We start from the raw sequence: 283,745 nt of genomic DNA on the forward strand, positions 1-283,745 counted from the left end.
GTAGCATTTTTCATTAAGATAATGCGCCATTTCACAAGGCCAGGGATGTGATGGGGTGGTTCGAGGAACACAGTGGCGAGATCCAGTTGATGTGCTGATACCCTAACACGCCACATCAGTGGCGAGATCCAGTTGATATGCTGATCACCCAACTCGCCACATCTGGGATGTGACTGAACATGGCGTTGAGCTCATCGCCCCCTTTCCCCGGAATTTACGGGAATTAGGTGACTTGTGCGTGCAGAAGTGTTACCAACTCCCTCCAGCGACCTACCAGGGCCTCATTGCTTCCATGCCAAGACGCGTCGCCGCTGTTATCCATGTCAAAAGTGGACATACCGACTATTAAGTACCTGGTCATAATGTTCTGGCTGCTCAGTATATATACATCTACATGACTACTCTGCAATTCACATTTAAGTGCTTGGCAGAGGGTTCATCGAACCACAATCATACTATCTCTCTACTATTCCACTCCCGAACAGCGAGCGGGAAAAACGAACACCTAAACCTTTCTGTTCGAGCTCTGATTTCTCTTATTTTATTTTGATGATCATTCCTACCTATGTAGGTTGGGCTCAACAAAATATTTTCGCATTCGGAAGAGAAAGTTGGTGACTGAAATTTCGTAAAAAGGTCTCGCCGCGACGAAAAACGTCTATGCTGTAATGACTTCCATCCCAACTCGTGTATCATATCTGCCACACTCTCTCCCCTATAACGCGATAATACAAAACGAGCTGCCCTTTTTTGCACCCTTTCGATGTCCTCCGTCAATCCCACCTGGTAAGGATCTCACACCGCGCAGCGATATTCTAACAGAGGACGAACGAGTGTAGTGTAAGCTGTCTCTTTAGTGGACTTGTTGCATCTGCTAAGTGTCCTGCCAATGAAACGCAACCTTTGGCTCGCCTTCCCGACAATGTTATCTATGTGGTCCTTCCAACTGAAGTTTTTCGTAATTTTAACACCCAGGTACTTAGTTGAATTGACAGCCTTGAGAATTGTACTATTTATCGAGTAATCGAATTCCAACGGATTTCTTTTGGAACTCATGTGGATCATCTCACACTTTTCGTTATTTAGCGTCAACTGCCACCTGACACACCATACAGCAATCTTTCCTAAATCGCTTTGCAGCTGATACTGGTCTTCGGATGACCTTACTAGACGGTAAATTACAGCATCATCTGCGAACAGTCTAAGAGAACTGCTCAGATTGTCACCCAGGTCATTTATATAGATCAGGAACAGTAGAGGCCCCAGGACGCTTCCCTGCGGAACACCTGATATCACTTCAGTTTTACTCGATGATTTGCCGTCTATTACTATGAACTGCGACCTTCCTGACAGGAAATCACGAATCCAGTCGCACAACTGAGACGATACCCTATAGCTCCGCAGCTTGATTAGAAGTCGCTTGTGAGGAACGGTGTGCTACGGTCGCAGGTTCGAATCCTGCCTCGGGCATGGATGTGTGTGATGTCCTTAGGTTAGTTAGGTTTAAGTAGTTCTAAGTTCTAGGGGACTAATGACCACAGCAGTTGAGTCCCATAGTGCTCAGAGCCATTTGAACCATTTTTTTTGAGGAACGGTGTCAAAAGCTTTCCGGAAATCTAGAAATACGGAATCAACTTGAGATCCCCTGTCGATAGCGGCCAGGGGTAATGCGCTAATCTAGACATTATGTGACCACAAGAATCCGGACACATGACTGAAAATCACTTAGAAGTACGTGGCGCCCTCTATAGGTAATGCTGGAATTCTATATCATGTTGGTCCACCGTTAGCCTTGATGACAGCTTCCTCTCTAGCACGCATACGTTCAATGAGGTGCTGGAAAGTTTCTTGGGAAATGGCAGCCCATTCTTCACGGAGTGCTGCACTGAGGAGAGATATGGATGCCGGTCAGTGAGTCCTGGCACGAAGTCGGCGTTCCAAAACATCCCAAAGGTGTTCTATAGGATTCAGGTCAGGACCCTGTGCAAGCCAGTCCACTACAGGCATGTTATTGTCGTGTAATCACTCCGCCAGAGGCCGTGCATTATGAACAGGTGCTCGATCGTGTTGAAAGATGCAGTCGCCATCCCCGAATTGCTCTTCAACAGTGGGAAGTAAGAAGGTGCTTAAAACATCAGTGTAGGCCTGCGCTGTCAGTGCCGCGCAAAACAATAAGGGTTGCAAGCCCCCTCCATGAAAAACACGACCACATCGTAACACCTTCGTCTCCAAATTTTACTGTTGGCACTACACACGCTGGCAGATGACGTTCATCAGACGTTCGCATACCCACACCCAGCCATCGGATCGCCATTGTGTACCGTGCTTCGTCACTCCATACAACGTTTTTCCACTGTTCAATCGTCCGGTGTATACGCCCCTTACACCAAGCGAGGCATCGTTTGGCATTTACTGGCCTGATATGAGCAGCCGCTCGACCATGAAATCCAATTTTCTCACCTCCCGACTAACTGTCTTAGCACTTGCAGTGGATCCTGGTGCAGTTTGGAATTCCTGTGTGATGGTTTGGATAGATGTCTACCTATTACACAAAATGACCCTCTTCAACTGTCGCCACCCTCTGTCAGTCAACAGACGATGTCGGCCTGTACGCTTTTGTGCTGTACGTGTCCCTGCACGTTTCCACTTCACTATCACTTCGGAAACAGTGGACCTAGGGATGTTTAGGAGTGTGGAAATCTCGCGTACAGACGTATGACACAAGTGACACCCAATCACTTGACCACGTTCAAAGTCCGTGAGTTCTGCGAAGCGCCCCATTCTGCTCTCTCACGATGGCTAATGACTGCTCAGGTCGCTGATAAGGACTATCTGGCAGTAGGTGGCAGCACAATGCTCCGAATATGAAAAACGTATTTCTTTGGGCTGTACAGAAATGTATTTACAGTTTCAATTACGAACAGTCATCAGGCAGCTGTATAATGGAATGAAGACAACGAAAATTTGTTCTGGACCGAGTCTCGAATCAGGAACTCCAGATTTACACGTGCGTTCACCTTAACCACTTTGGCTATCCTTGTTCGTCTCACGGCTAGACCCAAACTTCAATACGTCGTCAATCCTGCGTCACAATATCTATTCTTGCCCACACATTAAGACAGTAATTCCCGCGCAGAGGGAGGAAATTTTAATTAAAAGTCGCTGCCTCGTATCGACGGATAAATACGATATTGCAGTGCCTGTTTTGTTAAGAAGCGCTATGCAATTTTGCTTCGGACACGCATGCATATCCGAAGGACCTGGCACTGCAGTAGCTACAGCTTCGGTCCGGCACAGATTTGCATTGTCGTCGTTCCACTACATGGTTGATGGTTCTTCGTATTCGGAACTGTGAGTACATTTCATTTTTGTAATTGATGACAGCTGGAGTCGCTGCAGTGCCTGTTCCTTCCGACGTGCGTCCATATCCGAAGGGACATTACAACATACTTCTTAACAGTCTTAAAAGCTTGGAAGTGTGTTGCAGGGTAGGTTGTGCTGAGAAATAATTGACAGGAAAAATTATATCGTTGAGCCGTTAATTATCATTGAAGTTAGCAAGTCAAGGGGCAATGCGAGCAAATTCAAGTGGGTTGCCAGATCCAGTGGCGCTAAACGTGATCTCCGTTTGATTTGCTAAAACGAAACAAGCTTTTATATGAAACTCGCAGAATACGCGTAGCATTGTAAGAATGTAGATTGCTTAACACTGATACAACAACTGAGCTACACAAGCACGACTCACGAGTCGTCCTCACAGCTTGGTACAGCACTTGTCCGCGAAAGGCAAAGGTCCCGAGTTCGAGTCTCGGTCCGGTACACAGTTTTAATCTGCCAGGAAGTTTCAGTAGCTAAAATAGGTTGATAAAGCCATTCGTCGTCGTAGCTGGATATTCGAAGGCTACAGCTAGTTGATTGCTGCAGGTGTTTCGTCTGCTAAGTGTTTCCATGTACTCATGAATTTTCTTTTCGGGAAGTCATGCAAAGTGTGGTCCAGTGTTGTTATGATTTACCGCATTTGCTTTTCTTGTGTTTTACACAGTACACTTTTTCGCACACCACTGTTTTCTGATTATTTTTATGCTTCTGCGTGTGTATTGTGGTTTGTATTTTGTAGTGTTGCCAACATAACATTGCACACTGCATCACACACCACACTACTGTACACTTATGACCACTCATCATGGCTTCTCCCTCCTCCACCTAAAAAAGTCCATCACTGTTCCTTCACTAATTTTACACAGTATACAAATACATAGCAACAAAATTAAATAGAATTACACATCTACAATTAATTTAAATAGAAAATAAATATAAAGTTGAGGTGAAAGGCAAACTAATGACAATGTCATGTTGGCAGTACTACAAAATACAAACGGCAATACATACTCAGAAGTATAAAAATAGTCAGAAAACTGTGGTGTGCGAAAAAGTGTGTTGTCCAAAAAATAAGAAATGCATAGTTCAGGAGAAAACTGAAAATTAGACTACAAGTATCAATGTTTAACGAAGAAAACCACCAAAGATGTGCGAGCAGACATTTCCCGATGTAGGCAGGGCATCAAGCGTCAGTCACCATATGTAAAAAGCAACATGTTGTTAAAGAATTGTTTTTCGGTCTTAAAAACAAATCAAATTGTAAATATCTTTAATTACAGATCTCTGGTACGGCTTTACCTGAATCAAGCGAAAGGCGTCTTGTGGATGAATAAACGCGCATTTTGTTGTAGTTGCTATTAAGAATATACGTTTCTGGATGGATTGAGTTTTGTCCATCCACATGTTATTGCTCTTTGTCGTCGGGGATTTGGTGGAGTCATATTGGCGAGTACTGACAGCTGAGGTAATGGGTGCGTGTTTAAGAGTTCCCGTCGCGATCTTTAGTGCGTCGCTTGGATCTGTACCTATGTTATTGACATGGTTACTTCTACTCCAAACGGGAGAACAGTATTCGGCGACAGGATGCAGCTGTCTACGAAAACTACCAAAATTGAAATTTGGATGTTTGAAAAAGACCTAATACCCAGTCGGCCTCTCCCATCAGCATTCCACCTCTGAAGAGTGCTAGGTATGGGTCTGACGGGTACGTATGCAGCATTGGCAATTCGCAATCTTCACTTAGGAGTCGCATCGTGTATTCTCGCAAATCTGTACGTGCACAGACTACATACCCTCTTTTTTGTTCGTTTCAGTGTTTGAAAGACCACCTATCTTACTTTATGTGCATCCATGTTAGCCACATCCATAAGTCCGGTCCTTCGTACGTTTTGGAATGTCGAGTATGGAATGTCGAGTCATATAACAATTTATATTTTCATTTTATCTGCGATGCTTCCGCTCTTTAAATTTGAAGACCTATGCTTTTGATGTTGGCCCTGCTCTGCGAGAGAATTTCCGACAGCCTGAGAATTGAGATGTTCAAGAAATATACTTTTTAACGCGATTTAACCACTGTTATTCGACTTTTAAGGACTCACATTTTATGTGGGCCCATGTTGTTTTCTCTTAAGAATTTTAGTATAAGTTGGTTTCTTAATGCTAACAATATGAAAGGCATCATTACCCTGTGATGACAAAAACCATGGAATGCCTCCTAATATCGGCACCGACCTTGTTTTGCCCAGTGGCATAGAGTTAAGTCGTTAGAAGTCTCCTGCAGAAATATTGAGCCACGCTGCCTCTCATAGTCGTCCATAACTGCTAAACTGTTGCTCGTGCAGAATTTTCTGCACGAACTGATGTTTCGATTATGTCCCTTATATTTTTGATGCGATTCACATCGGGTGATCTGGGTGGCCAAATAATTCGTTCGAATTGTCCAGTTGTTGTTGTTGTTGTGGTTTTCAGTCCAGAGACTGGTTTGATGCAGCTCTCCATGCTACTCTATCCTCTGCAAACTTGTTCATCTCCAAGTAACTACTGCAACCTACGTCCTTCTGAATCTGCTTAGTGTATTCATCACTTGATCTCTCTCTACGACTTTTTCCCTCCACGCTGTCCCCCAATACTAAATTGCCTCAGAACATGTTCTACCAACCGATTCCTTCTTCTGGTCAGGTTATGCCACAAATTCCTCTTCTCCCCAATTCCATTCAGTTCCTCCTCTTTAGTTACATTATCTACCCGTCTAATCTTCAGTATCTACCCGTCTAATCTTCAGCATTCTTCTGTAGCACCACATTTCGAAAGCTTCTGTTCTCTTCTTGTCTAAACTATTTCTCGTCCATGTTTCACTTCCTTACATGGCTGCACTCCATACAAATACTTTCAGGAAAGAATTCCTGAAACTTAAATCTATACTTGATGCTAAAAGATTTCTCTTCTTCAGAAACGCTTTCCCAGCAATAGCTAGTCCACATTTTATATCCTCTCTACATCGACCATCTTAAGTTATTTTGCTCCCCAAATAGCAAACCTCATCTACTATTTTAAGTATCTCATTACCTAATCTTATTCCCTCAGCATTACCTCATTTAATTCGACTACATTCCATTATCCGTGTTTTGCTTTTGTTGATGTTCATCTTATATCCTCCTTTCAAAACACTGTCCATTCCGTTCAACTGCTCTTTCAAGTCCTTTCCTGTCTCTGATAGAACTACAATGTCATCGGCAAACCTCAAAGTTTTTATTTCTTCTCCATAGACTTTAATTCCTAATCCCGATTTTTCTTTTGTTTCCTTTAATGCTTGCCAAATATACAGATTGAATAACATCGGGGACAGGCTACAACCCTGTCTCACTCCCTTCCCAACGACTCCTTTCCTTGCCCCTTGTCTGTTACAACTGCCGTCTGGTTTCTGTACAAATTGTCAATAACATTTCGCTCCCTCTATTTGACCCCTGCCACCTTCAGAATATGACAGAGAGTATTCCAGTCAACATTCTCAAAAGCTTTCTCTATGTCTACAAATGCTACAACGTAGGTTTGCCTTTCCTTATCCTGTTTTCCAAGATAAGTCGTAGGGTCAGTATTGCCTCACGTGTTGCAGCATGTCTATTGAATCCAAACTGATCTTCCCCGAGGTCGGCTTCTACCAGTTTTTCCATTCATCTGTAAAGAATTCGTGTTAGTGTTCTGCAGCCGTGTCTTATTAAACTGATAATTCGGCAGTTTTCACATCTGTCAACACTTGCTTTATTTGGGATTGGAATTATTATACTTTTCTTCAGGTCTGAGGGCATTTCGTCTGTCTCATCCATCTTGCTCACCAGATGGTAGAGTTTTATCAGGGCTGGCTCAAGTCTGTCAGTAGTTCTAATGGACTGTTGTCTACTCCTGAGTCCTGGTTTCCACTTGGGTCTTTCAATGCTCTGTCAAATTCTTCAAGCAGTATCATATTCACATTTCATCTTCATCTATGTCCTCTTCCATTTCCATAATATTTCCCTTAAGCACAGTGCTCTTGTATAGATCCTCTACATATTCCTGCCACCTTTCTGCTTTCCCTTCTTTGCTTAGAACTGGTTTCCTATCTGAGCTCTTGGAATTTTTCAAAATATGACATCTTGTAAACAACTCATACTAGAATCCTGCAACAAACATCACTGACATTATAATTTACCACACTTTTAGTTCGTATTGTTTCATTTAAAGAAGTGTGTATATGCACAAAAATATGCTTTCTAAGTATTACTTCAAGTTATTTATTGGCTAAAAATAAGAGCTCCTGACTACTAATCCATTCTGTGAAAACTCCATATCAATAGCACTCTGATCCTTCCAAAATATCTGAGGTGCAAGTTTTATGCAATTCACCCTGTATATTCTTAAGCTTCGGTTACGCGATTAATCAGTCTAATCTAAAAGCTGTAAATTCAACTAAGTACCTAGGTATTACAATTACGAACAATTGAAATTGGAAGGAACATACAGAAAACGTTGTGGGGAAGGCTAACCAAAGACTGCGTTTTATTGGCAGGACACTTAGAAAATGAGCTCTGCAGGCAGTATTTATCTTACCCCTAGTGATAAATACTTCTAAATCTTTACATTTGTCCTCTACTCATTCCTGCTTAGCTATTTTGCATTTCCTGTCGATCTCGTTTTTCAGACGTTTGTATTCCTTTTTACCTGCTTCACTTACTGCATTTTTATGTGTTCTCCTATGGTCAATTAAATTCAATATCTCTTCTATTACCCTAGGATTTCTACTAGCCCTCGTCTTTTTACCTACTTGATCCTCTGTTGCCTTCACTATTTCATCTCTCAAAGCTATCCTAGCTTATCAATCGTTCCCTAACGCTCTCTCTGAAACTCTCTACAACCTCTGGTCTTTCATTTCATCGAGATGCCATACCTTAAATTCCCACATTTTGCAGTTTCTTCACTTTTAATCTAGAGTTCATAACCAATAGATTGTGGTCAGAGTCGACATCTGCGTCTGGAATATCTTACAGTTTAAAATCTGGTTTCTAAAACTCAGTCTTACCATTATAGAAATTTCTTAAGCCTTCCAGTGTCTCCAGGCCTCTTCCACATACACAGCCTTCTTTCATGATTCTTAAACGAAGTGTTAGCTATGATTAAGTTATGCTCTGTGCAAAATTCTAACAGTTGGGATCCGCTTTCATTCCTTATCCCCTTTCCATATTCACCTTTAACTTTTCCTCCTCTTCATTTTCCTACTACAGAATTACAATCCCTACGACTATTAAATTTTCGTCTCCCTTCAATACCTGACTAATTTCTTTTATGTCATCTTACATTTCTTCAATCTCTTCGTCATCTGGGGAGCTAGTTTGGATATGAACTTTTACTACTGCGGTAGGCATGGGCTTCGTGTCTATATTGGCTACAATAATGTGTTCACTGTGGTGTTCGTAGAAGCGTACCCGCACCCCTACCTTTTTTTATTCATTATTAAACTTACTCCTGCATTACCTCTGTTTCATTTTGTATTTATAACCTTGTATTCACATGAACAGAATTTTCTTCAAACCAATCGCGAGCAATTGCAGCCGGGAGTCATGGCGCATTGTTATCCATAAAAATTCCATCGTTGTTTCGGAATATGAAGCCCCCGAATGGCTGAAAATGGCGTCCAAGTTGCCGATTCAGTCGATTGACTTGGACTAGAGTACCCAGTCCATTCCACATAAACACAGCCCATACAATTACGGAGTCGATGCCAATATGCACGGTGCGTTTTGGACAACCTGTGTCTATGGTTCCGTGGAGTATTGGCCTCATTCGAATCCTACCATTAGCTCTTACCATCCGAAATCTAACCAGGGCGTGGTTTTAAGTAGTGTAGGGTCCAATCGATATGGTCACGAGCCCAGGAGAGGCGCAGCAGGCGATGTCGCGCAAAGGCACTAGCCTCGGCTTTATGCTGGTATACCACATTAACGCCTGATTTCGCTGCACTGTCCTAACGGATATGATCGTCGTACGTCCCGCATCGATTGCTGTGATTATTTCCCGTGGTGTTGGTTGTCTGGTAGCACTGAAAACTGTATGGTAACGCTGCTGCTCTCGGTCGGTAAGTGCCATCGACCACTACGTTGACTGTGATGAGAGGTAGTGCCTGAAATGTGGTACTCTTGGTTCACTTTTGGCACTGTGGTTCTCGAAATACTGAATTCCAATGTAATGTCCCATGCGTCTAGCACCAACTACCGTTCCACATTAATGGGGATTTTCGGCTTGTTATACGCGGTAGGTTACACTAACTAGACATCGCGAGAGCGTTACAAATCTCACGGAAAGTTTGAAGTGGGACACACTTGCAGATAGAGAACGCGCTAAACGGAAGAGGCTGCTCATTAAATCCCGAAATCCGATCTTCGCCGAGGATGAAGAGTATACAGGGTGGTCCATAGATAGTGACCGGGCCAAATATCTCACGAAATAAGCATCAAACGAAAAAACTACGAAGAACGAAACTCGTCTAGCTTGAAGGGGGAAACCAGATGGAGCTGTGGTTGGCCCGCTAGACGGCACTGCCATAGGTCAAACGGATATCAACTGCGTTTTTTTAAATAGGGACCACCATTTTTATTACATATTGGTGTAGTACGTAAAGAAATATGAATGTTTTAGTTGGACCACTTTTTTCGCTTTGTGACAGATTGCGCTGTAATAGTCACAAACGTATAAGTACGTGGTATCACGTAACATTCCGTCAGTGCGGACGGTATTTGCTTCGTGATACATTACCCGTGTTAAAATGGACCGTTTACCAATAGCGGAGAAGGTCGATATCGTGTTGATGTATGGCTATTGTGATCAAAATGCCCAACGTGCGTGTGCTATGTATGCTGCTCGGTATCCTGGACGACACCATCCAGGTGTCCGGACCGTTCGCCGGATAATTACGCTATTTAAGGAAACAAGAAATGTTCAGCCACATGTGAAACGTCAGCCACGACCTGCAACAAATGATGATTCCCTAGTAAGTGTTTCAGCTGCTGTTGCGGCTAATCCGCACATCAGTAGCAGGCAAAGTGAACGAGAATCGGGAATCTCAAAAATGTCGGTGCTGAGAATGCTACATCAACATCGATTGCACCTGTACTGAATTTCTATGCAGCAGGAATTGCATGGCGACGACTTTGAACGTCGTGTACAGTTCTGACACTGGGCACAAGAGAAATTACGGGACGATGACAGATTTTTTGCACGCGTTCTATTTAGCGACGAAGCGTCATTCACCAACAGCGGTAACGTAAACCGGCATAATATGCACTACTGGGCAACGTAAAATTCACGATGGCTGCGACAAGTGGAACATCAGCGACCTTGGCGGGTTAATGTACGGTGCGACATTATGGGAGAAAGGATAATTGGCCCTCATTTTGTCGATGGCAATGTAAATGGCGCAATGTATGCTGATTTCCTACGTAATGTTCTACAGATGTTACTACAAGATGTTTCACTGGATGGCAGAATGGCGATGAACTTCCAACATGGTGGATGTCCGGCACATAGTTCACGTGTTGCTGAAGCGGTATTGAGTAGCGTATGCTATGACAGGTGGATTGGTCGTCGAAGCACCATGGCCCGTACTTTTACCAGATCTGACGTCCCTGGTTTTCTTTCTGTGGGGAAAGTTGAAGGATATTTGCCGTCTTGATCCACCGACAACGCCTGACGACATGCGTCAGCGCATTGTCAATGCATGTGCAAACATTACAGAAGGCGAACAACTCACTGTTGAGAGGACTGTCATATTGCCAAATGCATTGAGGTTGACGGACATCAATTTGAGCATTTATTGCATTAATGTGGTATTTACAGGTATTCACCCTGTAACAGCATGTGTTCTCAGAAACAATAATTTCACAAAGGTACATGTATCACATTGGAACAATCGAAATAAAATGTTCAAACGTACCTATGTTCTGTCTTTTAATTTAAAAGACCTACCCGTTAATAACTGTTCGTCTAAAATAGTGAGCCATATGTTTGTGACTATTACCGCGGCATCTATCACAAAGCGAAAAAAGTGCTCCAACTAAAACATTTATATTTCTTTACGTACTACACAAATATGTCATAAAAATGGGGGTTCCTATTTAAAAACATGCAGTTGATATCCGTTTGACCTATGGCAGCGCCATCTAGCGGGCCAACCATATCGCCATCTGGTTTCCCCCTTCAAACTAGACAAGTTTCGTTCTTTGTAGTTTTTTCGTTTGACGATTATTTTTTGAGATATTTGGCCCGGTCACGATCAATGGACCACCCTGTATATTATTAGCACCAACTTTCAAATCGAGCAAAGATAAGGGAAACTAGAGGTCGTAGTGAGGCTTTCAGATTTTTCCCTCACGCGATCCGCGAGTGGAACATTCGGGCGGGGGGAATATGGCCTTGGCGCAAACTGTGCCCGCCGCCACCGCTTGGTGGCTAGTGGAGTATGTATTTCGATATGTAGCAAGCCTGTTAATTCCGACGTGCGGCCATAATCGTCGGAAACCTTTTGACATGAATTTCCTAAGTGTAAATGACAGCTCGGCCGATGAACTTATCTTTACCGCCATCTATGTATGTGCATATCACTGTCGCATGGCTTTTGTCATCTCTGTGTTTTACACTACTGGCCATCAAAATTGCTACACCACGAAGGTGACGTGCTACAGACGCGAAATTTAACCGACAGGAAGAAGATGCTGTGATATGCAAATTATTAGCTTTTCAGAGCATTCACACAAGGGGGGCGCCGGTGGCGACACCTACAACGTGCTGACATGAGGAACGTTTCGAACCGACTTCTTACACAAACAGCAGCTGACCAGCGTTGCCTGGTGAAACGTTGTTGTATTGCCTCGTGGAAGGAGGAGATCGGATTGTAGCTTATCGCAATTGCGGTTCATCGTATCGCGACATTGCTGCTCGCGTTGCTCGAGATCCAATGACTGTTAGCAGAATATGGAATCCGTGGGTTGAGGAGGCTAATAAGGAACGCCGTGCTGGATGCCAACGGCCTCGTATCACTAGCAGTCGAGATGACAGGCATCTTATCCGCATGGCTGTAACGGATCGTGCAGCCACGTCTCTATCCCTGAGTCAACAGATGGGGACGTTTGCAAGATAACCATAAGCACGAACAGTTCGACGACGTTTGCAGCAGGATGGGCTATCAGCTCGGAGACCACGGCTGCGGTTACCCCTGACGCCGCATCAGAGACACGAGCGCCTGCGATGGTGTACTCAACGACGAAAAAGTGTGCACGAATGGCAAAAACGTCATTTTTCTCATGAATCCAGGTTCTGTTTACAGCATCATGATGGTGGCATCCGTGTTTGGCGACATCGCGGTGAACGCACATTGGAATCATGTATTCGTCATCGCCATACTAGCGTATCACACGGCCTGATGGTATGGGGTGCTATTGGTTACACGTCTTTCGCATTGACGGCACTTTGAACAGTGGACGTTACATTTCACATGTGTTACGACCCGTGGCTCTACCCTTCATTCGATCCCTGCGAAACCCTACATTTCATCAGGATAATGCAGATCCTGTAAGGGCATTCCGGATACAGAAAATATTCGACTGCTCCCCTGGCCAGCACATTCTTCAGATGTCTCACCAATTGAAAACGTCTGGTCAATGGTGGCTGAGCAACTGGCTGGTCACAATACGCCAGTCACTACTGTTGATGAATTGCGGTATCGTGTTGAAGCTGCATGGGCAGCTGTACCTGTACACGCCATCCAAGCTCTGTTTGACTCAATGCCCAAGCGTATCAAGGCCGTTATTACAGGCCAGGGGCGGTTGTTCTGGGTGCTGATTTCTCAGGATCTATGCACCCACATTGCGTGAAAATGTAATCACATGTCTGTTCTAGTATAATATATTTGTCCCGTGAATACCTGTTTATCATCTGCATTTCATCTTGGTGTAGCAATTTTAATGGCCAGTAGTCTGTTTATAACTTTAGAGACGCACCTGAATGGAGTCCAGAAACCGGGTTGTGCTGTAGTTTGTAAAATTAAAAAAAAAAAAAAAGATTAGAACTGTTGCGGATCGTATTACTGATAAAGGTCTTCCGAGTACAACTCCGGTGCCTTAAACACTGTGGCGCTTCTGTCTGAGGAAGCGGATCTGAAATGAGTGACTGTTCTATCAGTGGGTCATTAAACTCTTAAACGTACTTATACAAGTAAATAATCCTCTAATGCACTGGCTACATATGCCTGCGTGTGTGTCCAGTGGGTGGGTTTCTTTCAGCAACACTGTGGACAATAGGCAGTAACTCAGAGGCTCGGACCTCCGGAGCGGCCGGACGTCCCCGGCAGCCGCTGGGTAGAGTGTCGCATCGCGACCTACTGGCGGGGGAGTCGTGGGCGGTACTGCGGCGCGCGCGCGTGCTACCTTAACACGCTAATGTCCGCCCACGCCTGCAGGGGCGGCGTCTCGGTTTCTGGGCACGCGGCGTCTCGGCCGAGGGAGGCCTCAGGCGGCACTAGTCCTCCGGGCTCTGCACGCGACACACGGCGATGGCGCTCCCCAAGAACGGACGGCTCCTGCTGGCAGCCTGCCTCGTCGCTGCAGCCGCAGCCGCCGCCTACGGCGACCACGGTGAGTCGCCGAACACTTCCCCACACGAACGTTGCCGACCACTTTGTTGATAACTGATTGTGATGCAGAATTATGAAACATTAGTGTCCTCACGGTTTAAATAATATTAGTCAAATCTGCTCCTCAGCTGGTGCATAACTTTGTATCGTATTTGTTTTTCATATTGGTATTCCGGTTCCAGTGGTTGTGTTTCATCTACATCTACATCCATACTCCGCAAGCCGGAGGGTACCTTGAGTACCTCTATCGGTCCTCCCTTCTGTTCCAGTTTCGTATTGTTCGTGGAAAGAAAGATTGTCGGTATGCCTCTGTGTGGGCTCTAATCTCTCTGACTTTATCCTCACGGTCTCTTCGCGAGGTATACGTAGGAGGGAGAAATATACTGTTTGCCTCCTCGGTGAATGTATGTTCTCGAAACTTCAACAAAAGTCCGAACCGAGCTACTGAGCGTCTCCTGCAGAGTCTTCCACTGTAGTTTATCTATCATCTCCGTAACGCTTTCGCGATTACTGAAATGAAATGATCGTATGGCATTGTTGGCAGGGAGGTCCCATGCGGGGAAGTTCGGCAGTCGCATTGCAAGTCCTTTTTAGTTGACGCCACTTCAGCGACTTGCGAGTCAATGACGATTAAATGATGATGAAAGTCACAGAACACCCAGTCATCACGAGACAGAGAAAATCCCCGACCCCGCCGGGAATCGGCCCGGGAGGCCGTGCGCGGGAAGCGAGAACGCTACGTCGCGATTACTAAATGATCCTGTAACGAAGCGCGCTACTCTCCGTTGGATCTTCTCTACCTCTTCTATCAACCCTATCTGCTACGGATCCCACACTGCTGAGCAGTATTCAAGCAGTGGGCGAACAAGCGAACTGTAACCTACGTCCTTTGTTTTCGGATTGCATTTCCTTAGGATTCTTCCAATGAATCACAGTCTGGCATCTGCTTTACCGACGATCAACTATATATGATCATTCCATTTTAGATCACTCCTAATGCCTACTCCCAGATAATTTATGGAATTAACTGCCTCCAGTTGCTGACCTGCTATATTGTAGCTAAATGATAAAGGATCTTTCTTTCTATGTATTCGCAGCACATTACACTTTGAAATGTCTCCTTACAAAAATTATAAATGACTATGCTTAAACAGGCACACAATATTTTTAGCGCAACGCAATCTGACTTTTAATAATCCTACAAAAGAATGGCCCTGGCTAACAATAACCTATAACTTTCATGAACCACTTACCTCACAAAAATCTTCGTTACTCGAACTACTGCATTACAGCAAGCGCCAATACTGCATGAAAGAGTCTAACTACTGAAGGCACTGACTACTGATAGGCATAGTTAGCAAATGAAAGATTTTGATAGAGAACAAACAATGTCTTTACCTTAATAGTGGACACCCAATCTTGCAATTTTACTGTCCCTGATGGACACACGTCCAGATCATCCGCTTTCAAAAGTCCGCCATCTCTCTCCCCACATCCGCCACTGCTGGCAGCTCACCTCCAACTGCGCAACGCTACGCGCCAACAGCCAACTGCCCAACACTACAATAGAGAATATTTCAACAATGCCAACCAGTCACAGCCTGCGCAAGCACAGTGATTTTCATACAGAGAGTTAGGTGACGATACCAACATAAAAACCGAAACAGCCTACTTACAACTTGTCTACATTGAGATTCAGTTGCCATTCCCTGCACCATGCGTCAATTCGCTGCAGATCCTCCTGCATTTCAGTACAATTTTCCATTGTTACAACCTCTCGATATACCACAGCATCATCCGCAAAAAGCCTCAGTGTACTTCCGATGTCATCGACAAGGTCATTTATGTGTATTGTGAATAGCGACGGTCGTACGACACTACCCTGCGGCACACCTGAAATCACTCTTACTTCGGAAGACTTCTCTGCGTTCTGTTATATAGGAGCTCCTCAGTCCAATCACACAATTGGTCTGATAGTCGATATGCTCTTACTTTGTTCATTAAAGGACTGTTGGGAACTGTATCGAACGTACCGATTGTTGTTGTTTATTTGTAGTTCACAGTTGATGTTTGAGTTCACACATTGCCATTTTGTCATTAGGGGATAGCGAGTGAGGCTGTGGACACTTTAAAATGGAATTCCAAGAGGAGCAATCGGAACAATTCCTACATATTTTCACTTCAAAAGACGGCTGACAGCATCGGAAACGGGCAGAAAAATTTGTGCCGTCTGTGAGGATAATGTCATTGGACAGAGCGGGGCCAGAAAATGGTTTTATCGTTTTAAGAGGGGTCGTTTTCACGTTAGTGACCCTTCAAGTTCAGGAAGCCCTCCGGGACTTGATAAATATCGTTTGAACGCATTAATCCACAATGATCCGTGTCAATGTACTCGAGAATTGGCAGATGTGATGTACTGTGAACATTTCTCCATAGCGCGACTTTGCATCAAATGCGGAAGGATCAAAAATGGAGTGTACGGGTAATGGTTCAAAAATGGTTCAAATGGCTCTGAGCACTATGGGACTCAACTGCTGTGGTCATTAGTCCCCTAGACCTTAGAACTACTTAAACCTAACTAACCTAAGGACATCACACACATCCATGCCCGAGGCAGGATTCGAACCTGCGACCGTAGCAGTCACACGGTTCCGGACTGCGCGCCTAGAACCATGAGACCACCGCGGCCGGCTGTACGGGTAATGCATGCTGTCTAAGCCAAAATAACACAAACCAACGGGTAGCCATGTATGCATCTCTGCTTGCTCGTCATCAAATCGCTCGTTAACAACCCCACTATTCCTATCCTGTAGCGTTACTCGTAGCGAGAAATTGCCTCTTTATTCTAACATAAGGAAAAGAAAGGAATGGTTGAGCCCAAACAACGCAGCAATACGCCGTGCAAAGACCTGCGCGCTTCCATAAAAGATATGTTATGCATCTGGTGGAACGGCGACGGCGTGGTGTATTACGAATTGCTTTCCCTAGGTGTAACCGCCACTGCTGATATTTACTGTCAACAACTGAAACATCATGCAATCGCGGCCCAAGAACAACGACCAGGAAGTCTTCGTGAAGTGATGCTACCCCACGATAACGCCCGCCCGCATTATGCTACTCGGACAAAAAACACAAGACAGTAGTTGACTTGGGAAATCATTCCGCACCCACCTTATTCACCTCATCTTGCATCCTCAGATTTTCATCTTTTCCGCTCACTGTCGAAGTACCTTCAACGAACTTCCTTTCCTGATGAAAGAGCTTTCCGAACATGACCTGACGAGTTCTTTGCCTCAAAACCACTTGGTTTCTACAGTGGCTGAACCGAAAAGTTACCCCAACGTTATGACAGTCTTGCAAATAGTAAAGGAGAATATACTATTGGTGACTGACGTCTCTGTTATTTGTATCTGTTGTAGTTAACTTAGGGAAAAATCGCTACGAACTTATGCACCAACGTAATGCTTGAAGAAATTCGTGCTACCATCATAAACTGCTGACCCTGAAATATGCTTTATTGATCAATAGCTTCGGTACGAAGCATAATTTTTAAATGACGTGAAGTTGCTTTACAATAAAACATTTTGATAATATAGGTAAACGTATAAAATGTCCTGATCTTGAAAATTAACATAAAGTTTCCTATCAGACAGGTCTCATTTCCTAGCAAGTGTTGGAAACTCACGTAGTAAAACAGAAGTAACATCTGACGTTCCCCAAGGAAGTGTTGTAGGCCCTCTGCAGTTCCTAATTCAAACAAACGTTTTGGGAGGCAGTTTGAGCACTGTTCTTATATTGTTTGCAGATGACGTCGTACACAGTCATCAGAAGACGAAAACCAATTGGAAAATGATTTTGATAAAATATCTGTATGGTGCGAAAAGTGACAATTGACTCTAAGCAACAAAAAGTGTGAGGTCATCAGCATGAGTACTGAAAGCACTCTTTAAATTTCGGTTACACGATGAAAAACACAATTTAGAGGCTGTCAGCTGAACCAAAAAATGGTTAAAATGGCTATGAGCGCTGTGGGACTTAACTTCTGAGGTCATCAGTCCCCTAGAAATTAGAACTACTTTAACCTAACTAACCTAAGGACATCACACACATCCATGTCCGAGGCAGGATTCGAACCTGCGACCGTAGCGGTCGCGCGGTTCCAGACTGAAGCTCCTAGAACCACTTGGCCACACCGACCGGCTGAACCAGATACGTAGGGATTACAATTACGAACAATGTGAAGTGGAACGATCTCGTTGATAATGCCGTGGGGAAGGTGAACCAAAGACTGTGTTTTATTGGTAGAACACCGAAAAGATGTACTAAAGAAATTGCCTACATTAAGCTTGTCCGTCCTCCTCTGGAGTACTGCTGCGCGGTATGGGATCCTCATCAAATAGGATTGACGCTGGACATCGAGAAAGTTTAACGAAGGCCATCTCGTTTTGTATTATCACATAGAAGGGGGCAACGACTCACGATTAAGAGAAGCGTGTTGTGGTGGCATTGAGTAAAACAAAGGCGTTTCTAGTTGCGGCGAGATATCTTTACTAAATTTCAATCACCAACTGTCAGTACGAATGCGAAAATATGTTGCTGGCTGCCACCTACATGGGAAAAAATGATCACTGTAATCAAATGAGATACATCGGAGCTGGCACGGAAAGTCTGATGTGTCAATTTCCCTCACGTCCTGTTCGAGAGAGGGACTGTGGAGAAATAGTGTGAATGTGGCTGGACGAACACTCTGTCATGCGCTTACGTGTGGATCGCTGAGTTTTCACTTAGACGTACACACAGAAACCCATCTGCTGTCATATGCTTCCCACACCACATATCGACATAAGTCTGTCACACGACGTACATCAATAGATCTGACTTTTGCAAATGGGGCTTCCGCTGTCGAGCAGACAAAAACGTCCCATACAAGTGAACAATTATCTTGGCGAGGAAAACAGACAGCAGAAGCCCTGTTTGTAAGCATTATTGGCTAGTATTAGAAGCACTGATGTTCGTCGTACAACGTGACAGACCTGTGTTGATGTGTGACGTGGAGAGCATATCTACATCTACACATACATCTACACATACATCTACGCGGATGCTCCGCAAATGGCACTTAAATCCCTGGCAGAGAGTTCATCGAACTCTGTATTTGACTTTTCAAACAGCGCACGGAAAAAACGAACATCTATATCTTTCCTTGCGAGCTCTGATTTCCCGCCGGCCGGGGTGGCCGAGCGGTTCTAGGCGCTGCAGTCTGGAACCGCGTGACCGCTACGATCGCAGGCTCGAATGCTGCCTCGGGCATGGATGTGTGTGATTTCCTTACGTTAGGCAGGTTTAAGTAGTTCTAAGTTCTAGGGGACTGATGACCTCAGAAGTTAAGTCCCAAAGTGCTCAGAGCCATTTGAACCATTCTGATTTCCCCTATTTTAATACGATTATCGCTTCTCCCTATGTAGGTCGGCGTCAACAAAATATTTTCGCATTTGGTGGAGAATGTTGGTAATTACAATTTTCTTCCACTAAAAAAATTATAGCAAAATCTATAAAGTAGCCAATGTGATAGGCGGAATATATATTTCATGTTTCATTAAACATATTGTCCGCCCCCGGAAGCTGAGTGGTCAGCGTGACAGAAAGTCAATCCTAAGGGCTCGGGTTCGATTCCCGGCGGGGTCGGAGATTTTCACAGCGACTGGGTGTTTTGTTGTCCTAATCATCATCGTTTCATCCTCAACGACGCACAAGTCGCTGAAGTGGCGTCAAATCGAAAGACTTGCGCCTGACGAACGGTCTACCCGACGGGAGGCCCTAATCACAGGACATCTTTTATTAATAATATTTTATTTACATTGTCTTCCTCATAAAAAATCCTTAAAGTGCTTCGCGTATGTTACTGCAGACGTCAGAAAATTAGATGTACTGTACCTCACGAAGCAGCAAATGTGCAAAGTTTTGGAATAACGCTACGAAAAGCTAAGCTGCAGTTCGGTGCTAAGGGCGCTGCATCCAGCGCTTCACGCTTACGAATAAATTCAGGCACTAGCTCGTTCTTTTCCCATCTCAGTTGGCTTACTTCGTCAAAAACAGTGGCCTCGCCACGAAAAAATTACTTTTATGGATATCAAAGTTTTGCATCGTGGCTCTAACTGTATACTGTTGTATCCTGTGTGCCAATTATTACCGCCAAAAAACAAAAACGCGGTGTTCATTGGCTATACTCGATAACTCGTATTCTCTTTCGTTCCCTCTAGTGTAAACGCTTGTTCGCAGATACAAGCGAGTGATATAGTGAGCACTAGAGAATCATCTGCCAATGTTTGTTTGTACGGGTTCGCTTCCATTCGCCCCGGCGTTCGAAGGATTGCAGCTGTCATGTTGTCATTCGACGCTGTTACGCAATTCGGTTGCGCTCCCACCGAGGATTTATGGATTGCCCAAAATTCACAAAGAAAATGTACCGTTAAGGGCGATACTAAGTGCCATTGGTTCGCCCACCTACTCGTTAGCCAAGTTTTTGACTACGCTGTTAAAACCACATGTGGGCCGTTCGGGCTCTTATATAAAGAATTCCACACATTTCATCAGCAGATTGAATGGGAGAATGGTCCAGCCGGAGGACATACTGATCAGCTTCGATGTGGTATCGCTGTATACCATGGTTCCGCTTAATGATGCCTCTGAGCACTATAGGACTCAACTTCTGAGGTCATCACTCCCCTAGAACTTAGAACTAGTTAAACCTAACTAACCTAAGGACATGACACACTTCCATGCCCGTGGCAGGATTCGAACCTGCGACCGTTGCAGTCTCGTGGTTCCAGACCGCAGCGCCCAGAACCGCACGGTCGCTTCGGCCGGCTACTTAATGATGTATTGGAACAGCTGGATCGAATTTTTCCTGCCGATATTTCAGAACTGTTTAAGTGTTGTTTGACGACCACATACTTCAACTGGAATGAACAGTTTTATGAGCAAACGGATGGCGTGGCTATGGGAAGCCCCCTAAGCCCCGTATTTGCAAACTTCTTTATGAGGAAATTCGAAGAACAGGCCTTAGGTACTGCCAGCAAAAAACCAAATGTACGGTTCCGATACGTGGATGAGACGTTTGTGCTGTGGAGGCATGGCAGAGAGGAACTAAGCCGGTTACACGAACATCTGAACACTATAAACTCGAGAATTCAGCTTACAATGGAGGAGGAGGTAGACGGCAAATTACATTTCCTCGATGTGCTGGTTTTTAGACACGAAAATGGTAGTTTGGGCTACTCATTATACCGCAAAACGTGCACACGGACCGTTATTTGCACCGGGAATCGAACCACCACCCACAACAGAAGCGGGGTGTTATCAAGACGTTAGCGGACAGAGCTAGAAATATTTGTGAACCAGAGTTGCTCGACGCGGAGATGGAACATCCCCACAATGCACTAATGAAGAACGGATGTTCGTCCGTCGAATTAAAACGTGCGTTGAGACAGCCACGCAGAAATCAAAGTGACGTACAGGCTACTGCAAAATCTAAGGTTTTCCTACCGTTTGTTAAAAATCAAACGGAAAGAATACGGAGGATCTTGACGAAGCGGAATATTACCGTAATTTACAAGCTCACCAGGAAGATACAGGAATACCTTAAGCCTGCCAAGGACGCTCGCAAACCATTGGAAAAAGCTGGAGTGTATAGGATCCCATGCGACTGTGGAGATGTCTATGTGGGTACCACTAAAAGAACTGTTTCAAAACGTTTGGAAGAGCACAAGGGCAATTGTAGAAGAGGAGAAACGGAACTATCAGCTGTTGCGGAGCATGATTTCCAGCCAGGGAACCACCATATTCGTTTCGAGGAGACGCAAGTACTAGCTGCCACAAGCGGATATTACGAAAGGCTTTACAAGGAGGCAATCGAAATCGCTAAACACCCTAATAATTTCAATCGAAAGGAGGAGGGCGTGAAATTAAACAGTATATGTATGCCGATGTTAAAGAAGATGTGTACCACCCGTCCACTGCTGGGTGATGGCAACGGCGATCGACGGCAGCGGACAGCGGCCAATTGCACTGACGTTTTCAAAACACGTGACGTCACACCGCGGCGCGGGAGCGCGCGGACACGGAATTTAGCGGCAGTCAGTAGAGAGCCAGCGGGTGTGTTGGACCCCCCCCCCCCCCCCCCCCTGAAGATGTCTCCCGCAGACGGGGACGAAAGGTTGGGAATTGAGACAAAATTCATCAACCGACCACGGCATAACAGCCCGGATAATCATAATGGACATTCGGCGTTGTACACTGCACGAGTTGCGGAGACCCTTCAAAAGTAAGACGACGTCACTCCGCGCTACTCACGAATGATATCTTCTCATACGCAGCCTGAGTAGTAGTAAGTAATAAAATTCCTTGTGGCTCAACGGGCTGGTTCCAGTCTTTCGATTGGACGCTGCTTCGCTTACGCCACTAATCCTATCTGGGAGAGGGGACCTACAGTTTACCGTTGAATCCGAACTATATGTCGTCCCTGTCGAATCTTCACATCACTGAGACGTGAAGACGAGGTTAAAGATAGACTCAAAAATTTCAGTGTCTAATCAGGACTTTAACAAGCGACCTTTTTATTTCCGGGCACGATCCTCGCCACAAGATGCGCAAATAATACAACACTACCAGGAAAAATCTCCGTTGTTCCACCAGGAAACGATCCCGCGATATCTCAGTTTTCATGTATGCTCTTTCCCGGTTCTTTTTCTTCCCAGCTCTCCGAATAGCACGCCCTCTCCAAAAATGCTTTCCATGTCTAGCTTCTTACATTAATGTCTGCAATGGTTTTCTTCCTTTTACTTCTCTTCTTTTTCTTTTTTAATCTTGACTCTTGAAATTAAATTCAACCAGCTTAAAAGGGAAAAAAAGAAAAAGAAGACCTTCTTCAGGATAAGACCATTAGCACTCCAAGAGCATCGACGGCCATCGTTGAATTAATACTTGCATTTCCCGCCAGTGCAAACCAAGAGAAATGATTAAAAACTTTCGGAACCACTCAATGAATTTTTTCCCAGGCTGTTGTAGCGTAATCCAATGTCGGTGTTGCAAATAAAAAGTCCAATGTATCCAAAGTGGCTATAGTGATCGAGTAGTGAGTAAAATGAGACACGTACCAAGTAGACTACCGGTATGAGATTTTCACTCTGCAGCGGAGTGTGCGCTGATATGAAACTTCCTGGCAGATTAAAACTGTGCGCCCGACCGAGACTCGAACTCGGGACCCGAGTTCGAGTCTCGGTCGGGCACACAGTTTTAATCTGCCAAGAAGTTTTATACTACCGGTGTTTTGTCCATAAGAACATGTACCAGTTCGGCTGAAAAATGACTTTCATGTTTCCAATGGTAGGGCTCGTTCTGGTTATTAAAGCCAGTCCTCTCTTGTCCACGACCACATTCCATTTTGATCTAACCAAATGAATTTATGAGCGAGCGTGTCCTGTAACGGAGACTTCCCGCGGAGATGGTCTGGGGTTAGAATGACATTCTGTTACTTTTCGCTAGTGGGAATCTTCCCATAGATTACATCCAACCAAGTGGATTTAAAGTCTGATGGTAGGAATTGTGATGACCATTTCGTTATATTCTGAGGGTAACTACTGTGAAGCGAGTGTACTGATAGAATGCTTGTTGGTATGAAAACGCCGTGGAACGGTGGAGGCGTTCCTCCCCATTAGACAACCCACCCTACGTCTGGTGACTGACCGATGTGTATCTCAGCGGTTTGACGACAACATGTGCTCTCGTATTAGTAAGTGACACCTGACGCAACCCTCCGCCCTCTCGCATCTAATCCCCACAGCCACGAGCGCACAGTGCGTTGCATGGCTTCTTCACGGATTAGAGGATGTAATGTGAGAGCACAGACCGAAAATTGGAGGCGCTGGAATCCGCTCTCAGGGGGAGGAGGAAGGGAAAATCGTAACGGATGACGAGCTGTGGGACAGACTTCAACTCTCTACTGCGTCTTCCGCACAACCACGGGGATAGTAACTACTCACGAAGGTCCGGTGTCGGCTGTAATTATCGTATTGCAGCAAAACGTTGTAGACATTGTAATGCGTTATTCGGAACCGATGTACGCTGGAAAAAAATGGGTTCCTATTTTGCCCACTAGATGCAAATCTGGCGCTGTGTAGCATCTCGTCGACGTCTCCGGCGAACAAAATTAACGAATCGTATAAGTGGCAGTTAGTAATACAATTAACCTTATGTCTTTCTCACTTCATCAGGTTACCGACCATTCAGAAAACTGTTGCATTCAGCGACTGTTATATTGACTTGTAAATTATAGATTGCAGCGATTAGTCGTCCTTTTTAAATTTTATTGGCAGATCTAGATTTCAGCTAGAAGCTAGCCATTCTCAATGATATCACTATTATTTTCGCTCAATGCATGTAACGCCTGTTGGTTGGGCTACATCCACAGTTCATTGAATATGTATTCATTGAGAATGGCTAGCTTCAAGCTGAAATCTAGATCTGCCAATAAAATTAAAAAGGACGACTGATCGCTGCAATCTGTAATTTACAAGCCCTTCTCACTTGTTTGACATTCTTTGCCTACATCTTTGTTTCTAATCCACTACACATGGAAACATTTCTGTATGACTTTCTTGAATTAAGAAAATGGTTCAAATGGCTCTGAGCACTATGGGACTCAACATCTTAGGTCATAAGTCCCCTAGAGCTTAGAACTACTTAAACGTAACTAACCTAAGGACATCACACACATCCATGACCGAGGCAGGATTCGAACCTGCGACCGTAGCAGTTGTGCGGTTCCAGACTGAAGCACCTAGAACCGCTCGGCCACTACGGCCCACACGATAATTAGAGGTCACATTGGATCTCTGTGAGTAACTTCACTTAACTTATAACCACTCGTTACTATGCTTTGTTCATTCTGAGGTGAACCATAATTTGAAAAAGAAAAGAAAAAAAGAAAACACTTGGCGATGGTTATCGGTCACAGTGCACATCTACCGCGTGTTGTGATGACATTGCAAGTAGACTCATCTTATGCATAGGGTTGGCAAAATGGAACTGGCCCGCAAAATATTTGTAAGACTGACGCAGAAGGGCCGGCCGCCGCGGTCTCGCGGTTCTAGGCGCGCAGTTCGGAACCGTGCGACTGCTACGGTCGCAGGTTCGAATCCTGCCTCGGGCATGGATGTGTGTGATGTCCTTAGGTTAGTTAGGTTTAAGTAGTTCTAAGTTCTAGGGGACTGATGACCACAGCAGTTGAGTCCCATAGTGCTCAGAGCCATCTGACGCAGAAGGCACACTAATGTATAGGAGAGCTAACCGTAACGGAAAATGCTGAAGACCGTAGGACCGATGCATCAATAAAAAATAAAATAATAAAATAAAATAAATGGCTCTGAGCACTATGGGACTTAACTTCTGAGGTCAACAGTCCCCTAGAACTTAGAACTACTTAAACCTAACTAACCTAAGGACATCATACACATCCAACCGAGGCAGGATTCGAACCTGGGACCGTAGCAGTCGCGCGGTTCCAGACTGTAGCGTCTAGAACCGCTTTTTTTGCATTTTACTGCGGAATTTCATGCTTCCAACTATTCAGAGGTGAGGTCTTAAGTTTCGTTTGCCCAGGTGCGATTTCGGTCAGCCACTCCGGCCGGCGATCCATCAATAGGTTACTGTTACACGTCTGTGCTTGCACATCTCACGCGTGCTCTACCCTGAGAACACCGCTGTCGCATTACATTTACCGAGTGGCGGTATTACACGTTTTTCGTGATCAGCCGAATGCAACCCGAAACGGTGCACATGATACAACAGGACGTGTTCATTGTCGAGTGTTATGCGAAGCACATTTCGTTGGGAAGGTGTACAGAAGCGTCGGTGCAAATGTATAAGACTGGAAGTGTTTTCGCAAAATTTCCAGAAAAATCTGCAATGTAAAACCTAGTGGCAAAATGGCACGATACGGGCTCTGTGAGACACAAAAATCTGTAAGTACACGGACGAAAAAAAAAAAAGAAATCCCAACTCCGAGAAGGATTGTACGAGATAAACGATAGTTAGTAGGAGTGTTTCTACATCTGAAAGGTGAAGTTTAATCAGATTTCGCGCCAGTCGCAAAAGATTGGCTCTAATAGCCCTACTATGAGGATGCAAATCAGGTTCGCTTTAAATACACGCTGTAACTGTCGTGAGCGTTCGTTAGTTTTGATACTGGACGTAATGAGTTGGTGTTAGTTAAGAATGCCTATAAGGCGGCAAAGACGCGGTTATCAACACCTCACTGATTTGAACGACGTCGTGTAACAGGTCTACGAGAAGCTGGATGTTTCTTCTGTGTAGCTGCAAAGAGACTTGGCAGTAACGTAGCCACTGTATATGATTCCTGGCTACGGTGGTAAATGGTTCAAATGGTTCTAAGCCATCTGAGGTCATCAGTTCTTTAGACTTAGAACTACTTAAAGCTAACTAACGTAAGGACATCACACCTAAAATACTCTACGGAGTGTCGACATGTTGCCTTGGCCTGCTCGATCACCAGATCTGTCTCGAATCGAGCACATCTGGAATATCATCCGACGACAACTTCAGCGTCAACCACAAACAGTGTTAACTGTCCCTGTATTGACCAAGTGCAACAGTCTACCTATTGACATCCAGTACCTGTACAACATAATGCTTGCACGTTTGTATTCTTGCATTCAACATTGTAGCGGTTATATCCATTATTAATTTACCAGCATTCCATAATGGCAATGGCTTTTCTCGCGCTTACAACGCGCTTGCTATGTTTATCACGTAAACATGTTACCTACACAAATGTATCCCCTAAATTTCATTACTCTTCATTAATTATCTCTTGGTGTTGGGATTTTATCACCATCACTGTATCTGAAAACACTTCGAACCCAGAAAACATACCTAGAATGGAGGAAAACCCAGAACATAATCCGATAAAATTTCAGTGCCTTTTATCTGTGCGAGTGGAAAGTAAGAAACGTTATGAAAAATAACTTGCACCTGTATAGTTACAAATTTACTATTGTGCATGAGTTAAAGCGTCTATACGAGTTTTCGCGTGTTCAGTTCTCCTCGCGGTTTCTAAGCGAAGTGGAATCAGGACTTTTGGATCCAAAGTTTTTCATTTTTTATTCAAGGACTGGTTCAATCTGTGAGCGTACGTGAACTCACAGAACAAGCACCATTGTGCACCATAAAATCCCCAAGCGTACTTCGGAGAGCCACTACATGATTCCAAATTTGGAATTTGGAGCGCCCTGTCTGTATCCGAATAACCCGTTTCTTTCACCAAACTTTTAATGCTAACTGATATGTCCAGAAACTGTTTAATCCATATATAGTTCAGCTCACCGAAGATGAACGACTGTATGGATATTTTCATCAATACGGGGCAACAGCACACGCCGTCTTGACAACCTTGTTACGAGTGCGCGAGATGCTCGTTGAGGGGAGGATGATCAACAGAGACAGTGCAATCTCTTGGCCACCTCATTAAGAAAGGTCGAATTGTGAATAATTTCCCGCCAGTTTCGTTTCGAACTGGACGCAAGACTGAAGAGTTTGCAACATTGATAGGTGCAAACCGTTCCCAGTCGGTAGACGACCCCGCAGCAGCATAAGAGGTATCTGCTACAAAATTCTGACTGATGACCTGGACATGTCGCGTGTTACGCTGCGCAGTGTGCATCCTGACGCAAGACTAGTGTGGTGATCGCATGACGAGTTGTGAAAACCTGATCAGTAGTGCTGACGATGATCACACGTTTCTAACCGGATCAAAACTGGAGACGAAACAGGGTTTATCCGGGCTATCTCCAAAACAGGTTGTATCCGTACGATCCCCAACTGAAGTGACACGCCATCACCGGGAAAACTCCAGAACCGCCACGGCAGAGAAAAAACCGCGACAAGACAGGTCAAAAGGCAAGGTGGCGCGTGGCGCTCGAGCTGCTTTTTGATTCAGAAGGAATTGTTCACATGGAATTCATCAAAGATGACGCAAAGGTAAACAAATTCCGTTACAATGAGATCTCGGCCCTTTATGTAATTCATTTCGTCGTTTGCGTCTTTAGCCATGGTACGGAAACACTTGGCTGTTGCTACACGACAACTCCCCTGCACATCAGTCTGCTCTTGTCCAAGAGCAGCTTGCAAGCCCACAGGTCACCGTTTTGTCACATCCTCCGTGCTCATCTGATCTCGCACCATGCCACTTTTGTCTCTTTCCTCCCATGTACGCACTACTACGTAGGCGCAGTTTTCATTTGGTTGATGAGGTCATGACTGTCACAAGAGAAGCCGTGTGGAGCTTTCCTGCCAACATAATTCATTAATGTTTCCTGTAGTTATACAGACGTTGGTAGACCTGCATAGCAGCTAACAGCGATTATTTCGAGGGAGGATATTGATCTGTTTAAGAGTACGCCGTGGCTGCCATGGCATTCAGGCCAGAACCCATGTTATGTGGCATCTTGTGAGAGATCCAGATTCTTGTGGATGCCTACTGTCCAGGCGTCAGTCTCAAAATGTAATGAAAATAGTATGAGTATTCTTGGGCTCTTTCCGAACCTAGTTTTACATCCGTCGATTTCGTCCCGTTAAGAGAGACAATTTGTTTTCTATCTGGTAGGACGCCCTGAAACCAGTCAAAAATATTGTCCGATAGTCTGTAAACTCATATTTTGTTCGTTAAGACAATGTCTTCCAAAATTCAAGGAACGCGGATACCTATCTGTACTGCGCTCTACACCTCATGAACGAACAAAAGCGAACTTAGTTTGGATTGCTAGTCGCAAAATGTGACAAGCCCGACATGAAACCTGATACTGAAAGTGCTTCTCAGTTACAGCTAAAATGGTAGTTTTTTTAAAAAATTATATTATAATTAGCGAGAAAGTCTTAGAATCTGTACACTGGATGTTTATGAACTAGATTCTTTTTATACGCATCGTATCTGGTGGCCTGCAAATATTGTTCTCTATATTGTTTAAAGAATAGCGTCTGGAAACAACCAAAATTCCTATGATGTGTATTTATTTCCGCACAACCATCTTCGGTCAAGCGACTATGTCCGAGTCACGGATACCATTACATTAGGATAAAGGGACATAATTATTATCAGTTGCAGCATCTGTCACTTACATGTGCGTCCATTCATTTATCAGTATCCGGTTTTTTTTTTTTTTTTTTTTTTTTTTTAGTCAGTCCACTGCATTGTTCCACATACTGTGTGACCAAAGCTGTATCACAGTCCCCATTATTGTAATAGAAGAATGAATAAGATAGTGGACAATACAACTTTCTTAACGATTTCACTACCAATCTTTTCGGAGTGAAAGATATTATCTGCCATAGTCAGAGGTAAAATGTTCCCTCCATGACGGGCAGGTGTAGGGCACACAGGGTTATTTATAAGCTCCTCTGGAATTTCAATAAATGACTGCACAAAAGCCTCACGACAAATGACACACATCAGTGGAGAGAGCATCTCTCTATGTTTTTAGGTCACATTACAATTAGGCACCGATTGTGACGAGGCTGACGTCAATACGTGCGTGCAATTCATTGGCACGAATTACCCAGAAAAGCGCAACTGCAGCCCGCTTCGCAACTCTGTTCACTGGGTTTTTATCTGCAGGCACGTTCGGTACTCTCCATTCACATTAAACCTGAGACACGTTAAACCTGAATAACCACTGTTTACAGCGCGGAGCCCTAGGAGATATGCAGGAACAGAGTCAATGACGTTCTGGAAGACACCGACAGGGATGTGGGACGGTGATGACTTCAGTGCCGTCGCCAGCTGCGCTACATTTCTCGCTTGAGGATCCATGGCGAGAACAACCTGATCGAGGTGGTCCCACAGATTCTCTATTACGTTTAAATCCGGGGAGTTTGGCGGTCAGGGGAGTACACCAAACTCATCATGGTACTCTGTGAACCACCAACGTACCTTGCAAGCTCTGTGATACGTTGCATTGTCCTGCTGGTAGATGCCATCGTGCCGAGGAAAAGCAAACGGTAGACGTGGTTCCCAAGAATAGATGCATACTTATGTTAATCCGTTGTGCCTTCAACAATGCTGAAGTCACCCAGGGAATACTACGAAACCTTTCACCAGAGCACAATGGTCCATAATCCAACGTGGACTCTTCAGCCTTGTTGCAGGGCATTTCTTTCAGACATTTCATGCTTTAGACGGCAATGGCCATCCGTCCGATGGAGCGTACAACGTGACTTATCTGAAAAGGCCACCTGTCCACACTCAGTGGACGTCTATTTGCGATAATGAATTGCACACTCCAGCCTTGGTCGCCAATGAACAGCAGTCAGCAAGTTTGCAGGAACCAGGCACCTGCTGCTGAGGCCCATATCTAGCAATGTTCCCTGAACGGTCGTTGAGGAGATACTGTTGGTAGCCCCTTGGTTTATCTGGGCGGTCGGTTGCTCTACAGTTGCACGTTTATTCGGCCGGATACATCCCCGCAGCCATCGTTCACCCCTGTTATCTATGGCCTGTGGTATGCCTCAGTTGCCTCGGTGACAGTTCTGGAAAGCGCAATTTTGGCATGAACGGTATACCTTAACCACGGCGGCACGCGAACAGTTTACAGACTTCTCCGTTTCTGGAATGCTTTTACCCTTGGCCAAAAGCGAAAGATCACGTCCTTTGGACGTCAGGTAAACCGCTTCGTTTCCGCTTTATGACAACGAATGCACTGTTTCCCACGTCCCCCCCTCTCCCCTCCCCCAACGTGCTTGATATAACCTAAATGCTAGTGCTGCCACCTGCCGTCTATGACTGGTTACTGCACGTTGACGTCGAACACAGGCGGTAGTCACAGTAATGAAGCTTCCTGGCAGATTAAAACTGTATATCGGACCGAGACTCGAACTCGGGACCTTTGCCTTTCGCGGGCAAGTGCTCTACCAACTGTCCTACCCAAGCACGACTCACGCCCTGTCTCCACAGCTTTACTTCTGCCAGTACCTAGTCTCCTACCTTCCAAACTTTACAGAAGCTCTCCTGCGAACCTTGCAGAACTAGCACTCCTGAAAGAAAGGATATTACGGAGACATGGCTTAGCCACAGCCTGGGGGATGTTTCCAGAATGAGAGTTTCACTCTGCAGCGGAGTGTGCGCTGATATGAAACTTCCTGGTACACAGTCTCGGTCCGGCACACAGTTTTAATCTGCCAGGAAGTTTCATATCAGCGCACACTCCGTTGCAGAGTCGAAATCTCATTCTGGAGTCACAGTAATGTGACTGGACAACGTTTTTCAGTGCGACAATAGAGATGGATGATTTGTCTACATGTTCTAATGTGCCTGCCCTTTAGTAGAAACTACGGCACGCCATGTATTACAAACCAAACCTTGGGGAGATTTTCTGTCCACTGAAACGCGTCATATTTGTTCTTACTGATAACACCGTATGTGTCCCACGGGTAACAGGGGCAGTCAAACGAAAACGAAAAAATCTGAGAAAGAAATTCAGCAGTTTATTATTTCAAAAGTAATCCTCATAATTGTTAGTCCACTTATCCCACTGTGAGAGAAGATGGTCAATGGCTTCATGGAAAAACGTTTTGGCCACGAATGTCTTTCTTCAGGGATCCAAAAATATGGAAATAGCATGAGAAGAAATTACTGTATGGAGCATGTGTAAAGGCATCTCAGCAAAACTTGTATAGCGTAGTAGAAACAACCTAGCAACCATTTGCCCGCCAGCGTGTTACCAACTTATTTTCCAATATGCTGCAGAAGTTTCGCGTGGAAGCCCTTACACATACCTCATACGGTCTCCCAATGCGGATTTCATATTTTTTGAGGCATGAAGAAAAATAATAGTGGCTGACGATTCGCTTCGGTTGAAGAGGTGCACGCTTGGGTACAATGACGGTTTCGCAGCAACCACAAACAATTATCTTTGAATGCACTGACCATCTTCTCTCACAGTCGGTTAAATATATTGTCAGTCACGGTGATTAGTTTTGACACAGCAAACAGCTGACCTACGTTTTTCTTATCTATATCGTTTTCATTTGACACCCCTTATAATTTGTCGTACGACCTACACTATGTGATCAAAAGTATACGCACACCTCGTTGAAAATTACTTACAAGTTCGTGGCACCCTCCATCGGTAATGCTGGAATTCAATACGGTGTTCGCCCACCCTTTGCCTTGCTGACAGCTTCCACTCTCTAAGGCATACGTTCAATCAGGTGCTGGAAGGTTTCTTGGGGAATGGCAGCCCATTCTTCACAGAGTGCTGCACTGAGAAGAGGCATCGATGTCGGTCGGTGAGGCCTGGCACGAAGTCGGAGTTCCTAAACATGCCAAAGGTATTCTATAAGATTTAGGTTAGGACTCTGTGCAGGCCAATCCATTATTGTCGTGTAACCACTCCACCACAGGCCGTCCATTATTAATAGGTGCTCGACCGTGTTGAAAGATGCAATCGCCATCTCCGAATTGCTCTTCAACAATGGGAAGCAAGAAGGTGCTTAAAACATCAATGATGGCCTGTGCTGTGATAGTGCCACGCAAAACAATAAAGGGTGAAAGCCCCCTCTATGATAAACACGACCACACCACAACACCACCGCCTCCGAATTTTATGTTGGCACTACACACGCTGACAGATGACGTTAACCGGACATTGGCCATACCCACACCCTGCCATCGGATCGCCACATTATGTACCGTGATTCGCCACTCCACACAACGTTTTTCCACTGTTCAATCGTTCTATGCTTACATTCCTTACACCAAGCGAGGCGTCGTTTGGCATTTACCGGCTTGATGTAAGGCTTATGAGCACCCGCTCAATCATGAAATCCAAGTTTTCCCGCCTCCTGCCTAACTGTCATACTACTTGCAATGGATCCTGATGCAGTTTGTAATTCCAGTGTGATGGTCTGGACAGATGTCTGCCTATTACGCATTACGACCCCCTTCAACTGTCGACGATCTCTGTCAGTCAACAGACGAGGTTGGCGTGTACGCTTTTGTCTTGCACGTATCCCTTCACGTTTTCACTTCACTGTCACATCGGAAACAGTGGACATACGAATGTTTAGGAGTGTGGAAATCTCGCGTAGAGACGTATGACACAAGTGACACCCAATCACCTGACCACGTTCGAAGTCCGTGAGTTCCGCGGAGCGCCCCATTCTGCTCTAAATGGTTAAAATGGGTCTGGGCACTATGGGACTTAACATCTGAGGGCATCATTCCCCTAGATCTTAGAACTACTTAAACCTAACTAACCTAAGGCCATCACACACGTCCATGCCCGAGGCAGGATTCGAACCTGCGGCCGTAGCGGTCGTGCGGTTCCAGACTGAAGCACCTAGAACCGCTCGACCACACTGGCCGGCCATTCTGCTCTCTCACAATGTCTACTGACTACTAAGATGGCTGATATGGAGTACATGGCAGTAAGTGGCAGGACAATGCACCTAATATGAAAATGTATGTCACAGTGTTAATAAATAAATAAACATGTAATTCCATTTATGAACTATACACTACTCGCCATTAAAATTACTATACTGCGAAGATGACGTGCTACAGACGCGAAATTTAACCGACAGGACGAAGATATGCAAATGATTAGCTTTTCAGAGCATTCACACATGGTTGGGGCGGGTGGCGACACCTACAACGTGCTGATATGAGGAAAGTTTCCTATCGATTTCTCATACACAAACAGCAGTTAACCGGCGTTGCCTGGTGAAACGTTGTTGTGATGCCTCTTGTAAGGAGGAGAAATGCGTACCATCACCTTTCCGACTTTGATAAACGTCGGATTGTAGCCTATCGCGATTGGGGTTTATCGTATCGCGACATTGATGCTCGCGTTGGTCGAGATCCAATGATTGTTAGCAGAATATGGAATCGGTGGGTTCAGGAGGGTAATACGGAACGCCGTGCTGGATCCCAACGGCCTCGTATCACTAGCAGTCGAGATGACAGGCATCTTTTATCCGCACTGCTGTAGCGGTTCGTGCAGCCCCGTCTCGATCCCTGAGTCAACAGATGGGGACGTTTGCAAGACAACAACCGACTGCACGAACAGTTCGACGACGATTGCAGCAGCATGGACTATCAGCTCGGAGACCATGGCTGCGGTTACACGTGACGCTGCATCACAGACAAGAGCGCCTGCGATGATGTACTCAATGACGAACCTGGGTGGACGAATGGCAAAAAGTCGTTTTTCGGATGAATCCAGGTTCTGTTTACAGCATCATGATGGTCGCATCCGTGTTTTGCGACATCGCGGTGAACACACATTGGAAGCGTTTATTCGTCATCGCCATACTGGCGTATCACCTGGCGTGATGGAATGAGTGAGATTGGTTTTACGTTTCGGTCACCTCTTGTTCGCATTGACGGCACTTTGAACAGTGGACGTTACATTTCATATGTGTTACGACCCGTGGCTCTATCCTTCATTCGATCCCTGTGAAACTCTACATTTCAGCAGGATAATGCACGACCGCATGTTGCAGGTCCTGTACGGGCCTTTTTGGATACGGAAAATGTTCGACTGCTGCCCTGGCCAGCACATTCTCCAGATGTCTAACCAACTAAAAACGTCTGGTCAATGGTGGCCGAGCTACTGGCTCGTCCTACCTGTACACGCCATCCAAGCTCTGTTTGACTCAATGCCCAGGCGTATCAAGGCCGTTATTACGGCCAGAGGTGGTTGTTCTGGGTACTGATTTCTCAGTAATCACATGTCAGTTCTACTATAATATATTTGTCCATCAAATACCCGTTTATCATCTGCATTTCTTCTTGGTGTACCAATTTTAATGGCCAGTGGTGTATTATCAGAAAAGGATTTGGACTATACTTATTTTCACAATATTTGACATTTCGGTAGATCACTACATGCAAATTCGAGAGTTCCCTGTGAAAGTCACATCGATCCTCGTAGTTACGATAAGCGTGAAACAGTTTTTGCATGAAGTAATTTAACATTGTTCTAATTTCCCTCTTCCCCTTAGCACACCTTACGCACTTTCTTCTTGTTTCACTTTCAGTTGGCAGATGGTTTCGAACAATCACCATAGATTTTCTACGCCCTGCGGCGTCTAGCACCTCTCTGTCTTTTGACAATAGTGTCTTTTTTTCCCAATGCAAACATATACTCTGGAAGTGGGTAAGAAAAATTAATGTTTATTGCGAGACGTCTCGGGAGCAGAGGGTTAACAATGAAACTTGAAACCTTTAGGTGCAGTCTGTAATAATACAAATGCTGCAAAACTTCAGCTGGCTTCCCATTACCAGTGGGACACTACATTATAGTATCAACATGCACCAAATTCCCACTAGTTCTCCGATAACCTATCGTGTGACACATGAGCCCCAATGTCGGTGAAATGGTTCATCTCATGCAACTGCATGGATGATCTGAAGTTGTAGACAAAAAAATCCACATTAAAACAACTTTTCGTGATTTCGTGATCGTGTTCTTTAAGTATACTAAAGTTGTGCAGTACCGCTTACAAAAAACTGTTTCCCCAGTATTGTGCTTTTGTTGACATTAGCACTATTACGCCTGTAGTAGTGTACGTAACTATAGAAAACGTAAACCAATGTGGACTGGCGATGATCTAAGTCTCGGTTCTTGCGGCTGCGAGGTCGCTGCGTACTTTTCTTGATGCTGCACAGAAATTCTCGCTATGTGTAACCGTATGTAGAGTCGCTACAGGTGGAGGTCTCTCCAGCAAGTGCGTCAGAGCAGCTGCGTTATCAACCTCAGAAACGCGACTGTTTGCTGCCCTCGCCCGCAAGCCGCGCAACACCGCGGTAGCTTACGGCACAGATTTATGGCCCACCTCGAGATAAGAGCTTCGCCTGTACGTAGCCTTTTCTCTCCACAAGCGCAACAAACGCCTCGGGAACACTTGCGAAATGTAGCGGTTGCGTGGATGCATTTCACAGCCGCGTGGATTACCTTTTGTGTTAGTTTAGTATCTGCAGTCCCAGGAACAATGTTGAAAACGAACGTCTATGCGAAGGAAGAAGCAAGGACGTAATTGTGCGTTCGCGAACTATCGTTTCCAGAGCGTCTACAAAGCTCCACCTGTGCGGAATAGGTTCCCAGATACCTAAGTGGCTAGAGGACTTCAAGAAATGTAACCCAGTACGTTATGTTGGACGGTGAGTGTTCGTCGGAGACAAAGGTGTCGTCAGGAGTGCCCAGGAAAGAGTGATAGGACAGCTCATGTTCCCTGTATACATAAACGACTTGACGATTTCAGTGTACAGCAGTCGGCCAATGTTTGCTGATGACACCAGTCTTTTGGGCTCTCCTGTGACCAGGGGTCAGTGGAATGCACCTTGCAGGTCTCCAGGCGAATAAATCATGTCTGTTCAGTCGTCTGTAGACTGTGTGTCTGAAGACAACTGTTCCAGTGGCTGCGGTAAGGTTCCGAGCAAGGCTACCTGCAGTATTCCGAGGCCGTCTGCGGGCACTGATATCTGTCTTCTTGTGGTGTTGTACATTGTGGACGTCCCGTAATGTAGCGCCTGGACACGTCTCCTGTCTGCTGGAATCGTTGCCATAATCTTGAGATTACACTTTGTGGTACACGGAGCGCCCGTGCTACGACTTGCTGTGTTTGACCAGCCTCCAGTCGCCCTAGTATTGTACTCCTCATAACGTCATCAATATGTGTTCTTGGAGCCATTTTCAACACGCAGTCACGTCTGAAAACGTGTGCACACTTAATCGCTGGCATGCACCAGCACACCTCTGGTTATGTGGACTGCTGTCAGCGCCACCGTGCAACGACCGCTGGTCAAATGCACCGCATGGTCATACCCCGAGGTGATTTAAACCCGAAAGTTGTTTCACCATGTACCAGAATTATCCTTAATTTATGAGCATTAGTGTAAATGTAGATACTGTAGCAGAGTCGAATATACACTGATCAGCGAGAACATTATGACCTCCTATCTAACGGACAGTTTGTCCACCTTAGGCACTTCATGGCAAAGAAGCAATGAGACCTTGGTAGGCCGTTGGAGGGACTTGGCACCACATCTGCACACACAAGTCACCTAATTCCCGTAAATTCTGGGAAGGGGGACGATGAGCTCTGACGTCACGTTCAATCACACCCCATATATGTCTGATAGCGTTCAGACGTGGCGAGGTGGGCGGCCAGCACATCAACTGGACCCCGCCATTGTGTTCCTCCGACCAGTCCATTACACTCCTGGCCTTGTGATACGGCGCATTATCTTGTCGCAAAATACAACTGCCGTCGGGAAACATGATCGTCGTGAAAGGGTGTACGTAGTCTGCAATAAGTGTGCTGCACTCCTTGGCCGTCATGGTTTCTTGCACGAGCTCCACTTGACCCACGGATGCCCATGTTAATGTTCACGAGAGCGTAATGGAGCCTCCGCCACCAGTTTCCGTCCCTGAGTACAGTTGTTAAGGAGCTGTTCCCCTGGAAGAGGACGGATTCGCGCCCTCCCATCGGCATGATGAAGAAGGTTTCGGGATTTATCAGACCATGCAATCTCTGCCACTGCGCCAACATCCATTGCCGATGTCGTGGATCGTTGGCTGCGGAGGCCCATCCCTTTAGAAGTGTTCCGTGCACTTTGTGTTCAGACAAACTTATACTCTGCCCAGCATTAAAGTCTGTTGTTACTTCCCCCTTAGTTAACCGCTTGTCCTATTTTATCAGACCGGCCAGCGTAGGACGTCCGACATCTGAAATGACTTGCTGTTTCCAATATGCTCGTGCCTAGCCTTCGGGCCACCACAATCCGCCCTCAGCTAGACACAAACAGATCGCGGGCCTTTCCCATTCTACACACGAACAACACACTCACTGACACTATCTGCACGGAGGGTGTGTCTCACCAGCAGTCATTCCTCGACAGCTGACGCTGCTGTCGGCTGGACGGGTTTGCATAGATAGTAGGTCGGTAGGCGTAACGTTCTGGCTGATCAGTGTACAGCTGTTGCTTACAGTCGTCAGTTCAAGTTGCCACCGTAGTTACTGTGCTGACGTCACATACACCTCGAATAAAAAGAGTCTCGGAAGTATTTGGACGGCCTGTGTACGGGCGTAGTAGCTGCGGAAACGTGCAATAAGGATAAAGTGCTAGAGTCTTCGGAGACTATTTTCAAAGTACAGAGAGATTCACCTCCCAACATGATTACACCAGTACGGCCACAAAGAAAGTTTCGCGAATTGGCTGAGAACTTGCAGTAACCTAGGTACGGCAGTAGGTTATTTAAGAATCATTTACTTATTTTCGTTATTATTTTCTTTAACAGGAATAAAGAGAAAGACGTGTTACAGTGGTAAGACACTTGAATACCATATGTGCAGGGGACAGTTCAAATCCCCGTCCGGTCATTCGGATTCAGGGTACCGTGATTTCCCAAAATCGTCAAACTGGCCGACTTGGAGCAGCTCATAATTGAAAATAATATTTTAAGACAAGTCAGTCATGGAGATATTAGAAGTAGCTTCATTAGTATGAAGTGTAGGACCAAACCAATTCGATAAAGACATTACGTTATGCTTGTATTTTATGGATGATTATTTATGATAACATTTTATTTGAATTAATTATAGGTAAATTTTATTGGGTTGGTACTTTCCTTCTATTAAACTGCATTTTCCTAATAAACATATTTGCTTATTGTTATTACATGTTTCTTTATTTAAGTGAAATGCTGTTATTTCCATAGATGTGAAACTAAACTTTTTATTCTTTCTGTTTCAAAAAATGTGGTTGCTCGTAGCAATGTTAATACACTATCTCGAACACCTTAATGACAACAAGTCTTCTCTTTTTCTAATATTATCAACTCATTAAATCAGTATAGTGAAATTTTGTACAATTACATAGTAAACCTTAAACGCTATGCTATAAACTTTTAGTTCGAAAATTGCTCCAGAATGTTATTTTTGCGAGTTACCACAAAATTTACCCTCATAGCGCACATGCAACGTGTTCAACCGAGTGGTCTGTATAGCCTAAATACGGTCCTGCTATCCTCTCGATGTTTTCTAATCTGTTGGAGTCCAGGAAAGATCTTCCTTCACCAATCCGCATCCTTCTGCCTGATCAAGTGTCTCTTGCACCACCATTTCATTTTTTTTTTTTTTGGAATCATAATTCTTACATCTTTTACGTCAGTCTGTCCCGTTTCCATATCTGTTCAAATGTTCAAATGTGTGTGTGAATTCCTAAGGAACCAAACTGCTTCGGTCATCGGTCCCTAGGCTTACACACTGCTTAAACTAACGTATGCTAAGAACAACACACACACACATTCCCGAGCGAGGACTCGAACCTCCGGCGGGAGGGGCCGCGCAGTCCGTGACAGGACGCCTCAAAACGCGCGACCACTCCACGCGACCGTTTCCATATATTTCTTTATCTCTCTCTCCTAGTACTTTCCAAAATACACGTAGCTGAACAAGGCTGAATTATTGAATGGTTTTCGTATTAAAAGAACATGCCTCACGCCACGAGTCACAGAAGTTATAACACTCATTGACTAAAAACTTTTCAAACCCTTCAGAATCTCAGTTTTGTGAACCCCAGAGAGTTTACTAAGTGCGCTCCAGGACATTTTTTACTATTTAGTTTACTTCTTTTGTTCTTCACTCAATAGTTGTTTCAAATGACCTAATTACAAAATGTTTAGCATTTATTTTATGAGTTAAGATTATTTTCTGTTCGATATGTGAGTCACACAAGTCTTGTAGTAACAGGTTTCACAGATTAATTTGTCCTGCTGCGTTAATACCTCCCATTGCGCGTTAAAGTTTATCCTCACTATTGACAATTTCATCATAAAATCATGGGTAATATCTGCTTCATTAAATCGTAGACTCTACCTGTTCTCCCACTTTAAGGATCAGAAAGCTTGCTCAAGAATGGCTGAGAGTAATTATTGTTGATAAAGAATCTTCCTGAATGACTCCTTTTTCTGAATTTCACACTATCCAAATAATATCAAATGCAAGATCACTTCAGACACGGGTGGAAATTACTCCTAGGGACGACACATGCAAATGGGAAATTCAGTTGTTGTAAGTTGCCTCAACAAAGGGCGGATTGTTACGGCCCGGCGCCTGAGTACGAGCATCTTGAGAACGATGAAGCTGGTCGGCCGCTCGCGAGCGACTGTAGTGAGCAGTAGTGGAAAGTGTTTGAAGGACTGTGAAACAACCGGCATGTAACAGAGCCTGGGGCGTCCACGCCGCAGGTCTGAAGGCTGAGGGTTGCCCTCTCTGTAATGCAGGGTATCCAGCGATCTGTGGCAGATCCGACGACGCAGTACAGTGCTGTGCGAACACAAGTGTTTCCGATTACACAGTTCAGCGCACATTGTTGAACAGAAGACGGCATCCATATGTTCCCCTGCTGACCCAACAACCGTGTGATTTACGACCGCAGTGAGTACGAGAATATCGTGAATGGACCGTGGATCAATGGAAACGTGTCGCCTGGTCGGACGATCACGTGCCTTGTTACGCCAGATGGATGGTGATGCGGGATACGCCGTCATCCTGACGAATGGTTGTTCGAAACAGCGCGTCACGGACGCAGGTCGATGGGGCTAGTACTACTATGCCACGCGAAATAGTCATCTGGTCTACCGTGGGACTGGCTATAGTAACCGAAGACACCATGGCAGCTGCGAACTACTTTGAACATTATTGCGGACCACATTTATCCATTCCCTAGTGTCGACGGCACCTTCCAGCAGCATAACTCTCCAGATCACAAGGCCAGGATCGTGCAATAGTAGTTTGAGGACCATGACACTTAACTCAGTTTGATGACTTGGCAATAAGATGCGCCTGATCGTAACCTGATGTAACACATCTGAGATTCTATCCGAAGACACCATGACAGCTGCGAACTACTCTTGAACACAGCCCGCGTCTCGTGGTCGTGCGGTAGCGTTCTCGCTTCCACGCCCGGGTTCCCGGGTTCGGTTCCCGGCGGGGTCAGGGTTTTCTCTGCCTCGTGATGGCTGGGTGTTGTGTGATGTCCTTAGGTTAGTTAGGTTTAAGTAGTTCTAAGTTCTATGGGACTGATCACCATAGATGTTAAGTCTCATAGTGCTCAGAGCCATTTCAACCAACTCTTGAACATTATAGCGGACCACATGTATCCCTTCCCTAGTGGCGATGGCACATTCCAACAGGATAACTCTCCAGATCACAAGGCCAGAATCGTGCAACAATAGTTTGAGAACCATGATACTTAAATCAGGTTGATGACTTGGCTACAAGATGCGCCTGATCTTAACCCGATGTAACACATCTGGGATTATATCAGAAGACACCACGACAGCTGCGAACTACTCTGAACATTATTGCGGACCACATGTATCCCTTCCCTAGTGGCGATGGCACATTCCAACAGGATAACTCTCCAAATCACAAGGCCAGAATCGTGCAACAATAGTTTGAGGAGCATGACACTGAAATCACGTTGATGACTTGGCTATAGAATGCACCTGATCTTAACCTTATGTGACACATCTGGGATTCTATCTCTTCCAATGAACTATCGTCTAGTAATTGATGACGTTGCTGAAACATCTAGTACCACACACCGCTGGAAAACTACAACGGACTTGTCGAATCCACACAACACAGTATCGCTACAGTACTGTGTCCCATAGGTGAACCAGTACGCTATTTAGTATGTGGGCAGCGTTCGGCAGACGCGAAGTAAATGAAATTTATTCTATTTTCGAGTCACTGTTCAATTCGCGACCATTTCGCAGTTTGTGAAAAGTATTTTCGTCCAGTACAGCACGTACTGATAGCATCTGACCAACAATCGCTACATCAAAGAGATAAGTCTGAAGTAGTGGTCGTACTCTAGGCAGCTCCACGTGCCATAGTTCAGCCGGACAGAAAACGGTATTCTTCCAAGAACAACGAGTATCTCATCTTCGCTTGCCTGAATAGTTGCCTGCCATCCCACCCATCGAAAACGTTCGTCATCGTATTTGTCATGATGTTGAAGTTAGCACTATTGATGCTTTCTACTCTCGCATTCAGTACAATTAGAGACAGATTCCTGGGGTGACATCGAGACCGTCTTTAATTCCATGCTTTGTCGTTTAGCCAATGGGAATAAGGTTCTAACTCGGGTCACGAAACGTACCCGGATGACATCACTGGTAGAGCAGGGAAACCAGTTTGAATCCCGGCCAGTCATACAGTTTCAACATTCACGTTCTATCAGCGCACAGTATGAGGATACGAGAGTGTGCAGAAAAGTAATGCCCCCGAGTATTTTATGTGTAGACTCTTAAATCTTTTTAAATGAAACAAACTTTATTAACATTCTGCAAATTTACTCTCCATGTTTATATATTTATTTCTCAACATAGTCACCCTGACTATGAACACATTTCTTGCCGCGCGGGGTAGCCGCGTGGTCAATTGCACCTTGCCACGGTTCGCAAGACTGCCCCCGTTGGAGGTTCAAGTCATGGCATGGGTGTGTATGTTGTCCTTAGCGTAAGTTAGTTTAAATCAGATTAAGTAGTGTGTAAGCCTAGGGACCGATGACGTCAGGAGTTTGGTCCCATAGCAATGTACCACAAATTTCCAAATTTTCCAACACATTTCTTCTAACGAGAGACCAGTTTGTTGATACCGTCACTGTAAATTGTTTCACTTTGTTGACAGAGCCACAATATCACTTCTGCTTGTACCACTTCATCACTATCAAACTGAAGTCCTCGAAGGCGTTTATTAGGGCTCGGAAAGATATGAAAATTTGATGAAGCCAAGTCGGAACTGTACGGAGGATGATCGAAGAAAGTGGACACAAGGTTCAAAAATGGTTCAAATGGCTCTGAGCAATATGGGACTCAACATCTTAGGTCATCAGTCGCCTAGAACTTAGAACTACTTAAACCTAACTAACCTAAGAACATCACACACATCCATGCCCGAGGCAGGATTCGAACCTGCGACCGTAGCAGTTCCGCGGTTCCGGACTGCAGCTCCAGAACCGCGCGGCCACCGCGGCCGGCTGAACCCAAGGCGTAGGATTGATTCAGATGTCGCAGCGTTCGGTGAAGTCCGCCATCGTCATGCTGAACAAGAAGGTGCTGTATGCGCGGACGAACTTTTCGAATTCGAGCTTTCAGTTTTCTAAGGGTCTCGCAGTACACCGACATTACCACGTTACACACCGCAGTGTTATATGATACAGTTCACAGCCGTCTAGTGGAAGAAGGTTGCAACTTGAACAATTGTAAATTTGTATCGTACTGTTTGTAATGGAACTTCTATAAGCCGATGTCCTTACTCATTGGAATTGAACTTTCCTTTTTGCCTGATAGTATTGTCACAGCTCATGAAATTTTTATTTATGTGTACTACCACAAAACAAGGTGACTCGTATACTGAAGCGCCAAAGAAACTGGCATAGGCATGCGTATTCAGTGATATGTATACAGGCAGGATACGGCGCTGTGGTTGGCATACCGCGAACACCATCGTTCGTTCTCAAGTGGACAAATGTTTATACAGTATCAGTTTTCTTAACTTCAAATAAAATAAAATTGACCATTCGCGTTCCATGAAGAAAGTATATGTTTTGTTTAAATTAATGTTTCAAAGATATTAGGGCACTCTTGTACATCCTGTCGTTAGTAGGTACGTCCTAGAAGTCTAAATCCGTCCCACATTCGTCAGTTATCGGTGGCGACGGTAAATAATCCTCCACTGTTATCCTGGATAGGTTTCTAAAGGAAGTAATTTACAGTTTGGTCTTCTCCAATCTGTTAAACTGCGTCAAGAGAATAACTGTATTGCGAGTGTAACCCTGATGAATGCTGCTACAGCGTGATGTACTTATCTGTTATAATACATGAGCGTGAAATGAAAAGGAAGACGAGGCATAAACCTGGTGGCGGCACGTAATGATTAATGCCCCATCCGAAGATGGTGTCACAATAAACATTGTTACACGCCTTTACTCCACGCAAATCTTTTGATACTCGCTCCCGGCCAAATCCCTGAGAGGAAGACAAATGCTGTATTAGGAAATTATTAAAAATGAGCTGCGTAGCTCACAGCGCAGTATGGATATATTATTGAGCAGATCTGACGGATTGCTAGTGGCCCGGTTTGTCTCCGTGGCTGGTGGCAGATCACAGAAAATTCGAAATTGTGGGATGGTCTGAAGACAGATTTATGTAGTACGCGATGTCCAGGAAATAAGGAAGAATTTGAATTTTGCCCCATTTTGTCATATGACGGTTTGCAGCCTTTTTTTCATGTTTGCCATCTGCGATCCTTGCCATTAGTAGCCTGATAGCTTTTACGTTGTGAGCATTCTTGTTTGATGTTTCTTTTCGTCATGGAGCAGATGACAATCTGAGCAACGTTACCAAGCGATAAAAAGTTATTACAAAAACAGTGTCCATGGCAACCGTTCATGCATTACGTTGACACTCGGAGGTAATGCTGCTCCAACCGAAACATCAGTTGGGAAGTTTATCGGGAAATTTGAGGCCATTGGTGCCGTTTCAGACGTTAAGAAAACAGGACGACCGAGTTCGGTTGAATACAAGAAAACATTGCTGCCGTGCGTGACAATGTGACCGTCAACCCCAGAAAATCGGCTCGCCGACGAGCTCAACAATTGAATTTATCACCAAGTTCACTGCATGAAATCCTTTCAAAAAAATTTGAAAAGGCATGCGCATAAGAATCAACTTACACAATAGTTGAAACCTGCAGATCATGGAGAGAGACATTGATTTGCTAAGCAGGTCTTGGCTCGACAAAAGGAGAGCGAGAACTTCACAAAAAAAAAAAAAAAAAGAAAATGAGGGGCGCCGGAACAAAACCCTATATATCCACTTTTGCTGTATTCGCGTGTTTGAGATGTAAGGGGGGAGATACTGGAGTAATAATACATGCTGCCACAAAATAATTTTCAGCACAACGCGACGTCAAGTGTTTTATGGTGTGTTTCTTCTTTTTGTAGCTTGTGGAGCCATTTAGAGATCACTATTTGTTACTTTCTGTATTTACAGCAAATGCAGATTTGTCGGTTTTTGTTCCGGCGCTCCTCCAATAATTTTCGCAGATTAGGCGCACTTCCACCTCAGTGGGTACGTCAATAAGCTGAACTGCAGAATTTGGGGTGACTGAAATCCGCGAGTGACTGTGGAAGGTAAGGTGTACCCACAACTCACGACTGTGTGGTGTGGGTTCTGGGAACGAGGAGTGACCGGCCCGAACTTTTTTTGGAAATGGTGAGGGAGCTGCCGTCATTGTGAACGGCGAACGTCAGCGAAACATGCTTTCTCACTGGTTTTTCACTCTTATTGATGGAATTGTCACTTTTTGGTTTCAGCAAGATGGCGGGACATGTCACACATCCCCTGAAGCGATTGCTCTGCTGAATGAAAAGTTTCCTAAAAAAAATCTCTCTTCGCGTGACGACCTGGAATGGCCTGCCAGATCATGCGATCTTACGCCTTGTGGCTCTTTTTTTGTGGGGGATTTCCGAAATCAAAAGTGTACGTGAACAAACCACTAGCAATAAACCAATTGAAGGTTGGGATTAAAAGAGTTATTAAAGGCATCCCACCAGATGTTTGGAACCGCGACATCGAGAACATCAATGAACCAATTGCTCATTGCCGCGCGGCCTTCGTAGTCATGTGGAAGATATAATTTTCCATACATAAATGGGAGAATTTACTTAATGTGTTCGTAAAAAAAAAGTATATTGTCAATAAATTTTGTTTGTTCTATAGCACTTTAATATTCGTCCCTAGTTCCCGGACACCCTCTACTGTAATAGTAACTGTAGTTTTCAATTTGGTTTGAACGTAAATAGAATGAGATTTTCTCTCTGCAGCGGAGTGTGTGCTGATACGAAACTTCCTGGCACATTAAAACTGTGTGCCGGACCGTGACTCGAACTCGGGACCTTTGACTTTCGTGGGCAAGCGCTCTACCAACTTCTTTTTTTTCGTTCGTTGTTGATCGTTGTGTTTGGTTGTTGCGGACGTCATATGACATCCGTTAAAGTTGATCCTTCCACTTAATTTTTTTTTTATTACAGAGGCCAACCAGCTCTCTGACCGCACACGCTGAGCTATCGTGCCGGCTTTTTTTTTATTGTTTGTTGAATTTGTTCGGGGCGGACGTCCTATGAGACCCGTTCAGGTTCTTTGTTGACCCGTTCTCTCAGTTTTTTAGTACAGAGGGTAGCTAACCCTCTGACCGAGCACGCTGAGCTACCTTGCCGGCATCCCGCGAAAGGCAAAGGTCCCGAGTTCGAGTCTGGTTTGAACGTGTTTCTTCTATCATACTGCTTCTTTTTGCTCCAAGCTGATCAAGACCTTACTGGGTTTCTTAGTTAATTGTTTTTCGAGTGCGAGAATAGAATGCGCTACATTATCAGGGTGATAATGCCGTTAACATTTTCCCTGAAGAACTGTAAAACTGCTAAAGAACGCAGTGGTGCTATACGCGGTTGGAGTTTCTGCAGTAACTCTGTAATTTCTTCAGGACAGTTAGACAGCTGTGCCCCGCTGTAGACGCCAAAGCGTTTCGCAATTTGTTGTCACGCTGTCGCCAACAGGCGAGCGTCGTTCCCGCAAGCGTGCCGAGTGTTTTGAGGAGTGTGTGGGGCGGTCGTTACTCCTGATGCAACGGTTATGCGGCAGCAGGGCTGCCCGTGCTGCGAGAGCGACGACCCCGCTACGAGTCGTATTCACTAGAGCTGAAACTGCTGCCGCTGCATATCGCACCGCCATTGTGGAAGTCGCTGCTCTCTTTAAGGATCTGTAGGCTGCCGCAGCACGCCGGGGAATACGACTTTGTACTTGTTAGTCACTGAATACGATTTTAATAATATACACTGAGCTGACAAAAGTCATGGGATCGCAATTGCACATGGTCAAATGTGTGTGAAATCTTATGGGACTTAACTGCTAAGGTCATCAGTCCCTAAGCTTACACACTACTTAACCTAGATTACCCTAAGGAGAAACACACACACCCATGCCCGACGGAGGACTCGCACCTCCGCCGGGACCAGTCGCACAGTGCAATTGCACATATACAGATGGCGGTAGTATCGCATACTCAAGGTTTACAAGGGCAGTGACTCACGTCATTCATGTGAAAAGGTTTTGCGACATGACTATGGCCGCAAGACGGAAATTAACTGGGTGTGAACGTGGAATGTACGTTGGAGATAGAAGCACATGACATTCCATCTCGGAAATCGTTACGAGATTCAATATTTCGAGATCTACAGCGTCAAGAGCTTGCTAGAATACCGAATTTCCGGCTTTACCTCTCAGCATCCACAATTCAAAGGGCAACGGCCTTCTCTTAACGACCGAGAACGCGTTAGTGTAAAGTTGTCAGGGCTAACAGGCAAGTAACACTGTGTGAAATAATCGCAGAAATCAATGTGGGACGTACGACGAACGCATAAGGTAGGACAATGCGGCAAAATGTGGCGTTAATGGGCTATTGCAGCAGAATACCGACGCGATTGCCTTTGCGAACAGCAAACGACATCGCCTGCAGCGCCTCTCCTGGGCTCGTGACCACATCGGTTGGACTGTAGACAACTGGAAAACCGTGGCCTGGTCACGTGAGTCCCGATTTCAGTTGGTAAGAGCTAATGATAGGGTTCGAATGTGGCGTAGTCCTCACGAAGCCATGCACCCAACTTGTCAACAAGGCACTGTCATTCTGTTGGTGACTCGATAATGGTGTGGAGTGTATTTACATGAGTGGACTGGGTCATCTGGTCCAACTGAACCCGTCATTGTCCGGAAATTTATGTTGCGCTACTTGGAGACCATTTAGAGGCATTAACGAGCTTAATTTTTCCAAACAACGATGGAGTTTTAATGGATGCCAATGCGCCATGTGACCGAGCCACAATTGTTCGCGACTGATTTGAAGAACATTCTGGGCAATTCGAGCGAATGATATGGCAACTCATCGACCATTTACGAGACTTAATCGAGAGGCCAGTTCGTGCACAGACTCCTGCACCAGCAACACTTTCGCAATTAGGGACGGCTGTGGAGGCAGTATAGCTAAGTGTTTTTGTAGGGGACTTCCAACGACTTGTTGAGTCTATGCCACGTCGAGTTGCTGAACTATGCCGGCCAATTTATTTATTTAGCGTATGGCGCTACACACATGGTTTACACTCATTACATTATGAAATTACATGATAAAATACACAATAAAATACATAAGTGAAGGATACATATTCAGATAAAATATAATACATAAACACAATAAAAAGTAACATCATGGCAGATATTTTGCGTTACACAAGTCTTCAAATTCTGACGTCCAAATTGGCGATCCATTCGAGGCATGGCGATGTGGCGTTGAAGAAGTCAGCCCGACTACCCTGGTGGGCTCTTAATTCACAATCCTGGGCGATGTGCTGTATTGTTGGATTAGGTGCCCCACAGTCACAGCTAGGGCTGGGAAGCTTTCCACACTTGTGTAGATTGTGTGCACATAGTCCATGTCCTGTTCGCATTCTGTTTAGGCTTTTCCATAGCTGTCGTGCAAGTTCAAAGCCCTTAGGTTTCTGTGATGGACAGATAAGTTCACGGTTGTCAGGGGAGGCACTATCACTCCAGCTCTCGTGCCATTTAGTATCCATGCTGAAGTTGGCAGCTGACAGTTGTTGGGCCAGTCTTAATGGGGGATTTCTGGAGCGGAGTCGCGTTCTTTCCGAAGTTGGGACATCTTTATGGATAGGAAGTAGGGGGTTATTCATTATTTTTGTGTGTTCCTTCATCAGGGCTTCCTGTCTTCGCAGGGAGGGTGGAGCTGTATGACTAAGTGTTGAGAGCCAATATAGTGGGGTAGTCTTATGGTTCTCATAGCAGCGTTGAGCTGGGTGTCCGCCTTGTTTACATGCTTGCTGGTTAACCACGCTGGTGCACAGTACTCGGCTGCAGAGTACGCTAAGGCGAGTGCAGAAGTCCGTAGTGTGTCTGCTGCTGCTCCCCAGTTAGTGCTGCAGAGCCTCTGAATCACTAAATGCCGGCCAAAACGAGGCCTGACACGATATTAGGAAGTATCCCGCGATTTTTGCACCTCAGTGTACAGGGTGTTCCAGAAGTGGTGCGACAAGCTTCTAGCAGCTTATCACAAGGATTGACAACTGCATAGCAACCCATGACAGCTAACGTCAGGGGTAAGTGATAAAAGCAGTTGAAGACTGGAGGCGTGAGAATGATTTATTTGACACATTTACTGGACGTAATGAGTACAGATGATGTACGACATGAATACAGCTCTAATGTTACAAAAGATGCTCGAAGCTTTGAGCATCAGACGGCACGCATGCCTGACACCGACGGAGCATTGACTGACGAACATGCTCGAACTGACGGAGGGTTTCCTTGACAGTAGCAGCTGTGCGGACGATTCTTGCAATTGGGACCATTTCAGACTCCACAGGATCGCGATACATGAGAGATTTCATGACTCCAACTCCACACAAAAAGAGATCAAAGGTCTATAAATATGGTGAGCATGGGGCCAGGGAACCGGTCCACCACGCCCAGTCCATCGATGTGGGGATGACTTGTTCAATCAAACCCCTCCTAACAGCCAGATCAAAGTGAGCAGGCACCCCATCATGTTGGAACCACACCCTGCGCCTCACATTTGCTGGAAAATCTTCAAGCAAGCTGGGAAGAACCTGTTCAATACGGTCTGCTAGTTCGCCGCGGTCAAGCAGAATGGTAAAAGGTACGGCCCGGCTAAGCAGTCGTCGACCAAACACGCTCATACATTAACTGTGAAGCAGTGTTGTGTTGCAGACCCTGGGGGTGCTCTGCTGCTGCTTGTCTGGATTTTGCGTGTGTTCGCCCCTGTCAAACAACTTACACAGAAACTGGGAGTGGAAATGTATGCAAGAATGGATACATGGATTTAAATGTCCCCCTGTCACCCCTAATTAATCTGTGGTGGTAGTGTTGACGATAAATCACATCTATTTTTAATTCCAAACATGAACCATAACGAGCACTTAGGGGGTTCAATGATATCAGACAATTACACAGAAATAAAATAAAGCAAAGGATGAATTCAGGATCAAATTACTGAAAGTATAAGCTCTACTGAATCAATAAATTTATTATCAACTTCAGACCAATGCTGAATAAATGAACCATTTACAAATTACCCTCCTAGCCGGAGCTGGTAGTGAAATGTGTCAAAATCGGTACAAAACGCGACCCTTATAAATTGGCTGACCGACTGACATCGACACAAAACGAAAAATAAGAAGAATCACTACACCCCAAAGTATCGTGAAACCTCAGTGGAAACAGAAGTTGCACGATCCAGCTATTTAACGCTACTCCTAACGTAGGCCGAAGCGGGAGCCATCTCACCGTACCACTGATACCGTGGCTGCGGTATCCGGTGGACGATGGCACGGCCATGGAACCGGGGTGTGGCGCCTCGGAAATTAAACTCCTACAATACTTGGACAACAGACTGCTGTCCGTAAACTTCTCAAATTGCGACAATCTTCCCATCAGCAAAGAGCTGACACGGCTCACGTCCTCTCAGAGCGAAAGCCCAAGATGGAAGACCTCGACAAACAGTCGAGCAAGTTGGCTCTTTGCCTCTGATTTCCCCACCAAAACTTTATCGAGCTAATCACATCCCTAGAAACGCTCAAAATACCCAGTTTCCCTGTACTGACCAATGTAGGGCCTGGGAATCGAACTATTTTCCACAATTCTTCCCTTTCTACCAAATTTCACGAGTAAACTCCTCCCAAGTCACCTGGGAAGATCCGCAGCTGCGGGCAACAACAATTTTTCCAGAATTTTTAATTCCTTAGGGACTCCTGGACTGCCCCACTTCAATTACTCGAAGGTGTAAAATTAGTGGAACGGAGGCGATAGGACGCCCAGCAAGCCAATGCTCTGTTTTGTAAACACTTGAGGTTACACACCTGGAGACGCGCTGTCAGGCTGCAGGCTGCTGGCTGACCACCGTCCCCAGTGCCTCGCTTTTAATGCATCGACGCGAAATCTGATAACTCCAAAATCGCATAATTCTCCTTGTATTACATAGCCAGCGTGCCGATGCATTTCCACAGACATCTCATACGCTGTAATCAAAAGTACTACTCCAACAAACAACTAATTATCTACAAAGCGATTGCCCCGCTGTCAAGTCGTTTTTATTGACCTAAAGTGATTGCAGCCACGTTAAATGGACTCGTGTAAGGGGCAAGACCGTTGCCACCTTACACTTGCACCCACAAAACCTCACTGTGACGATGGGATACGCTATCCCTAGTGAATGTGGCCTCGTCGGTGAACAACACAAAAGCCGGCAAATGCACATCTGCGCCACTTTGTTGCAGAAACAACTGTGCGAAGTGCACACGAGCGGGATGATCATCGGGGTGCAATAAATGATTCCTTTGGAGACGAAAGACTTGTAAGGACTCGGCGTTCAAAACACGCTGGTCACTGCTACGAGACATTCTTAACCCAGAGGAAACGGCACATATGCTGGTGCCTGGATTAATCTTCACGACATCCAACATACGTCCTTTCGTAACGACCTAACGCACCGATCGTGGCCTGTTATCACTAGCCCCGCACTTCTTAATGATCCGTACTCGCAAAATTTCGATGTGGACCTACAAATGAACTGTGTTGCGGCTGATGTCCATTGCAGTCAGCAATTCCGTACATTAAGTACATATCTTCAAGCTCACCGTTCGTATACCGTTCCGTGCTCCTCGTATGCTGGCTAACGATCGAATGAGGAAATCCTCACGTTCTCCTTCAGCACTTTCGTGTACAGCACCAGTTGGTGGCGTTCCTCTCCAATTCTCTCGTGTACAGCATGACCAAACAGCGTACGACGACGTTTGCGACCTTAGGGTGTGCCTCACCTCCCCAAGATATCTGTCGCAATATTTCTGGGACACCTTGTATTTTCATATAATCCTTACCTCTTACTTTGGAATAAAGAAAGCGAACACACTAAATACGCGTTTTCATTTAATTCACCATGTTATATGACCCTCAAGTCCGATACTTCACAAAGATCGACCGTTACGAAACACACTGCCTGACCAAGAAATGTGGAGCACTGAGAAGACATGGTCAGATGTACAAATCATCGGCGGGTGGGTAAATGATCAGAGTTGGAATCCTCCCTGACAGGTTAAATGATCACCGAAGTCCGTTAGTGTTGTTCATGTTTAGTGTTGTTATCAGGTGGTTTCACCTTGGTTTCGGCACATTTTGAAGACAGTCACCACAACAGTCCTGGAATACACAAAAAGTTACGGAGTTTCCGAAATGCTCATGCCGAGCCTCCGAGCCATCTCAGTCTACCGCAGTCAGACAGACCGCACGCCTTCCCCATTCTTTACACGGACAGAACTTTCAGCGATACCACGTGCAACGTGCGTGTGTGGATAGCGGTCCTTCCTCGTCTGGTGATGCTACTATTTCCTGGACGGCTTTATAGACTATTTGCGATTAAAATTGCTACACCACGAAGATGACGTGCTACGGACGCGACATGTAACCGATAGCAAGAAGATGCTGTGATATGCAAATGATTAGCGTTTCAGAGCATTCACACAAGGTTGGCGCAGGTGGCGACACCTACAACGTGCTGACATGAGGGGAGTTGCCAACCAATTTCTCATACACAACCAGCAGTTGACCCGCGTTGCCTGGTGAAACGTTGTTGTGATGCCTCGTGTAAGGAGGAAAAATGCGTACCATCACGTTTCCGACTTTGATAAAGGTCGGATTGTAGCCTAACGCGATTGCGGTTTATCGTATCGCGACATTGCTGCTCGCATTGGTCGAGATCCAGTGACTGTTAGCTGAAGATGGAATCGGTGGGTTCAGGAAGGTAATACGGAACGCCGTGCTGGTTCGCAACGGCCTCGTATCACTAGCAGTCGAGATGACAGGCATCTTATCTGCATGGCTGTAACGGATCGTGCAGCCACGTCTCGATTCCTGAGTCAACAGATGGGGACGTTTGCAAGACAACAACCATGTGCACGAACAGTTCGACGACGTTTGCAGCAGCATGGACTATCAGCTCGGAGACCATGGCTGCGGTTACTCTTGATGCTGCATCGCAGACAGGAGCGCCTCTGATGGTGTACTCGATGACGAACCTGGGTGCACGAATGGGAACACCTCATTGTTTCGGATGAATCCAGGTTCTGTTTACAGCATCATGATGGTCGCATCCGTGTTTGGCGACATCGCGGTGAACGCTCATTGGAAGCGTGTATTCGTCATCGCCATACTGGCGTATCACCCGGCGTGATGGTATGGGGTGCCATTGGTTACAGGTCTCGGTCACCTCTCGTTCGCATTGACGGCACTTTGAACAGTGGACGCTACATTTCAGATGTGTTATGACCCGTGCCTCTACCCTTAATTCGATCCCTGCGAAACCCTACATTTCAGCAGGATAATGCACGACCGCATTTTGAAGGTCCTGTACGGGCCTTTCTGGATACAGAAAATTTTCGACTGCTGCCCTGACCAGCACATTGCCCAGATCTCTCACCAATTGGAAACGTGTGGTAAGTACGCCAGTCACTACTATTGATGAGCTGTGGTATCGTGTTGACGCTGCATGAGCAGCTGTACCTGTACATGCCATCCAAGCTCTGTTTGACTCAATGCCCAGGCGTATCAAGGCCGTTATTACGGCCGGAGGTGGTTGTTCTGGGTACTGATTTCTCAGGATCTATGCACCCAAATTGCGTGAAAATGTTATCCCATGTCAGTTCTAGTATAATATATTTCTCAGGTTAATACCCGTTTATCATCTGCATTTTTTCTTGGTGTAGCAATTTTAATGGCCAGTAGTGTATGTATACTAGGTCGATGGTCTTAATGTACTGGGTGATCAGTGTGTATAGAGATACAAAGGCTTACAATTCCGACAGTATTCAATACAACACTATTCCGTCTATCTCGTGTCCTGACTACTGTGAAAGTCTGTAAATGTTATGAAATGGCAAACACACAAAATGGGCTCTGTGCATCCATGTCTGATCCTAAGTACACCCGCCGCTGGAGCTCCGGAGGGGGGATGCTTGCTTATCGTTGGCAACGGCGTAAACGTTCGAGGCAGTGCCCCCATACCGCGGTGGCGGCTGTAGGAAACGCGGCGGCGGCGGCGGCGCGTATTGTTAACTGCGGCCGTTTGGATGGCGGCCGATACCACAAAACCATGAATGTTCATGTGTGTGAAATCTAATGGGACGTAACTGCTAACGTCATCAGTCCCTAAGCTTACACACTACTTAACCTAAATTATCCTAAGGACAAACACACACACCAATGCCCGAAGGAGGATTCGAACCTCCGCCGGGACCAAAACCATGAATGACCTGCCCATTTTTCCAGTCGTTTGATACACTTGTTCTCCTCAACACGAGACCAGTTACAACACCAATGTAGTAAAATGTAAGCTTTCGCCACCGCAAATGTCACACTTATTAAAACCTTCCGAGGTATAAAATTTTACCAGTTAATTAAATAACGTAGTCGTCCAGCTGGAGGACGTATTAGTCAGTTTCGGTGTGGTAATGCATTTGTCCGGAGCGTAGCCTTATACGGAAGTGAATCGTGGACTTTAAGCTTCGGTCAAGAAGAGAATAGAAGCTTGTGATGTGTGGTGCTACAGAATACTGAAGGTTAGATGGGTACGTCGCATAACTAATGGGGGAGGATACTGAATAGAACTTGGGAGGAAAGAAATCTGAGGCATAACTTTATTAAAACAAGGGATCGCTTGATAGGACATATTCTGAGCCATCAAGGAATTGTCAGTTTAGTATTGGGGCGGTGTGTGAGAGAGTAAAAATTGCAGAACCAGGCTATAAGAGGACTACAGTTAACAACTTTAAATGGATGTAGGTCACAGTAATTACTTTGAGATGAAGAGGCTTGCGCAGGATGGAATAGTGTTTAAAGTTGCAGTAAACTACGGATGTTGACAAAATATCGATGTATCGATAAATCTATATTTTCTTCCACGAAATACCGATAAAACAGGATGTTCATAAATGAATATCGGGGTTTTTAACGCTTCATAATATTCATAACATTAAACTTACAGTTATAAATGATAGTTCAAATAAAAGAGCAACTCAGTGGTGTTTGGCACCAGTGAGCATCCGCAGCGCGCAATGTTCCCACCACAATTGGTTGAACTTCACTGTACCCAAGCGCTGGCTAGGCCGCAAGCGGCCCAGTGACAGGGTTTGATTTGCATGGCCTCCACGTTCACCCGACCTAACACCATGCGATTTTTTTTTCCCCGTGGGACTTCATCAAGGATCGTGTGTACGTGCCTACGCTGCCAGCAGACCTCCCTGAATTAAGAAACCGGACTGAAGGAGCTGTTGCTACAATCACTGAAGCCACACTCATCAACGTTTGGGAAGGTTCAAAATGGTTCAAATGGCTCTGAGAACTATGGAACTTAACTTCAGAGGTCATCAGTCCCCTAGAACTTAGAACTACTTAAAACTAACTAACCTAAGGACATCACATAATCCAAGCCCTAGACAGGATTCGAACCTGCGACCGTAGCGCGTTTGGGAAGAATTCGGCTATAGGCTTGATGTGTACCGTGTGACAAATGGTGCTCACATTGAACATTTATAAGATTCTTGGCAAAACCGTCTTTCATTTGACACATCATTTATAACTCTAAGTTTAACGTTATAAATATTATAAAGCGTTGAAACCCCGATATTCATGTATAAAAACCCCGTATATTGTTGATATCTTTCACACCGATTTATCTATATAGCAACGTCGAGAGGCGATATTTTTTATTTTATATTATATTTCTTGCAAATTTTCGGTAAATATTTGAAACTGTTCTATCCAACTGTAATAGAACTTAATTGCCCTTTCACTGCGTGAAAGAATCTTACTGCTTTTTGAGCTTTTATCACGTCCAATCTTCCTGCTTGACTGTATGAAGCAAGTATAGGTGGCTCAAAGAAGAAGTCCGATCGCACTAGGGAGAGGGGTGGGGGGGTGAATCGCAAAACAAGAATTTCGATGTGAAGAAATAACACATCGCCATTCTTCAAAAACAGTTGCTGAAAACGATGAACAAAAATCTAAATGACAAGATTGGTCTTTGCGGTCGGCGGTGGCATGTGGGGGGAAATGCTGACGTAATCGGCGCTCGGCGCTACCAACAGAAACTACAACGTTTAACTTCGCACTACAAGTGCTAGTTCCCTAGCTTTTACAGAAATGAAAAGAAAACGGGGAAATAGATATGAAGTGTTCCGGACAACCCCGATATGTGATGAAACCAATTTACGGACCAATTGGATACAAGCAGTTACCGTTTTTAACAAAGTGGTTATCGCGTAATGTGACGGTGCATCGATTTCCTTCCAGTTCTTGCTCTAAGGGGGATAGCTAGTTAATGTACAGAATATCTAATAATACATCAATATTTGAATATACAGCTCTAAAACCGGTAGTATATTTACAATGTGCAGCCGGTATTTTTATAGGCCGGTACGTCGATCTTTTCCCGTCGATATATCGACGTACCGACGCTTCTTTCGATACACTGAGGGCCAATATTGATATACTGCGCAGCTGATAATTTTATAGGTAGGTACGTCGATCCGTCAAGATATCTGTATTTCGATACTTTTTCTGTATTCTGAAGACCGATATTGATTTTTTTTAAAATATATCGGATTCCCGATATGTTTAAAAACATCAACAGTCCTACACCAAACCAGTCTTCGGACTGAAGACCACAACAACAACTTCCTTGTTTACCATGGTTCGGTTTAAGGAGGTGTTGGAACAATTTAATCAGATTTTTCCTGCCGATATTGCTGAGATAATTAAACTGCCTCACGACTGCGTACTTAAAATGGAATGACGAGTTTTACGGATGGACGGATGGCATGTTAACGGGAAGCCCCTAAAGCTCGTGATAGCAAATTTATTTATGGAAAAATAGAAACTGCCAATAAAAAAAGCGAATATATAGTTGGGTTACTGAGATGATCCGTTTGCGTTGTGCAGACGTGGCGGAGAGGAACTAGCTCACTTTTATCAAGATCTCAATGAGATTAATTCGAGATGTTATAAAAACGTTAGCGAGGAATATCTGTGTACCGGAGCTACTCGAAGCGAAACTGTAATATCGCACCAATGCGTTCCTGAATAATGGGTATTGGCCGGCTGACATAAAAAGAGCGTTAAGACAGCGATGAAAAAATCATAGTGATGTCTGCAAAATACAAGGTTTCCCTGCCATTCATTAGAATATTTCTAACAGCACAGGAAATATATTGACAGTACAGAATATAGCTGTAAGCTACGAAGTCACCCCTAAGATACAGGAACACCTAAAGTCGGACAAGGATGCTCGCAACCCCTCAACAAGCAGGAATTTACAGGATACCGTTGAGTTGGGAGAGGAGCGTGTGAAAAACGGCTAGAATAACACAAGGGCAGCTGCAGAAGGCAGAAACAGACAGATGAACCGTTGCGGAACGCGCCTTGAAGTCAGCAGATCACCGTGATGGATCTGAAGCACTAAGGTAGACGAAGTAAAGGAATTCTGCTACCTTGGAAGCAAAATAATACATGGCGAGCGAGACAAGGAGCACACAAAGACCAGACTAACACAGACACAAATGGTGCCAATGGCTCTGAGCACTATGGGACTTAACATCTATGGTCATCAGTCCCCTAGAACTTAGAACTACTTAAACCTAACTACCCTAAGGACATCACACAACACCCAGTCATCACGAGGCAGAGAAAATCCCTGACCCCGCCGGGAATCGAACCGGGAACCCGGGAGCGGGAAGCGAGAACGCTACCGCACGACCACGAGCTGCGGACTAACACAGACACAGAGACCTTTTACGGGCAAGAGAAGTCTGCTAGTATCAATCGAACGTCGTTCTAATCTGAGAAAGAAATTTGTGAGAATGTACCTTTGGAAACGATCATTTTATGACACAGAATCGTGGAGTCTATGAAAAACGGATCAGAAAAAAATCGAAGTGTTTCAGATGTGGTGCTGTTTGAGGAATGTTAATAATCTGGTAGACTGGTTCGAGAAGGAAAGCGGAGATCGGCCGCTTTATAGGTGAAGAAAGGAACATACGCAAAATGTTGACAAGAAGAAGGCTCCGGGTAATGGTAATTGTGTTAAGACCTTAGGGAATTATGTCATATGGAATAATGTTTTGGGGTAACTCATCTTTAAGAAATAAAATCATGTTTGCTCAATAACGGCTGTAAGAATAATACACTACGTGATCAAAACTATTCGGACATCTGGCTGAAAGTGACTTACATATTCGTGGCGCCCTCCATCGATAATGCTGGAATTCAATATGGTGTTGGCCCACCCTTAGCCTTGATAACAGCTTCCACTCTCGCAGGCATACATTCAGTGAGGTGCTGGAAGGCTTCTTGGGGAATGCCAGCCCATTCTTCACGGAGTGCTGCACTGAGGAGAGGTATCCATTTCGGTCGGTGAGGCCTGGCACGAAATCGGCGTTCCAAAACATCCCAAATGTGTTCTATAGGATTCAGGTCAGGGCTCTGTACAGGCCAGTCCATTACAGGGATGTTATTGTCGTGTAACCATTCCGATACAGGCCGTGCATTATCAACAGCTGCTCGATCGTGTTGAAAAATGCAGTAGCATCCCCGAATTGCTTTGTACCAGTGGGAAGCAAGAAGGTGCTTAAAACATCAATGTTGGCCTGTGCTCTGATGGTACCACGCTAAACAACAAAGAGTGCAAGCTCCCTCCATGAAAAACACGACCACAGCATAACATCGCTGCCTCCGGATTTTATTGTTGCCACTACACGCGCTGGCAGACGACTTTCACCGGGCATTCGCCATACCCACACCCTGCCGTCGGATTGCCACATTGTGTACCGTGATTTGTCATTCCACACGACGTTTCTCCACTGCTCAGTCGTCCAATATTTACGCTCCTTAAACCAAGCGAGGAGTCGTTTGGCATTTACCGGCGTTGTTCAAATGTTCAAATGTGTGTGAAATCTTATAAGGTCATCAGTCCCTAAGCTTTCACACTACTTAACCTAAGTTATCCTAAGGAAAAACACCCGCACCCATGCCCGAGGGAGGACTCGAACCGTGATGTGTGGGTTGTAAGCAGCCACTCGACCATGAAATCCCAGTTTTCTCACCTCCCTCCTAACTGTCATAGAAATTGCAGAGGGTCTTGATGCAGTTTGGAATTCCTGTGTGATGGTCTGGATAGACGTTTACCTATAACAAATGGTTCAAATGGCTCTGAGCACTATGGGACTTAACTTCTGAGGTCATCAGTCCCCTAGAACTTAGAACTACTTAAACCTAACTAACATCCATGCGCGAGGCAGGAATCGAACCTGCGACCGTAGCGGTCGCGCGGTTCCAGACTGTAGTTCCCAGAACCGCTCGGCTACCCCGGCCGGCCTACCTATAACACATTACGGCCTCTTCAACTGTCGGCGGTCTCTGTCAGTCAACAGACGAGGCTGGCCTGTACGCTTTTGTGCTGTACGTGTCCCTTCACGTTTCCACTTCACTATCACATCGGGAATAGTGGACATAGGGATGTTTAGGGAGTGTGGAAATCTCGCGTACAGACGTATGATACAAGTGACACCCAATCACGTGACCACGTTCGAAGTCCGTGATTTCCGCGGAGCGCCCCATTTTGCTCTCTCACGATGTCTAATGACTACTGAGGTCGCTGATACGGAGTACGTGGCAGTAGGTGGCATCATAATGCACCTAACATGAAAAACGTATGTTTTTGGGATGTCCGAATACTTTTGATCTCATAGTGTGTATAGTGCTCACCCACGATCATCTTGTTGACATCTGTTTAATAAGTTGGACCTTCTGACTACCAGTTCACAGTATATTTATTCCCTTATGAAGTTTATTGTAAAAAGTATACTACAGTTCAAAAGGAACAATGATGTACGTAATTACAATACCAGAAGTAAAAACGACATGCGATGTGAATGAAAAATGGCTCATTCCACATCATTACGATTTATCGTGCAAAATGATGCATTTGACATGAAAGTAAGTAATTAACCCCACATAAAGGTTGTCTTAAGTACAAAAATTGGTGCACAATGTTGTAGCAAAATTGTTTGATCACCTCCCCATTGACTGACAGATATCTAAGTAAAATTTGAAAACAAACTGAAAAAGTTTCTCCTTGATAACTCTCTCTGTTCTGCAGAAGAATTTCTGTTATAGTAATTTGTGAACAGTGGTGGATAGGAATTACTAACTCCGGTCTATATATTTTTAAAAAAACTTACAAATGTTCAGAATTTAGCCATATTTCCAAATCAATTTGCGATGTGAATGAAAAATGATTCGTTCCACATCATTACGAAACTAAGTGCCTTCCATGGCACTAGAGGGAGCTACACAGGATAAAAACTGCAGAGGAAGACAGAGGTTAAAGTACTCCAAACAAATAATTGAGGACGTAGGCAGCAAATATTACTCTGAGGTGAGGAGATTGGCACAAGAAAGGAACTCGTAGCGTGTCACATAGAACCAATCAGAAGACGAAAACCTGAAAAAAAGGCTCAGGTAATGGCAGACACAAGCGAATACTATGAAACACTATACAAAGCGACCAAGAGATTACTAAAACGCCCCAGTAATTTCAATCTGGAAGCGGAGGGTGTAAGACTAAATGTATCTACGTTCGGTGCTGAATATGATGTGTACTAGTCTTTCACCATTGGGTGATAGCTGTAGAAGACCACAGCAAGCGAACAACAGCCAATTGCGTTCGCGTTTTCAAAACGTGTGACGTCACGCCTCTGCAGGGCACCACACGGAAACGGAATTTTACTTCAGTCAGTAGCGAGCTACGATGTCATCCTAAAAAACGTACAACGCCTGCCAACTTGACAATTTCTTCCGCAGAAGGGGATGAAAGGCTGGGTTTCAACAAAATTTCATCCGGTCGCGGTGCAATATCCCAGAATATTGTAAAAACTGTAATACCACTACGCCACACAGCCCGCTAGTCGATTTTGGGACACTCTTCTGCCAAGACGAGTACTAGCAAGCAAGAGATTGGTGGCCGGCAGACGGCGTGCTGGAGATGAATCACACGGGTCACACAGTGTCAGGGCAGGCAGGCAGGCTGGCTGGCTGCAAGTGCAGTCGGCCGGCGGAGGCAGCCGTGAGAGGACGGACGCAGCCGGCACTTGGGCCCAGCCAGCGCCGGCTGACCTGTGACCACTCCAACTGGCAGAGGTAACGCGCCAGCTGCCGCGCCGACGGCGGAAGCGCTTCGGCCCGTCAACACTTCTCGTCTCCTACTGCTACCACTACACAGCTACTCAACCTACCGACACCGGCCGGCATCTTTAACTCTTGACGTGATGACGTTGTGGCGTAGGACATCGCAAGTGTAGGAACGGAGACAGCACAGAACATTTGCAATATTTCAAAAAATGGTTCAAATGGCTCTGAGCACTATGGGACTTAACATCTGTGGTCATCAGTCCCCTAGAACTTAGAACTACTTAAACCTAACTAACCTAAGGACATCACACGCATCCATGCCCGAGTCAGCATTCGAACCTGCGACCGTAGCGGTCACGCGGTTTCAGACTGAAGCGCCAAGAACCGCACGGTCACACCGGCCGGCTGCAATGTTTCATTTGCATGTGTGTTAATATTTGCTGATCTGATGCGTCACCCGAGATCTAGGTTAAGATGCAAAATGATAGTGCGGTTGTGGTTTGGTGGGGCCAGCGTACATTACGCCATAAGAATTATTCAATCGTTTTCGCGCCTATTTCATGCGCACTGGATATCGACGAGCGTTTCATATCCGCTATTTTACGAGGCGTCTTTTTTAAGAAAGTATCGTTTTGAAATTAAAAAAAGACGTGCTAAGACATGTCAATAATTTCATTTTTATATGAAAGCCTGTACCTTAATCTACGCACTGACGCCGTTACAGTCTGATTCTTCCTTGTTTACGTTGTGTACTGAGTGTTTAAGATGCCCCCGATAATCATGAGTCCAGCCGAGTGTGAAGTACCGGCTGATATATGATTTCTTAGTGCTAAAGGCCTAAAAGCGATCGATATTCATCGTGAGATCTGTGCAGTTTACGGAGAAAACATTTTCAGTGATGGAATGGTAAGAAAGTGCGTGAGAGCATTTAAAGATAGCCGCACAAATGTCCTTGATGAACAACGGAGTGGGCGTCCTTCGGTCGTTAATGAAAGTTTGGTGCAGGAAGTGGACAATAAGGTGAGAGAAAACAGACGCTTTACGATTTCCTCCTTGCGGGATGACTTTCCTAATGTTTCTCGTATTTTGTATGGCATTGTGACCGAGCAGTTGAATTACCTAAATTTCTGCGCACGTTGGGTACCGAAAATGTTGACGTATGTGCACAAAATCAAACGTTTAGACAGTGCATTGACGTTCCTTGAGCGGTACCACAACGACGCTGGTGATTTCTTAAGCCAAACTGTTACGGGCGATGAAACATGGGTGGCCTACGTCATACCAGAATCAAAGCAACAGTCCATGGAAGTTGAGCAAGGGCATCGTTTTGCTGCAAGATAATGCCCGTCCGCATGTGGGGAATCAGACCAAAGATCTCATCACATCTTTTCGATGGGAAACTCTAGATCTTCCTCCGTACAGCCCCGATCTTGCGCCCAGTCACTACCATCTGTTCCCGCACTTGAAGAAACACCTGGGCTGTCAGCGTTTTCAAGACGATGACGGAGTCAAAACCGTGGTGATGCAGTGGTTAACAAGTCAGGCGGCAGACTTCTATGAGGAGGGTATTCAAAAACTGGTACAACGCTATGACAAGTGCCTCAATATTGACGGAAATTATGTAGAAAAGTAGATTAAGGTACAGGCTTTCGTATAAAAATAAAATTATTGAGATACCTTAGCACGTCTTTTTTTAATTTCAAAACGGTACTTACTTAAAAAACACGCCTCGTATGTTATGGCTCAAAGCAGACCTGTGGTATCGGTAGTTTAATGCTGTTCCGTTACTATAGTAAGCAGGTAAGTGTAGAAAGTGCTGCACGTGTAACTTGGGACAGGTGCTGAGAGCGAATGAACGGGTACTACCTATTTCTGCGCTCGTTCCATCGCTCGTTCGAAATACCAAAATACAATATGTGTATTGTACAGACCGTTCTGAGGAGAAAATATTGCATCAGCATTTCTTCTACACTCCTGGAAATTGAAATAAGAACACCGTGAATTCATTGTCCCAGGAAGGGGAAATTTTATTGACACATTCCTGGGGTCAGATACACCACATGATCACACTGACAGAACCACAGGCACATAGACACAGGCAACAGAGCATCCACAATGTCGGCACTAGTACAGTGTATATCCACATTTCGCAGCAATGCAGGCTGCTATTCTCCCATGGAGACGATCGTAGAGATGCTGGATGTAGTCCTGTGGAACGGCTTGCCATGCCATTTCCACCTGGCGCCTCAGTAGGACCAGCGTTCGTGCTGGACGTGCAGACCACGTGAGACGACGCTTCATCCAGTCCCAAACATGCTCAATGGGGGACAGATCCGGAGATCTTGCTGGCCAGGGTAGTTGACTTACACCTTCTAGAGCACGTTGGGTGGCACGGGATACATGCGGACGTGCATTGTCCTGTTGGAACAGCAAGTTCCCTTGCCGGTCTAGGAATGGTAGAACGATGGGTTCGATGACGGTTTGGATGTACCGTGCACTATTCAGTGTCCCCTCGACGATCACCAGAGGTGAACGGCCAGTGTAGGAGATCGCTCCCCACACCATGATGCCGGGTGTTGGCCCTGTGTGCCTCGGTCGTATGCAGTCCTGATTGTGGCGCTCACCTGCACGGCGCCAAACACGCATACGACCATCATTGGCACCAAGGCAGAAGCGACTCTCATCGCTGAAGACGACACGTCTCCATTCGTCCCTCGATTCACGCCTGTCGCGACACCACTGGAGGCGGGCTGCACGATGTTGGGGCGTGAGCGGAAGACAGCCTAACGATGTGCGGCACCGTAGCCCAGCTTCATGGAGACGGTTGCGAATGGTCCTCGCCGATACCCCAGGAGCAACAGTGTCCCTCATTTGCTGGGAAGTGGCGGTGCGGTCCCCTACGGCACTGCGTAGGATCCTACGGTCTTGGTGTGCATCCGTGCGTCGCTGCGGTCCGGTCCCAGGTCGACGGGCACGTGCACTTTCCGCCGACCACTGGCGACAACATCGATGTACTGTGGAGACCTCACGCCCCACGTGTTGAGCAATTCGGCGGTACGTCCACCCGGCCTCCCGCATGCCCACTATACGCCCTCGCTCAAAGTCCGTCAACTGCACATCCGGTTCACGTCCACGCTGTCGCGGCATGCTACCAGTGTTAAAGACTGCGATGGAGCTCCGTATGGCACGGCAAACTGGCTGACACTGACAGCGGCGGTGCACAATGTGTTCTTTTTTCCATTTCCAGGAGAGTATTTACCAATAATGCAAACATGCCTGCGTCTACACTGACGTACGTATTCCTCAAGCCGCCATATGGTACATGGCGGAGGATACAAGCTGTTAGCCATTCCTCTTCCTGTTCTACGGCGAATGGAGCGAAGGAAAAACGAAAATCTATATGCTTCTCTACGAGCTCTGATGCCTCTTATCTTGTCTTCAATACCTACATTTACATCTACATTACTACTCAGCAATTCACAATTAAGCGCCTGGAAGTAGGGTCATCGAACTAATTCAAGCTACTTTTCTACCATTTCGGGAAATTAGTCTTTGTTCTAGCATCCTGTACGTTGGGCAGTTCCTGCCAGTGGTATTACATGGTTTTCTTCCCCTTTTTGTGCATGGAATGCAGGTTGCGTTCTTATTGCAATTTTTTCTTGTGTGGTCCTCTGCCCCACACCTGGAGCAGGCCAGCTTCCTATCACAGTGTTTATGGACATGGTCCAGATCGCCACAGTTGTGGCAACGGGGGACTACTAAATGATCTCTGACATTGATTGCATGAACTAATTCAAGCTACATTTCTACCTTTCCACTCTCGAACAGCTCGCGCGAGAATGGAATCCATAAATCTTTCCCTGCTAGCTCTGATTATTCTTATTTTATTACAATGATCATTTCTCCCTATGTAGATGGGCGTCAACAAAATATTTTCACAGTCGGATGTGAAAGTCAGTGATTGAAATTTCTGTCTTATTAGCTTTAGTAGGAATTACGAGTAAAATTTTTAGACGTTCCCATATCAGCAATAATATTATCTAAACCTGCACAATTATTAGGTACCTTGTCAGTGAACACACGCTTCTCAGTTTTATTCAATGAAAAATATTTACATATTTTACCGTTCCTCAGTTTCATTTTTGTAAGCACTTCGCTATCAGCAAGATCTAACCACTTAATATTATTTGTGGTTGAATGCCAAGGACCCCAATAAATTTGAGGAGAGGGATTGTACCTCTGTGCTTCTTCATTAATAACAACCAAAAAATCACTAACAGCAACAGCCAATTCATGTAATGAATTTTCATGTCAGTCACTCATTACTTCTTTTTTATCCTTAATGTTTGATAAACCTATCACCGTTCTGTTTAATATCACTTTTAAATGATCCTGTTTGTTAATTAAGCTGAGTGGATTTCTTATTAATATTAGTCCACATTTTCAAACGTATATCCTAAAATTTTGTAACAATTCTGCTCGGTACTACACGATCATAAAACCTGTAGTAATTCATCCGAGCAACCAGGCCATGGTATGGACTCATTAAACCATGGGAAAGGCCACTCAGCATAGTTATTACCATTACCAGCACACACGTGCAACCTAATATAGAATGTAATAGCAACTATAAGAGCCTTCGTTGTAATGACTGCCACCCCCAACTCTCGTATGATATCCGTGACACTCTCTATACCCTTTCCCCTATTTTGCGATAGTACAGAACAGGCTACCATTCTTTGAACTCTACCCTACGGTAACCCTATTGATACGGAGCCCACACCGAGCAGCAGTACTCCAGAAGAGGGACGACAAGCGTGGTGTACGCACTATCAAAGTAGACCTATTGACGTTTCTAAGTGTTATGACAATAAACCGCAGTGTTTGGTTAGCTTTTTCTACAATATTATTTATGTGATTGCTCCAATTTAAGTTATTCGTAATTGTAATCCCTAAGTATTTAGTTGAATTTATAGCCTTTAGATTTGTGTGATTTATCCTTTTAATACTCATGTGGACGACTTCACAGTTTTCATTATTTAGAGTTAATTGATATTTGTAGTACCACACAGACATCAAGCGTTAATCATTTTGCAATTGATTTTTATCATCTGATTTCTTTACAAGACGGTAAATGACGGCATCATCGGCAAACAATCGAAGAGGGCTGCTAAGGTCGTCTCCTAAGTCGTTTATACAGATTAAGGACAACAGAGCGCCTGTAACACTTCCCTGGGGAACGCCAGATATCTCTTCTGTTTGACTCAACGATTTTCCGCCAATTAGTACAAACTGTGACCTTTCTGACACGAAACCATGAATGAAGTCGCACATCTGAGACGAAATTGCTAGGCACACAGTTTGGTTGGAAGTTCCTTGGGAGGAACGCTGTGAAAAACCTTCTGAAAATCTAGAAATATATTATCAACTTGAGGTCCTCTGTCGATACTACTCAGTAATTTTGAAAATAAAGACTTAGTTGTGTTTCACAAGTAACGATATTTTCTGAATCCGTGCTGTCTATCAATAAATCGTTTTCTTCGAGGTGATTCATAATTTTAGATCACAGTATACGTTTCAGTATCCTACAGCAAATTGATGTCAGTGATAGGGGCCTGTAATTCAGAAGATTACTCCGATTTACCTTGTTGGGTGCCGGTGTGACCTTTGCAATTTTCCATTCCTTGGGTACGGTTATCCCGTCAAACAAGCAATTGAATTTGATTGCTAAGCATGGCACTATTTATCAGCATACTCAGAAAGGGACCTAGCTGGTCTATAAACTGGACCAGAGGACTTGCCCTCTTTAAATGACTTAAGATGCATCGCTGCACCAAGGATATCTACTTCTAAGTTACTCGTGTGGGTGGTTTTTCGTGATTATAACTCTAGAACGTTTGCATTGTCTTCTTCAGTGAAGGAATTTCGAGAAATCGTGTTTAGTAACTCCACTTTAGTGGCACTTTCACCGATAATATTATCGCTGCTATCGCACAGTCAAGGTGCTGATTGTGTCTTACCGCTGGTGCACTACATATACAATATGGATTTTCTGCCAGATTTCGAGACAGAGTTTCGTTGTGGAAACTATTAAAATCATCTCTCATTGAAATCAGCGCTAAATTTCGAGCTTCAGTCATTAAGCGAGACGAACATTGGGTGTAGGAGAATCGTTCTACGTCTGGCGCAAATGAGAATTGTCTAAACTGTCTTAGTAATGCTTCGAGAAAAGAATGTCTTCACGCCTCCAGAGATGGCCATTTGTGTTTACGGACTATTTCCATAATAGTCTTTCTGGATCGAACGTTGTTGTTGTTGCGGTCTTCAGTCCTGAGACTGGTTTGATGCAGCTTTGCATGCTACTCTATCCCGTGCAAGCTTCTTCATGTCTCAGTAACTACTGCAGCATACATTCTTCTGAATCTGCTTAATGTATTCATCTCTTGGTCTCCCTCTACGATTTTTGCCCTCCACGCTTCCCTCCAGTAGCAAATTGGTGATCCCTTGATGCCTGAGAACATGTCCTACCAACCGATCCCTTCTTCTAGTCAAGTTGTGCCACATACTCCTCTTCTCCCCAATTCTATTCAATACCTCCCCATTAGTTATGTCATCTACCCATCTAATCTTCAGCATTCTTCTGTAGCACCACATTTCGAAAGCTTCTATTCTCTTCTTGTCCAAACTATTTATCGTCCATATTTCACTTCCATACATGGCTACACTCCATACAAATACTTTCAGAAACGACTTCCTGACACTTAACTCAATACTCAATGTTAACAAATTCTTCTTCTTCAGAAACGCTTTCCTTGACAGTGCCAGTCTGCATGTCACATCCTCTCTACTTCGACCATCATCAGTTACTTTGCTCCCCAAACAGCAAAACTCCTTTACTACTTTAAGTGTCTCATTTCCTAATCTAATTCCCTCAGCACCACCCAATTTAATTCGACTACATTCCATTATCCTTGTTTTGCTTTTGTTGATGTTCGTCTTATAGCCTCCTTTCAAGACACTGTCCATTCCGTTCAACTGCTCTTCCAAGTCCTTTGCTGTCTCTGACAGAATTACAGTGTCATCGGCAAACATCAAAGTTTTTATTTCTTCTCCATGGATTTTAATATCTACTCCGAATTTTTTCCTTTACTGCTTGCTCAATATACAGATTGAATAACATCGGGGAGAGGCTACAACCCTGTCTCACTCCCTTCCCAACCACTGCTTCCCTTTCATGTCCCTCGACTCTTATAACTGCCATCTGGTTTCTGTACAAATTGTAAATAGCCTTTCGCTCCCTGTATTTTCCCCCTGCCACCTTCAGAATTTGAAAAAGAGTATTCCAGTCAACGTTGTCAAAAGCTTTCTCTAAGTCTACAAATGCGAGAAACGTAGGTTTTCCTTTCCTTAATCTTTCTTCTAAGATAAGTCGTCGGGTCAGTATTGCCTCACGTGTTCCAACATTTCTACAGAATCCAAACTGATCTTCCCCGAGGTCAGCTTCTACCAGTTTTTCCATTCGTCTGTATAGAATTCGCGTTCGTATTTTGCAGCTGTGACTTATTAAACTGATAGTTCGGTAATTTTCACATCTGTCAACACATGCTTTCTTTGGGATTGGAATTATTATATTCTTCTTGAAGTCTGAGGGAATTTCGCCTGTTTCATACATCTTGTTCACCAGATGGTAGAGTCTTGTCAGGAATGGCTCTCCCAAGGCCGTCAGTAGTTCCAATGGAATGTTGTCTACTCCCGGGGCCTTGTTTCGACTTAGGTCTTTCAGTGCTCTGTCAAACTCTTCACGCAGTCTCATATCTCCCTTTTCATCTTCATCTACCTCCTGTTCCATTTCCACAATATTGTCCTCAAGAAAATCGCCCCTGTATAGACCCTCTATATACTCCTTCCACCTTTCTGCTTTCCCTTCTTTGCTGAGAACTGGGTTTCCATCTGAGCTCTTGATATTGATGCAGGTGGTTCTCTTTTCTCCAAAGGTCTCTTTAATTTTCCTGTAGGCAGTACCTATCTTACCCCTCGTGAGATAAGCCTCTACATCCTTACATTTGTCCTCTAGCCATCCCTGCTTAGCCATTTTGCACTTCCTGTAGATCTCATTTTTGAGACGTTTCTGTTCCTTTTTGCCTGCTTCACTTGCTGCATTCTTATATGTTCTCCTTTCATCAATTAAATTCAGTATCTCTTCTGTTACGCAAGGATTTCTACTAGCCCTCGTCTTTTTACCTACTTGATCCTCTGCTGCCTTCATTATTTCATTCCTCAAAGCTACCCATTCTTCTTCTACTGTATTTCTTTCTCCCATTCCTGTCAATTGTTTCCCTATGCTCCCCCTGAAACTGTACAACCTCTGGTTCTTTCAGTTTATCCAGCTCCCATCTCTTTAAATTCCCACCTTTTTGCAGTTTCTTCAGTTTTAATCTACAGTTCATAACCAATAGATTGTGGTCAGGGTCCACATTTGCCCCTGGAAATGTCTTACAATTTAAAATCTGGTTCCTAAATCTCTGGCGTACCATTATATAATCTATCTGAAACCTTTTAGTATCTCCAGGGTTCTTCCATGTATACAACCTTCTTCCATGGTTCTTGAACCAAGTGTTAGCTATGATTAAGTTATGCTCTGTGCAAAATTCTACCAGGCGGCTTCCTCTTTCATTTCTTAGCCCCAATCCATATTCACCTACTACGTTTCCTTCTCTTCCTTTTCCTACTACAGAATTCCAGTCACCCATGACTATGAAATTTTCGTCTCCCTTTACTACCTGAATATTTTCTTTTATCTCATCATACATTTCATCAATTTCCTCATCATCTGCAGAGCTTGTTGTCATAATAACTTGTACTACTGTAGTAGGCGTGGGCTTCGTGTCTATCTTGGCCACAATAATGCGTTCACTACGCTGTTTGTAGTAGCTTACCCGCACTCCTATTTATTCAGATAAAAAAAATCAACCAGCACGCCATTGGAACACTTAACTCTCTTTCTTTGATCTGACCTGGCGGGGTTTCCAAACACTCAGAAATGGTCGCACAAGTTCGCAGTTTCTGTTCTAGACGAACTGTGCTTTCCTAGGATTATCTCAGTAAAAACCGCCCCGGTAGCGTAGCGGCAGCGTTACCGCTTACCACACAGGAGGCCTGGGTTCGATCCCCAGCAGGGGTGTGGGTCGGCAAGTCGCCGATGTGGCTTCAATCTTGCAATGCGGGGGGCGAACTCTCCCGAATGGGGTCTCCGTGCCAGCAGTGCCATACGCTCATTTCCATTTTTTCAGGCGGTTTACTTGAACATGCTGACTGATCCTAGTGACCGGTTGCCGATCGTGTAGTCAAGCGATATCGGTTTCCCGGCGAATATGTTCAATATACGGCTCTCGCGTCTGCCACCGAATCTCATTTCGTAGATACAAGATTTCCTCTTTTTTGAAATGATAAACGGTTATGGAACCTATATATCAATCTGCCTCAGGAGTAATACTAATATTTTTGGTTTTCAAATAAAACTTTTTCTGAAAACGAGTTTGGTATGAACTTCTGTGGCTTCTGAAATACTGGTGTCATCTTTAAATGATATTGTTTCTGATGAAATGAGTTAACTTACAGAAACACATTACAAAACGATTATGAACAGATCGGAGAATAAATATTGGCCAATGTATTAATTCCTTATTGAAACTTTAACTGTTGTCATGTATTTGTTCCTGGTAAATGTTATATTTTCCCTGTAACCAAACTTATTCATCCGAATTTTTAGAAAAAACATTTTTGATTTTGTCAGTAAAAAAATTCCCATTAAAAAGATATATATTTGACTAAAACATGGGTATGTCATTCGAAATAATTAAAGAAAAACAACGCTACAAATTCCACGCAAAAGCTTATTATTTGTCCCAGCTTCTAACATGAAAATGCATGGAGGTTTACGACTTTCCCACCATTTGCACAAAGGCTCAGTTTACAGCAGCCTCTCTTGAGTGGCTTCCTCCACCCACTTTCCGCCAACTGGCCTTCCTCACGGTGAACTTCTGGCTGGCCCAGGTAATATGCTTCGCGAACCGGCACTCTTCTAACTGACCCTAAGTGGAAGGTGGACACAGCCACGATCAGAAGTCCTGCAGGTACGATCGACTGAGCGCTGCTTCCCAGAATCACTCACACAGCCCGGTCGGTGCCCTCAGTATTTGTGGCCCCCGTTTACCTCTCTCCCTGTTCTCCATCACCTCCACTACGGCCGTCGGCTACGCTTACATCTCATCTACATATATACTTCGCTAGCCACCAAGCGGTGTGTGGCGGGCACTATTCGCGCCAAAGTCATATTCCCCCCCCCCCCCCCCCCCCCCCCCCCCACCGTTCCACTCGGGGATCGCGCGAGGGATAAACGACTATCTGAACGCCTCAGTGCGAGCTCTAATGTACCTTATCTTTGAATGGTGATCGTTGCGTGATTTGAAAGTTGGTGGTAATAATACATGCTCTACATCCACGGCGAAGATCGTATTTTGGAATTTAATCAGGAAACCCTTCACTTTAGCGCGTCTTCTATCTGCAAGTGTGTCCCACTTCAAACTTTCTATGAGATTTGTAATGCTCTCGCGATCGCTATATGTACCAGTCACGAATCTTGCCGCTCTTCTTTGGACCTTCTCAATCTCTTGAATCAGACCCAACTGGTAAGGGACTCGTACAGACGAACAATACTCTGAGACGAACTAAGGTATTGTAAGCTATTTCCTCATTGAAGGACTGCATCGCTTCACGATTCTACCAATAAACCGCAATCTAGAGTTCACCTTACCCGTTATTTGTGTAATCTGATCGTTCCATTTGAGATCATTTCGAATAGTCACACTCAGATACTTCACGGATGTTACCACTTGCAAAGACGGAGCATTTATTTTGTAGTCGTACATTACTGGGGATTTTCGTTTTCTTATAAGCAGTAGGTTACACTTACTAATAATGAGAGATAACTGCCAGTCATTCCACCACGCATTTATTTTCTGCAAATCCTCATTGATTTGTTCTCAACTTTCGTGTGATACTATTTTCCTGTAGACTACAGCATCATCGTCAAACAGACCAATGCCGCTGTATATACCATCAACCAGGTCGTTTATGTAAATTGTAAAAAGCAGCGGACCTATTACGTTGCCCTGGGGCATACCTGATGTTACGCTCCTTTCTGTTGAAGTCTCCACATTCAGGACGACATACTGCTCTCTGTTTGTTAGAAAACTTTTTACCCAACGGGATAAGTCATCGGATAGACCGTAAGCCCGCACTTTTAGGAGCAAGCGACAGTGCGGAACAGAGTCGAACGCCTTGCGAAAGTCGAGGAATATGGCACCAACGTGGGAGCCGGAATCTAGAGCCTGTTGTATATCACGCACAAAGAGGGCCAGCTGTGTCTAGCATGACCGCTGTTTCCTAAAACTGTGCTGGTTTTTGCAGATGAGCTTCTCAGAGTCTAGAAAGGTCATTATGTTCCATGATTCTACAACAAATCGATGAAGTTCTCTATGGATTATACATACAGATATAAGAACATACTGCCCACAATTTCCTACTGTAAAAAAGTCATAAACCACACATACCAAATGTAGTACTGGGGAGCACTAAGATCTTGACCTGAAATATTTGACTGATGACGTTGTAAAGTGAGAGAGTGTTGTGCCGGCTCTCAAGCACTGACTATTTGTAACGCCTAAATAGTGGTATGATCCTCGATTAAAACATGATCTTTGAGCAGAAATTGAGGAGAAGGTGAGCAGAGAGACAGGGAGGAGGTGATGGACAGAGAGAGATGGATGGGAGAGAGATCGACAAAGATGGGGAGAGGACGAGATGGACAGAGCAAGGAGGAGAAGGAGATAGGTCCTATATCCAACTCCCATACATATTAGGAACGTGTGCTTTCTCTTTTCTTTCTTTCCCATTTAACCATACTGAGACACAGGACTATGCGAGGTCGGGAACAGCTGGTCTCTGGAATAAATTTTGTTGTAATCACATATTCCGTTCGCTTTACAATTTGCATAAACAGTAGTGTAGTTGGTTCATTCTTATTAAATTTTAAATCACTGTGCTATCTGGCAACATTTAAATGGACAGTATGTAGCTCAAAATGATTCAAATGGCTCTAAGCACTATCAGTTCCCTAGACTTAGAAGTACTTAAACCTAACTAACCTAAGGACATCACACACAAACATGCCCGAGGCAGGATTCGAACCTGCAACTGCAGCATCAGCACGGTTCCGGACTGAAGCACCTAGAACCGCTCGGCCACACGCCCGGCTCAGTATGTAGCCATAGTAACAAACATTCCATACATATGTAGACTGACTCACCCCAAACCATATCGATAAAATCGCTCGGTTGATCTACGGAACGTGCAACTAATCTACTAGCGTGATACGGTTTTCATGGTGACTATCTTTGTGTTTTATGAAGTTCTGCACTGATTAGCACTACAGTAGTGGAAATCAGTACAAAAACAGCGTTCCACGAAAGCAACAGTACAATGAGTGAATCACACGTGTAACGAATTTTCTTCGCAAGTAGTAGATACATATAAACCATAAACAATCATAACAGAATTACAAAGTTTCTTTCATAGCACGAGTAACAAAATAAGGCGTTAGCATTTCTTGGATGGAAACTGGTGTAGAGGCATTTACTGTCTGACCAACTTCTGTTGTTCCTAATTACCTCAGAAATTATTTTCGGGGTTGATTTTTTAGGATTTGTAGTTGTTTCAGTGAAGTTGTCACTCATTCTTTTCGTACCGCTCTTTTCAGCTTACATACGGCCTCAAATTGCTTTTCAATGCGATAAAAGCGCCTTGCAAGTATTCCACAAATGTTTTCCTCGGGGTTCAAATCCTGACTACGTGCAGGCCAGGGCAAATCAGATATCTCTATCTTCAAACCACTTTTCGGTTCCAGCGGAATCATACACTGATGCATTATCTTTTTGAAACATTAGACTTTCGTCCCCTAGGTCTTCACACACACTAATCAAGCATCTTAGTATACATATCGGTGTTCACTGTATAGTTCGGTCAAGCAATGCGTCATTTACGTTGAGCGCAGAAGTCTGCTCAAATCGTAACGCTTCCATCACCGAAATATCTCTTCATTCTTCTCTGCTGTTTTTTCTCAGATCATGCCTATAATAATGAAATACATCCTGCCAATCTCAATTTAACTTCCTCTCATCAGTGAAAATCACTTTATCCCATTCTGAAGTCCATAACATATATTTTTCAACAAACTCCAATCTACCCAGTTTATGTTTGGGTGTTAATGCTGATTTCTGCAATCGTTTCGTGAATGCAACATGTTTGTCATGTGACGAAATTTGTTGTAGACGCATGGCAGTTACTGGCAACCGTAAATCCTCAACAAGTTGAAAACAGTAACGGTTCCTGGCTTTGTGCGGAAGTAACCCTTCCTATGCCTTAAATAATGTTCTATTTTGCCCATATTTTCCGTTCTGTCTTCATCGAGAGCAAAATCTAACAAAATTATCAGTCGCTGTATTTGAATGGTTTGGCTTCTTGGCAGTTTGACGACTAGAGAGTCCCATTTCTCTGTATTCACCGATTTTTGCTTTTTCATCACGTGATAACTTTTCCGCGTTCCTTTGCCACAAACGTGGTTTATGTACACAACATTCACCGTCCCTAATGGTGTCTGTTCCCTGTCTACAATAGAGGAAAGTACACACACACTGACACCACACAGAGCTGACTGCCTTTATACCGAGTTCACCACCTACCACCTGAAATGCTTCGTTGCTGTCTTGTTACACTACAGGCCATTAAAATTGCTACACCACGAAGATGATGTGCCACATACGCGAAATTTAACCGACAGGAAGAAGATGCTGTGATATGATTAGCTTTTCAGAGCATTCACACAAGGTTGGCGACGGTGGCGCCACCTACAACGTGCTGACATGAGAAAAGTTTCCAACCGATTTCTCATGCACAAACAGAAGTTGATCGGCGTTGCCTAGTGAAATGTTCTTGTGATGCCTCGTGTAAGGAGGAGAAATGCGTACCATCACGTTTCCGACTTTGCTAAAAGTCGGATTGTAGCCTATCGTGATTGCGGTTTATCGTATCGCGACATTGCTGCTCGCGTTGGTCGAGATCCAATGACCGTTAGCAGAATATGGAATCGGTGGGTTCCGGAGGGTAATACGGAACGCCGTGCTGGATCCCAACGGCTTTGTATCACTAGCAGTCGAGATGACACGCATCTTATCCGCATGGCTGTAACGGATCGTGCAGCCACGTCTCGATCCCTGAGTCAACAGATGGGGACGTTTGCAAGACAACAACCATCTGCACGAACAGTTGGACGACGTTTGCAGCAGCATGGACTATCACCTCGGAGACCATGGCTGCGGTTACCCTTGACGCTGTATCACGGACAAGAGCGCCTGCGATGGTGTACTCAACGGCGAGAGTGGGTGCACGAATGGCAAAACGTCATTTTTTTCGGATGAATCCAGGTTCTGTTTACAGCATCACGATGGTCGCATCCGTGTTTGGCGACATCGCGGTGAACGCTCATCGCGGCATTCGTCATCGCCGTACTGGCGTATCATCCGGTGTGATGTTATGGGTTGCCATTGTTTACACGTCTTTGTCACCTCTTGTTCGTGTTGACGGCACTTTGAAAAGTGGACGTTACATTTCAGATTTGTTACGACCCGTGGTTCTACTCTTCATTTGATCCCTGCGAAACACTACATTTCCGCAGGATAACGCACGACCGCATGTTGCAGGTCCTGTACGGGCCTTTCTGGATACGGAAAATGTTCGACTGCTGCCCTGGGCAGCACATTCTCCAGATCTCTCACCAATTGAAAACGTCTGGTCAATGGTGGCAGAGCAACTGGCTCGTCACAATACGCTAGTCACTACTCTTGATAAACAGCGGTATCGTGTCGAAGCTGCATGGGCAGCTGTACCTGTACGCGCCATCCAAGCTCCTCCCAGGCGTATCAAGGCCGTTATTACGGCCAGAGGTAGTTGTTCTGGGTACTGATTTCTCAGGATCTATACACCCAAATTGCGTGAAAATGTAATCGCATGTCAGTTCTAGTATAATATATTTGTCCAATGAATACCCATTTATCATCAGTATTCTTCTTGGTGTAGCAATTTTAATGGCGAGTAGTGTATATGCTGCACTACTCACATCAAATCGGATACCATTTGACTATATTTGTCGATATAGTGAATTTTGTACTATTGCATACACGTTGTGTACAACTATTCCAACAAATAATGTTAATTTTTCTGCAAAATCCATGCCTTTACACTGAAATCTACTAATTTACACTCTGCACACTACACTGCTATATGCTACTGTATATACTAACGTCACACCCGTCACCGTATGTTGCAGAAGAGAAGCGGCTACGCTGCTACCACTGCTCGTCAGACCACTACCACCACAACTGCGATGACCCATTCAACAGCACCGGCATCGAGACCGTCGACTGCATGGAGCAGCTGCGCCGTAGGACAGACCCACGGGAGATTCCCGTCTGCAAGAAGATCAAACAGCGCAGTGAGTACCTCTGTACACCTCTGCAAGGCATCTAAACACGCACTGGACTCCACAGCTCAAGCCCGTCAATCTCGTGTTCGAGGAAGTACAGCTGAGTGCAGCGAAAAGGGAACGTTCGTACATCTTATAGTGCTGAAAAGTGTCAGCTTTCTATGAAATCTCCAAGGCATGTTTCTTCCTTCATTAATTAGCATTTTTTCTTATTCTTTAGCGGTACAGTACATAGAGGATACAAGCCTCCTTAAGAATTTCATTCATAGGATGGATATATAAGTTTGTAAATATTGTCGCAATTTTTTGAACTATTAAAATCATCTACAAAAAACCTCTGGTACCAGCATTCTTGAAAGGAGGATATAAGATGAACATCAACAAAAGCAAATCGAGGATAATGTAATGTAGTCGAATTAAATAGGGTGATGCTGCGGGAATTAGATTAGGAAATGAGACGCTTAAGGTAGTAAAGGATTTTTGCCATTTGGGGAGCAAAATAACTGATGATGGCAGAAGTAGAGAGGTTATAAAATGTAGACTGGCAATGGCAAGGAAAGAGTTTCTGAAGAAGAGAAATTTGTTAACATCGAGTATAGATTTAAGTGTCAGGAAGTCATTTCTGAAAGTATTTGTATGGAGTGTAGCCATGTATGGAAGTGAAACATGGACGATAAATAGTTTGGACAAGAAGAGAATAGAAACTTTCGAAATGTGGTGCTACAGAAGAATGCTGAAGATTAAATGGGTAGATCACATAACTAATGAGGAAGTACTGAATAGGATTGGGGAGAAGAGAAGTTTGTGGCGCAACGTGACCAGAAGAAGGGGTCGGTTGGTAGAAACGACAGCACTACCAATCCATTGACGTTTTATACCTTGTGTACATGATACTACGTCCATCTGTATATGTGCATATCGCTATCCCATGACGTCGTCGCCTCAGTGTAAGGGATCACCAATTTAGTACTGGAGGGAAGTGTGGAGGGTAAAAATCATAAAGGGAGACCAAGAGATGAATACACTAAGCAGATTCAGAAGGATGCAGGTTGCAGTAGGTACTGGGAGATGAAGAAGCTTGCACAGGATAGAGTAGCATGGAGAGCTGCATCAAAACAGTCTCAGGACTGAAGACCACTACAACCACCCTCATTAGCTGTTAAAAGTTTCTTTATTACAAGATCACACACGACCGGTTTCGCGATTATTTAATCACATCCTCAAAGGCATACCTCCAAGAAAAATATGATAAGAATTTGAAAGTATAATAATGAAAAAAAAGCAATCCAATTAAACCAGAAAGATAGGGAAACAAATATCGTGTAGCTGATGTAACATTGGGTCTCTGAAGATACGGGGTCTACCTACGTTCGGATGGCGTTCGAATTGTCAGAACCTCTTACACTGAGGCGACGACGTCATGGGATAGCGATATGCACATATACAGATGGACGTAGTATCATGTACACAAGGTATAAAACGTCAATGGATTGGTAGTGCTGTCGTTTGTACGCAGCTGACTCATGTGGAAAGGTTTCCGACGTCGTTATGGTCGCACGACGGCATTTAATAGACATTGAACGCAGAATGATAGTTGGAGCTAGACGCGTGGGACATTCTGCTCCGAAAATCGTTTGGGGAATTCAGTATTCCGAGATCCACAGTGCCAAGCCGAGAACATCAAATTTCAAGCATTACCCTTTCACCAAAGGACAATGTAGAGGCCGACAGCCTTCACTTAACGACCGAGAGCAGTGGCATTTGCGTAGAGGTGTTAGTGGAAACAGAGAGCAACATTGGTTGAAATAACTACAGAAATCAGTTTGGGACCTACGATAAACATATCCATTAGGAGAGTGCGGCGAAACTTGGCGTTAATGGGCTATGGCAGCAAAAGAACGACGCGAGCACCTTTCATAAAAGCACGACATGGTCTGCAGCGCCTCTCCTGGGCTCGTGACCATATCGGTTGGACCCTAATCGAATGGAAATCGCAGACTGGTTAGATGAGTCACGATTTCAGTTGGTCAGAGCTGATGGTATGGTTCTAGTGTGGTGCAGCCACGTACCCAAGTTGTCAACAAGGCGCTTTTCAAGCTGGTGGCGGCTCCATAAGGATGTGGGCTGTGTCTGCATGGAATAGCTTGGGTCCTCTGGATATTCAGCTACTTGCAGACCATTTGCAGCCCTTCATGGGCGTCATGTTCCCAAACAACGACGAAATTTTTTATGGATGAGAATGCGTCCATGCCATACACCTGCAGTGTCCGCGATTGTTGTGAAGAACATTCTGGACAATTCGAGCGAATGATGTGGCTACCAATATCGCACAACCCGCATCCCATGGAAAGTTTATGGTACATAATCGAGAGGTCAGTTCGTGCACAAAATCCTGCATCGGCAACACTGTCGCAATGATGGGCGGTTATAGAGGCAGCACACACATGTGTGTGAAATCTTATGGGATTTAACTGCTAAGGTCATCAGTCCCCTAAGCGTACACACTACTTAACCTAAATTATCCTAAGGACAAACACAAACACCCATGCCCGAGGAAGGACTCGAACCTCCGCCGGGACCAGCCGCACAGTCCATGACTGCAGCGCCTCAGACCGCTAGGCTAATCCTGCGCGGCTAGACAGGCTGCATGGCTCAATATATCTGCATGGTACTCCCAACGACTTGATGAGTCCAGGCTACGTCAAACTGCTGCACTACTCCAGGCAAGATGAGTTTCGAGACGGTATTAGGAGGTATGGTATGACTTTTGCCACCTCAGTGTACACCAGGGTGATCACAGAATAAAACATCAAAAATTTCAATGGCCAGCAGGCGCAGGCAGTATATATAACCACTGGGAGTCACGGGTATGGACCTAAAAAGGAGTTCAAATAATACCTCGGAAGAAACCTATGTCGAATGAACAGAAAAATATAAATACCCACTAGTGACGAAAAATATAAACACACTAGTGATGAAAAACGAGCAGATGATCGCAAAACTCACATGGTGGAGTCGTGACTATGTCCGAAGTAGGAAGCCAAGGTCACCAAAGAGCCCAACTGACACTCCAAGATGCTACTCCAGGCGGCTGTAAAATGCATGTGCGCAACAGAAAATACTGAACGCTAAAATGATGATTTGGCCCTGTCTGACTACCCCCTGAAGCAGATCTTAGGATCTCTTAATGCTCTTTAACATATAAATTACAACCTCAACATAAATGAACGATTAAGGCAACTAATACTACCAATTATTATACTTTTATTGTACATCAAAAAACAATCCTTTATATTACAAGGGTCTATATTTTCTGACTAAAATTGCTGATCAATTGCCTAACTCTGCCCCTTTTCATGGCCACGCGATCTAACATAAATAACGCCAAATTACTGACGTCATCTACGTACCAAACACTAGAAGACACTACTTTCAGGGATGACCTACGGTGGTGTGGAACCTCAGTGGGAATAAACTAGCGTGATCACAGCTATTTAGCTTTATAGCCCTAATAAGCCGAAGCAGTTAGCAATATCACCGTATTTACTGCGTCCGGGTCGTCGAAGTAATGGCTCTCGTACACGTCTGCGACGATGGAAGAACTACAGCCACAAAACAAAACTCTTTAAAACACTAGCACTAATACACTCTTATACTGTCTTCTCCTGTCAGTGTTCTATAGACTAGAAACGCAAACTCCCAGCCACAAGGACGGAGTTCAAATAACGTCTCAACGTAAGTATAGGCAAAAGAAGTGCTTTCAATCACTGAACGCTGCGTGCTCAACGACGGCTTCCAACCCAGATGTGAAGTCCAGACTCGTAACAGTATAGTGCCTACCGTTCTAACTATAAACCGTCCTGATATCAAAGACAGCAAGTCTGTCTGTACCAACAAAGCTGATACTGAGCGACTGTCACACACGGGCGCTCAAAAACGGAAAACCTCTTCCTCTCCTCCGCTGGCTTCCCAGCAAGACTCGGCTCCCCTCCCTCGTAATTGCAGAGGGAGAATCATCTTCACCAAACCACGGAATAATCTCCCTCTCTACAGGTTCTTCTGAACGTCGACCAATCATATTTTAGTCTTTTGTCGTCCAGCGGGGAAAGTTTGCTAGGAGATACCTATATTCATACAATGGTATGCTTCTGAGTAAAAAGCCTTAGAAATAACCCAGCCTGCGAGATTTTCGAGGTGGCGCTTCGTCGTTCCTCTCAGCTGCGTCCAAGATTTGCAGAGTTCCCGGTTCTCCTTCCGACCTAGCTATAATACCCGACAGCCGCCGCTGTATTGTGTTTCTGTGCCCAGGTGTCCAGACTGTCCGACTTGGCCCTTCCTGTGTCAGGGAGGACCAACACTCCTGTGTGGGCTTTTTCCACCCAGGGCTTGAGTTCTGCTGCCGTTTCATCTCCACTGGCGTTCCAACCAATCATTCATTACGCCGTTTTGATAATAAAGACACTCCGTCACCTTTCATGGAAAAGCGTTAACAATTATTTACAAGGTGTACGTGACAATGTCAGTCTTCTTTAAATATTCGTATATACATCTACATCTACATCGCCTGCCGGAGTGGCCGAGCGGTTCCAGTCGCTACAGTCTGGAACCGCGCAATCGCTACGGTCGCGGTTCGAATCCTACCTCGGGCAGCAGTTAAGTCGCATAGTGCTCAGAGCAATTTGAAATTTTACATCTACATCTACATGATTACTCTACAATTTACATTTAAGTGCTTGGCAGAGGGTTCATCGAACCACAATCACACTACCTCTCTACCATTCCACTCCCGAACAGCGCGGGAAAAACGAACACCTAAACCTTTCTGTTCGAGCTCTGATTTCTCTTATTTTATTTTGATGATCATTCCTACCTAAGTAGGTTGGATTCAACAAAATATTTTCGCCTTCTAGAAAGTTGGTGACTGGAATTTCGTAAATAGATCTCGCCGCAACGAAAAACGTCTTTGCTTTAATGACTTCCATCCCAACTCGCGTATCATATCTGCCACACTCTCTCCCCTATCACGAGCTGCCCTTTTTTGCACCCTTTCGATGTCCTCCGTCAATCCCACTTGGTAAGGATCCCACACCGCGCAGCAATATTCTAACAGAGGACGAACGAGTGTTGTGTAATCTGTCTGTTTAGTGGACTTGTTGCATCTTCTAAGTCTCCTGCCAATGAAATGCAACGTTTGTCTCGCCTTCCCCACAATATTATCTGTGTGGCCTTTCCAACTGAAGCTGTTCGTAATTTTAACACCCAGGTACTTAGTTGAATTGACTGCCTTGAGAATTGTACTATTTATCGAGTAATCGAATTCCAACGGATTTCTTTTGGAACTCATGTGGGTCACCTCACACTTTTCGTTATTTAGCGTCAACTACCACCTGCCACACCATACAGCAATCTTTTCTAAATCGCTTTGCAACTGATATTGGTCTTCGGATGACCTTACTAGACGGTCAATTACAGCATCATCTGCGAACAACCTAAGGGAACTGCTCAGATTGTCATCCAGGTCATTTATATAGATCAGGAACAGCAGAGGTCCCAGGACGCTTCGCTGGGGAACACCTGATATCGCTTCAGTTTTACTCGATGATTTGCGTCTATTACTACGAACTGCGACCTTCATGAAAGGAGAACACGAATCCAGTCGCACAACTGAGACGATACCCCATAGGCCCGCAGCTTGATTAGAAGTCGCTTGTGAGGAACGGTGTCAAAAGCTTTCCGGAAATCTAGAAATACGAAATCAACTTGAGATCCCCTGTCGATAGCGGCCATTACTTTGTGCGAATAAAGAGCTAGCTGCGTTGCACAAGAACGATGTTTTCTGAAACCGTGCTGATTACGTATCAATAGATCGCTCCCTTCGAGGTGATTCATAATGTTTGAATACAGTATATGCTCCAAAACACTACTGCAAACTGACGTCAATGATATAGGTCTCTAGTTCGATGGATTACTCCTACTACCCTTCTTAAACACTCGTGCGACCTGCGCAATTTTTCAATCTGTAGGTACAGATCTATCGGTGAGCGAGCGGTTGTATATGATTGCTAAGTAGGGATCAAGCGATTTGAGTTGCTTCGCAACCCCTAAGATATCTACTTCTAAGAAACTCATGCTAGCAGCTGTTCGTGTTTCAAATTCTGGATGTACAACCTAGATCACAGCAAAGAATGTAGATGAGTGCTTGTAAGGTGCCAAATTAGAGCCACTTTACAATTCAACATTATTGAAACTGCCGGCGCTTAGTATGCCCGTATGCCCATAGTACGGTACAAGTAATACAATTTAAACAGTTAGCGTTATTGATACTTCATAAAACTTTACATAACTCATTTAACAGGATAATTTCCCATTTACACCCTCTACTTTGCGTTGGACGCGGATTCGTGGTACGTTGATATTTAAATATTCCGTGGGCAAAGAAGATGTTATCCGTGCGCCATTGCCTGCACAGAACAGTGCAGTTGCTGTAATTGTGTACCCACATCGCTACAGTCACCGAAACACTTCGCTCGGCTCGCATTATTAGCGCCGCGCGATATAGCCGTGTGGTCTGGGGCGCCTCGCCATGGTTCGCGTGGCTCCCCCCGTCGGAGGTTCGAGTGATCCCTCGGGCATGGGTGTGTGCGTTGTCGTCAGTGTAAGTTAGTTTCAGTAGTGTGTAAGCCTAGGGACAGATGACCTTAGCAGTTTCGTGCCACAGGAACTTACCACAAATTTTCACATTATTAGCGCGCCGAAGGCACAGACGGTCGCGTGCATTACATCATAATCCAATAAAATGTATCTGAATAAACTGTATGTGAGCTTACTAGTAAGGGTCAATGCTGTCAATGTCACTCAAATCTGAATACAGACATGAATAAACGTTAATAAATGAAAAACACTTCTGTACCTCGCTCCACCTCTAACGTCATACATGAGCTAACATTTTCCTTTCTCAATTACGAAGTAAAGTTTGAGAGTGAATGCAACGGCTTCCAGTTTCAGAAACGTTAGAATACGTACCGGCACATTTTCTCTGGTGGTCCGACAGCTACTCGCAATTTCGTTTGTTCTTTGTGTAGTCGGAGTCAGCCCAAACAATTGCTGCTCGTCAAGTCTTTCAAGCGAAGCCCAGTGTCAACAGAAAGTGTTGGTTTGTATCCCATAACAAACAAAATTATTTTTAAGTCGGAAATTTACGTGCACATTCGACAGAGCTCTTCCAAATCAGTCTAGCCAGATATTACTTTGATCGACGTGTATTAACAGGGACAGTAAAACAAGAAGCATAAACTGCAGTCCACCAGTGACTCAGTAGTGCTGCATGCTTGGCGATAGCGGTCAGTGCGGGCCAGGACAGTGCTGTCGCTGCTGGAGTACTGGTTATTTCTCGTGTTTTCGTGTCCCTGCTAATGCGTATCGATAAAAAAAAAAATAGCGCACTGGACGAATCTAAGACCCCTTTACCGAATAAAAACAGACAAACGCCATCAGAACAGTCCTTGAAGGCCTAACGGTATCGCCGGCCGAAGTGGCCGAGCGGTTCTAGGCGCTTCAGTCTGGCTCCGCGCGACCGCTACGCTCGCAGGTTCGAATCCTGGCTCGGGCATGGATGCGTGTGATGTCGTTAGTTTTGTTAGGTTTAAGTAGTTCTAAGTTCTAGGGGACTGATGACCTCAGATATTAAGTCCCATAGTGCTCAGAGCAATTTTGAACTTAACGGTATCGAGTGCCCACAGCATCCGGCAGACCCATACGGGACCCATCCAAGTGTTAGCCAAGCCTGACAGCACGTAACTTTGGAGACGTGACGGGAACAGGTGTTCTTTTTTTGTTATGGTTTTAGCGCGCAAAACTGCTACCGTCATTAGCGCCCGGTCTGTGCTTAGGGAAAGGTAAAAAAAAAAATTTTTTAATGGAAATCAGCAGCAATGGGAACGAAACTCAAAATGAAGGGAAATTAAAAAAAACAGAAGGAAAGCTTCGAAAACCACTACAGAAGGGGGGTTGTTTTCCTCAAAAAGAGCTTCAAATGACCGACGTCATTTCACTGACACCAATAAACTCGAGAATGCGATCGGCTGAGCGATTGTCATCTGCTAAAATGGATGGATACATCAGGCGACAGCTGTAGACGAACGCGTAACGGAGTAAAATAGGGGCATTCAAGTAAAAGGTGTCTCACCGTTCACAGTTCAGAGCAATGGGGCCAAAGCGGGGGAGGATCGCCACTTAAAAGATGTCGATGGCTAAAAAGACAGTGTCCATTCCGGAGGCTAGTTAAAATTACCATTGCGGCAATGCCGTTGGCCCTCTATCGAAGCCGGCTGAAATGGCCGAGCGGTTCTAGGCGCTTCAGTCTGGAACCGCGCGACCGCTACAGTCGCAGGTTCCAATCCTGCGTCGAGCATGGATGCGTGTGAGGTTAGTTAGGTTTAAGTAGTTCTAAGTCTAGGGGACTGATGATCTCAGATGTTAAGTGCTTAGAGCCATTTGAACAATTTTTGAACCTGTATCGAATAGGCAAGTAAAATTCCACTTTGAACATCATTTTGTTTGTAACGGGAAACGTGCCTTACGACTCTTACGAGACACCCCTTATAGGCAATCGAATACATTTTTCATATGTGCGACTTCTCGATCACCCTATACATGAAATGCCTATGGAACAGTTAAAAACAGCATCAGAAATAAAAATATGTGTTTTGGGATATCTAAAGCAATGGTAGTAAGACTACATCAAAAGATCATGACAAGTTATAGAACACATGGTAGGTGTTAAACTACTAACTCAAGTGACTGATAGCGTCGAGTAATAAATAGCTATAAAGAGAACACACTGAAATAGCACAGAAAATACTGTAACATGTCATGCAAAACGAAACTAATTAATGTCTTGAATATAGCGGAAGTTCTCTCCAATTTTCATTTAAATGATACGCGACGACATCCAGTAGATGGATAGTTGAAACTTCCTGGTAGATTAAAACTGTGTGTTGGACCGAGACTCGAACTCGGGACCTTTGCCTTTCGCAGGTAAGTGCGCTACCATCTGAGCTACCCAAGCGCGACTCACGCCCATTCCTCCAGATTTACTTCTGCCAGTATCTCGTCTCGTATTTTCCAAACTTTACAGAAGCTCTCCTGCGAAACCTTGCAGAACTAGCACTCCTGAAACAAAGGATATTGCGGAGACATGGCTTAGCCATAGCCTAGGGAATGTTTCCAGAATAATATTTTCACTCTGCAGCGGAGTGTGCGCTGATATAAAACTTCCTGGCAGATTAAAACTGTCCAGCACAGAGTTTTAATCTGCCAGGAGTTTCATATCAGCGCGCACTCCGCTGCAGTGTGAAAATCTCAATCTGGAGATAGATAGTTCCTAGTATCGTGTGTGTGAAACTGTTCCCCTTAACAGCAACCAAATTCAGTTTGCTACATCTTTCTTGTTCTGTCTGTGCTTGCTACGCTTTTTGAGATCTGATTAAGCGACTAAGTTCAACAACAGCTCCTTTCATTGTGCTACGTTACTGTCCAGAAATGACTAATTCAGTATCAAGTTCTCTGACACGGCCAAGTGTCTCACACAATTAGGACGGAGGAACGTGCCGCTGCTATTACCCGCTAGTGAGTCAATTACCTCATTAGAGCTGGCAATCAGACCGCTCTTGCCCTCAGCTGGTGACCCTGGAGGCCTGCGGGGTCGCGAACGTGGGAGGCCCTTGGAGACGGCTACACCCACCTCACCAGTTGAGTTCCTCGGGTCCCTGCGTTAACCGGAGGTTTTCCAAATGGTACGCACCGAACGTGGCGGCACCGCAGTCAAGTTCTCGCATTCAGGCTGTTCCACTGCCGCTGCCTTCGAGGTGCACACCTTAAAAACCAATCTATGTCCGAATTAACCGTGAGAGAGGAGCAGTGCTAGGTTAAATGTTCACAACGCATTGATTTAACACTTAAGAAATATTCAGCCCTAGCCGTGAAACTTAAGTTGGGATATTCACAGTACTTTTATACAAGAACATAGATTGGCGATCAAATTATACTGGGCACAATAGTCCTGCCACTGTAGCCGTAACTGATAAACGCTGCATTTCGTTTCAATGATTGGTAGCTTGTAGCAGTGAGTATCATTTGTGCACGAAAGCGTTACACCACTGTGTACTCCCTGATATGACCACAACACGTCTTAACCATTCACTCTCGGAAGAGTCTCGGAACAGTGGCTAAAGGAAGTACTGTTTCATCAGGAGTCGAAAAACTGTATATGACGTCGGACTGATATTCTACGTCTACATCTACATCTACATTTATAGTCCGCAAGCCACCCAACGGCGTGTGGCGGAGGGCACTTTACGTGCCACTGTCATTACCTCCCTTTCCTGTTGCAGTCGCGTATGGTTCGCGGGAAGAACGATGTCTGAAAGCCTCCGTGCGCGCTCTAATCTCTCTAATTCTACGTTCGTGATCTCCACGGGAGGTATAAGTAGGGGGAAGCAGTATATTCGATACCTCATCCAGAAACGCACCCTCTCGAAACCTGACGAGCAAGCTACACCGCGATGCAGAGTTTGCCACTTGAGTTTGTTAAACATTTCCGTAACGCTATCACGGTTACCAAATAACCCTGTGACGAAACGCGCCGCTCTTCTTTGGATCTTCTCTATCTCCTTCGTCAACCCGATCTGGTACGGATCTCACACTGATGATCAATACTCAAGTATAGGTCGAACGAGTGTTTTGTAAGCCACCTCCTTTGTTGATGGACTACATTTTCTAAGGACTTCCCCAATGAATCTCAACCTGGCACCCGCCATACCAACAGTTAATTTTATATGATCATTCCACTTCAAATCGTTCTGTACGCATACTCCCAGATATTTTACAGAAGTAACTGCTACCAGTGTTTGTTCCGCTATCATATAATCATACAATAAAGGATCCTTCTTTCTGTGTATTCGGAATACATTACGTTTGTCTATGTTAAGGGTCAGTTGCCACTCCTTGCACCAAGTGCCTATCCGCTGCAGATCTTCCTGCATTTCGCTGCAATTTTCTAATGATGCAACTTCTCTGTATACTATAGCATCATCCGCGAAAAGCCGCATGGAACTTCCGACAAAATCTACTAGGTCATTTATATGTATTGTGAAAAGCAATGGTCCCATAACACTGCCCTGTTGCATGCCAGAGATTACTTTAACGTCTGTAGACGTCTCTCCATTAAGAACAACATGCTGTGTTCTGTTTGCTAAAAACTCTTCAATCCAGCCACACAGCTGGTCTGATATTCCGTAGGCTCTTACTTTGTTTATCAGGCGACAGTGAGGAACTGTATCGAACGCCTGCCGGAAGTCAAGGAAAATGGCATTTACCTGGAAGCATGTAACTAATATTTTCTGGGTCTCATGAACAAATAAAGCGAATTGTGTCTCACACGATCGCTGTTTCCGGAATCCATGTTGATTCCTACAGAGTAGATTCTGGGTTTCCAGAATCTATGTGATTAGTCTGCTATTCGCAATTAAGTGCCTGGCAGAGGGTTCAATGAACCATCTTCAAGCTGTCTCTCCACCGTTCCACTCTCGAACGGCGCGCGGGGAAATCGAGCACTTAAATTTTCGGTGCGAGCCCTGATTTCTCTTATTTTTTCGTGATAATCATTTCTCCATATGTCGGTGAGTGCCAACAGAATGTTTTCGCAATTGGAGGAGAAAACTGGTAATTGAAATTTCATGAGAAGATCCCGTCGCAACGAAAAACGCCTTTATTTTAATGATTGCCACACATAATTAAACATATACAGATCATGCAAACATATGTTCGATGTTGGATAAAGCGGTGGCAGTGATTGTAAGGGACGATTTCATTTCCTTTTCTGTACTCTGCCACAATAAACCTAGTGCACGCTGATGTAGTGATTTCTTTGGGAACACTTTCAAACTGTAACGTGTTACTGTTCGAGGGACAGAACATTCCGAGTGAAACACAAGTGTAACGGAACCTGCAGATAAGGGAGAAGGTATTCTGAAGAATGGCAAGTGGCCGACTCAGGTAAAGTGGCTGGGGCCGGAGGCATTGTGTGTGTGAAAGCGAAGGATCGCACAGTTTCTGCAGCCCTCACTAGGCACAGCCAATGACTCGATAACAATGTCAAATGAGATGGCACACACCTTGAAAAGGAGAGGTCGAGATGGGGAACTGTTTTCTTCATAGCCTGTGCCCTGTTAGAGAAAGGTGCAATGAAAGCGTTTGCTTTGCAATGTAGAATTCAGCACACATCTCTTGGCTCTACTGAAATACACGGAAAAAGTTCTCTTAAAAATTGTAGCTTGGAGTGGACAGCAAGCTGTTATCTGGAAACGAAGTTATTTTTTCGGAGAAGGAAGTCTGTCGCGACGGCACTGTTGTATAAAACATTCTTGGACTTCTTGTCGCGTCAGTTCAGGGTAAAAACCTCGAACTTTCGACGGTTTCCACCATCGTCATCGTCAGGAACAACTCTCAAAATCGCTGCTGTGGTGGCCTTATATAGCAAAAAGATGACTTCTGATTGGTCGGTCTGATTAGTCGGTAGTCAATGGTGTTAATATTTCAGATGTTTGATTTCGGAGTCCAAGTAATCTTCCTCAGAAAAGGTTTTTGTTCTGTGTACTGGCGTATTTATAGCCGCTCTTTTCTGTAGTCGAATTAAGTCGGGTGATACTGAGGGAATTAGATTAGGAAATGAGACACTTAAAGTAGTAAAGGAGTTTTGCTATTTGGGGAGCAAAATAACTGATGATGCTCGAAGTAGAGAGGATATCAAATGTAGACTGGCAATGGCAAGGAAAGCGTTTCTGAAAAAGAAAAATTTGTTAACATCGAGTATAGATTTAAGTGTCAGGAAGACTTTTCTGAAAGTATTTGTATGGAGTGTAGCCATGTATGGAAGTGAAAGGTGGACGATAAATAGTTTAGACAAGAACAGAATAGAAGCTTTCGAAATGTGGTGCTACAGAAGAATGCTGAAGATTAGATGGGTAGAGCACATAACTAATGAGGAGGTATTGAATAGAATTGAGGAGAAGAGGAGCTTGTGGCACAACTTGACTAGAAGAAGGGATCGATTGGTAGGACATGTTCTGAGACACCGAGGGGTCACCAATTTAGTATTGGAGGGCAGCGTGGAGGGTAAAAATTGTAGAGAGAGACCAAGAGAAGAATACACTAAGCAGATCCAGAAGGATGTAGGCTGCAATAGGTACTGGGATATGAAGAAGCTTGCACCGGATAGAGTAGCATAGAGAGCTGCATCAAACCAGTCTCAGGACTGAAGACCACAACAACAACAACTTTTCTGCACTGGGTGGTTAAAACTCTGGACGCTCAGATACAAATCAGTGTGAGTCGGCTTGCGGTACACTGAATGGCCGAGACGTTCATTCGACTTTCGTTGTACTAGAACATCTATAAACAGCAGCCTTCCCCTTTCCCTCGGCCGTTTTTAGTTGTTGTACAAGGAATGTCAAATGGACGTCTCGGTCACTGATTTGTATCTGAGCGTCCAGCGTTTCCACCACCCAGTACAGAAGAGAGTACCTATAAATACACTGGTACACAGAGCAAAAACCTTTCCTGACGAAGACTATTTGGATGTTTTGCGGAAGAGCGGCTAAGCGCCAAGTGATACCAAGTCAGCATTCATCAAGAAAAGGAAACGTGAAGGTACTGAACACTCACGTGATGACCTTCCTTCTGGGGCGCTACATTCGGCAAAATAGGCAAACAATCTTGGGAAGACGAGGTATCCGATGTTTTCGGGCCTTCTAACAAGATAAGTCAGATGTTACGCCCTCTTAAGGACAGTCTCGGCCTCAGGATTCCTACAATTTACAACTTCAGATGTGAATGCAGAAGCAATTACATCGCTCAGTCTATCAGAATCGATTCCGACCTCTGTGCAGGACATCAATGACATATTGAAAATCGTGAGCTGGAGAAATCTACAGCTGCTGAGCACAGCCTCACAAACAAACATAAAATACTATTTGATGAAACAAAAGTTCCGGCCCAGGCTCCCACACACTGAGATTCTATAATCAAAGAGGCTGTAGGAATAGTAATGTGTGGGAAGACTTTCAACTGTTCAAAAAAATGGCTCTGAGCACTATGGGACTTAACATCTGTGGTCATCAGTCCCCTAGAACTTAGAACTACTTAAACCTAGCTAACCTAAGGACATCACACACATCCATGCCCGAGGCAGGATTCGAACCTGCGACCGTAGCAGTCGCGCCGTTCCGGACTGAGCGCCTAGAACCGCGAGACCACCGCTGCCAGCACTTTCAACTGTGACGGCGGACGTAATCTTAGCGGTGCATGGAAGTGAGCTCTCGGTCCAGAGAAGAGCCAGAGATATTCGTCTCTATGTTTTGGCTACGCTGGGAGCGGTGGCGGCACCAGCGACGACGTTGTACCATCTGCGACAGCATGACGTAATTACCAATCAGAAGCCGTGTTTGGGCTGTACAAGGTCACCCCAACAGTCAGTTGCTCCTGACGGTGACGATGGTGGAAATCGTCGAAAGCTCGATGTTTTACCATGAATTGACGCGGGAAGAAGTCAGAGGACACTTTTTTCTCATTTTTCTTTTCCCACAACTAGAGCAAAAAGCACAAGCAACTAAAAAGACCATTGTTGACTGCGGGAAGAATAAATACTTCAGCATTTCTAATTACAGTGATTTCTAGCGATTCAGTTCGAGGGAACCGAGAAGGAAGAAGGTGCGGGCACACTATAACAGGACTGAGGATACGAATTGCCCTGGCACAAACACGAAAGCTAACCCACCTTACTTAATTATACGCAAGGATAAACGAGAATTTCAAATTCCATTTCGTGCCGATTTTGAGACGTCTGTGGTTTAATAAGCAAATTAGCTTTCTGACACGAGGAAAACAGCTCGTTGTTTGACATTCATCTATAATGGTTAGGAACATCTATAATGGTTAGGAATTCTTATCAAGTGTATTATTTCTTATATGTACTTGGAAAACAAATGTTTCAAGGTACCACGGTGACATACTCCACTTCTCAAACAATGCCTGTGTGTAAACAACTTTCAGTCTAATACACGACAACCAGAATAGTTCTTTTTTGGGATGATACCAGTATTGTAATCAATAGAAACGTACATATAGCAACAGAAGAAAGGTAAACAATGTTCTTAGAAGTATCATAGATGGTTTCTTGCGAATGTTCTCGCCCTCAGCTTTAAAAAGATGGTTCAAAATGGTTCAAATGTCTCTGAGCACTATGGGACTTAACATGCGAGGTCATCAGTCCCCTAGAACTTAGAACTACTTAAACCTAACTAACCTAGGGGACATCACACAACACCCAGTCATCACGAGGCAGAGAAAATCCCTGATCCCGCTGGGAATCGAACCCGGGAACCTGGGTTTAAAAAGATACAACATATTCAGTTCTGCAAATCTAGAGGTACTATACAAATGATCAGTGCAACACAGCGTGAGGAAATAATAGAGTGAAAAGTTCAAAATTCTTAGATGTTCCTATTGATGAGAATTAAAACTGAAAAAAGCTCATTTTGGAAGTCGCAAACAATATATTACAGTCACATTTACATTTCAGAATCATTGCAAATCTCGAAGAGAGAGAAATCACGAAGTTCACATGTTTTGCATATTTGCATTCAACAATTACATACGGAATAATGTTCTGCGGCAGCTCATATTTAAGAAAGAGACTCTTCATTGCTCAAAAATATGCTGTACGAGTAATGGTTGGTGCTCGCACACAGTCATCTTGTAGACATCCGTTTACGGAGTTAGACAAATTTTTTACTATTGCTTCACAGTACATTATTCCCTCATGCAGTTCGTTGTGAATAATTCACCACAGTTCAGAAGGAACAACGACATACATATTTACAATAACAGAAGAAAAAATAACATTCATTACGCCACATTAATGTTCGCTGTAGCACAAAAATGGATGAACAATGCTGCAACCAAACTTTTTGATTATTTCTTCAGTGACATAAAATGTCTGACGTACAGTGAAAGTAAAATTTGAAAACAAACTGAAAAAGTTTCTCCTTGACAACTCTTTCTACTCCGTAGAAAAATTTCTATTATTGAAATAAGTACAAAGTGGTGGAAAATAAAAAAAACTTTTAAATCATCACCATGTAGTCATATTTACAAATTAACTTGTGATGTGAATATAAAATGGCTCGTTCCACATCATTACGATTTACCGTACAAACGATCCATAGAACATGAAACTAAGTAACTAACTAGCTAACTAACTAACTATAGAAAACGGAGATCATTCGTCATGAAAACGTCGTACAAGGCTGTATAGTTTGTAACATTCCGATTTTGTTCCAGTTATAAAACCTATAAAATCGACGCAATTCCAATACAAACTGCCTGAGAACAACTTGCTAAACTGTTTGGATGGCTGGTTCGGAAAGTCAAATTACCCTGAATACAACAACATGTCCGAGATCTCTATGTTCATTAGATATATGTGCCACTGAGAATTTATATTATGCATCGGCAGAAAGGTGTAATCGACGGATTGGCAGAACTCAGATTGCTTACCTTGTGGTTACTGTCGTTGCTCTGTGTTCTTCATTTCACCGTTTTCTTAAGAGTTTGCTGACTGTGAGTCGACGGGATCATGTTGCTCGCCACTCGTCTCGCCTCAGACTGTTGCTAAGCAACGGCATAGGCTGCTGCCAGGATGCCTGCATTGTTGAGAATTGCGTCACATAGCCATACTTTTTGTTTAGTCTAAGAGCATATGCGGAAAATAATCGCCGCACAATTACGGAAACTGTCCAGCGATAATAGCAGGGGCGTAACTATTCTGGAACCACCGCGGCAATGCCAGCGACGACAAGGTGCTGCTGGAAAGGAAACAAATTGAAAAAAAAAAATGAACAGATGCGAGTAGGAGCTATGAGTCCTCTGTACAATTTACTTATGTATATTGGCAGTTCATTTATCCCGGTGTTCGAGAATATTGGCGATTTTTGCACGTGATCGACATTGATATTGTCAAGACATCATTCCCGGGAATGCCAAGACTTTCCTGAAAGTATTAATTTTAAGCATGATGTCGTATAACAAATAACAATTTTTGTTCCGTGTGGTATTTATAATTTCGGTTTTTTCCTTTACTTGTGTCTTACCAAATTTCATGACTCTAGGACAGCTGGAAGCACCCTATAGATTTTGATGGGTGAGTCTGCGAGTACCAAAATATGTGACATAAATGGCCGCATCTTGCACTGGCTTAGAAGCTAAAGTTTTTTACACCAACAAGTGCTCGTAAACCTTAGTAGGTACTGTGGTGTCACCGCCAGACACCACACTTGCTAGGTGGTAGCTTTTAAATCGGCCGCGGTACGTTAGTATACGTCGGACCCGCGTGTCGCCACTATCAGTGATTGCAGACCGAGCGCCGCCACAGGGCAGGTCTAGAGAGACTTCCTAGCACTCGCCCCAGTTATACAGCCGACTTTGCTAGCGATGGTTCACTGCTTACTTACGTTCTCATTTGCCGAGAAAATAGTTTAGCATAGCCTTCAGCTACGTCATTTGCTACGACCTAGCAAGGCGCCATTATCAGTTACTATTGATTTACACATTAGTTAAACTAACTTATGCTAAGAACAACACACACACACCCATGCCCGAGGGAGGACTCGAACCTCCGGCGGGAGGAGCCGCGCGATCCGTGACATGGCGCCTCTAACCACGCGGCTGAGGTACGGATCCCTAAAATTAAGGAAAACTGAAATGAACAGGAAAAGTGGCAAAATTTTACACTCAATCAGTCAAGAGGAGACTTTCGCTTTGCTAAAATAATGAAAGATTGTTCGGGAAATCACTCTGACGTAAAGATACTGGAACATACAAAACCTATAAAATCGACGCAATTCCAATACAAACTGCCTGAGGAAAGATCGATCTGCATAATGATACGGACATCACTTAATTGCTAAATTGAATATACATACTTAGGAAAGGAAAGGGGCTAATGTGAGCATGTGTTCGGGCAACACAGGAGTGGTGTATACAATGGTGTACAAAAAAGAATCATTTGTACCCAGCAAACCAGTGTGCACTGCATGGAAAAGAGTACTTGTCATTGTACAAGGGATAGTCACAAGGCTTCGGTTGTCCACTCTAAAAATATGAAGTTTTGTAATTAACAAACTACATTTACGTCTACATCAGTACTCCACAAGCTACCTGGCGAAGAGTACATGTGGCACCATCAACTGACCAACCCTCTTCTCTCTTCCACACGCAAATGGCGCATGGGAAGTAAGACAGCTGATAAGCCTCTGTATTGACTCTAATTTCTCGAATTTTCTCGTTGTAGTCATTTCCCGGAAAATAGTCTCTCGAAATTTCAATACGAAAGCATTCCGTGATACTCAACGCTTGTTTTGTAGCATCTGCCACTAGACTTCCTTGAGCATCGCTGTAACGCTCTGGCGCCGACAAAACGATCCAGTGATCCAGTGACTAAACGCGCCGCTCTTCGTTGGATCTCCTCAGTCTTTTCTATCAGTTCCACCTGATAAGTGTCCCGGATTGACGAACAATACTCAAGAATCGGTCGAAAAAGCGCCTTAAGCCACCTCTTTCGTCTATGAGTTGCATTTCCTTTAGAACAGATTCTTCCTATGAATCTCAGTCGGGCATCTGTTTTTCCTACTGTTTGTTTTATGTGATCATTCCACTTAAGGTCGCTCTGAACAGTTACTCCTAGATTTACGACATCAAGTCAATTATTATCCGAAAAGTAGTTATAAAATTTTATTGTAATCAAATAGGAAACTTACAAGAACATCATTTTTCGACATAGTCTCCTTGCGTTTCAACGCACTTGGTCCATCGTTGTACAACCTTCCTCATGCCCTCATAAAAGAAGGTTGTCGGTTGAGCTGCGAGCCAGGAATGAACCGTTTCTTTCACTACTTCGTCCGAGGCAAATCGATGGCCCCTTGTCCGCAGCTCGTGGTCGTGAGGTAGCGTTCTCGCTTCCCGCGCCCGGGTTCCCGAGTTCGATTCCCGGCGGGGTCAGGGATTTTCTCTGCCTCGTGATGACTGGGAGTTGTTTGCTGTCCTTAGCTAAGTTAGGTTTAAATAGCTCTAAGTTATAGGGGACTGATGACCATAGAAGTTAAGTCCCATAGTGCTCAGAGCCATTTGAACCATTTCTTTTTTTGATGGCCCCTTAACGCCTGTTTGAGTGGCCCAAACAAGTAATAGTCAGAGGGGGCAAGATCAGGACTATATGGAGAATGATTCAGTACTTTAAATTTGAGTTTCTGGAGTGTCTCAAATGGATCTGAGCACTATGGGGCTTAACATCTATGGTCATCAGTCCCCTAGAACTTAGAACTATTTAAACGTAACTAACCTAAGGACATCACACAACGCCCAGTCATCACGAGGCAGAGAAAATCCCTGACCCCGCCGGGAATCGAACCCGGGAACCCGGTTTCTGGAGCGTTTCAGCAGTTTAGGCAGCAGTATGCGGACAGGCATTGTCGTGTAACAACACAACACCTTTTGACAGCAGTCCTCGGCGTTTGCTTCGAATTGCAGGCTTTAGCCTGGCAGTAAGCATCTCACAGTAATGAACAGTGTTTATTGTTGTGCCCCTTTCCCCATAATGTTCCAGCGCTGGACACTTGCGTCCCAAAAAACCGTAAGCATCAGTTTTACTGTGGAGGGTTGGGTCTTGAACTTTTTCTTGCACAGGAAAATTTGGATGTTTCCATTCATTATTCTGCCGTTTACTCTCCAGCTCGTAATGATGGATCCATGTTCCGTCACCATTAATGACCCTGTAAAAGAAGTTGTCCCCTTCTTTACCATAGCGAACCAAATGTTTTTTGCAGACGTCCAAGCGCGTTTGTTTATGCAACTGTGTGAGTTGTTTTGGGACCCATCTTGCACAAACTGTATGAAACCCAAGTGTGTTGTGGATGATTTCATAGGCAGAACCGTGACTAATTTTCAGACGATGTGCCACTTCGTCAACAGTTAATCGTCTGTCTAAGAGCATCATTTCAAGTGAACGCTGAATGGTTTCTTCATTTGTGGCGGTAAACGGTCGTCCGCTCCTTCACTGTGCGTAACACTTGTGCGACCATTTCGGAATTTTTCAATCCATTCGTAGACTCTCCGTCGTGGCAAAACACTGTTCCCGTACTGTACCGATAGTCTTCGATGAATTTCGGGGCCTGATATGCCTTCCGACCACAAAAAACGAATCACTGAACGTTGCTCTTCTTTCGTGCAAATAGACAGCGGAGCAGCCATGATTAACAGCACGGCAGCGATAACGACACTAACCTAGCAGCTTGAAAATTGCAAAGATATAACAACAAATAAACAAAGCATGCGTCATCAACGTAAAACGACAATACTATCAAAATAAACAAAAATATAATTAAATTGCGGATAATAATTGACTTACCCTTGTATTACGCTACATACTTTTTCAGCAATTTGTCATCAAGAGCGTAGTTATACAGCAGTGGATTTCTTTTCACATGTATAGGCAATATGTTACGTATATTTACGTTCAGGGAGAACTACCAGAGTCTGCACCATTCATCAATCCTCTTTAGGTCATTCAACAAATCGATACTGTCTTCTGGCGTTGCTATTTTCTTATTGTCAACCGTACCATCTGCCAACATTCTTACAGAGCTTCCGACGCTTTTATCTAGATAATTTATATACAATATACACAGTAACGGTCCTAATAAACTACCGTGGAGGAATCGGGAAATTACCTTCACACCTGTCGATTTTGTTACTTTAAAGGACGACGTGTTGAGGTCTGTCTGCAAGCAAGTCTAGTATTCAGTCGCAAATCTGGTGCGATACTTGGAAAGGTCGTATATTTTTCGCTAAACGGCGGTGCGGGACGGTGTCCAATACCTTCTTGAAGTCAAGGAATACAGCACCAACCTGCGCTTCGTTGTCTGCAGCGTTACAGATCTCGAGGAGAAACGAAGCGACAGCTGAGTTCTTTTAATCTTTTTTTTTTCAGTTGTGTCTGCAGTCCAGCTACACGTTGCAGTCACGGCTGCCTGGCATAGTATTTAGCCAGACATTTTGCCCCAAAAGCCAAACTACTTATTTTAAATAAAAAATTGAGTCACTTGGACATTTTCAGTCGTTTCCTGCAGTCGTTTACAGCAGCTGTATGAAGATTATTTTTGAATAAAATAGTCTTAGTTGCGAAAATACAACTTCAAGGGAAAATATTATTAAATCAAAATAAAAAAGTCTCTGTAAACAGCCTTACAAATTGGCAATTACGGTAGCAAATAAGTGTTCAATCTTCTTAATTGCTGTCTTCTTCCTGAGATAATCTTACGTCAAAATAAACTAAGGGTCCTTCATTAAACAAAATGAATATTATCTATTCTTTAGGAATGGAAAATGAAATGATATTCAATAACTTTGGTTATTTCATATACAGTTATAAAGAAATAATGATAATCTCTGGTTAAGTATTAAAATTTCCCATTTGAAATCCCTCTATCAAGAACGTTTATTTTTCTTAGAAATTATTTCTTGGCACTGTAATTTTAAGTTAGATAACAGCATCAGCTTTGTGATTGTATCGTTTTGCAGTTTATTGCTTGCCTTTGTGCAATGGGCGTTTATGAAAGAGAACATTCTTTCCATGTTGGCATTATGGCCTGGAATTGCAAAGTAATATTGTGCCGATTTCAGCATTTCCGAATAAAATTCTTCATTATGCACGTACGGATCTCAACACGGGTTGGGCTTACGCGCGAAAGAGACGAGGCGGGGTGGTTTGCCATAGGCTGATCGTCAGATTCCACTTTACCTCGATCGGCCTGCAAAGAAAAACATAGAACACGGACAGAGGAATGGGACTGATTGGTAAATCAACGACTGGCGTTCAGTAAGTAAAGCAACACATTGTTTTTCTCGGCCAATTTCGTTCGAAAAAACGTGGAATATGTTGTGGGATCTCGTGGAATATTCCCGCTTCAGCCCCTATAGTTTCATGAAGTTCCGATAGGTAACCTTGAAAATGAAGTCTGTAACACGGTAGAGAGCTGGCATGAGGTTTCTTTTGGCGAGAAACCAGAGCATCGCATATATTCATAGGCTCTTACAGAATGCCTACGGAGACCTGGCAGTGAACAAAAGCACGGTGAATCGTTGGCCGAAGCGTCTGTCATCGTCGCAACAAGGTGGTGAACACTTTCCCGATCTCCCGCGGGCCGTCCACACACAGGTATGACTCCTGCAGTGTTATAACGTGCAGACATTCTCTCATTCGAGTTGATCGACGGATCACAATCAAACACGTCAGTGCTCGAGTGGACGTCTCTGTTGGTAGTGCTGACACACCCGCCCACCAGTTGGGAACTCAAAGTTGTGTGCCCACTGGGCCTTCACTGCCTTAACAGAAGACCATAGAGAGAAATGAGTTTTGTCCAATGAATGATCATGTCCGCGGCAAGTAGTTCGTGAATGATGAGGAAGTTACTGATGAAGCAAGGCGTTGGCTCCGATTTCGACCAGCAGAATGATACCATGCGAGTACACAGGCTCTTACCAGTAATGCGGAGTAAGGTCGGCGCATTCAACGGAAGTTATGTTGAAAAAGAGTTTTGTAACCAAAAGAGTAGGGAATAATATGGTGATTTGGAATCCTAAGTAATGTGTGTGAAATCTTATGGGACTTAACTGCTAAGGTCATCAGTCCCTAAGCTTACACACTACTGAACCTAAATTATCCTAAGGACAAACACACACATCCATGCCCGAGGGAGGACTCGAACCTCCGCCGGAACCAGCCCCACAGTCCATGACTGCAGCGCCCAAGACCACTCGGCTAATCCCGCGCGGCGATTTGGAATCCTGAATAAAGTCAGCCTACTTGCAGGAACAAAATGTGTTACTTTTTGAACGCCCCTCGTTTCTCCTCATACTATTGAACGCTCTTACGTCATTAACCTGCAACTGGCCTTAGTTGAACGTTGTGTACTCCATCGTTAAAAATTCTAACGAAATATGGAAAGGTCGGACTTATATATATTTGGCCCGACACGACAGTAAAAATCTTAAACACGTCTGGCTGAATCCGGACACCTGGTAACCATAGCTACAGTACCGTAGCACGCCATTGGAGCAGCCGAAACAAGACGGGGCAGCCCAGTTCCGTGGTATCAATGGGTTGTACCATTCCACTTTTGTTTCCCCTAATGGCGTGCTGTAGTACCGTGGGGCAAAGATTTCAACGTGTTCCTGGACTACATCCGTATTTCCTAACAAACTGTTAATTACGCAACTTTATATTTTTAGAAGAGATAATCGAAGCCTATAAAATACCGGCTGCACATTGTAAACATACTGCCGGTTTTAGAGCTTTATATTTAAGTATTGATTGATTATCAGGTATTCTGTATATCAACAAGCTAGCGGCCTCCTCATCCCAAGCAAGAATTGAAAGGAAAACGATGGACGTTCACGGTTGACGGTAACCACTTTGGTAGCAACGGTAATTGCATGTAAGTGGTATAAGAAGAGATGTCCGATGGGTCCATCTTTCGGTTTCGTCACATAGCGGATTTAAATGGAACACTTCATGTCGACTTCCCCATTTTTTTCGTTTCTGCCAACGCCATCGGCCTAGTAGCTGTAGTGTCAAAATTGTGTGACGAAGCTACACACTGGTGGATTATGTCAGCTTTTCTTCTCACACGTCTCCTCCCAGCCTATAGACCAATCTTGTAATATAGATTTTTGCTCATGATTTTCAGTAACAGTTTTCGAAGAATGCCGATTTGAAAAGAATAGCCCAGTGCTATTTCTTCATGTCGGAAGCATTGTTATTCCATTCCTTTCGCCAACCGCCGGTGGAATCGGACTTCCTTTTGTGCCACATATACTTGATTCACACAGTCAAACACAAAGACTGGACGTGATGAAAGCTCAAAATGTAGTAAGACCCCTTCACGCAGTGAAAGCAAGATTATGTTCTATTACAATTTCAAAAAAATAATTTCTAATATTTACCAAAAATAGTGAAAAAAGTATGAAATAAAATATCGACATTCGATGTTGCGGCTCTGATATCGATTTATCGATAGGGGACCGACTATCCCCAATATATACTGTTATTTTGGAGATAATATCGCTATTTTATCAACAGCGCTAATCCAGATCGAATGTCCACCCCAAAAAATGCTCCGAGGTCATCGTTATGCATTCGGACAACTGTTTCCTCGTATTACAATGAAGTAATCGTGTTAGCCACTCATTCGTTTCAGGTCTTCGTCGCATTACTGATATCAGTAAAACCACAAGTTTTCCTTTCTCGGACAAGTTTTCCTGTTCGGCGGGGAAAAACGGTGGCACGTGTGTGTGAAGTCACTGTTAATAGGGGGCAAAATATTCCCAACATGGATGAAACGAACGTGCAGATAATCCGTAGGCGGTCGAGAGAAGCGCTCATTGGCCACAGGAAAGCTGCCCGCGGTAAAAAGAGAAAGAAGCGAGGAAGTCGAGGGGCGGCATACCTGCATACAAATGAACGCGTTGATACCCAAAGATACGCGCTGGCGAGCCGACACGCCCTGCGTTACTCAAGGCATTGGAATGAAGGTTGGCTGCCGTATGCCATGACCAGCATATCGATACTCCAAGACCAATGTCCAGCTGTAGACTTCGATTACACTTGTTAAAGGACGAACATCAGAGACAACACACAGAATTTATATTAGCCATTGATGGCACAGCACCAGCTATTGTTAGCTGTTACAAAATAGTTTTATTTGCAGTAACAGTAGCAAAAATGGTTGACATTAGGACCAACTGTTGAAGTTTTGGACGATTGTGAACGTAAATAAAGCTGTCTTGAAATATACAGGAATTACGTGAAGCGTGGAGTGAAAGAATTGTACAAGGTACAACCCATGGTAAGTTAGATATATACCGATTCTGTGTGGGCACGGAATGATGAGCTTGAAGATGTAAAGCTTTCGAGTACAACGTACACTCTAAGACAAAAAGACAATTACGGACCACGAAGGAGCTATGCAGCAAATTGGTCACAAACTGACCTTCATACAGGCGTCGAAGGAAGATGTTGTTGTTGTTGTGGTCTTCAGTCCTGAGACTGGTTTTATGCAGCTGTCCATGCTACCCTATCCTGTGCAAGCTTCTTCTTCTCCCAGTACCTACTGCAGCCAACATCCTTCTCAATCTGCTTAGTGTATTCATCTCTTGGTCTCCCTCTACGATTTTTACCCTCCACGCTGCCCTCCAGTACTAAATTTGTGATCCCTCGATGCCTTAGAATATGCCCTACCAACCGATCCCTTCTTCTAGTCAAGTTGTGCCACAAACTCCTCTTCTCCCCAATTCTATTCCACACCTCCTCATTAGTTATGTGATCTACCCGTCTAATCTTCAGCATTCTTCTGTAGCACCACATTTCGAAAGCTTCTATTCTCTTCTTGCCCAAACTATTTATCGTCCATGTTTCACTTCCATACATGGCTACACTCCATACAAATACTTTCAGAAACGACTTCCCGACACTTAACTCAATACTCGATGTCAACAAATTTCTGTTCTTCAGAAACGCTTTCCTTGCCATTGCCAGTCTACTTTTGATATCCTCTCTACTTCGACCATCATCAGTTATTTTGCTCCCCAAATAGCAAAACTCCCTTACTACTTTAAGAGTCTCACTTCCTAATCTAATTCCGTCAGCATCACCCGATTTAATTCGACTACATACCATTGTTCTCGTTTTGATTTTGTTGATGTTCATCTTATATCCTCCTTTAAAGACACTGTCCATTCCGTTAAACTGCTCTTCCAGGTCCTTTTCTGTCTCTGACAGAATTACAATGTCATCGGCAAACCTCAAAGTTTTTATTTCTTCTCCATGGATTTTAATATCCACTCCGAATTTTTATTTTGTTTTCTTTACTGCTTCCTCAATATACAGATTGAATAACATCGGGGAGAGGCTACAACCCTGTCTGACACCCTTCCCAACCACTGCTTCCCTTTCATGCCCCTCGACTCTTACAACTGTCGTCTGGTTTCTGTACAAATTGTAAATAGCCTTTCGCTCACTGTGTTTTACCCCTGCCACCTTAGAATTTGAAAGAGAGTATTGCAGTCAACATTATCAAAAGCTTTCTCTAAGTCTACAAATCCTAGAAACGTAGGTTTCCCTTTCCTTAATCTTTCTTCTAAGATCAGTCGTACGGTCAGTATTGCCTCACGTGTTCCAATATTTCTACGGAATCCAAACTGATCTTCCCCGAGGTCGGCTTCTACCAGTTTTTCCATTCGTCTGTAAAGAATTCGTGTTAGTATTTTGCAGCTGTGACTTATTAAACTTATAGTTCGGCAATTTTCACATCTGTCAACACCTGCTTTCTTTGAGATTGGAATTATTATATTCTCTTGAAGTCTGAGGGTATCTCGCCTGTCTCAGGAAGATACAAAATTGTAAATTTTGGCGACCGATTGATGAACGTGTGAGCGCCGCAGCACAATATCACCGCGCAGCTGTCAAAGACAGTAAACAGGTGGCATATCGACAGCAGAGCATAAAGTCTTTGCGAATTTGTTTGCGTATACTCAGTTGGACAGTAACTGTGCCTAATAGACAGGCGCGTCAATAATAAATACATGCAGGTGCCAGCATTTGCAAGTGGACGAGTACTTGGGTTCAAAGAAGTCGCTTGGAGTAATCTGCGAATCTCTCGATTTTTGAGTAGGAGCGATGCCACGATTCGACGATGCTCCCAGGAACAAGTGAACCATGGCCGAACACAGTTGTCAAGGATGAATCGGTAGACCTAGAGAAACGACAGAACGAGAGTACCGATCAGTTGGCAGAAGGCATTAAAAGCTCCGAATTCATCATTATCACCGACCCGTAGTGTAACTGGTGCTTTAGTGACCACAAGGACAATTAATAGGAGGCTCACAGAAAAGGGGTTGTGCTCAAGTCAGCCCTCGCAACGACTACAATGGATATCTGTACACAAACAAGTCCGTCTGCAGTGGTGTCCGGCACATTCAGCCTGGGACCTCATGAATGGAGTAAAAGTGTCTTGAGTGACGAGTCCCTCTTCGAACTGAACCTTGATGACCAGGACTTCTTTGGTTGTCATCCGTGGCACCCTTCGGCCGGTATTACACTATCAAATTTCTTAGTCAAAGATTTGATCAAAGATGTGATCAAATATTCCGTCAAATATGTTTGACAAAGATCTTTGACATAGCGCTAGAAGGGGTATTATACTGTCGTCATATTTTTCGTCAAAGTTCAAGATGGCTGACAACACAATATTCCCTTAAGAGCTGCTACATTTGCAGAAGACAGGCTCACTGTAGCACTCCGATTCCTTGCTACAGGAGAGGGTTAGGTTAGGTTATGTTAGGTCAGGTTAGGTCAGGTCTCCAATATTCGTAATCTATTTTTGTATTCAGCGTGCCTCACGTTGTAAGGCGCCTCATCAGCTTCATACATCTCTGTTAATGTTGTGGTTGTCAGCACACACCAATTGTATTTCCTGGCGATGTTTATAAAAACACTACAGACGACAGAATGCAGCGATGCTAGCGCTCCATGTAGTAACATGTGACATTGAGTGAACAGAAGACAAGCGATTTCTTTGATCAAATATACGGCGAGGGCCTAGATTTGATCAAATATTGGACAACATTTGACAAAGTTCCTATTACACCATCAAATATCTTTGACAAAGATGTTGGACAAAGATATTTGACAAAGAAATTTGATAGTGTAGTACCGGCCTTACAGCACAGCAGTATGTTGACGATATTCTACGCCCCGTTTTGTTGCCTTTCATGGCAAACCATCCTGGGCTTTCACTTTAGCAAGATAATGCCCGCCCGCATATGGAGAGAGTTTCTACTGCTTGTCCTCGGCTCGCCAATATCTTTCTTAGCCAGCAAGGTCGAAGGATGTCTCCCCAACTGACAACATTTGGAACATTATGGGCATGGGATTTTAACGATCTAACGCGCAAATTGGGCGGGGTTTGGCACGATATCCCAATTATTCTGTCAATCAATGCCAAGGCGAATAAGCACTTACATAAGGGCCAGAGATGGACCAACGCGTCATTGACTTGCTCCATTTGTGAACCTCTTTCTCTTGAATAAATCACCCAATTTCTTCTGAAATTGTAATTATCCGTCTGTACATGTTCATCACGTCTACATACATACTCCGCAATCCACCATACGGTGCGTGACGGAGGGTACCTCGTACCACAACTAGCATCTTCTGTCCCTGTTCCACTCCCAAACAGAACGAGGGAAAAATGACTGCCTATATGCCTCTGTGCGAGCCCTAACCTCTCTTATCTTATCTTTGTGGTCTATCCGCGAAATGTAAGTTGGCGGCAGTAAAATGTACTGCAGTCAGCCTCTAATTATGGTTCTCTAAATTTCCTCAGTAGCGACTCACAAAAAGAACGCCTCCTTTCGTCTAGAGACTCCCACCCGAGTTCCTGAAGCATTTCCGAAACACTCGCGTGTTGAGCAAACCTACCAGTAACAAATCTAGCAGCCCGCCTCTGAATTGCTTCAATGTCCTCCCTCAATCCGACCTGATAGGGATCCCAAACGCTCGAACAGTACTCAAGAATAGGTCGTATTAGTGTTTTAAAAGCGGTCTCCTTCACAGATGAACCACATCTTCCCAAAATTCTACCAACGAACAGAAGACGACTATCCCCCTTCCCCACAACTGCCATTACATGCTTGTCCCACTTCATATCGCTCTGCAATGTTACGCCCAAATATTTAATCGACGTGACTGTGTCAAGCGCTACACTACTACTGGAGTATTCAAACATTACAGGATTCTTTTTCCTATTCATCTGCATTGATTTACTTTTATCTATATTTAGAGTTACCTGCCATTCTTTACACCAATCACAAATTCTGTCCAAGTCATCTTGTATCCTCCTACAGTCACTCAAGGACGACACCTTCCCGTACACCACGGCATCATCAGCATACAGTCGCACATTGCTATCCACCCTATCCAAACGATCATTTATGTAGATAGGAAACAACAGCGGACCTACCACACTTCCCTGGGGCACTCCAGATGATACCCTCACCTCCGATGAACACTAACCATATTCCAGTTTCCGTTCTATTTGGGTAATTTCTTCGTGGTGCGTCGTTTTTTTCGTCTTGACGTTTATTTCGTGAATTTTCAATTCCCTTTTTTTGGTAGGACGAGCATACAAGTTAGCTGAGTATTGAGAAAATAGATAAGAAGAATATGGAGTGGAAATTTTCTGAATTAGTCTCTTACTGGTCGAAGCACAGACGTTGAGGAAGTTTCAGTACCGGGGAACGCCAAAGTTGGCTGGCGGGGATATTAATCAAGTACAGGGGTTGGAAAGAAATATGGAAACACCGTGAGACATGCATGCATGAGCATTAAAGCTAATGCTAACCATGCCTGCACACTGAGCTATTGTATTTGATCACGAACGGCACCTGAGCAGTGTCCTCACCATTTTCACAGCAAGTATCACTCGTGGTCACAACAGTGTTCTAAGTAGTCGTGAGTGCATCATGTCTGAGCTAAGTTAATTCGAATGTGAGGATATTGTTAGTGCTACCGAAACTAAGGTAGCCGAAGTGTTTGGTATTTTAAGAGGCACCGTAAAATTTGGAAATTTGTGGTAAGGTCTTATGGGACCAAACTGCAGACGTCATCGGTCCCTAACCTTACACACTACATAATCTAACTTAAACGAACTTTCGCTAAGGACAACACTCACTCCCATGCCCGAGGGAGGACTCCAACCTCTGACGGAGGGAGGCGCGTGAAACGTTACAAGGCGCCCTAGATCGCTCGGCTACCCCAAGTGGCAAGACGCACCGTGTGAGCGTGTGGATTCTGTTCTGTCATCCTGCACAAAGGATTAATCTGAGATGTACCCTTTACCCTGTGGCTCCTGCAAGATGCAATTTCCACCCCCACACTACTATAGAAGTCAGACAGACGCTCCTAACGTTCTAAAGAGAAATGCCTGAAAAACTTTCAGCAATAAATATCTTCTGGAGTCGTCCGCTGTAAGGAAATGACACAAAAATTCACGTAACTAGTGGAATACTTGGGTACTGGAGTAGTGCTAATTAGTGTAAGAAAAACATGAAACTAACGAAAATTATTATTTATTTTGCAAAAGTTCTGAGAAATCTCAATGGCACTTTTAGTTATGAACTGAACAAGTTATTTCCGGGTTCTTTTCGGAATGTGAAGTTACCTCTTAAGGATAGGATTCGCTAATGAAATTTCTATACAAAGTTTAAGATTTTTATTGACTTGGCAGAATGGCTGAGAGCCACGCCTACTCAGCTTGCATAATTATCCGTTAGAATGTTGCTAGGTACAGCCGAGGCGTGAGAAATGCAGTGAATTGTACTATGGGGCTCGCAATAGCTCTATCGCACAATACCATAAGCTGCGATGACTGCTGTCTGCGCTGCTCGCTGCTGACAAGTAAGATAACTCTCGTTCTATCTGGATTGACCTTCACCAATCAAACTCTCCTTACGCCTTGGTGAAGTCAAGAGCTCCTATTCGCCCGTAGTCTAACTACTGGAGTGGTACACCGGTCAGATAACGAGTCCACCGCGTTGCCACTCAAAAATTGCAGGCGTTTAACTATATCTCTGTCCATTCACACCGCACAATAAGTGTGGCGGCCAACACAGTGAACAATGCTTAATCGCAAGGATTAAATATACAGTCGCACTTCGATTTGCTCTCGACAGAGGTGCTCTCCCAGTGAAATACTAAGGAGAGACTTGTTTCTCGGTCCAAGGGCGACAACGGAACGGCGCCTCTCCACGCCAGACGTGAAGGGGTATATCGTTCGGTCTCTTCCATTACTCCTTCAGTTCAAGGCGTCAGAAATATCATCTGCCAATCAGCATTGCTCTTCTAAAATGGGAGAATGACGTTTCGTTTAAGGCAACCAATCAGGAAATCTGTAGTATCGGCGTTTGGCGTTTGCTGTCTCCCTGTGAAAATCTCTGAAACTGCATTCTGTGTGTAAAGAATGCGTAGGTTGGATGCTCCCACACAATGTAGCGGAATTTGCTTTTAATCCGAACATGGGGTCGTTCCTCCTTTCCCTCGAGCAAACGCTGTCCGCTCCACGGGCGGCCACTGGCCGACATAGATAGCTCCCTGTGAAAATCTCTGAAGGGACCGGCATCCTGGCATGCGGTGTTTGCCTCTCCCAAACTAAAAGCTTTTGTAACCGTCGTGTCTTGAACGTGTGTGTGTACGCCAGCCTCGAGTATTTCACCCACGGTGCACTTGTTATTTGCATATCGTTTACATGAATTCATACAACATTGACTTTATCTTATCGAGTTGGGGTTCGAATGAAGCGTCTTGATGTGCGGAATATGATTGTGAGGGCGGAATATGTAAGCAATGAAGGTCAGGAGACCACGACGTCTTACAACCGTATCGAAGGTATATATCGCCTACAGGGAAAGCGAAAGAACACTACCTCCTAACACGGACGAAAGAGTATGTTGAGTGATACGGTCATTGAAGACGATTTTGACAAAAAATTAGAAGGCAACAGCAGCAAAACTCATTGCAGAACTGGATGCCACACTCGAAAACCCTGTCAGCAACCAAAACAACATCAAGGGGTCTCCATGAGATGGAAACTGCAGGACGAGCTGGAATGCCAAACGCACACATCAGTTATGTAAATGCCCGTAAGAGGAAAACGTGGAACTGGAGTCATAAATGGTGGACTGTGGACCTCGGGCTTGGATGTGTGTGATTTCCTTAGGTTAGCTAGGTTTAAGTAGATCTACGTTCTATGGGACTGATGACCTCAGCAGTTAAGTCTCATAGTGCTCAGAGCCATTTGAACCATTTTGAACCATACAGGACCTGTATTTATCGTTTCCGAGATGACTGGAAAGCGTTTTTAATGCAAACCGTTTTCCTACATCGTACTAGTCATGGTCACTTGATCCATTTATGGTGTTTCCATATATTTGTCCACCATCTGTAGATCGAAGATCCAACTGGGTTTATAAGTGTTGCAGTATTGGCCTTGAAAAAAGCTGAACTTTCTTGACGTAATCATGAATTGGTACAAGGATGGAAAATCAAAATTAACCAGACTTTATGAAAGCCAAGTCTGTTGTGGTTGATTTCGTAGGCAGAACCGTGACTAATTTGCAGACGATGTGCCACTGCGTCAATAGTTAATCGTCTGTCTAACAGAATCATTTCCCGTGAACGCTCAATGGTTTCTTTATTTGTGGCGGTAAACGGTCTTCCGTCTCCTTCATCGTGCGTAACACTCGTGCGACCATTTCGGAATTTTTCAATCCATTCGTAGACACTCCAATGGTTTCGGTCCCTGATACGCCTTCCGACCACAAAAAAAAAACCCGAATCACTGAACATTGCTCTTCTTCGGTGCAAATACACAGCGGAGCAGCCCTGTTTAACAGCACGGTAGCAGTAGCGAAACTAACCTAGCAGCTTGCAAATTGCAAAGATTTAACAACAAACAAGCAAAGAATGCGTCATCAACGTAAAACGACAGTACTACCAAACTAATCTAAAATATAACTAAATTGCGGATAATAATTGACTTACCCTCATATTACGTTACATACTGTTTTCAGCAATTTGTCATCAGTAGTGTAGTTAGGCAGCAGTGGATTTCTTTTCCTATGTATAGGCAATATGTTACATTTATTTACGTTTAGGGACAACTTCCAGAGCCTGCACCATTCATCAATCCCCTTTAGGTCATTCAGCCCAGAGCCTGCACCATTCATCAATCCTCTTTAGGTCATTCAGCAAATCGATAGTGTACTTTCAAATTAAGCAAGAAACCATAAATTTTCTACCGGTATAGTAATTTGAAAATAATTACTCGTTTTTTTAGTCCTTCGGTTACAAAAGAGGCTTACGGTTTTACAAAAAAAGTTGTTGTATATAGGCGTAGGTGCGTAACGTAAAGGTAGTAGAAACGAAGTCCTTGTCCTATGACAAGGGCATGTGGGCGTGGCCTGTTGGTGCGCCAGCTACATTCTTCACAGGGCAACAACTCTAAAATAGAATCACTAGTGGCAACACAAGAATACAACAACAGTAATTTATTAAAAGGACATACGTCACCAAATAGACAATGTCCTTCTACTTGTTGAGAATGTGTGGCACTGATGAACCTAATCTAGCCTAACACAGTAGATTTCTGACTAACTGTTGTTGAGAAAGCTCACGTTCAGCCTCTCAGTAGATAAGCACTTTAACTAAACAAACAAACAAACACCGGCCGAACGCCCTGAAGGCCAACGGCACCGACCGGCCGCCGTGTCAGCCTCACCCCTTAGGCGTCACCGGATGCGGATACGGAGGGCCATTTGGTCAGCACACAGGTCTCTCGGCCGTAAGTCAGTTTTCATGTCTGGTGCCGCTACTTCCCAGTCAGGTAGCTCCTCAGTTTGCCTCACAAGGGCTGTGTGCACCGCGCTTGCCAACAGCACTCGGCAGACCCAGATGCTGACCCATCCAAGTGTTAGCCGAGACCGACAGCATTTACACTTCGGCGATCTGACGGGAACCGGTGTTACCACTGCGACGAGACTGTTAGCAAGCAATTTGACTACCACTTAAATAATGTATCATACTGCAGGTACAGTCCAACGACTAGACTGGTCTCCACTGCAGATAACTTGCATGGAACTGAGGAGAACTGCAGCACTGACTGCTGCAGCTGCTGGGTAATAGCTGAATGATGACTGTCCGAGAACTACTGGACTTGGCCTGTACTGCAGGAACTGGAACTGGGCGAGAACTGCCGATGGTTGGAACTGTTAGAGCTGGAACTGTCCGAGGACTGTCAGTGACTGGAGCTGTTGGAAGTGGACTGTCCAAAAACTGCCGATGACTGGTACTGCTGGAACTTTCCGAGAACTGTCGATGATTGCAACTGTTGCAACTCGAACTGGACCTGGGCAGCTGTTGGCGTGCAATCGCTGAAAGCGTGTGCTCAGCATACGAATGTCATTATGTGAACCATTTAGTGGTTGGATCAAATACTTTCAGGTTTCAGCGTTCCCTGTTCTGGTAGACGTAACTATTCCTCGTACGTGCGCCATCTAGGGGGTGACTGACCCCACTAAATATAAGTCGTCATGCTGTTACTGGCTTGAGTTTAGCCCTCTCTGAATATATAGGTGTGTAGAGCGTCTGGCAGAGACACAGCAAAAATAACAGAGTCGTAGAATAATTTTACTTATTCTGTGCATGATCTATCTGCTTCTTAATGTTGATATATAACCAGCAAGTATTTATCTTGTGGTTCACATTTCCAGTGCAGTAGACACCTGATAATGTCGCTTCTGTGTCGTTTTCGATCAGGCCTGTGGCGAGGCTACAAGTGCACTGAGGGCACAGCACCAGTAGGGAGTGTCCACTCGAGTGAACTGTATAGATTTTCAGCCTCAGCACTCAGTGAAAACGACAAAGAAGCGACATATCACCTGTCCACTGCAGTGGGCAAGTGCACAAGGTTATGTTACACCTTTAAAGAAAAGCAGTTTTCCAACAAAGAGATATGAATCTGAAGTACGGCCATGGCAACACGTATGAAAAAGGCTATACTCACAGTAAGAAAAGGATGTTGCATACCACAGCGATCACCAGCCGATACACTACAAACACGTTTATTAAGGGCCTTTTAGGTGATCCGATCACATGTAACAGCATAAAAACAGAAATGAGATGGTCTCTAGACAAAGATTCGTTTTCGCCCAATTAATTCATTATGTACATATACCAAGACGTTTCGAATTAAAGACACAGCCCTTCGCTAGCGGACCAGTACGATTTTAACAGCACGAGTAAGATTCCTAGCTTCAGCACAATACAAACTACGTTACAAGAAACCTTGAAAACCGAGCGAGGTGGCGCAGTGGTTAGACACTGGACTCGCATTCGGGAGGACGACGGTTCAATCCCGCGTCCGGCCATCCTGATTTAGGTTTTCCGTGATTTCCCTAAATCGCTCCAGGCAAATGCCGGGATGGTTCCCTTCAAAGGGCACGGCCGACTTCCTTCCCCGTCCTTCCCTAATCTGATGAGACCGATGACCTGGCTGTCTGGTCTCCTTCCCCAAAAACAACCAACCAACAACCAAACCTTGAAAATTCTAAGTTAAATTAGAAGTCTGGCAAGTATAGGCCAGATTGATTCTGTGTGTTGAAACCAGACATTTAAAAAGAGAAAATTGTGGAGTTCAATAACGAAGAGTATGACTGAGGGTCGAAGGCTATCACATCTCAGACAAAGGTAAAAAAAAAAGTCATAGATGACTAAAGAAGGTTCACAGATTACCGATGAAAGAAGGAAATTCAGGAATGCAAATGATGAAATGGGAAGACTGTCGTAAATACCGCTAAAAATGAGTTCAACAGAACGTTAAAATAAGTAAGACCTAGTTTATAAAAGAAATATGTGACGACAGTAAACTCACTGCACAGAGAACGAAACTCAACTCCTGGAAATTCAACTACGTGTAAAAATTAAATTTTGGGCGTGTACTTTTAGCATACTCAGACGGTGGTTCCTCCAGCTGATAAAGGTAATGTCACTGTTTTCTCGTCACTGTTGTTTCGTGACGACTACCGTGATAAAATGTATCGCTTATTGACCGGCAGCATATATGAGAAGTTCGGTAGAGATCCTACTGACCAAGTTTTATGAAGGATAGCTGCGCTTCTAAATGATTCATTGAGACTGAACAGTTCTGATTTATTAGATGGCTTTGACGTTGTTTCCTACTCACCCCGTTCAAAAAAATGGTTCAAATGGCTCTGAGCACTATGCGACTTAACTTCTGAGGTCATCAGTCGCCTTGAACTTAGAACTACTTAAACCTAACTAACCTAAGGACATCACACACGTCCATGCCCGAGGCAGGATTCGAACCTGCGACCGTAGCAGTTCACCCCTTTCAGAATCTTTATCTCTTATTGTCAGCAGTTCTGATAAAGAGGTTTCAGAATCGTTCATACACGTTTATGGATGCCCACATGAATGTTCCCCAGAGCATAATGGAGGCGCCGCCAGCTTGTCTCCCTCCGACAGTACATTTCTCAAGGAGTTGCTCTTCTGGAGGAAGACGGATTCGCGCCCTCCCTTTGGCATGACGAAGAAATTATCGTAATTCGTCATACCATGCAACGCTCTGCCATTGCGCCAGCGTTCAGTGCCCATTTCAGCTGTAGTTGCCGATGTCGTGGTGATGCAACGCTCTGCCATTGCGCCAGCGTTCAGTGCCCATTTCAGCCGTAGTTTCCGATGTCGTGGTAATAACATTGGCAAATTCATGGGTCGTCAGCTGCTGAGGCCCATCTCTAGCAGTGTTCGGTTCACTGTGTATTCAGACACACTTATACTCGGCCACAGTTGGCAGCCTGTCCAGTTTTACCAGTCTGACCAGCCCACGACGTCCGTCATGATGGGTGGCCGCCAACCCCATGACCTCTGGATGTGGTTTCACCTTGGTTTCGCCACGTGTTGAAGACACTCACCACAGTACTCCTCGAACACCTGACAAGTTCTGCAGTTTCCGAAAAGCTTTAGGCGAGCCTCCTTGCCATCAAAGATGTGCGCTTCGTCAAAATCAGATCACGCGCCTTCCCCATTCTACACACAGACAGCTCGCTCAATAATACTTCATGCACCGTGCGTACGTCTGACTAGCAGTCATTCCTCGCAAGGTAACGCTGCTATCGCCTGTACGGGTTTATATCGATAGTAGGTCTGTGGTCATAGTGTTCTGGCTGATCAGAGAGCATTTAAATGCAAATTCTGCCACCATCGTTATCAGCTTATGAGTGTTTTCAGAACTTCCATTGACAGAGTACACAGCATTGCTGACGAAAGCAGCCTGCACGACAACATTTTAAACCTAAAGGGAGTTCTTGTAAAAAGTAGATACTCTCCACAATTGATACGTAAGGCGCTGTGAATGAAGCCTAACGTGGACGTAAAAACAAGTGGTGGTGGTTAGTGTTTAACGTCCCGTCGACAACGAGGTCATTAGAGACGGAGCGCAAGCTCGGATTAGGGAAGGATTAGGAAGGAAATCGGCAGAGCCCTTTCGAAGGAACCATTCCGGGATTTGCCTGAAACGATTTAGGGAAATCACGGAAAACCTAAATCAGGATGGCCGGAGACGGGATTGAACCGTCGTCCTCCCGAATGCGAGTCCAGTGTGCTAACCACTGCGCGACCTCGCTCGGTACGTAAAAACAAGGCAGGAGGCATAGGATGGTTTAGATCCGTGGCTTTCCTACCATATGTGAAGATCCTGTTGACAAAAATAGGACGGCTCTTCACCAAGCACAAAGTTAAAGTGATCTTTCGCTCTCCTCCAAAGACAGTAGCATAGTTGGGTTCCGTCAAAGACGACATGATACTCTGCCAAGGGTACAGTTTGCAAGATTCCATACAAGTGTGCAGTGGCGTACCGTGCGTCTCGTGCACCAGGACAATTTAAATAATATAACCCCCCAAAACTGTTACAAATCCAAATTTTAAAAGTAATTATGATCTACACCTACAATCGTAATAAAATTATTTCTCTAAAGTCATTATTGTTTACCAGAAACTGTAGTAGTCTATCGGTATCAAAATAAGTATAAAAGATAGGGAAGCAAGTAACTTAATTACTAAGCTTAATAATTCTAAAGTTGTCCGTGTAAAAATGTTCTCTTCGAGGGTGAACTTCTTTAAATAAAGAAATGTGACATCTAATACTATATACTTCAGTAATCATGACTGAGGCATTCATATCGGAATACTTTCCACATAAATGCAATATTTCGAACAATGAATCCATCTTTTTCTGCATCTAATAGAAATTGAATCTGAAAGGAGGCAAGAAGGTCATGAAGTATATTTACTTGTAATGTACGTTGCTTTCAGTTATGATGATAGCTCATCTACAGCCTCAAGCTCTTCCCAACGAGTTTTCTGAATTTAATTGAAGCCGTAGCCGATACTTTCTCACCAGATATTTTCTTTCGTCTTCCGATTTTTCTTCCTGTTGAAATGTCAGATATATAGCTTATCTACATGACTCTCTCAGATCGTTTTGTGACTAGAGGACCATGACTCCCTCAGAAAACAGTCAGTGCTTTCAGCTTTTACACACTGATCAAGTCGAAGCAGTCTTTCTTGTAGGAAAAGAATGTACAAAAAGTTAATGTCATAATTTATATTAACAAAAACTGCTTTCATCTCCTTGGGTTTCTGGAGTTTCTTCTCATCACTCCTCAAGAGTTCAAAAGTTTCTCTTAGGCTTTTAATGTGATCAGGAAGCACATGTACAGATTCATCCTTTGAACTCCATCTTGATTATAGGACCACTTCACATTAACTGGAACATGTTGTTTAACAACATCTCATCTACGTCTAGACCGTGAGAAAAATGTGATCATGTTTTGCATAGTGCCACAACATCACCGATTTTGTTCCAACAGTAGCTGCAGATGCTCCAACAAGATTGAGTAAAACACCGCGGAACCTGTACCTGTACACGCCTTCCAAACTCTGACTCAATGCCCAGGCCTATCAAGGCCGTTATTACGGGCAGAGGTGATTCCGGGAACTGATTTCTCAATATCTGTGTACCTAAATTGTGTGACTATGTAATCACATGCCAGTTCTAGTATAATATAGTTGTCCAATGAATACCCGTTTATCATCTGGATTTCTTCTTTGTATAGCAATTTTAATGGCCAGCAGTGTATTCAGCGACTCGAGCGTGTTTATTCGCCTTTTACGTCATGTATTAACATCAGATCAGCTTTTCACGACGTAGCTTTTACAGACCGTTGAGACAAATGTCAAACATATTCCGATGGACATGTCCGAAAGAGCAGACACCAAGCACTCATATAAATGATTCGCCTAGGTGGGCAATGGACCCACCTCCTTCCGTGCGGATGTACACCGACGTCCGTCCTCCTGCAGCAATCTCAGAGTAGGGAGCACGGAGGAAATATGGACAGGAACTGCGGATAGATGGCGTTCAGTGCGAGCACGGGTCAGCCGTGAGGCGTGACGAGATAGTCCGAACTGTGTCCCGAGTGGTGCAGTAGTTAATGCATCTGCCCAGTAGGCAGGAGATCCCGGGTTCGAAGCACTATTCGGTACACATTTTCACTCATTGCCGGTGACTCCCCGTAATGTCCCGATGCAGGTGACATCAGTAATCTCTCCCCTTTCCTTTTTCCCCCCTCCACCTACAATTTACACACCTTCAGACGAGTTGCATAGTATGTTTCAGTCAGGAAGTTAATAACAGACTGAATAGCATAGCACCTATACAGGTTAATCACGTAACAGACTCGAACAAGTGGTGCGCAGTGCTCATACGAGGCAGATGCACATTTCCCGCTATAGTTTTACGAATTATAAACCTGTTGATTTCAAAAATGTTGCAAATGGCTCTGAGCACTATGCGACTTAACTTCTGAGGTCACCAGTCGCCTAGAACTTAGAACTAATTAAACCTAACTAACCTAAGGACATCACACACATCCATGCCCGAAGCAGGATTCGAACCTGCGACGGTAGCGGTCGCTCGGTTCCAGACTGTAGCGCCTAGAACCGTACGGCCACTCCGGCCGGCATGTTAATTTTATGATTACTGTTATTATTTACTAATTTTGACTAAAGTACGAAGTTTTATAAATCTGAGAATTAGAATTACAGAGAAATGCTAGCAAGTGACAGATTTTGTCGTAAATTATTTTTCAAACAAATTATTTTTGGAAAAAGAATACTGTCTTTTCCAAAACTGAGAAAATGAGGTTCCAGTATAGGTACGCCAAGGGCAACACATATAAGTTTCACTAGTGTAGAAATTTTGGGTACTACATGCTTTGTAGGTATCATAAATTTATCATAAATATCTTCAACATTTCGAGGCCCTGTCAGTAACTGTACAAATTTTAATATTAATTTCAATAATCAACAGCCTCAGTTGCACTATTTACCTAGAATTTACATAGGTTTCAGTCGGGATAATCCAACCTTCTTCAGAATAACAGTAACTACCGTATGTCCATAGTGGACGTCGTCAAGCTAAAACTACAAATCCATAAATTATCGTCAGACTGTAATACTTATCTCGAACTGCCTAGGCCCCACTTCGCGACTGCGAACTGGAGTTCCATTACAGCACTCGTGGGTGCCACATAGCGGTCGCGAAGTGGGGCCGATGCAGTAGGGATGAGTCTTAGAGTCTGACGATAATTTATGAATTTGTAGTTTTATCTTGACGATGTCTACTATGGATAAACGGTAGTTACTGTTCTTCTGAAGAAGGTTGGGTTATTCCGACTGAAACATAAGTAAATTCTAGGTAAACGGTGCAACTGAGGCTGTTGATTATTACAATTTAAAAAAATTAATAATGTTATCATATTTTTAAATAAAATGTTTTTAATAAAACTAACTACAGTATTACAATCGGGATACTGATAAATCCCAAATAATAAATTTTTATGTCAAACAGCTTTAATAAAATTTCGACAGTTTCTGAAACATACTGATTAAAAATTACGTACTTAATAGATAAAAGAATTATGAAGTGTTACTTGGATCTTTTAGTTGCCTCTTTCGTTTTCAATTACTTCCTTTATTTTAAAATATATGATGTAATTTGGAAACCGTATTACCACTTATTGTCGGCCGGAGTGGCCGTGCGGTTCTAGAGCTACATTCTGGAACCGAGCGACCGCTACGGTCGCAGGTTCGAATCCTGCCTCGGGCATGGATGTGTGTGATGTCCTTAGGTTAGTTAGATTTAATTAGTTCTAAGTTCTAGGCGACTGATGACCTCAGAAGTTAAGTCGCATGGTGCTCAGAGCCATTTGAACCATTTTACCATTTATGAATCATACCGGCTGAGCTTAACTATAGCTCATTATTTCATTGGTTACAACACATCCTGAATAAATTAATCGACTACTACAGTAATATTACTTCACCCACCCTCTTCCCCTCCCCCCTCCCCCCTCCCCCCTCCCCCCTCCCACCTCCCACCTCCCCCCCTCCCCCCGGGCCCCGGTTAAATAATTTCAAATAATTTCACTTCGTAATAATAAGTTGCCTAAATGCGGGTGCTCGAAAATTAGTTGGAGTGACCGGTGTCAGCAGAGGCACAGACACAGGAGTAAACACTGTGGAGCGGGAACGTGTCGGAGTTGCTCACAGAGGTGGCGGCCGCTGAAACCGTTATGACGACTCGGAATTCTACCTGCTCATCACACCTCAGAGCATATTAGGAGAGCGGCAGTGGGGCAAAGGGTTGGGAGCACCGTAATGGTCGACAGAAGGGATGACGCGCCTGCTCATCATCTCGCATTCCAAGTCTTGCCTGCCGATGTAGCGTGGCCATTCCAGCGAGGCAGTTACACTAAAGCTCTAACATTAGTAAATATCTTGTTGTTGTTGTTGTTGTGACCTTCAGTTAAAACACTGGTTTGATACAGTCCAGTACGTTATCCTGTGTAGAACCTCTCCATGTCTGCGTTACTCCTGCAACTTCAGCGCACTTGAGCCTGCATACTGTATTCAATACTTCGTTTTCAACAACTTTTACCCCACCTCACACTTACCCCCTTAGCAGATAGACAGTTTCATGACGCTTCAGGATGTGTCCTGTCAAATGGTCCTTTCTTTTAGTCAAACTTTGTTACAAATTTCCTTTTTTCTCCCATACTATACAATGTCTCCTCATTAGTTATTCGATCTATCCACCTAACTCTCAATATTCTTCTATAATACCACATTTTAAAACCTTCTCTTCTTCCCTGAGCTGTTTACTGCGAATATTTCACTTCCGAATAAGGCTATATTCTCCACTTACATTTATATTCGATGTTAACAAATTTCCTATTGCAGGAACGATTTCCTTGCTATTGCCTGTATGCGCTTTATATCCTCTATACTTCGGCCATCGTCTGTTATTTTGCAGCCCAAATAGCAAAACCTTCGGTGTCTCATTTCCTAATCTAATAATATCGGCATCCCCTGATTTAATTCGACTAAATTCCATTACAATTGTTTCACTATTATTGGTATTTAAACTACTGGCCATTAAAATTGCTACACCACGAAGATGACGTGCTACAGACGCGAAATCTAACGGACATCAAGATGATGATATGCAAACGATTAGCTTTTCAGAGCATTCACACAAGGTTGGCGCCGGTGGCGACACATACAACGTGCTGACATGACGAAAGTTTCCAATTGATTTCTCATACACAAACAGCAGTTGACCGGCGTTGCCTGGTGAAATGTTGTTGTGATGCCTCGTGTAAGGAGAAGAAATGCGTACCATCACGTTTCCGACTTTGAGAAAGGTCGGATTGTAGGCTATCGCGATTGTGGTTTATCGTATCGCGACATTGCTGCGATGACGAATACACGCTTCCAATGTGCGTTCACCGCGATGTCGCCAGACACAGATGCGACCATCATGATGCTGTAAACAGAAACTGGATTCATCCGAAAAAAATGACTTTTTGCCATTTGTGCACCCAGGTTCGTCTTTGAGTACACCGTCGCAAGCGCTGCTGTCTGTGATGCAGCGTCATGGGTAACCGCAGCCGTGGCCTCCGAGCTGATAGTCCATGCTGCTGCAAACGTCGTCGATGGTTCTTGTCTTGCAAACGTCCCCTTCTGTTCACTCAGGGATCCAGACGTGGCTGCACGATCCGTTACAGCCATGCGGATAAGATGCCTGTCATGTCGACTGCTAGTGATACGAGGCCGTTGGGATCCATCACGGCCGGCCGCGGTGGTCTCGCGGTTCTAGGCGCGCAGTCCGACTGCTACGGTCGCAGGTTCTAATCCTGCCTCGGGCATGGATGTGTGTGATGTCCTTAGGTTAGTTAGGTTTAAGTAGTTCTAAGTTCTAGGGGTCTAATGACCGCAGCAGTTGAGTCCCATAGTGCTCAGAGCCATTTGAACTATTTTTTTTTATCCATCATGGCGTTCCGTATTACCCTCCTGAATCCACCGGTTCCATATTCTGCTAACAGCCATTGGATCTCGACCAACGCGAGCAGCAATGTCGCGATACGATAAACGGCAATCGGCTACAATCCGACCTTTATCAAAGTCGGAAACGTGATGGTACTAACTGCGGTTAGTGTATGAGAAATCGGGTGGAAACTTTCCTCATGTCAGCACGTTGTAGGTGTCGCCACAGGCGCCAACCTTGTGTGAATGCTCTGAAAAGCTAATCATTTGCATATCACAGCATCCTCTTCCTGTCGGTCAAATTTCGCGTCTGTAGCACGTCATCTTCGTGGTGTAGCAATTGTAATGGCCAGTAGTGTATTTCGCGGCGAGGAAACCAGCTGACACACACTTTTGAGTTCCCCAGCTGGTGCACCAATGTGTAAGCGCTACCAACAGCGACATCCAGTTGAGCAGCGAGGTCTTTGTTTGTGATCCGTCGATCTCCTCGAATGAGAGTGTCCGCACGTTCCAGCACTGCATGAGTCAAAGCTGTGTGCGACCGTCTGGCACGCGGGATATCGGACAGCTTTGCGCGAAACGACTCACCGTGCTTTTGTTCTTTGCCAGATCCCCGACGGCACTGCTATGGTGTTCCGCCAAAAGAAACTCAATGGCATTTCTCTGCCTGGAACGCACCTCTGTTACAGAGACCACTTTGAAGGCTACACATAGCGTCGCCACGTATTGGAACTTCATGAAACTATGGCGGCTGAAGTGGGAATATTCCATTAAGTCCCACAACTAATTCCATATTTTTTTCAACCGAAATTGGCCAAGAAAACAAATGTGTTGGACTACTTAGTGAGCGCCCCTCGTAGAAGGAACTAAGAAACGACGGAAAACACAAAAATTGACGCTATTCGTACTGATTGACGCTAAAATGAAGATGTTTATAATCTCCAGAAAAGATCCGTAGAAAATTATGAGAACCGATTTCCGGGAAGCCGTCTAAGACTTCCCCCGCAGCCCATCATAAAATCGCACCTGTAATTTAGTAGCGGGACATTGTGTTTCAAGTATAGCGAGGAAGCCAGCTTGCCAGATCCACCTGCCGCCACTGAGTCCTTTTCTGTGTCGCAGACGCTTCCGGTAGCTTCCCGTGAAGAATGGAGAGGGAGGGAGGGGACACTCGGCATTGAGAGTCAGAGGCGACGTGCGTGAAATACCCTACCTCTGCGGCTATGGGTCCTTTGTCTGGCTCCCCACACCGAACTGAATGCAGTGCTATTCTAGATAGTGTTTCGGTTGGTTTACGTTGTTCTTCCTTCAAAACTCTCTTTTGCCTGCTAGACTCAACGTTCACGATAAACTGATGAGCACATTGATACACTAGTCGCCTTCTGTTTTCTCCTGTATCGTTCCTTCTATTTCGAAATAAACATATCCTTCATATTTCAACGCATTTTCCGTTTAATGTTTGTATATTTACTTATTAGTCATAAATTAATAACATTTTAATATTTCTGTTGTATGAATGTGTAATACGGAAGAAGACTGTGTAACTTCTTGAATGCATGAATATCTGTCAACGGGATAGAGTTTACCTTTCAAGTTTTGAATTTTCACTCTCGTCGTAATCGGAAAGGGGAATTTGCCGCAAATTGCAGCTCTCTTCTGCTCCGTGCCACCCATGTTCCTACGTGGTTGATTGGTTCATTTGGGGGACGGGACCGAACAGAAAGCTCATCGATCCCTTTGAAGTAGGGAAGGATGGGAAGGAAAGACGGCCGTGCCCTTTAAAAGGAACGATCCCGGCATTTGCCTGAAGCGATTTAGGAAAATCAAGGAAGACGCAAATCAAGATGGGTGGACGCAGTTTTGAATCGTCGTCCTCCCGAATGCGAGTTCAGTGCGCTAAGTATTGCGCCACCTCGCTCGGTAATGTTGCTAGACTCCAGCGTTCTCTGAAACGTTCTGTATTTGTACAGCTTCGCTATAGACAGACGTGACTACGGGGGAGGTGTAATAGTAGACTCTGATGATCCTCGAATGCTAGCATCAGATTGGGGGAAAATTACTGATAAAATTAAAACATTTCCGATGAAAGGGGACCTATTCCGATGGAACTGCTGGACTGTGTGCAGGCTCGAAGCGGCAGTCATTCGTGAAAGCAGTCGACTGTCAATGCGCATACATGTGAGCACTTAAACATTCCAGTAAGGTTCGTTGCGAATGAAAAATAGATGACCTCTTCATGAACTTTTATTTATTTAATGGTATTGCAGCGTTTAATAACATTTAATTACACTTAAACTGACATTTATACGCCTTAGCGCTTAAATAAACTCCTATTTTTAAACAATATCGCATTGGCGACTCTTCGACAACAAGTAAGTTTCCGCATATGCTTCCATGTCTATTTTCGCCATCGGCTGAAGACAAAAGTTACAATTCCCGTTCTACCTCTTCTCCTTGTTCCAATAACTTCTCAGAATTCTCCACATTGCAGAGAGCTTCTTTCTCGCAGTTGATAATGTCTGTTGTCAGTTACGCTAGTATCGTGATCGTTCTCTATGGTCGTTTATCTACTATTCTTACAAAAATTATTTAATAAAACTGACACAGTAATATTTCACGACAGTAGCACTTCTCATTGTCAACATAGAGATGTGTTATTACCTCCGGTAAAGGCTTCTCGCAAACAACTTTCCTCGTCTGTTCCGCAAAGGTAGACTATCATAACTTAGTCTGTAGAGAATTTGCCCGCGACAGGCAAGAGACCCAAGCTTGAGTCACGATCCGCCAGGAAGTTGCGGATCATGCAGAATGAAAATTAATCCTGCACACAACTAGGGGTGGACAAAAATGTGGAAACACCAAATACACGGCACATCATCATGTCTAATATGGCATAGGTAAACCGTTGGCAATCAAAACAGCTTCCAGTTGTTTCGGAATGGATAAATAATACATCTGCGCAGTTTTCAAGGTAATCTTATACCATTCTTCCTGGAAAATTGTGGAAAGGTCAGGCAATGACGGTGAAGGTGCATAGCAATCACGTACCATTCTCTCCGAAGTAGAACACTCTGGCGACGTGGCAAGGGAAAAAGGCGCCAATTCATACTCGTACTCACAATAACAATCCGGGATGATGCGAGCTGTGTAAGCAGGGACCCTGTCGTCTCGGAACTCAGTATCAATATTTGGGAACAAACACTGTACCATGGGATGGACCGGATCAGCGAAAATGGCCACACAGCCTTTGGCCATAATGCGACCTTGCATGGTATCCACGCGGCCCGCGGAATAGCACGATATAACTGCCCAAATAGTAACAGAACTACCGGCGTGTTTCACTGTTGGTACGCAAAATCGCCAACGGTTGGGAAGAGCGCGCAACAAGACTCATCCGACCAAATGACTTTCTTCCATTGCTCCGTAGCCCAGGTTTTGTGACTGCTGCATCGCATTACCAGTTGTGAGCAATTGCATCACTGATGAGTGGTTTTGAAATTCCAGTTCGGTCTGCAAGTCCCTGCTTATGGAGCTTCTTTTTTGTTGTTTTGGTGCTGAGAGTGTGAGATAGTTTCGGAGTGATTTTTGCAGCTGTCGTCCTCTTGTTTTTCGTCACAACCGTCTTCAGTGACAGACTGACGCGGTCGCTCAACACCAAGTTTCGTCCGGGTGATATTTTTCCTTTTCCGCTGTATGCGGTATAAATATTCGATTCGGTGCCTTCTGAAACAACAAACATATCGGCAATCTATTGTGGTTGGCAGGAGAGCCAACACCGTATTGCTAAAGGAGGCCGAAATGCACGCGTTTTAGCTCACGCAGGCTGGCGTGAGGTCTGGAACATGACAAGGGAATTAGAATTGAGACAAACGGACGTAGCTGGTGGAATACTTAACTTTAATCCATTAATGACGAACGTCGCTTTTGACATTACATGATTCACAGTATCAATAGCAACAGATAATGGCGCCTTGCTAGGTCGTAGCAAATAACGTAGCTGAAGGCTATGCTAACTATCGTCTCGGCAAATGAGAGCGTAGAAGTAAGTGAACCATCGCTAGCAAAGTCGGCTGTACAACTGGGGCGAGTGCTAGGAAGTCTCTCTAGACCTGCCGTGTGGCGGCGCTCGGTCTGCAATCACTGATAGTGGCGACACGCGGGTCTGACGTATACTAACGGACCGCGGCCGATTTAAAGGCTACCACATAGCAAGTGTGGTGTCTGGCGGTGACACCACACAATCTTTGGTTACAGGAACACCAACCACACGAGCACCAATAATTTGCCAACCTTCGAATTCACTTAGGTCCTACATAATGCACTCACAACTACACGAAGCACCAGTCTGATCACGATTTACACTTGCAACGAACTTACTGAGAACCTTTCACAGGTGCTGTTCGCGAACAAATACAATAGCGCAACCTGCAGACTTACCATCTGTATTTACATTCAAGCATGCATTTTTCGCGATCTTTCCATATTTTTGTGCAACTCGTATATAGTAGCCGTCACACATACGTTCACTGGTAGGACACTGGGAAAATGGCGTCAGGCTACAAACTAAACCAGTGTGACCCGTTCAAGGATAATTCTGAAATGTGTGCCACCCGTACCAACTAGGAGTAACAGGTGATATGATACATATACATAGATGGGCAAAGATGCTCGTAATTTTGTTCAACCCATGTAAGAGCTTCATGGAGAAACTGAAAGAACTGCACTGGAACACGTTTCGAGACAAACGCCATTTCGAGAAAGTCTACTTATAAACTCGAGAAGCAGTATGAGGTGAGGAGTTGCTTGCGTATCGGTTCCGTAGTGCCCTCGAAGACGAGACAAGATTAGACTATATATTGAGCGCACAGAGCTATTTAAATAATCATTCTTACAGCGCACCAAACGTGAGTGGACCGGTGAAAGGCCCTCGTAGATACCACGCATCATGGGAACTGAGAAATGCGATACAGTTTACTGTCAGGAGTACTCGTTAAGACCCCTTTACACCAGCGTGAAAGTAAACGGACACAAACGAACGCGCATACGCAAACAATTCTCCAGCGTCCACTACCATTCGCTTGTATCTGTGAACAAGTATTTACACCAGAGGGTGCAGAAGAAATATGAGGTAACATTGATGATTGGGTTGTTTTGGGGGACCATACCAGACAGCGAGGTCATCGCTCTTGTCGGATTAGGGAAGGAAGTTGGCAGTGCCCTTTCAAAGGAACCATCCCGACATTTTCCTGGAGCGATTTAGGGAAATCACGGAAAACCAAAATCAGGATGGCCGGACGCAGGATTGAACCGTCGTCCACCCAAATGCGAGTCCAGTGTGCTAACCACTCCGCCATATGAGGTAGCCAATGGGGGCTGTGTTAGAGACTTTTAGCGCCAGTAATCGGCACACACAATCCAACACTTTATAGTTAGTAACACGATGCAAAACAATGATATTCAGAGATGCTTAGTCTGCATGGCGAGCGCAGTGTTTTTGACGAAGCAAGAAAAATGGCGTAGAAAGGAAGAATTTAGATACCTCAGTATATATGTATACGTGAAATGCCTAAAGCTGGTGCACGTAACCCTGAAATGGAGCTCTGCTCTCCTTAGCATTGATCCAAGATTTTGCATTTACGTCGCTTGACACTTTTCACTGGCTTCCCACTACAACTGAGCAAAGAAAAATAAAAACAGAATATTAACTACCGACGACCAACGTAACTTGAATACAGCACTCTTTGTATCAGCAGCGTTAGTGATTTGATTCGCGTTCCAATAGCTGCTGTATCTCAATTTCTGAATTCTGCAGCGACGCCGGCCGCGGTGGTCTAGCGGTTCTAGGCGCTCAGTCTGGAACCGCGCGACTGCTACGGTCGCAGGTGCGAATCCTGCCTCGGGCGTGGATGTGTGTGATGTCCTTAGGTTAGTTACGTTTAAGTAGTTCTAAGTTCTAGTGGACTGATGACCACAGATGTTAAGTCCCATAGCGCTCAGAGCCATTTTGCAGCGACATATGCGAAGCACTTAAAGTATTTTATTAAATTACGCATAAGGAAGAAAGCGTCAATAAAATATAAATAATTAAATGGAAATGTTTCACTGATGAGCCAAAGAAACTGGTACACCTGCCTAATATCGTGTAGGGCCCCTGTGGGCACGCAGAAGTGCCGCAACACGACGTGGCATGGAGTCGACTAATGTCTAAGGTTGTGTTCGAGGTAAGTGACACCATGAATCCTGCAGGGCTGTCCATAAGTCCTTAAGAGTACGTGCGGTTGGAGATCTCTTCCGAACAGCACGTTGCAAGGCATCACAGATATGCTCAGTATTGTTAATGTCTGGGGGGGGGGGGGGGGGGTTCGGTGGCTAGCGGAAGTGTTTAAACTCAGAATAGTGTTCCTGGAGCCACTCTGTAGCAGTTCTGGACGTGTTTGGTGTCGGAATGCACAATGGACATTAATGCATGCAGGTGATCAGACAGAATGCTTACGCACGTATCATTGTCAGAGTCATACCTAGACATCAGCAGTCCCATATCACTCCAGCTGCACACGCCCCACATCATCCATGGAGCCATGAGGTTGTCTCCATGCCTGTACACGTCCATTCGCTGAATACAATTTTAAACGAGACACGTCCGACCAGGCCACATGTTTCCAGTCATCTACAGTCCAATGTCGGTGTTGACGGGCCCAGGCGAGGCATAAAGCCTCGTTTCGTGCAGTCATCAATGGTTCACGTGTGAACCTTCGGTTCCGAAAGCCCATATCGATAATGTTTCGTTGAATGGTTCGCACGCTGACACTTGCTGATGTCCCAGCACTGAAATCTGCAGCAATTTGCCGAAGGATTGCATTCCTGTCACGTTGAACGATTCTCTTCAGTCGCCGTTGATCCCTTTCTTGCAGGATCTTTTCAGGCCGCAGCGATCTCGGATATTTGATGTTTTAGGTAGTTCCTGATATCCACGTACAATCGTGAAACGATTGCATGGAAAACTCCCCCTTCATCGCTTCTTGGAGATGCTGTGTCCCATCGCTCGATCGCCAACTATTACACACGTTCAAACTCACTTAAATCTTGATAACCTTTTATTGTAGCAAAAGTAACCGATGTAACAACTGCGCCAGACACTTCTCTTATACAGGTGTTGCCGACCGCAGTGCTATATTCTGTCTGTTTACATTTCTATTTGAACACGCATGCCCATACAAGTTTCTTTGGCGCTTCCGTGTATATAAGGCTTGTCACAAAGGCTACTTGATAAAATCCGCCTTATAGTGTGTCAGTGAGCACAAAGGGTGATCCCGCGTAAACCGTTTTTATTTATAACAATGGTTTTCTAATATTACAGTGATACATCAGATACGTAGTTACACACACATGAACATAAGCAAAGAGAATGATCAGATGTTTCTTGGGTTCCGTACCTAAACTGGGAAATCGGCCAACTGGAGCATGGGGACTAATGAACACATCTCCAAGACCGCACTTGATAATTTCAACTCACGAAATTTGTGTTACAGGACACTGAAGATGCTTCACGAAAAATGAGCGAAACGCATATGGAAGTAAACAAACTGCCTTTCTGTTGGTTGCATAGACGGAATATAACTCCGTGAATCTTATTATCCTTCCGGATTTTAAGCAACAGATCCAACCTCAGAACGTCTGTTATTAAATTATTCGCTAGTGTCTCACTGCTAATATTATGTTTCAGTGCAAACATTACTATGTTGTGTTGCTGAGCTACAGAGCGGCGGTGTACAGCCACTGCCTATTGATGATAGCGAACCCCGCTCAAAGTTAATGACCGAACGTTGCCCACATTCTGACAGAACTTACTACAACGTCGCAATTGTTTGGATCAGAAGGGATGCACGACATCAGGAGTAGGAACAAGAACCCCGAGATTAACGTCGTACATCCTCTTCGGACCACGCAGCCCATAACAGCATCAACAAAAGGAGACAAGATAGCAGACGAAAGGCCTTCTGTACTGCTAGTATCGAAGTGGAGAGGAGGCGAACTTCCGTTGGCGACAGCCAATAGAATGCGAGCGAACGCAGTTGAATTCGAACCGAACATGACCGAATGCCGTTTGCTCGCGGACACCTAGTGCTTACACCAGATGGAATTCTCGTTCGTTGCTTCAAGTTGGCTTGTGTTCGCTTCGGTGTAAACAGGCCTTAGCTTTTATCCTCCCCTTCTTTGATACGTGGCGAACCAAGAACCCCGCGAGTTTCAAATATCTGTGTGGAAAGTGTTGACAATAGATCATCCGTAACATTTACATAATCTTTTAACGTAAGTCCTTATCCTACTTAAGTATCCAGTATGAAACACTGTACTGTGTGCGTTAAGTAGAATATACGAGTGTGTAGACGACAGAACAGCCCAGACGGTAGAGTCAGGGAGCGCTTTGTTCTGCTGTTGCTGCTAACGAGCGTGAACGGTGCTAACACGCATTAGGCGTCTAACGGGACGCGAGAAACCAAAGCGGATCTCCGCGGTGACTTTCTTGCCGGCGTCGCCAACACTTCGCTCCACGGCTCCTGAGACGCTGCTAAGAAACCTCACAGCTCCGTCGAAACATAATGTGAATCGTTTCCACACTTTCAAAACAGACACACGTGTTTCAGTTTGCGACTCACTTCGCTAATGAGATACTTGGTTAAATGCGGGCTGCTGCATTCTCCGTTGGTATTCTCATCCCGTTCACATTAAAATCACTTGCGAATTTCCGTTACCTCGTGTAGACGCGGGTGTTACAAAGATGAAATAACATTCACGACCGTAATAGCGTGTTTTTAAAGCAAATCTGATATTCATCCTCTTGGTGTCGCGATTTTTTTCCGTCAGTGTATTTTCTTCTAAGTCATATATTATCCTCCAACAATGGCAATCCCACAAGGAATTCTGCAGTTAAGGAGTTTGAAATACGACAGAGATGCTGCCAGATGTGGCTGAGATGGGTCCAGAATTGTATGTGGATAGCTCAAACAATAAGAGAATTCCTCACTAAACCTAAGGGTGAGCATTGGAGTCCAGGTCCGGCAGATATTTTCAATGATTCATACAATTCGGTGACCGTGTATTTACATTGTGCTGATCACCAAGATTGGATTAAAAAGTCGTCTTCAGATAATTCTCGCTAAACTGAAATGAGGAAAAGAAAGTTATAGAAGCCACGTTCTGGTTGACATTAGGTGAATATGTTAATAAAAACCATCACAGCTGTAGAGCTATCGTATTTAGCGCAGCGCGTTGTCATGTTCCCTGCAATTACTGTGGCTGTGTATGTGCCAGAAGGACAGCGAAGTGTGTCAGTGTGTTCATCTTCTTCCCGATGTGTCTTTTAGTGTTACGTATAGCGATCAGACATTGCTGGCCGCTGTAGCCGAGCGGTTCTAAGCGCTTCAGTCTGGAACTGCGTGACCTCTGCGGTCGCAGGTTCGAATCCTGTCTCGGACATGGATGTGTGTGATGTCCTTAGGTTGGTTAGGTTTAAGTAGTTCTAAGTTCTAGGGGACTGATGACCACAGATGTTAAGTCCCATAGTGCTCAGAGCCATTTGGTCCATTTTGATTACACATCCCTGAGTCATGACACCGGCACATACCTGCTGCTTTTGGACAAATTGTTACGAAGACTGTTGGTGAAGTGTCGGTCCCCTGAAAATGACCATTAACGACGAAGCCAATTCTCGCGTAATAAACGTATCTGAAATACACGTGGCTCGTCAAAGGCTACTCCGAAACACTGTAAGTTTTATTTTTTTGTTTTTTTATTTTTTATTTTATTTTATTTTTTTCGTGTGTGTCTGTCGACAACTCAACACTTCATTTTAGTGAGTGGTCTCCTTTAATCAAAAGTATTTTCAATCTACAAGAGCTTTCCTACAACGGGAAATGCATCTCTGGCGATTTGTTATTAATGTCTACATTATTCAGCTTTTGTGTACAAACTGGTTAAGATTGTAGCCTTGGATGTTTTGACGTGGTTTTATTTTAACAGCACGTGTGTCGGAGGTGGAATAGCTGTTAAGTTCCAGAGAGCACATCTATCACTCTCGTTCCATCTGACGATGATGGTTGAGTCTCCCGTTTAAGCAGAGTGCAGTAAAGTTCGTCCTTCGAGATAACCGAAAATGAGTATTCTATTATGTTGGTGTTCAAGTTTCTGTCTTGCATGCTGCTATTCCGGTTGCTATGTGTTTATCTATAGATCGTCATTGTTTGTAGTTCACTGTTGCTATTTGAGTTTAAGTATTCTCATTTTGTCATTGGGAAATAGTGAGCGGAGCTGCGCGCTCTAGAAAATAAGAGTGCCAAGTAGAGGAACCCGATCATTACCGAAACATTTACGCCGTGTATAGGATAGCGTTATTAGACAGAGCACAGCAAGAAAATGGTTTACCGTTTTAAGGACCGTTTTGACATAATGATTGTCCACGTCCAGGAAGACTTTCGGGGCTTGATAAAAGTCGTGTTAACACAGTAATCCTCAAGGATCAACGTCAGCGTACTCGAGAACAGACAGATTTGTTGAATTGTGATCATTCCACCATGTGCATGCAATGGGAAAGGTTAAAAATCTGGCGTATATGTACCGCATGCTCTAAGCCGAAATGAAAAAAAAATCTGCGAGTGGCCATATGTGCATCTTGCTTGTTGTTGTTGTGGTCTTCAGTCCAGAGACTGGTTTGACCCAGCTCTGCACGCTACTCTAACCTGTGCAAGCTTCTTCATCTCCCAGTACCTACTGCAACCTACATCCTTCTGAATCTGTTAAGTGTATTCATCTCTTGGTCTCCCTCTACGATTTTTACCCTCCGTGCTGCCCTCCAATGCGAAATTGGTGATCCCTTTATGCCTCAGAATATGTCCTACCAACCGATCCGTTCTTCTAGTCAAGTCGTGCCACAAATTTCTCTTCTCCCCAATTCTATTCAATACCTTCTTATTAGTTATGTGACCTACCCATCCAATCTTCAGCATCCTTCTGTAGCACCACATTTCGAAAGCTTCTATTCTCTTTTTGTCTAAACTATTTATCGTCCACGTTTCACTTCCATACATGGCTACACTCCATACAAATACTTTCAGAAATGACTTCCTGACACTTAAATCTTTACTCGATGTTAACAAATTTCTCTTCTTCAGAAACGCTTTCCTTGCCATTGCCAGTCTAGAGTTTATAACCTCTCTACTTCTACCATCATCAGTTATTTTGCTCCCCAAATAGCAAAACTCCTTTACTACTTTAAGCGTCTCATTTCCCAATCTAATTCCCGCAGCATCACCCTATTTAATTCGACTACATTACCTTATCCTCGTTTTGCTTTTGTTGATGTTCATCTTATATCCTCCTTTCAAGACACTGTCCATTCCGTTCAACTGCTCTTCCAGGTCCTTTGCTGTCTCTGACAGAATTACAATGTCTTCGGTGAACCTCAAAGTTTTTATTTCTTTTCCATGGATTTTAATACCTACTCCGAATTTTTCTTTTGCTTCCTTTACTGCTTGCTCAATATGCAAATTGAATAACATCTGGGATAGGCTACAATTCTGTCTCACTCCCTTCCCAACCACTGCTTCCCTTTCCTGCCATCTGGTTTCTGTACAAATTGTAAATAGCCTTTCGCTCCCTGTATTTTACCCCTGCCACCTTCAGAGTTTGAAAGAGAGTATTCCAGTCAACGTTGTCAAAAGCTTTCTCTAAGTCTACAAATGCTAGAAAAGTAGGTTTACCTTTCCTTAATCTATTTTCTAAGATAAGTCGTAGGGTCAATATTGCCTCCAAACTGGTCTTCCCCGAGGTCGGCTTCTACCAGTTTTACCATTCGTCCGTAAGAAATTCGTGTTAGTATTTTGCAGCCGTGGCTTATTAAACTGATAGTTCGGTAATTTTCACATCTGTCAACACCTGCTTTCTTTGGGATTGGAACAAGTCTGAGGGTATTTCGCCTGTCTCCTACATTCTGCATCTTGTTTGCTCGTCATCAATTGTCTCGTGTACAACACCGACCATTCCCATGCTGTATCGTTACTGGTGGTGAGACATGGTGCCTTTATACTAACGTAAATAAAAGAAAGGAATGGTTGAGCAGAAATTGTCCAAACAGAGACCTGCGCGCATCGACGAAAGATAATTTTATGGATCTGGTGGAGCAGCGGCGGTGTGGTGTGCTACAAATCGCTTCTCCGAGGTGTAACCATCACTGCTGAGATTTGTCAACAACTGAGACGTCTTGCAGATACAATCCACAAACAACGATCACGAAGATCGCATGGTTTGATGCCAGTCCGCAATCTGGTAGGTTGACAAAAAACATACAGGAGTAGGTTTGGGAAATCATTCCGCACCCGTCTTACCCACCTGATCTTATACCCTCAGATTTTCACTTTCTCCCCTCTCTGTCGAAGAACCTTCAAGGAACTTTTTCCGGATGAAAATGCGATCCTATCAGGACTTGACGAGTTTTTCGCCTCAAACAACGTGATTTCTACAGTCGCGGAATCTAAATGTTACCTCAGCGTTGGCAGACCGTTGTAAATAGTGAAGGAGAATATATTATTGATGAGTAAAGTTTGTGGAAACACAATACGAACTTATGGACCAACCTAATACGTTCCAGTGCAGTTCGCTTGTAGCGTTTAGATTCCTCTGGTTGAGGCGTAGGCTCGCAAGGGGACCCTCCATACTGTAAATCACGGATTTTGATGCGCTTCAAATATGTTGTAGAGGCACTTACACTGAGTACCTGGCTATCCGGTTTTTGGGCGACGGGCCTTGGTTTTTGATAAAATCGATTTTGAAGTTCATTGCTCACTTTTTATACACGTAACATTACATATATTCCGATCCAGTCAGCGTAGCGCAGCGGTAAAGGTTTATGGCTACCGCGTTGGAGGTACCGTGTTCCAATCCTACTAGTGTAATTTTTTTTCAAAATCGACTGAATTTTTCAGTTTTATTTCAAATAATATCAAAAAACAATGTAAGGTGTGCGAAATTATAAAGATATATTCAGTTATTAGTTTTTTTTCAAATATTCATTTCGGTTGTGGTGCGCAGTTGGAGTTCCAAATGTTCGTACAACGGTTGCTCCTTGTATTGCCTGAAATCGCCCATTATAGTCCCCTCTCCCGTGAATACCGTTAGCCGTAACGGGAACCCCAGTTCCTAGTCCATTGAGTATGCGAATTCCATTCCTTTACGTTCGCATCTAACTACAGCGTCTATTGCTCGCAAAACGTCTCTAGTGCCGTGTCTTAGAAAAATTGTGTGAAATGGAAGGACGAAATGTGTTTGCAGTAGTGCAGCCAGAAGAAGATACAAGTAGAGGAGTTGAATGAAGAATCAAAAGGCGAAATCACAAATGCCATTAAATACGCCGAAAATCTACTCCGCGATTTGAATGTCGTAACGAATACAGCCCCTTGCGTGATCTCTGCCAATTCCGTTGCAGTTGGCGATGAGATATATATCGCAATACAGGATCTCTTGGCCGAAAGACAGATCATTATTGATGATGAATTGATAGATTTCAACGAAGAAGATGAATTGGGAGAGTATGATGCGAACCATGAATGGAATGAAGGTTCGCAGGAGAGCTTCTGTAAAGTTTGGAAGGTAGGTCCCGAGTTCGAGTCTCGGTCGGGCACACAGTTTTAATCGGCCAGGAAGTTTAATAACTGAAAAAATTAATAACTGAATATATCTTCATAATTTCGCACACCTTACACTGTTTGTTGATATTCTTTGAAATAAAATTGAAAAATTCCGTCGACATTGAAAAAAAAAAAAAAAAATACACGAGCAGGTTCGAACACTGTACCTCCAGCGCGGTAGCTGTGATCCTTAACCGGTGCGCTGCGCTGACTTCCTCGGATTATATGTATTGTTAAGGGTATAAAAAGTGAGCAATTAACATCAAAATCGATTTTCTCAAAAACCAAGGCCCGTCGCTAAAAAAAAAAAAAAAAAAAAAAAAAAAAAACGGATAGCCAGGTACTTAGGGTAGGTGCCTCTACAACATATTTGAAGCGCATCAAAATCAGTGATTTACAGTATGCAAAAACACCTTGTCAGACAAGGTGTTTTTTCAAACTTACGACTGCCCATTTTCATAGCGGCTGGATTCCTACCGCTCGGCTTGCTGTAATCACATGTGTTATCGTTTGAGAACGAGCGAGAGCGTCTAACGACCGCGCGCCGGCACGCTGACACGCACGAAATACATTTCTAGAGCGGCCTAATTCAGGAGAGGTATGCGCCACTGGCTAGGAGTGACTGTAACGGGAAGGATTGCAGCCCACGTCAGCTTTTTCACTACCGCCTGAGTCAGCGGTCGCTGTCGCAATACGCCGAGGGCAGCGACACCCGTCAGTTGGAGAGCTGCTGATTACTGAGTCTTCACCAGGGCTGCTGAGGTAGGCGCCCTATTACCGGTGACTGGGCGCGCCGTTTCGTCACGGGCCACCACAGTGTCACTGACACCACTAGTTGAAGCAACAAAAGGGCTTAAGGAACGGCGGGGCAACATCTGTTTACCTCGCGCCTTTCGGCGCGTACTTCACTCGAAACACATAGCGAGCTGGTTAATGGTTCAGAGCTGGTCCTGTATTCCCCAAAAACAGGTCCCAGAGGTCAGATGAACGCCCGAGAACGAATGAATCGGGTATGGGTGTACACTCATAAGCCTTTAAATACGACACAGTAATTTTCGAGAACATATATCAGCAGTATGATAAAATATTTTAAAATTATAGGGGCGTTCATTAAGTAATGCAACAGATTTTTTTTTTTCATAGTAGGTTGGTTTTATTCATCACTCCAATACACCATATTATTCCCCATTCTTCTGACCACAAAGGCCTATTTTTCAACATAACCTCCGTTCAGTGCTACGGCCTTACGCCACCTCACTTGGATGGCCTGTATGCCAGCATGGTACTACTCTACCTCGTAGCCAGCGACTTTCTTCTTCAGTAAACTCGCCATTATCCAGTACTGCTTCCCGCCGAGTGCATCCTCCATTGGGCCAAACAGAGAGAAGTCGGAAGATGCAAGATCCGGGCTGTAGGCGGATGAGAAAGAACAGTCCATTGAAGTTTTGTGAGCTCCTCTCGGGTGCTCAGACTTCTACATCTACATCAATATCTACATTCGAACTCCGCAAGCCACCTCACTGTGTGTGGCGGAGGGTACTTTGAGTACCTCTATCGGTTCTCCCTTCTATTCCAGTCTCGTACTGTTCGTGGAAAGAAAGATTGTCGGTATGCCTCTGTGTGGGCTCTAATCTCTCTGATTTTATCCTCATGGTCTCTTCGCGAGGTATACGTAGGAGGGAGCAATATACTGTTTGACTCCTCGGTGAAGATATGTTCTCGAAACTTCAACAAAAGCCAGTACCGAGCTACTCAGCGTCTATCCTGCAGAGTCTTCCACTGGAGTTTATCTATCACTTCCGTAACGCTTTCGCGATTACTAAATGATCCTGTAACGAAGCGCGCTCCTCTCTGTTGCATCTTCTCTATCTCTTCTATCAATCCTATCTGGTACGGATCCCACATCGGTGAGCAGTATTCAAGCAGTGGGCGAACAAGCGTACTGTAATCTACTTCCTTTGTTTTCGGATTGCATTTCCTTAGGATTCATCCAATGAATCTCAGTCTGGCATCTGCTTTACCGACGATTAATTTTATATGGTCATTCCATTTTAAATTACTCCTAATGCCTACTCCCAGATAATTTATGGAGTTAACTGCAGCCGGCCGGAGTGGCCGTGCGGTTCTAGGCTCTACAGTCTGGAGCCGAGGGACCGCTACAGTCGCAGGTTCGAAGCCTGCCTCGGGCATGGATGTGTGTGATGTCCTTAGGTTAGTTAGGTTTAAATAGTTCTAAGTTCTAGGCGACTGATGACCTCAGAAGCTAAGTCGCATAGTGCTCAGAGCCATATGAACCATTTGAACTAACTGCTTCCAGTTGCTGACCTGCTCTAATGTAGCTAAATGACAAAGGATCTTTCTTTCAATGTATGCGCAGCACAATACACTTGTCCACATTGAGATTCAATCGCCATTCCCTGTACCATGTGTCAATTCGTTACATATCCGCCTGCATTTCAGTACAATTTTCCGTTGTTACAACCTCTCGATATACTACAGCATCATCCGCAAAAAGCCTCAGTGAACCTCCGATGTTATCCACTAGGCCATTTATGTGAATTGTGAATAGCGACGGTCCTACGACACTACCCTGCGGCACACCTGAAATCACTCTTACTTCGGAAGACTTCTCTCCATTGAGAATGACATGCTGCTTTCTGTTATCTAGGTACTCTTCAATTCAATTCTACACAATTGCTCTGATAGTCCATATTCTCTTACTTTGTTCATTAAACGCCTTGTGGAAGTCAAGAAACATCTACCCGGGAACCCGTGTCTATGGCCCTCTCTGCCTCGTAGACGAATCGCGCGAGCTGGGTTTCACACGTTCGTCTTTTTCTAAACCCATGCTGATTCCTACAGAGTAGATTTCTAGTCTCCAGAAAAGTCATTATAATCGAACATAATACGAGTTCCAAAATTCTGCAACTCATCGACGTTAGAGATATAGGTCTATAGTTCTGCACATCTGTTCGACGTCCCTTCCTGAAAACGGGGATGACCTGTACTCTTTTCCAATCCTTTGGAACGCAACGCTCTTCAAGAGACCTACGGTACACCGCAGCAAGGAGGGGGCAAGTTCCTTCCCGTACTCTGTGCAAAATCGAACAGGTATCCCATCAGGTCCCGCGGCGTTTCCTCTTTTGAGCGATTTTAATTGTTTCTCTATCCCTCTGTCGTCTATTTCGATATCTACCATTTTGTCATCTGAGCGACAATCTAGAGAAGGAACTACAGTGCAGTCTTCCTCTGTGAAACAGAGGCCTTGCGTTACCATGGAGAAGGAGAAGTTTGTTTGCATTTTTGTGGCGACTAACATGCTCAAGTCGTTCCGTCGTTCCGGCACGCAGGAGATCGGAGAGGTTTGCGCGGCCGTGTTGCGATGATGAGAGACGCCTCGCCCAACGACACACCGTGCTTTTGTTCATGACCAAGTTTCCGTAGGCATTCTGCAAGCGCCTTTGAATATCTCCGATGCTCTGGTTTTCCGCCAAAAGAAAATCAATAACAGCTCTCCGCTTGGAACGGTCCGCCGTTACAGACGCCATTTTGAAGGCTGTGTATAGCGTCGCCGCCTATCGCAACTTACTAAAACTATAGGGACTGAAGTTGCAATATTCAACCATGTCCCAAACAAACTCCGCATCTTTTTCAACGGAAATTCGCCGAGAGAGTAACGTGTTGCCCCTCGTAGAATTAAAAACCGTTCGACCGCAGTAGTACACTTCTTGTCAGTGGTAATTGCAGATGACGTTCGTTGATCCACGATACCTGATTCTTCACCGCCATCTCCTGCCACCATGGTCTAATATGGCCAGTGGATGGTCTCATTTTGTCCGAAACCGGTCACCGTTGCCAGTAAATATTTCATTGCGCTCAAGACTGTATTCAGTTCAATTTTAATATTAAATACGAGACATTAACTCTGTAGCTCAAGCGTCAAGCACAACAAACACGGTTGTCAATAACGTATGTTTGATACACATTTATAAAGCGTTTACATAACACTAGACGCAGGCGTATGGAGGTGAGGAAGGAAGATTGTAGTTAAAGATCAAATATGAGCATGAAAATTATGTTCACGAATTTCTCTTTTTCAGAAATGCTTTTCACTCTATTGCCAAACTGCATTTTATTTTTCTGTCTACTTCAGCCATCGTCACTTATTTTGCTGCACAAATAACAAAAAGCATCTACAACTTTCAATTTTCTCATTTGCTACTCTAATTCCCTCAGTATCGTCCATTTTAATTCGACTACATTCCACTATCCTTATGTTACTTTTATGGTATTCATCAAATATCCTCCTTTGAAGACACTATCCACGACGTTAAACTGATTTTCCAAGTCTTTTGCAGTGCCTGACAGAATTACAATGTGATCGGCAAAAATCGAAATTTTTGTTTCTCCTCCCATTCTCATAAATTATCTTGTACAAGAAAGCACGCTTCGTTTAATAATAACCAAGGGACCGGATTTTTACAACACTCGGACCTATGGCAAAGTTTTAAAAAAAGGTTCAAGTGTGTGTGAAATCTTATGGGACTTAACTGCTAAGGTCATCAGTCCTTAAACTTTCACACTACTTAACCAAAATTATCCTAAGGACAAACACACACACACATACTCGAGGGAGGACTCGAACCTCCGCCGGGACCAGCAGCAAAGTCCATGGCTGCAGCGCCTTAGACCGCTTTTTTTTTTTTTTCTTCTCTTTCAATCTCATTTTGTTCATTTCGTTCGTTGCATCTGCTCGGAGCGGATGTCGTAAGACATCCGTTTAAGTTCGTTGTTGATCGATTAACTCAGTTTTTTTTATTACAGAGAGCAGCTAACCCTCTGACTCAACACGATGAGCTACCGTGTCGGCTGCCGCAAAGTTTAAAGCAAACTTTATTCACGAATAACATACCTAGAGGCACTCGGACCCATGGTAAAGTTTAAAGCAAACTTAAATCTCGGATAACATACCAACGGTCTCACACGTGATTCTGAAAGACTGGTAATACTGCAATACGCGCAACGAGAGCCCCTATAAGCCCTTCTACACTTTTCCAAGCGTGAGTGAAACCACCCTCGCCTGCTCCCTGCCTTTGTCTCTTCAGCACCTAAGCTTTGGGCATTCCGGGAATCCCGACTGCACGGTGGAGATCCCTAACGGAACTCAGAGTGCTGTATTGCTCCGCTTCCTGGTAGCAGCTTGTTTTCGTTTGTCAGGTCTCCATTGTGAGAAACGTTGTTTCGCTTTTCGTGTCAGAGCCAATATCACCGAGTAGCTCTCGAGAAGTTGTCTGTCGCCGAGCCCGTAGGTGCACACTTCAACATGAGTTTCCTACTGGGAACACACTCCCACACGGGCGACATAGTAATACGCATCTCTGGTGTGGAGAAACAACTGAAAGATCTGAAAGCAAATAAATCATCAGGTCGGATGGAATCCAAATTCGTACAAGGAGAGTCTACGGCATCGGCCCCTTACCTAGCTTGCTTTCATTGTGAATCTCTCGTCCAGCAAAAAGTTCCAAGCAACTGGAAAAAAATCTCAGGTGACTCCAGTATATACGAGTAAGAAGGGCAAAAGAACCGACACGCGAAATTTCAGACCAATAGCTCTAACTTTGATTTGCTGCAGAATCCTTGAACATATTCTCAGTTCGAATATAATAAATTTTCTTGAGACCGAGAAGCTAACGTCCACGAATCAGCTTGGTTTTAGAAAGCACCTCACATGATACACTGCGGACTATGGATGAAGGGCAACACTCAGATTTCATACTTCTAGGTTTCCGGAAAACATCTGACACGGTACCCCATTGCAGGCTTAACGAAGGTACGAGCATAAGAAATAAGTTCACAGATATGTGAATGGTTCGAGGACTTCTTAAGTAGTAGAACGCAGTATATGTCCCTCGATGGCGAATGTTCATCGGAGACAAGGGTATCAACAGGAGTACCACAGGGAAGTGTGACAGGACCGCTGTTGTTCTCTGTATACATAAATGATTTGGCGGACAGGGTGGGCAGCTGTCTGCGGATGTTTGCTGATGATGCTGTGGTGTACAGCAAAATGTCGATGATGAGTGACTGTAGGAAGGTACAAGACGGTGTGATGAATGGCTGGTAGCTCTGAATGTGGAAAAACTTAATGGGGCACGAGCAGGACAAACAAACATCTAATGTTCGGTTACAGTATTACTAGTGTCCTGTTTGACACAGTCAAGTCGTTCAAATATGTAGGCGTAGCTTTGCAAAGCTATATGAAATGGAAGGAGCATGTGAGAACTGTGTTAGGGAAGGCGGGTTATAGACTTCGGTTTATTGGGAGAATTTTAAGAAAGAATGGTTCACCTGTAAAGGAGAACGCATGTAGGACGCTGCTGCGACCTATTCTTGAGTATTTCTCGAGTATCTGGTATCCGTATCAGGTAGGTTTGAAGAAAGACATCGAAGCAACACAGAGGCGGGCTGCAAGATTAGTTACCGGTAAGTTCGAACAACACGTTAGTGTTACGGAGATGCTTCGGGAACTCAAATGGGAATCCCTGAAGGGAAGGCGGCGTTCTTTTCGAGGAACACTGTTGACAAAATGTAGATAAGAGGCATTTGATGATGACTGCAACGATTCTACTGCCACCAGCATACATTGCGCATAACGACCACGAAGATAAGATTCGAGAAATTAGAGCTCATACGGAGGCATGCAGACAATCGTTTTTCCCTTATTCTGTTTGCGAGTGAAACAGGAAAGGAACTGAATAGTAGTGGTACAGGATACCCTCCGCCAAGCACCGTACGGTGGCTTATGGACAATCTATATACATGTACATCTCATCCTGCGTCCGTAGAGAAATCCTTCCACCGTTCCACACCGTTTTCTCCGGCACACCCACTTTGCAGGTGTTACTCATCGACAGAATGGACCAGGGTTTATCGGAATGTTCGTCACAAATTCCTGCAGCTAGACTTCAGATCCAATTGGTTGGATGTTATCTAAGGGGAGGTTACCACTGGACAGAAGTTAACATAGCAGTTGAAAATCAGGCCCCCTCAGTAGAAAGGGTCAGTTACAGGATAAACCTCGGACTTATATATATATGAAGATGGTATCTGTTATTTCAGACATGTCCGAAAGAACAGATATATTTTTAGTTAAGGCTCACCAGCCATTTGACAATCTTCTTCTGTGCAGATGCACAAACAGTGCCGGAACTCTTACGGGAACTGGCAAAAAGCCGCGAGTAATTTGTATAATTGGAAGGGTCACTATGAGTATAGCGCAGGACAATAAACTGAGAATGTGGGTCTCACGGGAGGCGTGCCAGAGATACGTTTCTGCATTTCCAGTATGAGATTTTCACTCTGCAGCAGAGTGTGCGCTGATATGGAACTTCCTGACAGATTAAAACTATGTGCTGGACCGAGACTCGAACTCGCGACCTTTGTCTTTCGCTGGTAAGTGCTCGACCATCTGAGCTACCCAAGCCCGACTCACACCCCGTCCTCACAGCTTTACCTCAGCCAGTACCTCGTCTCCTACTTTCCAAACTTCACAGAAGCTCTCCTGCGCCTAAGCCATGTCTCCACAATAATCCTTCTTTCCAGGAGTGCTAGTTCTGCAAGGTTCGCAGGAGAGCTTCTGTGAAGTTTGGAAAGTAGGAGACGATGCACTGGCGGAGGTAAAGCTGTGAGGACGGGGCGTGAGTCGTGCTTGGGTTGCTCAGATGGTAGAACACTTGCCCGAGAAAGGCAAAGGTCCTGAGTTCGAGTCTCCGTCCGGAACACAGTTTTAATCAGCCAGGAAGTTTCATAAGTTCCTGCAGTCGCACAATCCTCTGTGTCCTCGGTGGCTCAGATCTACAGAGCGTCTGCCATGTAAGCAGGAGTCCCGGTCGGGGCACACATTTTCAACTGTACCCGTTGCCTTACATCAACTCCTGTATGCAGCTAGGGGTATTCATTTCACTGTAATCAAGGACTTACATTCATTTGTTCAGATAAAAACGAGGAAGAAATTGCCGGGAATCGCCAGAACGAGTCGTGGCACCAGAGGGATTGGAACGCTTCTGCTAAGTGACATTTCTGCGGAGTGAAACTTGTATTGAGCCTAGGGCGTTTGTTGGGATATGCGGCTTTTCGCAGGTACAGGCGCACTAAGAAGTCTAGCAGTACAGCACAGCGTGATGTAGTCGACGAAACGTCTTCAGACGGAGAGAGGTAAATGAATGTAAATGCATGTCATTTGCCTGCGATGCCGCTCAACGATTATTCGCAGATTCTCTGATGGAGAATGCCGCGATGATTCCCTACAAGACCTGTGGCCTTTGCCATGGTCTTGTCAGTCTTCATTAGAGAGTATTTCAAAGATTTCAAGACACATTTAGTCACATTTCTGTCGTTTTCAAGAAAAACCACGAGGGCTAATCTCATCACGTCCGCAATTAAACTTCTTTACGAGACTGTCAGTGAGCATGATGGACATTACATTAATTTTCAGCGTTTACGTAATTTCCAGTTGTTGCGACGTTTTCTTCGTCACTGCAATTTCTAGGCTCAAAAGGTTCAAATGGCTCTGAGCACTATGGGACTTAACATCTGAGGTCATTAGTATCCTAGAACGTAGAACTACTTAAACCTAACTAACCTAAGGACATCACATACATCCATGCCCGAGGCAGGATTCGAACCTGCGACCGTCGCAGTCGCGCGGATCCGGACTGAAGCGCCTAGAACCACTCGGTCACCGGGCAGGCAATTTCTAGGCGTAGGGCACACATGTCAGAAATGATTTTAACTTGCCGTAAATTTTGAGTCTTTGTAAAGTTTTCACAGCAGTCTCATCAGTTCTAAATACTGACTTCTTTCTTCTTTTCCCAACAAAATTTAAAATCAATCGGTCAAACTGGAGGCCGTGGTACTCTGCGCTTTCTCGAAGGTTTTTTTTTCTAATCAGTACACTTTTGGATTAACTTTAGCTACTAATGTATTTGGTTTCATTCTTGAGAGACGTTATTAGTGGCTCCTTCCACTGCAATTGCACACATGTCTGGGCATATGCTCTTTATCGAACTTCTGGTCCAGAAATAGTCGTATAAGTTTTGAGGCTTTTGGTTTCAAGACGTGCTCTCCTGAATGGACAGCCAGCCGTAATTCAAGGTTCACAGGGGAAAATATTCTAGAGATGAACGTGTGCTTCTTCGTTTTCCTCATAGGTAGAAATCAGGCCGAAAAACTGAACTTCTTTCCACAAACGTCGATTAAACTAGAAAGTGAACCCATAACCTGTGTTTCAGGAAATAAACTTCTAGGTGATTGGACGATGGTAGTTTCGAAGTCCTCCACGAGAGAAGCAGGTTTCCAGCCAGACAAGTTGGTTTTAATAGTTAAATAAATGGATCATATGTATTTTGCTTTTTGTCCAGTAACTAAACGTAGACAGCTGGAAAAGTGTCTGTTTCCCAAGAACTTGTAAGATTGATGTGAAGTAGGAACAACTGTCCAAACCGCTTGTTTGGACTTCTCAACGTTCCATCCACAAAGAATTGTTCATACCTTGATAAAGATGATTTTTTTTCCTTTTCGCTGTCAGACACCAATATTCTACCGAGTGAGGTGGCGGAGTGCTTAGCACACTGGAGTCACTTTCGGGAGAACGGCGGTTCAAACCGAGTGCGGCCATCCTGGTTTAGGTTTCCGTGATTTCCCTAAATCGCTTCAGGTAAATGGCCGAGATGGTTCCTGTGAAAGGGCACGGCCTTTCGTTCGCTAATCTAATCCGATGGAACCGACCACCGGGCTGTTTTGTGGTTCTTCCCTCCCCCCGCCCCCCCCCCCCCTCGCCCCCTCTGATCAACACCAATAATCTCTCAGTCTTCTCTTGTCATTTGCAATAAAACGTTGCTGCCCTCGTTCAACAATAAAATATTTTCTTGAAAGAATATTCCTCTAGAACCGATCAGATCTTACATCTGTCCCAAGTATTTTCGGCTAATGCGATGCAGTTACTGTTCCGCACTTCTACTCATATGTGATGGTAACGATGTAGCCTCAATTGAAGCCCTCCATCTTCGACGTATATTGATGAAATTGTACTATCTATTTCCTTTGTATGCTTTTTTGCACTTGCAAATTGTTTTCTCACTTAATTTGCTGCTTCGTCTGGAACACAAACATAGCTACCTTTGCCTGAAACTGTGCTAATTTTAGTGGATAGTCTTCCTTTCTACTTATTCGCTATAATGTTTGTACAACGCCAGTAAGTTATGTCTTCTTTGGTCGTATAGTCCGCTATATATCGATCTCGTTGTAAATCAATGAAGACTTCCCTTTGGTGGTCTCGGCGAACGCCATGTACACAACACTTACAATTCGGAACACTACACTGGACTCGCATTCGGGAGGACGACGGTTCAATCCCGTCTCCGGCCATCCTGATTTAGGTTTTCCGTGATTTCCCTAAATCGTTTCAGGCAAATGCCGGGATGGTTCCATTGAAAGGGCACGGCCGATTTCCTTCCCAATCCTTCCCTAACCCGAGCTTGCGCTCCGTCTCTAATGACCTCGTTGTCGACGGGACGTTAAACACTAACCACCACCACCACGGAACACTGCTTGCCATTCAGAGATCTTCGTGCAGGGAGCGAAGGGCAGGCTGGTAACCTTTATTCTGGAACACACTGTTCCGTGGTCCGCTACCCGAAGTGTCTTGGTCTCCGTAGAAATGTCAACACATTCCATCTCTGTACGTGCCACTCTGTTCGAATGTCACAGTCTCACCACCATAGACGTGAACGTAGTTTTCCAAACGGATTGACTAATGTTCCCAGGGACGTAACATCGGTCCTATATTTGTGGTTCATTTTGTTCACGTCCGCCCCTGGTAGCTGAGTGGTCAGCGCGACGGAATGTCATACCTAACGACCCGGGTTCGATGCCCGGTTGGGTCAGAGATTTTCTCCGCTCAGGGACTGGGTGTTGTGTTGTCCTTATCATTATCATCATTTCATCCCCATCGACACGAAAGTCGCCGAAGGGGCGTCAACTCGAAAGACTTGCACCAGGCGACCGGTCTACCCGAAAGGAGGCCCTACCCACACGGTATTTCCATTTCGTTCACTAATCGATAACCACAGTCGCTCCGAACATACTGACCTTTCAGTCTTAGCAGCAACAGCAACATTACATCATGCGTCAGAGGTATGGTACAAAATACGTTGAGCGTTTCCAAAAGGTTTTTATCATCGCTCTAGGTTTGCAATGACGAATACAAGGTGGCATTCAACGAGAAGAGCTCCGAGAACTCTGTACTAATGGCCTAGCCCCACTGTCGAGAATTATTGTTATTTTTATTATTTTATTTTAACCTAAAGAACTGTAATTTCAAGAATCAAGATAAAAACAGGAAAACAAGAGAAGGAAAAAGAGAAAATTATGACAATAACGTGAGAAAATAAAGAAAGGGGCAGCGTAAAGAAAATGTAGTAGAGATCGCCAACACAGGTCCGTGTGATGGCGCACGACGCGGAGGGACACCGATTCGAATCCTGGTGGCAGATGAAGTTTAGACGGCAAGTATTTCGTCGGGAAGGGGAGGAGAGGTGGTTGCGTAAAGGTTCTTATCACTATCTTTTCGCCAATGTCCTGGATTAAATGCGAAATCTCTCCGCAGTGTCTCATGAAGTAAAGACATATGGCACTTGTTGGTGATCCGTCCGACGGATGGGGACATTAAGGGGCTATACACGCGTCCATCACCTTCGTCTACACTTCACAAGTGCAAATACGACACAGTTGTCACATACATGTAAGGGAAGAGGAAGAACAACACTCTTTCTGCTCAGTGGCTGAACCCACCACGTGGGGTATCCCAGTCAAGAATGTCATAAGGGGCTATACACGCGTCCATCACCTTCGTCTACACTTCACAAGTGCAAATACGACACAGTTGTCACATACATGTAAGGGAAGAGGAAGAACAACACTCTTTCTGCTCAGTGGCTGAACCCACCACGTGGGGTATCCCAGTCAAGAATGTCATAAGGGGCTATACACGCGTCCATCACCTTCGTCTACACTTCACAAGTGCAAATACGACACAGTTGTCACATACATGTAAGGGAAGAGGAAGAACAACACTCTTTCTGCTCAGTGGCTGAACCCACCACGTGGGGTATCCCAGTCAAGAATGTCATACATTTACATTTTGAGCGGACTGATACCAGCTGAAATCTGTTGGCAACAGTCTCATTTAGAGATTATTAGAGACCATCAGAGATACTATATTAGAGGGAAAATGCATCTGCGCCTATCTTTGAAGAAAAGAGGAGTGAAGTATGCAAACATAAAACTCTTTGGCGGACTACCCACGGAAATACAATATCTATCGGACTAGATTTAAACTATTTCTCCTTAACAATGCTTTCAGTACAGTAGAGAAGTTCTTAGATGAAAGTAACTAATGAATTAAAAACTTGAAGAGGCAAGCATGTAGCCATATAAACATATTTATAAGAAGTGTTCGAGTGACACTTTCCACATCAAAATGTTTGCAATGTAATTTTTTTAAATTTAGTATTTTATTTATCCTTGAAATGAGACATTTACCTTCTTCTGCTACTCTATGGATACCTCCACTCGAGACTGCAGACCTATGAAAAAGAACAAATGTACAAGCTAACAAGAAGCCCACCTTGCTCACTTCAGTAACGTATTCATTAGACAATGTGGCCAACTTTCAAGCAACAATGGGCCGTAACGACCCAGCCCAACATCTAAAAAGGGTAGGAGTATCTTCCACAAATTAATGAATTCAAATCACGTGCTTATATGCTCAGGTTTGGATGCAGTAGCAGGGAAGGAAGGCAGTATCTGCAAGTAACCCTCAAAACACCGTCTGAAGACCCAGTGGTACCGACCGGCCTTCATCCTCAGCCCTGAGGTGTCACCAGAGGCGAATACGGAGGGTCACGTGGTCAGCACATCACTCTCCCTGTCGTTGCGACTTCGTGACCTGTGCCGCTACCTCTGAGTCAAGTAGATCCTCAGTTGGCCTCACAAGGTTGAGTGCACCACGCTTGCCAACAGCACTCGGCAGACCCGGATGGTGACCCACCCAAGTGCTAGCCAAGACCGACAGCGCTTAACTTCGGTGATCCGATGGGAACCGGTGTTACCACTGCGGCAAGGCCGTTGGCAAATAACACTCATACGCCAAAAATAATGTGTTCTAACTTTTTGCAACCTTCTCTATGCTATTATTTACATCTACAAATTTTACTATACATTATAAATAACCTCTAACTTTTACTATTACTATTATTATTTTCAAAGTAATTAATGCACTCCGCCCCCAGGCCACAAGTGGCCCATCGGGACCATCCGACAGCCGTGTCATCCTTGGGTGAGGATGCGGATAGGAGGGGCGTGTGGTCAGCACACCGATCTCCCGGTCGTTATGACGGTTTTCTTTGATCGGAGCCGCTACTGTTCGGTCGAGTAGCTCCTCAATTGGCATCACGAGGCTGAGTGCACCCCGAAAAAAGGCAACAGCGCAAGGCGGCCTAGATGGTCACCCTTACAAGTGCTGGCCACGCCCGACAGCGCATAACTTCGGTGATCTCCCGGGAACCGGTGTATCCAAGGCCGTTGCCTTCAAAGTAATTATTTATAAAGTTATTTATAGTTTCGTGTTGATATACACTGAGATGTAAGATGTATTATGGATTCCCCTTCTTCTTTCTCTTGGCCTTTACTCCTTATCTTCATGGGGTCGATCGAATGTCCTTCCAGTCACCCTCTCCCCACCTACCCCCTTCCCTCCTCCCTCCCGGATAAAATATGTGTACGTACTCCACCTGTAGCGTTAGGCAGATGCTTTTTAAATGTTAGAGAATAATGGTGAGACATGGGTACTAGGGGGGTATGCACCTATTCGGACGTGGGAAACCGCCCAAAAAGCATATCCAGATTGGCCAATACACCGACGTTCGTCGTTAATACGCCGGGCAGATAAGATCTGGGGCCAGCGCCCCTCTCCGAATCCCGGAAGCGGCGTATTAACGCGCGTTGCTATCCGGTCAGTATAAATGTACGAGACGTGTTCGGAAAGTAAGGTCCGATTAGGCGCAAAATGGAAACCAGTGTGAAAATCCGATGGAACTGTGCACAGATGTGTTGGGCAGTGTCATTGTCTTTAGTGTGCCTGTCGATAGCTCTTTTCAGTTCACAGCGCAAAGTAATCCAGTAGAAATGCCTAAAACAGTAGTGTCTGCCGCCAACTACACTACTGGCCATTAAAATTGCTACACCAAGAAGAATTACAGATGATAAACGCGTATTCACTGGACAAATACATTATACTGGAACTCACATGTGATTACGTTTACACGCAATTTGGGTGCATAGATCCTGAGAAATCAGTACCCAGAACAACCACCTCTGGCCGTAATAACGGCCTTGATACGCCTGGGCATTGAGTCAAACAGAGCTTGGATGGCATGTACAGGTACAGTTGCCCATGCAGCTTCAACACGATACCACAGTTCATCAAGAGTAGTGACTGGCGTATTGTGACGAGCCAGTTGTTCGGCCACCATTGACCAGACGTTTTCAATTGGTGAGAGATCTGGACAATGTGCTGGCCAGGGCAGCAGTAGAACATTTTCTGTATCCAGAAAGGACCTGCAACATGCGGTCGTGCATTATCCTGCTGAAATGTAAGGTTTCGCAGGGATCGAATGAAGGTTAGAGCCACGGGTCGTAACACATCTGAAATGTAACGTCCACTGTTCAAAGTGCCGTCATTGCGAACAAGAGGTGACCGAGACGTGTAACCAATGGCACCTCATACCATCACGCCGGGTGATACGCCAGTATGACGGTGGCGAATATACGCTTCCAATGTGCATTCATCGCGATGTCTCCAACCGCGGATGCGACCATCATCAAGCTGTAAACAGAACCTGGATTCATCCGAAAAAATGACGTTTTATCATTCGTGCACCCAGGTTCGTCGTTGAGTACACCATCGCAGGCGCTCCTGTCTGTGATGCACCGTCCAGGGTAACCACGGCCATGGTCTCCGACCTGATAGTCTATGCTGCTGCAAACGTCGTCGAATTGTTCGTGCAGATGGTTGTTGTCTAACAAACGTCAACATCTGTTGACTCAGGGATCGAGACGTGGCAGCACGATCCTTTAAGCCATGCGGATAAGATGCCTGTCATCGCGACTGCAAGCGATACGAGGCCGTTGGGATCCAGCACGGCGTTCCGTATTACCCTCCTGAACCCACCGATTCCATATTCTGCAAACAGTGATTGGATCTCGACTAACGCGAGCAGCAATGTCGCGATACGATAAACCGCAATCGCTCTGAAAAGCTAATCATTTGAGTATCCCAGCAGGTTAAATTTAGCGTCTGCAGCACGTCATCTTCGTGGTGTAGCAATTTTAATGGCCAGTAGTGTATTTATTTATTTGGTGGGTGATTTCACCCGAAGCTATGCAGCCCACGTAATATAAACGTCATGCGTTTCTTTGTTCAAGACTATTTTCAGTCGCATTCTGAAGGGACAATGAACACGCCCCTGCAGCGTTTTCGATGTGAAGTGTTGTGACCACCCACAATACAGCCCTTAATTGGCTCCCTCCATTGTTCATCTCTGCTCACATGAACCGCTGGCTCCGACGACAACATTTTGCCACAAACAACGAAAGGCAGACCGGCGTAGAGAATTGGCGGAAAGCACAGGCGGATGCTTTCTGTGACGAGGGTACTGGAAAGTTAAAAACGCCACGACAGGTGTCTGAGACGGAGCAGCGACTATTTAGAGTGTTAGCTGCAAGCTGTGGCTAACTGTTGCGAATAAAAATTTTTTGACGTTCACTGTGGTTTTCATTTCACGACCGATCGGACCTTACTTTCCGAACAGCGCTCATACTATGCATCAATTACTAAAAGCGGATGTAACAACACCTCTTACTTATCCTGATATGGCATTTTTCATACTTCACATTATATCAATTATGACACATGTTTCATAGGAGGTATTGCACCTAGTAGCCGGCCGCGGTGGTCTAGCGGTTCTAGGCGCTCAGTCCGGAACCGCGCGACTGCTACGGTCGCAGGTTCGAATCCTGCCTCGGGCATGGATGTGTGTGATGTCCTTAGGTCGGTTAGGTTTAATTAGTTCTAAGTTCTAGGGGACTGATGACCACAGCAGTTAAGTCCCATAGTGTTCAGAGCCATTTGAACCATTTTTGAACACCTAGTATGGGATATTGTTGTTATTGTAGTAGTCTTCAGTCCCGAGACTGGTCTGATGCAGCTCTCCATGCTACAATATCTTGTGCAAGCTGCTTCATCTCCCACTACGTACTGCACCCTACATCCTTTTGAATCTGCTTAGTGTATTCATCTCTTGGTCTCCCTCTATAATTTTTACCCTCCTCGCTGCCCTCCAATATTAAATTGGTGATACCTTGATGCCTCAGAATATGTCCTGCCAACCGATCCCTTCTTCTAGTCAAGTTGTGCCACAAACTCCTCTTCTCTCCAATTCTGTTCAATACCTCCTCATTAGTTATGTGAGCTATCCATCTAATCTTCAGCATTCTTCTGAAGCACCACATTTCGAAAGCTTCTATTCTCTTCTTGTCTAAACTAGTTATCGTCCATGTTTCATTTCCGTACATGGCTACACCCCATATTAAATACTTTCATCAACGACTTCCTGACACTTAAATGTATACTCGATGTTAACAAATTTCTCTTCTTCTGAAACGTATTCCTTGGCATTGTCAATCTACATTTTATATCCTCTCTACTTCGACCATCATCAGTTATTTTGCTCCCCAAAAAGTAAAACTCCTTTACTACTTTAAGTGTCTCATTTCCTAATATAATTCCGTCAGCATCACCCGACTTAATTCGGCTACATTCCATTGTCCTCGTTTTGCTTTTGTAGATGTTCATCTTATATCCTCCTTTCAAGACACTGTCCATTCCGTTCAACTGCTCTTCCAAGTCCTTTGCTGTCTCTGACAGAATTACAATGTCATCGGCGAACCTTAAAGTTCTTATTTCTTCGCCATGGATTTTAATACCCACTCCAAATTTTTCTTTTGTTTCCTTTATTACTTGCTCAATGTACAGATTGAATGACATCGGGAATAGGCTACAGCCCTGTCTCACTCCCTTCCCAACCACTTCTTCCCTTTCGTGTCCCTCGACTCTTATAACTGCCATCTGGTTTCTGTACAAATTGTTAATAGCCTTTCGGTGCCTGTATGGGATATAAAAATCAGAAACAGCCACGTCAGCGAGAAAATTAAAAGAAGTAAAAATATGCAGTTTACATTTACTTGTGAGGAGCAGAAAAGTAATGATAAATTGCAGATAGGTTCATTCAGATTATGAGCCACATGAGAATTTGAAACTAAGCTGGTAGTACAAAACTAATGAAGAAAGGAAAAAAATAAATGGCGTTACTGTGTGGGAAACGAAAAGAGGGAGGAACTAAGCCAAGAAGCATACCGGAAAGAAGAAGCCAGCATTTATTTCGCTGGACAAGCGTGTTAATTTATAACAGGATAAGTTGCGAAATTAACAAGAGAAAATGCTTCAACTTTTTTGAATGCGACAGGGTATTCAGCTACCGGCATGCATAGAGCGCAGGGCGACTTATTCCAGAGGCGGACAGTAACAATGGGGAATGAGTTTGAAAATCTTTTTGTTTTATGGATAAGTACAATTAAGGTACTTGACAAGTCAGGCCTTATGTTTCAGTTATGATGATATGACCGATACTTTATCTGTGACACAATGTACTGGGGTAAGTGCACTATGAGGAGCTGAGGAAATAAATATTGACTATGTTAGCCCAGTTTCACATCTGGCCACAGTCATTCTAACAGGACCCTTGAAGCACTGACATGGTTTAATAGGCAATATTAGACGTAACGCACAAATACATACTTGGTTGTAATCACCTAGAATTTTCAGTACTCGTTCCTTGTTGAATTACACTGCAGCAGTAAAAGTCGGGTCCTACAGTCCAGGGCAGCGCCTTTGACTAATAATAACAATGATCGAGGTCAAAGGTTCGAACCTCACCGCCACTTAAATTTTCAATAAAAATCATCAGCAATAGAGGCCAAAGATTTCAGGTATAATTATTCCTCCCTGAGTCTGCCAATGGTGTTTCCATAGAAGGCGGTGGAATAGGCACAGGTTTAGGGCATCAACTTTCCCTTGGGACGGGAAACTGTCCCTAAAAGGCAAAAGAATAAATGTTGATAAACGGCATGAGGATGCCCAAGCAATGGAAACTACTGCATTAAAGACACATAATGTGTCTCTCCATTGGCAAAAGACTTAATCCCTCATTCGGATCTGTGGAAGGAGACTGCCAAGGGGGTGGTAATCATGAGAAACAGATTCGATAATCAGCGAAATGATAACATACTACAAGTCGAAAAACGGAATGTCAGAAGTTTGAAAGTGGTAAGGAAACTACAAAATCTGAAAAGGGACATGCAGAGGCTCAGTCTACATATAATGGGGGTCAGCGAAGTGAAATGGAAGATAACAGTTTCTGGACAGACGAATAAAGGGTAATACTCGTATCAATAGCACTCTAAAATGCTATAAAGCGAGTAGAATTCTTTGTGAATAACTTGGCCAGGGAATGAGTACTATGATGAGTATTATGAACAGTTCAGTTACAGGACACTTCTCATCATCATCGACGTACACCAACACCTGTTTTCGCTCTCGCCTGGAAAGGTGGCGACACGAGCCCGTCTGCAACGTGACACGGGAGATCATGTTCTCGGGTATAGAATTCGCGTCATCTACGTCACTTTTCAAGAAAAACTTGATTTCGAGAACTCCTCAGATCTCGGTTCTCGAATTGCTCAATCCTAATACCTGGCCCTGCTGCTGTTCAATAGCCCCTCTACGTCAAAAAATGTTTGCGTATGATATCCTCATGTCGTTAACTTGCCGGATCTGAAGGTAGACGGGCCAGGAGACCATTTTCATTTCAAGTACCCATGTTGTAGTACTGAAGTACATGACACATTCTTAGCTAGTAAAATCGGGTTCGAAGTGTAAAATTAGCTTAGTGTTATTTCAATTTCACTTACGTAAACTATCTAAATTTTACTGACCAATGCATTTCTTTTCATATGACTTAAATGCCCTGCTGCAGCACGGTAAAGAAAGAAGCCAACGAAAAAATCGTAACATTTTTTCTGTTTGTTTAAAAAACACCGACTGGAAAGTCGGGTACCAGCTGCCTCAATCTACCTGCCTCAGCACCTTTAAAATTTTTTTCCAAAAATTTTGGCATGTGAACATATCCGCTCTTTTTTATGCTGCAGCGGCAACGTGAAGGAGACGGAGAAGTAATAAATTTTGGAATAGAATGAGCGACGGAGACAGTGGCAGTGTGACAAAAGAGACCGACACTGTGGCAGCGGAACATAGTTGATAATGAAGGAACAGTGCTAGGAAAAGAGTGAAGGAGACAGTGCCAGGTGGGACCGGGGGGGGGGGGGGGGGGGAGGGGAAGGAATGAAGAGAGAGTGGAAGTGGGTGAGAGCCCATAGTACTGAGAGACAGACTGCATGAAAATGACAGTCAGGAAGAGCAAAATAGTTACAGTTAGAAGAGACAGCAGAAGTAGGAAAGAAGAATGAGATATTAGCAGCAAGAAGGAGACAGTGATTTTTAGAGGAGACTGTAGTAGTAGGACAGAACGAAGGGGACTGTGGCTGTGACGCACGAGATCCTAACAGAGAGAGACACAAATAATGGCAGTGAGTTGGTTTGAATGGGTATGTGGGAAAGGGCAAATGATAGTGAACAGATGTGAACGACTTAACAGCGATGGACTAGTGAGTGTTAGTGGAGTGAACAGATGTGAACGACTTAACAGCGATGGACTAGTGAGTGTGAGTGAGTTATAACTAGGGGAATTTGTGGGAGTTTGAGGTGAGTTACACGTTAAAAAAGTCGCGAATAAGTTCGCGTGCCAAAAATTTTGGGAAAACTTTTAAAGATACTGAGGAAGGTAGAATGAGAGAGCTGGGATCCCACTTTTCATTCAGTCTTTTCAATTAAGCGGAACATGTTCCCATTTTTTGTGCACCGCATTTTTCCGCTAGTTACATTTTTCTTCAAGTCTGGGTGTATTTCGCCTGTCTCATACATCTTGTACGCCATGTGGAATAGTTATGTCATCGCTGGGCCTTCAAAGGCTATCAGTACTTCTGACGGAATGTCGTCTACTCCAGGGGCCTTGTTTCGAATTAGGTCTTTCACCCCTCCGTCAATCTCTTCTTGCAGTATCATATCTCCTATCTCATCTTCGTTATCTTCCTCTTTTCTTTCTATAAAATGGCCTTTATTTCCCTCTTGTAGCCTTTCTATACGTTCTTTAAAACTCTTAGCTTCATATCAATAAATATTTTAAACCATATAATTTTATACATTTTTACCGAATGAGAAGTTTTCAACGTTACTGACTACACATGGCGTGTTCTTAGTTATGCTTACTTCACCGACGAAAATCCCTTTTTTACAACTGTGGTCTGACATTTAGAAGATTGTAATACATCTGAATGCCTAAATAATATCTCCACGCAAAAACCTCACATTCCCACAGATGTCATGTTGTCGTGGTCTTCAGTCCTGAGACTGGTTTGATGCCGCTCTCCATGCTGGCCTATCCCGTGCAAGATTCTTCATCTCCGAGTAACCACTGCAACCTACATCCTTCTGAATCTGCTTAGTGTATTCATCTCTTGGTCTCCCTCTACGATTTTTACCCTCCACTCTTCCCTCCAATTCTAAATTGGTGATCCCCTGCCTCAGAACGTGTCGTATCAAGCGATCCCTTCTTCTTGTCACGTTGTACCACAAATTCCTCTTCTCCCCGATTGTATTCGGTACCTCCTCATGAGTTATGTGATCTACCCATTTAATATTCAGCATTCTTCAGTAGCACCACATTTCGAAAGCTTCTGGTCTCTTCTTGCCTAAACTATTTATCGTCCATGTTTCACTTCCGTACATTGCTACACACCATACAAATACTTTCAGAAAAGACTTCTTGACAGTTAAATCTACACTCGATGTTAACACATTTCTCTTATTCAGAAACGCTTGTCTTGCCATAGCAAGTCTATATTTTATAGCCTCTGTAATTCGACGATCATCAGTTATTTTGCTTCCCAAATAGAAAAACTCATCTACTACTTTAAGTGTCTCATCACCTGATTTGTTTCGACTACATTCCATTATCACCGTTTTGCTTTTGTGATGTTCATCTTATATCCTCCTTTCAAGACACTGTTACGTTAAACTGCTCTTCCAGGTTCTTTGCTGTCTCTGACAGAATGAAAATATCGTCGGCAAACCTCATAGTTTTTATTTCTTCTCGATGGATTTTAATTCCTACTCAAATTTTTTCTTTTGTATCCTTTACTGTTTGCTCAATATACAGATTGAATAACATCGGGGATAGGATACAACCCTGTCTCACTCCCTTCTCAACCATTGCTTCCGTTTCGTGCCCCTCGACACCTATAACTGCCATCTGGTTTCTCTGCAAGTTCTAACTAGCCTCTCGCTGCTGGTGTTTTACCCCTGCCACCTTCAGAATTTGAAAGAGAGTATTCCAGAAGTGATTTCAGGTAGTGTTATAGGCCCTTTGCTGTTCCTTATCTGCTTAAACGATTTGGGAGACAATCTGAGCAGCCGTCTTTGGTTGTTTGCAGATGATGCTGTCGTTTATCGACTAATGAAGTCATCAGAAGATCAAAAGAAACTGCAAAGCGATTTAGAAAAAAATATCTGAATGGTGCGAAAAGTGGCATTGACCCTAAATAACGGAAAGTGTGAGGTCATCCACATGAGTGCTAAAAGGAACTCCTTAAACTTCGGTTACACGATAAATCAGTATAATCTAAAAGCCGTAAATTCAACTAAATACCTAGGTATTACAAATACGAACAAATGGCTCTGAGCACTATGGGACTTAACTTCTGAGGTCATCAGTCCCCTTGAACTACTTAAACCTAACTAACCTAAGGACATCACACACATCCATGCCCGAGGCAGGATTCGAACCTGTGACCGCAACGGACGCGCGGTTCCAGACTGTAGCGCCTAGAACCGCTCGGCCACCGCGGCCGGCTACGATTACTAACAACTTAAATTGGAAAGGACACATAGAAATCTTCGTGGGGAAGGCTAACCAAAGGCTGAGTTTTATTGGCAGGACACTTAGAAAATCTAACAGACCTACTAAGGACACTATCTACACTACGCTTGTCCGTCCTCTTTTAGAATACTGCTGCGCGGTGTGGGATCCTTGCGAGGGAGAACTGACGGAGTACATCGAAAAAGTTCAAAGAAAGGGAGCACGTTTTGTATTATCGCGAAATATGGGAGAGAGTGTCACAGAAATGATACAAGATTTGGTATGGAAATCATTGAAAGAAAGGTGTTTTTCGTTGCGACGGAATCTTGTCACGAAATTCCAATCACCAACTTTCTCCTCCGAATGGGAAATATTTTGTTGACACCGACCTACATAGGACGGAACGATCACCATGATAAAATAAGGGAAATTAGAGCTCGTACAGAAAGAAATACGTGTTCATTCTTTCCGCGCAATATACGAGATTGGAGTAGTAGACAATTGTGAAAGGTGGTTCGAGGAACCCTCTGCCAGGCACTTAAATGTGATTTGCAGAGTATCGATTTCGATGTAGATTTCATTAACTTCTCATGGTTGGGATTCACAGTCATGTAATATTTCTTAAAAGACATCATAGTCGCCGTTGACTGTATAAAATATTTATTTTTACTATTGCAATTTCGGCCTTTGGCCATTTTCAAGTAACAATGCAAAGTTACATTCTGTCAGAATATAAAACTGACGTCAAAATGCAGCCTTTTGACCGTGAGAGTCCCACAAGATCCGATGAGTACGACACTTATTACATCGTAATATGTTGTTAAACATATACTGAACTGTCGATGTTACCATCGATATAATAATCTATCACACATACGAGTTCAGGTGCACTGACAACATGTGGAGCCGCATGTTGTCAGTGCACCTGAACTCGTATGTGTGATAGATTATTATATCGATGGTAACATCGACAGTTCAGTATATGTTTAACAACATATTACGATGTAATAAGTGTCGTACTGATCGGATCTTGTGGAACTCGCACAGTCAAAAGGCTGCATTTTAACGACGACGATAGTTTTATATTCTGACAGAATGTAACTTTGCAGTGTTACTTGAAAATGGCCACTAGGCCGAAATTGCAATAGTAACAATAAATATTTCATACAGTCAACGGCGACTATGATGTCTTTTAAGAAAAAGTAGATGAAGATTGTCAAAAGCTTTCTCTAAGTCTACAAATGCTAAAACCGTAGGTTTGCTTTCCTTAACCTGTACTCTAAGGTAAGTCGTTGGGTCAATATTACCTCGCGTGTTCCAACGCTTCTACGAAATCCAAACTGGTCATGATACATTTGTAATTATAATACGTGTAATTGGATGATGACCTAGCCGCGCCACTTGGTGATGGTACCTCTTCCCAGGTTCAACAGGTGGATGTATATCAATCAAATGGATAAATAGTGCACTCGACAGAAAGAAATGGATGAGGCTCTTAGAGAAGCGTTTGGTCGATGAGGCCGTTGCCACATGAAAAGTAAAGTAAGACTCCCGCACGAGAATTCGTGCCCGCAATACAGGAGAAAGTGCGTGGCTCCCGGGATGTGACCACTGCGACGTTGACTATATGTCCCGTATGAATGGACCTGCAGGGAGAAGGGACGCTTTGGATACGAGAGGTGGTGAGTTTCCCGCCTACCCGTGCGGGCGCGTCAGGTGTGCTTCGGTGGCGGCGCCGGCCGTTATACCTGCGGCTGGCCTCGACTCAGGCTGCCGCCCCGCCGGTGGCGCGCTCTGTGGAAGGCCGGCTGGCCGAGGCGGTGCCTGGTTGCCTGGTTAGTTAGTTGTTACCTTGCCGGCTCGCGAGGCAGCGGCGGCGGCGGCGGCAGCAGCGGCGGTGTGAGGACCGGCACACCTGCTAACAACGCGGCACGGGCAACCATGCGCAGGTAAATTACCAGAACGGCTCTTCCTGCAACGCGCCGCTCCACCATTCAGGTGCGGGCTCCGTGACAGAGCGCGCGTCTGCTGGCTTTCTTTGTCTCGCGGCGAGTCAACTTCTTTTGCTAGCGGTAGCTGCGTGTTGCTTGCCGGCTCACCTGTACAGCCGTCCACTGCGAAACAAGTGCATGGCAGAGGGTATTTTGCAGAACTCCTTCGTATTAGGGCCTCACCATGTTACATTCGTGGGAAAAATGACTGCTTGGATGTCTCGTTGCGCTCTCTATGGGGTCACCACTTCTAACTTGGACCTCGTCCGGACGCTCTGAGAAGGGGTTATAGAAATGAAGTAAAAGAATATTTAATATAATTCCTATTTATTTAGAACACTGTTACACGAAACTTGTTGCGGCAGAATAAGTTGGTACAACAATTTTTTCGGAACATTTCACCTCTCGTAGCAAGTCTTTTTTCCCTTTTTACGTATGAAACTATGTAATTCAGACTATAGTTAAGCGGGCACTGTAAGAGTGATTCCGCAGTCCCTGACAGCAGTCGATTTCTTTCTTCAGCCCACTGGGCCGACATCAGCGAAAATATTCTTTCGACAGTGGCATTGTACGTGGGAATAGAAAACACTTGCCAAATTTTAGCAGTTGGAAATCGGGACAAAATGGGGTCTTGTCGGGATGTCGGGACGAAAAGGTCCATAACGGTGACGGTCCCGATATATCGGGACGGATGGCGACCCTACTACAGTATGTAATTAATCTAATCTTCGCGGTCCCTGTAAGCGCGACATGCAGGTGACTGTACTTTGCAAGTAGCCCTTCTCAGCCGTTTCAGGTTACGCAATACTTTCGTGACGCTCACCTCTGAGTCAAACAAACCTATGACTGTATCCACATCTACATCACGTGATTACTGTGCAAGTTACAATTAAGTGCCTAGCAGAGTGTTCACCGAAGCCTCTTCAAACTATTACTCTACCGTTCCACTCCGGAACAGTGCGTCGGAAAAAAAAACCACTTGAATCTTTCCGCGCGAGGTCTGATTTATCTTATGTTACTGTGCTGATCATTTCTTCCTTTGTAGGTGGGCGCCAACAAAATATTTTCACACTCTGAGGACACAGTTAGTGATTAAAATTTCATGAGAAACTCCTGCTGCTCAAAAAATGCCTTTGTTGTAATGACTGTTGCCCCAATTCGCGTATCATATCCGTGACTCTCACTCCCATATTTCGCGACGCAAAAAGAGCTGCCCTTCTTTGTATTTTTTCGATATCTTTCCTCAGTCCTCTCCGATTCAGATCTCACGCCGCGCAACAGCACTCCAGAAGAGCAGGACAAGAGTAGTGCAGCCACTCTCTTTAACATACCTGTGGAATTTTCTAAGATTGTACCAATAACTCGTAGAATTTTTTTCGCGTTCCCCACAGTGATATCTACGTCGTCGTTTCAAGTTAAGTTATTCGTAATTGTAATCCATAAATCTCAGCTGAATTCATGATCTTTAGATTTGTGTGATTTATCGTGTAACCGAAATCTAGCGGATTCCTTTTAGTACTCGAGTGCATTATTTCACATTTTTAATTATTTAGAGTCAATTACCATTTCTCGCACCATACAGATATCTTGTCTAAATCATTTTGCAAATGGTTTCGATCATCTGATGACTTTATATGGGGGTAAATGATAACATCATCTGAAAATAACTAAGAGTGCTGCTCAGATTGTCTCCTGAATCCCACACAGATCAGGACGAGCACAGGACCATTAACATTTTCTTAGCGAACACTGGATATTACTTCTGTTTTACTCGACGACTTTCCGTCAGTTACTACGAACTGTGGCCTTTCTTTCAGGAAATCGCGAATGCAGCCGCACAACTGAGACGATACTCCGTAGTCACGTAATTTCAATCACATGTCATTTGCAAAGAACTACTGCCCTTCTTTGTATACGTTCAATATCCCCGGTTACTCTTATCTTGTATATCTCTCACACATTTGAGCACTATTTTAGGCTGGTTCGCACGACTGTTTTATAACGGATCTCCTTTGCAGACTGCATTTTCGCAGCCCTCAACCCAAGAGCAGAAGGATGCCATCCGCTTTGCCTACGGCTGAACCTGTGTAGTCATTCCATTTCACATCTCGACAAATTGTTAAGCCAGATAGTTGTATAAGTTGAATGATTGCAGTTGTGACTAATTGGTGTTGTAGTAATAGAATTCTAGATTATTTTCCGTTATTGAAGTACGTAATTTTACATTTCAGAAAATTTAAAACAAGTTATCAGTATTTGCTGTATTTTTCAATTTTTTCAAGCTGTGGATATTTGCGGATTTTTTTCAGATAGTACTTCACTATAGACTCGTGAACATACATGAAAAGCCGGCCGAGGTGGCCGTGCGGTTTTAGGCGCTACAGTCTGGAACCGAGCGACCGTTACGGTCGCAGGTTCGAATCCTGCCTCGGACATGGATGTGTGTGATGTCCTTAGGTTAGTTAGGTTTAATTAGTTCTAAGTTCTAGACGACTGACGACCTCAGAAGTTAAGTCACATATTGCTCAGAACCAGCTATACACAAAAAGTTTGAGGTTATTATTAATATTTTCTGTTAGATCATTAATTTACACGAACAGTTAGGGTCCCGACACATTTTCCTGTGGCACATCTAACTCATCCCTTCTTCTGTTGATGACTATCCAACCTAGATAAGATCCCGATTGAGCCGATGTGACCATCCCATTTCATACACTCACAGACTGTTACACCCAGGTACTTGTATGAGTTAAGTGGCTCCCATGATGAGTCATTAATATCACTGTCATAAGATACGACGTTTTGATCATTTCTCACACAGTTTTACATTTCGGGTCTTTAAAGTAAGTGGTCAATTTCTTCAATATTTCAAAATATAGCCAAGATCTCAGGGGATACTGGTGCTGTGTTTTTTTTCGCTAATAACCTGTGGAACACACTATCGCTTGGTAAGATTTTCCGTCCGTTTGCTTTGTAGGCAATACTCCAACTCAGCAACTCAGCTCCCGCTGCAGTCTGGAAGGAATCTGCTATCCTGTTATACTGGCTGGATGAGCTTCATCAGATATCCATATCCACATTATTTGAATCATCGTAAACTGCTTGTTAGAGCGTGCCTTTTACTTTGAGATGCAGTGTGTTCCAGGAGGAATTGTGGACGTTGTTTTTGCGATAAAGATATTTCCTCTGCTGAAGGGCATTCGTAGATTCCTTTCTGCAAACTGGTGACAAAACTCCACACGTCTTCTTTGGAGCGTCTCTTCCTTTAATGCAGAAAGCTAGAGTTCCCAAATAGAAATCTATTTACCACGAATTTGTTACAAATCTGAACCCAGTAACTGGTCGAATGAAAGTTTTCTAAACTACCTCTGCCGATTCTTCCTACGAATATCAATTTTGTAGCTGCCTTCCCCAAAACAAGACATCTATCCGAAAGTTGTTCAAATGTGTGTGAAATCTTATGGGACTTAAATGCTAAGATCATCAGTCCCTCAGCTTACACACTACTTAACCTAAGTTATCCTAAGGATAAACACACACACCCGTGCCCGAGGGAGGACTCGAACCTCCGCCGGGGTGCTCCGAAAATATACATAAGTATTTGACACTTGTGACTGATAACACTGTTAGGTCATCGACTATGCTGTAAAACAATATCTGATAATTTTTGCTAAAGTTCGAACTACGCATTTTTTTTACTGATCCTTAGTGGCCGATTGTTCCATGTTCAAGCCTCCCTTGTTACTGAAGTGGTTTTTAGAGAGTGCTCAATAAACCGCTATACTCAGACGCCGGTGAATTATGAAAAAAATCTCGAAAATGTGCTCTGATAATGGAGTAATGATGCAAAACTTCTTCTAAATATAGGATACGTTACTTGGTATTACGTAAAGTTGTAGTAGACATTCAGGGAATGAAAATTACAGCCAGTCCGATCATACATGGAAGTATGAAATTCAAACGGCCACACATACTTTTTGTCCATAACGACCACCTAGGCAGGCCTATTCTACCTCTGTAACACTTAATAAAAATTAAACAACAGTTCCAGTTGTAAGACTGAGTTTTTGCCATCTTCGCTTTCGGTTAATGTTTACCTTCGTGGTTTCCACGACATGTTCTATGTACATGCAAAATGAACATCCAGCTCTTATTTGCACCTACTTAGCTATAATGTGCGTTCTTATATGCCAGGTTTGTACGTAGGTAGAATACACTGCGGGACACAGGTCGATAATTATTCACTATTGGCAACCTGTCTTGCCAATAAAGCTTCGTGGAAATGGAGCTGCTGTTTCATTCCTGTAATCACATGCATAATTGGATCGAGGACTTCTTTTATTGCAGAACGCCGCCGGTGGCCGTCAAGGAAGACTCATCGACAGAAATAAAACAAACAGACAGCATTCCGCAGTGACGATTAACAGCTCTGCTGTAGTCACGATATACAGGATTTAGTCCGCAATACCAGGAGATTGTTTGCGAAAGATTCTGTCATATTTTTAATACTATACGACATGAAAAATGTGGTGTTCAGGGGAGTTTATAGCTACCTTTAAACTCAAACAAATGTAAATTAATAAAAATCAGCAACAGAAAGTGTCTATTTTTATTAATTGCTTGCTAGTCTTCCTCGTATGTGAAGTCAAACCGAATGAAGAAACCGACGAAGTTGAAAGAACAAGTGCTAGACTTTTTACAAATGTATTGATTTGTATAACAGCGTTACATAAATGCACAATAAAGCGAAGTGGCGTAAATTTGTAGATTCGTGAAGGCCGGCTGTTAAACTTTCCAGAACTCGTATTCACGGAATATTCTATGTACTCCTCCTCCAAATGGATATACCAATCGCACAGATACTGCTAAAGTATGCGACCTTCGGGCCAAGAGTGTAGCCAGTGTCTGAGTTGGGAGGGAGGCTTTATTCATATTTATTTTCGCGGCAAATGACGAAATAACTCTGTTGTTTCACAAAAAATTGTTGTGGGTGCACTTGTGACCAGTCAGCACCCATTACCTGTTCCAACAAACTTATGTCTGTGTGGTGAGGCAGGTTGCGCGTCAGTTCGTATTCGTAAAATTCATTTTTGTCCTGCGCGCGCGCGTGTGTGTGCGTGTGTGTGTGTATGTGTGTGTGAAGGGGGGAGGGAGGGGAGGGAAATATGTCCTCCCCCTTGCTGAGTACGCCTACGACTCCAGCATCTATGGAATCGTTCTCGAATGGAGGGGGGAAAGCAGCACATTATACTCGAACGAGGTACTCGTTATCATTAAAAACACGATGGATTTACATTCATTGTGGAGAAAGTAAGTAACTAACTCTGGTTTATTCTGAGTTTTTTTTGCAGTACGACAGTACTTCCTCAAGACGAAGAGTGTATACTTTTATATCAGCTACTGTCATCTATGCAGAACGTTGCATCGATCAGATTTTTTTAAAAATTGTTATTTTTTAAAATCAGTACGTTACCAACGAGAGACATCCCATGAGCCTCTTGAGGAAAGAAGCGTATCTCGCAAATTCGAGAAATCAAGAACCCTGTTTCTCCTGGGGCATCTAAAAATACACCGCAATCCGCGATATGTAAACAGTTAGGGATATTGAACGCTTGATTACATTAATTACAGTATGATATCTTACATGTGAGGAGTTCTTTGCAGCCGCGAAAACAGTAACATGTTGGATTTCTTTGGGTTCCTGAAGAATTTACGGTTAAGTACTGCTTTCCCAATTCGGTCATTTTCTCTTGGGTTTCAAATAAAGTTACAGTTGGGATCATGTCAGTCCTTAGCGGTACAGCAGAGGATTCCTTTCCAGAAATACACTTGTCAGAACGATAACTGTTAAAAAGTTCGGTTCATAGCCACACCAACGGTAGAGTAAAGGAATACCTTACGAAGGAGTCCATTGATTGCAGCACGAAACTAAAAAGAATACCAGACTTACCATACTAACGAATCAGAGTTTAGTAAGACAGCTAAGACTGATCATCAAGTTTTTTTCTGAATCTAGCCTGCATATATACTGCACTGGTTTAATGCGGCCCGCCACAAGTTCCCCTCCCGTGCCAACCTCTTCATCTCAGAGCACCACTTGCAACCTACTTCCTCAATTATTTGCTGGATCTATTTCAATCTTTGTTTTCCTCTACGATTTTTACCCGCTCCAGCTCCCTCTAGTACCAATGAAGGAATAGCAAATTTTCTGGCACTGTTCCACAATTAGGCGCACTGCTCATAAACGACAGTAATATTAGCACAGTGGTGTTGTTTCCTTGAAAGACCGACATTTAGTTTTCTCCATCCAGCACATCACAATGATCTCGTGAACCAAGTGAAATACTGTATTTTTTACTTGACTGGGAAAGTATTAAATGAAAACGTTTCGAGAGTACCCACATATGAAATTCACAGCGATTTTTGCGTTGAGTCGTTAGCTTTTATATTATTATTATTCGACTAGTAGGTTACTTGTAAAAGGTCTAAGAGCTTGTCCTTTATTCGCGACTCCTTTTTGAACGTGTCGTTGTTTTACATAATATGGAGGAAACGTCGCCACAGTGAATGATTTGCCAGAAATTTAGGCAGTGTATCAAAGGGTAGGTGCCATTCACATTAACAATGCTGTGTCGCGTCTCTGTCCAACACAATGCGGAACACTGAACGCATCAGCGAATTTGTATAAAAGGTCAGCAATTTCCTGTTCGCCACAATCGCTCTGCCCGCAGTTAGCGGGAAGTGGAACACGACGCTGCAATCCCCATTCGGTGTCGACGACCGCGCCGCGACTCGACAGAAAGCGAGGGAAACGAACTGCAAGGTCGATTATTGCGTGCGAGAGTCGATTAGTAGCGCAAGCTATGGACTGCCGTTGCCACATCACACCAATCACTTACCGCATTTTTAATACTGTGTTTGCAACTGTTCGAAATCAGTCTGAAGTTAACTACAGGTATCCAAAACGGTGTGTAAGTACAGCCCAATCAAAAATCTGCTCGGTTTGTCCATGGCCAACGAACGCTGCGGTCAGCAGAGTAATTCTGTCATCTGCAGTAGGTAATGTCTCATGCTGTTTCGGAAAACGACAGTAATGTAAGACACGGTTATTACGAGGCTGTCCGCGCCGATAGCTGAGTGGTCAGCGCGCCGGTATGTCGTGCCAAGGGGCCCGGGTTCGATTCCCGGCTGGGTCGGAGATATTCTCCCCTAAGGCACTGGGTGAGGTGTTGTCCTCTTTATCATTTCATCATCATCAGCGGAAGGCAACGGGAAACCCCCACTGGAATCACTTTCCTAGACACTTGTGCGGTGGACTTGTCTGTTGAGGCTTCTCCCATGTTATGGCCTGCCGTAAGGCAGAACACAAAGTTTTTATTACAATGCTTTGCCATATTCTTCAATCTGTTGATACTTTGATACAGCTAGCGGCGGATCGGTACATGAAACCGCATAACTGTTATTCATTCGGTCTACTTTGCCCGCACTACGTATTTTTAACAGTAATTTATTAGAGGGTCAGCCGAAAAATCATGTCCCGTGCCCTGTCTGTGCGTATCTTGTTTCATAAGCTATTTAATTAGTCTCGTACATAAATTATTAGTACATTCAATTGTCAATATATTTGATACTAAGTATTCTTTTATAAGATTATGAGTCCTTAATCTCAAGTTCATTCAAATATCATCTTCTGTGTACCAGTCCCGTTTCAACGAAGCGAATAGGTTGACCTCGTAGTGTATTCATACAAACGTACGTACTGACAAGTTTAGACATTCTACACGCACTTGAGTGACCGAAACCGTCGTGTACTAGTGCCTTTGACTAAGGTTCCAAGCTACAGTAACTGTTGTTGCTGCTCCTTGTTCTATATAATCTGTGTTGTACGTCAAACAAGTATTTTTGAGATGGTGTTACTTCAAAAAATAGTTTAAAATCAACAGAATAGGGAGAAAGACTTCAAAAAAGTTTAACAAGACATCTACACGTTTTTAACTCATTTACACTTAATATAACCATGCACTTAAAGTTTATAACTCCCGGACGATGTGTCCGAGTGGTTCTAGGCTCTTCAGTCCGGAACCACGCCGCTGCTGCGGTCGCAGGTTAGAATCCTGCCTCGGGTATGGATGTGTCTGATGTCCTTAGGTTAGTTAGATTTAAGTAGTTCTAAGTCTAGGGGACTGATGACCTCAGATGTTAAGTCCCATAGAGCTTAGAGCCATTTGAACCATTTCAAAGTGTATAACACAAATAACATCAACGCGATAACAAATAAATGTACTTCAGTTTCAAGTAAGGTTCGCTTCATGATGACTGCGGAAAACAGTTTCACTTCATATCTACCGTTCCTCAGTCTGAAAATGAGGTTCTTCACATCCCGCCGACGTCGCGGTCTTCAGAGAAGCAGCATGAGCTCATTTTGGGGAGCGACGGGTAAGAAAATCGGCCGTATTCTTTCCTTAGGAGCTATTGTGGCTTCGGCGATCAAGGAAACTTTGTATCTGGATGAGAATTTGAGGTCCGCTTCTACTAAGAATGCTAATCCACTCTGCCCCGCGCACACGTCGCTCCATACGCGTCTGCAAGAGCTGTGAGGGAGGAGTGGGGGGGGGGGGGGGGGGTGTAAGAGAGGGCAGCACTTGCTCCTCCTGGAATGTCAGATACAAATCGTATACTCTGAAGAACACAGTCTTACTATGTCGTAGGTCTATGGGGTGCGACACAGAATAACAAGCTGTCATAGTCGTAATCAGAACCGAGCGAGGTGGCGCAGTGGTTAGCACCCTGGACTCGCATTCGGGAGGACGACGGTTCAATCCCGTCTCCGGCCATCCTGATTTAGGTTTTCAGTGATTTCCCTAAATCGCTTCAGGCATGTGCCGGATGGTTCCTTTGAAAGGGCACAGCCGAATTCCTTCCCCATCCTTCCCTCCCCCGAGCTTGCGCTCCGTCTCTAATGACCTCGCTGTCGACGGGACGTTAAACAGTAGTCTCGTTCTCCTCCTCCTCTCGTAATCAGAGGCATTTTTGTTAAAATCAACAGAAAATGATCTATGTTTCTGGCATCAGAAACGGCAATTTCACAGTGTTGCTCTCTCTTGTATAAATTTATGCAGATGTCGAAGCGTCGTAAGTCCATTATTTGTTGCAATCAGCAGGTAACACTTATTTACAAAATGGCATCAGTATATTCAAGTTTCACTATACGGCGGCACGTGGCTGCAGCATAGCTCAGGGTACTTGTAAGTAAACTTTCGCTACTTGAGAGGGACTTTGTGAAAGTTCAAATGGCTCTGAGCACTATGGGACTTAACATCTGAGCTCATCAGTCCCCTAGAACTTGTTGCTGTTGTTGTGGTCTTCAGTCCTGAGACTGGTTTGATGCAGCTGTTGTCCATGCTACTCTAGCCTGTGCAAGCTTCTTCATCTCCCAGTACCTACTGCAACCTACATCCTTCTGAATCTGCTTAGTGTATTCATCTCTTGGTCTCCCTCTACAATTTTTACCCTCCACGCTGCCCTCCAATACTAAATTGGTGATCCCTTGATGCCTCAGAACATGTCCTACCAACCGATCCCTTCTTCTGGTCAAGTTGTGCCACAAACTTCTCTTCTCCCCAATCCTATTCAATACTTCCTCATTAGTTATGTGATCTACCCATTTAATCTTCAGCATTCTTCTGTAGCACCACATTTCGAAAGTTTCTATTCTCTTCTTGTCCAAACTATTTATCGTCCATGTTTCACTTCCATACATGGCTACACTCCATACAAGTACTTTCAGAAACGACTTCCTGACACTTAAATCTATACTCGATGTTAACAAATTTCTCTTCTTCAGAAATGCTTTCCTTGCCATTGCCAGTCTACATTTTATATCCTCTCTACTGCGACCATCATCAGTTATTTTGCTCCCCAAATAGCAAAACTCCTTTACTACTTTAAGCGTCTCATTTCCTAATCTAATTCCTTCAGTATCACCCGACTTAATTCGACTACATTCCATTACCCTCGTTTTGCTTTTGTTGATGTTCATTTTATATCCTCCTTTCAAGACACTATCCATTCCGTTCAACTGCTCTTCCAAGTCCTTCGCTGTCTCTGACAGAATTACGATGTCATCGGCGAACCTTAAAGTTTTTATTTCGTCTCCATGGATTTTAATACCTACTCCGAATTTTTCTTTTGTTTCCTTTACTGTTTGCTCAATATACAGATTGAATAACATCGGGGAGAGACTACAACCCTGTCTCACTCCCTTCCCAACCACTGCTTCCCTTTCACGTCCCTCGACTCTTATAACTGCCATCTGGTTTATGTACAAATTGTAAATAGCCTTTCGCTTCCTGTATTTTACCCCTGCCACCTTCAGAATTTGAAAGAGAGTATTCCAGTCAACATTGTCAAAAGGTTTCTCTATGTCTACAAATGCTAGATACGTAGGTCTGCCCTTCCTTAATCTAGCTTCTAATTAGAACTACTTAAACCTTGCTAACCTAAGGATATCACACATATCCATGCCCGAGGCAGGATTCGAACCTGCGACCGTAGCAGTCGCGCGGTTGCTGACTGAAGCGCCAAGAACCGCTCGGTCACCGCGGCCGGCTCTGTATGAAAGAAGAGCGATCGTAGGACAATGAAATTTAGTGGAGGCTTTAGCAAGGACATGCGGAAGAGGAATAACGAATAAACCACCGAAAGAGACAAATTTTAGTTTCCACATGAGAGGGTATCATTTGCGCACCATATTTACGTCCCAGGTTACGAACGTTGCTCAGCATGACTACCATCTGCATCCACAACAACCTTGAGCCTCACTCGAGATTGCAGGACAATTGTCCGCAGCACTTCTAGAACCGTGAATCCTGGTATGTTCAGCTGCCGCGACATAGTTCTTGCACTGCTCGAAGATCACACGTTGCGTTCAGCATTCATAGCCATGGCAACAGCAACTTCTTCAACAATTTGTTGCGCGATTGGTCGTTGCCCTCTCTCAGGAGCAATTAGGAAATTACCAGTTAATTGGAACGTCAGAATCACGTTCTTTAACCCCAGTGCGGAAAGAGGATCTCTGTTATTCCTTTAATGCTCGATACGTGCGAAGAGGAGCAGCACTGTTGCTGTTGTTTTGCTAAAACCTGCTCACCTAGCCCAGACCCGTGTTGACTGTCTGCAATTATAATTCACACTGTAGCTTGTCTTTCAACTATACGTCGCCTAACTGCAAGTCATGGCACTACTAACAACGCAAATCCTGCCACGCACAGACTGAACATCGTTCGTATAAAACTGGTATTCATACGATAAAATGTTTTGCGCAACGGAACCTTAATTATAACCTGCCTGTACATAAAGGTTCAACGAAGTTTGCGATGCGGGCAAAATGCGGTCGGAGTTGATTCCACGTCAGGGAATCCATTCACGCTGCAGGCGAGGCAAGGAAAAGTAAAAAGCCCTCGTGGTTTTCGCGCTGCAGTAAGCACGAAGGGCGTTCTCGGAGAAACTGCGACCAGCTATTCAGCGGAACAGCTTGCAGAGCTAGCGCCTCTAGGCCGTGACGTCGACATCAGTCTGTCGTCGCTCTTCTGTCTCGCACGCATCGTTCTGTTCCTCATCGGTTTGGCACGCGGTGTGCGCTTTCACCTGCAAGGTGTTCCCAGCGCTCCGGTACCTGCTGGGTGAAAGCTGGACAGGAGCAGCACGCATGCAGTAGCTAGGGACATGAAAAAATCGGTGTTACTTTATGGCCAAAATCGGTGTTATTTTTTTGCCCTTTCCGGTGTTATTTTGTGGCAAGCTTTTTCTGTTATGAATTATCTATTTTTGTCATATTCAACCATTTTTCAATGCTATGATGAAAATGGAACTATTCCTAAGATAGTGTGGGACAAACATAAGACAAGTGCAGAGAAAAATTATTTTAACAAATAATTTTGACACAATAATTATTTAAAAACAAATACCAAAGGTAAAAATGAAAATAACAGTAGACAATTTTTCCCACCGACTAAAATATTTGTTACATAGTAGAATTTTTCATGCCACCATTGCTTTGAAACGGCATACTGCGACACTTAAAATGCAAATGAAATAAATAATCGAAAATCACACAGTGGTCGTTCGTACAAGCTCGCAAAAGTCGATAGTTGAAAGGCCACTAGTGACGTCACGACTGCTGAAAGTAGTGCGTCTGTTGAACATGGAACATTTCAACATTAAGTATGTCACTGACATCATTAGCTTTACGACAGTTCCTACGGAGACAGAGAAATTTTGTTGAAAAACGCTCATTTTGCGTTACTTCCTTAAAAACCGCCGAATTCGCGTTACTTCCTTAAAAACCGCCGAATTCGCGTTACTTCCTTAAAAACTGGTGAATTGGCGTTATTTCCTTAAAAACCACCAAAATCGCGTTATTCGTCGCGTTATCGTTTAAACGAATTTTTCCGGTCCCTAGCAATAGTGGATGGTGACAACTGGCAGAATCTGTCGCTTCTACTACTCCACCACACTGCGCTGTCAGCTCCTTTCTGTGCTATACTGTTAAATTTCTGTCACTACACTGCGACAATCATTAATCCGTTTTTTTTTAAGATATGGCACAGATTCCATATGTCACATACAATCAATATTCAGGTATGTTCTCCATGATGTTAGCTGTATTCACAAGAGGACGGCGAGTACTCGCCATCGTCGATTTCGTTCACATTTATGGGACATGCGAGGCTCATACTAATCATCAACCTCGATTTGAGGAAGAAATTTCTGAGAGTGTACATTTGGAGCACACCATTGTATGGAAGAGAATCATGGTCTGTGGAAAAAGTGGAGGAGAAGACAAAAAAAATGGTTCAAATGGCTCTGAGCACTATGCGACTTAACTTCTGAGGTCATCAGTCGCCTAGAACTTAGGACTAATTAAACCTAACTAACCTAAGGACATCACACACATCCATGCCCGAGGCAGGATTCGAACTTGCGACCGTAGCGGTCGCTCGGCTCCAGACTGTAGCGCCTAGAACCGCACGCCCACTCCGGCCGGCGGAGGAGAAGACAACCGAAGCGTAGAAACGTGACGTGATCAGAAATGTACTGCCTCTTGATATGTCAGTGGACGGGCCCACGGCTGGCCGCTGTGGCCGAGCGGTTCTAGGCGCTTGAGCCCGAAACCGTGCTGCTGCTACGGTCGCAGGTTAGAATCCTGCCTCGGGCATGGATGTGTGTGATGTCCTTAGGTTAGTTAGGTTTAAGTAGTTCTAACTCTAGGGGACTGATGACCTCAAATGTTAAGTCCCATAGTGCTCAGAACCATTTGAACTTTTTTTTTTAGGAATGAGCAAGATCTGTGCAGAATCGGCGAGGACAAAAACGTATACAGAAAACTGACAAGAAGAAGGGACAGGATGATAGGACGTGTGTTAAGACATACGGGGAATAACGTCGGTGGTACTAAAGAGAGTTGTAGAAGGTAAAAACTGTTGGGGAAGACAGAGATTTTAGTATATCCAACAAATAATTGAGGACGTGGAAGAGTTACTCTGAGATTTAGAGGTTAGCACAGGAGAGGAAGTCGTGTCGAGTGGCATCAAACCAGTCAGAGTCAGAAGACTGACCTCCCCCCCCCCCCCCTTCCTCCCCCCAAAAACGGGCGTCATCATAGAATCGTAACTTGAAGATTAGTAGAAAGTATGAGAGTAAAGACTTCATTAGAAATACATAAACACATACGAGTTTTTGCTGCTTGTTTTGCAGTGAAGAAAGAAACGTGAAGATCAAAAGAGAGAAACTGACCTGTGGTTGGTGCAGATTCTTTTACGTGATGACGTCTAGGAGTTACCAACCGTGTATCGCAATCCTGAGTAATGGGTTGCGTTGTTTGGGGAAGGAGACCAGACAGCGAGGTCATCGGTCTCATCAGATTAGGGAAGGACGGGGAAGGATGTCGGCCGTGCCCTTTCAAAGGAACTATCCCGGCATTTGCCTGAAGCGATTCAGGGAAATCACGGAAAACCTAAATCAGGGTGGCCGGACGCGAATCCTGAGTATTGCAAGCGAATGGAAACCCGGAAGAAAAAGAGACGAAGAAGACCAAGAGAGGGTCTATGTTCTATACTACAATTAGAATGTAACGTTGCAAACGTTAAGCACTAACCCCTAATATTTGGGTCGTGGACTGTGCAGTAAGTACCAAGCACAAAGACGTTGTACTTTTTCGAACTGAGATTTTCCTTAATAAAGTAGGTGCGCTGCCTCGGATACAGTAGCGTAAACTTGAGGCTTCGAAAATTCAAATTAGCAGTCTGTGAGTAATGAAATTATTATTTCTTTTTCACACGCTTGATGCTCCACACTGCCCTGTCTCTCTTTTGTCTGATTGATTCTGTTCTCTTCTTACAGGAAAACTATGTGATGTACTCAATACGATCACAGTTTTCTTTCTTTCGTTGTACTGCTGCCGCTTGCATACAGTCTAAAACCTCAGTTTTCGTAGTGCCTAGTAAGTCACATGAAAAAAGAGACTGATACGAAGCCGACATGGTCCTTGTCTAATTAGGTACCAGATTGTTATTATTCCAGTACTGCTGTTCACATTCGGAAAAAAGTTAGTTCCATTTTTTGCCACCAGTTGCAAATCTGGCGCTGTACAGTATGCCGTCGACGTCTCCAGTGCCCATACTAACAAAACAATGTAAACAGCAGTTAACAATAACATCAACACTATGCGTCTCTCACGTGTTTGATCTTTTCTGCCCACGTCCCGTCCCCAATTTGTTACGTATGGAAACATTTCTATATGCTTTCTTTTATTCACAGCACGTGATTTGCACCTGGTATCCAAAATTGGAATCATTTTTTTTCTCTTTTTAGTATAAATCAGTCCCACATTAACGCTTTAGAATAGCTACCAAGTTTCGCTGCCATACAAGAATTACAGCCCATACTAGATGTCTGTGAGTACCTGCACTTTAAATATAACCACAAGGTAGATGGTGTTGATATGCTGCTTTTAGACAACTGTGTTATCACGAAACACCGGCCATTCTCGTACCAGGACTTGACACAGCATTATTAGTCACATCACTGTCACAGGCATGAGTTGGCGCTGCGTTGGGAAACTAGACCGCAACGGATAACGAACTCGTCATGATTACGCCTCCCAGCAGGGAATGGTGGAACAGAGCCATTAACGACTTTGCGACTGGTCGCGGTCGCTTAACGACCGCGTTTCACCGAAGTAAGGCGGGCTTCAGACGTTTTCCGAGCAAGTGAGCAGAGACGCGGAAACCTGTTGTACCAGAATGAGATTTTCACTCTGCAGCAGAGTGTGCGCTAATATGAAACTTCCTGGCAGACTAAAACTGTGTGCCGGACCGAGACTCGAACTCGGGACATTTGCCTTTCGCGGGCAAGTGCTCTACCAACTGAGCTACCCAAACACGACTAACGCCCCGTCCTCACAGGTTTACTTCTGCCAGTATCAAGTCTCGGACCGGCACACAGTTTTAATCTGTCAGGAAGTTTCATGTCAGCGCACACTCCGCTGCAGAGTGAAAATCTCATTCTGGAAACATCCCCCAGGCTGTGGCTAAGCCATGTCTCCGCAATATCCTTTCTTTCAGGAGTGCTAGTTCTGCAAGGTTCGCAGGAGAGCTTCTGTAAAGTTTGGAAGTTAGGAGACGAGGTGCTTTACTTCTGTAAAGCTGTGAGGAGAGGGCGTGAGTCGTGCTTAGGTAGCTCAGATGGTAGAGCACTTTCCCGCGAAAGGCAAAGGTCCCAAGTTGGAGTCTCGCTCCAAGACACAGTTTTAATCTGTTGTACCACCTCGACAAAAGAATCGAATACGCTCACGATAGTGAAGAACTTTTTGTGATGTTGTATTAGTGCGCTACAGTGTTTTCGACCGCAAACTGTGTCCGTAGAATGTCACACCTTTCGTCAGAATCGGTCAACTCGTTGGCAGTGAAGGAGCAGTTCACCACGCAGGGCGGAATTCTGGATCTATAGACCGCTACGTTTTGTGAAAACTAGTCCGTAAAAAATACTGTTTTAGAGCTGCGTTAACGCATTATTTAGAGATTATTATTTGACTGCATAAAACATTACTGTGGTTTACGGCTTAATGAGCTGAGAGAACGTGAATGGTACACGTTTCATACAAGAAAAGAACAGAATCATTTTAAATTTTGTGCTGAAGGAAAATGCGGAATATCAGATAGATTGATCGAATAACAAATGCGGAAACACAGAAACGAATCGGAGAAAAACGAAATTCAGAGAACAAATTGGGTAAACGAATCGGTTGACAGGAGACATACTATGGCATCAAGGAATTTGTCAGTTTGGCAATTTAAGGAACTGCTCGGGGTAAAAACTGTGGGGAGAGACCAATGTTTGAACATAGTAAACGGGTTCAAATGGACGTAGGTAGCAATAGCTAAGCAGAGACGAAGAGGGTTGCGCAGAATAGCGTAGCGTGGAAAGCTACACCAGACCAGTCGTCGGACTGAGCACAACAACCAGAATTGACAAAATTTTACAAAATGAAAAGAATTCTAATCGTTAAGGTATTCAACATAAACTATAACAGTGCTACGAGTAAATATACAGGGCGGTCAGAAACAATCTGAAAAAACTCGTAAGCATCTTGCATGTAAGGTTGCGCTAAGAAATAATTTTTACAAAAATTTCGACACGTTGTGCCGTTCCTGAGTTAATTAGCACTGAAGGTAGCCAATCAGGCAGTTGCGCGAGCAAATTCAAGCGGTCCGCCAGATAAAATTAGTGTCAATTGTTCTCATGGCGTAGATTAGAGCACACGATAGTGCTGAGCCTTTGGCTCGGGTTCGATCCTTACTACTGTCCCATGTCAAGTTTTTGTATCGCTCTGTTGTCCCGTTTTAGGAAACCAAACGATGAACCCGTTTGGTAACACCGTCTCTGGAGGGACACTTGACTTTTCACGCGCAACGGCCTGATTGGCTAAACACAATGCTAATTAATTCGGAAACGGCGCAGAGTATCGATTTTTTTCTTAACTGTTATTTCTCAGCACAACGTACCCTGCAACACTCTTACAATCTTTCCAGACTATTTGTGGCGACCCTGTATAGCACACAAATATTGAGGCATTGTGATATTGGAAACCAGCCAGCAGGTTCACAAGCTGGGTCTTGCCTCGAGTTTTGGCCGAACAAAGACCGCGGCGGGGAGCAGTAGGTCACGTTTCGCCTCGGCACGAGGAAGGAATTAGCAGGACGTGCCCGCATTGTTCAACACGCGACAGGTAGGTTGAGTCTCAGTGGCTGTGCCGAAAGTAGCGACTGCAGGCAGGTAGGCGAGAAGAGGGAGACAGTGCCAACAGAGCTTCTCCTCTTGTTCTTCTGTGGTTAAACGTGATCACTGTCAAACGAAGTAAATTTCTACGATCTGTTGTGCATTAATAGGACATGAGGTGGCAAAGTACTTTGGTTAGTTAGTTTGGGAGTTGGTGACAACTTCGTAGCATGTCGATCAGTGCGGGTGTTGGGTGTTATACTCTAAAAATAACTTCTCAGGTTGCTGCGGTCTTTCATAACATTTACAGTAGCATTGACCGTACCTCTGGCGCATTTCCAAGAAGTGCATATGGTTAGGCATACTCTAGTCTATGCCTTTGCACGATTTTTTTTAGTTATTGTTAATATTTATTCCTAAGATGCCGAAAGTTTCTCTAGAATTCATTGCAATATCGTAACTAACTGGATGAACTCCGCCACACACCGTTGGGTGGCTTGCGGAGTATAAATGTAGATGTAGATATTGTAGTGCATGTGTTGTTCAGAAGTACAATGCGATGTCCCTTCGGATACGAACGCATGCCCAAACGAACAGGCACTGCGGCGACTACAGCCGTTATGAGATACATGAAGTGTCATACGTTAAAGTTGCGAATACGAACAATCATCAGTTATACAATGGAATGACGACAATGAAAATTTGTACCACACTGGGACTCGAACCCGGATTTTCTGCTTATCGCGAGTGGTAGACTTACCTTTAGGCTATACGAGCGCGCTTCGCGGCCAAACATAAACTTACATGTGCCTGGAATTTCACGATCTGAAACAAGCACCGCACAAATGTTAGATGTCATTCGTGTGGTTCCCTGCTGCGCCTGTCGAAATCACTTGGTTTCCGTCAGTGAGCCGATGTTCTTGCGTTCAAAATGAATTTGTATCAAAACTTCTGCAATGCGTATGTTAAGCATAATGTCGGCAAGTCAAAACAAAAGCGACAGCAAGGTGTTGGTCGTTTCTGAAAGAAAGCTAAGCTGAAGTCCACCGACAAGAATACTCTCAATGATGCCATAAGTCAACACATTGAAATGATATTTAACTATACAACAGGTGCAAACAATGTTGTCTTTCATCAGCAACGTAAAGTTTAAGTCACATTTAATGTAGATCATAAAAGCGGGCAGTTTTTTAGGGATCCGTCAGAATGGTGAATACTATTTTCGCGGAGCCTTCCTCTTCGTCTGTACTGTGTGTCTGTCCGTCCAAATACTACTTACGATTGCCATTTTAAAAGTAAAATGATTTAGTCTCGTGTTAAAAACATTTTTAATACAATTTCTAAATCTAGGTACTTTTTCTTTGAAATTAGAGGTGAAAATGATAAATAAGATCCACTGTAAAGAGTTTAACTTGGCAGCTTCCAAATAGCGGAGAATATTCTAACAATATCCATTATTATAAGGAATAACATTCTGTTTTGTCAAATTAATTCCGAGATACTAATAGATGTTTTTAGTGGTGTGAAGCAAACGCCTGAACACATCTAATAATTTTAATTATTTGAAAATTGTAGAGTAAGCCTCACGTGATGGGGAGGAGGTCCCAACATATCTCACCAAGGGAAGGGGGGGTGAAAATTTTTCGAAAAAAGAAAAAAGGCGTACGTCATTAATGGACGTCCCCTCAGCAACAACGGTAGACTACTATCAAAGGAATCAAAAGAATTTTCGCTTATAACTTTCTACTCGGTCGTTTCCGGACCATTGTCTCTTACCTCAGTTTGATACGTTTAACCCTCCCCCACCATCCCTGATAAATTGTAACATCAGCACGGAATCACCCTGTATAGCGAAGCAACACGTGCAACTACACATCTGGTCATTAAAATTGCTACACCACGAAGATGACGTGCTACAGACGCGAAATATAACCGACAGGAAGAGGATACTGTGATATGCGTTACAGAGCATTCACACAAGGTTGGCGCCAGTGGCGACACCTACAACGTGCTGGCATGAGGAAAGTTTCCGAACGATTTCCCATACACAAACTCAGCAGTTGACCGGCGTTGCCTGGTGAAACGTTATTGTGATGCTTCGTGTAAGGAGAAGAAATGCGTACCATCACGTTTCCGACTTTGACAAGGGTCGGATTGTACCTATCGCGATTGCGATATATCGTATCGCGAAATTGCTGCTCGCGTTGGTCGATATCCAATGACTGTTAGCAGAATATGGAATCTGTGGGTTGAGGAGGGTAATACAGAATGCTGTGCTGGATCCTAACGGCCTCGAATCACTAGCAGTCGAGATGACAGGCATCTTATCCACATGGCTGTAACGGATCGTGCAGCCACGTCTCGATCCATGAGTCAACAGATGGGGACGTTTACAAGAGAACACCCATCTGTACGAGCAGTTCTACAACATTTGCAGCAGCATGGACTATCAGCTCGGAGACCATGGCTGCGGTTACCCTTGACGCTGCATCACAGACAGGAGTGCCTGGGATGGTGAACTCAACGACGAATCTGGGTGCACTAATGGCAAAACGTCATTTTTTCGGATGAATCAAGGTTCTGTTTACACATCATGATGGTTGCTTCCGTGTTTGGCGACATCGCGATGAACGCACATTGGAAGCGTGTATTCGTCTTCGCCATACTGGCGATGATGGTATGATGGTATGTGGTGCCATTGGTTACAAGTCTCGGTCACCTCTTGTTCGCATTGACGGCACTTTGAACAGTGGACGTTACATTTCAGATGTTTTACGACCCGTGGCGCTACCCTTCATTCGATCCCTGCGAAACCCTGCATTTCAGCTGAATAGTGCACGACTGCATGTTGCAGGTCCTGTACGAGCTTCTCTGGATACAGAAAATGTTCGGCTGCTGCCCTGGGCAGCACATTCTCCAGATCTTTCACCAACTGAAAACGTCTGGTCAATGGTGGCCGAGCAACTGGCTCGTCACAATAGGCCAGTCACTACTCTTGATGAACTGTGGTATCGTGTTGAAGCTGCATGGGCAGCTGTACCTGTACACGTCATCCAAGCTCTGTTTGACTCAATGGCCAGGCGTATCAAGGCCGTTATTACGGCCATAGGTGGTTGTTCTGGGTACTGATTTCTCAGGATCTAAGCACCCAAATTGCGTGAAAATGTAATGACATGTAAGTTCTAGTATAATATATTTCTCCAATGAATACCCGTTTATCATCTGCATTTCTTCTTGGTGTAGCAATTTTAATGGCCAGTAGTGTACAAAAAATGGCAAAGAGCGTCATAGATAATTGTGAAAAGACGGAGGCGGGAAACACATCTAGGAGCAGTCTGAGAATGAATTTCATGTTGACATCTATGGTCATCCGCCAGTTACAAGATAACTCAAAGCATGATCTACCCTGAAGTTTTGAACACCATGCGGAGTAACGAAGGCTTTCCGCAGTTGTACATAAAATAGCTAGAGAATGATTGTCGCTGGGTGCGTCAGTGGTAATGTGGAAAATATTTGTCGTAGCAGGAGAGTGCCTGCTTCCGCAGACGCCTCCAAGCCGGGTTACACGGCCCGCCCACGCCCGCCACTGGTGTACGCAAGAAGGCTGTTGCGACAGCTGTCTCGTTAGGCGCCGCTCGTCCTTCACCTGTTAATAACACAGAGACACACGCCGACTCTGCCGCGACGTGGATATTACAGCTAATAGATGAGTGTATGTGGCGATCGCATTCGTGAGCGCACTGCAGTACTAAAAATGTACTCGGTCGGTCTTACTTCCTTCTGTTTCCTCACTAGTGTTTTCCCGCTACTTTACTTCGGTGGTAAAATTGCATTCACAACACGTAAGAATCATGCATGTACACAACACTGCCGGCCGGTGTGGCCGAGCGGTTCTAGGCGCTTCAGTCTGGTGCTGCGCGGCCGCTACGGTCGCAGGTTCGAATCCCGCCTCGGGCATTGGTGTGTGTGATGTCCTTAGGTTAGTTAGGTTTAAGTAGTAGTGGACTGATGACCTCAGAAGTTAAATCGCATAGTGCTCAGAGCCATTTGAACCGGATTTCCTGCCTATGGCAAGTGGTTGCCTTACCACTTATGTTAACCCAGCACTCCCCGCAGACTGACCCAAACATCCGCATGTCACACATCTACATTCTTCTTCTCACATGATTAACTCGTTTACCCACACTCAGACATCTCGCAATTCTTGCAGAAATTTTAGAATCAAGACAATGAGAAGTCAAAGACCGTCGTTGTCGTGTTCGTCACGGGCATATTTCTATTTCTTCACAGGTATATTTCTATTTAATGACGAACAACAGTTTCAATTATTGAAATGTTGGCTAGATGTGACATATGGCAGTTTGAGTCGGTCCGGGGCGCATGCCCATGTAGCCTAAGTTGCCGCCGGCACGGTAGCTCAGCGTGTTCGGTCAGAGAGCCGCAACGACCAAACACAACGATCAATAACGAACAAAATGAAAAAAAAAGTGGTAAGATGATCGCGTGCGATAAGCTTCCCTCTTCGCATCCGGGTTCGACTCCCACAATTTTCATACGTGGCTTTCGGTAGTAAATCTATATCTATTACAGTTAAGCTGAATTTCAGGAATAAATGTGCCCTCTATTCGCCTGACCACAAACCGGTATCACTTTCCATTTCGCTTCACTAACGTAGACTCGGCCTTTGCGTTTCCCTTTTGAGATTTTATACCTTGCCTATCACGTTCAGACTTCTGAAATGACTCCTAGAATACTGCCAAGTCCCCTCCCGCACATCAGAAACATTTTACCAATGGAGAATCATTATGATACTTCTTCAATTACAGGCCTCATGACTAATGCTAATGAGCATATGGCATTGGTGGCCGGGAGACCACCGCGGGGCGGTTCGGCCGCTGCTCCACAAGTTCTTTTAATGCCACTACGATATGAGGATGAAATGATGAGGAAAGACACACAACACCCAGTCATCTCGAGGCAGAAAAAATCCCTGACCCCGCCAGGAATCGAACCCGGGACCCCGTGCGCGGAAAGCGAGAACGCTACCGCAAGACCACGAGCCGCGGACGCTTCATCGCTAGTTACAAGATTGACTGCGCCCATTACGTTTTATGGCTTTGTCAGGTAACGAACGCTTATAAATCTGTGGAACATAAAGCAGCAGGCCTAACAAGGGGTTCCGTAAAGAACGCAACGTAAGCCTGGTTTTGCACGACAGCCGTGGCCCCTTATACAGCCGCGGACGAGGTTGCTATAACGCAGGTATGTTGCCCGCGCCGGCGCGCTCAGCTGCTAAAGCTTGCGAGCCGCGTGCCAAGCCGAGACGTCGCGCAGCGCAAACCAGCCCAGGCCGGTGTTGACTCGGCGCGTCACGTACTGGACGCGGGCAGACACTGGCAAACCGGCTCCGGCGCGCCTTCCCACAGCCGCTGCCGGCTTTCCACGCTTCGGCAAAACTTCACTCGCCTTCTGCTGATCGAAGCCTTTAGCGGACGGCTTGTGGTGATACACCACGTCTGCCCCCCTCCCTCCACCAACCCTCAGATTTAATGGTAAAATGACCCAGTGGATAGCCCCTCAAAAACTGAACACAGGTCAAACATGAAAACTAGAAGAAAGTGTGCTGATCGGTGAGAAAAGAAGCAAAATAGAAACAGTGAACGGGCCAAGATTAACATCTACATTTATAGTCCGAAAGCCACCCAACGGCGTGTGGCGGAGGGCACTTTACGTGCCACTGTCATTAACTCCTTTTCCTGTTCCGGTCGCGTATGGTTCGCGGGAAGAACGACTGCCGGAAAGCCTTCGTGCGCGCTCGAATCTCTCTAATTTTACATTTGTGATCTCCTCGGGAGGTATAGGTAGGGGGAAGCAATATATTCGATACCTCATCCAGAAACACACCCTCTCGAAGTCTGGACAGCAAGCTACACCGCGATGCAGAGCGCCTCTCTTGCAGAGTCTGCCACTTGAGTTTGCTAAACATCTCCGTAACGCTATCAGGCTTACCAAATAACCCTGTGACGAAACGCGCCGCTCTTCTTTGGATATTCTCTATCTCCTCTGTCAACCCGACCTGGTATGGATCCCACACTGATGAGCAATGGTTCAAATGGCTCTGAGCACTATGGGACTTAACATCTGTGGTCATCAGTCCCCTAGAACTTAGAACTACTTAAATCTAACTAACCTAAGGACATCACACACATCAATGCCCGAGCAGGATTCGAACCTGCGACCGTAGCGGCCACGCGGTGCCAGACTGAAGCAACTAGAACCGCACGGTCACACCGGCCGGCCTGATGAACAATACTCAAGTATAGGTCGAACGAGTGTTTTATAAGCCACCTCCTTTGTTGATGGACTACATTTTCTAAGGACTCTCCCAATGAATCTCAACCGGGCACCTGCCTTACCAACAATAAATTTTATATGATCATTCCACTTCAAATCGGTGCGTACGCATACTCCCAGATATTTTACAGAAGTAACTGCTACCAATGTTTGTTCCGCATGTGCAACATCGACCGAATAATAAGTACCAAGTCTTCGTGGCTTTGTGGTCACGGCGTTGGACTGTCAAGCGAGTTTACGTGTTCAAATCTCCCTCGTATCCCTTTTTTTCTCACAAATTTCCGAACTGTGCGTCCGCTTATTGACGCGTGTGCTCTTATTCCGTAGCCTTGGTAGTTGTTATACTACACTTTGGTTACGGAGTATGAGTCAAGCGGTAAGAATATATTACTGCCGTAAGTAAACGTGTGATTAATAGTGAGAGCTGGCGGTATGTCGTAAAAACCTCTCACAGAAATCATATCAACAAATAAACGGGTGTTAACTGAGTTACAACTAAGGAATTCAGGAGCCAAAACTTCCAGAACGGAACGCAAGAGTCATAACATGTAGTACTTGTGTAGAACAAATAGAAGATACGTACATCTTAAGGTCCCTTCGTTACACATCGCTGTTGCAAACGGACGTTACATCACGACACAGACTCAAATCTGGATACGCCGAACTGACACGTCAATGAGCGGACGGACAGTTCACAGTACTGTGAATATATATATAAACAGAGTCAGTCAGAAAAATGTATATACTCTTTGCCAGGCTCTATAGAGATATCGATATTGTCGTTCGATTTGAGTTGCGAGTCTGTGTCTGTTGTAGTATGGTCTTTGGTTCAACAGTACTTTCATCTAGATATTGAGAATACAAGATCGCTGGAGCACGCTGGTCATTCGAGCAACGAAAATGTATTGTGAAGTTGTTTTTCAAGTTTGATAACGCCGTTGAAATGCAATGTCAGTGGAGGCTGGAGTTCAAAACAGAACCGCTAACCCGCCCAACAATTAAACGCATCATTCACAAGTTTGAATTGCATGGAACAATTTATGATATTTACAAAGGAAGATCAGGAAGACAGCGTAAAGCTACAAGTCCCGCTTCGTCGGCTCTGGTGGTGGAAACGTCTGTTAATTCTCCACAGTAGTCTGCTACACAATGTGCACGTGAAGTGGGGGTAAGCGGTATACGTGTATGAAGAATTCTGAAAGATGCAAAGTGGAAAGTTTACATTCCACGATTACTGCACGCGATTAATGATGACGATCCTGACTGCCGAATGCAACTTTGCGAATGGTATCAGCAAATGCTAGCTGGTGACGAACAGTTTGTGACGAAGGTAGTTTGCAATGACGAGGCACAATTTAAACTTAATGGAACCGTGAATCGGCGTAACAGTGTGTACTGGGCACCGGAAAATCTGCATGTTTGTGTGGATTTATCTGTCGACCTACCAGAGGTTCACGTGTAGTGTGGACTATCATCTAGGGGCTTAGCAGAACCCTTTTTCTTTTATGCTACTGTCACTGGAGAAGTGTACCTGGAAATGTTATGCACATCAATTTTGCCAGGTATACGTGCGCTTTAGGGATCATATGAGGCGCCACCACACTACCACCTAGCCGTACGAGCTTCCTCAATGACAATTTTCCGGGGCATTGGATTGGACGAAAAGGGCCCATTGAGTTCCCTCCACGGTCGCCAGACCTAACACCTATGGTCTTTTACTTGTGGGGAACTGTGAACGATAACACTATCGACGTAAGCCACGCTTGCTGGAGGAACTTCGCGAGGAGATTACAGCGACATGTGCAGCGATCTCCACTGTAACATTGACTGACGTAGTTGTGGCGACCGCTCGTCGTGCTGCTATGTGTGTAGTCGCCAACGGTGAACATTCTGAACATTTAAAGTAACCATGTGCTACATTGAAGGTTGTACAACATATATGATCAATTATTAAATGTAAAAGAAACACGTAATACTTTTCGTTCCTTAAAGTGTGTATACATTTTTCTGGCGGACTCTGTGTATATATACCGATCTCCCGCTTCGTTGCACATCTTGAGCTTGGATCTTTCACTGTTCCTATTTTGCTTCTTTTCTCGTAGTTCAGTACAATTTCTTCCTATTTTCATGCTCGATCAGTGTTCAGTTGTTGTCGGGCTATCCATTGCGCCATCTTACCAGTAAATCTAAGGGGGCTGCTGTGGGAAGTTTCCCTTGTTAGAATCCAAAGACTTTCAGGTCAGTCAAGCAGTCTATTTGAACATCGGTTAATCAAAACTTGTCACGAGGATGTAGGTGAAGAGGAAATGTCGTACCACAATCATAACAATGGGAGGAGCCCAAAATTTACTCGTTGTAATATATTCTGCATTTAACATTCACAAATGAACAAAACGAATATTAAGCACTGAAATTGGGGGGGGGGGGGCGGGGTCAAGAGTGGACTAGAATTCATCAGGTTTCACATGTGACCAAGCATCAATGCAGATTGTGGCCCTCTGTTGTCTCTCGATCGTGTGAATCACGGAAGTCATTTACGTCTCGCGAAAAGTAAACATCATACTCGATTTCCGTTGGGTCTCACTAGCCCTGTAAGTGCTGAGGCATTGCAACAAGACTTCCGCCAGCATGGCCAATGCCGGGAAGTTCTCTGTTATGGACACTGACTATGCGGTCGCTGAGCGTCAACTGCTCCAGAACACTAACGAAAGCGAGGCTGACTGGCCCTGCTGGTTCCTATACAAAACCCGGTTCCGGAAATAAAACAGCCGACTCAGTTTAGGCACTATTTTCTTTTGCGATTCTGGACGATCATTTAGCAACTTTCCAGGTCTGACACTGCCTGGCTGGTCATAACCGTCGACTACTGTCCCTGCGCTCCTGGCGTCCTGCTTCAAACAAAGGAACCTCTCTAACGGTCATCGACATCTGGTTACCACCAATGAGTACAGTTTGAAAGACATTGCGTTAAAATTAATCTGGTCCAAAATTACTCCTGTACAAGGGGACTGATGATATGTCATTTCAGTTTCTCTCTCTATCTCTCTCTCTCTCGTCTCGGGGAGACATAGTAAACCGGGGAGAAAGCTTTTTTTATTTTAATTAATAACTAAATTTCGTAATGAGATGTAGTACCACAGGCTAAGATCCACTCGTCCTTATGTGTGACTAATCACGTACTCAGTTACTGAAGCTTTCGCGGCCACTTCTTGCCATGACGTCCGTTGGCGCTCGTCTCGGGATTATCGCTAGATTTTCGTTTAGTCGTCTTGTGTCAGTTCGCCATCACGATTGGTTAACACTGTCAAAGATTGTTCCTCCGTTGCTCGTGCTGCCACCAGCTCCCAACGTCACATAATCCACTGTGGTAGATCTCGAGACTATGCACCACTGGGCAGCACTTCGATCAGGTGTTCCTATGCGCTGGAACAGCTCTTTTGCCATGTTAACTAAAGCAAGGTAAAAGGAAGGGAGAGTAAGATTTAACGTATCGTCGACAACGATGTTATTACTGGAGGGACACATGATAAGCTTTAAAAACAGTAAAGCAAAGAAATGTAGAACAGCATCTACAGATGTTAATATTGAGGATGCTTCTCAAAAAATAAAGGGGAAAGACCTATGGTATGATCGCCAGACAACAGTGGGAAAGCACTGTTCACTCAGCCATCTTTCTCAGTCTCTCGTCAACTGTCCCATTTGGCTGTAGTTGCTGCAGTTCATTCCGCCTATAACACTTGGTAATATGGATGTTCAGGGTCTGCCTCTTCATTTTATTCCCAGGATTTTTCCTTCCATGACATTTTTTTATGAAAGTGTTATTTCGAATTAGATCGACAATTAATTTATTCTTCTCTGTATCGTGTTTTTCAGTGTCCTTTTCTCTTTAATTTCTTTTAGTTTTTCTAGAGCCATTGTCTAGCTTACATTAGCACCATATTTAAAACCCTTAGCGCACTTTTCCTCATAAATACTAAAAGTGCAAGGTAACTTCAGAAAACGTATGTTAGATAATGGACAATGTTTCGCGAATATTTTAATGAGTATTATACACATATATCGTAAATAAACTACGAAAAATGCAAGGGTGGGGGAGGGAGGGGGGAATCCATTATATTACTAGGTCTACAACTTTGCTTCCGCCGATTTTTCTCGAAGTTCGGGCTTCATTGTGAAAAACTTAGAGAAAAATGATGATTCATAGTATTGCCATCGCTGGCCACTACATTCTCCCATCTTTCGGATAGCATACGAATCCCATGGCGGAAGAACTGGGCGTCTTTTGTAGGGACACATGAATCGATTCAATTTTGCACTTGTTCATACGATCGAAAGTGCTGGTCAGCCACTGATCGAAAAAGGTGGTAGTCAGAGAGAGCAACGTACCGAGAATACGGCGGGAGGGTTAGGACTTCCCATTTCAATGTTTCCATGTGTATTTTGACGGGTTTTGTGACGTTGGGTCGAGGACTGACTCGCTGCAAAATTACCTTTACGTGTCTATCACTGTATTGTGGCTGTTTGTGTTTCACTACTGGGCTCGAACGCATCAATTGCTTTCGATAATGGTGTCCTGTGACTGTCTTCGTCTGTTTCGGTAGCTACGAAAGCGTTCTGTCTTCCACCGCCATGCCGGTCTTCCGACATCAAAATCACCGTTCTGAAGGCGTTGAAAACATTCTCTGTACGTTCTTCCACTAATAGTTCCCTCACCATTGGTCTTACCCAACATTTTAAGAGCCACAGCCGCAGATTTATTCGTGTTAAGCATAAAATTAAAACTTCCCGCAAATGGCGAGGAGTGGGTACGTAAGTTGACGTACTTAATCGAAAATAACCTTATAATGCAATCACAAATCGACTAATATTTTTATGGCATTATGTTTACAGATGCCTAAGCTTATTGTATTACACCCATGACCAACCACCTGACCCCACTTGCCGCTACTGCCGTGCATTGCAGAACGGCGGAAGCAAAGTAGTACACCTAATACTTCTACCAAACGTTTAACAGTAGCGTTTTCAGAAGAAAGATATTTTTTCCCTTACTGCAATACAGAGCTAAACTTTGTGTGTATCTTTAAGCATTGCAGTTAAACTGTTCCAAACGTTAATTTTTAACTGGAAGATCTGTACTTTCTACTCTTTTGACTTGTATATCATCTTTCTTAAAACACATAACAAGATCTTTATCAGTAACTACTTGGCGTGTAGAAACGCTTTCACCCCTTTCAAATAATGTAATGACTTCAATGACACACTGTTGAAAAACTCAGTTTTTCACACTTTACAGGCAAGAACATATCACATCCGGTGAACTGAAACAGTTCACCTGGAAAGAGATACCAGTTGTCAGATAAAATTATGCTTGCCAGTGCCTGTTAGCTGCTACGGGTGACTAAAGCCCGTCTCACACGGAGCAAGATTTGCTGTTAAGTTTCCTTGCTAGCTCGGGCGACGGCTGACTTGCGGGCTCCGTCGTCTGCTAGCGGGCTACCTTGTTGGGAACCTTGTCAGATTTCTAGGATAGGTCCGGTGCTATTTATCTTTTAAGGTTCCCTGCGTGCTCCCTGCGTTGGCCAATAATGAGACGTTTCGTTTGTGACGTCAGACGCGGAAAGCTTGGGCGGGAAGCCTATGTTGATAGTCGCTTTTATGCTGTCGTGAGGTGCGGTAGGAAGTTCTTATAATTATTAAATCATGGCACCGCAGCGGTCCAAGGAAGCGATTGAAGCATTGATATCAACTTATAGGCAAGAACAGTGTCTGTACGTTGTGCAAAACGCAAACTATTGTAATCAACACTTGCGTGCAGAAGCACTCGAAAGGGCTGCAAGTGCCGTGTGTCTTGTTCGACCATATACGAGGAGCAAGGACTGCTGTAGCAAAATGCACAATTTACGTACTCAATTTAAAGTGGAGTACTCCGTAATTGCCTGAGGCATCACCGTGTCTTCCTCTTCTGAATGAGAGGCGCAACCACACAAAGCAGTTCTTCAAATACCAATACATCCATTCGTATAAAATTTGTAAAGGATGTACGATCTTCTATCCTGTAAAATAAAGTCGTATATGAGAGTCATTATTGGTATATTTATAAAGTCAAACAGTAATGAAATGGTGATATTTTTCAAACAAAGGTACGTGTTATGCGAACTCTTTATGAAGCATGGAGAGCACACCTTTTCCAGCGTTTCTCCTCTTAATCCAGTTTTTCTTTCTTCTTCTCTCATTAGCATGCATTTCTGCATCGTTTAGCACCAAAACAGCTAATAACGCCAGTTTGCTCTGAACATCTGTACCTGAAGCAGCCATCTTCGTTCGATACAACATGCAGCCGATGACAACACAACTAGCTGCCGACCTTGCTCCGTGGGAGACCTTCGGCTCCTTTCCCTACAAGCCGGCAGGCATGCACGCCATCTCGCAAACTTGCGGCGAACCTTGGTTCGCGTGAGACGGGCTTAAACGTAGTGCAACTGCGCGGTACTGAATCGCAGAATTCCCATTTTGACGTTTGCAGAATGCGGAGGGATACAAGTTGTGAATTCGTGAACTGAAATTTTAACTGTGACAATTCGCAACTAAAAGTAGCAGTTACTGAAAAGTAGCGTACACTGAAATCGCTGATACTGCGAAGTGACAGTTTAGCTGTACGTTGTGGTAGCCTGGGACGCTTGGAAACGGGCAGGCAGGCTGGCCGCGCCTGGGTCGTGGGGTACCGTTACCCCGTGGAGCGAGGCACGGCGGAACCCGAGACAGGGAACCGGTCCGTGTGGGTAACCATCCTCGGCTGGCGCACGGGCGAGGGCCGCCGCGAGACAAAGGGAAAGGCGCCACCTCACTCAGTCTGCTCTGTCTGCTCACGCTTCTCACTAGCATTTGTTCTATGATTCTGGATATAACATTCACATCTGAATGGTCCCTTGCCGAGGCAGGTCTACAGGCCGCTGGAGCCTAAAGCTGTCGGCACACGGACCTTGCTGTCGAACGTTAACGTTGAGCGTGCCAAGTTCAACGTGCTGCTGAACGCTCAGGAACGATGCGACTTGTGCATACGGTACGTGGGCCCCAATGTGGTATACGCGATCGCAACACACTCCAGCGGCAGTTGTTGGATGTTTCTAGTTCGTAAATCACACTGTTTACTCAACAGTCTGCGTGAAATTCCCACGTTAGCTCTATTAAAACGCACATTTCCTTCATTGTTCATGTCCTAGTCACGTTGTTCTATATGTAATAACACAAATAAAAACTTCAATATCGATGTACATGTTTTAAGACAAAAAGGAAAGTACCATGTCCAATCAGTAAGGACACAGGCTTGTAAAAGTTCCATTACGAACAGTGGGACACAAATTTGCAATAGTTCTCCACATAAGATAAACACTATTTTATCTTCCCCACATTTTAGTAAACCACTAAACTCATTCTTACTTGATCACTGTTCCTACCAAGTAACAGAACGTTTACAACATTTAAATCACGAAAGTGAAAAGAAAAACGAACAAAATATTTTTATACAAGGAGCGCAAGCTGTCCTGTAGATTAAGATAATCGAACAAACTCACTACTCAAGAAAAGGTGAACTTATATTTACATAACATCAAATATTGTAGTATATACTTACATTAAACTAACAATAAAGCATCAGAGCCTACTTTATTACGTAAAAAAATTTAGACTAGGTGAGATGTGAGCCACCATCATATCACGTAGCTCGTTTACACTCCTCAAGGCTACTCATTACGCTAAAGTGACACCAATTCACTTGCTGCTCTCTTATAAGATGTTCCCACGTGCTAAAAGCTTTAATCGTAGCTATGTTACTAACTGAAATTTAATTATAACAAATTGTACCAAGAACACTGTGTTTTTAGTGGATCCTCAGTGTTCCGCTACCTTCAAATGATATACTCTCATAATACGCAAGTTACAATAATTCTTTTGCCACGAATATGATACCCCTCATTATTTTATTGCAACGAATCACGCAGTTAACAACAGGTTTTCGAATGATTCTCAATTTACTGGTGCTCAGAAGCGACATACACTCCTGGAAATGGAAAAAAGAACACATTGACACCGGTGTGTCAGACCCACCATCCTTGCTCCGGACACTGCGAGAGGGCTGTACAAGCAATGATCACACGCACGGCACAGCGGACACACCAGGAACCGCGGTGTTGGCCGTCGAATGGCGCTAGCTGCGCAGCATTTGTGCACCGCCGCCGTCAGTGTCAGCCAGTTTGCCGTGGCATACGGAGCTCCATCGCAGTCTTTAACACTGGTAGCATGCCGCGACAGCGTGGACGTGAACCGTGCAGTTGACGGACATTGAGCGAGGGCGTATAGTGGGCATGCGGGAGGCCGGGTGGACGTACCGCCGAATTGCTCAACACGTGGGGCGTGAGGTCTCCACAGTACATCGATGTTGTCGCCAGTGGTCGGCGGAAGGTGCACGTGCCCGTCGACCTGGGACCGGACCGCAGCGACGCACGGATGCACGCCAAGACCGTAGGATCCTACGCAGTGCCGTAGGGGACCGCACCGCCACTTCCCAGCAAATTAGGGACACTGTTGCTCCTGGGGTATCGGCGAGGACCATTCGCAACCGTCTCCATGAAGCTGGGCTACGGTCCTGCACACCATTAGGCCGTCTTCCGCTCACGCCCCAACATCGTGCAGCCCGCCTCCAGTGGTGTCGCGACAGGCGTGAATGGAGGGACGAATGGAGACGTGTCGTCTTCAGCGATGAGAGTCGCTTCTGCCTTGGTGCCAATAGTGGTCGTATGCGTGTTTGGCGCCGTGCAGGTGAGCGCCACAATCAGGACTGCATACGACCGAGGCACACAGGGCCAACACCCGGCATCATGGTGTGGGGAGCGATCTCCTACACTGGCCGTACACCTCTGGTGATCGTCGAGGGGACACTGAATAGTGTACGGTACATCCAAACCGTCATCGAACCCATCGTGCTACCATTCCTAGACCGGCAAGGGAACTTGCTGTTCCAACAGGACAATGCACTTCCGCATGTATCGCGTGCCACCCAACGTGCTCTAGAAGGTGTAAGTCAACTACCCTGGCCAGCAAGATCTCCGGATCTGTCCCCCATTGAGCATGTTTGGGACTGGATGAAGCGTCGTCTCACACGGTGTGCACGTCCAGCACGAACGCTGGTCCAACTGAGGCGCCAGGTGGAAATGGCATGGCAAGCCGTTCCACAGGACTACATCCAGCATCTCTACGATCGTCTCCATGGGAGAATAGCAGCCTGCATTGCTGCGAAAGGTGGATATACACTGTACTAGTGCCGACATTGTGCATGCTCTGTTGCCTGTGTCTATGTGCCTGTGGTTCTGTCAGTGTGATCATGTGATGTATCTGACGCCAGGAATGTGTCAATAAAGTTTGAACTGAATGCCAATATGGCGCCTCACAGCTCAATGCTGAAGAGAGACGGCGTGCATGTGACGTAGGTGGCGTTGTGCCATGTGATTGGTCAACGCTCAGACGCACGTTCAGAATATCTGACATGCTAGATATTGCTCCGCACGTTCGGAAAGACTCCCGAGCGTGCCGTTCCACGCTATGACGTCAGAAACTCTGCACGCTCAACGTTCGGATGCACGGTCCGTGTGCCGACGGCTTATAAAGGCCAGCGACTTTGCGCCGTTGTATTCATGGAAAGTTTGAACGTCACCGCGGGGGGGACCGGAGGACGTGAGTGTCCCCCCTCCCCCGCCACGAATGTTTTTTGAAAATTTCAATTTTTCGAATCTTAGTTGACAGAAAATGACACCATTGTACGAATATATCCAAGCTTAAATTATTACACAGTAAAAGCTCTCGTGCTATAAGAATTAATGGTTTGCAGGACTTACTAAAGTGCTGGTAAATCAAACCCACTTACATTATTCACAAAAGACAATATTTCAACCTTTGATGTATTGCGCTGGTTCAACTAACAACCGTATCAGATTTAGTGTTAAGGTGGCTCATTGCATAGCCCATGCAAAAACTGAACACAGATCAGGCATGAAAACTGGAAGGGATACTAAACTATGAAAGAAGAAGCAAAACAGAAACAGTGAACGGTGGAAGATCAATATGTGCAGTATTGAGAGCGTTGGTTGACCGTAGCGTTGTGTCCACGGTGTTGGACAGCGACGGGGCAGACAGAGGTTCAGATCTCCCTCGTGCTCCACCTTTTTTTTACCGCAAAATTATGAACCGAACGTCCGGAAATTGACGTGTCTGTTCGTTCTATTCAAATTTGTATCTGTATCGTGCTGTAACGTCCGTTTGCAACAGCGGCGTATAACAAAGGGACCTACAGACGTACATACCTCTTATTTGTTCTACACAAGCACCTCATGTTATTGCTCTTGCGTTCCACTTTGGTACTTTCGGCTCTTCCTTCATTGCAACACGGTTCACACCAGTTTATTTGCTGTTCTCATCTCTGTGACAGGGCTATGAAACATCTCGCCTGCTCTCACTGTTCGTCACATTTACTTGCGACAAATTCTTACCACATGACTCATATTCTGTAACCAATGTATAGCACGAAAATTGTCAAGATTACAGCAGGAGAACACACACTTCAATGACCGGACGGACGGCTCATAAATTTCTGAAAAAAAAAGGGGGGGCAGGAGGGAGGTTAGGACACGGATCTCCGGCTTTGTTGTCCACCACCGTGACCTTCAACCACGACGCCACTGTTCTTGCAAGTCGCTCTATCCCGCACGTGTTGACCGTTCACTGTTTCTATTTTGCTTCTTTTTTTATTTATAATTCAGTACACCGTCTTCTTGTTTTCATGTTTGATCTGCGTTCACTTTTTGACCGGCTATCCACTGAGCCATTTGACCACTAAATCTGAGAGGGGTGCGATGGGGATTTCCCTTCCAAGAGTGATGACTCAAGCAAAATTTAGTTTGAAAAGCTATTCAATTTGAAATAGTTTTCACTGTCGTTTGGGATATAATAGACAATTCTCATTTACACGCTATTGATAAACTTAAGTATCATTATTGTGTAACTGTATTAAACTCGGTAATCGCATAATATGTTTTAATCCAGGCCTAAATTGACATGCTTTGAGTTCTAAGTGCCATTGAATTATGTGGTCTTGGGCCTCTGGAATGATCCAGAAAGTGGTTTTAGGCCCTAATTTTTTTCATCACCCTTTCAGATCCCTTTCTGATATATACCCTGTCTACTGAGTCGTCCCCCTGAGTACTTTAGTGTTGGTGAGACCCATGGTGGAAAGATGACGTTTTTACAAAGCGACTGCCTGAAGCATGATTCGGTAATTTATTCTACTATCGGTTCCCGCCTAGTCGGTCATGTTCTAGGTGATTATGCAGCTCCTTAGTGTCTGTCACAGTTAAAATGCAACAATCGAGTTCCCAAATGTTCACAACGTCAATAATCATGGCTATATACCGTTCTCGGTTCTGAGCTTATATTCTATTAATGAAAAGATTATATTGGCGGAAAATGCACTTTTATGGGACAAAATAAGAGTAAAATACTAAACTTAAAAAGTATCTGTGATTTCCCAAAATTTTAGGACATGTCCAAACTGAATAGTGCTTATGTTAGAAAAAGCTGAAATATATGCTATACTCAAAAAACTAAGTTTTAAACATCTAAAAATTATGAAAACAATGGCATTGGAATGTGAACGTATAGGTCGTTGCTGAAGGAAGACTCTGTCTGCTACATGGGACAAAATACATCGTTGTATTGTTGTCATAAAACAGTCACTTATTCGATTGTCTGGATTATGGTAGTTTATTATGACATATTCTGAACACATTCTAATTCGAAATTACTAAAAACAAACAGAAACTACATATATTTCTAAAAGACATGCTGGCACTGCGATAAACAGCTGTTTTCAAGCAGTTATTGCCACAAAGTGAGAAAATATAGAAACTTAAACAAATGATGTACAGAAAGTACGTCGTGTAAAGTGTATGCTACAATGTGCACATACATTTTAGTTTGTCTTAGCTAGAAAAAATAAAATATAAATTGGATGAGGCATATATACTATATGAGGATTGAGGAGGGTATGTAAAGGAACATCAGTTAGGGCGGGCAGTGTACCCAGTCTTCTCCCGTAAACTATTCCCACCCGTCCAAATACAGAAAATAATGGCACGGAGAAGATGCACTACTCGCACTCAGTAATATTTATTTATACAATCATGTGCAAAGACTTCAAAAGTCTGAGAGATCGATTGTTCCGTTTTAGCTGTGTCAATGCTCCAAGGCTCTTCGCAACCACGTGAAAATGGACGCCTAGTAGAAACAGGCAGTCGAATTGATTTTCGTACCGTAGACAGTCGTTTGGCAAAAATGTTGTCTTTCCATCTGTGTCTCATAATTTAATTGTGCCAAAGGAAAAAAATCAGTTGAGAAAACTAACAAATGAGAAGACAGAATTGTTGATAAATCTTTATCTTACGGAGACGAAATGTGTATTACTGCAGATAGTCACATATAAAACTAAAAGATACACACTACCTACTTTTCTGAAATAAGTAGTTCTTTCATCGGAAGGACAGAGAGATAGGTTGGGGAAAGTTAACGAGGGAAGGGCTGGTCACTTAGGGCTTTTGAAAGAAAAATCCTGCAAAATTTTGTGGGTGTGTGAGAGAGGCAGAGGGACGGAGAATAAGGTGCAATCATGAAACACAACAAGTTATTAAAGGGAAAGGTATTGTAAAATTTATTAAATTTCTATCCGGTGGTTAGAACATGTGGAGAAAATTATTGGTGACAAGATATCCAAACAAGGAAGGAAGGAAGAACGTACCAAGAGCTTGATGGCTGGACATTGTGTTGGTTAACCTAACCAAGATGGGACCCCGAGAACGGAAAAGTAAAGTAGAAATGTGTGGAGTCAGCTTGGTGAATAGGCCGAGAGTCATCAAGGGCTGTACTGAAGAAGAAGGAGAAGGGAGCCACTCAGGCCCGGTAATGGACGAGGGTAGATAGATGTAATTCTGCTGCATTTCTTCGTTAATGCTTTGATAACTTACTATCGCTGGCTCACCAAAAGAAGTAGTGAAGCAAGGTGCGCAGAAACCTGGCGACACGACAGGTGGGTTCTCCAGTTTACGCAGTTCGCTTCTACATTTCCAGAGGAGCTGCCGGTGTGATTTGACTGGAAATGTCGCCGCGGTAGCTGCAGCAACTAACCCGGCTGTCGCAACCGCAGTGAGCTTATGTCACAACAGTAGCTGCGAAGCCACGGCGGGGCTCCGCCAATAAATACGCTACAAGGAGGATCGTATGTTATGCAAATATATCAACATCACTGCACTCAATACCAACTGCCCTATATGTTGGCGACTCGGATCCCAAAGTAAACTGTTGTCTCACCCATCCGTTCGCCTCAAAATTTGCACGGAATGCAACGTGACTGGGCACAAATCAGCGTTGGAGGACTGACGAACTTTGTCAATGATCTTATTGCTTAATTTTATTAATTTTTAAGTGGTTATTTTATTAGTGAAACCTCCTCATGCCTTGCTAAATACTGACAAATTACTTATAATAGATTGGATAAACTGGTCGAGTCTGATGTTGAGAAAAGAAATGGTTCAAGTGGCTCTGAGCACTATGGGACTTAAATATGAGAACATCAGTCCCCAAGAACTTAGAACTACGTAAACATAACCAACCTAAGGACCTCACACACAACTATGTCCGAGGCTGAAGCGCCTAGAACCGCTCAGCCACACCGGCAGGCAGAGATTGGTGGGGGGGGGGGGGGAGGGGGGGGGGAGGAGATGAACAGAGGGAAGCGGCAGGAGGTGACATTTCCGCCTAAGCACTGCCCTTTCATACCTTCTGTACACGATACTACCACCATCTGTATATTTGTATATCGCTACCCCATGACTTTTTTCACCTCAGTGTAAATTTCAACGTTAGAGGCATTTTATGAATGAATTTATCTCGAATATGTATGGAATTTTGTTGAGGATTAAATGGGTATTTTTTAAAAGGCATCATATTCTCCGTTGGGTGTAGAAGTTAACGTGGAATATGACGCCCTTTAAAAAAATTCTACATGATTGTGAATCCTGACCATCAGAAGTTAATGAGTTAAATGGGGAAATAGAATACTTAATGAGAAGGTTGTAAGTCGAAATGAGGGAGAAAGAAATTTATAGCACAACTCGAGTGAAGCGAGGGATGGGTTGATAGCAAGCATCCTGAGGTATGAAGGAGTTATCAGTCCTGTAAGTAGGCTGTTTAGGTTTTTATGTTGGTAACGCCACGTAGCGCTCTGTATGAAAATCACTGACTGTGCTGTGTGCAGTCTGTGGCTGGTTTGCATTGATGGAATATTTGCTTTTGTAGTGTTGGGCTATTGAATGTGAACAGCGCGTAGCGTTGCGCAGTTGGAGGTGAGCCGCCAGTAGTGATGGATGTGGGAAGAGAGATGGCAGAATTTTGAGAGCGGACGATCTGGACGTGTGTCCATCAGAAGAGTAAATTTGTAATATTGGATATCATGAACTGATATATGTATATATATGATGACTTTTGAACATTATTAAGGTAAATACATAGTTTGTTCTCTATCAAAATCTTTCATTTGCTAACTATGCCTATCAGTAGCTAGAATCTTTTATTTAGCTGGCAGTATTGGTGCTCGCCGTATTGCAGTTGTCTGAGTAACGAAGATTTTTGTGAGGTAAGCGATTCATGAAAGGTACAGGTTATTGTTAGCCAGGACCATTCTTCTGTAGGGATTATTGAAAGTCAGATTGCGTTACGCTAAAAAAATATTGCGTGTCAGTTTAGTGATGATCAGAACAAGTAAAGAGAGAAAAGTCTGAGTACGTTCGGTTTTGCTCAGCTGTTTGAAAATCAAATAACGTAGAGGTTTTCGAGCACTGACATTTATAAAATTTTTCTAAGGGAATGTTTCAATCTGACAATCAAGGACAGCATAGTGAGTAAAAATTATGGCGGAAGACTAAGGCTCGAACATAGTAAGTAAGTCCAAATGGATGTATGTTGCAGTAGTTGGATATTCCAAATTTATACTATATATCTAAAGTAACATCGACTTGACTCTAATTACGAGTACTAAACGTTCGTCTCTCATGAATACTTTCGTCTCATGACTAATTGTGCAACAAGGATATATAAAACGCAAGGGGACTAGCTGCTGTTTCGTATTCAGTTGCCATGACCGCAAAACAAACAGGTCCCGTAACTCCTCCTGATAGCTATGGCCGACCCTGAAACGTGGCTATGTGGAGCAAGAAAGCAGACCGTGACACTGGCCCAGGCAGTGATTCAGTTACGGGCCCGCCCAGTCAGAAAGGCCTTTCTCTCTGCCGCTGCTGTAAGTCAACCGCATTCGTGGCGCAGTGTATATATAGTTCTGTACCTCTACTTCCTGGTTCTCGTCCTCTGCTCCCGTACTTACGAAGTCTTCCGCTCGCTGTGGAATTGGCAGTGTCATCAGCGCTTACCAGTCATGCCACTGGAGGCTTTGGCGCTGAACAATGCCACTTGGGTTGCTACAAAGAATCACGCTCTTGGAAGAGAACAGCGCCATCACTACAATCTTGTGGTTTGTAAGAGAGGCGTTCAGCAACTAATGGAATACGTATTTTTTTTTCTGAAAGCAGCACCGTATTATTCCGCCCCGTTTTGCCTACGGAATCTTATTTTTCGACATAATCTCCGTTCAATGCGATGGCTCTACGCTACCTTACAGGGAGTGCCTATATACCTGCCTGGTACCATTGTACTGATCGACGTCGGAGCCAACGTCTCGCTGCATCAAGAACCTTCTCGTCATCCACGTACTCCTTTCCGCAAAGTGCAACCTTCATTGTGCCAAACAGATGGAGGTCGGAAGATGCGAGATCCGGGCTTTGGGGTGGGTGAGGAAGAGCACTCCAATGAAGTTTCGTGAGCTCCTCTGGGGCGCGCAGAGGTGTGTGATTCCTTGCGTTGTCGTACAGGGTGACAGTTATAACAACATGAAATAAAATCGTCAATAATTCTGAACGGTTTGCGCTAGCACGTTCAAACTGCACGGTTGGTCACAGGGCATAATGAGAATTAGTATGCATATGCACATGCGCCTTGCTGTCTGCCATTTGCACCTGAAAATGTCACGGTACAGCCTGCCTGAGCGTATAGCCCAACTGTGGCTCAGAGCAAGTTTGTGACCGAGTTCAGGACCGGCCGGCGTGGCCGTGCGGTTCTAGGCGCGTCAGTCTGGAACCGCGTGACCGCTACGGTCGCAAGTTCGAATCCTGCCTTGGGCATCGATGTGTGTGATGTCCTTAGGTTAGTTAGGTTTAAGTAGTTCTAAGTTCTAGGGGGCTGATGACCACAGATGTTGAGTCCCGGTACTATTGTGCACAAAACTAACGAACAGGACTTTGATGTGAATATGGTTTGGTTTAGCGACGAAGACCACTTTCATTTTGATGGGTTCGTCAATAAACAAAATTGGCACATTTGGGGGACTGTGAATCCGCATTTCGCGATCGACAATTCTCTTCACCTTCACCAGGTGACTTTATGGTGTGGAATGTCCAGTCACAGAATAATGGGTGACCACCGAAGAGTACATGAAGGTTCTCGAAGATTAGTTCACCTCATTATCCAAAGCAACCATGATTTCGACAAGATGTGGTTCATGCCAAGCGGATCTCGATCCCATCGAAGCAGGAGACAGTGTGATGTCGTGGAGTGGCAGTTTGGAAGCCGCATTTTGGCTCTGAGGTATCCAGAGGCCGCTGGCACAGGCCTCGAATGGCCGCCATATTTTCCGTATCTGAAAGTGCGCAATTCCTTTTTGCGGGGCTATACTAAAGACAAGGTGTACTGCAATAACGACAAAACCATTGCTGCGCTGAAAACAGCTATTCAGGAGGTCATCGACAGCATCGAAGTTCCTACACTTCGGCGGTTCATGCCGGATTTCGTTTTTCGTCTGCGCCACATCATCGCCAAGGATGGCAGGCATGTCGAACATGTAATCACCTAAATCCGAATATATGCAGTGACGTTTAAATGCTGAACAAAGTGTGTGCACTCCGTAATTTGTAACTAATTTACGTTTTTTGTCATATAGCTCAATAATTGTCAACCTATATTTACACGATCTCAAGTGGTGCTTAACACTGAGCGCAGAAATGTGTGGCTTCGAGGAGCTGCTCTATCATTGTAGCCCATTCTTTTCAAGTCCATACGAGCAGTCATTGTACCACCTGCACTGCTGGTAGTACTTTAGAACTCAGGAGTGAGTCCTTTGGCTGGTTTCATATGAGTTTTACAAACATCGTCTGCAGTGCCCAAAACTCACAGTCCGTTGGTAGAAGAGGTCTGCTTGGCCTCCGTTTGGGTGTGGTTGTTCTTCACGTTTCCTCTTCACAGTCACATCACCAAAGTCGACATGATCAGCTTAAGAGGAGTTGAAATGTTTCCATTTCACAATGACTTCCCCAACAGTCGACCTGATAAGCTTAAGAGGGGTTGAAATGTTTCTAATCAGTAGTCCACGTTCGGAATCACACTGAGCTCTCTTGACCGACTCACTCTTTATTTACTACATCTAGTGGCTATGTAATACTCACAGCCGCCATTTATAGTGGCTGGTCTACCTTTCAGAACATCAAATACTCAGGTCAGCATACATGTTTAATTAGGTAATACACACTAGAAGCAAAAAAAGACGACGCATCACGAATGAATTATACGTACGGGACGGAAATCGGTAGATGTGACGTCCACGTACCGAAAAACAAATGACTATAATCTCACAAAAGTTGGATAATTTTTTAAAGAGAAAGAGTTTCCCACATTGAGCTAACCAGTAATGCATTGGTCCACCTCTGTATCTTATGCAAATACGTATTCGGCTTAGGATTGATTGACAGAATTGTTGGATGTCCCCCTGAGGGATATCGTGCCAAATTCTGTCCAATTGGTGAGGTAGTTTGTCAAAATCCCGAGATGGTTGGACAGCCTTGTCTGTAAAACTCCAAACGTTTCCAACTGGAGAGAGATCCGGCGACCTCGCTGATCAAGATGCGGGTTGACAAACACGAAGACAAGCAGTAGACATTCTCACCCTGTGCTTTCGGGCACTATCTTGCTGAAAAGTAAGCCCGGGATGGATTGCTACGAAGGGCTACAAAACGGGGCTTAGAATCTCATCGACGTAACGCTGTGTTCTGTGCCGCGGATACCAACCAAAAAAGTCCTGGTATAAAGTGAAATGGCAGCCCTCACCACCAGTCATGGTTGTCGGGCGATATGACGAGGGCAGTCAGGTTGGTTTTCCACTGCTGGCTGGGACGGCTTCAGACGTGTCTTCGGCCTGGAACTCTCACTGGGTGGAGTAGAGACAACTCCAGTGATGATTTTCGCTTCAAACTGAGCCCCGATGACCAGCGACACGTGTCTAAAGACACCCTGAACGGAAGTGGGATACCAACCTGATTGTCACCCGCCCGACAGCCAGGAGTGATGGTCTGGGGTACCATTTCCTTTGATAGTAGGACCTCTTTGGCTGTCATCCGCGGCACCCTTGCAGAAGAGCGGGACGTCGACGATATTCTATGTCAGTTTTGTTGCCCTTCATGGTAAGCCATCCCATGCTTATATTTCAGCAAGATAATGGCCGCCCGCACACGTCGACAGTTTCTACTGCTTATCTTCGTGCTTGCCAAGCCTAACTTGGTCGGCAAGGTTACCGGATATCTCCCCAATTGAGAAGGTTTGGAGTATTATGGGCAGCTCGGAATTTCGACAATCTAATGTGCCATTTGGTCAGAATTTGACACGGTATCCCTAAGGAGGACATCCTACAGCTCTGTCAATCAGTGCCAAGCCGAATAGCTGCTTGCGTAAGGGCCAGGGGTAGACCAATGCGTTATTGACTTGCTCAGTTTGTGAAGTTCTTTTTCTTGAATAAATCATCCAATTTTTCAAAAAATGTAATGATTTGTTTGTCTATATACACTACTGCCCATTAAAATTGCTACACCAAGAAGAAATGTAGATGATAAACGGGTATCCATTGGACAAATATATTATGCTAGAACTGACATGAGATTACATTTTAACTCAATTTTGGTGCATAGATCCTCAGAAATCAGTACCCAGAACAACCACCTTGGGCCGTAATAACGGCCTTGATACGCCTGGCCATTGAGTCAAACAGAGCTTGGATGACGTGTACAGGTACAGCGTCAAAGGTAACAGTAGCCATGGTCCCCGAGCTGATAGTCCATGCTGCTACAAACGTCGTCGAACTGTTGGTGCAGATGGTTGTTGTCTTGGAAACGTCCCCACCTGTTAACTCAGGCATCGAGACGTGGCTGCACGATCTGTTACAGCCATGCAGATAAGATGCCTGTCATCTCGACTGCTAGTGATACGAGGCCGTTTGGATCCAGGACGGCGTTCCGTATTACCCTCCTGAATTCACCTATTCCATATTCTGCTAACAGTTATTGGATCTCGACTAACGCAAGCAGCAATGTCGCGATACGATAAACCGCAATCGCGATAGGCTACAATCCGACCTTTATCAAAGTCGGACGCGTGATGGTACGCATTTCTCCTCCTTACACGAGGCATCACAACAACGTCTCACCAGGCAACGCCGGTCAACTGCTGTTTGTATATGAGAAATCGGTTGGAAACAGTCCTCATGTCAGCACGTTGTAGGTGTCGCCACCGCCGCCAACATTGTGTGAATGCTCTGAAAAGCTAATCATTTGCATATCACAGCATCTTCTTCCAGTCGGTTAAATTTCGCGTCTGTAGCACGCCGTCGTCGTGGTGTAGCCATTTTAATGGCCAGTAGTGTAAGTACACCAGATCTACTGCTTTCTTTCCCATTCGGAAAATACCTTCGTGGTGCGTCGTTTATTTCCCATCCCTTCTTTTTTTGTCTGTTTTATGAAAGAAATGCCTATGCTCTCAAATGTTTGGAAGCCACTTTTGCCGTTCTTTCTGTTCTCATCCGTGTCGTACGACCTTCGTCAAGAAGATCCGTTATTAAATCTGCTATGGCCGTTAGCATAAAATCTACTGCTATTGCTTTTCCTCATATCCGCTACTGTATTCGAAGCTTTTGTACCACAGATTGATCTCATAGACCTCTCTTTCACTATTCAGTAATCGAAGTGAAGTTGTGTTGCCTTTCCGACAACAAAGGAAGTAGGTTACAGTACGCTTGTCCGCCCACTGCTTGAATACTGCTCAGCAGTGTGGGATCCGCACCAGATAGGGTTGATAGAAGAGATAGAGAAGATCCAACGGAGGGCAGCGCGGTTCGTTACAGGATCATTTAGTAATCGCGAAAGCGTTACGGAGATGATAGATAAACTCCAGTGGAAGACTCTGCAGGAGAGACGCTCAGTAGCTCGGTACGGGCTTTTGTTAAAGTTTCGAGAACATACCTTCACCGAAGAGTCAAGCAGTATATTGCTCCCTCCTACGTATATCTCGCGAAGAGACCATGAGGATAAAATAAGAGAGATTAGAGCGCATACAGAAGCATACCGACAATCCTTCTTTCCACGCACAATAAGAGACTGGAATAGAAGGGAGAACCGATAGAGGTACCCAGGGTACCCTCCGCCACACACCGTCAGGTGGCTTGCGGAGTATGGATGTAGATGTAGAGTGCGGATACACCTCCATCTCTCGATGAGTTTTTCTTCCGATCTCTTCTGTACAAGTCCATTGTGAGTCGAATACAATAAATCAGACCGCCAGCCTTACTTTCCGCGAAAACGTGCTGGATTTGCGTTCTAGTTCAGTAGCTCTACGGACCGTTCCCAGAAGAGCCCAGAACAAGCGGCAGCGTGGCAAACGCTTTATCGCCGGCGCAACAGGTTTGTGGCTCCCGCAGATTGCACTGACTCGGTGGGCTTAATGCGCGCAGCTCCCGTGGTTTATCGCTAACCTCCTTTACTGCGCTGTTGAACTATCTCTGGCTGCAGTGTAGGCAACACACATGGGAACGATCAGTGAGGCGCGCGCTCCTGGAAGCGTTAACGTAACACGCTTCACCTTATAAGTCCCTGCGAGCCGGCTAAAGGTCGATTCTGTCAAGATAGCCGCTGCACTTGGTGTTCGTTTGAAGCAACGTGCCGTCCTCCGAACACAACCAAACAATCTGTAAGAGTTTACAATGTTTGTCAAACATCTGACCGTGTTCGGCGCTGTTTGACGTCTTTGTCAAACACAGATCGTGTTTGCGAGAAGTTTTGATTGACGGAAAGTTTGACATGATGGCGGACGTTGTTTGTGCCAAGGTGTCGCCGCATATGTTCCGTGAAAAATAGTTGTATTGCAATTGTCCCGACAGTATCGTGAGTTTCCACAGTCGTGGAAAGATAAAAACAAAATAGCACAGACAGTTACCAAAATACTAGCGGTGTCGCATCTTTCCCAGCCGTATATTGTGCAGGAAGAGGTTAAGAAACAAATGAATACTCTACTCTTAACATACAAGCGGGAGTACAAGGGCAAAAGAACCAAAATTCTCCTGTTCTTTCATGGACGACGTGGGGTATATGATTCTACGTTGTGGTATCTGAACTGTCATTAGAGCAATAAGAAGAAGAGAATAAATTTTCACATAATTTGTCTTCTTTTTCAGTCTGAGGGCGCAGCAATTCCAGACACGTTATTAAAAGTTTCACTGCCCATTCTCAAAAAGTAGATGTAATCATCGTGTTCTGTGTATAACATTTCCTTTAACACATTTCATGTGCATATTTCTCTCCCATTGTAAACCAACCCCCTCTTCTTACTATTATCACTCTTCTTCTTTAAACACAGTGTTTTAGAAATGTTTTATTTGCATTTGTAGCCTATTCCCAGTAGTGTGAAAACACAGTATACCCGAAAAGCGTTTGCGTTAAAGTGAGGTTAAACTGACAAACTTTGTTTGTGCGTGTATGGGTTTGTTTCCAAATCCGTGGCTGAACAAGGGCGAATTTCACTTTCAGGTTTTCTCCTTTACTGGGGCCTATAGAGTTGCTGTGTTGTGAGAATGAGACAGTGGAAAACTTTCACAAGAGATTAATGAAGGTGCATGCTAGGGGGTCCCAACATTTTTTACCTGGTGCTCCCCTTTGCAATCCCAGAATATCTCATTCCCTAATGTTTATTCATTTTATTTATTAATTTTTAATATTTTTGCTTCTGTCGAAAAACTTTGTCAATAATTTGCCTTATTTAAATTAGCTGGCATCTGACATTTAAGATCCATAGTTGCGACGTTGCCAGTAGGGATTGGAATAATCATCCGGTTGAAACTGATATCGTGTATAAACCTGGGACCTGGAAACGATGGTGAGGCTTCGTCCCGCCTTAGACCTCAGTGGTTCACAACCCCTCAACAGGCCACAGCCTCACCGCCGCCCCACACTGAACCCAGGGTTATTGTGCGGTTCGGCCCCCAGGGGAACGTCTCATACCAGACGAATGTAATCCCAGATTTTTGCGTGGCAGAGTAAAGATGGTGTACGCGTACGTGGGGACAGTGTTTGCGCAGCAATCGCCGACATAATCTAACTGAGGCGGAATAAGGGGAACCAGCCCGTATTCGCCGAGGTAGATGGAAAACCGCCCAAAAACCATCCACAGGCTGGCCGGCACACCGGACTTCGTCACTAATCCTCCGGGCGGATTCATGTCGGGTACCGGCACGCCTCCCCACTCGGAAAGCAGCGCGTTAGAGCGCGCGGCTAAACTGGCAGCCTAAACCGATGTTGGTATTTTAGTTTTGAATAACCGGTATTTTTGGTATTTGTTTGCTCTCGGTCATAACAGGTGTTTTTATTTTTTTACAAATAACAGATTTAAAAAAAACGAAATATCAATTAGACACAGCAGTGGGGCTAAAATTTGTCGTCTTTAAATAAGCCTTTTTTAAAGGGAAAATAATTTTTAGTCGTCAAATTTGCATTGCTTTCAGATATTGCGTTATAGAAGATGGGAAAAGCGATCAGTGCCATTTTAATAACAATGCCGAGAGAAATGAGCATAAGAATTTGTACAGTACTGTTGAGACAATACTGTACCTGTTAACACACGGCGTCGCCTGTTGGTGGCGTGTACATGCAGTGAGTAAGACGCCCCAGCTAGTCGATATGGTAGTTTCTCATAGCCATCGTCGGACACCAGTTGTATTACAGAATGGCACCATCCCTAGTCTGGAAGTATTTTACGAAGTGCAGTAACAGTAAAGTACAACGCTCCATTTGCTTTAAAGTACTGAAAACTTATTTAACAGTTCATTCACAGTTGCAATAAAAATAGAAAGTAGCAGATCTTTTGCCTGTGTCTCCACACTATGCCTTTATCTGTTTGTAGCCCTTGAAAACGGACAAAATAACGCGAAAAATAGAGTTCTTCAAACAGTTTTTTTCTGCTCGTTTTCACCCTTTAGCAATTCCTAATAGTAATGCTCAAATAGTGCTGTGATCTCCGATTTAAAAAATGATGTTTGAGCAGAGTTTCAAGAAATTAGAATCAATAGGGGAATACTGGTGGTAGTCGATCACTTAAAACTTTTCGAGGAAAGTAGCGAACGGTCGGTGGACAAGGTTTTCTTTTATTTGTCTACTTAATTTAATATTTTGATTCTTTGTAACTTTGAACTGAGGAAGTCAAATTTTTTCAATGTTTGTTGATTTCTAGGTTTATTACAGGAAATAATAGGAATAAAAAAACCGAAAATCGTTTATTTCTGAAATCGGTTACTTTGAACGGTTTTAACAGTCCGGTTCGAGGCCTACGAGAAAGTCAGGTCGCGGCGCGTATGTCACGAAGCTCGATCGCTCAGCAGACAAACTATGTTTCTGCACCTGTTAATTCGTAACTAGGTGTGTACGTACAAACGACAATTGCATCTTCTACTGGAATCCGCTATTATGGAGTCTTACTGTTGTTAGTCGCCGGCAGCTGTAGCCGAGCGGCCGCTACGGTCGCAGGTTTGAATCCTGCCTCAGGCATGGATGTGTGTGTTGTCCTTAGGTTAGTTAGGTTTAGGTATTTCTACGTTCTAGGGGACTGATGACCTCAGCTGTTAAGTCCCATAGTGCTCAGAACCATTTGAACCGTTTTTTTGTTGTTAGTCCTACAGTGATCGGAAGTCCATAGGCCTACCTATAATTTGTTACACCTGTACTGGGGTACGATAAAATTAAAATCATGCCAAAATTACTTTCAACTGGATAAGACACCACTTCTTGTATGAGAACTCTCAAGCAGTAGAGACCTAAATGCTATAAACAAACCGTTATGCCGCGTGGTATTAGCAGAGCGGTCTAGGCCTCTACTGTTCGGCTGGTCCCGGCGGAGGTTCGAGTCCTCCCTCGGGCATGGGTGTTTGTCCTTAGGATAATTTAGGTTAAATAGTGTGTAAGTTTAGGGACTGATGACCTTAGCAGTTAAGTTCCGTAAGATTTCACACAGATTTTTTCAAGCCTTTATACCATTTATGTCGAGTATTGACCTTAAATTAAATTTTGTTGTAGTATTGTGAATCAGTAAGACTTCATAATAGCGGATTCCAGTAGAAGATGCAGTTCTAGTTAGCACGTAAGTGCCCAGTTGTGAGTTAACAGGTTTAGAAACGCATTTCATTTGCTGAGCTAAGTGAGCGATCTGAGGCCTACCTTCGTGACTTCGTTTCTTGTGGGCCTCGCTCGGTCCCACTAAACTGGCGTTGAAAAAAGGACAACCGAAAACAGTTGTTTCAGCGATAACCGCCATCCCTAACCGGCAGTCCCTACCACGAAGGTAGAAAATCGTTTTAAAGTCACTATCTCCACAAAAACCACTTAAAAACACGAAAGTCACGTATGGTACGGGTTTATACAGTGTTTCTAAGCGTGTCAAAAATCTGTTCTTAGTTTTAGTTTGCGCCGTATCTATAATTTTTTTCCTCGCAATAGGTAAAATTTTAGGGTTCGGAAAGTTTCCCAGCATGAGAACTGGCAGAATAAAACACTTTTCGCAGCGAAACTGGCGACACCGTGGGAGCCAACGAGGCCAATAGAACTCCCATTGCTGTATTGCTAGCGGAGGCCACTCTACTCGCTTGCTATCCAATGGCAAGCACTTGAATTCGAGCTGTATGCCTTACGTACTACACGAACCGTTCTGCTGATCATTACAGTGTTAGCCACACCTCAAAAACTCTGTCCGGAAGGTTGTTAAGTTGCATCTCTATAATACGTTCGAATCAAATGCTCTAACTTCTGGAAACCTCATCAACTTCGATTCACGATTGCTCACCAGTCGACCAAAAGTGCATCTGGCACAGCATTTCAAAACAATATCTGGTTATGTTCAATCGCAATCCAAAGAGTTTTTTTGATTGCAGATGAAACTTAGGTCAGTCATTACACACCAGAGTCAAAACGGCACTCAAAACGATGGACAAAGGCTGGTGAAAGTGCGACAAAGAAAGCAAAGGCCATTTTGTCAGCTGGCACGGTGATGTCCACAGTTTTTTGGGATTCTCAAGGAATAATCCTCGTAGATTACTTGGAGAAAGGCAAAACCGTAAGTGGACCCTATTAAACTTCATTGCTGGATCGTTTAAAACGTGAGTTGGCTGAAAACAAGACTAATGATGGCAAGCAAAAAAGTGCTGTTTTAAAATTGGTTCAAATGGCTCTGGGCACTATGGGACTCAACATCTGAGGTCATTAGTCCCCTAGAACTTAGAACTACATAAACCTAACTAACCTAAGGACATCACACACATCAATGTCCGAGGCAGGATTCGAACCTTCGGCCGTACCGGTGGCGCGGTTCTAGACTGAAGCGCCTAGAACCGCTCGGCCACTTCTGCCGGCCAGTGCTGTTTTACCAGGATAATGAACCATCCTACACATCAGCAATAACAACAGCGAAGGAGCATGAATTGGGCTTTGAATTGGTTCCTCATCCTCTCTGTTCACTAGACATAGCCCCAAGTGATTTCTTCCTGTTCCCGAACATGAAACTTTGGCTAGCTGGGAAGAAATTTTCATCAGTTAAGGAAGTGATAGTTGCAGTCAACAAGTATTATGCAGAGTGTGACAAAACTCTGACAAAGCTGGAGCATCGCTGGGCTAAATGTGTATCTCTTAAACGAGGCTATGTCGAGGAGTAAGGTGAGTTCTTTACGAAACAAATATTTTTTTCTTCCCTTTTTACGACTTATCGAACCACTCGCATTACCTTGCGTCGCTGATGATCTCGGAATCTCCGAAATGTCACGGTCTGCCCTTATGTAACATTTAACATATTGCAAGAATTGTTGAAAATGGTAGCTATCGCAGTGCAGAGATATTGCGAGACCTTGCGCCAACCTGCTCGTGGGATTTTCCCGCAACAAGGGAACAAACGGCTTTCCGCCACAGGCTCACCAGCAGGAAACTGCGCGCCCGCGGTGTCCTTGGGAGGTTGCAGTACGTTCTGCCATCTGCGACGGCAATTGCGTCGCAACTCGTCGCGCCGGCGTTTCGTTTTACCTGCCTGCGCCCCTTTTCCTGTTTCCCGCAGCCCACATCACGAACTACCTGCATGACGTAAGACTAAACCACACTCAGAGCGAGGCAGCTAAAGCCATATATTCTCCAGTGTTCACAAGTAGAGAGATGCGGTATCGTCTCGAACATGCTATCTCCCAAAGCGATGTCCGTAGTCTTCTTAAATCCACCACACTGAACAGAACTGCTGAAATCTACCATACTCGACAGGAGTGTATGTCATTTCTCCTCATAGGGTCGAGTTTTAGAAAGGTTACAGAGACAAAAAGAGTTAATAATACTAGCATAACAACTGAAACGTCCCCTTTGGAAAATTTAAGAATGACAGTGCTGGAAAACCCCTTACGTTATTTAATTTTCAAACAGCTGAGCAGAACTGAACGCACTGAGACATTACTCTCTTTACTTATTCTGATCAACACTAAACTGACACACAATATTTTTAGCGCAACGCAATCTGACTTTAAAATCCCTACAAAAGAGTGGCTCTGACTAACAGTAACCTATACCTTTCATGAATCACTTACCTCACAAAAATCTTCGTTGCTCGAACTACTGCAACACAGCGAGCGCCAATAGTGCCAGATAAATAAAAGATTCTAACTACTGAAGGCACTAACTACTGATAGGGATAGTTAGCTAATGATAGATTCTGATAGAGAACAAACAATGTATTTACCTTAATAGTGTTCAAAAATATATATAATCAGTTCGTGACATCCACTCTTACAAATTTATTCTTTCTGATGGACACACGTCCAGATCATCCGCTCTCAAAACTCCGCCATTTTCTCTCCCCACATCCACCACTGCTGGCGGCTCACCTCCAACTGCGCAACGCTACGCGCTGTTCACATCCAACTGCCCAACACTACAATAGCGAATATTTCAACAATGCCAACCAGCCACAGACTGCACACAGCAGTCAGTGATTTTCATACAGAGCGCTACGTGGCGTTACCAACATAAAAACCTGAACAGCCTACTTACACACCTGTCTATAAATACTCGTTCAAACGTTTGTGAATTCCTAAGGGACCAAACTGCTGAGGTCATCGGTCCCTAGAGATACATACTACTTAAATTAACTTACGCTAAGAACAACACATACGCCCATGCCTGAGGGAGGACTCGAACCTCCGGTGGATGGGGCAGCGCAATCCGTGGCATGGTGCCTCAAACCGCGCAGCCTTTCCGCGCGGCCATAAATACTCGGTCATCCCAGTGGCAGGCATGACAAAAAGGAGGCAACAGAAAGACGTCACGCTACCGAGCGTCGTTGTCCACACAAAAACACGTGGTCCTATCCACACAAAGTTTCATCAAGAAAAAATATGAAATATGGATATTCCGAAAATTCGGTTAATCTGTGTGAGGAACTGCCCACATGACTAAATTATCGCGGAATAATTGCAAGATGAAACCGAGTCCGAGAACTGAAGATTCTCCCAAATAACGACCAAAATGTGGGACTGAGCAAACAAAGGCACACGCACTAACCGATGGAAATTGCAGAATACCGACGAAACTAACGAAACGGAAGAACAAATAGTATATGAAACACAAACACACGCACATTCACACTGCGAAACACAAATTCCAATTGAGACTAAGCGCAGTTCACATACCAAGCTCCCACATTTCTAAGTTCTGGTTGAACAAAGTAGCTACAGTAAAACCGAATAATTACAAAAAAAAAAAAAACCACTACTTCGCATTCTGCATGATTATAAAGCTCTGACGCTAGGTAGGAAATGGATTAAAACTTCCTCTAGGCTGAAACTTACACAGATTCAGTTACAAAATTCACTACTGGAAACGAGCTGCCATGAAATACCTCTCTCTTCAAAATCCCAGGAGTGAGTGTCCGGCACCGTGACCTAATCAAGGTCCCCACACACAGGCAGGGGAAGTTGCCCCAGAACACCCTTGCCGCACCTTGCCAACTTAAGCACACTAGCGCTTGGCTAGAAGGGAATAAAACCTCTGCTACTCTCCATTCTTACACCAAAGTAGGCTAAACTGCCACGGTAGCAGACAACAAGTTTATCCGCCACCAAACATTATGAAAACTCAATATACTTACGCATTCACTCACTCTGTCATTCTATGATGGTCGGAATGGGAAAGAAGGATAGCGGTACAATATAAAGACGTTGTAATTAATTGTTGGAAGGGTGGGAAACACAGATGCATAATACATCAATATATTGATATAAATCAGCAGGAATTCAGCGAATGTATGCGGTTGTGCCTGATTGGAGCAGGCTCAGTTGCCTTTTATTTCTCCTGGTATTTTTATTGACTGCACTGGAAGTATAAGATGCTAAGGTACACGTGAAATGGCGTTACATTTTAGTTAAACATTACGAAGGTACTAATATGGAGACCCTTTATCAGCCTCTTGCTCCAGGGGAAAGACTGTGCAGGGTGTGCTCAGTCCCAAGCAGTCTTTCTAAGGTCAAACCACTGGTATAATGTCAATGAAGTGAAGCACATAAATATTTAAAGTAAAAATTCTGTAAAATAGAATACTGGTAAGCCAATCTTGACGTGGTGTCTGTGAAATAATGCACAAAAAATTTAAAGCAAAACTATGTAAGATGAGCTCACGCATCCAGGATTATGAGCTAAATTTCTGTTTAAGACAAACTATTTCTATCAGAATCGTGTCAATTTTGCGGCACCTGTTTTAACTAATTATTTAGGGTAAGAAACGTAATTGGACACTATGCTGAGTATTAAAATGAACTAGAGGCTGTTATCCACACATAACACGATGCAAGAGTAAGCAAAGACACAGGTCATCAAAACCAAAAATAGTTAGTGTATTAGCAAAAGAGGCAAATGTGCCACAATAGAGGATTAGAAAAAAAACACCAACTAAAGTGAAACATTACAGAACATAATACAAACACCATTAAGTAAAACTAGACAATAATGATCCACTGAACCAACAAATGATATGACTCTTACGTGTCGCTTTAAAAAGTCTTTTCCCTCGTACACTCACAATTCAATAATATACATTTAAAAATTAACACCGTCAAACAATCCATCAGAATTATCAATAAACAAAAATTAGAAAACAATATTACAAGAAATACAGGAACAGTTAAGGAAACATGACGTAAAAGGCGTATGTCAATATGATGAATAAGTTGGACGATCAATAATCGACATCACATATGCAAACACTGAGATTTAATTAAAAACGTGTCAGCAAGGAAAAGTTAATAGTATAAATGTTGTATAAATATGATACTTACGATGCAGCGTGAGAATAGAAGCAAAATATTACCACGATTGACTTCCATACAAGGCTGCACTTCAGAAAAGACTTACGAAGACCTAACTTTATATCCAGTGTTAAAAATTCCTATTTTTCAGAAACGCCTTTTTTTCTACTGTCAGTCTGCATATTATACCCTGTCTCCTTTACTAATGTCAGTAATTTTGTGCTCAAATAGCAAACCACATCTAGTATTTTTAGCGTCTTATTTCCTAATCAGCATCACTCGATTTAATTCGAGTGCTTGCAGCCATTTCTACATTTTTTTGTTAATCTCATAACCTCTTTTACAGACATCATTCATTCTTTTCATCTGATGTTCCAAGTCCTTTGCCATCTCTGACAGAATTCTTGTTCCTTCCGCCTGAACTTTAGTTCCGTTCCCAAATTTCTCCTTGCTTTCCTTGACTGCTCGCTCGATGTACGGGTTAAGAAACATGGGGGATAGATTACAACCCTGTTTCACACCCTCCTCCGTAACAGTCTGTCTTAAGCCTTATTTACACGACGACACTGGGTTGCGTGAATGAGTTGCACACTAATGGTTTCGTATGTGGCTGTACGGCGCCTTCAGTGTACACTCCAGTATCGTCGTTTTGGGAGCGCGGCAGTCATGTGTAAAATGAAAGTTTTGGCAGGTGTAAGAGTTGTGGCGGAATTCATGCATAAAACAAAACACAAAACAAATATGAGACGTGTTTGGATTCGAGACTGGACAAATAAAAGAAGTCAGGTCGGTTGTTCAGAGACCTTGCTGAAAGAAATTTTTGTGGAAGAGCCTAGAATTTATTTTAATCTTCTGTACTATTATTTGTGAATGGGAAGCACAGATGTGACGTTTTAAATAAATGAATATTAAATAAATAATTCAGCTACCCAGATTTCTCTAGACTTCCCTCCTCTCAGCTGTTTTCCTTAAAAAATATTGCCCAGTTCGAACCACGGGATTTTTATCTTTTGCGTGCCTGTATTTTTCTTAATTCATTTCTGTGTGCACTACTAATTGAATGAATTTTGCTCCGCAGCTCAGATATCGTCAACCATTCGATGTTCAGGTCGCGTATGGCAGCCGATGCGCAGCAACACGCCACTGCTTGGTTCAAATGGTTCAAATAGCTCTGAGCACTCTGGGACTTAACATCCGAGGTCATCAGTGCGCTAGAACTAAGAGTTGCTTGAACCTAACTAACCTAAGGACATCACACACATCCATGCCCGAGGCAGGATTCGAACTTGCGTCAGTAGCGGTCGCGCTGTTCCAAACTGAAGCGCCTAGAACCACTCGGCCACACCTTCCGGCGCCACTTCAAATCCCATAAACAACCAATCAAAGCATAGCTACCCAAAAAGCGCACAATTTCCTCCGTTCCCCACTTCAAACTTCAATTTAGTTCACTCTGCCGACGCTCCTAACCACAGTAGTCGGGCAACTAGTGTTGCCAATGTTGGAACAAACCAAAAGTTTTAAGTTTTACCAAGGAGCGCCGCGCATGCACGGTGACCGACAGTGCAGTTCCGCGTGCAATCTAGTGTCGTCGTGCAGACTAGGTTTGTACACAGTCATCGGCTGACGCAACTGCAGTCTGGTTTCGGTGCAGGCAAACGAGTGCTGCTGGACAGAGCGGTGTTCGGGACCGCGGTGTAACTGCTGGCAGCGGACGCCCACTACGCTCCTCCCTCGCTCTCGCAATTGTCGCCGCTGTCTCCGTGTAGCGTGACGGCCCCGCCCACCCACTCCCTCACAAAGAGCAGCGCCCGCTCAACCACCGAGGCCGCCGCTCAACACAGTGGTCCTGCTCTATGTCTGTTGGATGGTGGAATAGCTAATTACTACACTGATGAGCCAAAATACACTCAATCGCACAAACCAACCTCGAATCACGAGGGAATCATCTGGAATAGATGGAAACAGGTAGACAGATAGACAAGTGGTTACAATTTCAGAAAAATTGGATGATTTATTCCAAAAAAGAGCTTCCCAAATTGAGCAAATCACTGAAGCGTTGTTTCACCTGTGGCCCTTATGCTAGCAGCTTTTTGGCTTGCACTGATAGAGTTGTTGGATGTCCAACTCAGGGGTGTCGTGCAAACTCTGTCCTAATGATGCGTTAGATCATCAAAATTCCGAGCTGATTGGAGGCCCCTGCCCATAGTGCTCGTCGAATGTAGGGTAGAGCCACGGGTCGTAACACATCTGAAATGTAACGTGCACTGTTCTAAGTGCCGTCAGTGCGAACAAGAGGTGACCGCGACGTGTAACCAATGGCACCCCATACCATCACGCCAGGTGATACGCCAGTATGGCGATGACGAATACACGCTTCCAATGTGCGTTCACCGCGATGTCGGCAAACACGGATGCGACCATCATGATGCTGTAAACAGAACCTGGATTCATCCCAAAAAAAATGAAGTTTTGCCGTTCGTGCACCCAGGTTCTTCGTTGAGTACACCGTCACAGGCGCTCCTGTCTGTGATGCAGCGTCAAAGGTAACCGTAGCCATAGTCCCCGAGCTGATAGTCCATGCTGCTACAAACGTCGTCGAATTGTTGGTGCAGATGGTTGTTGTCTTGGAAACGTCCCCACCTGTTAACTCAGGCATCGAGACGTGACTGCACGATCCGTTACAGCCGTGCGGATAAGATGCCCGTCATGTCGACTGCTAGTGGTACGAGGCCGTTGGAATCCAGCACGGCGCTTCGTATTACCCTCCTGAACCCACCGATTTCATATTCTGCTAACAGTTATTGGATGTCAACCAACGCGAGCAGCAATGTCGCGATACGATAAACCGCAATCGCGATACGCTACAATCCTACCTTTATCAAAGCCGGAAACTTGATGGTACGCATTTCTCCTCCCTGCTCGAGGCATCGCAACAACGTTTCACCAGGCAACGCTGGTCAACTGCCGTTTGTGTGTATGAGAAATCGGTTGGAAACTTTCCTCATGTCAGCACGTTGTAGGTGGCGTCACCGGTGCCAACCTTGTGTGAATGTTCTGAAAAGCTAATCATTTGCATATCACAGCATCTTCTTCCTGTCGGTTAAATTTCGCGTCTGTGGCACATCTTCATAGTGTAGTAGTTTTAATGGCCAGTAGTGTACATTGTCTGAGTTGTCTCCCAACACTCGCTCAAGGTCAATATCCCCACTCCTCTCACAGTACTAATAATTTAAAAAACATGCGCTTCCTCTGCCCCACCCGTATCATTGGCTTGATTGCTTTACAATCTGTATAGGTGGTGGGTCACTCCAACTGCATATACTGTTCCGACGATTTACATTAGTTAATGACAATGTTCGGGCGCTGTTGCGTTGCGTCATTTTTATTTTGCAAGTGGCGAGTCTTTAATGTGTCCTTGTGTTGTGTCCGCAGTTAACAACGGGGACCTGCAGACGGTGCGCTCCTGCGCTTTCATCCTGCCCGACCAGCCGTGCACGACGACGGACCAGTCCTCGTACATCCACGAGGAGTACTGCATCACCTGCGAGACTGACCTCTGCAACGCTGCCCCACCGCTGCCCGCCGCCGCTGCCGCCGTCGCCGCTATCGTCACCCCTCTGGTGGCTGTTCTCCTGGCTTAGCGCCTCAGAGGCCAACGCGCCGGACACCAGCCTCCACACATAACACAACTCCAGTTCTCCGCCACACACACTGCCTGTCGAGCTGCCAGCTCCCACGTGACAACCCAGCTAACAAATGCTCTGCTGCCATGCCTTGTTGTTACCAGAAGGACCCGAGCCGGCGCGATTGTACGTCAACGTACGTGCCTTCCTGTAGAGCAACTCACCACCCGTATCGAGTAAAAGATGGAGGACAATCAGTTCATAACAGTAGCCTTTCAGAGACGTATCAGCATGGACCCTACACCAGTACCTCCAAGTCTACACTGTTAAACATCTACAAGAATGTGATAAATAACAGAAAAAGAAGGAAAAAGCTTGCAATACCCAATTATGTACACGAATTTGATTATTACGCTACTATCGCCTAACAAAAACTTTTCATGTAGATTTCTAACGCAGTATTTGTAACGGTAACTTACCGCTTTATAATTGTTGTCAGGACTCCATAATTTTCGTATTTATCATACAGGAAATGCACTGTAGTGTAAGCTAAATATCACCAAAGAATTTCGGAATACTTGCAAAGTTTTATCTCCAAAGTCAATGTCCTTTCTCAAGTACGTTTACGTCGGAGTAATTCTGTGCCGAACTTCTCTGAGTCCTGTCTCAACAATTTCAAATTTGTACCAAAGCTAAACTGCAACCAGTTCCGTCGGTGGAGTGTTAAGTGCCTGAATCTCGCCACAAACGACAAGTGCCACTTGGTTCGAATTATTAATGCAATAAATCAATGCTGAGAACACTATTGGTGTTGTTCATTAGTTGACTTCAACTTTGAGCCACAAATTAGCAGGCCATTAATATTTCTGTTGGTTAGAATTTAGAAAATAATACATATTCTTTATAGCTTAAATTACTTGTTAAAATACACTGTGTGATTCGTTCGAAAAGTATTAAACACGATTACATCTGGTTGGTGTACATTCCTTAATCACACCAGGGACCAATAAATCTCGCATTTTAAAATAAAATGTAACTTAGAATGTAGGAATTAATGTCTGTCTGTCTGTCCCATTTGTCGCTGATGTGTATGCCTTTTACGGTAATTTAACTGTCCCAACGTTGACACATTGTTTAGAAAATTGTAACCAATGATATTACATGTACAATCGTCTACATTGTTTGCCCATATGGGATATCTTAGCATATATCTTTTTATAGTTATAAGTATTTTGAAAATATTAAATCATGTCAGAATAGAAAGTAATTTATGTTATTTGGCAGTCAACTGCCTTTGTACTCCATGTTACACCTTACTATTATACTGTGTAATATAAAATAATGAGCCCTTTCTAAAACAGCTATTTGGGTCTGATTTCTTCCACTCAGACTTTCAGAGTAAACATTAACTACTCAGTAATTCTTAAAGATAATTCTAGAAATTTTTTTATGCACTTACTGTGTAAATTTCTTTAAAATCTGAAATAATGATATAACTCAGGATGCAGCTGTCTCTGCAAAACAGTTTTATTTGTTTAACTTTTGTTAATACTAACTTTAAAAAAATGCTTGATTGCATATACATTGCCCTCAAGTTGCAGCTACTAGTTCTGTAAGCGTTTTAGTGTCCTTAGCTTGTTTTCTAGTAAAGCATTAGTTTAGAAATTTTAGTACTAACTTGTACTGCATATGTATTAACGATTTCCAATATGGCATCTATGAGTTGAGTATTATTTTTATATCTTTATCGTTTTTGTTGAAACTGTTACTTTTGCATAGAGTTTTTTATGTGTGCGAGTGAGAGAGTTATTTATGAATAAGTTGATTATATTTTGTTTGGCTGATTTTATTGTTGTGTTGTGAGAGTGTGGCTGTTGTAGATTATCGCTATACCTGTAGCTCCCGTTTTGTACATTGCTCTTCCCGCCCTCGTAGATGTAAGCGCCCGGACCACATCCGCAGGCCTCCGTAGCTTAAGTTCTGCGCGGTCCGCCGCCCTGGCCGTCGCCAAAGCACTTGGCGCAGCCGGGGCTCCCGGGCCGGCAACGATCCTTATCACACGCTCCGTCCATTCAAGCAGTAGAAGCGCACACACCTGTACGGCGTCAGCCTGCGCCGCCAAAGTCCCTGGCCCGCTCCTTACGTTCGTGGTTGTGCCTAGTTTGCCTAGTTTTTAAGACCTCTCCTGTTGTTTTCGTGTTGGCTTTATTAATTAGTATTTCTAAGCTTTATGTAATATATTTCCTTTGAGAGACACTGTATCCTGTACGAACCGACATATCAAAGCAATACTTGTAAATAAAGTGAACAACAGCATATTCCCCTGTTTACAATTATGTTGTCATGAACCCTTCACTGACGAATCCAGCACTTTTCTTGTTAAACTTCCTCATATCAACACCTGAAGTTCATAATCAGAGGAAAAACATACCTGAGAGAGAAAAAATACAGTACTATAAAAAAATCACAAATTTTGAAATTTATGATCGAATTTTTAGCAAGTAGTAGGGCTTACTTCAATGCCACCAGTAGTGCTGCAACATGTGAAGACACATCTGTTATTTACGACCTAATGTGTGTTTACGTCATGCCTTTTAGTCCTTTGATTAACAGCAACAAAACCTTCCTCGAAATTATTATTTTTTAAAAACAGGTAAGATCAATTACACAGGGTGTTAGTGGTATAAGTGCAGATATTGTGGTCATTGGTGCTTCAATATATACTCACTTTGGGGCGTTAGTTGTTTTTTCTCAGTGTCTGACAGTCTTCCCACAAACACATCACACAATTTTCTACCTGATGTATCCTTCATAATCATCATAGCGCCGCTAAATGGAATATGCCTGTCAGTATAGACTAACCATTTTGCTTCCATGTGTCCACACTTCAACACTTGATCTGTTGCCCAGTGCAAAATGAACATTAATGGCTTACTCTTCGCACACATAACTAGAGGTACTAACCAACCTAAAAGGTACTACTCCTAATAGATATAATTATTACTCTGCAAATGAAGTAAACGTTGAAGTAATGTCGTTCAGTACGCTGCCCTCAGTTACCAATAAAAATATCTGCACTTATACCCCTAACACCCCATATATCAAATGAACACAACTACGTGTATTTTCAGAATAAAGTTTCTCCAGTATAGTCTGTCTGTAAACTCAAGAGCGAGCACCTCTTTTGGTGGGGGAAGTGGCCTTTCCCGGAAGAACACTGACACCGGACTACAGGCGCACCCAAAATCTGTTGCCCGTTACCTGTCTAGGGGCGTCGAACGGCGTGCAGTGGTATACGTCGTTTCTGCTAGTGGTATCTTAGTTGCCAGTGTCAGTTAACTTTGTATACTTACTGATATACTTCGATATCCGGAAGTGATGGATAATCGTCTAGCATTGCAAGAAAATGTGCAGAATACGAAGAAGAGGAGGTATTTGCGGAGTAACGAGCGTTCGATCATCTCTAATGTTATTACAGCGTGCATTAAAGAGGCGACACAAAAAGAACTGTTGGCTAATATTACAAGTCCCAATCAAAAGGTTGCAATTTATGCAAACGCCAACCTCGCCCAATAAGACGCATAAGGAAGGAACGCGAAAATAAGACACATGGTGTACTAGTATCGCTACGAAGGAAAACTAATAATTTTGGGATGAAACCCATCGTTGCAGACAGCTTCAAAATCACGTAAAACCTTTGATGCTTATGGAACACTAAATCTCTATCTCGGCCACTATTCACCTGATTGTAAGACGTATTGCTTAAAACATGTGCGCAATAGCTACTCTAAACACTGCTGAAATTTCCTTCGAAACACATACCCCGTTTCTGGATTTCTAAGCAGAAAGCTTGACATACGAGGTGCGTTTACATATTAATTTTTATTTTTTTGTAAGAACTATATTTGTTAATCTACAGCAATGTTATACTCTTCAAAATACTCCGTATTACGTATTATACTCTTATGCCAGTGCTTTTCCCAGTTCGCGAAACACTTTAGGAACTGTTTCTTTGGGATAGTTTATAGGTCATTTAACTGTGCATTTTTAATCTCATCAATACTTGTAAAACCACTGCCCCTTAAGACCTCCTTTGAAATGTTTATACCAATTGTATGCCCTTGGTTTACTCATAACAGGCTCACCAAAAGAAATATTTAACAATTCTAAAAATTTCATTCGCTTTATTCCATTCTTACAACAAAATTTAATACAGGTTATCTAATCTATTTTATATAAAACAAATAGTCGTTGATGCTAGCAAAACACAGGTAACCTTTTTGACATCTCACAACAGAGTGAATACGAAATATGCATAACATTGTACACATACTTTTGAGGCACGTTTATGAAGACAGTGACAAAAAGTAGTGCACATCGGACTACTAAAACACACAAAATTATAAATTTCTGCTTACTTTTTAAACACTCTTCGTGTTGCAAGAATTGTTAAGTTTCAATACAGTCCTTCAAAGAAAACTTCTAGCTTTTAATAGAAACACACAATAATAACAAGCCTTAAATTCTACAGATTGATTGCAGTACATGGTGTTCGTTTTACGAATAGCAATAGAGGAACATACGTTCGCATGAACAGGCATTCAGTTCTATGTTTGTAGTAGAATCCTGACTTCCGTTCTTATCTTAATATTATTTACTCTATAATGTTGTATTTCGGAAGAACCTATCGTTTTTTGTATTCTTTATGGTCTTAATGCATTTGTCTAAAGATAAACGCAGCCGAGACGTATCTGTACACGGCGTCGCTACAGACTTACAGCGCACGCCGCGACAGGGCCGGTACGACGTTGTGAAACAGCCTGTAGAAGTGCCTTGAGACGTAGCTGGGTTGGCAGAGTGGGGATTCGCTCGCTCGCGCTTCAGTTTACCGACAGACTATAATATTATTGTATGTGGTTTTACAGCACAGATTGTTCCCTTTTTGCGTCACTTTACAAAACAGTTCCCATTACGGTAATCTTCATAAAAAGAACTGCATCCAGAAGGACATGTCAGACTGGTCTCATTGATGGCAGGGAGGTACATAGTACGATACAAACGCGATGATTACACTTTTAGCTTGGAAGGGCCAACATGCACTGTACTACATGGCCACAAAACATACGTGTTAGTATGGTATCGGGCTCCATGGTTGTGTATATACAAGTACAAATGCGTTCGTTTCTAATGTACTCCTGTGAAACTCCAACCAATGCCACCTGCACCTGAGTGCACAGATCTCACAGATTGGTGGGCACAGGCGGAGTCCTGATGAAAGGCTCCATGGCAGCCCACACATTCTCAAATGGCGAGATGCAGCTGGTGATGGCAGAGTACCAACAGCTGCAAGACGTGCTTGGGAGATGGCAGTGACACGAGCTCAAGAGCTGTCCTGTAGAAAAATGGCATTTGGGGAGGGTGAGCATTCATAAACACCAAATCTTTCACTTGCAGGCCCTCAGCGATGAACCATGCAGTTATCATGGAGCCTCTTGGTATATTAAGACTGAGTGGGCACTGTAGGATATTGCTCCCATCACTGTCACACCAGAGATGTGTGATGGGAGATCACAAACCACTCCTCTTGGTGCTCTCCACTGTACTACCATAGTCCCACTGGTCATTGCCACCGAGTTATAAGCAGCACTCAACACTAGAGACAACTGCTGTAAGTCTGTAGGGCTCCATGTCCATCGCTGTTGACACCAAGCAAGTTGAGTGCAATGCTGTGTGGGTGTCAGTGGCAGACATCGCAACAGTCAGTGTGTAGCAAGCCCAGCATCAGGCAAACGCCTGCCAATGGCACAAGCACTTGTGTGATGTTGCATAAAGGCAGGATGGACCGCTGACTGGCACCTGTTACTGCTATTCAGTCTGTTGGTGTGTGGCAGACAATGTCAGTGCTCATTGTGGTGCATGTCAGACATCCAGATCCTACATGTTGTGCATGAGTACTTCCATGTATCCACTGCCACCACCAATGGGCAATGGTGGTGTTGTATGACCAGTGATGCACGCAACATGACGATAGCACCACTCAGTCTCCCACAGCCCCACCATGTGGCACCTCTCGAACCTGTCTAGCTGGGCATCTGCCCTCAAACATATTGACTGGCCATAATGTATATTCATGTGGAACTCTTGTGATGCTATCCAGTGTCCTACTAGCTGACACAGTCGTTAAAGGGCTCTCTTGTAACAATCGATGGGCATAACATCATGGCTCCACCTGTGCTTGCCGAGAGCATGGGCGTCGATGGGTACTTCAGGGTGCAACTTTTTTTTATGATCAGTATATACATGAAATTAAGACAAGTATATGTATTTTCAGAATAAAGTTCTACAGTAATTTAATTGTTTGAGGTTTCACAGCAAAACCACTGGCAACCCAGACACTGTCCGCATTTTATAGTACTTTACAAAACAGTTCTTATTGTTACTGACGCAGAATCCAGTGCCACATGTCTGCTATCCATTTGATACAGTGGGGGTGTTGGACTGCTTCACACTGCACAACTTCTTGATGTTTACTTTGCCGTCATACATGTTGGTTCATTTCATTTACATATTTAGCTGGTGGAATGCATTGTTCATAACAGCTGAAGCATGCTAGTTTATTTGCTCTTGTTATTGCCAGACATGCTGATACCCTTAATTGCAGTGACAGCAGCTCTAAACTCATTCTGTCGTCTGAATTAATTTCCCTGAAGACCACAGCTACACTAGGAAAATGCAGCATGATGATGCGCCACCACTTCATTTTCAGTGTCACTGTCAGAGGTCACTGACTTCTGGTTACTTCATAACTCATCAAGTCATTGATACAGCCTATCAGTGATAAGGTCAGCAGCACATGGATTGTCTGATTTCGTTGCTGAGAATAGGAAACGGTTTGACCATTACTCGCTAGTGGTTACAGACTGAAATCCCACGTTGCAATCTGGCTTAGAACGAAGGCGGATTAGTACTAGTAAAATATGGCTGTATGATAAAAAACATGAGCTACAGCGACAGTCCCATTGCCAGTAAAGGCTGAAAATTTGTACTACTGCATACATTGTACTGGATGTGTCTGCTAATAGCTAATAACTGCCAGGAAACGCCATGATTCTGTTATACACACCAAGGGGGAAGGTAAGTAGTCGACCTAAAAAATGTGGTTTCAAACAGTATCCAATGGTAAACAGACCCTTAATGTAAGAATGGCCACCACAGGTGGGGTCGCAAAGTATCTCGACACAGAATGCGTCATCCCCTTTAGCTTCCCTGACACCAAACATTCTTACTGATCTTTCGCAACCAATCCCTGTTTCCCCCAGAGGAAACAACATGGAATTTTCCTAATCTAGGAGCAAAAACAGTTAAGCGTTTCAGTTAATTATACTTGGGACGTCATCAGAAAATCAGTACTGGTCAGAGATTCTGTCTCTATCAACTTAGTAGACATCTCAATTTAATCTTCCTGTTCATGTAGTTAGTTATTTGCTTTGAGATTGACGTGAATTAGTAACCGTTTGAGTTCTGAAACAAAAACCTATCGACACTATCCATATGTCACAACAATAAACAACTGTGCATATTATGCAACATTCCATAAATAATTTGGCCATTGCACACAATGGAGGCACAATCACATTCAAACAATACCTTACTATATTCTTGATTATAGTTTGTTAGAGAAAGGTTGCTTAATCACGGAAGAAATTGGAGGAAGTAGAATTGATAAATATAAGTCGATTTCTTAAATTACGACCTTTTTATTCAAATTTAGAAAGACAAGGAATCTTACTCAAATGTTGCTCTTGGAAAACAAAACACAGAAAATTAACTTGAGAAACTGAAGCTAATAATGTGGGACTTTGGCTAGCATCGTTAGGAAGACAGAGAACAATAAACCAGGCTTTCTCAACTCACATTAAAAAAAAAAAAAAACTACACTTACATTACCAGACTGCACCATCTGCCAGTTACGACAGCCGAGAAGCGAATGATAGTCAGCATAGGACGAATCCCACGAAAAGAATGATCAGAATACAAAGTACTCTAATCTCAATCCGAACTCCCTTTGGAGGGAGTTTGTCGCCCATATGACGAACATGAATGTACCTCAAAGCATGAACATGGAAGGGAACACTGCAAAAGCTTCCATGATACGGCGTTCAAATACAATTTCCTAGATTGGTTCTAAGTTTGACTAGTCTTCCACTGTTCGAGTATGTAACACACACAGAGTCTAGAAAAGGAAACAGTACATGGGATTGGCCAAACAAAAATGCTATTGCGATGGGGCTAAATTCCTCATGTTTATGGTAATGGACTGGCAGTATTCTTGTCGACTTCCGTGCTGAATAGACATTTGCTACGTATGAATTGGGGGCTAAGGCACTGTTGTGACCGCACATCAGGTATTAACTCCTGGAAACCGCTATTCCAGAAGGCCTTGGCAACCACACTGGAATGCCACCCAACTCTTCAGCAAAGTTTCGCTGTCATACGTTACAGTGACAATGGGCACGGAATCAGCTTCCTTGCTTAAGAACATTTCAGGCACCACCAAAAATTTGTACTGACCATATACTCCATTCATACATATTATAAAAGTGGGAATACTCGTATGTAAGTAAACCACTGTATCACTTTCAACCAAATTAGGTTATTAACTTCGACCTGATGGGCATAGTATTTTATTATATATATCATTAAATTAACACTGTATGCATAAAATACATTAACATTGCAAAACGTACAATGAAAGGAAAACATTTAAAAATAAAGTTTCATATTTTTGGACACAATCATTCATATTTTACATTTCTATTAACGAAAAAATCGGTGAATCGATATGAAATAAATTTACATTAGAACCAAAAACAGTGAAACTTACGTGCTGAAACGTGGAAACTCTGTGTGATGAAACCTCTTCTTATTACCATTACTGTGCTATTACTATAAAATTTTTATACTTCAGCAGCAATGTAGACTTTCATTATTATGTTTTTACAAGAATGCAGTGTCCCATCGTATTGCTACGAATGAGAAAGCTAGCGCTCTAAATTCCGATTACAGTGTTGCCCATTTAGTCTGGTCTAGAATGAGCTTTGCTATTCTACTTTGGAGTATGAACATTAACTGTGTAAATTACTTTCCATATGTGTGGTGCCACTTGTTCCAAATTGAATCCGATTATTCGTAAATGGAAATGAATAGGTATCAACAGTACCAGAATGGCTTTCTCATCAACCACAGCACAATAGGTAACGGCCGGATACTGGCATTGGGCTCTGTTAGGAAATGCACCTACTGAGTTACGTAATAAATTGGCAAATGAATACTATTTCTTAGCTTCATCTCTTAAAGTTCGTTTTGGCCCTACAATTGTTTCTTACCTGCAACGGATAACTCAGGTAATATGAACTGTTGAACTGCATATACCTGAAACAAATCTCTGCACGGATAATTGCCTTAGTACACCACTGGTCATTAAAATTGCTACACCACGAAGATGACGTGCTACAGACGCGAAATTTAACCGACAGCAAGTAGATGCTGTGATATGCAAATGATTTGCTTTTCAGAGCATTCACACAAAGTTGGCGCCTGTGGCGACACCTAGAACGTGCTGACATAAGGAAAGTTTCCAACCGACTTCTCATACACAAACAGGAATTGACCGTCGTTGCCTGGTGAAACGTTGTTGTGATGCCTCGTGTAAGGAGGAGAAATGCCTACCATCACGTTTCCGACTTTGATAAAGGTCGGATTGTAGCATATCGCGATTGCGGTTTATCGTATCGCGACATTTATGCTCGCGTTAGTCGAGATCCAATAACTGTCAGCAGAATATGGAATCGGTGGCTTCAGGAAGGTAATACGGAACGCCGTGCTGGATCCCAACGGCCTCGTATCATTAGCAGTCGAGATGACAGGCATTTTATCTTCACGGCTGTAACGGATCCCTGAGTCAACAGATGGGGACGTTTGCAAGACAATAACCATCTGCACGAACAGTTCGACGACGTTTGCAGCAGCATGGACTATCAGCTCTGAGACCTTGGTTGCGGTTACCCTTCACGCTGCATCACAGACAGGAGCGCCTGCGATGGTGTACTCAACGACGAACCTGGTTGCACGAATGGCAAAACATTTTTTTCGGATGAATCCAGGTTCTGTTTACAGCATCATGGTGGTCGCATCCGTGTTTGGCGACATAGCGGTGAACGCACATTGGATGCGTGTATTCGTCATCGCCATACTGTCGTACCACCGGGCGCGATGATATGGGGTGCCACTGGTTAAACGTCTCGGTCACCTCTTGTTCGCATTGACGGCACTTTGAACAGTGGACGTTACATTTCAGATGTGTTACCACCCGTGGCTATAACCTTCACTCGATCCCAGCGAAACCCTATATTTCAGCAGGATAATGCACGACCGGGTGTTGCAGGCCCTGTACGGGCCTTTCTGGATACAGAAATTGTTCGACTGCTGCCCTGACCAGCACATTCTCCAGATCCCTCACCAATTGAAAACGTCTGGTCAATGGTCGCCGAGCAACTGGTTCGTCACAATAGGCCAGTCACTACTATTGATGAACTGTGGTATCGTGTTGAAGCTGCATGGGCAGCTGTACCTGTACACGCCATCCAAGCTCTGTTTGACTCAATGCCCAGGCGTATCAAGGCCGTCATTACGGCCAGAGGTGGTTGTTCTGGCTATGATATCTCAGGATCTATGCACCCAAATTGCGTCAAAATGTAATCACATGTCAGTTCCAGTATAATATATTTGCCCAATGAATAACCGTTTATTATCTGCATTTCTTCTTGGTGCAGCAATTTTAATGGCCAGTAACGCTCGAGCGGGCTCGCCGTTCTTCGTAAGACGAGCAGGCGCGCGACGCACTTTGTACACACATAAAGAATGCCTGTCTTTATGTCAGAAAGATTAACATGTATGACCAAAATCACGGTTTAACCTAATTAATTGAATTAAAACAACGATAAAATAAAGTTAAAGTATATGAGATAAATCACTGTTTAATAAAACAATTGCAAAATAAAACTTTTCATTATATCATTCTCTTGTCGCATACAAGTATTATCCCATAGTAAAGACCCACACTAAGAATTAAACAGCGCAGCTGCATCAGACTCCTGCCAACAGGGTATTTGATTGCTTATTATGTAGTAGGTACCTGTGTCATTGTGAAATTCTGCTGCTAGCTCGGAATCTGGGTCATATTCTTGCACTGATCGTGAATTTTTTATCACCTATCTCGCTGTTTATTTTATAATACTGCCGCTCACTACAACGTATGACAACACAGCTTGTTACTGTGTTAGATGAAGCAATAATGAAAGTATAGGTACGGGCTCGCAATTGCAAAAGAACAATGGAATGTTACAAGACAATATTATTTGTGATTGGAGCACTTTACACATAAGTACACCCGCTCGAGGGTTAAACTGCTTTGCCGAATGAAAATTTTAATGTCGTTCAGTTCTTCAGTCCAGAGATCGGTTTGATGCAGCTCTCCATGCTACTCTATCCTGTGGAAGCTTCTTCATCTCCCAATACCGGCTTCAACCTACATCCTTCTGAATCTGCGTAGTTTATTCATCTCTTGGTCTCTCTCTGCGATTTTTACCCTCCGCGCTGCCCTCAAATACTAAATTGGTGATCCCTTGATGTCTCAGAATATGTCCTACCAAGCGATCCCATCTTTTAGTCAAGTTGTGCCACAACTTTCTCTTCTCCCCAATTCTGCTCAATACCTCCTCATTAGTTACGTGGTCTACCCATCTAATCTTCAGCATTCTTCTGTAACACCACATTTCGAAAGCTTCTATTCTCTTCTTGTCCAAACTATTTATCGCCCATGTTTCACTTCCATACATGGCTACATTCCATACAAATACTTTCAGAAACAACTTTCTGACACTTAAATCTATACTCGATGTTAAAAAATTTTTGTTCTTCAGAAACGTTTTCCTTGCCATTTCCAGTCTACATTTTATATCCTCTCTACTTCAACCATCATCAGTTATTTTGCTCCCCAAATATCTAAACTCATTTACTATTTTAAGTGTCTAAATTCCTGATCTCATTTCCTCAGCATCACCCGATTTAATTCGACTACATACCATTGTTCTCGTTTTGATTTTGTTGATGTTCATCTTATATCCTCCTTTCAAGACACTGTCCATTCTGTTAAACTGCTCTTCCATGTCCTTTACTGTCTCTGACAGAATTACAATGTAATCGGAAAACCTCAAAGTTTTTATTTCTTCTCCATGGATTTTAATACCTACTCCGAATTTTTCTTTTGTTTACTTTACTGCTTGCTCGGTATACAGATTGAATAACATCGGGGAGAGGATGCAACCCTGTCTCACTCCGTTCTCAATCACTGTTTCCCCTTTCCTGCCCTTCGATTCTTATAACTGCCATCTGATTTCTGTACAAATTGTAACTAGCCTTTCGCTGCATGTATTTTACCCCTGCCACCTTCATAATTTGAAAGAGATTATTCCAGTCAACATTGTCAAAAACTTTCTCCAAGTCTACAAATGCTAGAATTGTGGGTTTGCCTTTCCTTATCCTACCCTCTAAGCTAAGTCGTAGGGTCAGTATTGCCTCACGTGTTCCAACATTTCTACGGAATGTAGACTGATCTTCCCCGAGGTCGGCTTCTACCAGTTTTTCAATTCGTCTGTGAAGAATTCGTGTTAGTGTTTTGCAGCAGTGACTTATTAAACTGATAGTTCGGTAATTTTCACATCTGTCAACACATACTTTCTTTGTGATTGGAATTATTATATTCTTCTTGAAGTCTGAGGATATTTCGCCTGTCTCATACATCGTGCTCACCAGATGGTACAGTTTTGTCAGGGCTGGCTCTCCCAAGGCTTTCTCACAAAAACGCAACTAGTTTTCCACGCAATAGTGCAAGGCGTGACAGTACAGTAATGTTACGATTTTCATTCAGACTGTGAGGATAAACTTAATGAAATGTCTATAAAAGAATGAAAAGATTGTTCTAAACTGAAATTGTATTAGGAGCACACACAGAAGAGAATCATACTAACATGAGACTATGATATTCGTTTGCATTATCATAATCAGTGAACAATGATTCAGACAAACAGTACTGAAGTCGCGAAGTTTAATCTCTGGTTTTCTTATAAGATAGTTTTAACTGAAAATAGAGGGTTAACGAACAGTAATTAAAATTTTAAACACAGCCAATTTCCCTGGATACCAAAACTCATATGTTGTTGGAATATTTACATTACAATAATTACACAGGTAGGGCTTGCAGCAAATAAGAACTCACTTCGCGTTACGTTTTTTTTTTTTTTTTTTAATGAGCTGTCACTCAATGAAATCATCTTAAAAATATACTCTGTCCTCAGTCTCTCCAGGGAGAAATTCAAACAGAATTCATTCTCTATCCGACATGTCCGTCATCAAAGCTCCTTGCTCACTGACTACTTCAGACTCCCTTTCGCAGCAGACTCTCTTCCTCTGTCTCCCCTCTCTCCCTCTGCTGCTAACGCAACCTCTCGTAGCCAAAGAGTGACGTATCACTCATGTGTTCATTTATCCAAAGATTGACATAATGGTAAACATTCCAAACAAACTTCCATTTCTCGATACAAAAACGTTTCAACAATTAAAACAGAAATTACAGTCGAATTAACACTTAGCAATAATACATTTTGTTTGACAATTCATGCTACACACTTCTAGAGGTTGTAGAGGGGACTTAGATGATCAAGTTTTACACAGGACGGAAGCATCATCAAACGACGCTACATAACGTCAAAGCTATAGGCGCCGGCACCTGTAAATGTAAGTATGCACAGGGTGATTCCGTGATGACGTTACGAACTTGCTAGGATGCTGGAGAAGGATAAATGTATCAGTTTGAGGCGAGGGCCCCTGTACTGGAAACGAATGAGTCCAATGTTATACGCGAAAACGTTCCGATACCTCTGAGAGCGGAATTCATGGACCGGTACTATTGCTGCAGAAACTGTAGCGCAGACAACAACCAGAGATGGTAGTATGGACCACAAAGAGGAAAACATGTCCAGTAAACATGGAATCTAAAATGCATACCTGAGGAGCTATGAGGACTACTTCATCTTCACTGCTGTGAAACACATCTCCTATTTGCACAAGTGTTCATAGCCCTTAAGGTACGCATTTTAGAGTCCATCTTTACGAGACATTTTTTTCTTGTTTTGGTCCACACTACCACCTCTGAAAGTTGCCTACGCTACAAACTTAGCAACTATAGTACCAGTACAAGTATTCCACTCTCAGAGGTACAAGGACGGTTTTCGCTTATAGCTGCCGACTCCGTTTCCGTTACAGGGATCCTCACCTCAAATTGATACATTTGTCCGTCTCCATCAACTTAGAAACTTTGTAACATCATCACAGAATGACCCCTTGGATACCTACATTTACAGGCAACGATAAATTTGACGCTCTGTAACGTCGTTGGATGATGTTTCCCGACGAGGGCTCCCGTGTAAAACTCGATCTACAAAGTTTTTATGGTTTTGGTACACACTACCACCTATGGAAGTTGCCTACGCTACAATCTTAGCAACAATAGTACCAGTACACGTATTCCACTCTCAGAGGTACAAGGACGGTTTTCGCTTATAGCTGCTGACTCCGTTTCCGTTACAGGGATCCTCGCCTCAAATTGATACATTTGTCCGTCTCCATCACCTTAGACACTTTGTAACATCATCACAGAATGACCCCTTGGATACCTACATTTACAGGCAACGATAAATTTGACGCTCTGTAACGTCGTTGGATGATGTTTCCCGACGAGGGCTCCCGTGTAAAACTCGATCTACAAAGTTTTTATGGTTTTGGTACACACTACCACCTATGGAAGTTGCCTACGCTACAGTCTTAGCAACAATAGTACCAGTACACGTATTCCACTCTCAGAGGTACAAGGACGGTTTTCGCTTATAGCTGCTGACTCCGTTTCCGTTACAGGGATCCTCACCTCAAATTGATACATTTGACCGTCTCCATCACCTCAGAAACTTTGTAACATCATCACAGAATCACCTATTAGATACACACAGGCGCCGATAAATTTGACGCTCTGCAAGGTCGTTGAATGCTGTTTCCCGACGTGGGTTCCCTTGTAAAACTCGATCTTCTAAGTTCCCCCTACAACCTCTAGAAGTGTGTAACAACAATTTTGAAATGCGCTGTATAAGACGGAAATCTCCGGCACAGACTGTAACAGGAGAGGGCGAAGTGACAGTGGTGCACAAAGTACACTCCGCCACATACCATGACGTCACTTCCGGAGTGTAGATGTGGATGCAGATGTAGATGTGTTGTTGACGACTGGCAACTGCTGCGAGGCAACCCCTTTAGTATTTTGTATCTTACGGTAGTGGACGAAAGTTGCAATGAAATCGCTGTAGTGTACGCTATTTGGGCGGGGAAGTACCTGTGCTGGCAACCCTTCTCATCGCAAAGCAGCGATGCGCTCGTCGTCTTAGCGTGAAGTGACTGAATGTTGACAGCCCGAACACTGTACACAAGCCGCATTGTCCCGGTCACGATAAGAGAAAGATCGCGCCCTATTGTTCTACAGCCAGAGTGTAGGTTGAAATGGCTCTGAGCGCTATGGGACTCAACTGCTGTGGTCATCAGTCCCCTAGAACTTAGAACTACTTAAACCTAACTAACCTAAGGACATCACACACACCCATACCCGAGGCAGGACTCGAACCTGCGACCGTAGCAGTCGCACGGTTCCGGACTGCGCGCCTAGAACCGCGAGACCACCGCGGCCGGCGCCAGAGTGTAGGGTTTTCATTTACTTACAGTACACTGGTAGCCGCTCGAGGTGATTGCCTGAGTTCTAAAGAGTCCTGAGAATCACGTTTCTTACAGTAAAATAAAAAAAACAACAACCACGAACTATGCACGTCATCAGGATGGTGTAAAACATTTTGGATCGCTTGGATACGCAAAAAACTACCATCAAAATGTGGTTTCGAGAAAAACTGAACAAAACCTCTGGGGCGCGATAGAATCACTATCAGATTCTGTTCTGAATTTGTGGCCGAGCTAGCCTCCTTTTAACTGTAAAGGGTGATCACCAGATCAAGACCCTAAGCTGTCGACAGGTGTTCATATACATAAACGGGGACAGTTGAAAATGTGTGCCCCGACCGGGACTTAAGCCCGGGATCCCCTGCTTACATGACAGATGCTCTATCCATCTTTTTTTTTTTTAATCTCATTTTGTTCGTTATTGGTCGTTGTATTTGATCGGGGCGGAAGTCCCATGAAGCGTGTCCAAGTTCATCGTTGATCCATGCACTCCGTTTTTTATTACAGAGAATCCATCTGAGCCACCGAGGGCACAGAGGATAGTGCGACTGCAGGGATTTATCCCTTGCACGCTCCCTGTGGTACCAACATTCCAAACTTAATGTCCCCACACTACATTCGTAGTGCCTCTGTCCGAAAGAAACGGCCATTGACCTTCTTCTTCCGTGCCCGCATGCACAGGAATTGCCCGAACTCTTACGGGACTCGGTAAGATTGTCTCCCTCGAGTAATGAGTGTAATAAGTAGGGGCACTACGAATGTAGTGCGTGGACATTAAGTTGGGAATGTGGGTCTCACGGGGAGCGTGCAAGGAATAAATCCCTGCAGTCGTACTATCATCTGTGCCCTCGCTGGCTCAGATGGATAGAGCGTCTACCATTTAAGAAGGAGATCCCGGGTTCGAATCCCGGTCGGGACGCACATTTTCAACTGTCCCCGTCGATGTACATTAAAGCCTGTCGACAGCTTCGGGTCTTGATTTAATTATCATTTCAATCAGAAAGTTTGTCTTTGAGGGAGCTGGTGCAGCGTATATACAACATAGCGCAACGCCGATGCTGGGATATAACCACCGACATGTAGGTAAGAAATTAGTGTGGCATTCGTGTATTTACCACGTGCGTGCGTAAATACGCAAACGTTAACTATGGCGACGTTATTACCAAATGAGTCCAAACAGGACCGACGTGCTGTTATTCTTTCTTGGCTGTCAAAAGTCGATGTCTGGTGGACAGCCATCGGAGATTCCTGCCGGACGAGAATCTTCAGCAGGCAGTTACGCTCTTCTTCAGCAGGACACGGTGTTTTATCAAACACCTGGTGCATCGGTGGAATGATTGCCTCAGTACTCACGTTGACTTTGTGTGGTTGGCATACCGATTCTGGACTATAGGGCCTTCGAATGGAAACTTTTTGATCGCCTCATAAATATAATCTATCGCAGATTCCACTAGCAAAATACCATATTCAGTAGCTGAAAGCAAACACAGGTCGCACTCGTCTACAAGAAGAGTAGCGGAAGTGATCCACAAAACTGCAGCCCAATATACGCACATCAAAGAAAGTTTCGCATCACCCCAGAACTCCTGAAGATAGACATAGACTGTGGATATTGTATCACAGACACACTCCCTTTGACTGTTCAGAGTTGACACTAAATCCGCCAAAAGATCTAAACAACCATGCATCAGCAGCGCCTATTAGACGGAGGGAGTCCGACAACAGATCAGATCCAGTCATTCCACCAGGAAAGAGGTACACGGCTCGTGTTGTCTGTAGTTCAATCATGCCTACACTGTCAATACCGCGGATCGATCTTCGCTTTGTTACTTTGTGCCAGGAAGGGCTCTCAACAAGGAAGTGTCCAGGTGTCTCGGAGTGAACCAAAGCGATATTGTTTGGACATGGGGGAGATACAGAGATGGGGGAGTTGTCAATGACATGCCTGCTCAGGCCGCCCAAGGGCTACTATTTCAGTGGAAGGCCACTAACTACGGATTATGGCTCGGAGGAACCCTGACAGCAACGCCACCATGTTGAATAATGCTTTTAGTGCAGCACAGGACGTCGTGTTACGACTCAAACTGTGCGCAGCTGGCTGCATAATGCCCAGCTTACCTGCCGACGTCCGGGCGAGGTCCATATTTGCAACCACGACTGTCGCATATGCCTTCAACCACACAATCGTCGCAGACGCATTTGGACCCAACTTGGTCAGGCTCAACGCCTTAGACACACTGTCCAGCGAGTGCAGCAAGGTGGAGGTTCCCTGCTGTTTTGGGGTGGCATTATGTGGGGCCTACGTAAGCCGCTGGTGGTCATGGAAGGCGCCATAACGGCTGTACGATACGTGAATGCCATCCTCCGATCGATAGTGCAATCATATCGGCAGTATATTGGCGAGGCATTCGTCTTCATGGACACAATTCACGCTCCCATTGTGCACATCTTGTGAATGACTTCCTTCAGGATAACGACATCGGTCGATTAGTGTGGCCAGCATGTTCTCCAGACATGCGTGGCATGGATTGAAAAGGGCAGTATATGGACAACGTGACCCACCAACTACTCTGAGGGATCTACGCCGAATCACCGTTGAGGAGTGGGACAATCTGGACCAACAGTGCCTTGATGAAGTTGTGGATGGTATGCCACGACGAATACAAGCTTGCATCAATGCAAGAGGACATGGTACTGGGTGTTAGAGGTACCGGTGTGTACAGCACTCTGAAGGTGTCTCTTTATGGTGGTACAACATGCAATGTTTGGTTTTCATGAGCATTAAAAAGGGCGGAAAAGATGTTTATGTTGATCTCTATTCCAGTTTTCTGTACAGGTTCCGGAACTCTCGGAACTTTTTTTGATGTGTGTATTTGGCATCGAATTGTTGTAGAATGTTAGACCATGTTCTGAGCTCAAGCGTAATGTGATATCTCGAACAGACTGACTTGATCCAAACCAAATAGCGTGGACTCCAAAAACATCGATCATATGAAACACAGCTCGGACTTTGCCTTCTCTATGCTTGCTTGGAGGAGCGATAGGACGACAGCCGCATGTGCATAAACAGCAATTAATAAACCAACAGCGGTATTTTCAAATGGCTCTCAGCAGTATGGGACTTAACATCTGAGGTCATCAGTCCACTAGAACGTAGAACTACTTAAACCCAACTAACCTAAGGACATCACACACATCCATGCCCGAGGCAGGATTCGAACCTGCGACCATAGAGAACGCGCGATTCCGGTCTGAAGAATCTAGAACCGCTCGGCCACACCGGCCGGCCAGCTGTATTTTCGTCTCCGATTTATTTCAGCAACGGCTTTCTTCATTCCTTTACGCCATCATAAGGCCCTCTGTGGTAACATAGTGGCTGAGCATGTATTGTTAGACAAAATTCAGTTTGTTAAGTATGACCGTGGTCGGGTTAATCAGTAGAAAACTGTATTTGACAACAAACTAAACCACATACACACATCATATATGAACTAAAGAAAAATAGAGTTACAATTAACAGTTAAGTCCTGTCACCCGCAGCGTCGATACCTTGCTTGGCATTTCCGAGGCATGTCTGAAACCCAGTTATCCATGTATTCACGTGGAGGAAACCTCTAAATGCGTCGAATGTGAGTTGACAGCTGTTTCAAAGTGAATATCTTTTTTCCTTGCAACTTAGTTTTGTTGTAAGACCATATATTTTGAATAGGATTAGCGTCAGGCTGCTGTGAGGGCCATTCCGTTATATGCACACACCTCTACTTTTTCCGGTCACTGCAAACCCTGGTGCAGTGCTTCGGATCATTGTCCTGCACTCATGTCTCTTCTTGTGTGTTTCAGTCAAGAATTCAAAGTAAACTAATGCTTTATGGACACTGCTTGAACGCAAATGTTCCCTCTGTTGGGTTGTGAAAGAACTAAGAAGATATCTTTTACCACGCACTTACTTAACACATGCTTTTACTTAACACACTGTATCGTCCAGAGCGAATCAGTGTCGGCTCCAGCGGATGTAACACGGCTATGCACTCGTAAACAATCTGAGTGCCCAGGCTCTCAGACTGTTTACGAGTGTATCGCCGTGTTACATACTCCGGAGCGGACACTGGTTCGTTTTTGCGTGACATTTTGTCTGCAATATACACTCAGCCATTATGTTACCATAGAGGGTTGCCTCTGGCATAAACCAGAGATGAAAATGCAGCTGTTGGTTTATTTACTGCCAGTTACAACTCGGCTCCATTTCGGACTGATCTCATGTGGCATCTTGTTACTCACGGATCAGGATTGTCAGGTAGATGCAGTATTTCTCGGTTTTCGAAAACCATTTGACTCAGTATCACATCTGCGGCTATTATTAAAAGTACAATCGTATGGTGTATGAAGTGGAATTTCTGACTGAACTGAGCATTTCTTGATAGGGAGGACGCAGCATGTTATCTTGGTTCGAGAATCATCGACATATAGAAATAGCTGTGGTGTACCTCAGGGAAGTATGGTGGGCACCATTCTGTTCATGTTGTGTATTAATGAGCATGCAGACAATGTTAATATTAACCTCAGATATTTCACAGATGATGCAGTTATGTATAATGAAGTACTATCTAAAAGAAGCCGCGCAAATCGTTAGTCAGGTCGTGATAAAATTTCAGAATGGTGCACATATTGGCAACTTGCTTTAAATGTTCAGAAGTGTAACATTGTACACTTCACTAAGCGAAAGAAACGTAGTATTCTCTGAAAACAATAACAACGATACGATACTACAGTGTTTGTTTTACTCTGAATACGATGCAAAATTCCTTTGGGCATGCATGCACGTCTCAGCTGTACTGGAATATACATAATGGATGTACGTGTACAGGTTGTAGACGCATGGTTGATGACATTTGGAAGTCTGGGTCTGGCGATGAGTCCTGCACGGATAGCCACATTGGTAAGGCGACCGCTCTCGATAAGGGGAATTCTGTGTTCGAGCCCCGGTCCAGCACAAGTTGTCATTGTCGTCGTTCCATTCTACAGCTGATGGTTGTGCATACCCTCAATTGCGAATATATTTACAGTACAATAACAACAAGTCAGAGTTGGAGTAAGTCAACTCATACAAACAACTGCCTGTGAAACGTCCCCCTAGAAAAAATTATGAACTACTGTGCTCGTAAACCCCTTACGTTATTTGATTTTCAAACTTCTGAGCAAAACTGAACGTACTCAGACATTTCTCTCTTTACTTATTCTGATCATGACTAAACTGACACACAATATTTTTAGCACAACACTATCTGACTTTTAATAATCCCTACAAAAGAATGTCCCTGACTAACAATGGCCTAGATTCTAATTACTGAAGTCACTAACTATTGATAGGCATATTTAGCAAATGAAAGATTTTGATAAAGAACAAACAATGTATTTACCTTAATAGTATTCAAAAGTCATAATATATATATATCAGTTCATGACATCCAGTCTTACAAATTTACTGTCTCTGATGGACACACGTCCAGATCATCCGCTCTCAAAACTCCGCCATCTCTCTTCCCACATCCATCACTGCTGGCGGCTCACCTCCAACCGCGCAACGCTACGCGCTGTTAACAGCCAACTGCCCAACACTACAATAGCGACTATTTCAACAATGCCCACCAGCCACAGACTGCACACAGCACAGCCAGTGATTTTCATACAGAGCGCTACGTGACGTTACCAACATAAAAACCTAAACAGCCTACAGCCTACGTGTTAAATTTTGCACGGACACGAAGTGGAACTACCGTACAAGCTCAGTCGTAGATAACATATGTTTATTGGCAGATTAAGACGACGTAGGTTTATTGATAGAACAGTAGGCAAATGCAATGTCTACAAAGGAGATTGTTTACAAACCACTCATGCGATCGACTCATCCTAGAACACTGCGCAAGTGTGTGGGACCTGTACCAAACTGAACTGACAGAGGATGTTGAGCCTAGCATATATAGAGAAAGACAGCACGAAAGGTCACAGGCTTGTCTGACCTGTGAGAGGGTGTCACTAAGACCCTGAAGAAACTGAACTGGTTGACAGTTGAAACGACAGACATAAACTATCCCATTAAAGCCTACTTACGAGGTTTCAAGATCCAGCTTTAAATAATGATGACTCAGGGGATACAGTACAGTCAACTATGTGTCGCTACCCTATGGATTATAAGGACGAGATTAGATTAATTACAACAAGCAAGGAGGCTTGTAAACAATCTTTCTTCCGCGCTCTTCACACGAATGGAAAAGGAAAAACCTTTATTTATTTATTTATTTATTTAACCTGGCAAGATTAGGACCATCAGGCCCTCTCTTACATCTAACCAGGCATTCTACTTATTTTACAGTCATATGTTTTAGTAGGCATGTTAAACTACATCTAATACAAAAAGTGAGATAAACAATTAGAAAGGTACACCTCGAAAAATACACTATTGAAGAGCCAATAATAACTGGTGAAATGGGAAGTACCCTCTGCCATGTGCTTCACAGTGGTTTGAAGAGTATTGTTGTAGATGTAGATGTGAAATGTTCCTTAGGAAAAACGAGATTACGACCAAAAAAAAAAAAAAACAGTTTCACAAACTGAGGAGAATTTCCTAGAAACTACACCAGGATTTTTTTACAATATCTTTCGGGAGCTATAACCAACTGCTAGCTATCTACGTCAAGTTTCCGCCGAGAATATAGAACATTAGACACCGACAACAAGGAGAGCTGCCTATTTCCGAACCGTAGTTAGGTGCGATCCACCAAAAAAAGACTACTATTCGAAAAACTCGTGCCAAAACCGAGTTCAAAACTACCGATACAAAAGGAAACAGCCATTCACAACATATTTAAACCCCTCGAAGAAGAAGGTATTACTACAGAAAGGTAGAACTGGGGAGAGTTTGATAAAGAAAACATGTACTTTACAGAAACCTGGGAAACTAGAACAATAGCCCGAAATTGAAAAAGTGCTTTGGTTCACGCACTGCGTAACAAATCCGATAAGGTGAATCCGAACAAATGCAGAGGTGTATGTTCTTTTCCCAGTCACCCAGGAAAAGCATTCGAGTGCTTTTCGAAATCAGTTAGAACAACTGACGGGCAATACAGCTAGTGAGCGCGAAGTGGGCATCAGGAAATTTTATTTTGTTCAAACAGATATGGAATCTGAAGACAATATTAAGAATATAACAATGTAGCACCATAATTGCGTTAGTTATGAACTCTTCGAAGGCCTGCGAGTATGGACTATAGACAGTTTTTGACACTCTGTCGCAGTGGCTCCCAACTTGGGAGTAATTACACCATGACGGATAAAATGTAATTTTCTGAGGGATAAAGATTCAGTTGTATTCCGATCACGAAACTAAATGGTTTTTTGTAGATTATTACCATTATCACTATATGGTTTTTTGTAGATCATTACCATTATCACTATTTCGTAAGACTGCAATACCGACTACACAAGTCACCAATAATTACACTTTTTTTCAAATACCAGCATTAAAGTCGGACAGAATGTGGCGGAGGTTATAGTTTGTTTAACAACTGTATGAACAACATCTTCTTCATGTTGTACACCCCCTACGTACATATTTTGCACCATGCATTTAGAACCGTAAAACTGACACATAAACAATGATGAACCAAAACATTATGACCACTGCCCACCACGAAGCTGCATGCTGCCTGGTGGCGCTAGGGGCACGTGACGCGGTAAGAGAAGTACACTATGTGATCAAAAGTATCTGGACACTTGGCTGAAAATTACTTACAAGTTTGTGGCGCCCTCCATCGGTAATGCTGTAACTCCATACGGTTATGGCCCACCATTAGCCTTAATGATAGCTTCCATCCTCGCAGGCACACCTTCAATCAGGTGCTGGAAGGTTTCTTGGGGAATGGCAGCCCATTCTTCACGGAGTGCTGCACTGAGGACAGGTACCGATGTCGGTCGGTGAGACCTGGCACGAAGTCGGCGTTCTATAAAATCCCAAAGGTGTTCTAAAGGATTCAGGCCAGGACTCTGTGCAGGCCAGTTCATTACAGGGATGTTATTGTCGTGCAACCATTCCGCCACAGGCCGTGCATTATGAACAGGTGCTCGATCGTGTTGAAAGATGCAATCGCCATCCTCGAATTGCTCTTCAGCAGTGGGTAACTAGATGGGATATTAAACATCAGTGTAGACTTGTGAAGTGATAGTGCCACGCAAAACAACAAGCGGTGCAAGCCCCCTCCATGAAAAACACGACCACACCGTAACACCACCGCCTCCGAATTTTACTGTTGCCACTACACACACTGACAGATGACGTTCACCGGGTATTCGCCATACCCACACCCTGCCATCGGATCGCCACATCGTGTACCGTGATGCGTCACTTCACACAATGTTTTTCCATTGTTGAATCGTCCAATGTTTACGCTACTTACACCAAGCGAGGCGTCGTTTGGCATTTACCGCCGTGATGTGTGGCTTATGAGCAGCCGCTTGGCCATGAAATCCAATTTTTCTCACCTCCCGTCTGTAATAGTACTTGCAGTAGATCCTGATGCTGTTTGAAATTCCTATGTGATGGTCCGGATAGATGTCTGCCTATTACACATTACGATCCTCTTCAACTGTCGACGATCTGTGTCAGTGAACAGACTAGGTCAGCCTGTACGCTTTTATGCTGTACATGTTCCTTGAAGTTTCCACTTCACTATCACTTCGGAAACAGTGGACCTAAGGATGTTCAGGAGTGTGGAAATATCGGGTACAGACATATGACACATGTGAGACCGAACCACCTGATCACGTTCGAAGTCCGTGAGTTCCGCGGAGCGCCCCATTCTGCTCTCTCATGATGTCTAATGATTACTGAGGTCGCTGATATAGAGTATCTGGCTGTAGGTGGCAGAAAAATGCACCTAATATGAAAAACGTACATTTTTGCGGGTTTCCGGATGCTTTAGATCACATAGTGTACATGAACGGAGCAGAGACGAATGGGGACTCATTCTAGCGATGATAAGTGGCACGAATGAGGAAAGCCACAGACTTAAGTGACTTTAACAAAAGTCAGATTGTTGTCGCCCAGTGCCTGGAAACTAGGAACTCGGAAACTGCGAAGCTGGTCGGCTGTTCGCGTGCTGCTGTCGTGAGCATCTGTGGAAAGTGGTTGAAGAATGATGAAACCACAAGCAGGCGACAAGCATCTGGTAGTCCATACCTCATCACACAACAAATGGACAGAAATCACATTAGTCACACTATCACCCCGTAGTGACTTAATATGCTGGCACCCATAACAACACAGTATGCTAAATGAACAAACGCCACAACAAGAGTCACACTGTGCCTAATATACTGACAATCGGCAACAGTGTAATAAAGAAAAAGGCATATCCACACGCAATGATTAAACCATGACCTCTACGTGCATACAAAATACAAAAACACTCTCTTATATTCTCACGGCCACGCCGTGCAGTATAGACTTTACAAGTTGCGACAATTATACCGTGTTTGCAAACACAACTGCCACTATCTGTCTCCACTGTTCTCAGTCCCAGCTGCACAGTAATTTGACCCCAACAATATCTGTCAGCTGTCCATGAGTAGATATGACTTATAAACACACAACACTTAGTGCTCTGTGCAATATCGCAATAACTAATCTCCACCGTTCGTCGTTTCTGGCTGTGGCTGTCATCTTCATCTGCCCATCCCCGCCCCACTCCACACTCCAGACTCTTCACGTTTCCGTCTCGCTTGCTGGCCACTAAGGAACTCTTGTTCGCTCCACCACGCCACGAGTGAACGACCGGACAGACGCTAGTAGCACTGAAGCCCAAACAAAGCCAGAGTGTTCGCCTGCTTGGCTGAGGGGTAACTTGTTTCCCTACCATGGAGTGGGCCCAGGTTCGATCCGCGGACGGGTTGGAGATTTTATCCGCTCGTGGACTCGGTGTTGCGTTGTCCTCATCATCATTTCATTATCACCAACACACAAGTCGCCAAATGTGGAGTCACCGTGAAACATCTCCTTAGAAATTTTTTATATAGGACAGTGCTGGAAAACCTCTACGTTATTTGTTTTTCAAACAGCTAAGCAAAACTGAACATACTCAGACATTGCTCTCTTTACTTATTCTTATCATCACTAAACTGACCCACAATATTTTTTAGCGCAATACACTCTGACTTTTAATAATCCCTACAAAACAATGTACCTGACTAAAAATAACCTATACCTTTCATGAATCACTTACCTCACAAAAATCTTCGTTACTCGAACTACTGCAATACAGCGTGCGCCAATACTGCCAGCTGAATAAAAGATTCTAACTACTGAAGGCACTAACTACTGATAAGCATAGTTAGCAAATGAAAGATTTTGATAGAGAATAAACAATGTATTTACCTTAATAATGTTCAAAAGTCATCATATATATTTGTATATCAGTTCACGATGTCCAATATTACAAATTCACTCTTTCTGATGGACACACTTCCAGATCGTCCGCTCTCAAAATTCTGCCATCTGTCTCGCCACATGCACCACTGCTGGCGGCTCACCTCCAACTGCGCAGGGCAGCGCGATGATCACATCCAACTGCCCAACACTACAGTATCAAATATTCCAACAATGGAAATCAGCCACAGACTGAACACAGTACAGTCAGTGATATTCATACAGAGCGCTACGTGGCGTTACCAACATAAAAACGTAAACAGCCTACTTACAATTTCAAATAAGACTTTGCAACTCGGCTGCCAAACTTTACCAGATGGTGTCTCCTGGCCATGAATGCCACGCGATCATTTCTCATAGCAAGAGCCCTTTGACGAAACTCTCCACCAGAACACGCCAGGATCTCCGGATCAGTGGTGGGAGGTAATTGCACAGAGGTAAACTGTATCGGAGTCCTAGACGCCTGCAGGACAGGCAACCCCTTGACAAGCCTCCGATTTCACATGCTTACTATCAGGCGCTAGAGAATCAGTGCAGCTTGTCTCTAGGCGCGTAGGACTCTCCGATCCCTACGTAAGCAGGATAGGCGGCGATCTGTGGCAGGTCTGACGATCGAGTACAGTTCTGGCGCAGGGACAAGTGATTTGGAGCAGAGAGCTAAGTGGAGCAGTGTTGAACATGGTGTTCCGCAGCTGAGGACACCTGCGTATTCCTATGATGACCCAGAAACGTCGACTATTATGGTTACCGTGGGCTCGATTCTCGAGAGTGGACAGCGGATCAATGGAACAGTGTCGCCTGGTCGTATGATATTGTCAAACCAAGTCGACGGTCGTGTCCAAATTCGCAGTCATCCAGGTGAACAGCTGCACGAAACATGCAGCACGCCACGAACGAAGGCCGGTGTGAGCTGTATTATGAAGGACATCGAAATCATAATGACAGCTGTGGACTACGTGATTATTATTAGGGACCACCTGTAGCCTCTTAGCTTTCACAACAGCGATGGCATCTTCCACCAGGATAAATGTCCGTATCAGCAAGACCAGAACCGAGTCGCAATGCTTTGGGGAGCTCGATAGTGAACTCACGGTGATGTCCACAAAATTCGGCTTATCTGTATCCGATGTAACCCAACTGCGACGCTATAGGGTGCCAGCTCCATGCCCACTAACCAACCGCCCGTAAATTACGCTAAGTGTGTGACCTGTGTGTAGGCATCTGTTGCCGCAAACGTCTGAAAAAGTGTCAAGTGTTCTCGAATCCATGACACACAGAATCCCTACTGAATTGCGTTCCAGAAGTGGACCAACGTGCTTTTAAGTAGGCGGTCATAATGTTTCAGCTCACCAGTGTACATCACATATGCTTAAATATCTCATGAAAATGGCTTCTCCAACATGTACGTAGTTACCACAATGAACACATATTGCTTCATTATTCGTTCCAAAACAATAAACAAACTAACTGACAGCAGAACATAACGGTAGCTTTGCTATAGGTACTGAACTGCAGTAGGGCCTACACATAAATTTATTATGTTATTATTATTATTATAAGTGTCAGTGATCAGACACGAAGCATTGCCAGCCAAAAGTCTTCAACTTTCTGCCACTTCAGAAATGGTTCAAATGGCTCTAAGCACTATGGGACTTATCATCTGAAATCATCAGTCCCCTAGACTTAGAACTACTTATACGTAACTAATCTAAGGACATCACACACATCCATGCCCGAGGCAGGATTCGAACCTGCGCCCGTAGCAGCAGCGTGGATCCGGAATGAAGCGACTAGAACCGCTCGGCCACAATGGCCGGCTCCACTTCAGAAGTGATTTAGAAAGAGAAGACTTCAGTATTGCGCACACATTTTAATTTGGTTTATTTTGAATTTGGTGGAGAGTATAGATGAAACAAATGTCGGTAGGGAGAGAAGTGGTGTTTTGTTACAAGTATCTACCATCAGCGTGGAGCAACTTCTGTTTTGAGTAGGAGTTGCAGGTATCCATAGTGATGCACTGAGAATTGCGTCACCATTCTGTAAAAAGAAGATTGTTGGATGTAAACATGTCACCTCATTGAGGCATTAGTTCGTAGGTTAGAAAAACATTTGCGAAAATGAAATGTAATCTATCTTTCGTCGCTTTAAACTTAGAAGTGTTTAAAGGAAATTTGTTCTCACTCTAAACATTAATCATGATGGTGGGGCTCGGAGTACGGAGAGGGGGAGGATGTGTACGAGCTATTATCTGATTACACTCCGAAAGGTTGCCCCACTGTTATATATGAAATTACCAGGGAATAGGAAAAAAATCAGAGGTATGAACACCGGAACTTATGAATGCAAAACCAATCTTATATGTTTTCGTTCACTTAGATCATCTTGGTCCTCCAATTCTGATAATATTTTATCGACGAACGATCCGGCAAGGTTTCTTTGAAGCACTCTTGCGATGACGGACATATAGAGAATTTGGTATCCGATGACAGGTGAGACGATTTTCCCTTACTTCGTTTTGTCAGGGTACTGACAAACGATTAGACGGGTGCGCTCAACAGTCAGATGAACATAGCTCCGAACACTATGGGGCTTAACATCTGGGGTCATCAGTCACCTATACGTAGAACTACTTAAACCTAACTAACCTAAGGACATCACACACGTCCATGCCCTTCTCCAGCAGAAACAGTCACCCTGTAAGTAGGCTGTTTAGGTTTTTTTATTGGTAACGCCGCCGCCACGTAGCGCTCTGTATGAAAATCACTGGCTGTGCCGTGTGCAGTCTGTGGCTGGTTTGCATTGTTGTCTGCCATTGTAATGTTAGGCAGCGGCAGCTGGATGCTAACAGCGCGTAGCGTTGCGCAATTGGAGGTGAGCCGCCAGCAGTGGTGGACGTGGGGAGAGAGATGGCGGAGTTTTGAAATTTGTAAGACTGGATGTAATGAACTGCTATATATATTATGACTATTAAGGTAAATACATTGTTTGTCCTCTCTTAAAATCTTTTATACAGCCCCTCAGAACTCATCCGCATTTGCTTAATCAAATTGCCTGAACATTTACGACATATTATTTTGGCAGGACGTTGCAAAGAGGACATTGAAGCTTTTCAGGGACTGTTACAAGAACTGGAAATTGACACTGACAATCGCGGAATGCGAAAACAGGAGCACAACAATTACAGGTCACAACTGTCACAATTCCGCGATGACAGAAATAATACACGACAAGGCTAATCGTACAACGTAAATCGTGACCAAAACAGACACCAACCGTATGACAACCGTTGTCAGAGTAGTAATAATTACAGGGAAAGATCACCTCTCCGCGGTAATGACTATCACAGAGACAATCAGAGAAACAGACAACAATGCAAACCAGCCACAGACTGCACACGGCACAGCCAGTGATTTTCATACAGGGCGCTACGTGGCGGCGGCGTTACCAATAAAAAAAACCTAAACAGCCTACTTACAACCCGACTCTGATGACCTCGATATGGATGGGACGTTAAATACTAACTGTCCTTACTCCAGCACAGAACACAAAACAGGTACTTTGGTTTGGAGTCCATTCTGTATTACCGTGTCCACTTACAGTCGGATCACTCTTACCTACCTTCCGAAATAATAAAAAAATGAAGAAAAATTACCTGCTCTACGTAGAGACGCTAATGTTTTGGAGCAGTTTTTGTGGTTCCATTTACGACCGAGCACGGCGGCACAGTTATATGGCACTCAACTCGCAATCAGCATGACCATATTTGAGATCTCGGTTCGGTCGTACAGACTTTATGTTTCTTGATCTCTTAAGGCAAACACTGGCCTAGCTTCTTTGCTAGGGACACGGTTCATTTCCTCCCCCATTCTTCCGCAGTCCGAGACTCTTGGCAGCCTCTTGGCGACCTTGTCTTCGATGGGACATTAAACTCCAATCTTGCTTCCTTCCTTCGTGCCTTGGGTCTACGATGAGCACCCGTCTCCGTCATGACTTAATACACACTACCGGCCATTAAAATTGCTACACACACGAAGATGACGTGCTACAGGCGCGAAATTTAACCGGCAGGAAGAAGATGCTGTGATGTGCAATTGATTAACTTTCCAGAGCATTCACACAAGGTTGGAGCCCGTGGCGACACCTACAATGTGCTGACATGAGGAAAGTTTCCAACCGATTTCTCATACACAAACAGCAGTTGACCGGCGTTGCCTGGTGAAACGTTGTTGTGATGCCTCGTGTAAGGAGGCGAAATGCCTACCATCACGTTTCCGTCGTTGAAAAAGGTCGGATTGGAGCCTGTCGCGATTGCCGTTTACCGTATCGCGACATTGCTGCTCGCGTTGGTCGACATCCAATGACTGTTAGCAGAATATGGAATCGGTGGCTTCAGGAGGGTAATACGGAACGCCGTGCTGGGTCCCAACGGCTTCGTATCACTAGCAGTCGAGATGACAGGCATCTTATCCGCATGGCTGTAACGGATCGTGCAGCCACGTCTCGATCCCTGAGTCAGCATATGGGGACGTTTGCAAGACAACAACCATCTGCGCAAACAGCTCGACGACGTTTGCAGCAGCATGGACTATCAGCTCTGAGATCATGGCTGCGGTTACCCTTCACGCTGCATCACATACAGGAGCGCCTGCGATGGTGTACTCAATGACGAACCTGGTAGCACGAATGGCAAAACATTTTTTTCGGATGAATCCAGTTTCTGTTAACAGCATCATAATGGTCGCATCCGTGTTTGGCTACATAGCGGTGAACGCACATTGGAAGCGTGTATTCGTCATCGCCATACTGGCGTATCACCTGGCGTGATGATATGGGGTGCCATTGGTTACACGTCTAGGTCACCTCTTGTTCGCATTGAAGCACTTTGAACAGTCGACGTTACATTTCAGATGTATTACGACCCGTGGCTCTACCGTTTATTCGATCCCTGCGAAACCCTACATTTCAGCAGGATAATGCACGACTGCATGTTGCAGCTCCTCTATGGGTCTTTCTGGATACAGAAAATGTTCAACTGCTGCCCTGGCCAGCAGATTCTGCAGAACTCTTACAATTGAAAACGTCTGGTCAATGGTGGCCGAGCAACTGGCTCGTCACAATACGCCAGAACTGTGGTATCGTGTTGAAGCTGCATGGGCAGCTGTACTGTACACGCCATACAAGCTCTGTTTGACTCAATGCCCAGGCGTATCAAGGCTGTTATTACGGCCAGAGGTGGGTGTTCTAGGTACTCATTTCTCAGGATCTATGCACCTAAATTGCGTGAAAATGTAATGACATGTCAGTTCTAGTATAATATATTTGTCCAATGAATACCCGTTTATCATCTGCATTTCTTCTTGGTGCACCAATTTTAATGGCCAGTAGTGTAGTACATCGTACTCCGCTGTTAGGGAGGAATCTTTATTTCACTGGGTACACACAAGACAGCTGAACAAAAGACGCTTCTACCGGTGACCAGTGACTGTCGTCAACGTCCTTGGTGACACAGGCGCACCAGGACTGTTAATTAGCAATAATGCGTCGCGAGAGCTTGGGGGTGACGTGAGTTCCTGGTGCGCCTCCTAACGAGTGGCTCGTTACGAGGTTGGCTGGCGTCGTGTCACTTAGTGCCGCTTCACGCTGCCGATTCGGACTGGGTCCTCCACCTCCAAGTCCTTGCGCGTGTGCAGTGACGTACCTGAGAAGATCCATCTGGAGCCTGCGTCCTGTCACATGGTATGACGTACTGCAGACTTACGTTCTTCGAGCACGATTGCCAAAGAGCAGAATCCTTAGAAACGACAACGTCGTATTGCTTCTCCACTCCCGTGACATGACATCTGCATCTGTGTACATACTCTGTAAGCCACCATATGGTGCGCAGCGGAGGGTATTCTGTAGCACTTCTAGTCATTTCCTTTCTTCCTTAATCTACGTCTATGATCACAATCTTTTCTGTTTAACAGATTACCTGTTTCGGTCTTTAATGACCATCATCGGATCTGACATCTGGTTTTTATTTTATTTTCAGTGTAGTCTCCTTGTAGATTAATGTACTTGGTCCAATGATGTTCCAGTGACTTGATCCCATCTCGAAAGTAAGTTTCCTTCAGGTCTGCAAAATAGTTGTCAACTCCGGCTGTCAGTTCTTCGTTTGATATGGATCTTTGTCCACCAAGAAAAGTTTTCATTTTTGGGAATAGTTGGAAGTCAGGTGAATAAGACGGGAGTGTGTGTATGTGTGTTTTGAACTGGGGACCTTTAAACGATGCAGAGGCTTCCTCCCGCCATAGCTTTCAGTGGTTCATAACCCCACAACAGGCCACAGCAGTCCACCAACCCAACCGCCGCCCCACACCGAACCCAAGGTTATGGTGCTGTTCGGCCCCCAGGGAAGGTCTCATATCAGACGAGTGTAACCCCAAATATTTGCGTGGTAGAGTAATTAGGGTGAATGAGTACTTTGAGACTGTTCACACAGCCATCGCTGACATAGTGTAGCTGAGGTGGAATAAGGGGGAGCTGCCTGCATTCGCTGAGGCAGATGGGAAACCGCCTTAAAAACCATCCCCAGGCTGGAGGGCACACCAGACCTCGACACTAATCCGACGGGTTGATTCATGCTGGGGAGCGGCATGCCTTCCCACTCGGGAAGCAGTGTGTTAGACTGCACGGCTAACCAGGCAGGCTGATTCATACCTTAGTTCGTGTAATTTTGCCATGGCGACGACATATGTTTTTGATCCAGCGTCAAGAGTCGCGGCACCCATCTTGCAGATAATATTTTCATTTCTAATTCTTCACTTAAAATGTGATTTCCCCTTTCAGATGACATTTGGCAAGTGTGAGCAATTTTACGCACTTCCAATTGGCGACCCTCCATGATCCTTTCGTGCACTTTTGCAATGATTTATGGAGTAGTGACAAATTTGGCCTACCACTGCACAGGTCATCATTTAAGCTCTCCCGACCAAATTTGAATTCATTTTTCCGCTTGGCAACAGATGAATATGAAGGAGCAGAGTCCTCCAGTGTATTCTGGAAATCGGCATGAATGTCCTTTGCTTTCATCCCTTTCTTTACGAAGTTCTTAATCACTGCTCGATCTGGATTTTTTCCAGCTTTGCAAATCACTACACGGGAGCAGCAACAAAGCCACATCTCCGCCACAGCTCTCTTCCAACAGCACTGACGTGGTACGTCACAGCTAGCGCTGACTTCTCGTGGTCATTCCGAGAACTTTTCAAACCACCCTCGTACTCAGAAGTCTTCGAACAACTCACATATCTGCGAACCTATTCTGTACGCTCGAACCTTCGTTAACAGTCTACAGTAGAGCACTGTGGCACTCGTTTTTCGGAAATCTAGAAACGTGGAATCTGCCTGTTGCCCTTCTTCCATCGTTCATAGAAATGGCAGGCTGAATTTTGGACGAGCGATGTTTTCTAAAATCGTGCTGATTCGTTGACAAAGTTTTTCTGTCAGAAGGAAATTTGTTATATTCGAATTGAGAATATGTCCAAGAATTCTGCAGCAGACCGATGGTACGGATAATGGTCTCTAATTTTATGGGTCCGTTCTTTTACCTTACTTACCTTATTTTTTTCCAGTTGCTTGGACTTCGCGCAGGGCGAGGGGTTCGGGAAATATGTAAGCTAAAACAAGACTCCCATGCCATAGAGAACTTGTACTGAGCCGTGATATGTCCTACTAAAATCATTTGGAACAATACTTTCCACACAAAAGTAATCACCGAAAGATAAAACTTATATAAAAATAAGACAGCCTGATAGAATGGGGAAAATGTGAGGTGAACGATATCTTTATTGACAGTAGTGTTGTAAAAAGTGAATCGTGAAACATCATTATTGCTTATGAAACATGTGGAAGCTCGGCGTGGCCGAGCGGTTCTAGGCGCTTCAGTCTGGAACAGCGGTTCTGCAGGTTCGAATCCTGCCTCGGGCGTGGATGTGAGTGATGTCCCTAGGTTAGTTAGGTTTAAGTAGTTCTAAGTCTAGGGGCCTGATGACCTCAGATGTTAAATCCCATAGTGCTTAGGGCCATTTGAACCATTTTGGAAGCTCATCATATTGTATGTTCCCAAATAAACCAGTTTCTTGTACAAAACGCATCAGTCTAGCGCAACTGAAAGGTAAGGTCCATACCATCACAGAGCTACAGAACGATGCCACATGTCCATCTGGGGCATATTCCCGATTCAGAAACTTCACACTTCCTCTTTCAACTAAAACCTATGCCTCGAAAGCTCGCCACATTCCCAAAGCAAGAACCCAGTCTTCACTCTAAGAGATGCGCGTTAATCAGCACTTCCATTTTATTCATAGTTTTTTTTCTTAGGTCACGAAATAATACGAGGGTCATTTAAAAATTTCTGCACAGTGTAAGACAGAAGTGTAGGAAATAATCTGTTTTATAAAATACCTTTACAGGTCTTCAATATAATCTCCATTCTTCCTCATGACACGTTCCCAACATTTTGCCAACTCTGTATTCCAGATAGGACATACTGATTGTTGAGTTGACCGATTACTCGGCTCACTTCACTGGAAGCTTTATTAATTGTATCAAATGTTCTCTAAGGAACTGTTCCTTCAGTTTGGGAAATAAATCAATGTGTGGTGGGCTCGTACCAGGACTGTAAGGTGGCTGAGAAAGTATTCCCCAGCCATACATGTCGAGCGTTTCTCTCACTGGTGGGGCAGTATGCGGTCTTACATTATCGTGCAAAATGAGGAAATCAGCTGCCAGCATGTCAGGCCTTCTTCGATCAATTTTAGGGCCAAAACAATTTGTAGAAACAGCTTGTAGTGCGCACCCGTTACAGACGTCCAAGAGGCCCTCCGTTTGTAGCTATGACTCCATTTATGTCATACACAAAGTTCATGGATCAGTTTCACGTTTGACTGTTGGCGGAGGAAATGTTTCGGGGGTAGAGAGTCGGAACGTGTCCATTGTGACAACTGAGACTTTAGTTCTGGCTCACAATCTCGTATCCAGGTTTCAATAAGTACAACAATCCTATTCAGAAAGTGTTCTGTACGATAACGTTGAAGCAATTTTTATGTGACTCATTTGCAAGCTGACTTCTGCTCTTCACTCAGATCATGCGGAACCCAACTGGCAGCAACTTTTCTTATCTTTAACTTTTCAGTTATGATTCTGTCAACTGAAGTGACAGACATTCTGGCCTCGTATACAATGTAGTCACACGTTTATCGACGATCTTCTCTCAAAGTGTCATTAACAATAACTTGAGTGGTGTAGTACGTTGAAGTTGATGGACTTTCTCTTCTTAGGTTGTCCTCAGTGGTTACCCGACCTTCACGGAAAAGAGGAGATTACCGTGATACTGTGCTACGAACCATTGCACTATTCCTACACACTTCTCTCAAAGTGTTGCAAATTTCCATTGGGTTCTTTCCACGAAGGGTTCGATTTTGATGTAGAAACGCCGGTCACTACATGTATGTAATCCGACATGACTCGGTTTTAGCTCCCATTTTAAAACAATTACTCACGAAACGCCCACGCGAACGAACAAACACACATACGACCGTCAGACCTAAAGTCTCGCTCACAACTGATACGAATTTCATCTTGTTCAAATTAACGGTCGCGCATGCGCAGTGTCTATAAGCTGCGAGGCACTGCGGTAGATTTCCGCTCAGCTCCGGCCAATCAGGCGTGAGGCAGTGGAGTAGGCTATGCGGCTGACTGCGTTTGAAATCGCACTTTTGTTGTGGACGTGGAGGCCTTGAGTTGGAAGCTGTTTAGAGCTGGTAATTGCAGTTGTTTGCAGTGGCTGTTAATATTGCAGTCGAGTGAGATTACTATTTACACGTTTAAACTGCTGTTACTTCGCGTCCCGAATTGGCGATGAACTGTGATCGTAATCTCCTATTTAGTTTTGTGGTATTGTACAGGCTCAGAGATCGATTCTTTTTCATAACCTGAAAGGTGATTAAAGGACTGAGTCGTAGTTATTCAGTCTAATGGATTGCGCCCTCAATTACGTCATTCTCTCCTGCACTTAAGGTTATTGAATACATTACTGGAAGCTGTGTGTAGCAAACTTGTGTTTCTGTGATTACTAGAAATTCGATTCATGTTCACGTGTATACCGAGGCCCACCTACTGCGTAATTACTGTTTGATTATTTTGAGGTTAATATATAGTATCAATTTAATACTGTGATTATTCATGTATTCTCTCCTTAGCCTTTTATTTTGTATGTATTCTTGATGCACGTATTATATGACGCCATTTTTGGCATATCTGTTGCTAATATTCCCTTTTGTCACTTCAGTGATCATCTCTGATGCAGACATTGAAGTAATTCAGTCATATACATTTCCCCCCACACGTTAGTATAAATATCCCGCTCTTTGCATGTATAATTTTCAGATTATGGAAGGTAAGTTTCGTCGATGACGCCGGGACGGACATTTGCTGAGGCAGATTTTTGTAATGTGTACATTGATGTTTCTATGGAATAATTTCTGCAGAACATAGTAGTGAAGCCTTCAGCTTTTGCAGTAGTATGTGTAGATTTACTTCTTTTAGTTCATCATTGCTGAGTTACTTCATGAGTTGTTGTCTACGCTAGACCATCCTCAGATGAAGATACTATGATCACTTTTAAAGGAAACCATTCCATGGTGCTGTGTTTAGCTGGAAGCTGACCACATTTACACTTCGTAATTTTGAGAGGCGAAGTGTAAATGTGGTCAGCTTCTAGCTTGAAAGGCATTCTATATACAAACATTGAAATTGTTGTAGATATGGGAAATATAATCACAAAGCCAATGAACACAAACAAGGAAGTACGACACAGTTGCTCCAACATTCTTCAATATACACATATATATGAAGGGATCAGTTATGGAAAAAGCTGAATCAAATAATAGTATGTTTAGATTGTGACACTAGATGAAACGTGATTTTATATCCAGACTGCCCAGAATGAAGATGGCCTTGAGCTGGTGCTGTTGCAGCGGTTAGCCTCAGATTATAACCCAACATTGTCTGTAGATAAATAGAAAGTGATAGAATATCAAGGCATACAACAAGTAAGATCTGAAACAGACTTAAATAATTAAATCTTGGAGCAAGTTAAACATACTAAATATCTAGGCTACATTACTTAAGAATATAACCATGAAGTGGACAAAACTTAAATATATCTACAGAATTGTTAAGGCTTTGGTGGCCAGTTGTTGACAAACTGCACATTGGCTTCTGTCTCGGGTTCTTCGGCCGACGTTCATCTAATGATTTTACTGACGTTTCGCCAGCACGAGTGGCTGGCATTGTCAAAGCTTCACCCTGCATTGCCGGTGATGAACTATAGCCGAGCTGGCGGCCGCAGACTATATGTACCTGGCGCGCCAACGTCTGAGGGCTTCTCCGCGGTCATTTCCGGTGCGGTTCTCCTCTTGCTACCTGCGACGGTCGTTCGCTGCAGAACGGGAAGCCAGGATCCGTTTACCTTAAGGCTTTCCTCTTTCTTGTTCAAACTGTTCGGGTGTTTTTGTATTTCTACAACTTCTCTGAACAAGCGAGTGTGATAGTGCTTCTCTACAGCCAGAACTTCCGTGTCGGCGAATTTTATTACGTGGTCAGTCTCACTCAGTGCATCCTCTGCCACGATCGATTTCTCCACCTGCCCCCACCCTGCAATGTCGCTTATGTTCTTTGATCCTGGTGCTGATTGATCGTCCAGTCATTCAGACATAAACTTTTCCGCATGTGCGTGGTATACGGTATATTCCGGAAATTGCAAGTGGGCCCCTTTTCTCCTTTGCCGATCTAAGACACTCTTTGATCTTCCTTGTCGGTTTGAAAATCGTCTTTACGCCATGTTTGCGCAATATACGGCCGAATATGTCCGTCACTCTGGGAATGATGGCAGAAAGGCCGTACCAGACATTTCTTTTACATAAATCTACTTCCATACATGGAACGATCGTTAAATTTTGCAGAATGGAGCCAGAGAAAAAATCTGCTTTTATAAAACCATAGCAGCAACAGTACTTACTTGTGGAACTGAAAGATACCAGACAACAAAACACTAATAAAGGGACGATCAAAAAGTTTCCAATTGAGGACGCTGCTGCAGTGTATACAATATAGCATGGCTTCGATGCGGATCTTTAAGCACCAATATGTTGTTGTTCCCCCCTCCCCCCCCTCCCCCATGAACCATGGACCTTGCCGTTGGTGGGGAGGCTTGCGTGCCTCAGCGATACAGATGGCCGTACCGTAGGTGCAACAACAACGGAGGGGTATCTGTTGAGAGGCCAGACAAACGTGTGCAGCCTTTCCAGTAGTTGAAGGGGCAACAGTCTGGATGATTGACTGATCTGGCCTTGTAACATTAACCAAAACGGCCTTGCTGTGCTGGTACTGCGAACGGCTGAAAGCAAGGGGAAACTACAGCCGTAATTTTTCCCGAGGGCATGAAGCTTTACTGTATGGTAAAGTGATGATGGCGTCCTCTTGGGTAAAATATTCCGGAGGTAAAATAGTCCCCCATTCGGATCTCCGGGCGGGTACTACTCAAAAGGATGTCGTTATCAGGAGAAAGAAAGCTGGCGTTCTACGGATCTGAGCTTGGAGTGTCAGATCACTTAACCGGACAGGTAGGTTAGAAAATTTAAAAAGGGAAATGGATAGGTTAAAGTTAGATACAGTGGGAATTAGTGAAGTTCGGTGGCAGAGGGAACTAGACTTCTGGGCAGGTGACTACAGGGTTATAAACACAAAGACAAATAGGGGTAATGCAGGAGTAGGTTTAATAATGAATAGGAAAATAGGAATGCGGGTAAGCTACTACAAACAGCATAGTGAAAGCATTATTGTGATCAAGATAGATATAAGCCCACACCTACTACAGTAGTGCAAGTTTATATGCCAACTAGCTCTGCAGATGAAGAAATGTACGATGAAATAAAAGAAATTATTCAGATAGTGAAGGCAGATGAAAATTTAATAGTAATGGGTGACTGGAATTCGAGTGTAGGAAAAGGGAGAGAAGGAAACATAGTAGGTGAATATGGATTGGGGCTAAGAAATGAAAGAGGAAGCCGCCTAGTAGAATTTAGCACAGAGCACAACTTAATCATAGCTAACACTTGGTTTAAGAATCATGAAAGAAGGTTGTATACATGGAAGAATCCTGGAGATACTAAAAGGTATCAGATAGATTATATAATGGTAAGACAGAGAGTTAGGAACCAGGTTTTAAGTTGTAAGATATTTCCAGGGGCAGATGTGGACTCTGACCACAATCTATTGGTTATGACCTGTAGATTAAAACTGAAGAAACTGCAAAAATGTGGGAAATTAAGGAGATGGGACCTGGATAAACTGAAAGAACCAGAGGTTGTACAGAGTTTCAGGGAGAGCATAAGGGAACAATTGACAGGAATGGGGGAAAGAAATACAGTAGAAGAAGAATGGGTAGCTCTGAGGGATGAAGTAGTGAAGGCAGCAGAGGATAAAGTAGGTAAAAAGACGAGGGCTGCTAGAAATCCTTGGGTAACAGAAGAAATATTGAATTTAATTGATGAGAAAATATAAAAATGCAGTAAATGAAACAGGCAAAAAGGAATACAAACGTCTCAAAAATGAGATCGACAGGAAGTGCAAAATGGCTAAGCAGGGATGGCTAGAGGACAAATGTAAAGATGTAGAAGCTTATATCACTAGGGGTAAGATAGATACTGCCTACAGGAAAATTAAAGAGACCTTTGGAGAGAAGAGAACCACATGTATGAATATCAAGAGCTCAGATGGAAACCCACTTCTAAGCAAAGAAGGGAAGGCAGAAAGGTGGAAGGGGTATATAGAAGGTTTATACAAGGGCGATGTACTTGAGGACAATATTATGGAAATGGTAGAGGATGTAGATGAAGACGAAATGGCAGATACGATACTGCCTGAAGAGTTTGACAGAGCACTGAAAGACCTGAGTCGAAACAAGGCCCCCGGAGTCGACAACATTCCATTAGAACTACTGACGGCCTTGGGAGAGCCAGTCATGATAAAACTCTACCAGCTGGTGAGCAAGATGTATGAGACAGGCGAAATACCCTCAGACTTCAAGAAGATTATAATAATTCCAATCCCAAAGAAAGCAGGTGCTGACAGATGTGAAAATTACCGAACTATCAGTTTAATAAGTCACAGCTGCAAAATACTAACGCGAATTCTTTACAGACGAATGGAAAAACTGGTAGATGCGGACCTCGGGGAGGATCAGTTTGGATTCCGTAGAAATGTTGGAACACGTGAGGCAATACTGACCTTACGACTTATCTTAGAAGAAAGATTAAGTAAAGGCAAACCTACGTTTCTAGCATTTGTAGACTTAGAGAAAGCTTTTGACAATGTTGACTGCAATAATCTTTTTCAAATTCTTAAGGTGGCAGGGGTAAAATACAGGGAGCGAAAGGCTATTTACAATTTATACAGAAACCAGATGGCGGTCATAAGAGTGGAGGGGCATGAAAGGGAAGCAGTGGTTGGGAAAGGAGTGAGACAGGGTTGTAGCCTCTCCCCGATGTTATTCAATCTGTATATTGAGCAAGCAGTAAAGGAATCAAAAGAAAAATTTGGAGTAGGTATTAAAATTCATGGAGAAGTAGCAAAAACTTTAAGGTTCGCTGATGACATTGTAATTCTGTCAGAGACGGCAAAGGACTTGGAAGAGCAGTTGAACGGAATGGACAGTGTCTTGAAAGGAGGATATAAGATGAACATCAACAAAAGCAAAACGAGGATAATGGAATGTAGTCAAATTAAATTGGGTGATGCTGAGGGAATTAGATTAGGAAATGAGACACTTAAAGTAGTAAAGGAGTTTTGCTATTTAGGAAGTAAAATAACTTATGATGGTGGAAGTAAAGAGGATATAAAATGTAGACTGGCAATGGCAAGGAAAGCGTTTCTGAAGAAGAGAAATTTGTTAACATCGAATATAGATTTATGTATCAGGAAGTCGTTTCTGAAAGTATTTGTTTGGAGTGTAGCCATGTATGGAAGTGAAACATGGACGATAACTAGTTTGGACAAGAAGAGAATAGAAGCTTTCGAAATGTGGTGCTACAGAAGAATACTGAAGATAAGGTGGATAGATCACGTAACTAATGAGGAGGTATTGAATAGAATTGGGGAGAAGAGAAGTTTGTGGCACAACTTGACCAGAAGAAGGGATCGGTTGGTAGGACATGTTTTGAGGCATCAAGGGATCACAAATTTAGCATTGGAGGGCAGCGTGGAGGGTAAAAATCGTAGAGGGAGACCGAGAGATGAGTACACTAAGCAGATTCAGAAGGATGTAGGTTGCAGTAGGTACTGGGTGATGAAGAAGCTTGCACGGGATAGAGTAGCATGGAGAGCTGCATCAAACCAGTCTCAGGACTGAAGACAACAACAACAACAACAAATTTGTGATCCCTTGATGCCTCAGAATATGTCCTACCAACCAGTCCCTTCTTCTTGTCAAGTTGTGCCACAAACTCCTCCCCAATTCTCTTCAGTACCTCCTCATTAGTTATGTGATCAACCCATCTAATCTTCAGCATTCTTCTGTAGCACCACATTTCGAAAGCTTCTATTCCCTTCTTGTCCGAGCTATTTATCGTCCATGTTTCACTTCCATACATGGCTACACTCCATACAAATACTTTCAGAAACGACTTCCTGACACTTAAATCTATACTCGATATTAACAAATTTCTCTTCTTCAGAAACGCTTTCCTAGCCATTGCCAGTCTACATTTTATATCCTCTCTACTTCGACCATCATCAGTTATTTTGCTCCCCAAATAGCAAAGCTCATTTACTACTTTAAGTGTCTCATTTCCTAATCTAATTCCCTCAGCATCACACGACTTAATTCGACTACATTCCATTATCCTCGTTTTGCTTTTGTTATGTTCATCTTATATCCTCCTTTCAAGACACTGTCCATTCCGTTCCACTGCTCTTCCAAGTCCTTTGCTGTCTCTGACAGAATTACAATGCCACACCAATATTTAGGCAACAGATTAGTGTGGTATTCGTGTCCTCCGATATGAGCGTGGTTCATATGGTTCAAATGGCTCTGAGCAGTATGGGACTTAGCATCTGAGGTCTTGAGTCCCCTAGAACTAAGAACTACCTAAACCTAACTAACCTATGGACGACACACACATCCATGCCCGAGGTATGATTCGAACCTGCGACCGTAGGGGTCGCGCTGTTCCAGACTGAAGCGCCTAGAACTCCTCGGCCACTGCGGCCGGCTATGAGCGCGGTAAATGCCGAAATGTGAACTATGACGACGTTATAACCAAACTGATCCAATCTGCACCAACATGTTGCTATTCAGTTCTTAGCTGACGATGGACAAACACCGGTAGACATACGTCGGAGAATAAGGAATGTGTATGGGGCAGCAAGTCTGCCGAAAATCACGTTTGGGAAAACTGCGACAAGGAGTGCCGCTGATTCATGACGACGCACGTCCACATATCGTAAATGACGTAAGGCAGAAGTTACACCAACTCAATAGGGAGACTACTCTATAGCCCTGATCTCTGCCTATGCGATTATCTTGTCTTACGTCCCTTAAAAGACTCCTTGAAGGATTTACTATCCCTGTCGGAGGAGGACGTGCAGCAGGCACTTACGGACTTCTTCACGCATCAGGAAACGACTTTTTACCAAACGGGTATCTTCAACCTGCTGCGCCACTGGGATGATTGCCAAAATGCTAACGGCAAGTTTTGCTTGATTGGCTTACGGATTCTGGATTGTACGGCCTTAGATCGGAAACTTTTTGATCGCCCCTTGCAGAATTCAGTCTCAAGAAATGAGGTTTCTAAGAAGAGTGGAAGGATTTACAAGGGAAAATAGCAAAAGAAATGAGGATATAAGGAAATATTTAAGAATATGTAATCTAAAAAGGAAAATATGTAGACCGTATGGATGGAGAAAGAGTCCTAGCAAAGGCCCTCAATTACAAATTCACTGCAAGAAGAGCTTCAGGAAGATTATAAAGGAGATGGTATACTGAAACAGGCAATTTGCCTAGTACATAAAGTGAAGAAGAATAATAATTTTGAGAGACTTTTAAGAGTGATTACACACTTTGATGTTCAGTTACATAAGCTATGCATAGCAGTTTCATCTGCATCGTTTCTCCTGTAAGTGTGTGCTACAGTAATTATTTCTTTCGCATACTTTGTTGGTGGATAACATTACAAAATTGGTTACTGAGTAATGAAAATTCGTATAATAAGGCATAGATTCAATAAGTCAGGGCTTAGTCCAATTACTCATGTTAACACACCAGTTCTTAACACATTAGGCACCTTCCAACTTGAAATAACTGGAACAGCAGTTTATTTTTGGCAGTTTGGATTTATCCTTCCTTCCCTCAGAGCTTCCGTAGTGTCACACGAAGGCCCCTACGTGCATTTGCCAGAGACAGTAGATGTTCTGATCCGTATATTTACTGGGGGATGTTTATTGGGTGCCCCTGATTAATTATCGGTGTTACACTATTAAAACCAATCTAAATATGGACCACCAACCTTGTTTTACCTGAGACAAGGGCTTGTTTATCACGTCTGCAAATTCGAGATACCATGCCTGTCTTTGTAAAAAAATACTGGTTGGTTATAATTAAAGTGTAGCTACTCACAGAGGTCCAGTGTGGGCGAAAATTGGTAGATATTCTAGTGCGGTAATGCGGAACTGATTTACGCTAGAAAAAAAGTAGTTCCTACTTTGGTCACCAGGTGTAAATATGGCGCTATACATCTCTTCGATGTCTCCAGTGCTCATATTGAAAAAATTGTGTAAGCGGTGGTTAATAATAACATCAAAACCATGCCTTTCTCACTTTTTTATCATTTCTCCCCTCGTCCTGTTCCTAACTCATTACATAATATGGAAATATTTCTATATATCTTTCTTGCATCATAGAAGAACTGTAATATGATTACCAATAACAATTCTAACAGAGCTGTCAGCAGTCTCCTAGCAACTTCCACCGGAAATTTATACCAAAAGAAAACAAAAATACTATTCAAAGTTAAATGGTCGAAAAACACGCTAAAATACACACTTCAAGTTTCCAAGGAACAAATCTACTGTATTGCTTTCAGTTAGGTTTCAATAAGATCGCCTCGTTCACAACCCTCCCCTACGTGGCCTCTTCCTACAGAGCAAGCGCACGCTCACTAAATCTGAACACTCGCCTGGAAAATCATAAAGTGACTAAGCTGTACGTCCACTGCTGCAACGCAACTGCAACTGCTACTGAACTGCATCACGACTCTTTAGCTATAGTTGGATGAGAGGCATGTTACACGTTCCTCATTCACTGATGGAACCCTTTTGCGAATGGAGGTCTATCAACAGCGCTGCTTTTTGACAGTATGCTTCACAGCAAGCTGCACAGTTCGTAAAATAGGGTTGTGCCAAATTCCCGAGTAGCCGTGTATCAGCGCACCCCGGAGAGAAAGCGGGAGAAGCCTCAAGCAGAAGGGTCGCCTACGGAAGAGAACCCGAGGGCAAACAGGAGTCTGGCTAAACACAGCTGGCTGACAGCGGACAGGACACAGACTAGGACACGCCCAAAGAAACTTAAGCAACAATGAGGAGGAAAACGGTAAACCTCGCCATAAAATTGTCGACAGGCAAAGAAGAAAGAGAGACACAATCCAAAACGAGACTAAAGAGAAGAACAGAGTGCCAAGCGAGGTTATTATCGAATAGTCCGTAGTATAGCGATGACAGAACGACTTTATTGTTATTTCACCCCCCGCCCCCCTCCCCCCGCCCGCCTCACACTGGCAAAGAGAGGGCTGTCAGCGGATACAACACGAACATCTGCTAGCATGAGTTTCTTAGAAGTAGATACCTTAGGGGTTGCGAAGCAACTCAAATCGCTTGATACGGGCAAGTCTTCAGGTCCAGATTGTACACCGATTAGGTTCCTTTCAGATTACGCTGATACTATAGCTCCCTACTTAGCACTCATATACAACCGCTCGCTCACCGATAGATCTGTACCTACAGATTGAAAAATTGCGCAGGTCGCACCAGTGTTCAAGAAGGGTAGTAGGAGTAATCCATTTAACTACAGACCTATATCATTGACGTCGGTTTGCAGTAGGATTTTGGAGCATATACTGTATTCAAACATCATGAATCACCTCGAAGGGAACGATCTATTGACACGTAATCAGCATGGCTTCAGAAAACATCGCTCTTGTGCAACGCAGATAGCTCTTTATTCGCACGAAGTAATGGCCGCTATCGACAGGGGATCTCAAGTTGATTCCGTATTTCTAGATTTCCGGAAAGCTTTTGACACCGTTCCTCACAAGCGACTTCTAATCAAGCTGCGGAGCTATGGGGTATCGTCTCAGTTGTGCGACTGGATTCGTGATTTCCTGTCAGGAAGGTCGCAGTTCGTAGTAATAGACGGCAAATCATCGAGTAAAACTGAAGTGATATCAGGTGTTCCCCAGGGAAGCGTCCTGGGACCTCTACTGTTCCTGATCTATATAAATGACCTGGGTGACAATCTGAGCAGTTGTCTTAGACTGATCGCAGATGATGCTGTAATTTACCGTCTAGTAAGTTCATCCGAAGACCAGTATCAGCTGCAAAGCGATTTAGAAAAGATTGCTGTATGGTGTGTCAGGTGGCAGTTGACGCTAAATAACGAAAAGTGTGAGATGATCCACATGAGTTCCAAAAGAAATCCGTTGGAATTCGATTACTCGATAAATAGTACAATTCTCAAGGCTGTCAATTCAACTAAGTACCTGGGTGTTAAAATTACGAACAACTTCAGTTGGAAGGACCACATAGATAATATTGTCGGGAAGGCGAGCCAAAGGTTGCGTTTCATTGGCAGGACACTTAGAAGATGCAACAAGTCCACTAAAGAGACAGCTTACACTACACTCGTTCGTCCTCTGTTAGAATATTGCTGCGCGGTGTGGGATCCTTACCAGGTGGGATTGACGGAGGACATCGAGAGGGTGCAAAGAAGGGCAGCTCGTTTTGTATTATCGTGTTATAGGGGAGAGACTGTGGCAGATATGATACACGAGTTGGGATGGAAGTCATTACAGCATAGACGTTTTTCGTCGCGGCGAGACCTTTTTACGAAATTTCAGTCACCAACTTTCTCTTCCGAATGCGAATATATTTTGTTGAGCCCAACCTACATAGGTAGGAATGATCATCAAAATAAAATAAGAGAAATCAGAGCTCGAACAGAAAGGTTTAGGTGTTCGTTTTTCCCGCTCGCTGTTCGGGAGTGGAATAGTTGAGAGTATGATTGTGGTTCGATGAACCCTCTGCCAAGCACTTGAATGTGAATTGCAGAGTAGTCATGTAGATGTAGATGTAGATGTACAATTTGCCATTCTTCAGCCACATGAGAGAAGAATTTTAAAAGCATAATATAGAAACTGGACATGGCGTTTGGTGATTAATTAAAATAAAGACACAGATGAATGGAAAATGAGTGCTACACACGACTATATAAAAACAGATAGACAGTTGCATAAGGTAAAACTGAAAGGCAGATTATTTGACTGATTAAAGTAGATGCAAAGATGAGTGGATGTAGATCACCAGGCGTAAGGCTGTCATGGGGAAAGCAGCATTTAAAGAATAGTTTGTAGGAGGAGATTTGTGTGGGTGGATGTTTAAGGAAGAATGGAGGAAGAGTGGAGAGGGACGCCACTCTGGGCTAGGACTTAGGAAGTAGGTGGAAAACATTGGAGGGGTAGGGAGCGCTGCAGAGGGGACGGTGGTCGGAGTCTCCTAGATCTAGGATGAATATATACGAAGGCAGATTTCATGGTCAGGTAAGGGAAGGCAGTTAAAGTTTCGTTGGGAGAGGATGTGGAGGCTATGGAGTTGTAGTATTGGCGGAATTCGAAGGTAGAAGCATGGCAGAGTACGAGGATCAGTGAGCAGCATGGGAACTGGGGGGGGGGGGGGGAGGGTAGTGTCGAGTTTACAGGTAACGAAGGATTTTCAGGAATTTTCAAGATGGAAGAGTAGGCTGGGAAGTTGGTTGAGGATGCGGGTGGCGGAGGGTAAGCAGATCTGGCAGGCTAGGCAGATTGCATGGTGTTGGACGATCTTAAGGCATGATAAAAGGAGGGAGGAGCTTAAGTCAATGACGCATTGGCAACGCAGAGGATAGGACATATCAGGGGTTTATAGGTGTGGCGGATTGTGGAAGGGTGCAATCCTCATGTTTTGCCAGTTAGTTGTTTGAAATTGTAGTCTATTGTGGGCTTTCTGTTGAATGGATAGTGGTTTGTGCTTCCAAGTTATTCAGCCATTAAGTATTTATCCGAGGTATTTTAGCGTGATAGTTAATGGGTAGTACAGTTGTAACTGGTAATGTAAAAGGTATGGGGCAGAAGCTGCAGGTGGATCAGCCTACAATTACTGCTAGGTTTTGGTAGGGCTGATTTTGAGGAGCCACTGGTTGTACCAGGAGTTGAACTGACTGAGATGGAGCTGGATGGGTCGTTGGGATTTCTGAAGGGTTGGGTAGAGGGCGAGGAAGGGGGTGTCATCGGCATACAGGGGGAGATGAACAGCAAGAAGGGGTTTGGACACACAGGCAAGGCAATAGGACATGTCTTCGGGAAAACCTGTAGTCGGGTGGAGGATACAAAAGTTGGTGTTGATAGTAACACATCATGGGTGATCAGAGAGAAAGGATGCGATGAGGCAGGCATAATTTATGGGAAGTGCATAGGTCTGTAGCTTAAAGGGGAGCCCAGAATGCCATACATGATCATAAGCTTCCCCAAGATCTAGAGAGACAAAAATGATGGATTTGCGGTTGTTGATTTTGTGGAATAGTTGATGGGTAAGTACAGGCGCCGCTCATTGAAGGAAAACTTGGGACAGAAAGCACATTGACGGACACGAATGTGGGAATTTATGAATATGTTGGGATTGGATGGACTCAAAGACCCAGCTAGAACTTATGGGACAGTAGGAGGAGATTGACAGTTCGGTCAATGGCTATATTTATATCAGAGCAAGGAACAGAATTGGCGACTGTGTTCACTTGGCGAGATGGGTGACACATTCGTTATGTGAATGCAGCACTGCAGTGACAGTATGCCCTCTATTGGTCGTCTAAGTTCATTTCCTCTGAGGGGCATTCATCATCCAGGACTAGTTTTGTGAGCATGAGGATGAATTGGCACATCTTTCCTATCCACCACAGTTACTATAAGTATTTCAACAATATTGAGTATACTTTGGAGAAAAGGATGAGTGATCCCTATCCATCTCCATCATAGTTATCTGAACTTACCACTATTTTGTAGGAAGAATAGTGTAAGATTTCCTCGAAAACCATGCTGGACCACTTCCACTGACCAGGGGGGAATTGTAATTGGCCACAACAATGACATCCCTGTTCAGCTACAACCCTTATATAGTACTCCCACTGAACACCTTATCCTTACACTCTTTTCCAAACCCTAAACGTTACACATGCCACCACCTTCATCTGACCTATTCACTCCATTCCCTATGACTTCCTCACCTGCAAAGATAGTATGTTTTCCACCTATATCATTGTTGCAGATCTCAACACCCATAGCATATGCCTTGCACAGCTACAGCAGTGGCATTAGTTAGTGACTCCCTGTGAGGTGACATTGTTCCTATCCCGCACCACACCTGTCCTGAAAGAAACTCAACCCCTGATGTCATCCTAGCATCTTCCAACCTTCTTGCACGTCTCACTGCAGAAGTCCTCGAGCCACTTCGAAGTGAATACTTACCTATTGTCCTCAGCAACAAACTTCATTCTCATGTGCCCCATTCCAATCTACATCCAACAGTTATCCTAGACTACTCCCACACCACCTGGAATGTCTAACAGGAATGCACAGAAACCCAGACTGGAAGCCAACCTCTGTCCTTTCGGTAACCTGATGATAACTCATGCCACACCCTTCCTGCAGCAGATTTTGTCAGAAGCTACATCCACCCACATTCCTACCAAGACCATATATTCTCACAGCCCTATCCCCCCCCCCAAAAAAAACCACTACTCCTCCTCCAAGAATCCCATCGTATATACCGTTCCTTCTTGCAGGCTTATGACTGGGATACACTCACAGCCCACTGGCAAATACAGAGACGTGTTAGGAATTTATTAAAGAAAAAAAAACGCGGGACTGGCGCCAGACATGCAACACACTCAACTCTACACTCCTCATTAATACTTCCATTTACTGGAAAATATTCCATCGACTCACTGGCAATAACCCCATATCTCACTACACATTTTTCCATGATAACCATCCCTTACCTACTCCTGTGCCATATGGAATCCCTAATGGGAATCCATAGAAGCCCAGTTTGGGAGCCAACCCCTGTCCTTCCAGCAACTTGACGATATCCATCATGCCACATCCTTCCTGGAGAAGACTTTGTGAGACATTATATCCATCCACATTCCTACCAAGACCATATATACTCATCTCTCGCCCCCCACCTCCCACAAGCCGTACTACACTTCTGAGAATCCTTTCATATGTACCATTCCTTCTTTGAGACTCATGACTGGGATACACTCTCACATCACCAGCAAATACAGAGACATATCAGGAATTTATTAAATGCATAAAAGCTCTGGGGCTAGCGCCAGACATGGACCACACTCAACGCTACACTGAGGATTAACTCTTCCAAGTGCTGGAAAGCACTCCATCGACTCACTGGCAATAACTCCATACCTCATTATTCAATCATGCACAGTAACCATCCGTAACCTGACAACCCGATCAAACCTAACTGTTTTGCATTCGTTTGATATCTTCTCCATCCTTGATGACCCACATTTTGTTTATTCACTGTTCCATACCATCCATGAAAGTACAGATACCGTTGTCTCACCTCTGGCTCCCAGCTTCCAGTACTTGGACAACATACCACAATCATAATTCAATACACAAGTGACATAAAAGAGTTAATCTACTAAAAGGTAACACTTCTCCGAGCACAGCTTCATTATTTACCAACACCTCAAAGACTACCCCATCTCCCTTCTCATCACCCTTGCAGTCCATTACCCTCTCCAAAGAGTACTATCCTCAACAATGGAAAAGATCCAAAATCCTATTTTTCCTCAGACCCCACAAACCTCCTACTGATACCTCCTCATACAGCCTCATCTGCCTCACCTCAGTGTTTAGCAAATTCTTCAAATATATCCTCTCCTGATGCATCCATCAACACTTGAACCAACCCCATCTTCTTGCCATTAACCACTGTGGCTCCCAGTCCATCACGGACAGGGGACATTGGCTGGTAAAGTAACCGTCAATGTCAATTAAATTCGCCAACAGTCACGTAACTTCAGATATTATTTTATTTTATTTTAAAGGCTACCAGTTTCAGCATTTCACTATGGCATCCTCAGGCGCCAAATAAACGAAAATGTCATATAGAGCCATAAATCTGTGGATGTCGCGAATTCAATCGTTACACTAGTGCTTCATTCGAGTTGCTATCTGAGCCACTTGGTATGCAGAATCTGGGCCACATTCTCACGTTGCTGGGTAACAGGTTTGCACCCTCTCTCTCGCAGATCAGCAACACACAGAGCTATTCGAAACATCTGCTATGAGCCAAGCAGCAACAACACATGGCATGAGTTCACTTTGTGTAACGTCACATTCTACACACATCAAAAACAGTTTTGCAGCACCCCAGATCCCTGAACCCCTGTAGATAGTCGTTGACTGTGGATATTGTATCACAGACACAGTCCCTTTGACCAGAAATGTCACTAAACCCGCCCAAAGATGTAAACAACCATGCATCAGCAGCGCCTATTAGGCGGAGAGGGTCCGATAGCCGATCAGTTACAGGCATTCCACCAGGAAGGAGGGACATGGCTCGTGTTGTCGTAGTTCAACCATGCCTACACGGTCAATACCCCGGTTCGATCGCGTCCGCATTGTTACTTTTTGCCAGGAAGAGCTCTCAACAAGGTAAGTGTCCAGGCGTCTCGGAGTGAAACAAAGCGATGTTGTTCGGACGTGGAGGAGATACAGAGAGACAGAAACTGTCGATGAGATGCCTCGTTCAGGCCGCCCAAGCGCTACTACTGCAGTGGATGACTGCTAGCTACGGATTATGGCTCGAAGGAAACCTGACAGCAACGCCATCATGTTGAATAATGCTTTTCGTGCAGCCACAGGACGTCGTGTTACGACTCAAACTGTGCGCAATAGGTTGCATGATGCGCAACTTCACTCCCGACGTTCATGGCGAGATCCATCTTTGCAACAACACCATGCAGCGCGGTACAGATGGGCTCAACAACATGCCGAATGGACCGCTCAGGATTGGCATCAATTTCTCTTCACTGATGAGTGTCGCATATGCCTTCAATCAGAAAATCGTTGCAGACATGTTTGGAGGCAACCAAGTCAGGTTGAACGTGTTAGACACACTGTCCGGCGATTGCAGCAAGGTGGAGATTCCCTGCTGTTTGCGGTGGCATAATGTGGTCATGGAAGGCGCAGTAATGGTTGTATGGTACCTGAATGCCATCCTTGACCAATAGTGCAAACATATTGGCAGAATATTGGCGAGGCATTCGTCTTCATGGATGACAATTCTGCTCCCATCGTGCACATCTTGTGAATGACTTCCTTGAAGATAACTACATCGCTAGATTAGAATAGCCAGCATGTTCTCCAGACATGAACGCTGTCGAACATGACTGCGGTAGATTTAAAAGGACTGTTTATGGACGACATGACCCATAGATCACTCTGGGGGATCTACGCCGAATCACCGTTGAGGAGTGGGACAATCTGGACCAACAGTGCCTTGATGAACTTGTGGATAGTATGTCGCGACGTATACAGGGATGCATCAATGCAAGAGGTACCAGTATGGGTATTAGAGAATCCAGTGTGTACAGAAATCTGGACCACCACGTCTGAAGGTCTCGCTGCATGGTGGTACAACATGCAATGTCTTGTTTTCATGAGCAGTAAAAAGGGTGGAAATGATGTTTATGTTGATATCTATTCCAGTTTTCTGTACAGGTTCTGAAACTCTTGGAACCGAGGTGATGCAAAACTTTTTTTGATGTGTGTATTTCGTTCTGCACGCGTGGCGCATCCAGCTTTGCCAGTGTGAAGGCGATAGTATTTCACATGTTCTTCTGAGAGCACATGTAATGGTTCTCTTTTCTCCACAGAAATCTGGTAAGGTTGTACTGCACTGAATAAAAAAACGCAGTTCACAATACTACTTCTTAGTTGAACCATTTTTATAACAGTGTCAAGAAGAAGAAGATGTGTCCTCTTCAGCAGCTCCACAACGAGCAACTAGTTCAGGAAATGGAAGCAATGCTATTGATCCTCCACCCAAAAATTACCTCATACAGAACCATTCCTATTGCTTCCCTATGCGAAAATTGGGGGTGAGGCTTAAATTATATAAACCCCAACCGTCACAGAAGCATTCTCACTCTGCTCAAGTTCATCAGTGGGTCCTTAACTTTTCTCCTCCAGTCGTCATCTGCATACGTTCCTCCTTCATCATGTAGTGACCGAGAGAAATGACCAAGGCAGGACTTGGACAAAGTACGTTGTAAGTAGATATTTTTTCAATGTACAGAATTTGTAGTGCTACATTGTGCTTGTTCTTTTCTTAACAAATTTTGCAGCTACTGTGTGTCTAGAGATTTTTCCTAATATGTGTTACCCACTGTACGTTTCTGCCCATAGCACATGTGTTCAGATTTCAGTACACCAAATGTGTTTGTAGCATATTTTTCATTGCATTCCAAGCCATGTATTCAAATTTAGTTTCATATTTGTCATTAAAACGGATTAAACAGCAACCACCGTAGTTTATTTCCATCACATTCCAAGCAATGTTTTCGAATTTAGTTACTTAAAGTTTCTTTTTCATTCCACTGTTCACGCTGGAGGCACTAGCTGCCTTAGGTCAGCAGCTGCAAGAAGAAAGACAGCAACAGCACCAGCAGGAACAGCAGCATCCACATGTGGAAGAACAGCCTCCACAGCCGATTGCACCAGGAGCAGCATCACAGCAGCCGTGTAAGTATTTTCTGTGTGCAGAATTCGTAGTTGTATATTCATATTAAACCGAATTTAGCAGTAGCAAGTGTGTTCGAATTTCGATGCATTTCAAACCACATGTTAAAATTAAGTAGTGTATTCTGGCTGTAGCACGTGTTTCTGTCCTTGATACACATCTATGTTGCGTTTCAAACAATGTGGTTGTATATTTGTTGTATATTTCTCACTAAAGTGAATTTAGCAGTAGCTACTGTGTTAGTAGTAGCTGTGTAACATATGCACAAATTTAGTGTATTTTTAAAACTAGTAGCATTAAGTATGTTCAAATTCCATTGCTTTTCAAACAATGTGTTCAGATTTAGTAGTACCTTTTTGTTCATAGCATATGTTTTTGTGTTTTATATACACTCCTGGAAATTGAAATAAGAACACCGTGAATTCATTGTCCCAGGAAGGGGAAACTTTATTGACACATTCCTGGGGTCAGATACATCACATGATCACACTGACAGAACCACAGGCACATAGACACAGGCAACAGAGCATGCACAATGTCGGCACTAGTACAGTGTATATCGACCTTTCGCAGCAATGCAGGCGGCTCTCCCATGGAGACGATGGTAGAGATGCTGGATGTAGTCCTGTGGAACGGCTTGCTATGCCATTTCCACCTGGCGCCTCAGTTGGACCAGCGTTCGTGCTGGACGTGCAGACTGCGTGAGACGACGCTTCATCCAGTCCCAAACATGCTCAATGGGGGACAGATCCGGAGATCTTGCTGGCCAGGGTAGTTGACTTACACCTTCTAGAGCACGTTGGGTGGCACTGGATACATGCGGATGTGCATTGTCCTGTTGGAACAGCAAGTTCCCTTGCCGGTCTAGGAATGGTAAAACGATGGGTTCGATGACGGTTTGGATGTAGCATGCACTATTCAGTGTCCCCTCGACGATCACCAGAGGTGTACGGCCAGTGTAGGAGATGCTCCCCACACCATGATGCCGGGTGTTGGCCCTGTGTGCCTCGGTCGTATGCAGTCCTGATTGTGGCGCTCACCTGCACGGCGCCAAACACGCATACGACCATCATTGGCACCAAGGCAGAAGCGACTCTCATCGCTGAAGACGACACGTCTCCATTCGTCCCTCCATTCACGCCTGTCGCGACACCACTGGAGGCGGGCTGCGCGATGTTGGGGCGTGAGCGGAAGACGGCCTAACGGTGTGCGGGACCGTAGCCCTGCTTCATGGAGACGGTTGCGAATGGTCCTCGCCGATACCCCAGGTGCAACAGTGTCCCTAATTTGCTGGGAAGTGGCGGTGCGGTCCCCTACGGCACTGCATAGGATCCTACGGTCTTGGCGTGCATCCGTGCGTCGCTGCGGTCCGGTCCCAGGTCGACGGGCACGTGCACCTTCCGCCGACCACTGGCGACAACATCGATGTACTGTGGAGGCCTCACGCCCCACGTGTTGAGCAATTCGGCGGTACGTCCACCCGGCCTCCCGCATGCCCACTATACGCCCTCGCTCAAAGTCCGTCAACTGCACATACCGTTTACGTCCACGCTGTCGCGGCATGCTACCAGTGTTAAAGACTGCGATGGAGCTCCGTATGCCACAGCAAACTGGCTGACACTGACGGCGGCGGTGCACAAATGCTGCGCAGCTAGCGCCATTCGACGGCCAACACCGCGGTTCCTGGTGTGTCCGCTGTGCCGTGCGTGTGATCATTGCTTGTACAGCCCTCTCGCAGTGTTCGGTGCAAGTATGGTGGGTCTGACACACCGGTGTCAATGTGTTCTTTTTTCCATTTCCAGGAGTGTATATTTACACTCCATTTCAAACCACATGGTCGAATTTCTGCAACAGTATATTTCTTGATACAGGTAATTTAGTATTAGCAGTATATTTCAGGTAAAAAAAGGAGTGCTTCATCAAAACCACGTCTTCTTTTTGTTACAGTGTAACACTGACTCAGATACATAGGCTAGTCAAGGCAGAATTGCAACGCAAAGCTAATGATCCTGCGTGGTCCTTGAAAAAGTAATGTAAGCATATATACACTCCTGGAAATTGAAATAAGAACACCGTGAATTCACTGTCCCAGGAAGGGAAAACTTTATTGACACATTCCTGGGGTCAGATACATCACATGATCACACTGACTGAACCACAGGCACATAGACACAGGCAACAGAGCATGCACAATGTCGGCACTAGTACAGTGTATATCCACCTTTCGCAGCAATGCAGGCTGCTATTCTCCCATGGAGACGATCGTAGAGATGCTGGATGTAGTCCTGTGGAACGGCTTGCCATGCCATTTCCACCTGGCGCCTCAGTTGGACCAGCGTTCATGCTGGACCTGCAGACCGCGTGAGACGACGCTTCATCCAGTCCCAAACATGCTCAATGGGGGACAGATCCGAAGATCTTGCTGGCCAGGGTAGTTGACTTACACCTTCTAGAGCACGTTGGGTGGCACGGGATACATGCGGACGTGCATTGTCCTGTTGGAACAGCAAGTTCCCTTGCCGGTCTAGGAATGGTAGAACGATGGGTTCGATAACGGTTTGGATGTACCGTGCACTATTCAGTGTCCCCTCGACGATCACCAGAGGTGTACGGCCAGTGTAGGAGATCGCTCCCCACACCATGATGCCGGGTGTTGGCCCTGTTTGCGTCGGTCGTATGCAGTCCAGATTGTGGCGCCCAGCTTCATGGAGACGGTTGCGAATGGTCCTCGCCGATACCCCAGGTGCAACAGTGTCCCTAATTTGCTGGGAAGTGGCGGTGCGGTCCCCTACGGCACTGCATAGGATCCTACGGTCTTGGCGTGCATCCGTGCGTCGCTGCGGTCCGGTCCCAGGTCGACGGGCACGTGCACCTTCCGCCGACCACTGGCGACAACATCGATGTACTGTGGAGGCCTCACGCCCCACGTGTTGAGCAATTCGGCGGTACGTCCACCCGGCCTCCCGCATGCCCACTATACGCCCTCGCTCAAAGTCCGTCAACTGCACATACCGTTTACGTCCACGCTGTCGCGGCATGCTACCAGTGTTAAAGACTGCGATGGAGCTCCGTATGCCACAGCAAACTGGCTGACACTGACGGCGGCGGTGCACAAATGCTGCGCAGCTAGCGCCATTCGACGGCCAACACCGCGGTTCCTGGTGTGTCCGCTGTGCCGTGCGTGTGATCATTGCTTGTACAGCCCTCTCGCAGTGTTCGGTGCAAGTATGGTGGGTCTGACACACCGGTGTCAATGTGTTCTTTTTTCCATTTCCAGGAGTGTATATTTACACTCCATTTCAAACCACATGGTCGAATTTCTGCAACAGTATATTTCTTGATACAGGTAATTTAGTATTAGCAGTATATTTCAGGTAAAAAAAGGAGTGCTTCATCAAAACCACGTCTTCTTTTTGTTACAGTGTAACACTGACTCAGATACATAGGCTAGTCAAGGCAGAATTGCAACGCAAAGCTAATGATCCTGCGTGGTCCTTGAAAAAGTAATGTAAGCATATATACACTCCTGGAAATTGAAATAAGAACACCGTGAATTCACTGTCCCAGGAAGGGAAAACTTTATTGACACATTCCTGGGGTCAGATACATCACATGATCACACTGACTGAACCACAGGCACATAGACACAGGCAACAGAGCATGCACAATGTCGGCACTAGTACAGTGTATATCCACCTTTCGCAGCAATGCAGGCTGCTATTCTCCCATGGAGACGATCGTAGAGATGCTGGATGTAGTCCTGTGGAACGGCTTGCCATGCCATTTCCACCTGGCGCCTCAGTTGGACCAGCGTTCATGCTGGACCTGCAGACCGCGTGAGACGACGCTTCATCCAGTCCCAAACATGCTCAATGGGGGACAGATCCGAAGATCTTGCTGGCCAGGGTAGTTGACTTACACCTTCTAGAGCACGTTGGGTGGCACGGGATACATGCGGACGTGCATTGTCCTGTTGGAACAGCAAGTTCCCTTGCCGGTCTAGGAATGGTAGAACGATGGGTTCGATAACGGTTTGGATGTACCGTGCACTATTCAGTGTCCCCTCGACGATCACCAGAGGTGTACGGCCAGTGTAGGAGATCGCTCCCCACACCATGATGCCGGGTGTTGGCCCTGTTTGCGTCGGTCGTATGCAGTCCAGATTGTGGCGCCCAGCTTCATGGAGACGGTTGCGAATGGTCCTCGCCGATACCCCAGGTGCAACAGTGTCCCTAATTTGTTGGGAAGTGGCGGTGCGGTCCCCTACGGCACTGCGTAGGATCCTTTGGTCTTGGCGTGCATCCGTGCGTCGCTGCGGTCCGGTTCCAGGTCGACGGGCACGTGCACCTTCCGCCGGCCACTGGCGACAACATCGATGTACTGTGGAGACCTCACGCCCCACGTGTTGAGCAATTCGGCGGTACGTCCATCCGGCCTCCAGCATGCCCACTATACGCCCTCGCTCAAAGTCCGTCAACTGCACATACGGTTCACGTCCACGCTGTCGCGGCATGCTACCAGTGTTAAAGACTGCGATGGAGCTCCGTATGCCATGGCAAACTGGCTGACACTGAAGGCGGCGGTGCACAAATGCTGCGCAGCTAGCGCCATTCGACGGCCAACACCGCGGTTCCTGGTGTGTCCGCTGTGCCGTGCGTGTGATCATTGCTTGTACAGCCCTCTCGCAGTGTCCGGAGCAAGTATGGTGGGTCTGACACACCGGTGTCAATGTGTTCTTTTTTCCATTTCCAGGAGTGTATTTTCATAGTCTATATTTTTGCAGCGTAACTGCTTGTGTTAGTAAAAACTCGTAAGCAAATATTACATATTGTCCTTTTTTTTTGTTGCAGCTTCCACAGAGGAAATTGAGTTTCAGCTCCACGAAGAGATACCATTATGGGAGGCAGTGGTCCTTAACGATCTTCAGGATCTGGTATTGACATAAAGAGGATGAGGAGGGAGATGACTTTGGTAGCTACCTTGTTTTCATGTGTGTGTTTGTGTGTGTGTGTGTGTGTGTGAATAAAAAAATTGTACAAATGTCTCTGAGCACTATGGGACTTAACATCTGTGGTCCCCTAGAACTTAAAACTACTTAAACCTAACTAACCTAAGGACATCACACACATCCATGCCCGAGGCAGGATTCGAACCTGCGACCGCAGTAGACCCGCGGTTCCGGACTGAGCGCCTGAACCGCTAGACCACCACGACCGGCGTGTGTGAATAAAATCAGCATTCTCTACAGCAGTTGAGTGTGCTTATTCTCTCTCTATCTTCACATTACACCATCACAGTACATTGTGATAGGACTATCCGGGCAGGTGAAAGGGAAATACATGCCTGTGAGACATGCGTCACCTGCCCAGACGTCACTAGCCACAGAACAAACCACAGTTGAAGCCGCCCCTACCGCCGCCTCTGCCACCCCTGACGCCACCGCCTTCACAGCCTCTGCCTCTCGCACCACCACCACAGCTTGTTATGCTTCTTGTGTACCCTCAATCACTGAGGGTGCTTTGGCATTCTGGCGTCTGTGGATGTCATCTACACCAGCCAATGACTCTCCAGTGCTTTGCCCTGCCAATCAGCACAGCAGCAGCCCAGCACCTCTGGGATGGGAATCACTACCATACCTCAACACACGGCATCTCCACAATGTGGTTGTTTACGTTGGGATGATGTGGACCCTCGTTAGGATGACATGCGCCACCCACCACTGCTCATAATTACCAGTTGGCAGCAGTTCACCTTCCTGTCCTAATAGTGAGCTGCACCAGGTTAGTAACAATGCCATGCCAAAGCTAAACAATGTGGTAATTGAGGAGACTTTTGTTGAGCGAATTTCATTCTCATGAATTGAGAAACAAGCAGGGAGGTACAAAGAGCCATTAGGCTTTCTGAGAGTGTGTCTTCACATGCTGCAGAGATAGCTGACTTGCTTTATTAATCATCCACGATACTCCTCCACTGTGAGTGCTTTGCTGCAAACTCATGTATCCCCCCAAACCAGGTGGTGCTGCAGAGGAAAGCAGCTTCGTCTACAAAATGAGTGACACCAAGAGTTGCTGGCCGGTGTGGCCGAGCGGTTCTAGGCGCTTCAGTCTGGAACAGAGCGACCGCTACGGTCACAGGTTCGAATCCTGCCTCGGGCATGGATGTGTGTGATGTCGTTAGGTTAGTTAGGTTTAAGTAGTTCTACGTTCTAGGGGACTGATGACCTCAGATGTTGAGTCCCATAGTGCTCAGAGCCATTTGAACACCAAGAGTTAAGCTCCAGGACTCGCTACACTTTATGCAGCTACCACTCCAAGAACTTGTTGAAACATTACATCAGGAGGATATGCATAACAACCGAGGTGCGCTTACCAATGATGCAAAGTTTAACTTATGACAAGAAAGGGGTATTCCTATACCAATATCTGGATTGTATGGGGAAAAACAAAAACCAGACTACCTGATGTAACTGCATTCTCCAGTAGCCTTGTAGGCGATGCCATATCAGATGCACTGTATGAACATGCTATGGATATTTCACAGGAGTTAAACATCCCAAATTTGTGTGAATATGCAAGACTTCATAAGGGCACAAATGTGCATTTTCTAGAGAATGTTTTAGAGAAATTCCGGAGTGTATGTATATATTCTCTGGGCCCTGTCTTCTGTTATACACTACCAGGGTTGTCTTGGAATGCCGTGATCTAGAAAATGAAAGTCAACATTGAGCTTTTGACTGATACATGCTTCTTTTCTTTGAGTGAAGGATCCATAGGGGACTTTGCTTTGTGTGCACAGACATTCCAAGGAGAATAACCCTCGTAGGGATGAGAGATTCACCACATCCCTTGATTAGAATTGTATCATATACTTAGATGTCATTAATCTACATGGGCATGCCATGCACCAGTCGCTGCCGATTGGTGAGTTTCAATGGGTTCTCAATAATGAATGCAAAGGATTTGGTGTAAAAATCAGGACACAGCAACTGATTCTGGTGTAGTGTATGTTGTGGAGGTAGACCTTGCATACCCTAACAGTTTGCGTGACATGCAAAGTGACTTGTCCTTATGTCCAGAGCAACTAGTTCCACAGACTGGGACCATCCTCAAGATGATGATGCTGGGGAACAAGAGAGATACATCATGCATTACACAAGTATCCATGAATGTTCGATTTAGGGACAGAGCTAACTGCAGTCAGGTGCGCTATCTCCTTCAAGAAGTCACCCTGTTTGAAGGAATATATTGATTTAAATACAAGACAGAGGGTGCCCCCGAAAAATAATTTTGATAAGACTTTTATAGACTGATGAATAATGCAGTTTTCGGTAAGACAATGGAAAATTTGAGAAAACACTGCAAAGTTCTTATTAGGTCGTGTTGGGATGGGTGTTGCTGTGTAAGGAAGTGTATCACCAGACCAAATGTCAAACTTAGTTTCTATGCAGATGTCAAAGAGTGCAGTAGAGTTCATGAAACCTGTCTTTGTGGGGATGTGCAGATTAGAGCTGTCCAAATTCCACATGTACCGACGATTATGTGTTTCCGAAATCTCATTTTGCTGATCCTAACTTACTTCATATGAATGCAGATATCTTCATTTATTGAGTAAAGAAACGCAAACCATATGAAGTAATGAGGTGCCAAGGTGAAGAATTCAACATGTCTTTATACACGGTCGATAATCCTTACAGTATTGTTTCACAGAGAAAGAAGGTTAATGGCCAAATGAAACATGAGGAGAATAGGTTGTCGATTGTGGAATTTGTGGGATTAAGAACCAAGATGTATACATATTGTACATTGGAAGGTGCAACACAGGGGCAGGCAAGCCATGCTGCATCAAGGACCCTCGAGACTGAATACTACATGCAGTGTCTGTACAGAGGTGTTCGTGGTGCTCCACTGCAGCCACTGCATCCTGTGCAGCAAACCAGTATTTAGTTTCAAGGGCATGAGGTGTACACTGTGCTGCAGTCTAAAATAGGTTTGTCAGCTCGTGATGATAAACGGGTCATTTGTGATGATGGAACTGCAATTCACCCATACTCACATTATTTACTTGATGAGAGGGGTGTGTTAATGAGAGAGACTGAGAGGGTGTATGTGTCGAGGTGGAATAGTATGGCTAGTTTATCATAGTTTTAATATTTTAGTGTAAATGTGTGTTCATACGTGTGTGTGTGTGTGTGTGTGTGTGTGTGTGTGTGTAAATAGCCTATCAGGTGAAAAGAACTAGTTGTGTACAGTCTAGTGTTTAAGTTTCACCTGCTGCCAACCACCCACTCAGATTAGTCTTTGAGGTAGATATCTTCCAGTCCATCTAAAAACATTCTCAATCAATGCTACTATTGGCTTGACTTGTAAATACTCTCAACCAGTACTACTGAAAACTGTGAATATCTCAACACTGGGCGGTGCGGCCGAGCGTGTCTGTGCACTACAGTCTGGAACCACGTGACTGCTACAGTCGCAGGTTCGAATCCTGCCTTGGGCATGGATGTGTGTGATGTCATTAGGTTAGTTAGGTTTAAGTAGTTCTAAGTTCTAGGGGACTGATGACCTCAGATGTTAAGTCCCATCGTGCTCAGAGCCATTTGAATATTCTCAACCAGTGCTATTAAAAATTGTAAAAGTACTCCCAATCAGTATTACTGTTTGGTGGACAGTGAAAGGTTTTTCATTTCGTCATAGTAATTAGTAATAGTCAAAGTACCTCTGCAATTTAAAATATTAGAAGCAAGTTGTAGTCATGTCTATTAGTAAATAAGAAAGTACCTCTGCATTGAACTAAATTGTATTTGAAGAACTAATTTGTATCTTAAGAACCAAGTTGTATCTCGAGAACCAAATTGTATCTCAAGAACCAAATTGCATCTCAAGACTGGAGCTGTATCTGCTGTCGTGAAAAAAGAAGCGAATCATATATAAAGAACCAAACTGAATCAATGATAACTAAACAAACGAAAAAGTTTATTACCATGCATCTTGTTGTTGTTATTTACAAAAAACCTTCAACTACATCTACATCTACATTTATACTCCGCAAGCCCCCCAGCGGTGTGTGTCCGCAAATATACATAGAAAAGTTGTGCATAAGACAGATATGACATTAGTGTTGAACATGAGTGCTGTTCAGGGTGTAAGATTTAAGATGGCATATAATAAAATATATGTCCGGTTCTGGTTGCATGGGAATATACCTATTGTGCAGCATGTATTTCGTTGTGGGAACGGATGGCACAAGACCATGTCCACTTACAGAGACATACAGTAAACAAGTCTAAAATAATATCTACAGTTTTTGAGGAGAACCGCAGATGCGGTATTTGGGTGAAGTTACATTGTGAAAAAAGTGCACAGAATGCGAGATAAAAAAAATCATTTATTTCTCATCCAACTTAACAGTAATTTTACATTTTCGTAAGCAGACACATCACTATTCTGACACACATTCTTCTTCTCCATCCTGAGTCCATGGAGAGCAGGTCACCCATGGGATGCCAGTTCCTGAATAGCTGTATACTTGAACATTCAGTGCATCGTCTCCTTGTCTTTGACGTAGATGATGGTATCCATGCAGCTGAATAATTGAAGTGATGTTAATATATCTTTATAGGGTATGCCCAGATCATCCCAGTGAATTCCATGGTAGAAACATGTTGACCACTTTGCACTCCCCTGTGTTTTAGCTCACTTCACATCCTGTAAAGGTCTCAGTGATGTAATGCTCTCTGAGAATGTCTCTGCTCGTTCAGCATCTTCTGTATATGCTATGAATGCAATATCTTTAAATGTGAACTGTCTGCATTGGAAATGCCATGTGGCTAGAGTCTCCCATCGGGTAGACCATTCACCTGGTGCAAGTCTTTCGAGTTGACGCCACTTCGGCGACATGCGTGTCGATGGGGATAAAATGATGATGATAAGGACAACACAACACCCAGTCCCTGCGCAGAGAAAATCTCTGACCCAGCCGGGAATCGAACCTGGTCCATTAGGTATAGCATTCCGTCATGCTGACCACTCAGCTGTGAGTGGTGGACAACTGTCTGCGTTCATTATAATAGAAACCCTGAATGGCTGCAGTGATGTTCCCTCCTTGAGATACCATTGTGAAATGCTCTGCATATGACACGGCACTTGTTCATTTACACAGATCGCTGCACTACACCAGTGGGCAGGCAGCAGTTAATCACACCTCAGGCAGAAGTGGGAAATTTGTTGAAGATTCAAAGTCAGTTCATATACCTATAGGTCCACATTTATTTATCTCATTCTGTTTTGAGAGCCATGATTGTGAGGTGTGTAGACATCTTTCCTCTTCATGACAAGAAGCACAGGGGAGGGCAAGGGAAGAGGAAAGTGGGGAAGGAGAGGAGTTGGTGGGGGAGGGGTGACATCAGCCGGTGATGTCATTGGGTGATGTCATCATGTGACATTGCCACATCTACCCCTCAGGGATGGGAGGTGGGGGAGGGGGCACCATCTTGAATAAATTTGGCAATGTGCAGTCTGCCCTAGTATCGTCTTTATTACCCTACTATCAGTATGGGACCCTTACTAGGTCTGATTAATAAAAGAGATTGGCAAAAACTAATGAAGTGCGGCATGTACACGATCGTTTAGACAGAGTGACATAGTGAAGATTCTGAACAATGAACACTAACTTGCAGTCATTGCAAAACAGTTATTGCGCGTCACAGGAGAATTACTGTTGAACTTTCCAAAAAAAATGCATTCTGGGCAACACATTACTTCCTCCAACACATGTCTCGCAAAATGACCACAAGAAGAATTTACAGCTGATATGGAAGTTTACTGGCAAACATTATTTCCACACCAAAGGAGCAGGGATGTTAGTTTCCTCCAACACGCTTCGTAAGGTGACATCTGACTTTCGGTACAGTCGTTATATAGACAGTAGCACCATCTGGTTCCACCACTTTCTAATAGGTACACCAATAACTAATCACTATGTTATGACACAACGTGATTCATATACGATGATGACCAGGGTATGACTGTATAGGGCAGTGTGTTTGAGGAGACTGAAGTGGCATAAAAACTGGGACAATAATTATATTTAACGGTAATTTGTTTACTAGAGTGTTTAACTGTCATGTTGACTACATGGAGTTCTAGCTTTTTACATTATGTGAGAACTTTTTTGCAAAACGGTATTGTACACTGGTCGTGTGTTTTGGAGGTTTTCCATAGTTTCCGAAGATTCAGTCAGTTAACTGCTGGGATGGTTTCTACTACATGGTAACGGCTGAGTGTCTGACACATATTTGGTTCAAATGGTTCAAATGGCTTTGAGCACTATGGGACTCAACTTCTGTGGTCATCAGTTCCCTAGAACTTAGAACTACTTAAACCTAACTAACCTAAGGACAACACACACATCCATGCCCGAGGCAGGATTCGAACCTGCGACCGTAGCACTTGCACGGTTCCGGACTGGGCGCCGAGAACCGCGAGACCACCGCGGCCGGCGACACATATTTGTCAAACTAGCCTTGTAAGTGTGTAAATGAACTACGTTTTCTTTTTTCTTCAACTGCAGTACCATGGTTCCAACATCCTTGTGAAAGTCGTCCACAGATGAATAAAACTATCACTACCACAGTGCTTGGTGGTCTTCTCCATAACAACTAACTTGGATTCCAATACCATTGTTCTTGCGAAGCGACGTACTGACTTTCTACAGCAATGTTTGCCTCATAAGTGAGCTCCTGTGGCGCTGTCGAGTGCACTTTGAGACTGACAGCTTGTCATTATGCATTACTTCATGAGGATACTTCGCTGAAATGCAGCAGAAGTTATGTAAAGTTCATTGGTCAGTTGTAGTTGTCAAATGGTGTCTATTATGAAAGTAATGTGAAAGTGGATGAATATTTTTATCAACTTAATACAGAGTGTCGAAATTCCACGTCACTGTTAGTTGCAAGACAACGAAGACTCTATCACAGTGCGCGCAAAATGGCGTGGCCACTAGAAGCACAATCGGCTGGGGAAGTGTGGGGAGAGAGAGGTCGCCCAGAGCGCTATAGGGGAAGTACCGAAACCTGGAGGAGAAGTGCCGTTCTAAACCGAAGTCTACCCTCACATTTTTTGTAAATACTAAGTAGGGCTCCTCCATCACGAATGCATGGTGACCATTAAAAAAAAATGTCACCTCTGCTTTCGTTAATATCTAAAAAGAATTCCCCCGAAAATGCAGAGATTAATTTTCGCCTGGCTTGTTAACCACTTGTGACTTTCAGAGAAGCGTCATGAGTGGCGAATTTTGAGTACACATTTCTCTGGTCGCCTTGTCAAAATCTGCTTCTTTTACCGAAATACTGCAGAGTTTACATCGCCTCACCTCAGTAACATGTTGCGCAGACACAACTGTTAGAAATTTATTATGTTTATTAAGCGAGGAAATTAGGAAAAGTAAAGCCAATAGCTAACGAAAAAGCACACATTTGGTGCAAAAAAAACGTGTAACGTGTTCACATATGTTGTTTCAAAACCCATAGTATTTCTCATTTCACCAGCTATCGATGACCCTTAAAAATTACATTCTTTCATCGAAAAAGTGTGTAATTATTGGAATAACAAGGTATATAATGAAGTTTTACATAATTACGATATGGTAAAATACTCTCCTCCTTGCATGCTATCATTTGCCAAAACCCGATTTCGATATTTGAAAGCGTTTGTGAAATATCTACGTCTACATCTACATCCATACTCCACAAGCCACTTGACGATGTGTGGCTAAGGGTACTTTGAGTGCCTCTATCGATTCTCCCTTCTATTCCAGTCTCGTATTGTTCGTGGAAAGAAAGATTGTCGGTATGCCTTGGTGTGGGCTCTAATCCCTCTGATTTTATCCTCGTGGTCTCTTCGCGAGATATACGTAGGAGGGAACAGTATACTGCTTGACTCCTCGATGAAGGTATGTTCTCGAAACTTCAACAAATTCCCGTACCGAGCTACTGCGCGTCTCTCCTGTAGAGTCTTCCACTGGAGTTTATCTATCATCTCCGTAACGCTTTCGCAATTACTAAATGATCCTGTAACGAAGCGCGCTGCTCTCCGTTGGATCTTCTCTATCTCTTCTATCAACCCTATCTGGTACGGATCCCACACTGCTGAGCAGTATTCAAGCAGTGGGCGAACAAGCGAACTGTAACCTAATTCCTTTGTTTTCGGATTGCATTTCCTTAGGATTCTTCCAATGAATCACAGTCTGGCATCTGCTTTACCGACGATCAACTTTATATGATCATTCCATTTTAAATCACTCCTAATGCGTATTCCCAGATAATTTATGGAATTAACTGCTTCCAGTTGCTGACCTGCTATATTGTAGCTAACTGATAAAGGATCTTTCTTTCTATGTATTCGCAGCATATTACACTTGTCTACATTGAGATTAAAGTGCCATTCCCTGCACCATGCGTCAATTCGTAGCAGATCCTCCTGTATTTCAGTACAATTTTCCATTGTTACAGCCTCTCGATATACCACAGCATCATCCGCAAAAAGCCTCAGTGAACTTCCGATGTTATCCACAAAGTCATTTATGTATATTGTGAATAGCAACGGTACTACGACACTTCCCTGCGGCACACCTGAAATCATTCTTACTTCGGAAGACTTCTCTCCATTGAGAATGACATGCTGCGTTCTGTTATCTGGGAACTCTTCAATCCAATCATACAATTGGTCTGATAGTCCATATGCTCTTACTTTTTTCATTAAACGACTGTGGGGAACTGTATCGAACGCCTTGCGGAAGTCAAGAAACACGGCATCTACCTGGGAACCCGTGTCTATGGCCCTCTGAGTCTCGTGGACGAATAGCGCAAGCTGGGTTTCACACGATCGTCTTTTTCGAAACCCATGCTGATTCCTACAGAGTAGATTTCTAGTCTCCAGAAAAGTCATTATACTCGAAAATAATACGTGTTCCAAGATTCAGCAACTGGTAGACGTTAGAGATATAGGTCTATAGTTTTGCACATCTGTTCGACGTCCCTTCTTGAAAACGGGGATGACCTGTGCCCTTTTCCAATCCTTTGAATAGCTACGCTCTTCTAGAGATCTACGGTACACCGCTGCAAGAAGGGGGGCAAGTTCCTCCACGTACTCTCTGTAAAATCGAACTGGTATCCCATTAGGTCCAGCGGCCATTCCGCTTTTGAGTGATTTTAATTGTTTTTCTATCCCTCTGTGATCTATTTCGATATCTACCATTTTGTCATCTGTGCGACAATCTAGAGAAGGAACTACAGGGCAGTCTTCCTCTGTGAAACAGTTTTGGAAAAAGACATTTAGTATTTCTGCCTTTAGTCTGTCATCCTCTGTTTCAGTACCATTTTGGTCACAGAGTGTCTGGACATTTTGTTTTGATCCACCTACCGCTTTGACATAAGACCAAAATTTCTTGGGATTTTCTGCCAAGCCAGTACATAGAACTTTACTTGCGAATTCATTGAACGCCTCTCGCATAGCCCTCCTCACACTACATTTCGCTTCGCGTAATTTTTGTTTGTCTGCAAGGTTTTGGCTATGTTTATGTTTGCTGTGAAGTTCACTTTGCTTCCGCAGCAGTTTTCTAACTCGGTTGTTGTACCATGGTGGCTCTTTTCCATCTCTTACGATGTTGCTTGGCACATACTCATGTAATGCATATTGTACGATGGTTCTTAACTTTGTCCACAGATCCTCAACACTATCTGTACTGTATGTGCTGTCAGGTACTCTGAAATCTGCTTTTTGTCACTTTTGCTAAACACAAAAATCTTCCTACCTTTTTTACTATTTCTATTTACGGCTGAAACCATCAATGCAGTAGCCACTTTATGAATGAGGAATGAGGAATGTTGTGGATATTTCACTCTGCCTTTATCGCTCGCGCGTCGCGATCGCAAATTAGTTTGCTACAGCAGATGAATTTTCCCGAGACGA

The 283,745-nt window shown here is 44.2% G+C and overlaps 1 protein-coding gene and 1 pseudogene across 1 annotated transcript; one reads left to right on the plus strand and one right to left on the minus strand.

Moving 5' to 3' along the window:
• Positions 1-13,909: 13,909 nt before the first annotated feature.
• LOC126336562 (uncharacterized) lies at positions 13,910-217,558 on the plus strand. The gene is made up of 3 exons (XM_050000411.1): positions 13,910-14,033; positions 76,940-77,104; positions 215,050-217,558. The coding sequence occupies exons 1-3, from the start codon at positions 13,952-13,954 to the stop codon at positions 215,256-215,258; spliced, it is 456 nt and encodes a 151-aa protein (XP_049856368.1). The 5' UTR covers positions 13,910-13,951; the 3' UTR covers positions 215,259-217,558.
• LOC126337149 (5S ribosomal RNA) lies at positions 147,035-147,153 on the minus strand (annotated as a pseudogene).
• Positions 217,559-283,745: the final 66,187 nt, after the last annotated feature.

This window comes from Schistocerca gregaria, chromosome 2, assembly GCF_023897955.1.
Source record: "Schistocerca gregaria isolate iqSchGreg1 chromosome 2, iqSchGreg1.2, whole genome shotgun sequence".
NCBI lineage: Eukaryota > Metazoa > Arthropoda > Insecta > Orthoptera > Acrididae > Schistocerca > Schistocerca gregaria.

Bases quoted from the DNA above. Each gene is read 5' to 3' on its own strand.
- LOC126336562 (XM_050000411.1), top strand. From the start codon at position 13,952: ATGGCGCTCCCCAAGAACGGACGGCTCCTGCTGGCAGCCTGCCTCGTC. The intron at 14,034-76,939 runs GTGAGTCGCCGA...CGTATGTTGCAG, and splicing joins CGCCGCCTACGGCGACCACG to AAGAGAAGCGGCTACGCTGC. The intron at 77,105-215,049 runs GTGAGTACCTCT...TTGTGTCCGCAG, and splicing joins CAAGAAGATCAAACAGCGCA to TTAACAACGGGGACCTGCAG.